The sequence below is a fragment of the Microtus pennsylvanicus genome, chromosome 2 (assembly GCF_037038515.1).
Source record: "Microtus pennsylvanicus isolate mMicPen1 chromosome 2, mMicPen1.hap1, whole genome shotgun sequence".
Lineage (NCBI taxonomy): Eukaryota > Metazoa > Chordata > Mammalia > Rodentia > Cricetidae > Microtus > Microtus pennsylvanicus.
Genome location: NC_134580.1, coordinates 11415138 through 11700477, shown reverse-complemented (window position 1 = coordinate 11700477; position 285340 = coordinate 11415138). Strand labels below are relative to the sequence as shown.

Genomic DNA, 285340 nt, shown 5'->3' with positions numbered 1-285340 from the left:
AGCCCACCAGGTTGATTAGCTGTGGCCTAGACTGGCCTGTGACTCTCTGTAGCCCACCAGGTTGATTTTAAACTTGAAGCAGTCTTCTTGCCACAACTTCCTGAGTGGAATAATTCCATGTTTCCCAGAATCCTTCCCAAAATTCCTCAAATTCTTGTTCTCTCTCTCTTTCTCTCCCTCCCTCTTTCTCTCTCTCTCTTTCTCCCTCTTTTCCTTTACTTCTTCCTTCCCTCCTTCCTTCCTTTCCCTTTCTTTCTTTCTTTCTTTCTTTCTTTCTTTCTTTCTTTCTTTCTTTCTTTCTTTCTTTCCTTTCTTTCTTTCTTTCATGGTGCCAGGCACTGAGCAGGCCTTACATGCTAAACACATGTGCTACCACTGAGCTAGAACCCTAGATCAAACAACCTTTTTTTCAAATTCTGAATTCCAAGAAAAGCCAGTTGAGAAATTGGAAAAAGCCATTGCAATTTCCCTGTGAGATTCAAGTTTAACATTCACTGTGGAAACAGGGCTGGCTCGAAGGAGCCCCCTGGTGCTGGGTCAGACACCAGTGAGAAGGCTTCAGTCTTATCCGGGGGTGCTCAAGGGACTGAGTTCAGTTACCAACACCACAAAAACAACCAAAAATAAAGACTTAGAGAGGGGCTCAGGGGACACTGAAGAGGACGCAGGGCATCAGGGAAGAGGGTGGACAGAAGGTTGGAGCCAGGGAGAGGCAGTGGGTCAGTGTGGAGTGTGGTCTTTTGGACCTAGCATGGCTGCTGTACCCACCGCAGCTAGGGTTATCTGTACCAGATCCAGCCCAAAAGATCAACAAGCATTGCTATGGAAACGATGGTGGAGGGGAAGTGTGTTGGGGTGAACAGGGGAGTAGAGAGGGAAGCTGGGGCAGATATGATCAAACCACCTGGGTCTGGAGGGATAGCTGAGAGTTAAGAACACTTGCTGTTCTTGCAGAGGGCTGACTTGGTCCCCAGCGTTAATATCAGGTGGCTCGCAGTCACCAGTCCAGGGTATTATGTGTCCTCTTCTGATTGCCACATTCTATACATACCATTCACACAGACACACATGCACACACAAGTACATTGTATAATATTGTCAATGAATAAATAATAAAAGAACCCTAGGACAGGAAATACCAGTGTGGGGAGTTAAAGGGTTAACATGTCCTGGAAATGTCACCATGGCCACACTGTCAGTGTGACCGTTGCCTTTTCTGCTCCTGTGAGCTGTTCTGGAAGCTTAGGTAATTACCAGTTACTCGGTCTTCGCAGTGCACTTTATATAAATTTTATCAGTTGGTGTGCCAAGAGCAAGGATAATTTTTTGGAAGCAAAATAAATCTTTAAATTGCCAGTTTGGGCCCAGGTGTGATGGTGCACATCTTTAATTCCAGCACTTGGGAGATAGAGACAGAACCTGGCCTGGTCTACACAGCCCAGTCAGGGCTATATAGTGAGACCCTTATAAAAACAATTAATTTCATTTGAGTGTGTGTGTGTGAGAGAGAGATAGAAAGACAGACAGACAGGGACACACAGAGAGAGATGCTGGGACTGAATCTAGTGTTGGAAGTATCCTAGGCAGGCTGAGGATTTGATTTGGTTGGTACAGAACTTGTTCACGGGCACTAAGTCCTGGGTTCACCCCAGTACTGTGTACACCAGGAACGGTGGTGCACACTTGTATTCCTGGCACTCAGGAGATGGAATCAGGAGGAAAAGAAGCAAGTTTGAGGCTAGCCTGGGCTATGTGAGATTCTGCCTTTCCCCTCCCAAGTATGACAGCGTCTTTCCCAGTCACTGTTAAAATACTCTGACAAGTGCAATTTAGGGGAAAGAAAGATGTTGGCTCATAGTTCAGGGGAGCAGTTCATCATGGTGGGAAGTTAGGGCCTTAGGGACTTGAAGCAGCTGGTCACATTGTATCCACAGTCAGGAAACCCACTGGAGAATATCTGTTTCATGAAGCTCAGGATCCCCTGCGTGTGGTGGGGTCTTTCCTACAATTAATATGATCTCCCCTAGACGTTCTCAGAGACTAATATTTTAATTTAATTTTTATTTATTTATTTATTTTTTGCCTGGCAGTCCTGGAACTCATTCTGTGATCAAAGGCATGCACCACCATTGCCTGACCCTTCAGAGGCAAATCTTTTTTTTTTTTTTTTTTTGGTTTTTCGAGACAGGGTTTCTCTGTGGTTTTGGAGCCTGTCCTGGAGCTAGCTCTTGTAGACCAGGGTGGTCTCGAACTCACAGAGATCCGCCTGCCTCTGCCTCCCGAGTGCTGGGATTAAAGGCGTGCGCCACCACCGCCCGGCTCAGAGGCAAATCTTAATCCCTCTGGGTACCCAGAGGCCCATCTCCCTGGTGAATCTAGAGTCTGTCAAGGAGACACTAAACACAGCTAGGTACCGTCTCCACCACAGGGGAGCCGACTCCTGCCGTTGCTGCTGGGAGGAGGACTGTGGACTTGCGGCTAAGCCTTGGAAACATCTACTTCTAGATCTGTGACACCAGACAGGATTTGACTCTCTCTTGTGCCTCAGTTTCCCTGTCTGTACAGGGATATGATAATAATCACCCAATTCTAAGGGTTGTCGGGATTCAGTGCATAAGGAGATATTTTTAGACTCTGTGTGTGTTGGATGTGCCCATGAGTGTGCGTGCACGTGTCCGTGTGTGCACATGCTGAAGCCAGAGCAGGACCTCCTTCTTGTCCTCTGGCCTTGAGACAAGACCTCTCACTGTTTCAATTTCTACTGCTGTGGTCAGCACCAGGACACAAACAGCTTGGGGAGGAAAGGGTCATTTCAGCTTACAGCTCTCAGGTTACACTCCATTGCTGAGGGAAGTCGGGGCAGGAACCTGGAGGCAGGACCATGTAGAGGCCATGGAGGGGTGCTGCTTACTGACTTGCTCCTTATGGCTTGCTCAGCCTGCTTTCTTATAACACTCAGGACCACCGGCCCAGGGGTGGCTCTACTCACAGTGAACTGGGCTTGCCAAGAGACCGACCACAGGCTTGCCCTCAGGCCGATCTGGTGGGACATTCTCTCAGTTGAGGTTACATCTTCCAAAGTGACTCTAGCTTGTGTCAGGTTGACCACGAAACCAGCCAGCCCACTCACTGATCTGGAAGTTTGCCATTTTGACTAGGCGGAAAGCCAGCAGAGCTCTCAGGGCTGGCCTGTCTCCTCCCTTATTGGGTTATAAGCACATGAAGCCATGCCTGGCCCTTTAAATGGATGCTGGATATTTGAACTCATGCTTGGGAACAAGTACTCTTACCCACTGGGCCATTTCCCCCACCTCTTTCTTTCTGGGTTTTTGTTTGTTTTTCGAGGCAGGCTTTTTCTGTGTAGTCCTGGCTGCCCTAGAACTCACTCGCTCTGTAGAACAGGCTGGTCTCAAACTCAGAGATCCATCTGCCTGTCACTGCTTCCTGAATCCTGGAATTAAAGGAGCACCACCACAACCTGGCCGCCATCCCTTCCTCTTTCCCGTCCTCCCTCCCTCCCTTCCTTCCTTCCCTGCTTTCTTTAAAGCTAGATCCTTAGAATAGTATTAGATACATTTAGTATTAAACAAGAACTTTACAATAAGCAAAGGGACTGTTGATTTGCATTTTTGTTTTTGTTGAGACAGGATTTTCCATGTATTCCAGGCTGGCCTTGAACTCACTGTCCATTTCAGGCAGGCCATGAACTTGCAGTGATCCTCCTGCCTCAGCCTTGAATACTGGAATTTTCAATATGAACCCTCATGCTGGGCTGCTGCTATTGCTGCCCCCATCTCTCCTCCCCTTCCTGAAGCCATCTATCCTTCCTGAAGTACCTGAGTCTCTTTAGTAATTCCTGAAGTCTGAGTGAGAGGACCTGGCTCAAGCAGCTTCATTTGAAGATGCATTCCAGGGCAGAGAGATGGCTCAGTGGTAAGGGCACTGGCTTCTCCCTGCAAAGGACTTGGGTTTGATTCCCAGGACCCACAAGCTAGCTCACAACTCTTTGTAACTCCCATTCCAGGGGATCCAACACCCTCTCTGGTCTCCATGGCACCAAGTACACATGTAGTGTAGATGCAGACAAAACACCCACACACTTAAAATAGTAAAATAAATTAGGAAAAAAACAGATCAGTTCTTAGCGAAGCCAGGATTCTTGATTGACAGCCGTTTTCCCTCGAGATGTTATCAGTTGTCTCCTGAGCTTTAGGCGGCTAGAGAAGCTCCAGGCAGCATCCTTGCTGGAGGTGGCAGACCTTTTCTTTCTAGTTGTCTCTGTAGCTGCTTTTGTCTTTTGTATTGTATGATTTCTCTCTAGTAGGCTGCCTCCTCCTCTTCCTCCTCTTCCTCCTCTTCCTCCTCCTCCTCCTCCTCCTCCTCCTCCTCCTCCTCCTCCTCCTCCTCCTCCTCTTCTTCTTCTTCTTCTTCTTCTTCTTCTTGTTTTTACAAGGCAGGGTTTTTCTATGTAACAGTCCCAGCTATCCTAGAACAACTTGCTTTGTAGACCAGGCTGGTCTCAAACTCACTAAGATCCACCTGCCTCTGGCTCCCAAATGCTGGGATTAAAGGTGTGCGCCACCACCACCCAGCTTAGTGAGTCTCTTCTGTCAAAGTCTCAAAACCTCTCATCCAGGGAGAGGTGTAGCTTGGTGGTAAAGAGCTTACCTAGCAGCCTAGTAGGCACAAGACGCCGGGTGCTATCGCCAGGACACGTGTGTGTGTGTGTGCGCGCACACACACACACACACACACCAAAGGAAAAAACCTCTCAGGCATTCTTTGAGCACTCCCCCCCCCCTTTTTTTTTGTAATGTCATCTCCTCCTAATCACCCTTCTAGAGACAAGGTCTCAGGCAGGAAGGTAATTCAGGCTGGCCTAGTACTTGCTATATAGCTAAGGATGACCTTGAATTTCGGATCCTCCTGCCCCCACCTCCTGAGTACTGGCTTTACAGGTGTGTGCCACACCCAATTTAATCAGTGCTGGGGATCAAACCCAGGGTTCTGTGTCTGCTAGCTGTGGTAGTTACTCTTCTTGTGGTGGCAAAGTACCTAATAAGGCAACTTAAGAAAGGAAGGAAGGAAAGAAGGAAGGGTTATTTTGGCTCACAATTAGTGGGTACAGCCCACCATGGAGGGGAAGGTGTGTCAGAAGGAGCTGGAGGCTGCTGGTCACAATGTGTCAGCAGTCAGGAAGCAGGAGAGATGAATGATGCCTGCTCACTTTCTCCTTTTTATCCAGTCCCCTGACTCAGCCCATAGAACGGTGCCACACACAGCTAGGATAGGTCTGCGAACTCTCAGAGATCCACCTGCCTCTGCGTCCCAGATGTTGGGAATTAAGGGTGTGTGCCACCGCCTCCCAGCTACCCCTGGAATTGATAATAAACCATCACTATGCCTTCCTGTTTTAATCTCGGTGTCTCAGAATGTCTTCTGAAGTTTAAAAAATATATTCATTGCTGTACTTCGCATTATGGATTTTTTCATATTCTCCAGGTCACAATTCTTCCTTCACCTATGTCCAGTATTGGCACCAGGCAGACCGTCCTGAGTTGAAAATCGCATTTTTTAAGTGTTTGTTTCTAGAAGTTCTATTTGGAGCTTTTTGGTTTGTTTTATGGTTTTATTATAAGAATTTTCAAATGTATATAGAATTAGAATGGAATGGTAAATATCTATGTACTTGCTATTCACAGTGGCCAGCAGCTTCTCAGACCCACAGGGATCTCGCTAAAACCCTCCTACTGCCCCTCCCATTGCACTCCCATGGCCCCTCCCAAAGTACTCATATGGCCCCTCCCAAAGTACTCCCACGGCCACCCCCATTTCCCCTCCCACTGCACTCCTACGGCCCCTCCCAAAGTATTCCCATGGCCCCTCCCAAAGTACTCCCACGGCCCCTCCCAAAGTACTCCCATGGCCCCTCCCACAGTGCTCCCATGGACACCCCCATTTCCCTCTCCCACAGCCCCTCCCACTGCCCCTCCCACTGCACTCCTACGGCCCCTCCCACTGTGCTGCCATGGTCTCCTCCCATTTCCCCCCTCACACTGCCCCTCCCCCAACCCCTCCCATTTCCCCTCCCACTGCACTCCTATGGCCCCCTCCCATTTCCCCCCTCTCCTTGCCCCTCCCCCAGCCCTGTAGCTCCTCTCCCAGCTCCTGCCCAAGGTCATTTTGAGATTTTAAAATTGCTAAATTGATGTTGTTAACATTGTTCGAATCTCAAGCAAGTCCTCACATCTGTAATCACATCTGTAATGCCAGCTCTTGGGAGGCTGAGGCCAGAGGATCTTGAGTTTGAGACCAGTCTGGGTTACAGGATGAGTTCCAGACCAGCCTGACCTATAAAGATACAGCAACAACAAAACAAAAAACAAAAACAAACAAACAACATGCCTTTACCTTACTCCCAGCACCTGGAAGGAGGCCGAGGAGGCAATTCAAGGTATACATAGTTCCAGGCCAGCCAGAGAGCCAAAGCTACACAGTGAGACTATGTCTCAAAAAATAAAAAAATAAAAATAAAAACAGTGAAAAAAAAGTTCAAGTCTGTTTATTCTCATTTAATAATGTGTTATTCTTTTATTTAAAAAATTAACATTTCAGCCAAGTGGTCATGGCACATGCCTTTAATCCCAGCACGAGGGAGGCAGAAGCAGGTGGATCTCTGTGAGCTCAAGGCCAGTATGGTCTACAAAGCTAGTTCCAGGACAGCCAGGTCTACACAGAGAAATCCTGTCTTGAAAAACCAAAACTACTGTTGTGGCATCTCACAGTTTTGAGTCTCTAACCTTTATTTGTGGTCTACTGACATCCAAGATGACGGCTGGCTGACAGCTGGTATTCTAAAGCTCACGGTTGGGGGGCGGGCTTGTTTCCCCTGTGGGCATCTCTTGCTGCTAAGCTCTGATCATACCCCACTCCCCTGCCATCTGCATCTGCTGGCCCAGGTGGTCCAGGTATCACCTGTCTGATAGCATTTTCTTCTCTTGGCCTAGAATCCCAGAACATAACACCGAGTACACATTTGGACCTTATGCGCCCCCACAAAGCACACAAATGAGGTTTGGGTTGGTGGGGGGGTGGGTTTTAAGCTCCCCACTGCTCTCTGCCTGTGCCATGATAAACAAGCTTCTTCGTTATCTTTCCGTGCCGGGGGAGCTTTCTTCCGAGCTCACTCTTGGCTGAGAGATCAGCCCTCACAGGAGTCTGGCTCTGCAATGAGCCACACTTTCAGCTCTTGCCCCTCCTGTCTGCCGACGATCTTATTTCCAGTCTCCACACAGATTCTGCAACCGAGGCTGCTGAGTTGCTGCCTCTGCCTCTCCTCTCTTACATCCTTCCCCAAGGCACTGTAGGGGAATCATGTGATCGCCCCTCAGGTTTTCCCTTCTTTGTTTCTGGACCCTTGGGATACTATTTTGTTCTTGCTTGCTAACTCAACCATGCACTGACAGATTATTTATTTATTTATTTAGGTCTATTTTATCTGGCTATTTTTTCTTGTGTCTAGTACTCCTGTGTCACCGTGTGGTAGGGTGTAGAGTTCACGTGAGTGTAGTCGATGAACTTTGTCTACGTCTCTTTTACTATGAGAGTTGGTTTCACTGGGTTTGGGTTGGGTTTTTTTTTTTCCTGCTTGCAATAAAAAATAAAAAAGAATGGGTTGGAGAGATGGTTTAGTGGATAAGACCACTGGCTGCTCTTCCAGAAGACCCAGGGCTCAGTTCCCAGCACCCACATGGCAGCTCACAGTAGCTGTAACTCCAGTCCCAGGGTTTTCAGCACCTCTTCTGGTCTCTTGGGCAACGTACACACATGGTAAGCAGACAGACATGTAGGTAAAATACCTATGCATATAAAATAAAATAAATTGATATGCTGGATGATGGTGGCACACACTTTTAATCCCACCACTCAGGAGGCAGAGGCAGGCAGACCTTTGAGTTCTAGGGCAGCCAGGGCAATACAAAATCCCCGGTTTCGAAAGAAGAGGAGAAGAAGAAGAAAAAGAAGAAGAAGAAGAAGAAGAAGAAGAAGAAGAAGAAGAAGAAGAAGAAGAAGAAGAAGAAGAAGAAGAAGAAGAAGATTGATATGATTATCATCATAACATCTATCTGTCCCTAAGGCTACTGCAGGGGTGAACTCAGCTCTTGGACCCTTTCCCTAACTAAGGATCTTGAACTTGAATGGGTCTCCTGCACTACACAGAGGCAAGCCTGCTCAAGACCCTGGGCTCACCCATCACACTGGTAGTCTGAATGATGTCCCATATGCCTGTGAGGGCCGGGAGTGTTCATTCAGCACAGCCAATGGTGCCAAAGAAGGTTTTGCTGAATTAAACTGAAGGTGTAGACACTTCAGAATCCTGCATTTGTCTGTGATGTGCCCACTCTACAGTGCTGTCTTTGTAAAGAGACAACACCATCTATCACACTGATCTGTATGACTGCCGCCATTAAAAAAGCCAGCCGGCAGAAATGGCTCGAGGGAACCTAGCCCCGCTCTTTTCCTGGCAAGGGAGAATATAAGAGATCAGTAAATGTCCTCCCATTACTACAGACATCTTCAGCCCTGTTCATACTGCCTGCTGTGCTACTGCTGGCGACTTTGGCTCACTCAGCTCCAAACCATCTCGTGGCTCTGCTGCCAAACCGGCCAGAGACATTGCCATCTGGTCAGGCCTGGTCTTTACCAAAGCCGTGTTCCGAGAACTTCCCTATAGAATGCCCTGAAGTTGGCTATGGGTACACAACTTTGTGAACGTACTGAAAACATTGAGTTGTCTACTTTAAGCAGGTTAAGGCTATCCTACCCCTCCATTTCCTTTGAGTGAAGGGGAGTGACCTGGGTCCTCCCTGTGTAAACCCAACTGGCCTCAGACCTGCCATTCAGTCTCCATCTCCCATGGAATAAGGTTGCAAGCTTGTGCTTGCTTAATTTAAACAATGATCGTGTGTGCTTATGCACTGTATGTGTGCAGTCCTAACAGAGGCCAGAAGAGGATGTCAGATGTCCTGGAACTGGAGGTATAGCCGGTTTTGAGCCATGTGGGTGCTGGAGATCAAATGGGCCTCTGGGAGAGAGCACCCTGTGTTTTTACCCACTGAGCCATCTCTGCCGCCCCACCAGTTTTAAATATAAGAGAATTATAGGGATGGAGGGGGTGGGGGGACACAGCCCTGTTCTGCCTTCTCACTCACATGTCTCCCTGTTCCTCCAGTGCCCGATTGTCCTACCTAGAACATCCCTGTCACCTCCTTCTCCCACTTAGCTCCTGTCCTCAGGTCTAACTTTGTCTTCACTGACTAGTTTCTCTGACTCATGAGTCCCATGGTCCCCTGTTCCAGCCATACCGCCTGACCCTTCAGTCTATCAGATTGTCTCCTCTGGGTGTGTCTTCATCATCTCAGCAGGAGGGACTGTCCTGGTACCTGGCCCCTCCACATTTGACTTTACCCATCCCCTACTGAACCTTGGGCCCTCTATAGCCGATGAGAACATATTATTGTCCACGGAGGCTCATGGAGAATTTCAGAAATGCGTACTTCCTTCCTTCCACTCCCTTCCTTCCACTCCCCTTTAGCTTTCTCTTAATCTCTGAATTAACAATGACCAATTAGCAATTTAGCAAGAACCACCATCCTTGTCTTTCTAGAATGTTTCTTCTACCTTTCCCAGGGGGGCTGGGGGGAGGTGACGAAGAGACAAGGGGACTACATGTTCTCACTGAACGAGAGAGGGAAAGGCCAATTAACATTCAGCTAAGAGAGAAAATGATTTCTCCTATCAGCAATAAAAACTGACAGCTCTATCAGAAAATGAGCCGGGGGAGCCACAAAGCCTGGCAAGGCAGGGCGCCTGCAGCCCAGCAGGAGTGATGTAGAAGGCTGAGGGCAGGGACCGCTGCTGGGAGTCAGGGGACCACCAAAGGATGCGCCTGGGGAGACCAGCGGCTGCCACTCCGCTCCGGCTTCTGATCCTGCCCCCGGCAAGAGGACCGGTGCCGTGCAGGTTTTATCCCTGCGACTCGAGCTGCCACTCTCCTGCCGGCCTCTCCCCACGCACTCGTTTCCCCTAACCTTATCATAAAAGGAGGCCACGTGGTATCTATTTATGGCAGCGCGGTGGTCCGGGGAGAGGAGGCTCGCAGTGTGCCAATTCCGAGAGCTGATGAAATTGCTCCGGCCCTTCGGAGCTTGCCATGCGGTGAATGAATAAACGAGGTGGGGGCAGGGCCGCGGCTCCCACGGCACCTCCATCTGACATCCAAGTTCCTTCTTCAGAGCCTCGGGGGTGATTTGTGTTATCAATCAGAGCTGCTGAACAGATCCGGCTTCCTGGAGCCCCAGAGCAAGAGCCTGAGATGAGAGGAGGGGCAGGGGAGAAAAAAGGGGGGGCACCCTCATTTGGCTTGAAAGAGAAGATGGGTCCCTTTACAAAATACAACTAAATTTCTATTTGATATTTAAGTGGAGCGGTTTTTAGAAAGGAACAGGAGGCCAGCGTGAGAGGGAAGCATCAGTGGTCTAGGGGGCCGGGGAGATGGCTCAGTGGGCAAAGGCTCTTGCTGCCTAGCCTGAGGACTACATTTGGTCCCTCAATCACGATGGAAGGAGAAAATTGATTCCTGGAAGTTTTTTGGTCTTCACAGAATCTCCCCGCTTCCTCTCTACCCCCTCTCTATCCCCTCTCCTAACTCTGTCCTCCCTCTCCCCCTCCTCCTCCTCCCCCACCCCATAAATATAAAAAGTAGAGGAGTATGTGGCTTGCTTCCGTCTTTGGCACGGAGGGGCAGTTTGGGATGACTGCACACGCTTCTGCACGCGTGACTATAATGAAGCAAAGAGTCACGGGCGAAAAAAAGCTCAGGCATCCTGTGCCTGTCACAGGACGGGGTAAATGCCGTCCCAGGATTTTTCTGGCAGTGATCTTCCGCAGTGAGGTCAGGCTCAGAGCAGCAGCAGACATGACAGGTCCGGCTTCAGTTGTCTGGTTACCTCTGTGTGTCTGTTAAGACAAATGCTCCTGTAGCCTCGGTTGACCTTGAACTCACGTCACGGCGGCGGCGGATGAGGTGACCTGCGTGGTCCATATGCTTCTGAACTTGAATTTTGATCCAGTCTCACATCTGAAATGATTTGCCCCCTTTTGGTTCTTAGTACAGGAGATATAGAAAGGTGGCAAAGTCGGGGTCTATTCCAGATAAAACCGACAGTAAGCTCAGATCTGCGTGTGGATGCCGTGCCCTCCGACAGTTATTAGGAGACATCTTTTGAGCCAGCAGGATGGCTCAGTGGGCAGAGGCCCTTACCTGACAACGTATGTGCACATACCCACATGCAGACACACGTTCCTGCTTATAATTAAAAATAGTGAAAATAAATCTTTTTTTTTAAGTTCAAAGTTATCTTTGTATATATAGTGAGTTTGAGGCCAGTCTAGACTACTTGTCTAAAACAAAGGACAAGCAGGCAGGCGCACACACATGCACATACAGAGAGAAAGAGAACACATGAGTTTATATTTATTTTCCAGCTTAAATTTAGGATGACAGAGTTTATACATATTCTCTTTGATTTTATGTTTGTGCCAAGACCTCCATGGCTTTGGGTGACCTGGCTGGGATGGCAGGGTAAGAAAGAGAGATACACACACTTACAGAAAAGCAAGGACTGTGTGGGCTGTGCACTCTGATGGGGGCCACCAGCAGCCAGGAACCCGGCTGGTTTATAATGTACAACACCAGGAAGGATGGAGGCCATTAGCTGATCTACAGGTGGTCTCTGCAGGGAGCAGGGGCTCTCAGGTAGCAGTCAGGTGGAAGCTGCAATCGATAATTTCTGCACACGTGTGTACCTGGACCAGAGGAAGGCTTTACCATTCCCATGGAGCTGAAGCACCGGGGTCCCTGACATGGCCATGCACGTGTCAATAATACACACCCACTCAGGACTTTATCTGCTCCCCACATATGTGTTTCTTTTTTCTCTCGTGCTGAAAATGTTGTTTCCTAAAACCTCTAACATCACTTCTTATTCGCTGTATCTATACACGTTTATATGTGGTGAATTACACAGTATGCACCGTATTATATAACATAGTGAGTGTGTTTAATCTACATCCTATATTTCAGAATGGCGCCAGTGTGCTTGCTGATGACAACTGAAGACTCCTCCCCCAACCGTTTTTGAACATTTCTTGGGTTAAATTACTATTTCCTCAAAACAGTTCCTCTCCGAGAAATGGACCCACCAGTTGTATACATTATATATATAATATGTATATGTATATATATACACACATACAGTATATAGTCACACCTGTGTGCTTCATTTTTCTCTTTTTTTAAATATTTATTTATTTATTATCTATACAATATTCTGTCTGTATGCCTGAAGGCCAGAAGAGGGCGCCAGACCTCTTTACAGATGGCTGTGAGCCACCATGTGGTTGCTGGGAATTGAACTCAGGACCTTTGGAAGAGCAGGCAATGCTCTTAACCACTGAGCCATCTCTCCAGCCCCATTTTTCTCTTTTTTAAAAAGAGGATTATACTTTTCATTTCGGTTCCATTTGGGTTTAAAATCTTTCCCTGCAGTGCTGAGGATCAAAACCAGAGTCACATGCTAAGGAGGTCCAGGAGCTACAGCCCGCTTTGGGCTACATTTGTACAAAGCATCCACATGAATCCAAAAGAACGGATAAGCAAGGAGTATTTAGAGAAGGCTAGCTCCATTCGCCCCTCTCTGCCCTGTCCTCGCTTGCTCATCATGCAACTTTAGGTTGTTGTTGTTTAATATAAGTAGACGCGTTTCTATTCATGGACACCCCCCACATCTTAGTTAAACAAGAACACATAGGACAGGTATTCCCCTTCCGGTTACATTGGTGCCACTCCTGAGTATGACTTTACAAAAGTGGCAGAAGGTGAGGGCACAGGGTCATGTACCCAGAGAACAGGTTTATACGCTGCAACTTCCATTAGCTGAGTGCTGGCCATAAGCCGGGTGCTGCATTGAATGTTGGACATACTGTCTATTGCTGTGCAATGGATTTCACTGAGTCTTAACTTTAAACCACATACATAGGACCTCAGCATCCATGTGCCAGGAGCCTGGTACAGCTCAGCAGGTCCTCTGCTGTGGGCCTCTCATCTCCTTGGGTAGGGCTGTTGTCATGTTTCACTTCCATAGTGAACTTTATGTTGCCCGTGGTCTCTGATTTCTTGTGGTTGTCTCTCCATAAGCTAGCTCACAATATAGCATCAAAGTAAGCAACCGAGAGCTGGGGTGTAGCTCAGTTGGTGGAGTATGGGCCTAGCACACCCCAAGCCCTTGGTTCCATCCAGCACTACAAAGACTGAGTGTGGTCATGTACACCTAGAATCCCAGCACCCAGGAGGTGTAGGCAGGAAGAGCTGGTGTTTAAGGTTTTCTTCATTTACATAGCAAGTTTGAGGCCAGCCTGGGCTACATGAGACGGTGTTTCAAAAAGAAAACTAAGCTACTTAGAGGAGAGGGAGGGGCAGAAGAAAGGAGAAGGAGAGAGGGAAAGAAGGAGGAGGGAAAACGAAGAGCTCCCAGCAAGTCTCCCTTTGCACCCGCAGAGGTCAGCTCCTTCCCCTCACGCTGCACTGTGCTCTGGAGTGGAGGGAGGCAGTGAGTCCAGCCTCCACGCAGGACAGGGACACAAGGCACAGGTTTGAGTACAGGAGCCAGGCACACGTCCCAGACTGCACTTACTCCACATAGCAGCCTCAGCTGTGAGGTCCTTCTACCCCCAGCTCCAGGCAGGAAAGCACAGGGAGAGGGTGAGCCTCTCACCCAGGGTCCTAGAGCAGGTGGGGGTCAGCTGAGCTGCAGCTCTGGATCCCATCAAGGGAGCGAATGAACAGCAGGTAGCCTGGCAGGCCCAGCGGGCAGGCAGCCAGCCTCATTATCTCTTTGTTCCCCAGATTATGAGACAGTGAAGTCAGAGTTGGCTGTCTTGGGTACATTCGTCTTTCCTTGAAGTCAGACATTCAGAATGGATCGCAGCCAAGAGAAGACCAGGAGGAGCCAGCTCAGAGAAGGGATGGTCGCTGTAAGGCCACCAAGGAAACAGCTTCAGCTTTAGGGTGCTCACCCCTCCTGGCCATCTGGTGTTTCTGTACTAATGTGAGCATTCTTTTGTGTATTTGTCTGTGTTCCCATTTGTGTGTGTGCGAGGTACACATGCTTGTGGAAGCCAGAGACCAGGGTCCTGAGTCTTCTTCAATGGCACTTTATCTTACTATTGTTTATTTTTTGTTTATGGGTATTTGCCTGCATGTATATACTGTGTGTGTGTGCATGCAGTGCCCATGGAGGCCAGAAGAGGGCATCAGATCCCTTGAAATTAAAATTACAGACAGTTATGAGCTGCTGCATGGGTTCTGAGAACCAAATCTACACTCTCTGGAAGAGTAACAACTCTTCTTAACTTCTGAGCCATCCCTCCAGCTCGTCCACCTTGGGTTTTTGTTTTTTTGTTCTTTTTTTTGAGATAGGACTACTCAGTGAATCTGAAACTTACTAATTCTGCTAGACTGGATGTCTGAGCCCTAAGAATCCTCCCATCTCTGCCTCCCCAGAACTGGGATTACGAATGCATGCTACCATGATTGGATTTCATGTGCTCCATGACAGTTCAGACTTGGGTCCTCATGGATGGCAAGTACTTGGCCATCGCCCCTGTCCTAATGTGAACCTCTTCAGTACCTCATACCTATTCAGATGGCAGCTGTGTGACAGCAGGGAGTTCATGCTCTTGTGTATCCCATGTGGCCTGTGCTCAGCCAGAGTCTGAACACAAAAGGTGTGATGGTTGACCTTTTCCTCTGTGTGTGCGTGTGTGTGTGTGAGAGAGAGAGAGAGAGCACACTCATGAATGCGTGCGTGTGTGTGTGTGTGTGTGTGTGAGAGAGAGAGAGAGAGAGAGAGAGAGAGAGAGAGAGCACACTCATGAATGCGTGCGTGTGTGTGTGTGTGTGTGTGTGTGAGAGAGAGCACACTCACGAATGCGTGCGTGCATGTGTGTGTGTGTGTTTGTGCACGCGCCCATGCGTGTGTGTATGCACACCATGATATGCATGTGGAAGTCAGAGGACAGCTGTGAGGTCACCGTGTGAGTCCCGGGGACTGGACTCAGATCTTTAAGCTGGTGGCAAGTGCCCGCTGAGCCATAACACCAGCCCTGGTAGTTGATCTTGATCGACTCCAGTTGGTTGGCTGGAGACACCGAGGAGGTGTGTAAGGCACAGCCCTGAACGTGTCTGGGACGGTGTTTCCAAAGACAGTTAGACTCTGAAGTAATCCATGGTTCCTTCCATTGGTGAGTTAAAAATCGAATAGACAGTTGGGAGGTGACGGGACCTGGCTGGAAGAAGTGGGCCAGTGGGAGCTTGTCTCTGAAGGGGTCAGCTTGCCGTGGGGCCCTTCATCTCCCTGCCTTCTACCTGTCGTGAGATGAGTAGCCTTGTACCGGATAGGTTCTTGCCACCGTGGCGTTCTGTCATCACGAGCCCAAGGCAATGTCACAGGTGAAGCACCGACTGGAAACTTTGAAACTGTAAACCCAAATAAGTCTTCCCCCATAAGGCGTCTCTCTCAGGCATTTGCCAGAGCGATGAAGTCTGGCTAACACAGAAGGGAAACAGTTGTCGTGTGTGTGTGTGTCTGTGTGTGTCTGTGTGTGTCTGTGTGTGTCTGTGTCCCACCCGTCAGGACTGGTCCTGCCAATTCCAGAAAGCCCACCACTGTTTCTAACAAATACATATATTGCTACCAGTCCTTGCTTCTGAAAATTTGGGCACTGCCCAGGATCTGTCTGAACCCTGCCCACGGCTCTTCCTCAGCACCTTGCGGTGCTTTTAGACACGCTTGTCTTTCACTGTCCACTCCAATGCTGACCCTTCATGGTTTCACTGATGCCCTAGCCCATAGTAGAACTCTGTCTTAATCCATTTCAGGTCTCTGAGACGGAGGACCTGAACACTGAGCCCAAGGTTCCCAAAACACCTGCAGGGTGGGGGCTGAAAGGGAGGGAGGTGCTGCTGGGGTGTGTCACTCACCACTTCCGGGTGGCTGAGGGAGGAGAGACTGAGCTGAATGGACGGATCTGTGAAGGGGGCTGCACTGAGGGATCCAGGCTGAGCTCTTCCTGCAGTGGGCATCTAGAGATCAGCTGTGTGTGTGAAGATGGGAACCCTGGAAGAGAAGCCTTCTGCAAGCCATAGCAATGATCCTCTTCACCAGGGCCGGGGTATGGGGCAGGGAGCATAAGTCTCACTATGTCCCCAGACTAGCCTGGAACTCACAGTAATCCTTCTGTTTCAGCCGCCCTGGGGGGGGGGGGGGGGATGACAGGCAGGCGCAGGCAGTAGTAATTGTCCACATACTCTCAGCCCTGGTCCACTGTGAACACAAACTCCTCAAACGCAAACAACTCCCCCCCCCCCCCAGTTCCCATCTTACGCCTCCAAATACCTGGCTTGGCTCAAGCATGTAGTTTTTCTGTGGCGTGTTCATGGCTGATTTTTCCTCCTGGAAGTATCAGTCTCCACCCACCAGCACAGCTGGAGGATGCCTTCTGGGAGTCATTTCTTCCTTAATCTGAAAAGACGATGCTGCCTGACCACAGGGTCCGTCCTGCAGAGACGCATGCCCTCTGAAACCTTTTAGCTGTTTGTGTTAAAATCTCCATTGTAATTGCGGTCATTTCCCCCCACGTAGGTCCTTTGCAAAGTGCCCAGTGCTGAGAAAGTGCCCAGAACAGCCCCAGGCAGTGTGGCAGATGCTGACACCTGCTGGGGTCAAGGGACTGGGCATCCAGGTAGAGAGGGTTTAGGTTGCGATTTTAAACAGAGCATCAGGGAATGTTCTGGGTTGGGATGCAATCTGAACTAGAAGGCAGGACTGGAGTCCAGACCTGAGGGGGGTTATGTTCTAAACGGCAGTGGATGAATTAGAATTGAAGCGGGGCTTCTCCTCATTCTCAGCATGGAGCTATGGTAGAGGAAGCAAGGGAGCTGGGCGGGGCGGGGGGGGGCGGGCAGAGGCAGGAGGCTGCTGGCTCGGGAAGGACTTGGCTGCCACACAGCTGGACGGGGAGGCTGCCACGTGGCTGGATGGGGAGGATGCCACACAGCTGGATGGGGAGGATGCCCCCCATGACTGGATGGGGAGGATGCCACACAGCTGGATGGGGAGGGTGCCCCACGGCTGGATGGGGAGGATGCCACGCAGCTGGATGGGGAGGATGCCACCCAGCAGGGTGAGGAGGCTGTTTGAAGGGTTTTTTGTCGCTGTTGTTTTGTGTTTTACTGTGTAGCCCAGAACTCCCAGTCCTCCTGCATCAGCCTCCCAAGAGCTGGGATTACAGGTGTGTGCTACCACACCCAGCTTGCTCTGGAGTTCTGAACAGAACTGGGGCTGATGGCTCCTCTTGGCAGAGGTCATTCTGGCTGCCTGGTGGGAGCTGACTGGAGAGCGCGCAGGCTATGGAGCCAGGGCCAGAGACCTATAAATGGTCATTACAGTGAATTGGGAGCAGTAATGGCCATGACAGTCTGGTGGGAAAGAGTGGGATTAAGGGAGAGCAATGGCTTTAATGACAGTAGTTAGAAGGCTTGAGAGAAACAGAAGAGCAATGTGACCCTAGGGCCTTTGGCCAAACAATACGAAGGAGGGCTTTGTCCTCTGCTGACATGGGACATGGCAGCTGACTGGTAACATTTCAGTAAAGCTATGAGAAGCGTGAGCAGGGATGCTGCAGACTCCCAGGCCCAGCTGTGAGCAGGGATGCTGCAGACTCCCAGGCCCAGCTGTGAACAGGGATGCTGCAGACTCCTGGGCCCAGCAGCAGCACCAGGGCTGGGAGAACAAACAACCCTCCCCGAGGCTACAGAGGACACCGGTGGAAACAATGTACAAGATTCAATGTTTGTTCCTCAGAACAGGCATGGTCAGGGCACAGGTTATCAGCCTGCAGGAGCCATTGCTGTCGTCCGCCCCCCCCCCCGCCCCGCTGACCTGGGGGATGCATCAGCACCCCAAAATAGTGCCAAAGCCAAGTCTGAGGAAGCCATGCTCAGAGCAAAGACTTTCTGACTTTACCGGACCCTTCCTCCATTAAAAAGGTTAGCAATTGGGGGGGCTAGAGAGATGGAAAGACAGAGACGCAGGGGGGGGTAGTGTCACTGTATTTTGAAACAAGGGTTCTCTGTGTAACCCTGGCTGTCCTGGAACTCATTCTGTAGCCCAGGCTGGTCTCAAACTCAGAGAACCACCTGCCTCTGCCTCCTAAGTGCAGGGATTAAAGGCGTACATCACCACTGCCCAGGAATAAAATAAATTTTCAGAAAAATAATAGTTGGGGCTGGAGAGATGGCTCCACGAGTAAAGAGCTTGCCAATCAAGCCTGGCCACTTGTGTCTGTGCCACTTGACACACAGCTGCTGTGAACAAGAACCTGTCTCAAATAAGGCAGAAGTGAGGACCAACCCCTGAGGTGGTCCTCTGACCTTCTCATGTACCATAGCTTATGTGTGTCCCCCACAGGAACACACACACATACACACAATAATAATAGTCATAGCCGGACAGTGGTGGCACACGCACTCCGGAGGCAGACACAGGTGGATCTCTGTGAGTTAGAGGCAGTCTGGGCTACAGAGTGAGTACCAGGCAGGCTCCAAGGCTATACAGAGAAACCTCGTCTCAAAAAGCCAATAATAGCTGGGTGGCGGTGGTGCACGCCTTTAATCCCAGCACTCGGGAGGCAGAGGCAGGCGGATCTCTGTGAGTTCGAGGCCAGCCTGCTCTACAAGAGCTAGTTCCAGGACGGGCACCAAAGCTACAGAGAGACCCTGTCTCGAAAAACCAAAAAAAAAAGCCAACAATAATAATAACAATAATAATAATAGTTATATGATAATGGTGGCTTTTAAGGACCCTGGTCATGTGCTAAGAGGTTGAAGTAGCAGGTTGCAGTGCCAGTCTTTAGACAAGGGCAATGCTGGGGACGTTGTCATCCAGGCAGCATAAATGGGGGCTGTGCCCACCATCTATTCTGTCTAGGTGAGCAGTGCATTGCCTCCGCATGTGCATGCTACGACTGCGCTGATGTAAAGAGAGCACCGCCAGAGCTGCTTAGAAGTCATTTATATTTATGTACCTACCTATGTCTTCAGCTGGGAAATAGTTCAGTCTGCAAGTGCTTGCCTGGCAAGCATCAGGACCTAAGTGTGAGCCCAAGCACCCACATTAACAGCTGAGCATGCCGGCTGAGAGATGGCCCAGTGGTCAAGCATCTGTTGCATCCTTGTGAAGGCTTGGGTTAGTCGCCAGAAGGCACACAAAAGCCCACTGTGTAGCAAGAATTCCTGCAATCGCAGCGCTCCTACAGGGGGCATGCTGGGCTGTGTGAGATCAAAAGGCTCATGGGTATTAAGTGAGGCCAGGTGGCTTCCAGGAGCAGTGATGGGGCATGCCAGCTTGTGCCTCTTCTCATGGTCACTCCGTCAGTGGAGGCGGGGGGAGGGTGAGGGGGGATGGAGATACAGCTCCTCTCCATCCTCCATAGCATCTTGAAAGGTTCTTCCATGGCAGCAAACACAGGTTTCTTGACCTTGATGGGGGAAGAATGTCAGAATGAGCCAGTAGGAGACAGAGATGGAGTTCATCAAAAGATGTTTTCTAGCTCACTGCTATTAGTAAGGTATATAAGGACGATTAGTTTTGTGGTTTTTTTTTTTTGTTTTTTTTTTTTTTTTTTGGTTTTTCGAGACAGGGTTTCTCTGTGGCTTTGGAGCCTGTCCTGGAACTAGCTCTGTAGACCAGGCTGGTCTCGAACTCACAGAGATCCGCCTACCTCTCCCTCCCGAGTGCTGGGATTAAAGGCGTGGGCCACCAACGCCCGGCTATAAGGACGATTAGTGAAGACAATGGTTAGAACACCTATTCCCTGTGGAAGGCGGCGGCCTGACAGAGGGAGCCCAGCTACCACCTGTCCCCTCCCTGTGCTCCTGATGTGACCTGAGCACCCTTGGGCTGTGCTCTTCTCTCCAGCCAGGCTTTTCAGCAGGGATGGCTGGCAGAGTCTCTGAAACCTCAAAGGGACTCCAGAGAAGTGGAACACCCCAGAAGCTGTACTCAGAGTCACCCGAGCCAGGAAGCAGATGAGTGAACGGTGGCTCATCCACACAGAGACCATAAAGGAAGCCTGTAAAAAAAGCAGCAGGTGTTGGCTTGCACGGCGGTGTAGAGGGAGGGACATGTGCGGTAAGTGGGAGAGCCAGGCTCGGCCGTGCCTGTCACGGTCACTTCTGAGACAGTCTGGAAAGCTGGAGCAGCCTGTGGTTGCTGGGGGAGAAACAGGGAGACTTGGGGGTAATGGGATGTTCTGGGCTGTGCCTGTGGTCATGATTATATACTGTATGCCTGTGTCCTAAAGAACTGCATACCAAAGAGAGTGAGTTTTACTCTTTTTTTTTTTTTTTGGGTTTTTCGAGACATGGTTTCTCTGTGGCTTTGGAGCCTGTCCTGAAACTAGCTCTGTAGACCAGGCTGGTCTTGAACTCACAGAGATCTACCTGCTTCTGCCTCCCGAGTGCTGGGATTAAAGGCATGCGCCACCATCGCCCGGCAGTTTTACTCTTCTTAAATGTAAACACACACATACGTATGTATTTTTAAGGTGAAAAGAGGATGGACTATATCTCAGTATACTTATTTCCCAGCATGCACAAAGTCCTATTATTTATTTATTTTGGATTTTAAAGACAGGTTTCTCTGTTTAGCCCTGGCTGTACTAGAACTCACTCTGTAGACCAGACTAGCCTCAAACTCACAGAGATCTGCCTGCCTCTGCCTCCTGAGTGCTGGGATTAAAGTCCTGTGCTACTACCTCCAGGCAAGAATTTATTTTTTATTTTAAATGGTGTACATATGTGTGGCTATGTGCATATGCATGCAGTACCCTAGGGGGCCAGAAGAGGGCATCAGAGTTCAGGAGCTGGATTTATAGGCAGGTATGAACTGCCTGATGTGGCTGTTGGGAACTGAACTCCAGTAAGAGCTGTAAGCCCTCCTAACCACTGAGCCATCTCTCCAGCTCATGAATTTCCTCTGGGAATTTCATAAGTGAGTACTATTACGTCATTACCACCCCTCCCTCTTCCCTTTCCCCGAGGCCTTGATTTTCACCCCTAGAACAGGGTTAAATAGAAAGGAAAACATTCATATTAGTGCCAAATAAAAACAGAAGAGAGTTGTAACACAAGTGACTTTTAAGAATATTAAACTCAGTATTATGATTCTGGTTATTTTTTAACCAGAGAGGGGCTGACCTATGGACAGCAAATTTACTAGTGGGCAGCAGGGCATGCATGGGAACAAACCAGCTACTGTAGGGTTAGAAGCCCCACCATGCAGGTGAGTGAGCTAAAGATGTCTACTGTCAAGAGTTTTCATCTAGTAATACATCTCGAGGGACTTCATAGTCCAGGCTGGCCTAGAACTCACCATGTAGCCCAGGCTGGCCCGGAATGAGTTATAGCAGTTCACACCTACAATCCCAGTGTTTGAAATCAATTGCCTTTTGCTGAGTGTGAGGCTCATGCCTGGGATCACATTGTAGGGATATTTCATTTGTATTTTAATAAATAAAGCTGGCCTGAACTTCAGAAAGTAAGACAGCCACACTGATCAGCCTTACAGACCAGGCAGTGGTGACACACACCTTTAATCCCAGCAGCCACACTAGCTTGCCATAGATCCAGGTGGTGGTGGTGCACACCTTTTATCCCAGCGCTAGAGAAGAATGTAAAACAGGAGGAGACAGCTCTTAGACACAGTCTCAGTCTGAGATTCCTGGAGTCAGGATCGCCATTACAGACTGAGGTAAAGGTAAGAGTCAGGGGCTGGCCGGGCGGTGGTGGCGCACGCCTTTAATCCCAGCACTTGGGAGGCAGAGGCAGGCGGATCTATATGAGTTCGAGACCAGCCTGGTCTACAAGAGCTAGTTCCAGGACAGGCTCCAAAAACCACAGAGAAACCCTGTCTCGAAAAACCAAAAATAAAAAAAAAAAAGAGTCAGGGGCTGGCTGTTTTGCTTTTCTGGCCTTCAGGTTGAACCCCAATATCTGTCTCTTGGTTTTTATTAATCATTCGACATCATAGCACTGAAAATGCTGATGCAGGAGGATCATGGTGAGTTCAAGGCCAGCCTCCAACACAGAGAGCTCTTGTCTCAAAAAAAAAAAAAAAGAACAAATTTAGTAAAATAAAACTCTTGCCTCAATTACTGCCTCCCGAGGAAACTTCACATTCCTTCTGATTTTCTTTCTTTCTTCTTTTCTTCCTCTCTTTCTTCCTTTCTTGGTGCTGGGGTGGAAGCAGGGGCCTTGCACTTGTCAAGCAAGTGCCCTGCACTGACTGTATCTCAGCCCTCACCCCGTTGCTTTATCCAGTCTGTTAGTTCCACAAGGCTCCATAAAAGGAATGTCTTAAAGCTTAAGGATTTGGGCTGCGGGGTGCAGCTCGGTTGGCAGGTGTGCTTGTCTAGCATACACAGAACTCTGGGTTCGATCTCCATAACCAGGGATGGTGTCTCCTGTAACCCAGCACTTGGGAGGTGGAGAAGGGGAACCGGAAGTTCAGGGACATCCTCGGCTATACAGTGAGTCCTAGGCCAGCCTGGTATACAGGAAACCCTGTCTCAGTTACAAACCAAAACCCAAAAGCAAACAAATGAGCCACAAAAGCAACAACAAAAACTCAACAAAACCCCAACTACAGATTCCTACAGAGTTCTGGAGGACCGCAGTCTCAAGTCAAGCTCAGTGTGGCAGGGCTCCCTCTAGTTTCCAGGCAAGGGTCCTTTTCCCTCCTCCAGCTTCTGGGCTCATAGGCATATAAGCAGCAAAGGAGTCACGCACATTTTATGTGTATGGGTGCGCATGGGTGTTTTACCTGCTTATATGTCTATGTAGAGTATGTGTGCCTGGTGCCCACAGAGATCAGAAAAAGGGTTTTGGGTCCCCTGGGACTGTAGTCCCAGATAGCTGTGAGCTGAAGATCGATTCTGGGTCCTCTGCAAGAGCAGCCAATGCTCTTGCCTGCAGAGCTGTCTCTCCACCCACCAAGCATCTCTTGACTCTGGTTCCCTTCCCATGGGCTCCTTTGTGTTCCTAAGATATATACTGCTCTTCTTCCAAGGACACAGAGCTCTTCAATCTGGGGCCATCTGGTCTTAAGATAAAAGATTTTTACTGTACTTGGGGTTGGGGGCTGAGGGTTAATACTTGAACGTAACTGATGCAGTTGAACAAGGGCAGGGCAAGCTGGACCAGCCAAGGGTCACCTCTGCTGTCGCCCTCAGACCTCCTGCAGAGCTATCCCCTTCCTGTCTGTCCAGTTCATTCTCCAGCCCTTGCCTGGGGCAGGTGAGCTAGAGCCACCATGACTCAGAGAGAGGGTCACAGCTTGTCATTCCTCATAAGGCCCATTGTTCCCCTCCTTTCTTTCAAGTTTCCTACGGTGTTTCTGCCGGACCTGGCCTGCTCAGCAATCTCCTTCCCCACTCTCCAGCAATGGTGTCTTGCTTTTCCTGCTCTCCCCCAATTTTCAGGTCATTTAGCTGGTCAGATTATCCCCACCCTGCTCCCTGTCCCACTGTCTTCTACATAAAACTAGCCACTTCTTCCCACTTCAGACAGCCCTGCAGAACCTGGATCTGTGCTCCCTTCTGAAGTAGCCAACCTGCTAAACTCCAGCAGTGACTGTCCCTCGCTGACCTGGGCATGGCCGGCTGCCCCTCGCTGACCTGGGCAGGGCTGGCTGCCCCTAACTGACCTGGGCAGGGCCAGCTACCCACTGGCTCAAAGCCTATATCAGCTGGCCTGGGAAAGCTCGCCTAGCTGTCCTTGTGCAGAGAGATGACAGGGAACCTTTAAACAGAAGGGGTTGGTGCTAAGGCCTGACTGGGACCAGCATCCTCCCCAAAGAGCAATCAAGCAGATTCCCCATGAAAGACCCAGCCTTTCAGTGTGCACAGAGGCAGAAAACAATGGGGTTCCCTGAGGGGGGCACAGTTTTGATTCCCCTCCCCCATCTCTGTCTGTCTGTCTCTGTCTCTCTGTCTCTCTCTCACACACACAGAGACACACACACCACACACAAGGTCTCATGTAATCCAGGCTAACCTCAAATTTGCTATGTAGTGGAGGATGACCATGTGGGCTTACAGACATGACCATAGCCCCGCCTCCCTCCTGGAATCACAAGCATGCTACACGATGCCCCACTTTTTCTTATCAGACTTTTTACGTTGCCCTTTTTGAACCCTGGCACCCTCCCTGACCTCTGCCCTACCCCACTGACCTCTTTCCTGACACTCACAGGTTCCAGTGCACCCTGGCTCTTCTTGTCACCTGACCAGCGAAGGCAGCTCAGCTCAGCTCAGCTTCCCTTTCCCCCAGGGGCTTCTTGGGAAGCTCAAGGGAGAAAACGGTTGAAAAACTGCTCAGTAAACCTGGGATTTGCGACCAAATGAGAAAGCTTATTACTAAAGACTCCATACAGAACGCTCAGGCAGGACTCCATCAATCTCCCTTACTGTCAGCGAGGGGGAGGGAGAGGGACAGATAACAGAGACACCACCTTATCCCACAGATCTGGCTTGTCCCCTCTCTTCCTGGCTCACCCCAGGGTACAGGGGCATCCGATCCCTTCCTAGGGCTCCTGACCCTCTGTAGAGCCCGAGTTGACTCTCTTCTGGGTGACTCTGGCAAAGCGGGGCGGACCAGGGTCCAGGACCCCGGGGTGGGGCTGGAGGTGGGAGGTAGAAAGGATAAAGGAACTGTCAGAGAGCCGGGCAGCTGTCCAGAGTCAGGCTTGTGGCTGCCCTGGTGACGGCCAGGGTGCAGGACGTACAATTCTGAGAGACTCAGAACATCTCTCAATCGCCACAATTTTCAGAAAAGGGATGAAAAGCTGATCAAACAGGCTTTTGATGCCAGGATGAAGAGGAGGCGGATTGAGTTGGAGGCAAAGTACGGGCTGGAGTTCTCCGCATCAGGAGGAAGGGCCTGTTATCCATCAGGCCTGAGTGGGGGAACCGCCTTTCGGGTTTTCCTTCTGGAGTCTGTGTGCTGAGGCAGCTGTGGCTAGCATGGCAGAGGGCCTAGGATATGCAGGGACAGGCTAAGCCGGGGTGATACAGATCCCCGAGGCATAGCCTCCTGCCCGGTTTACAGGACAGTTCAAAATCCTGATCCCGAAATACCACCCTGAGATACAGGAGCTCCAGGCCACCCCGTAGAGTCCTAATTGACAGTTGTGCTCAGACAGAACTGGGCCACCCTACTGCAGAGAGGCTTCATACAACCTCCAGCTTCTCAGAGTTTGCAGGCGTATCTGTGGCAGGGGACAGGGACTATACTCAGTTTACCAATGAGGAAAGTGACGTTAAACCTCCTGGATAGCTTGCCTAAGGTCTCCCACAGGAAATGGCAGGGTAGTGCCTTGAACCCAGATTTCTTGAGTAAGGCAGAGCCACTATCACCCGGAAAGGTTGTTTGGGAAGCTGGGCTTCCTGAGTGTAATGCCAGCACTCCAGAGGCCGAGGCAGGGGGATTATGAGTTTGAAGCGAACCTGGGCTACAGAATGAAGTCAAGGCTAATCTGGGCTACACAGTGAGACTTTGTCTCAAAGCCAAAACTCTCAGGAGTTTGGGCACTAGATCTTTTGGGGAAGGAGCGGGGGCCTTCTCTGGAGCAGCTAAGAGGCCATTGCTGGGCTCCATACACTTCTCTGTATTGCATGCCAGTGACAGACAGTAAAAACACATTCTTTCCGACCTCGGAATTGCGTGTGTGGTTGCATCACGTTGACAGGGTCAGACGCTTCTCCAAGCTTGCAAACGTGATTCTTTTCAGCCTCAGATCTTGTTTCCCTCCGTCCTGCCTCCCATCTGGTCAGACGGTGTTGGCCAGCACACGCATAGTTTGGAAAAATGGATTTGGGAATGCATTTAACTTGGGATTTGGGATATTCTGTCTGACTCGAAGTTACCTCTGTATGTAGTACAATTATTGTTTGCTGCCCAAGGGTGCTCGTGGCTTCCAGAGCATTCCCACTGAGGTGTGAAAACAAGGACTCAGTGGACGGGATGGGAAGGATTTCAGCTTCTTGCTGGTCCGGAAAACTCAGGATAGGCGCCTGCAGGGAGCTTTCAAAGCAGCACAGGGTTCAAGCAGGGGCCATCCAAGGAGGGCTCATTCAGAAGACCCACCAAGCCACAAGGCTGGAATCTGTGCTGTTCCTATCTCGGAACTGGATCCAGACCTAAAACTTATTACTCTTCCCATAGGTTTTGTTGTAGTAAAGGCTGGGGACAAAGCTCAGTTAGCGCAGTAGCTCCGTAGAATATTTGTCCAGCGCGCACCAAGCCCTGGTTTTGAGCCCCACCCAACACTGTATAAACCAGGTGTGCCAACTCACACCTGTAATCTCAGCACCTGGAAGGCAGAGGCTGGAGGGTTAGGAGTTGAAGGTCGTCTTTGGTTACACAGTGAGTTTAAAGACGTGAGACCCCATTTTTTACATTTATTTAGTTAGTTAGTGTTGTTTTTGGAAACAGGGTTTCTCTGTGTAATAATAGCCCTGGCTGTACTGAAACTCACTGGCCTCGAACTCCTCCTATATCCACTTGCCTCTGCCTCCTGAGTGCTGGGATTAAAGGTGTGCACCACCCCACCAATGTGGTCTTTTTTATTTCTGCTGCTGAGCTGTCCACTCGGGCTACTTAACCTGTGAGCTTCTAGGAGGTTCCCTGGTCTCTGTTGCCCTTCTCCCCATGGAGCGCTGAGATCATAGATGAACAAATATCACAGGTTTCTCACATCGGTTCTGGGGACCGAACTCGGGGCGTCAGGCTTTTGTCTGCCAAACCATCTCCCCAGCTCGATAACGTTATTATTATTTTTTTAAACCAAAATAACAGGTGTCAATCTCAGTGGGGAGCGGGTGGTTTTAAGATTGAGTGGAAGGAAGGGGAAGGGATCCTCTAAAGCAGCCCCTCCCCTGAGGGCCGCCCTGATTGGTTCGCTACAGGGCAGGCGAGGCCCTGCCACGTGGGTGGCAAGCTCCAGGGCTACCACCGAAGGCTGTCCTGGGTCTCAGAGGAAGGAGGACTTCAAGTAGGGAAAGGAGGCGATGCGAGTCTCCACAGCTACTTGGCTCCAGCCCAAGCTCAGAGGAAAGGCGAGACCAGAAAGCATTCATTCCACGGAGGATTTACAGCCCAGTTTGAGGGAGGAAGCTATGGTCCCAGGAGCTTCACTCTCAATCAGGCCCCAGCTGGGCACCAGGGACTGCAAGCAGGAGCGTCCTCTGTGGAGAAGGAGGCAGGTTAAAGGGGCAAGGCCTATCCTGGACCGGTAGGGGGAGGGGAATCAGAGACCCTGCTGCATCTGCGCCAAGAATGGAGACCTGTGCCTGGGAAGTGGTGGCTCACGCCTCTAATCCCAGCACTCGGGAGGCAAAGGCAGATGGATCTCTGTGAGTTCGAGGCCAGCCTGGTCTACAAGAGCTAGTTCCAGGTCAGCCAGGACTGTCTCACAGAGAAACCTCGTCTCAAAAAACAAAACCTGCTCTGTGGACTGGGAGGAAGGATCTCAGGATTAAAGATCCAAGGAGAATCCCTACCCATCTAGGGCAAGGGCTGCCAGGGAGACAGAGAGACCTCCTTACTGATGGGGGAGGATGGGAGAGCGGGGCGAGGGGTGTAGGGGAGAGGCATCCCCTCCTTCCACTGAGCCTGTCTGTGACCCAGCAACCCAGTGCTCCTATCCTCCCCTTTGCTCCTGTCCCCACAGCTCAACTGTCCCCTGGCTGCCCCTCCGACACCTCTCAGCTTCTTTAGGTATGTCATGAGTGGACATGCCACTAGAAGCCAGACCATCTAGGAGAGGAGAGGGCGGGGGAAGGACCAGGAGCTCGATCTCCCCCCCCCCAGGCACACGTGCATACACACACACACACACACACACACACACACACACACACACACGAATATAAACAAGCACATTAAAGAAGAAAAAAGAAACTGATACTGGTTGCAGACAGAAACGGTAGTCGTTGTCGTCCCCGCCCCTAACCACAGGTAGATACCAGAAAGAAGGCACATCTCAATCGAGGAGGCTCAAGGGAAGGAGCATGCGCAGTCTGGCTTCCTTGACCTCAGACCATCTCCCCCCCCCCCCCCCCTGCACTGCCCCGCTCATCCTAGGACTTTGTTCTGTTTCGTTTTTGGCACAGTCTAGCTAGGTACCCTGTGCTGGCCTTGAACTCACTCTTTATCTGCCTGCCTCTGTCTCCTGAGCTCTGGAATTACAGAGGTGTACCACTTTACCTGGTAGACTAGGAACTTCTGGAAAGGCCTTAGGAATACCTTGACCTTGGCCTGAGGCTTCTGGTTTTGGGCCCTGTTTGAGCTGTTGCCCACCGCATTCATACTGAATTAGGTGTCAGGTCCTGCCCTCCCTGGTGGCCAGCCTGAACCGTGCCCACCTAGGTCAGTGCCCTGAATGAATACATCACCCAGAATTCCTTGTGGATCATTGAAGGGAGCCCTGAAAGAAGTCAGGGTGCAGGCCTAAATTCTCTGCTAGCTTTTAAACCTGAGGTTTTCTGGGCGTGACACAGATGGGCATGGCAGCACCCACTCTCTGTGGTCCTGGTGGTGAGGGTGCCCCAACCACCGTGGAAAGGGATGAGGGAGGCGGAGGGGAGGGGAGGGGAGAGCAGGAGGGATGCAGAACTTTCCTGGGAAGTGAGGCTGAGCCTGAGAGAGCCCAGGAGATCCCCTGGTGCTGCCCGGTCCCATGAATTCCACCCTGCAACTCCAACCTTCAGCTGCCCTGGCAAGTGGGGAAGTACCTGGAGGACCCCCTTTCCTATCCTACCTCCTGTCCCACACAGGCGGCTGTCCCCCCCCAGGCACGTCAACCTCAGAGTCCTTCATCCCAGTCAGCACACACCCTCCAGGTCTGTGGCCCTCACGTCTCCTTGATGAACCCTTAGTATCAGCTGCTCCAACACCCGCCCTGTCTAGGAACCTATACACAAGGTCTTTAGAAGAGATAGAGCCCCGTGTAGCCTAGGCTGACTTTGAACTCTTAAGTCTCCTGTCTCCACCTCTCAAGTACTGGGATCACAGGTGTGCACCACCACGCCTAGCTAACACCTGCCTTTCTGTTATTACCCTTATTCTTGCCAAGTGATTCCACCTCGGTTCCTTCGATTCTTTCTTCACCAAAGTTTTAAGGTGGGATCACAGCACACACACACACACACACACACACACACGCGCGCGCGCAGGGAGGGAGGAGCCTGTATACACAAGTCCCAAAGAAGCACAGAGCTGGGTTGACAAAACATGAGTTTGCCTCAGGGAAGCTAATTGTTCCCTTAATTGGCTGAGGCTGCCCCTGGAGAATGTGTCTGGAAAGTCCCTGGTTGTGCCTCTAGAAGATGGGGTGGGTTTGCTTGGCGGTCAGTGAGCAGCTGAGGAGGCTCCCCCAGAAGAGATTAGAAAGGGCTTCCAGTAGATGCAGCTGTCTGAAAGAAGTGAATTGACCACCTCCCTCCTCACCTCCAAAGGGTAGCAGGGCCTCAGCAGGTCGATTTGCCACCTCCTGGACACATTGTATCCTTGCCTGTCCCTGACCTCTGTCCTACTGCCCCACCCTGCCGCCCTTCATGCCCGGGCCTAACTTGGGCCTCTTGAGTGGCCCAGGCTCCTTAAAAGGGGGTGGGGAGGAGGTGGGGGGTGGAAGCGTCTCATTTGAGGGCATTCCCATGTCAGCCACCAGGTGGCGCCATCGGCACAGACCAGTCCCAGGGCTGTCCATCATGGCCAGAAGGGAAATCCCGTGGCAGAAGCACAGGACTCAGCTTTGACAGCTGCTCCCTGGGACCTCCAGCAATTAGCTTCCTGGGTGGTGCTTGTTTCTTCCAGTGACACAGCCGTGTCAAGAGCCCCGCAAAATTGCATGGTGAACATGAAAGAAATGTTGGAATGCCTTTGTTTTTCATTATTTCTAGACACGGGTCTTATTGTGGGTGCGCATTTATCAGGCAAACCCCAGATGCTGGTCTTAGGCCCTCTGATCCCCTTTGCCACCTCCAAACAGGCAGTTTATCCTATTCTTCTCATTAAATTTGTAAAATGAGGGTTAGGACAGCAGCTCTGGAAAATCCGGAGGACGGCAAGAGCACACAGGGTCAAAGGGCAGTCGCAGGATTCTGAGTTCCTACCTGGCCGCTTCCTCGCTGTGGGGTTTGAGGCAAGCAGTTTGAGTCGCTGGATTTCAGTTTCCTAATCTGTAAATTAGGGGCAACGATAATTCCTCCCACACAAGGTTTCCGTGAGAGTGGAGGCAGCACACACATGAGAAGCCTTTAAAACTAGGTCTGATGTGGAAGGAACAGCCAAAGATATAGGGCAGCCTGAACTGAGAAGGGATTTGGAGATGGGCCAGCCTGGGCTTCTTGCCAGGGCAGGAACCTCCCATCAGCATGCGGGGTGATGGGTCCCAGGTGGGCTTGCCTGCTTCCAGTGGCCGAGTTCATCCCCTCCTAGGTAAGGAGGTGGCCCACTGCAGATCAACACATGGTTGTATCAACATCCATTCTGGAGTCACTGACAGTTCTCTTGCCTCGTGCTGGTGAGGACCCGGTCAGACCTGTCGGGCCGATGGTTGGCTCAGCCAGAGGCCTGCAGCACCTAACTACAGATCAGTTACATGGTACTGGAGAGGGTCCTTCCCAAATGCAAGCCCAGTGTCCCTAGGACAGAAGGTTGCCCTTGCCCCTGTTGGGCACACGAGGTACTGGGAGGACAGGAAGATGTCCCTCTGACATCCTAGACAGAAGTGTCCCTAGGACCGACAGAATGGGTCCCTCATGTTTTAACTACCAGGACGGAACAGAGGGCCACTCTTGGCCAGGGTCTCCTTGCTGATAGATTTCTTGGGAGCTGGAGTCTTGGGGAGAAAGAGGTGACGTGAAGCTGGGCCAGGGGTCTCTTGTCCTGGCACTTCTGCCTCTGGGAGAGGATCCTCTGAGCTCAGGCCAGGCAGCAGCGGTTGGCTCCCAGCTCCCTTTCTGGGGTCTGTTTGTCTTGGGACATTCTGAGGGCAAAATTCTGATTTAGGTTTTATATCTTCACTGCCTGACACACAAGAAGCATCCATGAAGTAAACGGAACATGAAGGCTGGTGACTCCAGCCTTCCTAGGAAGTTTTAGTCTTAGTATACAGGTGCCCATGCGGGACTGCGAGAGACCATGTCCTTTGGGGCCGTCCACGAAGCCTCGCTAGGAACCCACCATGTTTGTTCCTTCCCCGACATCCCTCTGCTCTGTGTGCTGCTAGGCTCTTCAGGTACTCAGTCTAGTGCAGCTGTTCTCAACCTGTGGGTCCCGACCCCTCCCTCTCAGGTCAGAAGACTCACAGGGTCACCTAAGACCAGCATTACATTATAATTCCTAACAGTAGGAAAATTATAGTTATGAAGTAGCAAGAACAGAAATAATTTTGTGGTTGGGGGTCACCACATCATGAAGAACTATATTGAAGGGCCACAGTGTTAGGAAGGTTGAGAACCACCGGACTAGACAACTGGCTAGAAACTACTTTGTCTTGCCCGTGTCTCAGTTTCTGCATCTATAAAATGGGAGCATTAAATTAGAGATATTTGACATCAACAGCTAGGCTGGGCCACACAGGCATCCTGGATTGATCCGGTTCCCTGCAGACAGGGTTCCTCAAAGCTGGGCTCTCTTACCCTTCTGTATCTGTTCAGAAGGCCAGTGGTTTAGGTAGAGGGTGTGCCCAGCGAGATGTAAAGGGTGGGGTAAGTGGGTGGATGCGTAGCAAGACTCAAGCCGTGACCAAGAGGTATTGTCCCCAGTGAGGTCATCTACAAAGTCAAGCTCGAAGGCATAGCTCAGAGCTGTGACGCCTCAATCTTTTCTGTCTTCCTCTTCAGTACCATCCGGGCCTTCGTTCTGCTTGTTTATGGCTCCTGCCCAGGGCACAGGCCAGGAAAAACCAACGAATGGAATCCAGCTAGTCTGCCATTTACAGCACAGGGTGTCAGGACGCCGGAAAGTTGTGGCGACCATTAGGCTTCTGAAAGGGCTATGGTTTAGTTTCCTGCGTGTGGTCATCTGGGTCAGAGGGGCTCTTTTCCCCAGGAGATCAGAAGCCCTACAGTGATCTGGTGACTCAGTCTCCATTCTTACAGTCCTAGCTGAGCTGCACAGCTGTGGTGTAGGTGTGGGCCTCATCAGCCCCACCTGGAGCCTGGGCAGCCCTTGACCTCTGAGCAAACATCCTTCTCAGGGACGAAGTCTGTAGAGCTGAGGGTCTGCAGGAGACACGAGAGCAGATGGCTTGTTATGTGTGCACGAGGGACCCATGAGGCCCCCCACTGCCTGCAGCGTAGGTGCAGGTAGGCTATGAGGGACCGAGGCTTGTCTCAGGGATGCCGAGCAGCGCCGAGGGCATGCAGGCGGGAGCAGCGAGCTGGCACCTGGGCAGGAACGGGGGCAGCACGAGTGTTGGAGAAGCCGGGTGCCGCACAGGTGCCAAGTCATGAGGAAACTCGCGGAGGCACAGACCGAAGCCTTTAAAATGCTCCCTGTGTGCACCGAGGCATTAACGTGACGTCTATCACCATGGCACCGGAGTGCTTAGACAACCTGCTCCCGGCAGGAGCTGGGGAGCGGCGTGAAGCAGATTATCCGTGCTTCGCTGTGACACCCGCGATCATGTATCACCTTGATGGATCAACAGCCAATACCTCCTGGGTCCTGGCCCGCCCCTTCGCGATGCATCTTCTCCTGCTCAGTCTTCCTCAGCGGGTGGGTGGCCTATGGCTTGCCTCTACACTCCTGCCTCAGGGTTCCTGCTCCCAAACACCACGAACACCCCGCAGCTTTCACTGTTACTGTGCAGAGGCCAAAGGGGAGGGATTTAGGCAAGACATTAGCACAAGCCCCGTGGTGACATTGTGGGGCCTCAGCCATGTGCCCAACCTCCACCGTGGTGTCTGAAATGGCAAAGAAAATCCAGGTGTGATTCTGTCTGGCCTTCCAGGTCGTGCCCCCACAGACTTGTCCATATTGTAGACAAGTTGCTTCACCTCTTCAGGCTGCAGTTTTTCATTGTTGGGGTGGGGTCGTGCAGGGTTCTCTCTCAGGTCGATGGTACTAATGAGAAAAGCCAGTACTCAGCAGGTCTGGCACTCAGCCCCCTTCCTGTTGATTTCCTCCATCTGCCCGCTCAACCCCTGCCACTCAGGTGACAGACATAAGGCTCCAGGACCTCAAGAGTTCTCCCTAGTGTCTGCTAAGGGTTGGCAGTAGATCATCACTGTGCTGGGTCCCTGTGCTGGTGCCCCTAGAAAAGTAGGGCCAGTGAGAGCAGAGATCATGGGAAAGCAGTGCCTGTGTCTCATTTTAGGAGCATGGGGTGAACCCAGGTTAGGGAAACCTCCAGGAGGAGGACTTTCTCTGAAGGGCCCCACCAGGCCCTACTTGGCCAGTGCCTTCTCTTACACCTGGAGGTGTTAGGTTCCCACGGAGGCTGGGACAAGTGGCTCAGGCCTTGCAGTTGGCTTCCACCCCTCCACTGTTCCCTTCCCCTGCCCTATGCTCCAGCCACCCGTGCCCCAAAGAAACCCTAGTCTTCAGGATACCTTATCAAGGGGTGCAGGAACATTGCAGAGGAGACTTCTGAGCAGGTGGGATTGTGGCTGGTTTCAGGGTTTTAGAAGTGTAAGGTACCAACCCAAGGAGCACCGCTATTTCCTGGACAGGGGTCCCATACTGCAAGGGCCCTAGGAGGACAGAAACAGACAGATGTTGGCCTGGGGAGGCCTAGGTCCCCACCCCTAGCTCTTTTCCTACTGTGTGGCTTGACAAGTTGGAGTCCCAGACTGTTTCTTTGTTGGAACCCCCACTAAGGCTGCCCCCACTCTTTCAGAGGGAAGTCGGAGTTAAGGGGAACAGCTTGAGGAAGCAGAAAGGCGTCCAGAGGAGGAACTTACTGGGACACAAAAGGGAACTGTGACTGCCGGCAGGGGCCAGAGCCTCCAGTGAAGCTAAAGAGGAAGAAAGACTTTGATGAAGTGTCCCGTTCACAGCGGCGGCTGCTGCCTTGGATGGAGAGCTGGTTTCCACGGTGTGGGGCTGGGGTGGGATGCCTGCATCCTCCCAGCTGCCTCCCAGCTTGGTGGTTCCTCCGTTTGCTGCTGGTGCCCTGGACCCTGCAGCTAGCAGGCAAGTCTGTCTCCTCCTCACGTCCTCTTGTTCACGTACATCAGAGTGTCTTTCATCCAGCGGGAGCCGCTAATTCTCGGGACCTGTCTCTGGGGATTTGCTGGTTGCTTTTGAACATTGTAGACTTCACAGGGGAAGCCTTTGGGGACTCGGGAGATGTTTAGCTAATGCCTTGCCAAGGTGGCGTTTGAAGGGGTGGGGGACAGCGCCGTGTCTTCACCGCGGTGTTAACAGCTTCCCTGACAGCATAGCTTGGGCCCCTGGTCCTTAAACAAGGAGGGTGGGTGTGGGTTTTGAGGTCAGGAGAGGAATCTGCACAGGGAAAAACAGCTCTGACATGGGGGCTTTGGTAGACTTCTCAGGTTGAATCTGCCAGGTGGCAGAGCTGCCCTGGGTGCTATTGTTGGTGGTTGGTTCACTGTAGAGGACAGGGACAGGACGGTAGCCAGCCAGAGCATGGCGTGTGGGGGCACAGTTGCTGTTAAGGTCACTAGAGAGGGGCCACACTTCCCAATTCCATAAACACAGCCAGAGGCCCAGGATTTTGACCCCAGTGAGTCTCCCCAGGACCAACACTGTTGCCTTTTCCTGGTTCCAGGCTCCCTTGGAATCGGGAAGGTCTGGATCCACAGCAGGCTGTGGGGTAGGGGCGAGTTTGTCCAGGCAGTGGAGCTCCGAGGTGTCCTTCTCAGGATAGCTAGCACCACTCTCTGGAAGTGCTGGGGAGGCTAGCAGCTGGCACGTGACTGACCCAAGGTATCTCACTGTGGAAACCGAACGCTCTTCCTTCTCAGTTTGACTTCTATTTATTTCTTTGGTAAGAGTGTGTGCGTGCCATGGTGAGTGTGCAGAGTCGGAGGCTCGCCTCAGGTGTCCCTCCTTGCCTTCCACCTTGTTTGGGACAGCATTTCTCTCTGTTTGTCTGCTCGTCTGTTACTGCTGCATATGCCCGCCTGCTTCCAAGGATTCTGTTTGTGTCCCCTAGGCTTGTGGCAGGAACAGTAGGGTTATAGACACATGCTACTGTGACTTATGTGAATTCTAGGGATTTGAACTCAGGTCCTTACACTTGCGCTGCAAGCGTTTTTCCCACTGAGGGCCCCTCCCCAGTGCTGCTTTGACATTGAGGAGGTGACGAGGAGTTGCTTCTGCCCTGATCGCGTCACATCCCCATTTCCATTTATATCACAAACAGTTCTCCTGATAACCAGGAGTTAGCGTTTATTGAACCTTCACACAGACCCGGCACTGAATGTCCTCCGCCCCCATTCACTGAGCGGGAGACAAACCCACGGAGGTCTGTCCACATGAAGTCAGGCAGTAGAACAGAGGTTAGGCTATAGGCTAGGGTCATTTTCAGACTCAGCTTTGGCCCAGCCAGAACCCTGTCCAGGAGGCTCTGCTGGTCCCGTTACTTTCTTTGCAAAGAACATTCTCCATAGGAACATTTACACTGGGGAGGCAGGATCCAGTTTGTGCAGCCTCTATGGCAGGCTGGGGTACAACCCTGTGGTCTGTCTCCTTCAGTGTGTACCACACTGCTCACCCCAGGCCTATGTAAAACCAGGCAAAAGCTAGACTGTGCCTGTTGCTGACAGTGTGTTTGAACCTCCACTTACGCGAGGTGTTGTGGCCCGTGCCTGTAATCCCAAGATTTGAGAATCGGAGACAGGATAATCGCTATTAGTTCCAGACTAACTTGGGCCACAGAGTGAGATCCTGTCTCAACAACCCTCATTCCCTACCTTAAAATAAGAAAAAAAGCCCCACTTAGTCAATTTAACTTACTGTCCCCCAGGTTCCCATCTTTTCTCTGTGTGGTTCTCCCCTCCAAAGGCCAAGGACTGAGTTGGAGGAGGCTTTGCTGGCCAAGCCACTTCAGCCGCAGGAAAGCTGGTTTGGAAGAGGGTGAGCTACAAACAAAAACAGAAACAGATTTTTTTTCCCCCTGTGTTGCAACAAACCCTCTGCCATAGAGAAGTTCTTCCTGCTCTTGCATGAGAAAATAAAGCCTGCTCCCTCGCTTCTGAAGCTGCTTACAGGAACGCACAGCCCCTCTCTTAGTCCTGCCCCCTGCCCATCACAGCCCCTCTCTTAGTCCCGCCCCCTGCTTCTGCTCTTCCTCCACACCCCTACCACAAGCTTTAAGGGCTCTCCCATACATCCATGCACCACGCAAGCGTTCTCTCTCTCTCTCTCTCTCTCTCTCTCTCTCGTTCATTAAACAGGGCTTCCTAAATACCCTCCAACTTATGGCAATCCTCCTGTCTCAGCTTCCTCCTAAGTGCTAGAATTACAGGCTTGCATCACCTTACCTGATACTCTAAGAGTCCTCCTTCTCTTCCTCCTCCTTTTTCTCCTCTTCCTCCTTCTTCCTCCCTCTTATTTTATTTATTATTATTATTGTTTGGGTGTGTGGTCCAAGTGTTTCTCACAGACCAGAGGGCAGCATTGTGGAGCCAGTTCTCTCTTTCCACTTTTACACGGGTTCTGGGGGATTGAGCTCAGATTGCCAAGATTACCCCATAAGTGCCTTTACCCACAGAACCATCTTGCTAGTCCTTCTTTCTTTTCTTGAGACACGATTTCAGCATGTACCTTGGAACTTGTTGTACAGCCCTGACTGGCCTCAAACTCTCCATCCATCTTCCTGCCTCAGTTTTTCAAATGCTGGGATTCAGATGCATCTTTTGACTGCTGTGTGACCTGGGGTAATCTGCTTGTGTCTGGGCCTCAGTGTCTTTGACAAATGTCAGCCTTTTTTCTCTTTCGACTGTTTTTAAACTTGGAGCTTTGCTGATTTCTCTCTCAAATACCCATGGAGGAGGAAGTGAATTGAAGTGGCTTGCCGAGCCTCCGGGGCCACAGGTCTCTAGACGCCATGGGGAACAGATGTGAACAAGGCCCAGGCCGCTCTCGCAGCTGGGTGGAGATCATGAGACTTGTCCTAGGGAACAGGACCCAGACGGAGTTCATGCGTGCGTCTGACTGTGCTCTCTGGCCTCAGATGTCACCACTCCCTTTGTTCCCCAAACATGAATAGTAGCACTGCCTTCTGCAAGCTAAGGCTTCCTGCCTCCCTTCCTGCCCCTCCAGCCTCTGTCACCACTAGCCCCTGCCTTTCATCTTCGTTTAATCCCAATAAAGAGCTTGGGAGGCAGAGGCCTGCAGAGAGGCGGCGGTGCTGAGGTGGGCTCAGGGAGAGCTGGAAAGGCTGCCTGCTGGAGAGGGCATCGGCTGGGGGCTGGACCCAGAGGGGCAGAGCAGGTGAGGTGGCACACGGGCACAGCATGGAAAGGCCGGGAGGCCAGAAGACAAAGCCGGGGAAAGAAAGAGTGAGAGGTTCTGTTGACTGAAGAGGAAATTCTCCCAGAGCGGTGGGATGTGAGACCATTGCCAGCTGATTATAATGCCGGTCTGGCGGAGGTTCAGGCGCCATCCCAGTAGGTCCTCGATGCCTTCTTCATTGTCACCGTGAAATATAAATCACATACTGAAAAGTACAGTAAAGAATAACAAATACAATCCCCAAAAAAACATGTGGCATGATTGAGGCACGGGGCAAGAGAGAGAACATTCTGGAACATTCTAGGACATTCTTCCAGAGACGCTGTTTCTTCCCTTAGAGGTATTGTTTTCTTCTGAATGACTGTGGACATGGGGGTGCTGGTAAGCCTGGACCTGTTTCTTTATACTTTCATCATTTAGCACAAAGTCACTATGGTAGAGTAGTTTCTCTTGTCTCAGCCCTGGGAATGGAAACTCACACACACTAAAGCATGTGGGAGCCTAGTTTGTCTGCTTTTGAACTTGATCTAATTTAAATGCTGCTGTGTGTATTCTTCTGTGATGTGTCTCTTTGACTCAACACTATGCCTTTTAAGGTATATGCCGCTGATAAGAGGTAGGTGGCATCTGTCTCTGCTATGGAGTCACAGTGTAGGGCTGCGGCCCCTAGACCAGCTCTCCACCTCCCTGATATGGCCTGAGAGTATTATGAGGGATTTTTCATATGTTTCAAAGGTCTGGGGTCGGGGGAGAAAGCCAAAGAAAAAAATATTTTGTGACATGAATATTATGCCAAGTTCAAATTCCCATGTCCATAACTAAGTTTTCCTGGGACACGGCAGTGCTTTCTGTTCATAGACCATCTGTGATGGCGGAGTAGCTGGGACACAACCAATATGGCCCACCAGCCTGCCATGTTGTGGGGACACCTGCTGTAGAGTACCCTGCGAAGTGAGCACATTGCTTGTCTGAAGCCAAGCTGGGCATTTTAGGGCCATCCTGTTTAGGGCTGTGAAAACAGGCATGGTCTCCAGGTGTGTTTGTGTGTCTCTGTGCATCCCTGTGTGTTGGGCTCCAGGGCACATGCTCCCACTGAAGCTACTCTGTCATCCTGTGTGGCTGGGTATGGAACGTCCGCAGGATGGGGCTTTACATCCGTGACTCCCAGCACGGTGCTCAGCACCCAGGGGTGCTCAGAAAACAGTAACAACAGCAGCACATTAAGCTCATCAGCCTCAGACGGCCCAGCTTTCCCCAGGGTTTGGGATAGATGTTCATCCTGGTTAGACCCGGGCTGAATGTGCTCTTACACCATCTGGCCTGCGTCTGCTCTGGCCTAAAGTCTCTTGGGTACTGTGAGTGGGAGTGGACAGGTGTTGGAGAGACTCGCAAGTGAGCTTGGGACTTGCCCTTCCTTGCTCCTGGTGACTCTAGCCCAGGTTTACTGTGGTAGGATTAGGACCATCGGGCGCTGCAGTGGCAACTGAAGCCAGAAGAAGGGGAGGGGAAACTCCAGATGAGCCTGAGGAGGTCAGGGGAGACTTGAAGTTGGCAGATGAAGCTCATAAAAGCCTGGTGAAGGTGGCCTGGCCAGCTTGAATTTGAGTTCTCGGCAGACCTTGGCCCAGTTACCTGACTGCTCACCACCTCCCTTCCCATCCCGCTGAGATATCTGGCAGCTTCTCATGCAAATCTCTTGCTAACAATGGCAGGAAGTCATGTTTGGTACCGCTGACACCCTCACTGAGGATGTGTGAAACCTCAAACATGGGCACAGTGAATTGTGTGGCTCGGTGCTTACTCCCCAGTGTGGGATCAGTGTATACCCTGCCCAGTGGACTCCTCTGCGTCCAGCATCTCCCTGCTACCACCTTCTCCTCTGTATCTGGGTACCTCAGAGTCTGGGGTCTTCCTAGCGTCTTCCCAGATTCCTTGTAGGTGACAGGGAGTCACTCATGGTCTCTGGACACACTCTCAGAGCCTCTGGAAGGCGGTGCCAGGCCCTGTCCTCTCTGAGGGTGTAATCAGCATAGAGCCTGTCCCAGATGAGGACTTCCAGGTCCCAGATGGCTGGGCCCTGACCTGGCATCCTGTCGGGACTCGTGGCTGGGACTTGGGTGGGGAGGGGCTCCTGATTTCACCATGTATTTGATAGGTGACCGTAGTTGGGATTTTTTTCTAGGTGTTGTGGTCTAGCGGGGTGCTTGGAAGTGGTTGGACATCTGCTCCTATCCGGCCTGAGGACGGCATGCACTCTAGAGAAAGGAAGGGCAAACCACACCCCACCTGTTGTTGCTGAGCCAGCAGAAACCATGGAGCCAGGCAGGGGTGGCCTCTGCCATGTAGGCTGTGTCATCACGTCAGGGTGAGCATAGGCCTACATTCAAACGAACCAAGTGCCCTTCTTAGACCTTCTCATGCAGAGAAGCCCGGGGACCAGGAGACAGCCTCACTTCCAGCAGACAGCCCTCCCTTAGCTGCTCAGGAGACAGCTGAGCCTATCTAGGGCAGGTTAGACTGTGCCAAGGATCTTAAGACCCTTGGAGGTGGACAAGGTTAAAAAAAAAAAACGGCAAATGTCAAAGATAGCAGACAGGTGGAGATCCCAGAAAGAAGGGAAGCCACAGACAGAGGGTCAGGAGTCAAGACCAGAAGCAGTGGGAATCACAGACCAGCCGCCATTATCTCTGCAGCTCTCCTGATGCTCAAAGAGGCAGCCTCCAAAGCTGTGGTGAAGGAAGGGAAAGAGGAGCCCCAGGTTGGAGTCTGAGGGAGTGGGAGGAGGCAAGTGAGTGCAGGAGTTGGGGGGGGACTGAGGTCAAGGGATCAGGATGGGAGCTTGTGTGGTTATATTATTATTATTATTATTATTATTATTATTATTATTATTATTATTTTAGTTTTTCAAGACAGGGTTTCTCTGTAGCTTTGGAGCCTGTCCTGGAACTCACTCTGTAGACCAGCCTGGCCTCGAACTCACAGAGATCCCCCTGCCTCTGCCTCCTGAGTGCTGGAATTAAAGGTCTGCGCCATCACTTCCCGACAGTGTAGTTAGTTTTTTTTTTAAGGACAGGGTCTCTTGAAGCTCAGGCTGGCCTTAAACCTGCTATGTAGCCAGACAAGGATGACTTTGAACTTCTGATCCTCCTGCTTTTACTGCCCAGCTTCTGTGATGATGGGTATGCTCTACCACACGGGGTTTATGTCATGCTGGGGATTGAACTTGGGGCTTTGTGCATGGTAGGCAAGCACTCTCCCAACTGAGCTACATCTCCAAGCCTGAGCTTGTGTTTTAAAGGCAGACTGAAGGGAAGAAAGGAGAAGCCAGATGAATCACCAATGCCGGGGAGGTTTTAGGTAGCCCAGGTCCGCTGGTTAGAACTCTGTGGTATTCTCTTGTTCCCTTTCCAAAATGCAATGACATTTCCCTTCTAAAGCAAAAGCTCCCAGAGGCTATACCTGGTTTTTAGCTACCCGCCCCCCCACCTCCTCCAACCTCTTCCGTACCCTGATGCCCTGCTCACCCTTTCTCTCACCAGCTTCTCTTCAGTGCCCCGACACAGCGCCCTGTGGGGAAACTTCTAGAAGCTTTACCCAAGAGCTTTCTTAGGCTTAAAATGCTCCTGCCCGCCCCTCCTCCACCCGGCTGCCTCCTCCTCTTTTCTTCCTTCAAAGTTCAGCCTGGTAAGGAGATGGGAAAGAAAGACATCAAAAACGTTCGCAGCTGCTCTGTCAGGGTGGCGAACTGCAGACAGTCCGCCTTTCTTCTTGATCCTTCCCTGTGGTTTCAAGAATCTCTACGCTGAGCCCGTCTCACTTTTAGGGAGGGAGGAGGTGGGGCGGGACCTGAAGAATTATAATTCAGAAAATAATGGCCCAGTCCACGGGTCTTTTCCCAGAAAGCTCCTGTCCCTTCTCAGGCTGGGTGAGGTCCTGTCCTCTGAGTTTCTACAGCCCCAGAGGCTTCCCTTCTATTGCTTCGTGTCCAGCTGTGTCATTCAGCCCCCTTCTCAGGACCCCCGGGAGTCCTCAGGACATTTCACCCATCCCCCATCCAAAGACAAGAAACAGAGTCCCGTCCCCACTCTTGGCTCTGTCACTGTCTCTACCCATCCTTTTGAGGGTACAGATGGGTCAAAAGGGAGACATCGAGTCCCCAGCTGACCCAGGTCTTGCTCACCATACTGTAAAGGGGCTCGTAAGAAAGGCCACGGCTAGAGAAACCCCCGTCAACATTTGTGCATTTAATCCAGGCCAAACCTTCGGCAAAGACGCTCATTTGGTGTGAGTCGTCATGGCTGTCCTGCACTCTGGGGTCTGAGGTCTAGAAACGTGAGAATGGGGTGCGGACAGGCTGTGGATAGAGCCTGCAGCCAAGCCACATCTGCATGCAACCGTGATTCAGAGGTGTTGAAGGACATGACAGTCAATCTGAGCGTGGCATTTGGAGAACGTTAGCACTAAAAACTCCATAAGACACCCGCTGTTCAAAGGTCGCCTTCCAACGCCTGCACCAGCCACTTGGCGACCGCCTGCCACGTCATGAATGACTGGCCGGCTGCCCTGCGGTGTCCTGAGATTCACGCTCAGGCACATGGCTGGGGCTCAGGGACAAACCAGCAGCCACAGTCTATGTCTTCCTGGGGACCCTTTAGAGGAAGCTTTAAAGAGACGCAGCTCTGAGAGCTGCCGGAATGGATCGGAGGGCAAACCCCAGGCCTCATAGAAAGACCGTGGGAACGGCTTTCTTTTGGAGCTGGGAATCAAAGTGTTTTCCTTGAAAATCGACCTGAGTCAGGGCGGATACCTTTGATCAGCACGCCTGGGCCCTTACTACTCTCAGTGCCTTGGGAGGGATTGAGTTGCAGGCAGAGCGGCGAGCCAGCCAAGGCTCAGGAGGGGCTGGTGGATTCCGGAGAGCTCACAGGCGAGGTCAGGCAGCTGGAGCAGAGGCGGTGTTAGCCGGGGTGAAGTGAAGCCTTAAGCACTAACCTCTCTGCACCTTCAGTGGCATTTGTCAAGGTTATTCCTCTCATCCGCCTCCTGCTTAAAGGGTCACTGCCCGCCCTGGGAGGACTGTTGGTTAGCCTTGTTTACAAGACTGCTCTACAGAGGATTCATGGGCCACTTCCTCTTCTGAGAGCCACGGGGTCTCCTGGTGCTGGGTGGACAATAACAGCCCCCCCCCCAATGCTTCTAGGATCCAGGTCAGTTCTGAGTATTGCTTTCCCCCCAACCTTCCACGGGTCAGCCCCATCTGCCTGTTTGCTAACCCACATTTCGGGAAATGCTTCTCTCATCTTTCAGCTCCCTAGAAAAGAGTATATTTCTTTCATTTGAGTTTTGCTTGCTCAGACATTTTAGATAATAGCAGAATAGTGGATACAAGTGTGTGTGTGTGTGTGTGTGTGTGTGTGTGTGTGTGTGTATGGGGGTGGGGAGCTCAGAGATATCCAGAGTACGGTCTCATCCCTGCTTAATAGCTGTACTGCTCGGGCAAACCTCATCTCGTCTCTGTGCCTTGGTTTACTTCATCCGTGAAAGGGGATCGAGTGCAGTTTCTGTTCTCACCTAAGAGTCTAGGCTGTGTGGGGAAGCCAGACCCAGAAGCACAGCTCAGAAAGGGGACCTGGATACGAAGAGGGTGACTCTAAGAGCAGGACAGTAACCTCAAATCAAAAGCTGCATGTTGGGGCTGGTGGGATGGCTCAGCGGTTAAGAGCATTGCCTGCTCTTCCAAAGGTCCTGAGTTCAATTCCCGACAACCACATGGTGGCTCACAACCATCTGTAATGAGGTCTAGTGCCCTCTTCTGGCCTTCAGGCATACATGCAGAAAGGATATTGTATACTAAATAAATAAATAAATATTTATTTTTTTTTTAAAAAAAAGCTGCATGTTTTAGGGTGACCCTGTCTGAACCCAGTTGAGAATAACTGAAACCCGGTCACACGCCATGGCTCAACCCCAAGTGAAATGTGCCCTCCAGGTTCTGGTCTCTATAAATGGCTTGTCTTGACGCTGTGGATTGATTTCAGACTCCCTCCTGGGCCTCCTGCTTGACCAGGGAGGGCGGGGCTAGGATGAGTCTGAGTCTTCCTGAGAGCTGGAGGGGTTCAGGTAACCCTGTCTCGTAGGAAGACGGCAGGAGGGGATTTAGTTGACCACACAAAGGAACACTGTTGGGGTGAGAGCCCACATTCTCGGATCAGGTTCTCTGATTACAAATTACTCCCCATCCTGGACTCAGCACAGAGGTCCCTGGTGACTCCGCCCAGCCTTGACGTTAGTTGAAGTGGTCACAGCATCAGCAGACCGTGAAAGGGAAGGACTCAGGCACCTGGGGCATAGGCTGTCTCTTCCAAGGGTCTGCAAACAGGCAGGGAGAAGCAGAAGACAGTTTGTGTGCCTTCCCCTCACACAAACTGGACACCTAGCTGGAAGCCTCCAGGCTGGGCCACCAGTTGATACTCCAAAGTGACACCAACCCCATTGCTCAGTCAGGGAAGGACCTGAGGTACTAAAAACCAACTGGGTTCTGCTGTGGGTGTGTCACTTAAACCGGAAGTGTGAGGTCTGTGCCACCACACCCTGTGAGGGTAGCCTTGTTCCTTTTCCCCTGCCGGAGAAGAGCTACTGAAGCCCAGAGAAGCCAAGTCACCTGCTCAGAGTTGCACAGCTCTTGAGTGGGAGAGCCAGGCTCCAAATCTGTGTCTGCAGGGCTCTAGTTCCTCAGTACCCCTCATCCCCATCCGATCTATGGCCAGGCTCTGCTCTTCCTGACAGTGGGGAGCTACAGAGAGCCGTCCATCTTCTCTGAACTGCTCTGGGAAGTGGGGTGGGTGAGCTTAGCCGTGGCTTGTGCTTCCTAGTCAGGACCATATGTGAGGACAGGGAGGGGCATAGAGGACTTCGAGACCAAATGGGACAAAGCCAAGCTGAGTGCAGAGTCTAGCCCTTTCCTGTCTCCAGCTGGCCCTGCTCCTCTGCCTCCTCCTGCATGTGCCCTCCCCAGGCCTTGTATCATCCCATCAGTCTCCTTGCAGGCTCACAGGTTCCTATCCACAGCTGCCCCTCTGTTCTAGGGACATCCCATCCCAACCCTACCTGACTTCCAGTTTCCTCTGCCTTCACACGGCTCAGGGCTCTCATCCAGAGACAGATGTCACCCCCCTCGAGTCTTCCCACTTTCCCTCTTCTTATCTAGGCCACCATCACATAGGCTCCCAGGTTCCCATCCAGAGACACCCTACCTGACCTTCAGTTCTTCCTGCTTCCCCCCTTTCCACCTGGGTCAAAAGGAGGGGCTCTCAGCCACTGCAAGACAGAAAACTCCTGGTCTTCCTCCCTGCCTTCTCACCCACTGCCCTCATGGAACCCTGCCGGCCGCACATCTGCAACCTTTTGGAGGCGGCATTGAGTCCCTTCCCTTGCGGAAAACACGGAAGGTTCTTGGGACTGTCTTCCTGTGCCAGATTTGTCTCTGTTTAGCCTGCATTGAAGACCTACCTGTGGCACCTTGAGCACGACCAGAAGAATCACTCTGACTTGTGCCAGGGTCCTTTGGACCCTCAGCAGCTCTGGTCACTCTGAGAAAGTCACAGTCTTTGATCACTTGGTCACAATGCTTCCTGCTTCTTCACATCGCCAACCCTGTAACAGCCATGCTGACCTTGGCAACCTCTCCCACTCAGACCTTCCACTCCCACTCCTGTCCTTCCACGTGGTCACCCTGGGTGGAAGTACAGAGCCAAGTAGGGTCAGGGTCATTGTGTTCTGGGAACTGCAAGGACAGGAGGTTCCACTCAGGCTGGGAGGGATGGCGCACGCCTTTAATCCCAGCACTCGGGAAGCAGAAGCAGGCAGATCTCTGTGAGTGTGAGGCCAACCTGGTCTACAGAGATAGTTCCAGAACAGCCAGGGCTACACAGTGAAACCTTGCCTTGAAAAACGGAAACAAAACAAAACAAAAGCAAGCAAGTAAACAAACAAACAAAACCACACCCCGTGAACCTTTCCCTCCTCAGTCCCTGGAATCTGGGGTCCTCTCAGTCCTGCTCCTGGGGTACTTATCTCCAAAGACAGCTGCAATGAACAGAACCTCAGAGAACACTCAGACAGCTCCCTGTCCGGGCCACATTACCCTGGGAGTGAGACACTGCCAAAGTTCAGAGATCCATGAGACACGAGCCAAAGGGCGTGTAACCACTTGTCCGTGACTGGACTGTGCAAATGTCCGGGATCTGACAGGCTGTCTTTGGCGGCTGGTGGCTACCGTGCTTGGCTCCTCCATGAACACCACCCCCTCTCCGTCCTGTGCTTATGGCCTTTGACTCTGCCCCCTCAGCAGCGTCAGGTGAAGCCTCGTTCTAAGCACAATGCCACTGTTCATGAATCCTGGAGCTTTGAGCCTCTGAGACTCCGCCTGATTTTCTTTTAACATGTAACTATTTAGTGCGTGCATTCCCTTGCATGATTGTGGCTGTCGGAGGATAACTTGAGGGAGTTTGTTCCTTTTCTTCCATGTAGGTCACAGGGATAAAACTCAGGCCACCAGGCTTGGTGACAGCCATTTTCCCCACTGAACCACCTCTTCTTTTTTTGAGTTTTTATTTATTTATTTATTTGGGTTTTCGAGACAGAGTTTCTCTTTGTAATAGCCCTAGCTGTCCTGGAACTCGCTATGTAGACCAGGCTGGCCTCGAACTCACAGAGATCCGCCTGCCTCTGCCTCCAGAGTGCTGGGATTAAAGGTGTGTATCCCAACACCTGGAGAGGTTTTATTTATTTTTTTTATCATATGTTTATGAGTGTTCGCCTAAATGTGTCTGTGTACCCCTTGTATGCAGTGCCTGCAAAGACCAGAAGGGGAGGTTGGACCCCCTGTGACTAGAGTTACAGATGGCTGTGGGCTGCCATGTGGGTGCTGGGAATTGAACTCGGGTTCTCTGGAAGAGCAGCCAGTGCTCTTAACTGCTGAGCCATCTCTCCAGCTCTATACTGAGCCATCTTTCTAGTCTCTCTCTCTCTCTCTGGAGTGAGGTTACTATAATTGCCTCATGGTATTAGACTGGCATTTAGCCTGTGTCATACCTGGCTAGGTTGATTTCCTATTCATGTTCTTTTCCTTCTATTTCTGGATACCCACTCCAAGTCAAGGAAGTTTTCAACTCCCAGGCACCTCCTGACCTACCTAGAGACACTGCGTACTCCCTCCCTTCTACCCTCCCTCCCTTCCACCCCAAGCATCTCTACTTTATTATCACAGGGGATGCTGATAGGCCAGGTAGTAGCTGCAAGCTGCCTGGTACCCTTAAAGAGTGGTGTGTGCTTGTGCGTGCATGTGTGCGTGCATGCATGTGTGTGTGTGTGTGTGTGTTTGGGGCACAGCAAATGCTAGAGGGAAAGGTTTTATGGACTTAGAATTTCTGTGAGCTCATCTGCAGTCTGGACCTTAAATGGGGGCTGTTTCTCACTGGCAAACTAACGGAGTAGAGCAGAGGACTGGATATCCACAGTAGCTCCATGGTCCAGACTGTGGGGTGCTGACACCCCACAAAGGAGGGACAGTGATGGACTCCATCTTCAGGTCAGACACCCTAGCACTGTACCAACTGAGATTCCTCCTGGCTCTTGGCTGTCTCCAGACTAGTTGTCATTGCTTCTCTGACATGGAAGGAGCTGAGTCCGTTCTCCCCCAGACACTGCGCTTTCATCAAGGCCCGAGGTTCTCACCCCCAGGTCTCTGTGTACTAAGACTGGCCAGAGTCAGGCCCTGAATTTTGTCATCTTAACCCTTTAACCTGGAAACAGCCAATCCCTTAAGGCTGTTGAACAATAGACATCTATTTTTATAGCTATCTCCAGAATTGTAAAGATTGGCTTAATTGCTCTAGCAGATTCTGTCATTTTTTAGAAGGGTGCTTTGGCCCCGGGGAAAGGCAGATGGGGGGGGGGAATGGGGGAAGGTTAAGACAACTGGATGGTTATCTTCCTGCCAGAAAAATTAGGAAAGTAGCTTCGTCATGCTGGCAGCATGTCTACCTCCCTTAGTCTGAGACTGACCTCGTAACACGGGAGAAGCAAAAGGTCCCAGGGAAGGAGGGATGACCCCTTTCTAGGTCTCTTCCGTGGGATTCCAACCTCCGCCCTTCACTTTGGAACCCTGGGGAAGCCAGGCAGGCTGTGCTTACCCTGGCAGCCTGACAGGAGCATATGGAGAGCCCATCAGGAGGATCAGGTACCGGGAGCCTCTGAGGAATCAAGACTAGGATCTCAGGAGTTGGCCGTAGGAAGGGAGCACGGGTAAAGGGGCTCTGGACAGAGGACTCTCCAGGTAAGAAACACAGGCAGAGGGGGACACAGACAGGCCACAGAGAGGGTATCTGTGGGTACAGGAGGCTGCTGGCCGTGCAGCTGCCAAGGGAAGGACTGGCAGAGGCATGGGACAGAAGGGGACAGGGGAGCTGCTGGAGGTGTGGGCAGAGCTCTCAATCACTCCATGCTATGGCTTCATGCACCCTCCAGCCCGTCTGGAACCCTGGGAGATCATTCTGTAACTCCTGTCTCTTGCCTCCTCTATCCAGTCATGTGGTACCTCAGACCGCCTCTACCCTGATGGAGGAGGCTTCTTAATAACAAAGCTAGAACATTGCTCTGCCAGTATTATGTTGTGTATATAGTATAGTCAAGTCGCAGCTGCTCCGCAACAGAGGCCAGAGAATATGAGGGTAATGCCAGCCTAAGGGAAGCCCAGGACAGGGACTCCTTGCCAGGGAAGGGGCCTGGGCACTAACTCAGTAAATACTCCCAAAGTGACCATTGAACCACATTAGCAGTGAACGTGGTACTATCAATGCCCCTGTTCTTTAGGGGGTGGAGAGTCTCTTAGAGGCTCCACAGTAAATTCAAAATATCAGCCTGTTCAAATCTGTAAGCAATCACTGGAGGATCATCTCCATCCCTGCCCTGGAATCTTCCAGAAGGCTCAGCCTCCCCTGAGGGCCCTTTCCCCAGGGGAAAGCTGAAGAGGCCTGAAGAGACCCTCCTGGCTCCATGCCAGCCCACAGGCAGGAGGCCCACAGCTCACTTTCCTCGGCAAAATAAATCTTGAGAGTTTCTAAGCGTCTCAAAACGCACGATCTTCTCCCGATTAACAAGCCGGCCTGCGTGTTCTTGGCTGCTTGCTGCCGACCTCAATTTAAAAACTGTCTGCTGCTCAGCTGCTGGAGAGGAAGGGCCCAGGAGGCATGGAATATTGAAGCTGAGAGACCTGTGTTGCCAAAGTCGGGGGCGGTGGCTGCTGACCCTGTTCCAATTCTAAACAGCCTCTCGGAAGCTTGCAGGAGGAGGCCTAGCCGGGCTGGGCTGCTGCTTGGGCGGGCACGGGGAGGGGGGTATTTAAACTGTTTTCTGATGAGTGTGGGTTAGGGATGATGGCTCCAGTGGAACTGGCCTTGTGATGAGCATTGGGCACAAGTGGCCGCATGTGAGCGTCTCTGCATCTTTGGAGGATGGCTCCCCGAGGAATGGTTATTATACCACCTGGAGACTTGACAATGTTCTCCCAGCCCTGATTCTGGGAATGGCCCATCTCTGCCGGCTGGCCAGCCTTCCCTGCTGGCATGAAGACCTGCTCCCTCTGTCCCCCGCCAAGAAGTGCTCTGTTTTCCTGTATTCTTTCCTTCATTTCTTCCCTAGCTATTAGTCCCTTAGGTCTGTATGGGTAACAAATGGGGGTACCTTTCATCCTGTGGGAAGGAGAGGGGTTAGGAGCTCAGGCTCTGAGGTCCCCTCAGCCCCAGGGGTGTCTCTGCTTCCCACTTCCCACCTGTTGAAGAATCCACCCTAATGGTTGACCTTCCTGACTCTTGTTCTTCCTCAGTCAAAGCTTTTGCCTGGCCTCTGTCCATTGGAGAAATGGAATCTCTCTGAGGATCACCCTGTGCAGTCCACACGCAGGAGGCACGCTTGGGTGAGGAATCTTGCAGTGAGCTGTCACTTTAGCCTGTCATTTCCCCCCACAGGAGGGATATCAGTGACCAACACCGGCCTCCCTATCATGGTCTCTCTGGCCAACACGGCTGTCTCCTTTAGCTGCAGAATCAACTACCAGGACACACCACAATTCAAGGACTTCACCTTTAGCTTCTTTCATGAGGATCTCCATGGCAAGAGAAGTGTGGAGAAGCCAATTGACTGCAAACACAGCCCTGGTGCAGAGAACCAGACCCTGGATTGCGAGGTTAAACTCAGCCTGCCAAATGCATCGGCCACAGGCACTTACTACTGCTTAGTCCAAGGACACACCTCAGTGCAGGGCAGCGGCACCTTCATTCTGGTCAGAGGTAAGGCCTCCTCTTGATCCTGCCAGGGTGAATGAAATGCTGGGACCACCCAGCAGTTTCTCTACCTTGCCTTCTAGCTTTGCAAACAGAGCAGAAGCCCCCCACCTCCTGCCGGGAACCCCTGCCCTGCAGGTGTGCTAGGCACCCACCTTTGTGTTGAAAGAGAAGGGGTCCAGTGTGGGGATCTGCCTCTGGACACCTTGGACAAGTGACTTGAGAGAGGTCACTCAGCCCGCTGGTGCCAGGACCCCATTAGCAGTGCAGGGCAGTGTGGGGTTAGGCATGTGCACAGGAGGACTTGTGAGCATCTTGCTTGAGTGAGCATTTGTTTTACATCATTCTGGCAGTAATTCCTAGTTACCGTTCTCAATGGTGTGAGACCTCCAAAGTTAAAAGCGAGCCGTGGTCAAAGACCCGGTTCTTTCTCTAGCCACTTCCGTGAGTCCCACTGGAAGGGGCTGGGACTTTGGAATCCCACAGCCCTGGGTTTGACTTTTTGTTTTACTGCTTGACTGGATGTGACCTTGTGTCTGACCTTCATGGCAGTACTCTGCCTGATGTTGCACAGGCTAGCCTATGAGGGATGCTGCCTGGGCACTTGCTCAGTAACTATTATGGGCCCAGACGTGGGTTGTCCTTTGTCCTCTGCCAGCCAGATGGAGGCAGGGAAGGAGGGTGGAGGGAGGGCTCCAGATGAGGGGACATTTGCCCCTTGTCTACCCCTGGTGTAACTGTCCTTGTCAGTCCCCGTGTCCCTCACAGCATACACTCATAGTACCATTATTTCAGATACAGGAAAGGAGGTCCCCAAAGATGATATGACTCACCAGGGTCCCCTAGGCAGCCCTCAGTGGTGCCAAGGCCACTGAGTCAGGGCCACTAAAGGGGCAAATGACATAGTCCTATCCTTAGAGTATCACGGCAATCAAGACACACAGGAACAAAGCCAAGGCCCTGAAGGTCAGGGGTCTGTAGAGAGTTAGAAACGGGTAAAAGGGCAATGTTAAGCTTTGGGGCTAGGGGTTGGTAGGCCATGTAGGCCGTGAGCTCTCCTGGGAAACTTACTTTCTGCTCCCCGCACTCCTCCCTCCCGCCCAGACACAGCATACCAGCCACCTTCGTTCAAGTGCCAGGAGGCCCTGCTGTTCAGTTTTACCGGCCTGCTGGGTGCCCTGAGTGTGCTGGGCACAGTTCTACTGCTTTGGAAGAAGGTAAGGACCAAGTGGACATGTAACACATTTATGTAATACATTTATGCTGAGTCTTGTATCCTTCATCCGCACGATGGACCTGGGGAGGCTTCTAGGACCAGAGGAACTGCCCTGTCCCATAGGGTGTCCTAGGCCCTGGGCAGGATACTCCATCAGCCCAGAGGCCCACTTCCACCCAGTTGAAAGAATAGGGGTTCTTTAGACTTTCCCAGGTTACTCATCCCTTAAGAATCCGGCAGAAGATGCAGGCTCCCATCAGGTTCCCAGACAGAGCCCCTCCCCCCTGATAGCCAGCCATGAACAAGGAAGGGAGAGCCTAAAAGATGCTGTGTGCCTAACCCTTCCACAAGGACATTTCTTCCCATCTCTCAGACCCAGAGAGTGAGGCCCAAAGAAGCTGTGACTCGCTTATGGTGAGCACATGACAGAGCAAGACTGGAGCGTATGTGAAGGCGACAGTGTGCTCCAGCTCTTGGCTTGCCCATCTCCAGTTCACGGTGACTCCCTAGGAGAGCTGACTCCCCACTAGGGCACCCCTCATTCTTACCTTCTCGCAGTGGTCTTTTCCTTGTCACCTGCCTCGGCCTGTGGTATAGGACTCTGCACTTAGTAGTGTTCAGTAAGAATCTGCTGGCGGGATTATAATTCTCAGTCCTTTCATAGGAAAAACATGGGTTGACTTTTAAAGTGGATCTCAGCTGAGTACCTACTATGTGCCAGGCATTAGGATATATCAGAGATTAGGAACCCAGAGGAAACACAACAACTAAAATCCTAAGATAGCCTGCTTGGTGGTCAGTGGGGGCTGGGAGGCTTGAGAGCACAGCTCCAGACCGGGTTTGTGCTCTAACCACACACCCCCCCACACACACACCTTACCAGCTCTGTGAGTTTGGGCAGGCTAACCAGTTCCTCCCTGCTTCAACTGAGATCTCAGCAGAAGAGAGTCCAAGCAGAGACAATTCCAGGCATCCTGGCTGTGGACAGGAGGTAGGGGTGAGAAACATTAAAGAAAACCTGGGCTGCTTTGAGGACCAGAGCAGCTACTCTCCTGAGAAGATGATGACCACCGTGACATCCACCATGGGAGCAGGTGTGACGACTCCGCCTGACTGGGATATGTGTGTGTAAAAACAGCTCTGGAAGGTCCTGGGCACCTTTCTCTAGGCGCCTGGGTGACTGATCTGTCCCGGGGTTTATGTTTTCATCCATTGATGAGCTGCCAGGCCCCTCCCTAAGCTTCAGATCGGTACGATGAACATGGTGACTCATATATATGGGGCATAGGGTATCTCCACCTCAAATGACCAAAAGAACACTCTTCAGGACCTCAGGCCTCCTGAGGGCTCAGGATTAAACCCTGGAGCGGTGTGTGGCTTGTCCACTCACTCCCACATTCGTCCCTCAGCCTATCCAGGTCCAGCCCCTTCTCCCTGGCCCTGGCTTGGGCCCCATTACCCTCGTCAGGATCCTTAATCAACTCCCCCCACCCTACTATCCAACCTCTGGCTTCTGCGTTTCTGTTGTCTCCCTGCCTGAGTGAAGCACCCTATAGGACAGGGACTTGATACCCTGGTGCGTGCCAGAGCCTGGCACATAGTAGGTGCTGGTGGAAGGAATTATGGGATATATGCATGCTGATTCCTGAAAGATGAGGAGGAGCAAGCTAGGGCACAAGGAGGGCAAGGTGACATTATGGCTCCCGTTTCAAAGCGGGGGTGGGTGGAGGGACTGAGGTTTAACAGGTTTCTTGGGCAGAGATACAGAGAGCTAGGTCTCAGGCCAGGCCTGCTGACCCTCCCTGAAACCTACTGGGGAGAGGAAACATGGGCAACAGAGAGCTAGGCACTATGGGAGAAGTCACGCTGGCTGGCTGACTAACCTAATAATCACAACCTGAAAGGACAAGTTCTGGCAGCGTGAGTCAGGGTCCTGAGTAGACAGAGCTGGTTCCAAGGGACAGAGCATCCCCAACCTCCACAGCAAAACGTAACCCAACTGAGTGTGCAAGGGTACTCCCCCTCTGTCCCCATAGGATTCCCACTTCAGCCTGGGCCTCCTCCCCATTGCTCCCAAACTTCAATCTGCCTTGCACCTGCGTCTGAGGCCCATTATGGAGGTGGGTGAGAGCGAATCTGACCACGTCCAGCTCCCGTGGCTCCCACTGTTCCCCACCATACCCCCAGTAGAGACACTGGTGTCATTTGTATTCTGTGGCCTCATCATTGCCCATTTCTCCTTCCTTGCTCTTCCCTCCCCACTCTCTTCGCCCTCCTCTCCCCTGCTGGTCCCTCCTCTGCACATCCCTAACAATCCGTAGCCTCCTGTGGACCTGAGCACTTTCCTGAAGCCAACAGTGTAGCTCACCTCCCTGAGCTCTCAGTGGCAAACCCAATAGGCCACAGGATCCCCGGTGCTCAGCCAGGCCCAGCATGGAAGAGGTCTGGCACCACGGCCCACAGGTGTCTCATGCCAATACCTGTGTTTTCCAGCCTGGATCCAAAGTGCTTATCCAGAAGCTTCCAAACAACCACTGCCTGGGAGTTCCTGTCTTTCAGCTTGAGTGGCGTTTAGACAAACAGGCTCAAAAGGGGAGGGGCCAGGACCCCAGCCATCTTCACAAGGAGGTGGTACCAATGTACCCCAAATGTCCCTGGGGTGTAACTGTGGCAGTGTTTCCAGGCATAGACAGTGCAGAGAGGTGCCAGGTCTGTGTTTCCTCATGGGCAGTCATTTGTTAGCTTGGCAGGCCTCACTTTTCCTCCCTGTGAGATGGTAAGTCCGTGTCCACTCTCTCAGGCTGCTGAGAGAATTAAGTGACCAGGACAGGGATCTTTCTGAGTTATAAACCGCGCACAGGTGGCTGCACCTGTCTGTATGAGATCCACAAATTCCCACAAACAGATGCCAACACTCTAGGTAGCATGGGGTTGGCGTCTTAGCAAACGCAGACACAGGTTCCAATCCTGTCCCTGCCGCTTACTGGCTGCGTGTCTGCACAATCCCCTACCCTCTCCAAGATTTTACTTCTTCATGCACAGAGCGGAGTGACCCGAGAGCTCGTCTGCAGGTTTGTTGAGCACAAGCAACAGGGCATGTCTCCCTCCCTGACTCCATGTTCAGTTGTATGATGCTGAGACTGGGGGTGGCACCGGTTTCTGCCTGTGAGTTAAGTAGCTCTTGACTGCTAATCCGGGAGTAAATGGGCTGGGGATTGGCAGGTGGCCAGGGTTTTTAATTAGCTCCTGCCCTGAGATGAGGCCGTTGTTGCTCCACTGTCGGCAGTGTGGTGCCTGTGATGAGGGGGGCGTCCAAACTGCCTCCCTCTGGCTGTCCCCAGGGCCCTGTGCTTTTCCAGCAGGGTGACCCAGTGTTCTCCAATTCCACTTGCCATTTGGTTTTAGCCTTCTGGAGTTTTCCAAAGCTGGCTTGCTCTCGGCACCCTACCTGGAGCCCTCAATGCTGTCTGCTCTCCTCACTGCCCTGCCCGTCATCCTGCCCATCAGGATGGTTAACCTCAGGCTGACTTCTCCTTGAGCGCCCTCAGTCCTGCAGGTTTGGTACATGCCTGCCTGCTGTGCTTCTGCCTGGAGCCCTTGCCTCTGTTCCTGCTGAACACACTCCAGTCCTCGTATTTTCCCCAAATAACCCCTTCCTGAGTCATTGGTCTCTGCGTACTGGAAGCTCTGCTGTGGTAAATTTGCGATGTATGGCCCATCTCTCCCACAAACTTTAAGATCAGGAGGGCAGGAATGTGTCCACCCTTTCACACTTCCCAGCTAACAGAGGTGTTCAGCCGACGTGAGGTGGTTGACTGAGGGTTTCCTGAGTGCCACCAAGCACTTCCCCTCTATCCCCTCCTTGAAACTTTGTAATCATCTTGCTAAGGGGGCTACTGCGGAAGGCATTGAAGCTAGAGAGAAAGCGTTTTCCTTCAGGGCCACAGTCAGTGAGGGGCTGGCTCGCATTCATTTGGGGCCCACCTACACAGTTTTGTCCCTAGAGTCAGACATTCTGCTGTGACATCGCCCCACGTGGGTCTTTGCGTTTCCTGTAGCTTCAGGCACCTCTCCCTGGAGATGGCGAGTGGAAAGGGTTGAGTGATTAATTTTTGTGTGGCCCCATGGCAATCAGCAATTTCCTCCCTCGATGGGGTCTGTAAGGGGAGGGAGATGGGAGAGCTGCTTCTCCTCAGCCTCCACAGCCCTGGCTTTCTTCTCCCTACAGAAACAGATGTCAGTCCTGGGCAAGCATATTACCAGGACCTGCCCCAGTCCCAAATCCACCGGCGGAACCACAAAGCCTCCGGCAGAATCCATCTACACGGTGAGTCCCAGAGCCCTTCTACCTCTCTTGGGCTCGACCTAGGGCTTAGTTAGCTGTGTGAGGGTAGTGTTCCCTAATCTATGAAACAGACACGGCAGTTCTACAAATTAGGGATTTCTACAAAGGCCAAGGGAGAGGCAATGTGTGGGCCCCCTTCTGGAACATGAGGCAGTGAGAGCAAAAGTTGGCAAGGATGAAGAAAGTTCCTTCAGCTGAGCAAATTATCCCCAACCCAGCTTGCAAGCTTTTTCCTAGTTCTGTTGCACAAGCGACCCTGACGCAGCAACAGCCAAAGTCACAAAAAGAGGAAAGGGCCCGGCACCGCCCCACACTCTCGACACATCAAGGGCTTTCGCTTGTCCACCAGTCCCTTCCTCATCTATCCCTCCAGTCACAGCAACGCTCCCTGTGGGACTCCGTGTGTCAAACACCCTGTTGTGTCACGTGCATCCTCCCCCCCCCCACAGTTTTCACAGTTACAAGGGAAAGGCTTGAGGAGACTGTGCCTGCCTGGTCACCCGGACATGGGACTCCCCCAGAGTTGTGTTGCTTACAGTTCTGTGAGTAGTGTCTGCTCAGTGTAGACAAAGTCAAGGATTTACACACACACACACACACACACACACACACACCGTGTCAGCCAGAGCCACCAGGTGCTGCTGCCGACCCCACAGCTGGCCGCTTGGGTAGTCAAGGACATATTTTGAGGGTGTTTACCACTCCTCCTGTCTCCAGGACCTTGTTGATGCACACGTGAGACCTGGCCATAAATCCCCACCCAGAGCATGATCAGAATTAGGCTATGTTTGCTGAGGGTGGGGGAGGCGGCAATGAGGCCAAGGGACGTTCCCGTGGGGGGCAACACTGACAGCTCTCTGAACAGGACAGTTCTCAAAGGGCCCTTAGTTTCTCCTCTCCAGGGACTTTCCACCAGCTGCTGCAGCGTATGCCGCCCCAGATTCCCCCAAATTCCCTCTTCCTTCCCAGCAGCTCTACACTAGGAGAGAGTATAGTGTCAGCTGCTATGTGAAAATCAATCTCTCTTTCTCCCAATCAATCTCTTCCTCCCTCTCCCTCCCCACTCCCTTCCTCGCTCATCTGGGAATGCAACCCAGGGTCTTGAACACGCTAGGCAAGAGGCAAGCACTGTACTCCCGAGCAGGAGCCTCAGCCCTTATACTGCTTTTATTTTCAGCTTTTGTTTTGACACCCATAGCCCAGGCTAACGAGTTCCTAATCCTCTTGCCTCCACCGCCAGGGTGCTGGAATTACGAGCTTGAGTTTCACTGTCCGACTGTACTTTAAGAACATAGAAGCCGGGCGGTGGTGGCGCACGCCTTTAATCCCAGCACTCGGGAGGCAGAGGCAGGCAGATCTCTTTGGGTTCGAGACCAGCCTGGTCTACAAGAGCTAGTTCCGGGACAGGCTCCAAAGCTACAGAGAAACCCTGTCTCGAAAAACCAAAAAAAAAACAAAAAAAAAACCAAACAAACATAGAGTTGCACAGAATTATTTTTAAAGATTTCCTTGATTTTAATGTATGTATGAACCCTTTGCCTACATGCATGTCTGTGCACCACTTATGTGTTTGGGTCCAAGGAAGCCAGAAGCGGGCATCAGATTCTGTAGAAATGAAGTTACAGACAGCCGTGAGCCGCCACGTGGGTGCTGGGAATTGAACTGGGGTCCTCTGGAAGAACAGCCAGTGCTCTTAACCATGGAGCCCTCTCCCCCACTGCTTTGTAATATTCTTTGTCTCTGGCTAAATCTATTTTTCGTATGTACACGTATTCTGACTTTTATAGTGTGAACGCCACTGAAACCGGCTTTATGTCTCACCTGGTGCTCTGCACACCCTAGGCAAGCAGCCACACTTCACTCATGGTGCGTGAGTGTTCTCTAGGTGTCAATGAGAGCAAATTTGCTGACCACGTTGCTAAAATGGTCCGGATCCTTGTTGGTCCCTATTGATTTTCTTTGTCTGTCTTATCAGGTGTTAAGTGACTGCCAGTGCGGTGGTGGGTCTGCATACTTCTCCTTTTAACTCTGTCAGCTTTGCTTGCCTTTATGTGGAAGAGCACTCAGACTTTATCCGAAGCACCGTAGCACTTGAACTTGTGTTTAGAATCCTGACCTATTAGAGTTTCTAAACGGGCCAGCCTGACAGAAGCGAAGCCTTGCGCTTGTTTTGCTGTAGACAGGGTCTCACTGTGTTAACTTGGACTTGTCTGGAACTTGCTGATTCTACCACTTAAACCTTCTGAGTCCTGGTCTTGATGATTAATGCAGGGTTAGTCATCCAGCATTGCCTTTGCAGCTCCCAGCACACTGTGATTTCTTCCGTCTTAAATTCCTCTTCTTGAACTGTGTCCCCTCTAGTTGCCCTCCCTTCTCTACAGATGACAGAACGCCCCAGGGTGCCTTTTCTTATTTTTTTTTATTTGACATTTAAAAAGAAAATCTCTGTGTGCGCGTGTGTGCATACCATCTGTATATGTGAGTGTGGATGTGTCGCAGCAAGTGTGTGGAGGTCCGAGGGCAACCTGGGGTGCTGGTCCTCGCTTTCTACCTTAGTTGGGACAAGGTCTGCTTGTGTTCACTACGTTATACTGCAGCCTGGTTGGCCTGCGAGCCTCCAGGAATTCTTGTCTCTGCCTCTCATCTCACTGTAGGAGTGCTGGGATAACGGGCATACATGGCTTGCACCTGGTTTTGTATGGATTCTGGGGATTTGAACTCAGGCCCCGCACACTTGCGGCGAGGGCTTGGCCCACTATGGCATCTCCTAGCCCTCCCTCGCTCCTTTCTGACTGGCTAGCCCTGCGGCCACTCTTCAGCAGAGCTCTCCTTGGCAGTCACTCTGGTTCCATGTGGCTGTATCCGACAGGCAGTTCTGGGTCCCCAGGTCCCTTGATGACTCAGCAGCTTCTGACAGCTCCCTGAGTGCTCCCTCCTCCTCGATTCTAGAACATTTCATTCTTTCTCGATCCTCCCCTGATTCACCGCCACACCTCTTCAGCCCCCTCTCACTGATTCCTCCTCGGGAGCTGTGGAACCCTCATCTCCAAACATTGGTGTAGACATTGGGGTTCAGCCCTGGGACCTTTGCCCTCTTTTACTATCACTCCCCACCCCTGAGTGATCTCATCGGGAAGGGTTCTGAATACCATCCATGTCTGGATCAGCCCCAGCTTTTGTCTCATACATCCCTGAGCCTTGGACCCAGCTCCACCGAGATGTCTCATTTGCAGTTCTCAGCCAAATTCTAAATCTTCAGGCACTATGTGCCTCCAACATTCTCTCCCTGGGAAATGCTGGCTGTTCTGTCAGTCACTCAGGCCAGACGCCCTTCCTGTTCTTGCAGGTGGAGGTGCTGAAGCAATTCTTTTGATTTTTTGTTTTGTTTTGTTTTTTAATTGAGACAGAGTCTCGCTTGTCTCTCCTGGACCTCACTATGTGGACTAGGTTGGTCTTGAACACGCAGAGATTCATTTGCCTCTGCCTCCCAAGTGCTAGGGTTAAAGGTGTACATGACTATGCCTACAGAAGCAATTCTTGAGGCCAGCAATCCTTTAGAAGTTGCCATCCCACCCTAGATCAAGATTAGAAGTCTGTTCACAGCCTCCAAGTTGTCACTGTCTACCCGTCAAGAGGTCCTTCCTATACCTACTTTCTCCTCAGATGGTCCTTTCCAAAATAATACACATGACAGCCTCCCCCGGGTCCTCTCTCTGTCTCTCCAGGCGTCATGCCCTGATCTTCCTTAGGTTGTCACGGTCTCCCTCAAGCCCCCTCCTCATCCTCATCCTGCACAAGCTCAGGGCTGTGGCCTGATGTCTGCTCTGCCCTTCCAGGGCAGCTTAGATTCGAGACCTGATGCAGGGTAGAGGGGATAACTATAGCAAATGGGTGTCAGTAGCTTTTAAAGACCTCCCCTCACCTCTGCTCTCTGCCTCTGCCTGGCCCAGTGTCCCTGGCCCCCAGTTCCTCTTGTCCTCTTTGAGGTGATTTTTTTTAAAAAAAGATTTATTTATTCTTCTATGCATTGGTGCTTTGCCTGCCTGTATGTCTGTGTGAGGGTACCAGGTCCTCTGGAACTGGGGTTACAGACAGTTGTGAGTTGCCATGTGGGTACTGGGATTTGAACCATGGCCCTCTGGAAGAGCAGTCTTAACTACTGAGCTATCTCTCCAGCCCCACAAAGTGACTTTTCTCACACTCAGATGTGATAATGGAAAATCTGGTATGATTGTACCAGAACCCCGACCCAGAGCTGGGGTGCTCCACGGTACTGCCTCTTTCTACACTGTAATCTCCAGAGGAGATCCAGGCCCAGACAGCTAGCTTCGCACTGCCCTGAACCAACCTGGAGGCTGGCCTTGATTCTTCCACCAGGCTAATGAACATTTTGTAACTGCCCACTGGGCAACAGGAGGCAAAGGGGTCTGTAGGACCTGAGAGTCAGACAAGTAACTGCTGCAGAGCGGAGGCCAGCAGAGCCTAGCCTGGACAATCTGGCAGAGAGTCGAGGGAGGTAACCTCCCCGTTAGCCTTGCTCCTCATTGCTGAGAAAGGCCCAGAAAACTGAACTGGACGAGAGGCTCAGAAGTGTCCTTCTGACAAGGCTCTCCCCTGCATTTCACAGCCAGGAACAGCAGGTCAAACCCTGAATGCAAATGCAGCCAGCAGGTCAGGACTGTCAAAGGCTCCACTGGACACCAGCTGAGTGATGGCCACGCTTGCCTTTTGCAGCACAGACACCAGAAAGAGGGTGCCCTTCCCTGACTCTGATGGTCCCTGGCTTCTCTGGGTTTGCACCTGCTAGGGTGGCCAGAATAGTGGAGACATAAGAGAGAGGGAACCACCTGTGGTCCCTGGGTCTGTGAGTCTGAGAAAGGCCTGAGGGGTCATAGTGTGTCTGGGCAACATGTTCTACCCTGTGCACTGGGCGGAGGTCAGTTCTCTGGTCAGGCACAGAGGTGCACAGGGCTCAGAATGGGCTTGGAAGTTCTCTTCCCTTGGAGATGAGGCAGGCTGGAAAATCCTCTCCCAAGCCCCTCCCTCTGTCTAGCTGAGAGACACTCTGAGCAGTCCTCAGGACGGATCCGCCACCCTGCCTGTGTCTGATGCCCTTGAAGTTAGGGTCTCCCAAGCGCCAAATGGTTTATTACAGGGGTTTTCATGCGTGGCTACCTCTGGGCGCTTTCTTCCCTTCTCCCCTCCCACCTCCCCACCCTCCTCCTGCCTCTGAGCACCACCTGTCTCCCCAGCCTGCCTCACCAACCCCTGCTTGACTGTTGCCAGGGAAACCGCCTCCTTGGCAACAAGCCGGCATCCATGTGACAAGTACACTGGGGAAGGGAGGGTTTCTGCCTCTTGCTTGCCTGGGCTTTTGCAAGCTGTGTTCTAGAGCTCCGAAACACCGCAGCTGGGGTGGTGCCTTCCTGGGCGATCTTCGAACAACTGCATATTAGGCACCTACTGTTTGCCTAACTTTATGTGCAGCCTCGTATTTATTCACATGTTGGGCCTATAAGACAGATAAGATAATTTCCATTTTGTAGATGAGGAAACTGAGGCAGCAAAGAGGCTGCCTGTGGCAGCAGGTATCAGAGCCAAGAATTGAACCTGGTCTTGTCTGACTTCAAAGCCAGGGTCTTCTCACCATCTTGGAATCTGTGGTCTGGCTGCTAAAGACCCTCAGGAGTGACTGACTGACTCCACACACCTAGTAAGGGAGAAGTTCCCTCACCAATTCTCACCTGGTGGCACTGTCACTGTGCCGAGACCAGCTATAGAGTCCGGTGGCCACAGACAAACCAGGCATGGTCCCTGTCCCCAAGAGATTCCCAGTCTGCTGAAGGCTGTGGGTGTGGCATGGATGTGAACCACATCCAAGCAAGCCACAGAGGCTGGATCCCAGCTTCCCAGCCCCAGGGAAGTTCTCTGGAGAAGTCATAGATTGCAGGACTGTGGTCAGCGGAAGAGTGGGAGCATGTGTTTCCAAGGGTGCATATTTAGGGAATGACTCTGGCCCCAGATGACCAGAGTAGTGTGGCTTGAGGGGGCCAAAGGGAAATAATAGGCTAGGGAGAGAGCAGCATGCCCTGGGCTCTGGAGTTAGATTCCTTAATCCTCCAGCAAGGCACAGGACTGATGAAGGAGGAGTGAGCTCCTACTCCGTGCCTGGGTCGTCTGCGAGCCCCGGATGGGTAGTGAGTAAGAGGAGACCTAGAAGGTGGATGAGCAGATGGGATTCTGTCATGGACAGTCCCTGAACCAGAGAGTGAGGGCAGAAGTTAGCAGGGACCCTAGGTGTCATGTAGGGGGCTTCCTACTGCTGCTGGGGCCTCAGGCACCGGAGGACTGTCAGGGATGGTGGGCGACAGTGTATTCTTTTGCCAGCCAGGGGAAGTCTGGACTGAGTCCCATGCTGGGCTTTGCTGGTGGTCCTTGAGGGAAGTGGTGTGGTATAGACCGAGTTGGCCCTGTACAATCAGGACAAGGACTCAGGTGACTCAGAGACTGGCAGTTTTAATGGAGACAGTCCAGGGGTTCTGCCCTTCCCTGAGCTTCCACAGCACATCCGGTTAACAACAGGCAGGAACCTGGGGGCTGTCCTTCTATGTCACCTGTCTCTGACACTGGTGCCCTCTTTCCTACAGGGTCTACAGCCCCGAGAGACAGAGGTCTACACCTGCCTCGAAGGAGAGACTGGCAGCCCTGTCTCCAGCCAAAGTCCTCCCTCCAAGGTATGCCCGGGCCTGGGGACATGGAGCCTGCTTCCTTCTCACCCCTCCCTCCCTCATCTATGCCATGGGAGTTTAATAGACCCCAGAACTGGGCCACTCGCAGTTGACTGTGCTATCCCCACAAGCTGGCCTAGTGGTTGGGAGGACTGGCAGCTTTGAACTCGGTTGATCCCTCAGCAGCCCTGCAGCCTTGGAGGAGTTTGAATCTCCTGGTCTATATTCGGAGGAGCCAGGATAATCCTCACCTCCCAGGCTTTCTTTGAGAACAGCTCACGGTGTTGAGAGGGCGACCCAGGACCCAGCATGAACTCACACAGTGTGGCGGTTATAACCACCGCTGGTGAGCACTGTGCAGTGTCTACACTGGCCAAGCGAGTGAGAGCATAAGGCGTCCAGATGGCCCCAGGCACGTGCCGGTCTGAGCTGGATGAGCACTGGTGCCAGCTCTAGCTGTTATTGTGACCGGGCCTTGGGCTCACTATTTTGTCACACTTTCTCTCTTGAACAAGTATGCTCAGCCGGGTGGCGGTGGCGCACACCTTTATTCCCAGCAGAGTATCTTTGTGAGTTCAAGGCCAACCTGGTCTACAAGAGCTAGTCCCAGGACAGGCTCCAAAGGCTACAGAGAAACCCTGTCTGGAAAAAAGAAAACCTCAGTGTGCTCATCTCTAAAGTGGATGAGTAATATTGACCTGAGCTGCCAGCTTTGCCAGAATTCAAAAGAGTAACGTGAGCCCCAGAGCTTTGAACTCTACAAAGCAGCAGTGTGGTCACCCTGGTATGGGAAGTCTGCAAGGTGGGTGGTCTCAAAACACTGTGGAGAAGCCTCAAGGAGTGCAGGAACTGGTACTTGGCCCCCTTGCTCCAGGCTGGAAGTGTTTGTTGAATCTCTAGTTTTCAAAACCCTGAACTAGGCCCTAACTGGAAGCAGGGTCTCCCACCCCAGACCACTGGAAAGATCTCAGTCAGTGTCTATACAAGGTCAGGCTCTGGGGTGCTAGGCAGGAAAGTGTGGTACACTTGCCTTCTAGAAACCTACACTGCGGGAATAAACTATCGACCCCAAAGACATGCAGAGAAATCAGTAGCCCTGTGTGGAGGACAGGTTCTGTGGTGAGGCCAGACCAGTGTGAGGAACAGGGAGGGCTCCCTGGTCCTCTTGAGATGCACCTGCCGGTGAATTCTCATAGTTGAGGGCTCAGTGTCTATGTGGAAGAGATCACATCCCAGACCAAAGGAAGATCATGGGGAGAAGCCAGAAACTGGCCCTGGGAGCCTGCTAGGGTTAGAGGGAGGGTGGAGGGCAGCTATGAAGAGGCATGGCAGAAGAGGTGGGCTTGGGGACAGAGGTCATGTTTCCTATCAGTGTGACTCAGTAAGCTATCTGTCTGCCCCCAACAAAAATAAATTGGTACAAATTCATAGCCAGGCGAGGTGGCTCAGGCCTATCACTGCAGCATCAGGAGACTGAGCAGAAAGATTGCAGAGAACGCAAGGCCAGCCTGGGCTACACAGTGAGATCAATGCAATAAATGACTAAACATTGGCTCAAATTTGTTCTTTTCCTACCTAATATTTCTTTCTCTCCTTTCTCCTCCCTCCTTCTTTTCCTCTCTTTTCTCTCCTAGGAGAAACGGAATAGGTTTGAGGAAGACAATGAATTTAACCTCGTCTATGAAAATCTCTAGGAGACGTTCCATAAGTCCTGAGCCTTCTCTTGGATTAGGGACCCAGAGCCACTTCCCTTGTCCGAGGACATGATCTGGGCCAGGAACAGGGCCCGTAGACCTTGCCATCACCTGCACGTTCAGGCCTCTCCCTGACCTACTCTCCCATCCTTCCTGCCAGCCAGAAGTTCCCATCTCTGGGCTTTCACCCAGCCTTTTCCTCCATCTAGAGAGCCATTCTTCCCCTGATCCTGTGGGCAAAGGGCGCCTCAGTCCCCCACCCCCACCCCGGGCTCTTTTGTCCACCACCTCTTTCCCCCTTCATCCTTTACTACCATCCCTACAGAGCTGTGTACATGGCTCTCTTGGCACGGGTCTCCATCTGGGCCCTCAGGCAGATCAGGGCTGTGCCCAGCCACTGAGCCGTGGTCCCTGCCAGGCGTGGTGGCTCAGGCCTATCACTGCAGCCTTCAGGAGGCTGAGTAGAAGGATCGCAGTGAACTCAAGGCCAGCCTGGGCTACACAGTGAGATCAATGCAATGAATGACTGCCTGCCACATACTGGGTGGAGCTGGGAAACGGTATAGCTAAGGAGAAATGAAGAGTGGGCAGCGAAGAACTGCACAAAAGCTGGCTGGGTCCAGGGCCGGAATATGGAGGCTTAGGATATGGCAAGTGGCGGTGAACCAGGGCCCGGAGCAGGGAGGTTCCACACATACTGGTGAGAAGGGGAAGTCTGGCTTGCTTAGGGTAGCTCCTTTCCCCCAACAAGAACCCTGAGCTGATTTCCCACCAGCCTGTGTGGGCACTCACCTCACTGTGCCTACTGCCCTTGGCTCTCCAGACCTCTTCCTTGCTCTACCCTAAGCCCCAGCTCCCCCAAATCCCTTCCTTGTGGCCTCTTCTAGCCCCGCCACCCGCAGCTTCATCCTATTTCCCTATGTCTTTATTTGTTTGCTTTTGGCCCATGGAGACCAGCCTAGCTGTCTCCATGCCACCTCCGTGTGACTCTGTGTGGCTTGGGCTCTGCTTTCCGGGGTAGGTGGGCGGGCGGGTCTCTGTGCTGAAGAAGCTCAAACCAGGGTGGACAAAAGTGAGCCTCAGCTTTTCTGCCCCCTCCCCCACCAGAAATTTATTCAAGGAACCCCTCATTTCATCCTCCAGGCAGCTCTGCAGTAGGGAATCCATTTCCTTGGAAGACAGGGACTGAAGGTCTCTGTATCTGGGCTGCAGGGATCGTTTCTCACCCTTCTTCCCTCCTTTGCCTTTCCCAGACTCAGTTTATCTGTGAAACGGACAGGACAATCCTCTTCCCCTGCTTTCTAGGGGAAAAGTCCCTGGAATGTTCTCATTCCAAAGCCTGTGTGCACCCAGGGGACGTGGAGGTGTCAGTGTGCAGGCACCTAGCCTGGACCCAGCAGTACTGAACCATCTCCCCTCAGGCAGCACCTTCTGTTCTGCAAGTGAGACCCTCCTTGAAGGAAGAGAAAGGCTAGAGCAGAAGACACGGGCTGATCTCTGGAAGCCCACTGTGCCCCTGGGTAGTGGCACCAGGCTTTTCTGGGCTCAGTGGCCAGCAACCTACAAGCCTATGGAGTTCTATCGAGGCCCACTCTGTGAACATCCAACAAGCAAAGCTCCTCATGGGCTGGGTTAAGTGAAGGCCTGTACTCCCCGAGGCTGGCTTAATGAGTTTCTGGTCAGTGAAGGAGGGAAACTGTGTGGCACAGAGCTGTCCCCAGGCTCCTGACTCCAGCAGCCTGAGACGAAGGTCAATGCTGGGGTGGGAACCGCAGTCAGCAAACACTTGGTTGCTACTTCCCCCACATCCTGAGCTCTATGACCAGGCTCTGGACTCTCTGAGTGGGACTCAGGCTCCCCCTGCCCTTTCTCAGAGAGTGAGGAAGCCTGGTGTGAATTCACATGGTGCCCTGGCTGAGGACCCAGCACCCAGGCCTCCCAGAAGTCTCCAATGTCCCCACTGCCTCTTCCCTATATAAAGAAGCTGAGGGGACCTGGCAAAACCTACTTTGTTTTTGTCCCTTGCCTGTGAAAAGCCTTCTGTGGCTTCTACTTCGCTTGCAATAAAGTCTCAGCTCCTTACTGTGGCCGAGGAACTGTGGAAGACTGACCCATTGCCCCTCCCGGGAACACAGACATTGCCAGAGTGGTGTGATGGCTGAGGTCTGGTTGTGGCAAAAACGGGCACAAGGTTGGGGGGGCAGGGCTTACGAAGGGCTCTGTCGGTCAAGAATTGAGTCTGGGAAGGGAAGGAGAAGGAAAAGAGGAGGAGGAAGAAAAAGAAGGTGTAGGGTTCAGGGTGGGACCTAGTAAGGGGTTTCCACATTAGGGAGACTTAGGGAAGAATATTTTGTGTCTCCCAGTAGTCAACAAAGAAGGCTGAGCACCCACCCAAGCCTAAGAGCCTGGAGAGGGGAGCTGGTGCAAGGATGAAGGATGCGGATGGCAAGGATGAAGGAGGAGGAGAGGGGCCCCTGAATGTAAACCCCTTGGGGACAGGCCTTGAATGGGAAGGGAGAGGAGAGGCACAAGACCTCCCTTAGGACCCAGCTCCACCTCCTAGCAGCAACTCAGACTCGATTAAGTCACTACCTGCCTGCCTGAGCCTGGGTTTCCAGCGACAATCCAGACCCCTCAGGGTGTAGTGGACAGACAGGGAGGTCCCTGCCGAGTATGTTTCCTTGATTCAAACTGCTAGGGCAATGATTGAGAGCAGACAGACCTCCTCAGAAAACAGAAGCATCCTTCTCAGGAGGCAGATTAGGGCTTCTCCAGCTACAGGGGATTGGAGGTGGGTAGCACAGGGAGTGAGGCAGAGGGGAGGTGGTTCCTGGGTCTAGCAGCACCCCCAGAAGGGGCACAGCTGGGAGGTACTTGAGAGAGGATGGCTGAATGGGGAAGGTAAAGAGGAGCCTGGGCTCTTCAAGGAAGGCTGATGTGACCGTCTCATTGGTGGAGCTAGTCCTTGCCCCTGCCTGGAGGGATTTCCACGCACTCTCTGGCCCAGGCTGCTGACTCTCTGAGGTCTTCTCACCTGGTAGCTTCTTCAGAGCCTTAGGACATCAGGATCACTTCAAGGGACCCCCTACAGCTTCCCACCTTCAGCTTCTCCCAAGAGTTGTAAAAGGCTAGAAGTTGACAGCCCCGCCTGACCCCTCGGTTGGCTTCAGCTCGCCACAACCTTTGCAAAAGAAAAGCATCTCGAGGAACCAAACCCAGGAAGTAGGTACAGGAGCTGTGCCCCCACCCCCAGAAAAAAAAAATTCCAGAGGATTCTGTGCAGCAGTTTCCATGGGAACATGTGCTTGTTATCAGTGATGCTTAGTGGGGCTAGAGTGTCCCTCACAGCCACCATCACAGGACTTTAGTGGGTGGGTGCAGCTGGGGGCATCGTTAGTTCTTTGGCCCCTAGCTCTCACTAACCTGAAATTGAGTTACAGGCAAAACCTGCCTCTTTCCCCCTCCTCCATCTAATTTAAAGGCCATGTTCCAGCCTAAGGATGCCTCTGGGACTTCAGGGATGGATTTTTATGTAGTTCAATAGTTTTCTTGGCACACAGCTCTTCCGGGAGAGGTGGGCCATTGCCTTGGCCCAGCCAAGCTGAGTGGCGTCAATCTGTCCCTCCTAAATGCCTGGGGATGTCATTTGCCCTCTGGAGGGGCTTCAGCCCTGAACGGAGACTCCAGCACTGGAGATGTCGACATGAGACTCTGTGAACCTTGCCGGCTCCTCCTTGAACCGTGGTTATAATTATGGCCCCCGAGCCTTGATTGAGCCCCGGCTAAGTGCTGCTTTCTGCGCTTGGCATTGAATTTTCACTGTGAATACAAGCAGGTGTCGCAGACACAGAGTGTGGTAAAACATTTAAACTCCAGCAAGGTGAAGTTTGCTCTGATGCACCAGCCACCTCCCTGCTGCCATCGGAAGCCCCTCCCTGGAGATTACAGCCACGCTATTGGGAAGGCCTTTCTCTCTGGTTAATCACAGCCGTGTATTTGGATGGATGAAGTGCAGGGCGTTCGTGGGAGAGCTCTGAAGAGCTTGTGCCGCCGTTCTGTAGGTGTTTGCATTGGCTTGGCTCACAAAGCCCCACGTGGGGATCTGCCCAAGACAGCGTGTGGATGCTGCCAGACTCTAATTACAGCAGAGGACTCACAGGACGGATGGCCCTAATTTAATCGGGCCCCTATCAATGGCCTCTTCAGCTGTTTCCGATTTTTCAACCTCTGTGTAAGGTATTTCAGGGAACGTCCTCCACTCCACCACCTGGACTGCACTTGCTGAACCTTCTCTGTGGGAAATGATGGAAAGAGGCCCCTGGGGGCTCCCAGTGGGAAGGGTTCTTCTTTCAACAGGCACTCTCAGGCATGGAGGTTGTACTGGTAATTTTTGTCTCTGGACTTTTTTATCGGCAACACCTCATTCTGAAAACAGACCTGTAAGTGGGGTTGTGGCGTGGGCTGGGGTGGGATGTCTGATCTCTCTGGTTTACCAAAGCAGAAACTAGTGTTGAGAGAAGCTGATAGGACAAGCCCAGAAGAGATAGGGCAACTCTGGGCTGGCTCCAAATGAGAGCAGGTCTCCATGGGTCAGGCCAAGGAGTGATGTCATGGGTAGGGATGGAATAGAAGATCTATCAAGGGACCTGATGCTGGGGAAGCCCCTGCAAAGATGGTTCATATCTAAATTCTTTCCCTCCCTTCCTCCTTCCTGCTCTATGTGTTGTGGGGAGCGGGGCTACTCCTACCTCCCGGTGAACTACATCCTTGGTGACGTAGAGGCAGGTCACTGCAGGTCCTGGCGTTATATTTGTCTGGCAGCCTGTATCTGATAGCTTGGACATTGGGATCCCAGGTGTCCCCTAGAAATCCCAGGCACAGCATGTCTGGAAGCATGAACGGCCTCTCAGGAGCTTCCTAATCCGGGATAATGCGGCTGTAATTGGCACCGCTCTGCCTTTACAGCCCTCTCATTGACTGAAAACTTACTTTGCAAGTGGCTATGTCTGCAGTGGGTTTTCTTTTACCACTCTGTGGGCCTTTGGGGGCCCAGCAGTCTTGCCTTTTGCTCTCTGGCCTGTCTCCTTCCAGTCCTCAGGCTTTATGGACAAGATTCTGACTAACCTCCTTGCCTTAGATGAGAACATAGCCACTCTGCCATGGGCCTTAGATGACCTGAGGACTGCTTTTCTCCTCAGATCCCTGTCTTCTTTCCTCTGTCTCTTTAACCTCTTCTTCTTTAGGCCTTCCCTGATTCTGCACCAAGTCACTATTTCCATAGCTCAAATCTGGCCATGTTAAGCTCATCGTCTGCAAGAACCAAGTCATCTTCATGGTGAAATTCATTGTAACAAAGGAGACAAGTTCATTCAGTGCATTAGGGTGGCCTTTCCCACAAATGATCCTGGGAAAAACGGGCATCGACATGGCCAAAGGTGACTCACAACGTCACAATGGCCTCTGCTATGTGCAAGAATGGGGGCCTCTGCTCACCCATCTGTCTTTCAACATCTGTCAGATCCAAATCTGTTCCAGTCTCTCTGCTGCGAACAGGGTAAGAATAGGTGGTCCTGGGCTGGGAGAGAGCTTGTTTGGAAGAGCCCGTGTCTAGGATGTACAAAGCTCTGGGTTTGATTCCTGGTACCATGACGACACATACCTGGCATCCCAGCACTCAGGAATTGAGCCAATGAGGAGGCTCAGGGAGTAAAGAGGCTTTCGAAGGCCAAGGCTGATGATGTGAATTTCCATCTTGAGACCCACATCATGGAAGGAGAGAAATAACCACTCACAACTGTTCTCTGACCTCCATACACGTGTTGGGGCATTCTCACACATGCCCGTGTTCAGGCACACATACAATAAGTATGATTTCAAAAATTTTAAAGAAACTCAAGGTCTTTTACTATGTATTGATTCAAGGCCTGCCTAGCTTATATAACAACCCTGCCAGGAAAAAAAAAATTGGTCCCAACAGATCAGCTGTCATTGACCTAAAGTCACTTCAAGCCTGACCTGTGGCTGCTGCTCAAATGTGCTCCAGTTGGCACCTTGGTGCGCCCCTCCACCCCTTGCCAAGGCCCCTAATCCCATTCTTGCTTGAAGAAGAGGATGCTCAGATACCCTTTTCCCCTGAAGCTTTCCTAAGCCCCTCCCCCCACCAGGTGGTTTATTTGTTCTTCATCACCTCATATTAAATCAGTTCACACATACTCCTGTCTTCCCCCAGGAGGCCCTAAGCTTCCCAGCACAGAGAAACCTTGTTTGTGTCTCTTTGTCTGGACCCTGACTTATACTCAGGGCTCAAGAGTCATTTGTTTAAAGAAAAAAATGAATTCTTCCCTGCACTTGCCTCTCAGTGCCTATTCTTTCTGAAGAGGGAGAATGATGTTGTTTTTTTTTCTCTCCAGTTTCCGGGAAGTGGAAACTGAATGCTTGAAATGTAACCCATTTTGTATATAAGAGAACTGAGATGGGCATGTTGGGGCATCTGCACCACCAGAAGAGTCCCCACAATAAATATACAGGGGTTCTGGAGGCCGTACCACCTGCCTGGTAGCTCTAGGTCCAGCCACCACGGGGGACAGGCCAGTAGCTGACAAGATGCTTTGGTGATATGAGCTGGCAGACCAAATCAGGGGCCATGAAGCCTGTAAGTGCGGTTCTGCTAATTGCTCCCAGAAGCCCCTGTCACCGCCAGGGGCAGCCTCAGTGGGCTTAGCAATATTCTGATCACACTCTCATTTCACCGGATGGCCTCTCTTCCTGCCTGTAGGTGAGGTCAGGCACCCTTGGCAGAAAGGGTGTAGGATTCCCCAAGTTATCAGTCATACTGAGTCAAACCAGCGGTCAGAGGGTGGGGAGACTGAAGAAACCCCTCTGGAATCCCTTTGTTCATCCTAGAGTGGCTGAGTCCATGTGGGAGGCACAGAGCAGGATCCAGCCATGCCCCACCACCCTCCCGTAGAAGCCCCTCGGTCAGCTGCCTCTCTGGGCAGTAATCCGCGTACCGTGGAAGAGTCAAGAGGACTGCTAGCTTCTCTGAGGAACAGCTGAACCCTATAGATACGGACTTGCTCCAGAGCCAGAGCACCAGATCCAGAAAGAAAAGTGGTAGACGTGGTCCTGGAATGTGGTTGCATTGGTAGAGTGCTCTCCTAGAATGTACAAAGTCCTGGGTTTGATCCCCAGCACTGCATAAACCAGGCGTGATGGAAGATGAGACTGTAATGCCAGCGTGTGGGAGCTAGAGGCAGGAGAATCAGAAGTCGAAGCTACACACCGAGTTCAAAGCTAACCTAGGTACATGAGAGCTTGTTTCAAGATTAAAAAAAAAAGCAAACAAACAAAAACCTAAAAGTTTACTGTGGCTATATAGTGTGATCCCAAGCCTTGCCTTAGCCCTGTGTGTCTGGTGCGGTAGATTACCTAAGTGAGGAAGCTGGGGTTGGGGCAGGGAGGGAAATGTCCTCTGCAGGCTGGTCTAGCCCAAAGGCTAAGTCACTATCTCACACTGCAGAGTTCAGGCTGTCCTGTCTTCCTTCTAGGTTTAAATCCATAGAGACCTTTAGGGTGTTCCCTTCTATACTCCCCTGCTTTAGGGGATGCCTGGTGAGTATGGGATCTCTTTATAGGGTCACGAGAATGTCCTAGACTCATCCAGTGGTAGTAGTTATACAGCCTGTGTTATCAGATGAAGACACAGAGTAGCACGCCTGGAAAGAATGAAGCTTCTGGTAAGTGCATAAGACTTCAGCCCAGTGACTTAAATCCGAACCTGTTTAGACGCAGTCTGTGTCTCCTGTCCGTCACCCCCGGGACACAATTTATACACGCATGCAAGGTGGGTGCACACTCCTCCCCTGACGCGGTTGCTACCCCTCTTCATTCCAGCCTGCTCCGCCTCACCCCCTCTTCTGTCCTTCCTCAGAAGGACCTCTCTCAGCCTCTACTCTGGTAGGAAGTTCCTTCTACCTCATGGTTAATTTTGTCATCAGGCAACAAGCACTGATCCCAGTTTGTGGGTGAGGAAACTGAGAGATAAAACAGCTTACCCAAGGCAGTTTAACCAGTGGTTGTTGCAACTGAAGCCCCAGCATGGCTTCAGAACCCATGTCATGGGTCACTTTGCTGAGTGACCTTCTGTGTCCTCCCAGGATGTCCCCCTCCTAATCTTGGGAGCCTGTGATGTTCCTTACATAGCAGATGGGATTAAGTCTCTTGAGATGCAGTGACAACCCTGGATTTTGAGAGTCACAACTATCGTTATGAGAAAGGTATATGGATTGATTATGGCGCAGGGAGAGGCTCCGTGCTGGGTCTGAGGGTGGAGGGAGAGGCCATAGCCAGGGAGGGTGATTCAGAGGTGAAAGGGGCCTGAAATGGGTTCTCTTAATGCTCAAGAGAGAGTAGTGGAGCTGTGTGCACCACTTGGTTTCTTTGCATTGGTGATGCTTTAGATTTCATCCCCAAACCTTAAAAGAATGTGTGTTGCTATAAGTCACATTTGTGGTAATTGGTCACAACAGCCGCAGAATGCAAATGTGCTTTCCCTTCCGGTTGAAGCTCATCAGCTGTTCTCACCCCACAGCGATGGCTTGCCTGGTTCTGCAACCTAGGGATGTTCCTACTGGCTCTGGCTTTGGAGCCCATCTCTGCCCTGCCTCTGCTCACTCTGACCCTGGGCCTCTTCTCTTCCTCCCTCCCTCACCAGTTGCTACTAGACAGGCACCATCTCTGGAACATCACAGAGAAGGAAACTGAGACATGACAAGGAACAGTTCCACGCCCAAGTTCCCCCAAGCAAAAGGCACTCAAGGAAGGAAGGCACTCCCCCAGAAGCAGCCCCCTGGATGCCAACCCCAGCACCCTTCTGAGTTCCTGAAGAGTTCGACACTCCCTGGAGGGCCTGGGCTTTAGGGAAACCTGAGAGCAAATTCCAAACCAATAAGAGCAAATAAATGAGGGGTGATTACTGACAATAGGAGAGGGGACACAGCGGGGTTCCTCCAAATAGCATCTCTTCCAGTGCGGTTTAAGTGCTTTATAGGTCATTAACTACTTGACAGCGAGAGCCTGACACTTAAAGCAACGAATTTGGTGCCTCTGCCAGGGAAAATCAATCAGAAATGAAGACGGAGCATCAGCAGCCTTAAGATGTACTGGGTGGGCAAACGGGGATTCGATTTGCACATAATTTTAAGGGCCGCTCCATTGTGTAAATTGAGGCACACCGGCGTTTGAGGTCATTTATAAATCCGGAACTAGAGTTTAGAAATACGTAGCCTTCCCCTCGGTGAGTTCCCCGCTCCTCGTCAATGCAATATTTCAAAGATGCGGAAATGCACAGAGACAAGCACAAACATTAAGACTCACCGCCCGGCTGTGTCAAATAAACATTTCGGCTATGGTGGAGGCATCCGCTTCAAAAACATACCCACTTGTTTTCCTTCCTGCCTTGCTGGCTCCACCTTCTCAGGGAGACAGACCTAAGCTGACCACCCATCCCTGCCCAAGACATCATTCCCACCTCTGAAACGGGAGTGCGATTACTGCCTCTTTCATTAACTTGGCGATTAATCACCAGCTGCTTGTGAAATGGCTTTAATTGTCCTTGTCCATCTTCAGTTGGGGTGGGGGTAGGGAGGAGGCGGGGGGGGTGTGGAAGGGTGGGCCAGTGTGTGTGGGGTGTGCTTCTCAAAGCACCACACTGCGCGTGCATACACTGCACACATTGGTTGGAAGGTTTGAGAAGTCCTGGTATTTGGAGAACTGCCTCTCTTCTGGGCTCTGGGTAGGCAGAAGCCACCAGGTGCCAGGATCAAAAATGAGCTGAAGGTAAACTCAAGAGAGAGCAGTGGGCAGCTGGGAAGGGCATCTGCTCCCTGCAGCCTTGGAGCGTCCGCTCTTGCTGTTCACGGATCCAAAGGAGCCTGGTGGGTTGAAAGATAGACATGATCCTTGTCCTTGTTTGGAAATCAGGTCTTCGTAGATAGAACTGATCTAACATGAGGTTACTCTGGGTTAGGGTGGGCCCTAAATCCAACAACTTGGTGTCCTTATAAGAAGGCCATGTGGAGGCACAGACACAAGAACTCATTCATCAGTCACCAAACCAGCCTTTCTGCATGCCCGACTCTGGCTTCACACTGTACAGGAAACAGGCTCCCCCGGAGCAGTTTTCTGGTCCATTAACCCACCACGATCCAACTCCAGGAGCAGCGCCTACACACTCCTTTGTCGAGGAAGCCCTTTCCCAGTCTCTTCTCAGAAACCACTCCTGGATCAGAAAGACCTTTTAGGGTTTCTCCGAGGACATCCCCACCAAAGGTCAGCACCCAGGCTCAAGTCACCTTGTCCAGGGTTTGATCTTTCTTGTGGCTTCCCCTTGGCACACAGGCACCATGCCCAAGCTGTCAGAGATTGACAATGCAGACTGGGTTGAGTAGGTAAGTTTCCACAGAGGAAAAGGGCTCAGCAGTTTCTAGGATGTTAGCATGGAAGCAGGAGCTACATCATTTGGCTGCCAAGCACAGCGCTAGGGACAGAGCATTCCTTGAAATAGCTCATAGTGTAACCCAGTTCCTGCTCCAGTCCAACCCCCGACACATGAGAAAGCCGGTGCTGATACCCCACAAGGCATTGCTGTCTACAAAGCTAGAGACTACATATAACCCTGTGTGTAACCACAGTCAGCCCTGTCACTCCCTCTCGGGCGACTGCATTTCTCTGTACCTCCGTTTCCCCCTAAGACTGTTACCCGCACTAAAGATAGCTCCAAAAACTCATGTGTACATTGTTAATGTAATCCACAAACGTGTTTGGCACACCTACTATGAGGCAGGCACTGGGGATACACTACTGGGCAGTAGAAACCTCGAGTCCTGACCTCAAAGGACCATTTGGTGGGGAAGGACAAAGAAATGCAGTTGTCATTCGGGGCGGGATTAAGCGTTATGATTGGGAGCACGGAGGCAGAGAGGAAAGGGCTGCAGAGTTCAGGAGGGACCCACAGAGCAGCGGCCGCCTCAGGGAAGAAAAAGGCGAAGAATAAAATCTACACACCACCACCACCTCTGAGCCTTCTTCGTCTCAGCCAATTAGGCATCAGCTTCGCGGGCGGGCCGACCAATCATGAGCTGGAACCAGAGCCTTGGTCGCAGGCCACGGTTTCCTGGCGGAGGGAGGTCTGGGCTGGAGAGTCCGCCTCGCCCGCCCAGGCCACGCCTTCTCTCCGCCTAGGGCCACGCCCCCCGCGGCCAGCTGCGTCTGCTTGGAGTTCCCGGCCAGCCAGCGGTCTTTGGGGCCGAGTATTGTCCTAAAAGCCAAAAACCAAAAATTTAAATAAAAAAAAAATCTGGAGAAAGAAGGGGCTTAGGGCAAGCAACCACGTGGCTTCAGGATTATAACAAGATTTCCTTTCGCCCATGACAAGATTGCAAAATGTGTGAACCAGACCGCACAGCCAGGACAGGACTGTAAGCACGCGGGCAAGGTAAGCACTGGGTTGAGGCATCGGGTGAGCCTTGAGGGCATTGCTCAGGTGCTGGGCGGTGTAGACCCGGAGACTGCCACAGCGATGTAGACACAACCGACCCAAGGGCTCCTGAGGAGGTGTGGAGGAGCACAGGTGGTGCGAAGGAGGCGCCGGGGAGATCTGGAACTGGGCCACACTGATCCCCAAGGCTGAGGTCTGCAGTGGCTGGAGAGTGTTTGAATATGCGGACCTGGGACTCAGGGGACCTCCAGCGACCCGGGAGCAGGAGAGGCTGTGGATGCGCGCTGGTGGCTTGTAGCGCCGCAGAGACGCTGGCAGGTGTAGATGCTGCTGGAAAGTTTGCTGGAGTGCACTGAACAGCTCGCGGCTGGGAAGGGGCGGCTCGCACACACGAGCGCAGGCTCTCTCTCCATCACAGCCCAACTAGCCTTGCCCTAGCGAGGACAACTTGTGTGGGAAGGAGCCCTAAACCTCAGGTTCACCAGTCCCTTTTCTCCCCAGGGCTGCAAGACTGGGACAGGAGACGCGTTGATGCCACCGATCTGCCCTTTGGTGCATGTCGGCAGCATCCTAAGTGTCTCCGTCTCTCCTGTGAGGAAATCTGAGGGCAAAGATGATAAGTTGGTGTCCCATCACACTCTGGGAATCGAAAGGCAGGACCAACACCATGTGTTCTGGCTGCTTTTCTCTTTCTACCCAGCTTCAGTGAGGAGAAACGGCCAGGCTTTTTTTTTGGGGGGGGGGGCGATGTAGACGAGACAGGGGGTTGGCGTTTGGTTGGAACTCCTGGCGTTTGCTTGTCTTTGCCTCTGTCGCTCCAAGTGGTCCTGTAGCCTGGATAAAGGGAAGAATGGAGGGGGGAAGCTAGTGGCAGAGAGTTCTGGCAGGGACCGCTAATGTTTATCATATTCTTTTTCAAAGGTGTCAAGCCTGGGGCAAACCAAATGGGGCAGGGGATTAGTGACACTCTCCTTTAAGGGAAGAAAGGCACTTTGATGGGCCGGGGGCGGAAGGGAGCCTGCTGGAGAGGAGATACCGACTTGTCTAGGGTGATTTGCCAGGGAGGCTTAGGCCCATTTTCTGTCACCTTCTTCTGAACCCTTTGTCCCTATGGGACCTTTGCATGTAGTGTTTATTCTTCTTTCAAAAAAGATTTATTGCCAGGTGTGGTGACATACATCTTTAATACCAGCTTACCAGCTTTCAAGAGACAGAGGCAGGCAGATCTCTGTGAATTTGAGGGCAGCCTAGTTAGTTCCAGGTCTGCTAAGTTAGTTCCAGGATAGTTATGGTTACATAGGGAGATTATGGCTCAAAAACCATTATATATTGTTTTAGTTTATGTGTATGTATGTGTGTGTATGCACATGACTTTATGAACTTATGTGCACCGTGTGCAAGCAGGTGATCATAGAGGTCAGAGGGCATTAGATCCCCTATAATGGGAGTTATAGGAAATTGTGAGCTACTTGATGTGGGTGCTGGGATCCTAGGCCACCTTCTCCTCCTCCTCCTCCTCCTCCTCTTCTTCTCCCTTGCTGGGATTGAACTCAGGTCCTTGGGTTTGGCTGCAAACATTTTTACCTGCTGAGCCATTCTGACAGCCCTGTTTATTCTGTTGATTAAAATGAAACATCTACCATGAGCTAGACATGGGCAATGGAGCAGTGAGACTACATAGATCTAGTTCCATTCCTCACACGGATTCCAGACCCGTGCAGAGACACAATGACAAACAAGACACAGTCACAGGCAGGAAGGGAATGATACCCAGGGAAGGTGGGCAGCTTTGGGTGGGTGTCAAAGAGAACCTCTCAGAAGACCTACCAGTAAGAGGTGTCATGCTCCTCATCTATCCTAGGCCCCAGGACCATTGTCACCACCTCCAGGAAGGCTTTTCTGACTTGGCAGTTCATGCTGAGAGACTCCTGTAATCTGGGATGACTCCCCATGTAGACAATGAGGTTAATGTTGGTCGTCACCATTCAGCAGAAGTGGGGTGATGGAATAAGCCAAATCTCTACTGGATGGAAACAAAGTGGCGAGTGAGCAGCTAAACTTTCCCATAGGAAAATGGAGCTGTTTAGCCAGACCGGGCATGCAGGAATCTGTTTCCTTTCTCCTTTCCCCTGGCTGAAGGCCTGGGCCTCACCACCCCACATCATGTTCACAGAAACAAAGTAAAAGAAGCCAGCCCTGTGTCAGCCTTAGTGATGCTGGCGAGGGAAACAGCAGGGAGGCACAGGCACAGGTTGCCCACAGACACAGGGCTGAGGCACCTCACAGGGGAGGTCCAAGAGAGCTCCTGTCCCAGCCCCTGGGCTCAGACTGGCCTCTCTTCTGCTCCTGCTTCTTGCGTGCAGTTTTCTTTAGCACTACTCTGAGAGAAGGTAGTGGCAGGTGACAGGGCCCCCCAGAGGGCTAGGTTACACGGTCACAATGACTAGATCTCACTCCCATCTTGCGGACAGGAACCCGAACAGTTCCTTTTGCCCAGAGTCAGATCCCTGGCTAGGGCTGCCTAAGCGACTCATAGATCACTGAAACTCTTGGCTGGAAAGCAGGACTCCCGCTTAGAAGAACTGGCTGTAATTTGATTTTTCACGGCTCCTATGCCCAGCCGACCTGTACTCCTGGCACCTTCCCCATAGCAGGTTGTCCGATTCTTGCAGATGCCCGATGAGGCTTTTATGGGCTCTCCCTCCAGCCCACCCCCACTTTAGGAGTTTGAGCAGGCACACATGGCTAGAGAGCCCATCAACATACTTTATTCAGGCTCTGCCAGGGACAAAAATCAAAGCAGGCTCCCCCTCCCTCCTGCCCGGCCAGTCAGCCCTCCTGCCTGAATTAGCTTTTTAAAAAAATTAATTTGCAGTGATTTTACTCCCTTCTGTTCTGTGGGGACACCAGCATTTTAAACATGTACTGAAATCACATTCACCGCTCCCAGCTAATCCTCAGCTACCTCCTCTTGCCCTGCAGCAAGCACTGGATTCAGTTCAGGCCAAGTTCTGTTAATGAGGAGCTGTGTAACCTTGGGCAAATGACTTAACCTCTCTCTGCTCCTCTATTGGTTCTTGTAGACACGGAGGTTAATGGTACTCCCCCTCCCCCTCAAAAGCTGTTGTGGGGATTAAATTAGATAGCATTCAAGAAGAGCTGTGTAGTGGCAGACCTGTGGTTTCTCTCCTTCAGTATTGGCTGTCCCCTTAATTAGCCGGGTGACCTTAGGCAGGCCACTAACTTCCATTTTCTCATCTGCAAAACACTCGGGCTGTTATAGATGGGTGCACAGCTCCCACCCCTATCCCCGAGCCCCGACTCGCTGTCCCCTCAGCCAACCCTTTGGCTTGTCATCTGAGGACTCTGGTTTAATTGGAGTTGTGTCCCTCCACAGCTGCCTGTCCTCAGCTTCTCTGTGAAAGTCCCTGGGCCGTGGCCCTGAGGGGCCTGGAGTTCCTGGCTCATTTACACAGTCAATTAACTGTGATGTCACAGGCCTGGGAGGTGGCCTCAGTGGGGCACGTGGCCAGGCCACCAGGAGGCCGTGACCTGCCCTGTCTGGGGCCCGAGGGGTCCCCACTGCCGTGGCGGGGAGGCAGTTTCCTTGGCTAAGCTGATTCCATTCCCATATTTTATGACTCCTGGAAGCCCTAGTTGGAGTGTAAATTAGTTCTACCCTGTGCTTTTGTTGGCAACTGTCGGTGCCTTGAAAGCAAGAGCTTTGTCAGGAGGAACAAAGCTGTTGGTGCGTTTTTCTGATTTGGGGGAGGTGTGCTCCTGGGGGAAGCTCCTCTCTACTCCGTGTCAGCCCGAGTCCTTGTTCGCAGCCTCACTGGTTTTGTTTGGGGTTTGAAGTCCTGTGGCTTAAGAGTCACATATGGTGTGTGTGTGTGTGTGTGTGTGTGTGTGTGTGTGTGTGTGTGTGTTGGCTGAGGGATTTCCCCCCCTCCTCTTGGCTTACACAGTATACTCTCTGGGAGCTAATTCCAAGGACTGAACTTTTCAAATCACAGCTTCAACAGCTTTTAAAAACCTGGACCTGGTTACCCTTATCATCCATGTGTAAAGATTTTGAAGAAAAAAAAAATCCACCCCTGAGAGTGGGTGATGGGAGGATACAGGATGCTCACTCCTGGCAGTGAGAAGTCGCTGCAGACTGGAGGTCAAAGACAAAATGCCGAGGGCCTCCCGGGAGGAGGGTACATGGTCTGTTCCTTGCCAGACATCTGGATATTGAAAAAACATCTGGGTGGCTGGGCTTTTCAGGTTCTGCCTGACATTTAATATCACAAACATTGAGCTTGCCTCCCTTCTCTCCCCCCAGCCAGGCTCCTCCAAACACACCATCCCCCCCATCCCCCACTCCCACTCCCCTTCTTGACGGGTAAAAAAACATCCATTCTTTCCAATTCCCCAGTGTTTTCTCCCTACCGGAAATCTGATGGGCTTATGACATCATGGCTGGCTGCTGAGCGATGGAGAGGATGCCACAAAGAAATCCGACATATCCGATGGATTCAGAAATCACTTTCCCTCCTGCGGCTGGAGGAACAGGCGTGTACAGGCAGGAGAATCTGAGCTTTGTTTGAAAAATTATTCTGGAAAAAGAAAAAAATAAAACAACCCACAACCCCCAAACAAAAAACAACCAAACCCCAAGTCTTGCCCGACATTAAAGGCAATTTTCTTAAAGACAAGCAAAGCGTCTGGCCATCGTCCTCTTTTAATAAAAAATGCTGAGTTTTATGAGACAAGGTGGCTAATAAATTGGGCCCACAGCCTCCTGTGAGTTTTTGTTGACTGTGTATCCTGGTTCACCAATAAAGGGGCAACTAGGAATGCCTTCTCTCTCTTCCTTATTAAAATGAGATCGTTTTTTTTTTCCTAAGGGCGATAAAATTCACAAAGTAAACAACTGGTTTATGTTTTCCTAGAAATCCATTTTTATGGAGTGACCTTGGACCTGCCCCCATCTGCAAACTCTGTAGTTCCCTCTGCTGGGTTTCCTGGCCCTGGATCCCCGAGAAGGTCATTGGTCTGCTTTACTGTTCCAGCTGGACTCAGGGGGAGAACAATGGGTCAGCAGGACAGGACCTATGGCAGGGTACGAAATGAGAGTCAGGAGAACAGAGGTAGAGGGACCTGGGACTGGAGTCTGAGGGTCCATTGTCTTTCCCTTCCAAAGGAAGGAAAAAGCAGAAAAAGGTCCAGGCTGAGGGGTCCAGGAATGTACCTGACCCCCTAAAGCAGGCTCAGATTAAGGAAGTTCAGGAGAGTGTTCGGTGCCCGGCAAGTCCCCAGCTCAGGTTTTTGACATCCTGGATTGGCGTCTCAGATGAGAACAAGCTTTGGGGTCTAGGGTAAATGTTTCTCCCTCCTGGTTTCGTTCTCTGTAAGCAGAGTTGGGGGGGTAGATGCATTGACCCTGCTCTGCCAGCTGGAATAGTCTCAGTACTTGCTGCCTGGCAAGGGGACCAGCCACTCTCATGGGCAGAGACCAGGCTCAGCTGAAGAGGCCAATGTAGATTTTAGAGGCAGGTCTACTGTCTGGGCTTTCGTCCCGGCTCTGCCTCCTGCTAGCTACATGATTCTGTGGATCTATGCCTCATTTGCCACATTTGCCAAATCCAGATAGTAATAGGACCCACCTCAGTCATGGGAGTGCTGGGAAAGTGACGTCAAAGGCCGGGGAGGTGGTTCAGCAGTCCTGACTTGTTCCCTGGAGCCAGCAGGCACTCAGTAGGCCTGGACTAGAAAAGTCCTGACCTCTCATCTCTGTGTCCAGAACCTCCCGTCGTTCCCCATTGCTCACAGAGAATAAACTCCCCATCACTAGCTGGGCTTCCAGGTGCCAGTACCAGCAGGGCTGTGTGTGCCCCACCCCCATCCCTGTGTCTCTCCTGCAAGGTATTCCTGCTGCAGGGTCTTCCTGCTCCCATCTCACCCCCTGGAGCCTGTTCTTCACACAGTCACCAAAGCTTAAGGCAGAGATTCCACTCTTCTGCCCAGAGCCTGTTCTGGTTCTGACTTTCTCAAGGTCGGAGTAAAGTTCTGCCTGCGGCTTGTTGCCGCCCCACACCCCCACCGGGTACTCGCTCACTGATCCTGCCTACAGCCCTTGAGTCTTCTCACCTCAGGACTTTTGCTCTCCCCCTTCTTTCTCCCCAGGACACTTCCCTCTGACGTCAGAGAGACCCTCCCAGCTACCCCTCCCCATCCCTTTCTGCTCCATCACTCTTTATAGCACCCATTAGCACTTGACCTCCCTATGCAATAGTGTACTCGTGACTCCAGGGCGCTAGCATCACCGCAGGGCTAGCTCTGCCTGTTTCCTCACTGCTGTGTCCTGGGTCCCAGACACAGGGCTCCATAAATACGACTTTTTAAAAAAGTTACTGCTGCCTGGGGGTAGGGGTTTTATACCTTTAATCCCATCACTTGAGAGGCAGAGGCACACAGATCTCTGTGAGTTCAAGGCCAACCTGGTCTACAGAGTGAGTTCCGGGATAGTTCCAGAATAGTGAGGGCTATAGAGAGAGACCCTGACTCATATATATATATATATATATATATATATATATATATATATATATATATATATATATATATATTTGGGGGTGTGTGTAGGTCAGAGGACAGCTTTTGGGACTCGGCTCTCTTCTTCTAAGTCTGTGTGGGTTCCACTGATTGAACCCAAGTCATGAGGCTTACACAGTAAGGCCTGCATATACCAAACTGATTGTCTTTCTGACCTCATAAACATGTCTTGAGTGACAGAATAGGGAGATGGATGGACATGGTACAGGGGTGTCAGATGTTAACAGCTGGTGTGCACTAGTTTCTATGCTGGATGCTGGATGCCACCCACACGCACCCCACTCTCAGGCCCTCCTCCAAGGCAGGTATAGTGGAGGCAGTGTCTAGGAAGCACCTAGCCAACTGGAGGACACTTCCTATGAATCAGGTGTTTGCCAGATGGCCTGACAGGTGAAGAGGAGCTACTGAGGACCTGGAGGGCAGGAAGACTGAAGGCTGAGGGTGGCTGGGGAAAGGGGGCTATTACCGGATCCAGGCCGGTGGAGAAAAGGGCAGGTGTGCAGGCTGGGGTTATGGTGTAAGTGAAGGAAGGATCCGAGGAAGGAAAGTGCACGTTCTCTTAGCCGCTTCACTTTCTCTCTCTGAGGCTCAGTTTCCCCATCCGTGACCTCCTGACCATGCACTTTTTTCTGTCCTGCCCTCCAGAGGCTGAGAGAAGCCTGGCATGATAAGGGACTCTGTGGGAGCAGGGTGCTGAGGACCTGGCCTTTTTCCCAGCTGTGACTCTTCCATCCTTCTCTCGGTGAGTAGCGCCATGGCTGAGAGGAAGGCAGCCTGACCGTTGCCAGTGGGACCCATACCTGAGGTGAACTGGGCTCTGCCTTTGAAGGTTCTCTGCTCAGATCTCATGCTGCTGAGCCCCACGGCTCTGATAGACAAGCTTTTCCTGGAGAAGTCAAGGCTCAGAACAGAGAGATGATTGACAGCTATATTTACCACGTAGCTGAGAAATGGCAGCTGAAGGGCTTGACTGAGATGTTTCTGTCCCAATGCCCTGCTGCCCTTAGCAAGGCTGAGACTTAGTAGGGGTATATAGCACAGGTCTCTCAGCCCTCCAAGCACTCCGGAGGTCAAGGCTGGAGGATCAGAAGTTCGAGGACAGTCTTGACTACATAGATGGGCCGAGTGAACTTGTCTGGCCAGGTCTGGGAAAACCAGAATAGTACAGGTTAGATAGCTGCTCCTGGTCCCCTTTGGCAAGGCTGTCCTCATCATAATTGTGTTTTTTTCCTGAGGGGAAAGTGCTTTGGGTCTCTCTGGAAATCCCTCAAACCTTTCCCATTGGGTGAAGATGCTCTTGCAGCGTTCCGTTAACTCCCTTAAAGTCCCACAGCTACTTCAGGCGGTATGGCTGTGCTCTTGTCTTAGAGCAGGAGAAACCGAGGCTGAGAGAGAGCAGGGACCTGAGGGAAGCCCGCTAGCTGATTGGGCAGCAACTGCTGTTCCTACGCTCTGAAGGCCGCCTTGGGACAAAGGAACGGACTCCATACCACCTAAAGCAGGCATTTGAATATAGTAGGGGCATCAGAGGCCCACTTCAGCCCACGCTTCAGCAGAGCTTTGTTTTGGGGCCTGTCCCCAAAGGGGAGTTTGGCAGTTATGACACGTTCCCCCCATTCTCCCCAACCCCCTGTCCCTCCCCTGCCTCCTCACCGTCCCATCCCTGTCCCAGTCCTCACCAGAGTTCAAACAACCTCTGCTGTCGGGGAGGGGAGGGGAGATTGACAGGCTTTTACACTGAGCACTCCAGGCTTCTTTGACTTTCCAAACCTCAGTTCTCATATCTGTAAGGTAGTTAGAGCCATCAGGGAGCGTTGTAGGACACACAGCTTCTCTGCTGCCCCCACAGACACCCCTCCTGTCCCTCTAAGTGTCCCCTGTAACAGACTGAGTGGGAAGGAACCCCCCAGTTTGGCTTCCTGCAGAGGTGAGTGTCCGGACTATAGACATCTGCCTCTGGGGGCTTCCCCGGTACCTGGGCTGGCCCATGGCAGACACAGCGAGTAGCCAGGAACCCCCATATGAGCCCGAGGAAAGCAGGGCTTAGCAGCAATCCTTGACCTCTGACTTCTTGAGAGGCAGGACTCACAGAATAACCTCGAAGCCAGAGCCCTGCCATTCCTAGCTTCCTAGCTGGAAAGTGAGCTGAGGCCAGGGTGCAGTGTGCTCGGGTCTCTCATTCCCACGCACTGTATTGTGTTTCTCTAGGCACTTGCATTTGTTGGGTGCCTACTCCGTGACAGGGACTTTATACCTGCTAAAAATACATTTTTTATTGATTTTTATTGAGCTCTACATTTTTCTCTGCTCCCTTCCCTGCTTCTCCCCTCCCCCTTCAACTCTCCCCCTAAAATACATTTTTTAATGTTTGAATTTTATTATTACTGTGTCTCTTTCTCTCTTTGTGTGTGTGTCTGTGTACACCAGTGCATGCATTTGTGAGTGTGTAGCACAGTGTGCACTTGGAGGAGGTCAGAGGACAAGTTTTAGGAGCCTGCTCACCCCTTCTACCTTTTTATGGCTTCTGGAGATTGAAGTCAAGCCACTAGGCTTGCAGGCAAACACCTCTACTCACCGAGCCATCTTGCCAGATCTTGAATATTTCTTTTTCAAGATGGGGTTTCTCTGTGTAGCCCTGGCTGTCCTGGAACTCACTCAGTAGACCAGGCTGGCCTCAGACTCAGAGAGATCCACCTGCCTCTGCCTCCCGAATGCTGGGATTAAGGGCGTGTGCCACTACCACCCGGCAAACATTTATTTCTGTAGTACTAGGGATGGAACCTAGGGCCTTATCCATGTTAGGCAAGTGCTCTACCATTAAGACAAAAGGAAAACTTTTGTTTGCGATGGAGTCTTATGTAGTCTAGGTCAGCCTCAAATTTGTTATATAGCCAAGGATGACCTTGAACTCTTGACCCTTCTGCCTCTGCCTTCGAAATGCTACATTTCAGGATTACACGTATGTCCCACCACATCCAGTTTACATGGTACTTGGGATGGAACTGAGGGCTTTGTGCATGCTAGGCAAGCACTTGACCTACTGAGCTACATTCCTAGCCAAATAATTCTTGAGGTACTACCTCCATTCACGAGACAGAAAGCCAAGATTTGGGAAGAAAGAGAGACTTGTTTGGTGTAACAGCAGAGCCAGGACTTCAGTCCGTACTTTCAAAGCTAGTGAACATCCTCGGTCTCCGGGGCAGGCAGTGAACAGGTTCTGGAGCCTTGGGGTGTGATGCTGGAATTTCAGTCCTGACTCTGTTCTTTGCCCATTCTGTTTCCACTACTAATCATGTTTTTTTTTTTTGAACAAACAGAAACATGTATATATGGGTGTCATTTTGACTGGAGGTTAGAGGACACCTTGTGGGAGTATGGTTATCGTCTACCTTGTTGAGCTTGCAAAGGCAGGGTCTCTTCTGTCCCAGCCACTAAGGGAATGGTGAGGTTTACAGCACACCACTGTGGCTGCCTTATGATGTGGGCTCCAGTGCAGGTTGGTCAGGCTTACGTGACTAACACATTTACCTGGAGCCATCTCCCTTGGCTCTTACGCTGACTGACTCAGTCTAGATTCCCTGTCTCTCAGGCTCAACTCTCTCCTCTGAGGCAAGGCAGTGCTGTAAGAAAGGCCCGTGACTGGAAAGGCAGCAGGCCTGTTACTGCCAAGCCTGGAGAGAGCCCAGGAATAGCATGCAGGGGGGAGGGGGCAGGGACAGCACAGAAGGGTGGAAGCGGGACCTGAGCTGCCCTTTCCTCTCTTTTGTGTTTTACCCAGGCTTTGCTCACCATTTGGCCTGTCCTCCACCTTCCCAATTTCTGGGCCCTACTACGGGTTTGCTCGTTGGTGTTTTCCGAGGGCCCCTCCCTGACCTCAGATCTCACAGCCCCATGCACAGCTTGGATCCTAGCTGTCAGTCATTCGCCAGCCTGCTGTCCTAACCCGACAGTGGCATCGCTGCTCCTGAGAGTGAAGCTCTAGCTGTGCCCTTTGCCTGCTGGGTGACCCTGGGCGTGTGACTTCACCTCTCTGTTTCTTCCTCTGCCAATGGACAATAGCAGCTCGACTTACAGGACTCTCCGGGGGATTGAATGAGATGGCCCCTTCTCGAGCAGCAGCCACAATGCCTCAGAGAAGCAGCCAGCCAGGACACGCGCCGCCATGCACATCATTACTGTGATATGTGAACCCCGGGGGTGGGTGGTGGGAGGCAGGGGCTCGCTGGTGCCTCTAGAATGGATGTTCAGCCCTTCTAATAAAATCAGTAATAATCTAAATAGGGCATTCAGTGGGTGATCACAGCTAATTCCGACCACTCTGAAACACAGGCATTTATCAGACCCCGTTGCAGAGGCTACAAGTGAGGCTGTGTGAGACATGGTTGCCTGTTGAGCGAGTACTTGCATGCTGGGCATGGGGAATCCTGATCCCGGGGCCCGTTACAATGCTCCTCTCTGATGGTCCAGACACACCCCTTTGCTCCCTCCTGTGGGGTGCGAAGGAGACAGGGTGTGGATATGATCTGTCAGTTATTTCATGAGTCCTAAGCTGGGTAATATGCACACATATGTGCGTGCGATAATACGCACACATGCGCGTGCGCACATGGTACCCATGCGGGCTCTCGGCCTCCACAGCTGTCATGTTCCTCTGGGTCCACAGAGGTGTGTCTGACTATCTGAACACCTTCTCACCATTGTGAACGTGCGGAAGTCCCTGCTCTGCTGGGGTGGGGGGCTGTCACTCTCATTGATTTCTTGGTCAGCACCTAGCAGTGGCATGGGGCTGAGAAAGCCCCACCCATCCAGTGACCTGGCACAGTAAGCTGGCAGAGGGAGAACCAGCATTGTCACTGAGTATTGTCCAAGGTGGTACCTGGGGACAGGGGAAGCCCATGCCCTCTAAGTTTGTGGCAGCCCATGTCTTCTAGTTTGTTCCTCATTCCTTCAGCATCCTGCCATCCCTCCTACCCACTCCTGAAGCTTCCAGGAAAAAGGAATGAAGAGATGGAAGGCAGCAGGGGGAACAATGCAGCAGGGTGGAGGAGCAATGCAGCATAGGGGGAGGAGCAATGTAGAATGGGAGGAGTAATGCAGCATGGGCGGAGGAGCAATGCAGCATGGGGAGGAGCCATGCAGCATGGGGGAGGAGCCATGCAGCATGGGGGAGGAGCCATGTAACATGGGGGAGGAGCCATGCAGCATGGGGGAGGAGCCATACAGCATGGGGAGGAGCCATACAGCATGGGGAGGAGCCATACAGCATGGGGAGGAGCCATGCAGCATGGGGGAGGAGCCATGTAACATGGGGGAGGAGCCATGCAGCATGGGGGAGGAGCCATACAGCATGGGGAGGAGCCATACAGCATGGGGAGGAGCCATGCAGCATGGGGGAGGAGCCATGCAGCATGGGCTCTGGGTACATTCTGAGGAGCCTGTGGCAGGGGTGCACCCAGGCCAGCTTGAGAAGCTGCTGCTGGGGTGGCTCTAGACTGGATGTCACCACTGAACTCAGCTCAGCCCTAGGGACCACCCATGGTTGTACCATTATCAGTGTCTGGGAGGGCAGGTAGCCCTTGGAATGGGACCAGGAGAGACCAGAGATCCAGGTGGTCATGGGACAGGTTGAGTCAACTTGGGGCTTGGTAACCCAGCCCAGTCTAGGACCAAGCCTGGACCCTGGGGGAGGTTCATTTACTCCACCATTTGTTCACTCGCTCATTCATTCATTCATTCATTCATTCATTCATTCATTCATTCTACACAGAGATCCGCCTGCCTCTGACTCCCCAGTGCTGGGATTAAAGGCTTGGGCCACCACATCCGGCCCATTCTAAACTCATTATGGGGTACCTCATCAGTGTCCTGCAGGCCCCGGTTCAGTACTGGACACATATCAGTGAGCAGATGATGTCAAAACCCCTCCTCATGGACATTCTAAGGGAGATAGACTAAAAAAGGAAAAAAAAAACCCACCAAAAACAGGGAGAAAACCCGACATAATAAGAAAGGAACATATGTTGTTATCAAGAGTGTTAAGTGCTAGAGAGAAAAATAAAGCAGAGAAGGGAAATGGGTGGATATTTTGTTTTTCGTTTATAAATAGGTGTCCAAGGAAGGTCTAATTGCGAAGGTGCCATCAGAGCAATTCGGAGGGAGGTGATACCTCTGTGAAAAGAGCCATTCTAGACAGGGAGTAGAGCCAAGAGCCAAAGCCCAGAGGGGGATCTGGCTTGGCACAGTGCAGCCGCGGTGAAGCACTAGCAAGGCAAGAGGAAGGGCAGGAGCCAGGTGGTAGCTGATGAGCTCCAGGAGGCAGTGGGGCCAGATGGTGAGGCCCCTGGATGTATCGTTTGGAAGGATCCCACTGGCTTGATGCAGACCCGATTTGAGGAGGGGCAGGGCAGAAGCAGGAGGCTGAGGCCGCTGCTGAAGAGACTCTAACAGGCTCTATCTGCTGAATGACAGAGCATCGAGGGTGTTGGTGTTGCCAAGAAGTCTGGTTGGACCCTAAGGGAGGCTGGAGACCTAAGGATGGGCTGGGAAAAGGACCAGCAGAATGTAGGGGGTGGTTGTGATGCCAAGCACCCATGATAAGAGGCAGGCTCTAGCGTGATAGCCCATGGTAGATTACAGCTAGGGGTCTCTGTTTCTGTACCTCAGAAGTTCCTGGGCCCCATCCCTGGGGATCCTTGTTCTGCTCTGGAGGCGGGGGACACACTTAGTGTGGGTTGTGGTCTTATATGGCTATTCCCTTCCCTCCTACTTATCTGAGCACCTGCATGTCTTCCCACCCTTCTGTCCCTCCCTCCCTCTCAAAGTGTCCCTCCTTCCTTCCCATCCCCCACTATCCTCCTCTCACCCATCTTGGTCCATCTCAGCACCCAGCTTCTCGTCAACTCCACAGACTAGGTTCTTGTCCTCCTGCACTTGACAGTCATGGATCTGGGCGCAAAGTTACCTTTCTATAAGGTAGACAGAATTATAGACCAATGGACACTCTTAATTTTGTCAACTTTAAGATAATCACAAATTCGTGACCACATGTGGTTTGATAGTTGAGCATTTTCTTATGTCATTTAAAATTATGTCCCTAAGACTGGGGCTATAGCTCAACTGGTAGAGTGCTTGCCTAGCATGAACTAAGGCCTGGGTTCAATCTCCAATGTCATTTGAAACAGGTGCGATGGCCCTATATCTGCAATCTTGTCATTTGGGAAGTGGGGGTAGGAGCGTTAGGAGTTCAAGGTCATTCTTTGCTGCCTAGTCTGTTAGAGGCCAGTCTGGGCTACATGAGACCCTGTCTTGAAAACAATTTAATTAATTAAAAAAATATTTTTGTCAACCTTTAATCCCAGAATTTGGAAGGCAGTGTCAGGCAAATCCCTAAGTTCAAAGTCAGTCTGGTCTATATAGCAAGTTCCAGGCCAGCCAGGACTACCAAGTTAGATATTGTCTCAACGTGGGGGAGGGGAGAAAGAGAGAGAGAGAGAGAGAGAGAGAGAGAGAGAGAGAGAGAGAATCACACACAAACCTACAAACCTGGTTGGTCAGTTGTGTTTTTATGCTGGACTTGTTTTTCAGGCTGAAAGACCACAGGGGTCCTTCTGGGGCCTCCCTTTTCACAGGATGGTAACTTATGGGACAGAGGTTCACTTCTTGGGAGGTCCAGAAAAGATGGGTGAAGGTGCAGACTCCACGCTGCTGCGGCTGGGGGTGGAGAAGGCTGGGACAGACAGTCTTTGTACCCAGGAGGAAAGGGAAAGGGGGTACAGTGAGAGAAGATGTGAAACGGAAGTGTAGTGACCAGGCAGGCTGCAAACCAGCTAGTGCACCCTTAGAGGAAGGGTTTGTGTGCCCAACTATAAGATCTGACCTTTGCCGTGAGGGTCATGGAGGGCCATGCAAAGTATCTAAGCTGCAGAAAGGTCTGCTTTGTGGTTTTTTTGGTTTTTTTTTTGGAGGGGTGAGGTCTAAATGAGAAGCGCCAAGTGTGGGCACTGTGGGGTAGGGAGGAGTCAGTGAGGAAGCTTGGCCTGGTGAGAGATGACAGCCAATCTCCTGTGATGGGGTGCCAAAGGGGATGGGGGGGTAGAAAGTGCCCTGGGGGCCAGGGGAGAGAGCTGCTAAGTGGAGCTAGGAGTGCCCACCAGTAGCTGCCTCAGTTGGCCTTTCACTCAGATGGACTCCTCCTCCAGTCTGCTAGGCTTAGAAAATGTCCCTATCCTGATCTCCTTCCCCGGTTCTTCCCCAGTATGTCTCTCTTCTCTACCTGTGTGGCCTCTACCCAAGGCTGGATTGACGGACTCTTCAGGCCTGGGCCAGGGCCAAGGGCCTCTCCTGACCCGCCTCCCCAGCTTCACACTGTCCTGATTTATGGAGCAGAGGTTCACTTCCTCTCTGTCCCGCAGTTCCCAGCAGCAGCCTCGCCCGCTGATCAAGGTATCCTGAGCCCACAAGATACGCTGTATGGAAAGCAGGAGTCAGCTAGCGGTGAGGACCAGACAGGGCCTCTCTGGGGACCAGGAACAGCAGGCCTGAGACAGGGGTGGATCGGGCCATTGGAGAAAGTGTGTAAAGTCTCCCATATCAAAGTATCTGCTGTCTGGCCGCTGCTATTTCATTGCTCAAAGATGGTGACTTGAAGGGGCAGTGGCGGAGCCTGACCAGGTCACAGAGCTAGATCCTGAGGACCGTGGGAGTAAAACTGAGGTGTGAGGACTGCATTAAAAAAAAAAAAATTACCAAAAGAAAATTTACATAGGTAACACTTTTTCTTTTTTCTAGTTTTTTCTTTGACTAGTAATTTTATATACATTCCATTGTACCGTTACTGTGACGGCATCATGTCCTTTGACAATTACATACACAGACAATTGCATACATACATACAATTAGCTCAGACTGGTCTTGAATTCAAAATCCTTGCCTCAGTCTCTCAAGTACTGGGATTACAGATGTGTGCCAGCACTTCTGGCTCCACGTCTTTAAAGTGTGTGATTGTGGATTTTAGTATATTTGCAGAGTTATACAACCACCAGCACCGTTTACTTCCAGACTATTTCAACCACCCCCCTCCCCCACCCAAGAAACCCTGACACATTGGCAATCATCCCTATTCCTTCCTTCCCTAGCTCCTGGCCTGGCCACCACTGCTTTGCTAATTTACTTTCTGTCTCTGTGGTTTTGACAATCTTGACTATTTCAAAAACAACAACCACCAAACCCAAGAACCAACCAAACAACCAAACAAACAAGAAACCAAAATAGAAGCAGCCAGTCTGTGTCCTTTTGTGGCTGCCTTCTCCCACACTGCTAGCTTGCTTTCAGGGTTCCTCCAGGTGGTGGCACGCAGTGGTACTCTGTGCCTTTTCATAGCTGAGCAATAGTCCAAGGAATGGACTCACCACGGCTCGTCTGGAAGTGCGCACCTAGCTACTTTAGTCTTCTCACGACTGAACAATGCTGCTCTAAATGTTCCTGCACAAATTCTAATGTGGGGACATGTCCTCTCCCAGCCCCTATCTCTCCCCTCTCCTCCTCCCTCCCCTTGCCCCGAGACAGGGTTTCCCTGTGTAACAGTCCTGGCTGTCCTGGAACTAGCTTTGTAGACCAGGCTGGCCTCGAACTCACTGAGATCTGCCTGCTTCTGCCTCCCAACTGCTGGGATTAAAGGTGTGCAGTACCGCCACGCAGCTCCTTCCTTTCTTTGTGTGTGTGTGTGTGTGTGTGTGTGTGTATACGTGTGGAGACCACAGATTAGCATCAAGTGTCTTCCTCAATAGCTCTCCACATTTAAAAAGAAAAAAGTAAAAAGAGTATGCATTTGTATGTGTAGGCACATGCATGCCGGGGTACATATGTGAAGCTTGGAAGAGGATGTTGGTCTTTATCTCTTACAATACCGAGACAGGCTCTCTTGTTGGTGGCCACTGTGTGTAGGTTAGACTAGCTGGCTTGGCGGCTTCTCCACCTCCCATCTCATCACAGGAGGGCAGGGACTTCAGATGGATGCTGTTGCATGCTGTCCTGGGGGTTTGAATTCAAGTCATTACGCTTATGGGGCAAGGGTTTTACCCACGGAGCCATCTCTCCACAGGCTCTCACTGTGGAGCCCTGGCTGACTTTGACCCCTGATCCCCCTGTCCCAGCAGCAATGCACAAAGCTTCTTGTTTTTCCACATGTCCACCAGCACTTACTAATTTTTTTTTCCTGAGATGGTTTCTCTTTGTAGCCCTGACTGTCTTGGAACTTACTCTGTAGACCAGGCTGTCCTCGAACTCACAGAGATCTGCTTGCCTCTGCCTTCCAAGTGCTGGGATTAAAGGTGTGTGCCACCACTGCCCATCAAACAGCACTTATTTCCTATCCTTTTTTAAAAAAATTATTTATTATGCACCTTGATTTTTTTCCCCTGCATATCTGAAAGTGTGAGGGTGTCAGATCCTGTGGAATTGGAGTTACAGTTGTGAGCTGCTATGTAGGTTCTGGGAATTGAACCAGAGTCTTCTGGAAGAGCTGCCAGTGCTCTTAACCACTGAGCCATCTCTTCAGTCCCTCCTATCTTGGTAACAGCCATCCCAGTGGGTAAGAAAATGATACTTTGTGTTTTGACCAATCACTCATGATGTTTATTGACTATTTTGTACATCTTTTTTTTTTTTAAATCAGTGTCATGTAGCTCAGGTTGGCCTCCATGTAGCTAAGGATGACCTTGACATTTTATTTAAAAATTATTACATTTATTTACTTATTTTTGTGTCTGTGTGTGTGTGTGTCTGTGTGTCTGTGTGTGTGTGTGTGTGTGTGTGTGTGTGTGCTACAACTTCCTCCACTGAGACCAGAGGACAACTTGATCTTGCAGGAATTCTCATCTTCTGCCATGAGGGTCCAGGGGCTTGAACCTAGGTTGTCAGGCTTGTTGGCAAGTGCCCTACCCAAAGTGTCACCTCGCTGTGACCTTGAACTTTCGAATCCTTCTGCCACCACCTCCTGAGTGCCAGGATTACAGGTGTGCACTGCACTACTGAAGATCCCACCTAGGGCTTAGTACACGTTAGGCCAACACTTTACCTACTGAGCGACATGGCCAGCACCCATTTGTACGTCTTCTTTGGAGAGATATCGATATAGACTCTTTGCTTGTTACAAAAGTGGGTTGCTAGTCCTTTTACAACAGCTATAGTTTTGGTTAGCTGATATTTCTGGCTGATATTTCTGGATACAAGTCTTTACCAGGGGAAAGAAGCTGGGATGCCAGGCCAAGCAGCCAGGCTGTCTGGATCCATACTTGCGCCTTTAGGTGTGGACTCAAAAGTCTTTTCTGGGAACATGGAGAACTATCCCACAAAACTCTTATCTCTAGCTTTCTGCTCCTTGGCCTCAGATACCTCAGGGCTAAGACTTCCCGGGCCTAGAGTTCCACGATCCCAGGCCTGTGAAAGGTTTTCAGGAGGGCCTGAGAGATGATGCCACCTGCTCCCAGCCTGCTAAGACGTTACAGCCACCCCTCTGTTAGGTCAGCTGCCTCCACAGCCCAGAAGTCAAGCCCAAGGCCTCCCAGGAGGTGAACAACGGGAGGAGAGGCCCAGGAAGGAAGCCTGCCAGGGCAGCCGCAGCCCCCATTGACCAGGCCCTCCCTCTCCCTGCTTAGTTAAACTTTGCTGAACTTTCCACAATTTGTAAACTGAGCTTTTATAACTTTGAGAACCAAGGGAAATGTAACAAAAACAAAACAAAACCCAACCACAGTCACTGGCTGATTCTGCTCACGCAGTTAGGATTTTTTTTTTTTTTAACCTCTGTGGCTACCCAGGGCTAGAAGCCCAGCTGTGAACACAGGAGCTTACTGACTCTGTCATGTAGCTTGTCATCAGTTTGGGCTGACTGTCCCCATGCGCTGTGGCTGTGATTTTGAGTTCTCTGGGTCACCTCACAGCAGGATGACAGAGTAGCTGCCCTCCAGCTCTCTAGAACTATTGTGGAAAAGGGACTCAATTCAAGCAGAGGGGGTTCTGATAAAACTGGGGGTCCGAGGAGCCACCCCTGGGTTCTGGAGAGGGGTCTACATTATAAGAGAGCTCGGGATTTTTCTTCAAGGAAGGCTGGGAGTTAAGACAGCAGGACCATTCCAGACAGAGAACGGCATGGAAGGGGGCTCCCATCACTGGAGATCCTACAGCCAGCCGCAGAATCACGCTGACTGAGGACAGCTATCTGGGGCTGGAAGAAAGGAGAGGGCAAGGGGAGCTAACCGAGGCTGACAAATCCTGGCCCCCAACAGAATTTTTATGGCTCCATTACGTTTCTTAAATGATGCTCCCAAGCGCTAACTAAACATCCAGGCTCCCCTGTAGTGTTTTCTGGTCCCTCTGTCCTCCAGCCTCTGTCCTCAAGATCCTGTGGCTGCTGGCCCCTCTCCCAAGCGAGCTTCTGGGTTGAGACAACACATTCTGCTTTTGTAGGATTGGGCCTCGGGCTTGCTCCTCTCTCCCGCAGCGCCCCAGCTGGGCCTGCCACCCGCCACCTGCCACCCGCCCACGTGGATCCCCCTCTGCCCCTGCTGGCGCCGAGGCGGCTTTGGCAGGCTCTGGGCCCCGAGGCCTCTCTGCTCAGTGATTACGCAGCAGCCGGTGGGCTCCAGAGCCAGAGCTAGAGATTTATTGTGGTTTTTAGGGGGCGTTTAGGAGTCGACGTGATAATGTCTGTGAACGCACTTTGTAAACTGTAGCGGGGGAGTGCCATGTGCACGCTAGGGGCGGGGAGCTCTGCCCCCACATGACGTCCTGGGGCTTAGCTGAGAAGCCCCTCCAGTTCAGAGGGTGGGTGGGCTGGAGAAGTCCTATTGGGCTCTAGGGGGGAATTCAAGGCTGTATCTGAGGGAGCCTTAGGCTTCTGGGAGCCTCTCTGTGTCACCAGACAGCCATGGAATGAGCGGTGAACCAGAAAACTGCCCAAGGAGCCCTGATGCACTGAGGAGTCCCTTCCTGGCTGCTGAGTGGCAGAGGTCCCAGGAGGTCCCCCTCTTCAGTTCTCCATTGGGCTTTAACAGCTCAGTGGGGCTGTCTCCTAGGAAGAGGGGCTGCACACAGGCAGTGGGACATCACTGACCCATCTTGAGGGCTGAATGTCACCACCCAAGGATTGTTTTAAGAGTTACTCGTTTTTATATTTTTTTTTTATTTTAGTGCGTGTGTGTGTGTGTGTGTGTGTGTGTGTGTGTAGGTGTCCCAGAGGCCACAAGAGGGTGACAGGAGTCCCAGAACGGGAGTGATAGGCAGTTGTGAGCTGCACAGTGCCAGGAACAGAATCTAGGTCACCTGCAAGAGCAGCATGTGTTCCTAGCCACTGTCTCTCTAGCCCCTCTGCAGAGTCGTACTCACTGAGCACCTACTGTGTGCTTGGCACTGTTCTGTATGCTGGGGGGGGGGGTTTACAGTAAGCACAGCAGGGATCAAGACATCCTGAAGCCAGGCACAGTGGCCGACCTCTGTGATTCTAGCACTTGGAAGGCAAAGGCAGGAGAATGAGGAGGAGTTCAAAGTCGCTTTGGCTACAGAGTAAGTTTAAGGCCAACCTGGGAGACATGAGACCCTGTCTCAAATGAACTCCCAAACAACAACAAAAAGAAAGGCAGACCTGAACCCTGTGCTACTGGATTTGGGGCAAAGGGGGTGAAGGCAGATAACACAGAATTCAGTAAGGATGTTAATAATTATCACCACAGAGACAGTAACACTGGAGAGTTAGGGACCATAAACCCAGAGGGATCAGGAGAACCCTCTATGGGCTTTCTGCTTTCCTCGTTCCAGGTGGGACCCCTTCCATGTCTCCAGAATAATTCTGAGACTACAGTGGCCCAGCTGGTCTCCCAATCACCAGCCAGTTACCTACTGCCAAGATCTGCAGCCTAGACAGCCTCGGGGACTCCCAGCACATAGAGGCGCTGTCCAGGTGGTTCAAGGCTTGACAAGGCAGATGTGCCTGCAGCTGTTCTGCTATTCAGGCACCCATCTCTCCTCCAGTGCAGACCGGGCTCACCTCCTGGACTTTTCCGTTCATCCAGTCCTGCTCTGAGGCAGAGGAGCTGCCCTGTCTGGACCCTGCAGAAGTTATGACTAAGGTCCCCACTGTAGGAGCTAGAGCTGTGTGCACTGAAAAGGAAGCTCTGAGGGGGTGGGGCGGGAGACCAGGGCAGCACTGGAAGAGTCAGTGGCTGAGCCGCTGTGCTCACGTGTTTCAGCTGCAGAGACTTCGACCTGCTTCGAGGACCCCAACCTGCCAGTGTGGAATTTGAACATAGGGCTGTCTCATTATATTCTAATTTCAAAGCAAAGCCTCACGGTCCCCTGGGGACAGTAGGAAAGTCTCATTGAAGTTGGGACTGAGTAACAGCAGCAATGGAACGCTAGCGGGTGTTACTAGTACCCGGTGCTGTTCAGAACACAGAACCTGAGTTACCCGGATTTAATTTCTACAGCACCTGGTAAGGTGGGGACTGTCACCAATAACCTCATTTACAGACAGGGTTCTTGAGGCCCAGTGAAGATCAGCAACTTACCCAAGGCCACACTGGCTGGTGCAGTGGGGGCTGGGCTGGGAGCCCTCACTGGACCATGCTTCTAATTGTTCCCATTCCCAAGTCTTGAGCTTTACTACCCGGTTGTGCTGAGCTCTCTACACGTATTGTCCCATGACGGGCTCATTACACTCCCTTAGGCCCACCTCTGAGTCTGAGCACTTCACCTTCTGCTTTTCCTCTTCCCTTGGCAGCCAGCTGTCTTGCTTGATGCTCCTAAAGCCTACAGAAGCATATTCTTTGCCTGAATTGCTGTTCCCTGAGCCACGGTCACACCAAGGCTCAACAAGAGGTTTTCTGGGCTGTGCCCGACTGCTGCTAGTTGAGCCAGGCTTGCTTCCTGGTCCCTTCATGAAGGAGGGCACCCACAGAGCTGCTGTGACCAGGGGGTAGTTGAGGAGGTGGGGACAGGGTCTTAGACATTTGCCTGTGTTATGCATGGCTCCACAATTGAGACCTGTCTGGGACCAGCTCCTGGGTACAGTTTCCTACCTGTCCTCAGTCACAGACAGCCCCAGCCTCACGGATGTTGCTTTAGACCCAGCAGGCAGGGAGGTCTCACTTGTTGGCTGGGGAGGGCAGCTTCCTGGCTTAGTGTTCTGCCAGCCTTGTGGTCCTGAGAATACCTTGTCTTGCCTGTTTTGTTTCTGCAAAATGAGATCCTTGTGGTGGTGGGTTTGGGACATATTTTTCAAAAACTTGTCCCTGGTGGCTGGAAAGGGGCAGTTCTAGGTAGGCTCTTTGCTGCTTCTTTGCTCAAAAGTGGCGGAATAAAGGAAGCTAAGAAGATTCCTTCCTCGGAGACTCAACCGAGCTGCAATGGTCTGGATCTCTGTGCTCATGATACTTAGATTTTTCTCCCGAGGCAGCACCTAGTGCTCCCCTGAACCCCCGTGGTTCTGAGGCCTGGAAACCACCTCAGACAGACTGCAGTAGCACAGCTGGGCCTTCCCAGATGGCCCTGGACATTCCCCAGGTGGGTTGTATCTTCTGAGAGAGACTGGATGCCAGTCTGAGGGCAGTGGCAGTAGAGGCACAGAAGTCTTGGCAGTGGGATTAAGGTGGGGGAAAAGATGAAGCGTGGAAATCATTAGCTTTCTTGGTTGGCGAGAGCCGCCCCGAACGAACATTTGGGGTTTTAAAAATGAACATCAGCTGCAGGGACTGGTGCCCTGGGCCCACAGCGGCCCAGGCAGCCTCCTGGAATCCCAATCCCGGCCATTCTTCCGTTGCGGCTCAGCCAACACTTACTGAGTGCCTACTGTGGGTTAGGCCTAGAGCCAGGATGGAGGTAGATCCAGCCAGAGAGCAGCAGCCCTGCGGTGACAGGCAGCCACAGAGACATTGATGCCAGCCTGTGAGGAAGCAGGCAGGCGGGGCAGGCGCCGCCAACTCCTGAGGGGCTGTGGGCACTGGGAGGGGGTGTCATCAGTGTGGAGTCTTTAGAGAAGGCCTTAAGCGGGGCGGGCATCCTACAGAGAGGGTCTGCAAGGGCTTGGGGATTTGCAGGTTAACAGGAGTGCCGGGCTAAGGGACCCGCAGGTGGGCCTGGTGGGAACTGAGGACAGCTGCAGGCCAGTGTTGTCTGCCCAGACCTCTGCCAAGAGTCGCTGCAGGATTGGGAGGCATCTGCCCCAGCCTTCTCTTTTCCAAACTGCGTGGATATGTGGATTTTTATGAGAAAAGCTCCCATTTTTAAATCATGGGAATTAATTCTAATTAAAAAAAAAAAACACAAACAACAACCATCGCGTCAAACCAAGCATGGCTTCAGGCTGGATTTGGTGTTTGGGCCAAGAGTTTCTGCTCTCTGGTTGCGGTGGTGATGGGGGTACCGGGTGGAGCTGCCCGGTGGAAGGTGGGGCACTGCAGGGGGGCGGGTCCCCCCTCCAGCAGCGCCGGCGCACGGGGGGCTGGGCGCGGGTGGGCGGGGGTGGAGCGCCCCCCCCAGCCCTGCGCGCCGCGGCCGCCCGCCGCCTCCATCCGGGCCTCTCCCCACCTCCCGCCCGCCCCCGCCCGCGCCCCTCCCCCGCCGGCGCACGGCGCCCGCCGCCCCTCCTCCGCCCGCCCTCCGCCCGCTCTCCCCGGCTCCCTCCCGGTCTCTCTTAAGTGCCATCGAGGGGCGCCGGGAATTGCAGCCAGTAAATCGCGCCCCACCACTCAGCCGCGGGGCCACCGCAGCGGCGCCGCCCGCGCCCCGCCGGGAGCCCCGCGCCGCCCGCCCGGGCGCCTCTCCAGGGCCCGCGAGGCCCGCCCCCACCCGCGCGGCGCTGCGCAGGGCCTGCCCCCGGGCCGGCCGGGGCGCGCGGGGGCCCGCGCTGGAGGCGAGGACGCGGCGGCCGCGGGGCGCACGGCCCGGAGCGCGCGGCCCGCGCCCCCGCGCGCCCTGCCCGCGCCCGCGGCCCGCGCTCCGGAGCCCGGCCCCGCTGCCCGGGCTCTCCTGCGGGACCGATGTCGGCCCTCCGGCCGCCAGGGTAAGCGGGCAGTGGGGCGCGGCGGGGAGGTGGGAGGGGGGCGCCCGGCGCTCGCCCAGCGCTAGCGTCTGGCACGTGGGGGCGTCCCGAGTTCCCTCTGGAGGCTGGACAGGTGGCGACGACGCGGGGGTGTGATGCTCCGAGGCTGGCACTTAGCTGCGTGCCTACTGTGCGCGCGGTGAACTGGAGTGAGGGGCGTTTGTCCCCATTGTACGGATGAGAAAACAGAGGCCAAAAGGGCAGATGGCTAGCCCTTGGTCCCCAGTTAGGAGCTGGACGAACCAGGATTTGACCCAACGGTTGCTTGACACCAAAGCCACGGCAGCCCCCTCCAGGCACACACAGGCAACAGAATGAGCGTATGAATATTTCATTGTCGCAAAGAGGGGAAAAAAAAATCATCCATTGTCCCGCCACCATAATGCAGCCACTGTAAGCGTCTGGGCTCTTTATTAGGCCTTGTTCTTTCTTTTACATGACAGTGTACTTTGGGGTCAGTGGGACTCAAGTTCCTTCTGACTGCGCCTAACCTGAGGCCCTAGTCTTCATCCTAGGGAAAAGGGGACACTCCCAGGGTTGCAGAGGGGTTAGGTGAAGGAGGAGGAGGTGGGGAAGAGGGCCTGGGGAAAAGAACATCCCCTGGGCAGGTCACATAGCATCTAGTCAGTGCAGGGCCAGGGCTAGCCTCAGGGACTGGGAGCTGGGGCAGCCAGGTCTTGTGCTTTCCAGCAGAACAGCCCTGGGCAGCTTTGGACCTCTGTGCCCACAGTTGCCCTTGCCCGGCCCTCACTGTTCCCCTACAGAATCTTCCCCTCTGGTTTCCTTCCTGCCTGGGAAATGATCTTCTCCAAGAGCAGAGAAGTCCCATGCTGTTCACAGTTGGACCTGGAGCTAATATTTAGGTCTTGGTCTCTCCCAACCAAGCTCGGGTCTGGCATTTCGGGCCTGCTAAAAGCTTCCCAGGCTTGTGATCCTTTCCCCACCCAGTTTCCAAACTAGAGACCTAGGCCTTTACCTGCTAGACGCCCGGTACCTGTTTGTCCATTCTGTCCTCTATGAAGTTCTGCTCTGCCCCAAGACATCTGTCCTTCCTTTTCCCTATGACCCAGACATACCTGCCGCTCCTCCCCTGCTTGACCGTCAGCCTGGGACACCATTACCAAGCTTTGAAAAATGCTGCTCTGAGCAGGCCGACTGAACTCAGCTGTCCACAGATCTAAACTAGGCCAAACTCCCGAGAGTCCCCTGAGGCTGGGCTTCTCAGCTTCTGCCCACTACCAGCGCAATGCCCTGGGAGCCAGTTGTCCTCTGCTTTTCCATCTTCCCTGCCTAAGATAATCTGCTTCCTTGACCCCACCCTTGTTCGGCCTCAGCCCCCCACTGCGTCTGCCCCTCCCCATCCCTCTTCCATTAGGTAGGTGGAGTGAATGCACCCCTCCCAAAGGTACCCCCAGCAGCTGTTGACAACTCCTTCACGTAGGGGGACACTTCCAGGTCTCTCTCCTCCAGCAGCCTCGGGAGAGTGGGCTGATGGGTCTCCAGGGTCCAGTCAGGGCCCGGCTCTAGTGGCTAGCTTCACAGTCTTTGAGGAACGCACTTGAGCAGAAGCCCAGAGGCTCTTACGTTCCTGGAGGATCAGTGAGGTGCAGAAAGCCTGCCTCTTTTGGGGGGTAGGGCTCCTGTTGTGGAGGGTGCCCAACTGAGGAGCCAGGACTGATTTGGCTGGCAATCCCCCTCAGCCCTCCAGGCCAGGCGCCCTGTGTTTTTTCTCTGCCACCTGTATTTGCTGGGGGTGGTAATGGTGGATGCTTTAAACTGAAGACCTGTTCTCGGGACCACCAGCCCCCTCTGCCTATCAAAGCCCACCCCTGATGTCCTCCTCAGGAGCAGGGAGAGTTATGTCAGGCCCTCTGGCTGGGCGCCAGGGCTCCCCATGGAACTATAAATTGACCTGTCGGGAGAGGGAAGAGATTAATGTCGGCCATCTTCATTAGCGCGTCCCCCGGGGTGACGGCGTCTGCCCTGAGCTGGCTGATTGGAGAGGGTGAGAGGTGGGGGCTAGGCTCCCCCCCAACCAAAAGGCAAGGGGCAGAGGCCAGGGCCTGCCAGAGAGCCTTGGCCTCCTCCCACTGCTGGAAGGGCCGTCCCTGTGGCCTCTGCCTCTGGCAGCAGGCACACGCTTTGATGGAGGACCTGTGTGCTAATTGGGGGCAGAGATGCGCGGCCCGCAGCTCCGCAGGGCTCCCAGGCTGACACCGCCAGCTCAGCGGCATCGAAGGGCCTTCATTAGAGGCTTTTCCCCTGACCAGAAAGGAGCCTGCTGCGGGCTGTGGGGGGGCTCCCCTCCTTTCCTTTCCCCTCCACTTTCCACTCCCCTCCCCCTTCCCTTCTTTATTGCGTTGATGATGGGGAAGGAGGCGGCTTTGGCGTGTGGAAGAGATGATGAGGGATTGGAGGAGCTGTCTGAGTCTGAGACCTTGTATGTTCTGGAGACTCTGACCTTGGTCTTCACTGCTCTGCGCTTGAGGGTCCTTGTCTGAGGCCAGAGCATGGTTGTTCCCCTGGGGTGTGGTGGGGGATGGGGATCCAATGAGTGTGTGGAGGCATGCCTTACAAAATGTGGATGGAGCAGATCCTGAGGCCCTGCTGTGTGGGTTTGAATTCTGTGGGGGCCAGGACCCTCAGCCTCAGTTTCTGGTTTGACAGTGACTGAGGGCCAGGGTTGGTTTCTTTCAGTAAGAAGTCTTTGCAGCAGACAGAAGCGGAGTCTGCTCATTGAGCAGGCTGCCCTGGAGCATGACTGCAGCAGCAGGTGGGGTGGTATTGGATTGTCCATCATTCTCGTTCTCTCTGTCACTCACTCACTCGTCCAGAATGAGCTCCTGTCCCAGAACCTTATCCCCACAGTGCTGGTCTTACCTTTTGACACTCCTCCGGAGACACAGACCCAGGAACAAGTAATCAGGCCTCATGAACAGCTGGGCATCCCACAAAGAGCCTTCCTAGGCTGTCTGGAAGGTTCTGGAGGTACCACTGAGGCAGACATGGCCCTGCTTTCTCACACAGACCTTGTTCAGCCCAGACTTTGATTGGGGAGACCAACTAGTCATTGAGTTCCTGGCCTGTCTGGCTCCAGACCTGACTGTCCATCAGGGGGATGGACAGTTCCTGAGCTCACAGTTCCTCGAGTGCACAGATATGGAGAACCCACCCTTTGCTCAGTGTCTTCTGCCCCTAAACTGTGATTACTGGCCTCAGGTCTGTAGGTTTGTAGCTTCTTGGTTCTTAAGGGTGTAGGTGAACCCCAGAAGAGGTTCTTGCAGGATGAATGGTCTCCCACCAGTGAAGGGCACGTGCCTTCTTTTGAGACACATTCTCATGTAGCTCAGGCTGCCTTGACACTGTAGTAGAAGGCAGCTTTGAACCCCTTCCAGACCCTCCTTCCATGCTCAGCTTCTGAGGGCCACTTTCCAAGGCATGTAACCTCTGTGCCCTGGTTCCTGGTCCTGCAGTTGGGGGGATCACATGGTAACTCAGGACAGAGCGGAGCAGAGCAGGCACTGTTTTTTGTGGTCATTGCTGGCTTCGGGCTGCTTCCCCAGTGATTCTCATGTACTTCCTGGCAACCTTTGCAACCCGGAGAAGTGGGGAGTGGCTTGTCTGAACCTCTGTATCTCTCCACCTGCCAGCCGAGGGGGTACTTAGCACCCGTTGCACCCTGTGGAATGTTTGAACAGAAGTCCACGCTTTGAGGATATTAAACACTGGCTCTTGGATTGTACCACTGTAGCCATCCTTGGCCATAGCACTTGACATCTCTGTGCCTCTTTCCGTGTCTAAAGACCTGAGATGTCAGACTGAAAACCACAGTGCAGATCACATTGGCTGTTAAACGTACATCTTGAGGGAAGAGAACCCCAAGAAGAGCCCTTACCCGGGGGACTTTGCTATGTGACTGTGGTTTTGACTCTTTGGGGGCATCTTTGGGACTGTGTTGTCCACCTGTCCCCACAGAGCTTTCTAAGAATACAAATATATGGGAGTGGTGAGAAGGGCTGAGGGGGCTGGGTGATTTCTAGAACCTTCCTGGCTCCCTATGAGGACCTCCAGGGTTCCCAGCTTCTTATCTGGAAAATGGGACCAGATACCCAATTCTTGCCAGCACTTAGCTGTCTAGTTGTGTTTAACCTGAATTGTATCCCTAATGTGTCTAAACGGACTCCAGCCTAATTTCATGGATGTTGGAGTAGACTGTCATTTCAATTGTAATGTATTAAGATTGCCTTTTGAAAGTCACGTGTCGAAAGACGATGGTGCAGAGGTGCCTATTGTTGCCGCCTGTGCGTGCCCAGCCAGTCCCGCCTGGCAGCCTTCTTGCAGGAGCTGGCAACATGGCTGTCTGCCTCCGCCTTTCTGAGCAGGCAGGAATCACTAACGCGTTAGCAGTTTCATTAAGCCTCTCGCCAGCCTCCCCGCCTCCCTCCCAGCCTCCTTGGTAATTATTTCCCCAACCCTTCCACTCGCAGCTCTCCGGGATTGGCCAAGTAGCCCCTGCAGCTGGGCTTCTGGGGCTGTGCTGTACCCGGGAGCCCCCTGGGTACCTCCCTTATGACTCCCCGTGTTGCCATGTCAGCTTTGTGTCCCCCTGAGGCCTCCGTGAGAATGCAGATCTGCTGCCTGGCAGGGGTGCCAGTTAACCCGTTACTACACTGCACGTGTGCAGACCTTCTCTGTGCCGCTGACTTCAGCCCCTCCCCTGGGACTGTCAGAGTGGGCACTGAGGACCCCGCTGTGAGGGATGCAGGGTATATGTGGAGACAGGGTGCGTGCTACATGGATCCAGGTATGGAACATCCTGAGGACCTGCTTCACAGCCCACAGGAGCCGCACCCCTCTGGCCTCAGTGACCCATTGGGAAATGGGTATATTCCCCGTCTTTGTTAGTCTAGTCACAGGCTTTCATGTATTTTCACTCGGGTCTGAGTGTACAGGGACCTGCTGCCTGGTCCGTGGTGCCTTAGATTTTTCTGTGCTTGCTGAAGCCATTGAAAGTGAAGGCAAAGCTGCCTGCCATCCTCTCCCACAACCACCTCGAGGGTGGAGAACCTGGGAGACCTTTAGGCAGAGCTGAGGCAAAAAGTAGAGGGCATTATTTGGGCCTCCGTATCCAGTGGCACCCAGAGCCACACCTGGAATTGTCAGTTACATAAACTGACACATTCCCTTTCTTACTGGAGCTGTCTCATGTTGTTTCTTTCCCTCACCGCCGATGGAGTCCTGACTGATGCAGGAGAAAAATCAGGGTTTTACAAAAATGATGACATTTCTGAACTGGGTTTTAAAGGAAGAACAAGAGCTTGTTCATCAAGGAAGGAGAAGAAGAGCACTTAGGTAGAGAGACCAGCTGGGGCGGCGGATGGGAAGTGTGAAAGTGTAGGGGACACCAGGTACTGGCTGTGGGGCAGTGGCCCTGGGCCCTGGGTTTATGAGCAGAAGTAATGGGAAAGGAGGTGTGGTGTGGGAGCGGATGCCAAGGAGAAGAGGGCTGGGGAGCACTGTGGGAAGGATTGGTGGCAGGAACAGGCAGGTCAGAGGAGGTGTTGGGAAGGGGTTGAGTGGGAGTGTGGTTCTGAGACATAGAGGAGGCCACAGGCAGGCCAGAGCTCAGGGGCCACGGTCTTAAGGCCATGGCATGTCCAGGGGAGGCCCAGAGCCCCTTGAATGGTCAGATCAGACTGCAGTAGGGAGGCTGCTTCGTTCACACACTCAGCATCAGCCGGGTTTTGGAGCACCTTCTGTGTCTCAGACCCTGTGGATGCAGCATGAAGGATTCACACACAGCAGCAAGGAGGAAGGCACATGGGAGACAGTCATGTGATACGTGGTACTCTGGGCATATAGCTACCACTGGCTAGGGTGCTTTGGAGAGGCCTTTCCAAAGGGGAGGCATTTGTCGTAGGGCCTCAAGTACCTAGTATGGGGCTAGAGAGATGGGAAGAATCCTGAGACAGGCATGTACAAAGGTCCTATGGTGGACAGAAAGACCATTGTAGCTGGAGTTTGGTGTTCATGGATGGGTAGGTGTCAGGTCATCTAGACTTGGTCCTAGAAGGTCTTTTAAAGGGTCTGTCATGGCAGAGAGAGGAGGAGGAAGACCACATTGGGGCTAGAGCTAGGATTGTCCACATAGTGCAGGGAGGCAGGGGAATGCCTGTCAGATTTCCTGGGAGTAAGTGACACCAGCTGGAACAGGTCTGAGCTGGGTGGGAGCTCATGGGACATCTAGATCTGGTAGCTAAAGCTGAGATCATCCTAACAGAGGGTCCGGGAGCCAAGGGTGTCTATCTGTGTGGCCTTTCCCACCCAGCGACCTGAGCCTTGAGGCCAGCTTTGCCAGCTGGATACAGCATGGTGTGGGATGGTTGTCTGCTGCTGGTGTGGGATGGTTGTCTGCTGCTGGTGTGGGATGGTTGTCTGCTGCTGGTGTGGGATGGTTGTCTGCTACTCTGGTCACAGACCATTCTTGCACTTGACCGGGTCCTGGCTGGGGTATGTTTGCCACAGCTTCTGGCTGTGGCCCTGACAGTCTCTAGCAGGGCACTCACCCAAGCTTCTCCAGCTTTTTGGCCCATCTGTTTGAGTCTGCTGGAAGAAGCCCCAAGCCGACCAAGGCCACACAAGCCTGCATGGCTGGGAGGCCACCCACGCTTGTGAGTAGATACAGAAACAGAAGGTGGTAACTAGCCCTCTGATACTTAGTTGCCAACCTGGGTAGCAATGTGTTTCCCGGGAGATGGACTGGGAGGTAGTCTCAGTTCTGGGAAGTTTCACTTCAGTGCCAGAACCCCAGAGGCCTCCCTCTCACCCCCTTCACTGCTCTCTTGGCCTCTCTTCCTCCCTCTGACTGCCCTGAGGCCTGCCAAGATCCTACAGCCCACTTCTCACCAGGCCTCTTCCTCTGCTGTGGAATCCTTTCCCTTTCCCATTTGACTCTGCTCAGGGACAGGGTTATGGCTGCCCCACTCTGTCCCACAGTTTCTTGCCTGGCAGCCTTGGATTAGCCAATTCAGTCACTTCATAGGGATACTGAGGCCCCATTTGGTACCATCTGTGTGCTGGCATTTGTGAACAAAGCAGATGCTGCCCTGGTCCTCAGGGAGCTCCTGTGACAGTAAGAAAGGCCAGCGGAAGGCTAGCAAGCACACACAGGTGTGCCTTGGGTGTGCGCCGAGCTACAGAGGAAGGCTGGGGAGTGCTGGAGAAAGCAGGCGTGTTAGCGAGGCCCTGGTGGAGGTTTCTCTCTGAGGCTAGAGGAGAGAGTATGCCAGTCATGGAGTGCTGGGGAAAGCATACAAAGTGGGCCAGTCTACTCTGCAGTCTGCTTCCCATGCTCCTCACCCCTGAGGGAGCCTTCACAGAGAGCACCTCTGAGGCTGAGCTGGTGAGCAGAGTCACTTCCAGCCTCTCCACAGAGCCCATATCCTAGGAGCATAGGCAAGAGCAAAGTGAGTTAGAGCCTATAGGGTACCTCCAGGTACTCTAAACGGACTACAAGAAGTGTGGGATAGGCATGGAGTCCAGATTCATCTTGCAGCCCTGTGGGGTCCCTCTTTTGAGGGGATCAGGAAGGGTCTGTGAGAAGGATAACCACTGAAGCTGCTGCCAACAGGTCTAACTCAACCTCGCATCCCAGAATCTAGAGCCAACAGCCAATCCCCCATGAGGCTGCTGGGAGGGCTGAACAAGATGGCTTTTCAGTGCAACACCTGGCACCTGCAGAGGCCCTACGTGAGTAGCCACAATCGCTGTTGAGGTTCTTGGCACTGTTGTGTAAGTGGCAGATAGAGCCATCTTTGGTATCCCTGCAGCCATGGTCACCACTTGAGGCCCAACTCCACGACTGCTTGCAGCATACAGAGGGTGTGTGTTGGCTGAGTGGCCCCAGGTGGTGGGGAGACCCACACAGAGCATATCAGTGTCCCATCAGGGGCTTGAGCTGTGCCCCGTGGTGACCACAGGGTGGGTGGAGGGGGGAGGGGAGATGCCAGCCATCTAATTACTTCCTGACTTCTCTCTGAAGAGTCCTAGGACACTCTGCCTTGTGAAGCCTCAGTTTCTCCCTCTGTCACATGGAGCTGCTGCTGATTCTGATACCAAGGCCCATCCCATGAGGCTCTGAAGACAGCCCCGTTAGAATACTAGTGTAGTTATCAGGGTGCCTGGCTCAAGGCCTCTTGTAGCCTCTTTTTCTAGGTCAGCTATAGTGCCTGCCCAGGCAAGGTATGCACCTGGCCTGCATTCCTGAATCTTCCCATGGAAAAGCCATGATTTCAGGTTGCTGCTCCTCCTGCAGGGGCTCTTATGCCGGGCCTAGGACACAGTAGGTGAACAGGATGGACATCCTTAAGAGTGACATTTGGAGGCCCGGGTCTGACCTGGTATCTGCTGGTGTGTGGCACTGGACAGTGAGCTTCTGCCCAGCACCTACCTTATTTAGAACTAGGAGTGACATTTGACAGCTGTGTGTTCGTTCCTTTAGTCCTTCTTAGGCCCATGACCTGGGGCAGAAAGGCTGCAAGGGTGCCCATGACCTCTGAGGCAAGTGGAGATCGCTGACCCTTAACCGATGGGGAAACGGGGGGCCCAAGAAGGCCAGAGTATGGGGAAAACTCACTATTTTCTTTGTCCTTTTGTTCTGGTGTGTGTGTGGGGGGGGGGCTGGTGTATCCGTAGCTGGGCTAGAACTACCTGTGAGGATGACCTTGAACTCCTCGTCCTCCTCCCTCCAGCTCCTGATGCTGGGATTATAGGTTGGAGCCGCTGTGCTCAGTCTATACAGTGTAGCAGATTGCTAAGCAAGCGCTCAGCCACAATGCCAGACGCTTGTGTGACCTATGTTCGCTGTTGGGTAGGGTAGCCAGGGCGTGCACAGCCTGGAAATGCGGCAGTTTCTTAAGCCCTGTGCACAGCCAGGTAGTCCTTGGCACTGTCCCTATTCTGCAAATGCAAAACCAGAGACAGAGAGATAGAGGGATGGAGCCAGGATTTTGTTCTTAACTTTTCTGGAGGCCTAACAACACAGAAAGGTGCACACACCTGAAGCACAAGACTGTAAACACTTACGTGCTGATCCAGACCAGTGTTGCCAGTGCCAGGAAGCACCCCCATACCTTCACCAGTCACCACCCACCTGTGCCCACAGCACCGTGGTGTCTTGTCAGTAGAGGCTGACTTTACCCATCTGTGCCACATCTGCATGGGTTCCCAGGATATCCACTTCTGAGACAGCACATTGACTGTCCTAGTTGTCTGAGCTAATACTGGATCAGAAGGCAGTCGAGCTGGAATTTGAACTAGCCACTAGTTCTGCTTCTAACCCTCCAGAGGCTCCTGCAATCCTTACGATGAAGACCCAGATCTTCTTCTTTTTTTTTTTAAATATTTATTTATTTATTATGTATATAATATTCTGTCTGTGTGTATGTCTGCAGGCCAGAAGAGGGCACCAGACCCCATTACAGATGGTTGTGAGCCACCATGTGGTTGCTGGGAATTGAACTCAGGACCTTTGGAAGAGCAGGCAATGCTCTTAACCTCTGAGCCATCTCTCCAGCCCCAAGACCCAGGTCTTCTGATCTAGCTAAATCTTTGGCTTTTACACCCATAGCTGCCCTCCAGCCATATAGATGCAACTCTGTCCTCCAAAGCCCCAAGCTCTTCTGACCCTTGGGCCTTTGCACATGCTGTGTGCCCTCTACCCCCACCCTGTCTGCCTTCAGCCATTCTTTGAAGGTCCCAGCTTGCATGTTCCCTCCCTCAGCTAGCCTGCTGGACCTTCCCAGGCAGTGGCCCTCCTGGTGGCTGTTATCTAGCTAGTTTGTTGCCTGTGTCGTGTGTAATTAATTATCTGTTGCTTGGCTGTTCCCACTAGACAGACTCTAGGAGGCAGGGCGAGTATCTGCTGAGTTCATGGCTGAGTCCCTAGCACCAGGCATCCATTCATGCTCGCAGCCTCGCAGGCATCTGTTCATTCAGCAAGTGCTGAGGGCCCAATGCAGAGCTCCCATTGTCAAGCGAATGGGTGGATGAATGACGAGCCTCAGTCCCAACACCCCACACTTTCTGATATCTGTCATTGCCTCTGGTCCCTGCCCCTCCTTGCTGGGCCTTGGTTTCTCCGGCTGTCAAATGAAGAAACCAGACATGTCGCTCTGGCCTGGTTCTGATTGTGGGTAGGGACAGCTGCCCAAGGGCCACTCAGCTGAGCGGGGGGGACCTGCCCTCACAGCTGTGTCTGCTTGAGCAGTGACCCCACTGCTTGTCAAACTGCTTCCCACACCTTGGTCACCAGAATCCCCAAGTTCCTGTTGGGGTGCAGGGCTAAAGGGACTCGCTGAAGCCATTCAGCTGTTCCTAGTCCTCAGTGACTCCCAGAGGGACAGGCAATGGGGCAGTGATGATGGGCCCACAGACCAGGGTTTCTGTCTGGCTTCACCCCTCCCTTGGAATGGCCTCATCACCAAGCTCTATTTCTGGCTACAACAAAAAAAGTGGTGGTTAGACTAGCTGCCCTGACAGCCCTGAAGCTCACAGGGTTCCAGGGAGCATGAGGCAGGACTCCCTGTCTGTCTGTCTCCAGGGCCCAGCCCTGCCGCCACCTCCGAGTGAGCCAGTGCTGTTCAAAGTGGCTCCGCGGCTTAGCGGCTTGTCAGCCAGGCGGGTGGGTGTCCTGGGGCCGGGTTTGATTAGTTCAGGTTGACAGTCGCGCTCCGCAGCGCTGCCGGGAGGGGAGCCCGTGATTACCCTAATGAAGCTTGAACGCAGTTTGTCATCCAAACAGCTGGTTCGGAGCTGCGCTGCTGCCAGCTGCCCGGCTCGGTAGCGCATTTGGGCGCCCAGTGATACTCCAGCCTACAGCCACCCGTCCACAGGGTGATCCACAGGACCAGGCAGCCCCCAGGTAGGATGTTGGGGCTGCCTCAGGGGGGAATGATGCCCCTCCAGGAGAGGGGAACCTGGCAGAGCCTGGAACTGATGGAACAGAGCTGCTTCTCTGACAGTTGTAGGGTAGCCCTTAGCTCTAGAACTCAGTTTTCCCATCTGCAAAGTGGGTGCTGGGGCTTCTTTACATCTCTAAGCTTCTGATTTTAGACGGAGGGGTCGCCGCCTCTTGGAACACTTCCCTCACTGTGTAAGCTGAATCAGTGGTTTCCGTGGACACATAAAACCCTCAAGGCAGCTTCCTCACCCCTCACGGTCCCTGCTGTTCCTGGTAGTGGAGACCTGTGAGACCTTGAGTTCATCTGGGGTCTTAGGAGGGCTTCCTGGAGGAGTGGCAGCTGAGTCCAGAATAGCCATGGGTGGGGGTGGGGAGGCCACAAAGAATGTTCTAGTTAGGAAGAATGTGTGTGTGCAAAGGTCCTGGGTAGAGGGGAGAGGTGTGTGAAACGCTTCTGTACCCTGATAAGCTGACGTAGCAATACAAATCAGACCAAATCACACGGAATTAGAAAAGTCCAGGTTTTTTTTTTTTTTCGAGACAGGGTTTCCCTGTGGCTTTGGAGCCTGTCCTGGAACTAGCTCTGTAGACCAGGCTGGTCTCGAACTCACAGAGATCCGCCTGCCTCGAAAAGTCCAGGTTTAATGGATACAGTGCTTCCAGATGATTTTCCAGCCTCCCGGAAAGGAGACAGGAAAGAAAGACCAGAAAACCATGAATCTTTTTCCAGGGGGGACGGGACAGTTTAAGTGGGAGTGGTCTTGACGTCTCTGGGGAGGGGTCATCATTTGGTGGGCTTTCTGAGAGGCAGCAGGGCTTGGAAGGAGATGGGGGAGGGGCTTGAGGGAGCTTCCACCTGAACAGTGTGAAGCACCTGGAGACAGAGAAGGCACGGGCTTCATGACCTTTGCTGGGAAAGAACATGCCAGTGCTCTGACCTTTAACCTATCTGTTTGCTCTGGGAAGAGGGGTATCATTTTTACCTGCTGTACTTGGGGAACTTCGGGTCCATAGCATGGGAAGGTGATGCCCCTGGAGGCTGTAGCATGCCTGATAGTTTCAGAGTCCCTGGGTCAAGGGCCTTCCTGCCCTGCAGGGAGTCTGAATGAGGAGTAGTAGGGCTGGGACCTGGGCCCCCTGTGGTGGAGAAGGATAGGACAGAGGCCAGCAGATAACCAGGTCTTCTAGATGGCTTGTGAGTCTTCTGTCATTCCAGGCCACAACCTGTGTTTGAACCTGGTGGCCTGAGTCCACATTCCCTCTACCACATTGCTAAGCTTTCAACCAATGTGGTTTGGCATAGGGACAGGGCAAGCAGGGGGAGGAAGAAGACTCAGGTGTTGGGACTAAGCATTGACTCCTCCTTTGCCCTGGCTCTAGCCCCGAACTGCCTCCCAACTGCAAGGTACCACACTACCATCTCAACTTGTGAGTTCCCATGGTGGCGTCCAGCATTGCTTCCGTGATGTATCTGCTGTGGCCAGCCATTCCCACAAGCCCTTTGCCTTACCACTTTCCCCTAACATCCATGACTCCCTGTTACCGTGGCAGAGCCCATGTTCAGTCTTTCCAGTCTCAGCTCCCTCCTCCTCCTGGCACACACAGCCTGCTTGTCCTTACTTGGCTTCTGAGGAATGATAAATCCTTTTGCCCTGGAGTGGGGAGTTTAGAGGCCCAGGCTTCCTCCTCCCCCATCCTATGACTGTTTTTCCCACAGGTGTCTTAAGGCTGGGTGCCAGACTGTGACAGGCTCACCCTGGTGGGGCAGATGGGAGCATCCCTCAGCAGCCTGGGATGCTGGGATGAAGGATGAAGGAAGGGTTTATGGACTCCATTAGGAAGAGAGGAATCCCCAGCACTACCTAGCTGCCTTCAGTTCTCTCGTATCTTAGTGGTGATTGTTCCCTAGGGAGGAGGTGGCTCTGGCAGGGAGGTGGCTTATCACATCTCTCACTTCCTGGCCTTTCTTAGCTCTGTCTCACAGGGGGGCAGAGGGGGAAATAAAGCTGCCAAGCAGAGGTGCAGAGTCCAGTGATAGAAGGCTGGTGTGGGTGTGGATGTAGTGGGCATCAGCTGGCCAGGCCTGAAGCAGAGTGCTGGTAGGCAGACTCTGCAGAGAGGGAGCAATGGGGGGGGGGGGGTCAGGGCTAGGCCAGCTTCAGCGAGGGAGTACCAGGACACAGTGGTCTGTCTGCCTCTGTCTGAGGCTGACTGACTTCCCTGAAGGAGTGGAAAGCAATGCCTGGAAGGTGTGACAGCTCCTCTTGTTCCTGAGACTCTGAATGAGATACTGTGTGCATCATCCCTTAGGCTCTACTCACAACCCCAGGAGATACCATGCTCCCGGTCCCTCTTCTCATTTTACAGTTGAGAAGCCGAGGCACACAGAGACTCAGCTACTTACCCTACCCAAGGATGCCCAAGGATGGGCTGGTGTGTGATCCTGGGAATTTGAAGTCAGAGACAGGAACTTGTGACCAAGACAAAGGAGAAGTAAGGGGACTAGATCGATAATCAGACTAGGCTCAAGGGTATGGGTGGAGCCATGCCTGAGAATGAGCCTTCACCCATGGGCTACTGGGGTAACTGCTTGCCCCTCAGTGGGCCTGGATCTCAGGTACTTGCATTGTGCTATTAGGTGCCTGAATTGTGAAGGGACCCATTCTTGTCCTATCTTGGGGAAGGCCCCCAAGCTCTTCTTCAGAGTGTCTGAGTGGGCCACTTGTTAGAAATACGTTCTGGAGCTGGATGTGATGGTGCATGCTATTAATCCCAGTACTCAGGAGGCAGAATCAGGCTAATCTCTGTGAGTTCAAGGCCAGCCTAGTCTTCACAGAGTTGTGGATCAGCCAAGGCTACATAGTGAGGCCACCTCAAAAGGAAGAACCTTAATGGCTCATCAGAAACTTACAGATGATCCTGACATTGTGACCAAGTGACACTGTGGCCAAGATAAGTACTTCAAAGAGGAGAGAGAATGGGAGGCTTTCTGAAGGAGGAGTCCGGAGCGGCAGTGACAGATTGGGTTAGTAGTTAACTGATGCCAACGGCCATCAACGGCCAGGCAGAGGAGAGCGGAAAGGCCCTGGGCAGGGAGAACATGTGTTTGAAGAACAGGAAGAGGGTGGTGTGTGATTCGAGCAAGATGGTTTGACGGTAAGGGCTGTAGCATTTGATGAGGAGGGACTTCCTGGGAGTGAGCCAGTCCGATGTCAGATATGGACATCTGGAATTGTTGATCTAGGGTACCTCCGACCCATGCCCACCGCTTCTCCGCCTGCTGTCTTGAGGAGGAATATTACTATCTGTGTGCTTTCCCCACCATATGTAAAGTGAGCTAGCTGTCCTTCCCATCAGTGGGAATATGTCTCACCCTTGCGAGGTGCCAACTCGAGATGTGTGAGTCGCCTGTTTCCTAGGTTCTGCTCGACGTCTTGCCAAGCGATGGGGGGATATCCTGCACGTTTTTCAGGTTGGGCAATGGGAGTTCATGGCCAAGGTCGGAGGTGCCCTCCTCAGGTGGGGTGTTATGAGGGTCACACAGCAAATGTTCTATCTACTCCTGTGCCTTCTACTCAAGTCCCTCCTCCCTCATGGAGGAGTCAGGAAGAGCCACATTCAACAGTGTTCTCAGAGACTGAGCCACACCATAGCCATGTCAGTCTGTAGTCAGAACTGGAGAGACCCAGGCTCAGCTGCCAGAATCCCATCCCAGACTCAGACAGAGGAAGGGCTTTCCTCCCCGGGGAAGCGACAGAGCGACCACTACAGAGCTGCTAACCGCAGAGACAATTGATCATCATTTGTGGGCTCCTCTGGAAGGCGTGCGAGGGCGGTGCTGTCCCAGAAGAGACAGAACGGGTGGACGTGGGAGCTCCTTCCAGCCTAGAGTCTCTGTTCAGATTATGGCACGATAAGGACCCTGAGGCCCAGAAAGCTGAAGGGTCATTTGCTGTAGAGTGGCCTAGCCAGCCCTCAGAATGGCACTCTGCAGTAGAGAAGGGCAGGGAGTTTGCTGCTCTCTGCCAAGTCTGAAGTTCAGACAGGAAGAGCAGACAGAGGTAGAGATGCCATGCCACCCCCTGTCTGCAGGGAGCTGAGTTCACAGTGGCATTGTCACCGGTCAGCTTCACCAGTCTGACTGCACAGTAGGAGAAGCTCGTAGGAAGAGGGTGTTAGGAAGGGCACCACAGGGTGAGGAGTGGTGTCAGGAGAGCCACTCAGCCTCTAGAGCAGAGCCCAGCATCTCATCCTGCCTTGACTGGTCACTTGTACAGCTGTCACTGGAAGCAGGGCCGGCCTGTGAGAGGTCCTTCTGTTTCCACCGAGAGAAGCTGTTGTAAGTCTGGAAGCTGGGTTCTGGGTGGGACATGGCTGCCTTGGTATCCCCAGGCAGAATCAGATGTGTAAAGAAGCAGGCGTTGGCCGGGCGGTGGTGGCGCACGCCTTTAATCCCAGCACTCGGGAAGCAGAGGCAGGCAGATCTCTGTGAGTTCGAGGCCAGCCTGGTCTAGAAGAGCTAGTTCCAGGATAGGAACCAAAAAGCTACGGAGAAACCCTGTCTCGAAAAAATAAAAATAAAATAAAATAAAAAAAAAAGGAAGCAGGCGTCACCTCGATGCCTTGAATGCATACTAACCCTGTATCCCTGTACACCTGGAGGGACGCCATGGCCTTCCCACTCTGCCTCTTACCTTCAGCCTCGTCTCTTGCATTTGGAGATGCCAGGCCTTTGCTCCCATGGGGCCTTCTGCTTGAAGTGCCATCTCCTCCCTGTCCTGCACACACAGCCTCTCTTGGAAACCCAGACAGGCCAGCAAACCCTATTCTCCCACCCTCAGTGGCTCTTTACTCGAAACTACTCAGCTTTGACCCTGATTTTGATATGAGCTTATTGAGGTCCAGGACTTGGCCCTCTTTGGTCCCCTACCCACAGGGGTCACCTGGCAGGATGCCCAGCTCCATGCTGCTCCACAGATACATCAGATAAAGTGAAATCTTAGCTCCTGCCCCTCCCTCGGGCTGAGCAGATGGTCCTGGCTGGTGCCAGCCCTGCCTTGAAGCAATACCTTTGGGGATGCGAAGAAGATTTGTTGGGCAGGACATGTGGGGTCGCTGTGACAGTCAAGTGGGCCTGGCACAGAGGCCCCACTTGCCAGATGGCAGGAGGAGGTTGATGAGAAGCCAACAGGTGGGAGGGAATAGTTTAAGGACACTTTTCATAGAAGCCATTGTCATCCAAGCCAGCCTGGGGGCACTGTTGATCTCCTGGAAAGATACATCCCCCATTCATGGCCCAGTTCTAGAACAGCCAGGGATACATGCAGGTGCTGGGACCACTGAGTATCTGGGGGCCAGTGAGCTGCATGGGTCCTGGGGAAGCATGAAGCGAGGTTACTAGTGAGGTATCTGACTCTTTCTGCTTGCTGTCCATCTTTCTGTCTGTTCCTCCATGCATCCATCCATGCATGCATGCATCACCCATCCTTGCATATATCCATCCATTATCTTTAGCCCTGTGCCAGGTGCAAGGTTACTGCTACTTGACTCCTGTCCTGTGAACCTCAACCTGGGATTCTTCTGTGTCCTGTCTTGTAAGCTGGGAAGCATGTCCATTTCTGGGTGACAGAAAAGGATGTCAGCATGCCACACTATTCCAAGCAAGTGGCAGAGGGGATGGGTCTTCTTGTGCTGTCATTGCTTCTGCTTTCTACTGTGTCCCTTCTCCCAACTCTGTGGGCCTGTGGAGTTAAATTCGTGTTTCCTGATTGCCATTGTGGGTATGTTGGGCTCCCGTACCTTCCCGTAATAAGAGCAGCAGCTCAGGTTCCCATGGTACCTGCCTGGATTTCCAGTGATAGGCTCATGCCTCACAGCCCCTTCAAGCATTGGTTATAGATATCACCCCCTGTTTTCCATATGAGGAATCTGAGATTCTATGCTGGTATTCAGACCTGGGCCTTTGGCTCTGGGCCTTGAACTGAGTAGCATTAACTGGCGCTCATCTTTGCCATGTTCTCGCCCTGTTGCCTGGCTACCTCTCTCCTGCTGCTCCATCATGCTGGGCTTGGCCCTGCCTCCAAGCTTTTGCACCTGCAGTTTCTCTGGAATACCCTTACCCATGGCCATGCATTGCTTAGTTCAGCCGTTACCTGCTCTGAGAGCCACCGCCAGCTAACCAGGAGTAGTTCTCCTACTCTGTCACCCTAACTCCTAACTGTTATTACACTCCTCCAGCTGAACACATGGCTCCTCTCCATGATGCCAGTTACTTTAACCAGATGATCTGAGTGCCTCCAGCTGCAGCATCCTCAGAACCCAGGTCTTGCTAGAGTGACTCCCCTACATGTTGGCACCTCTGTGGCACCCCCCCCCCCTCTATCTTGCTGTTCTAATCAGCCTTCCCCAGGACCCAGACTCTGCCAGATACAGGACCTGTAAAGTCTTCTCACAAGGACTTTAATCCAAAAGACTGAGCCATGTGAGTGACCCAATCTGGGCCTGAAGATGGGGAGCCCTGTCATTTTGAGCCATTCCCAGCGCTCATTTGTGGCTCCAGCTGCTGCAGTGGTTCCCTCAGCCCTGTGAGAATCCTGCTGGCCATGTGCTCCCAGAAGCGGCCCAAGTCTCAGAAACAAAACCTCTGACCGCACTTCTCCCAACCTCTTCTCCCCAGTGTCTCCTCCCCATACCCCCCAGGGAGACCCTAACTCATTACTGCCTGCCTTTAATCTCACCATCTAGTCATCAGGGGAAGGTCTCTCCTGCCACTCTTTCAGCCAGCCTTAGAAGACAGGAAAGGGCTTCAGTGTGTGCTGGGCTCACGATCTGTCCGGCTCAGGCATCCCTCACAGATGCACTCCCTCACACTGGTTCTTCCCTCCGTGTTTTGTGTTTTGCGGTTCTTGGGGTTCTTGGTTGAGGAAGGAAAACAGTAGCAACAGCAGTGGGGGTAGTGGTGACAGTCACTGCAGCTCAGGTCTACCAAGCATGAATGTTGGTTCATCTGAGGTAGGAATTGGCACACATGGGGCGACTGAGGCACCAGCTGAACTGGTGACTTGCTCACACTGTAAGTATGAGCTCACGCCTTTAATCCCAGCACTCAAGAGGCAGAGACAGGCAGATCTCTGTGAGTTCGAGGCCAGCCTGGTCTACAAAGCAAGTTCCAGGACAGCCAAGGCTACATAGAGAAATCTTGTCTCAAAAACATAAAGCACAGCCGGGCGGTGGTGGCGCACGCCTTTAATCCCAGCACTCGGGAGGCAGAGGCAGGCGGATCTCTGTGAGTTCGAGACCAGCCTGGTCTACAAGAGCTAGTTCCAGGACAGGCTCCAAAACCACAGAGAAACCCTGTCTCGAAAAACCAAAAAAAAAAAAAAAAAAAAAAAAAAAAACATAAAGCACAAAAAACAAAACAAAAGACTGTAGGTATGGAGTTTGCTGAGAACCCAACAGGACCTGGGCCTGTGCTCCTCTTCTTCCTCCCTCTCCTCTTCCCCTCCTCCTTGTTTTATTTTATTTTAAATTTATTTTACATTCTGGCCACAGTCTCCCCTCCCTTCTCTCCTCCTATTCCTTTTCCCCTTTTTTCATTATTTTATGTAAGTGTTTTACCTGCATGTATGTCTGTGTACACATGAGTGTCTTATGCTCATGGCATTGAGAAGAGGGTGCTTGGAGTTACAGATAGTTGTAAGCATCATGTGGATGCTGGGTATTGAACCCCGGTCCTCTGCAAGTGCAGCCAGTGCTCTTAACCACTGAGCTGTCTCTCCACCCTAAGCCTGCTTTCTTGTATCATTTGAGGCAGGAAAAGGGGAACAAGAGTCCTGGACAGTGGCCCTGTGACACATGCATTGCAGAATGAACAGGAGCACAGAGGCACATGCAAGTGTTGAGCCCTTAGAGGCTAGCCATGGAGCCCGGAACAGGTGTAGGCACAGCTGGAGGTGCAGCTGACAGGACCATGGGGTGGGGTCCCAGAGCTCCTGCTGGCAGCTCCTTGGTGTCTCTGAAGGATTGTGTCCAGTGAGCCACGTGGCCTGGGTAGCTCATCCCTCACGTCAGTGTTCCTTGGGACTAGAAGGACCATCTGTCTGAGAGGTCAGGGTGCAGCCACTGGAGTCCGCCAGTGGCCAAGAAGGCCTTAAATCCACTCCCGCCTTTGCTCCTGAATTGCTTGCGTGGTTTTTACAGTTGCTTGGGGAACTGTAAGTCTGTGTTGCCTGACTCCTGTGTATTTAAATTCTCAGCCATAATGTTATATTAACTCATTTTTTGTAGTTTCCTGGGAGGCTGTGTGTACATTACCGGGGCAGTGAGGGAGGCAGGCAGCCGAGGTGTGGACAAACACAGCTGTGAATGCTCAAGGCTCCTGGAGCTGACCGGAGCTGTCACCTCTGCAGCCCTGCGTGTTGTGAATGGTTAGTCCCCAGCGTTTAGGATGGATTGATGCTCTGATGAGGCCGCGGGCACATGCCTTGCTCATTTCTGTGCCTGCAGGTATGTTCATGCTGTCCTCCATCCCTGCACACATACTGAGCACCTACTGTGTGTCCCACCTCAAGATGCAGCAGTTGTGCTCACTGGCCATCCTCTGGCTTCCCAGGTGATTGACATGCGGGGAGATGGGCACTAACTTGATGGATAAAGGCATGGTGGCCTTAGATTCTTTTCCTGTTGCTGTGATAAAATGCTCTGGGAAAAAGCAACTTGGAGGAGAAAGGCTGTATTCTGGCTCGCAGATCAAGGCGCAGTCCCTTATGGTGGGGAAATCAAGGTAGCAGGAGTTGAAAGCAGTTCTTAATGTCCTATCTATAGTCGGGAAACAGTGGGGTGAATCCATGTTGCTCCTCATCTGACTTTCTCCATTTTGTTCAGTCAAGGATCCCCTGTCCAGGGAATGGTCCCACCCACAGTCAAGATGGGTCGTCTACATCAGTGGATGCAGTCAAGACCCCATCCCCCAATCTGGTCATGCCCAAAGGCTCGTCTCCAAGATGATTCTAGATTCTGTCAGGTTGACAACTCTCACGGTCATGTCTGTGGTTCCTTCTGGTAGGGTCAGGACTAGAAGAGCCCAGGAACTGGAGTGGGAGGCAGGCTCTGACTTGCTGAGGGCCACAAGGGCAGCACTGGAGAGGCAACTGGCATTGGTGTTGTGGTTGCTCCTGCAGTGTCCTCTTCTCCCTGACTACCTCTGGTCGTCACATGCTTAGAGATGTCCTTGTAGCCCCGTGCTCACATTACTTGTAAAGTGGACCCTCTGGGTACTGTGATCCCCTCTCTGCAGCCAGCCTAAGGGCTCCCTGTGTGAAGGTCTGTGCCTGAGCCCTCCTGTGTCCCCAGCACCCCTCGCAGGGAGTACACAGAGCAAATGTCTAAATGCTGCCTGTAGCTTGAGTTTCAGTAAGGCAAGTGCCACCTTTGACTGACTCTATGACTTCTGGCTTCAGCCAGCCTCTGGGTCCATCGTGAGTATACCACACACCCAGCCTGGAGGTGGCGGGTGGCCCCTACATTTGGCAGCAGGTCCTGGGAACATCTGTGTGTGTAGAGGTGCCCAGACTGTGCCAGCTGAATTAGTAGTGGTTTCATAAGACTCCAAGATTCACAGAAGCAGGTAGGTCCTTCCTTGAGGGTACTATCTTTCTGATATTCCTGATGAAGGGTTGCCTGACAGCATTGGGCTACCATAGGGCAGAGGGCTCTGTATCACCCCTGGCCAAGCCTGAGTCTCTCCCTGGAAGTTCCCAAGTGCTAAGCTCCCATCTTTCCTTAAAGAAGGGAGTTATCTCCCCCCTGCCACCACTCTTTTCAAAAAATGGATTACCCGTTCCACTGTGCTGCTCTCCTGCCCCCTTCCTCCCTTCTACTCTCACAGGCCTCCAAGAGAAGTGGAGGGTGTTATTGTATATTTTAGCCAATTGTTCCCCATATGCCCCAATCTCTTTGGGGTGGGGCTGGGGGGATGGGGGAGTAAGTAAATTATATATTGAACTCCTAACTGGAGCTGAGGCCTTGTGGTTCCCATGGCAACCAGGCTGGAAATAGCTCGGCGTGACATCAGCATGGTACAGGTATAGCCAGATCCAGCCGTTCCCCAAACAAGCTGGCTCCAAGGGAAGCAAGGGATGTGTGTCTAATTAGCATATGCAAATAAGACTAGGAAAATAGGGTGGGGCCTAGGGTGTCCTAGCAGGGTCTGTGGCCACAGCTAGGGCCGCTGGTAGGTAAAAATGCATGGGGGTGCTTGTGGGGTCAGGACCCAGTCTGTCCCTGGCATACCCTGTACTGAGGCTTGTTGGGACTCCAATGAGGTCTTTGCTGCCTGGGCCTGCCTGCTCCATAGGGCTCTGGGAGCATAGCCAACTGGGCTACCCGGGGCTGGGCTGGCACACATAGGGAGAAGCCATGATGATTCCCTGCCTAGGCTCCAGCAGGGTCTGGCTCGTCTTGGCTCCTGGGTGCCTTTGAAGCCATATGCCTAATTGGGTCCTGCTGGCTGGCTGTTGTTTCTCTCATCAGGCCTGTGCGGGTGGATCACCCTGGGCCCCTATAGTTTCCTTTTTCTACCCTTCTCATTCAGCATGTGACAAGGCTAGAGAACTGCTCTCCAGCAGCTCTGCTGCCCCATCCACCCCTGCTACCAACTACCCGAGTAGGTAGGGACAAGCACAGTGATGCCAGCCTGACATTCAAGGCCTCTGTGGGCCCACCGTGGCCTTTCTGAGCCAGTACTCGTCTCTGAAATGGAGGTACTTTTCCTGTTGTGTTCCCCGCAGAATGGTGAAGAGACCCAGGGGGGGCATGGTGGGCCCTGTGCAGTTGGAGTTGGAGGTTTCCTTCATGTGTGTTTAAACCAGAGCTTGCCATCGATGCTCCACTTCCCAGCTGCACACAAACGCTTGCTCCATTGAGACGCCAGCATTCACAGCACATTTCTAGGTGAGGTGAAATATTGCCACCTTCAGTGTGGTGGTTTCCACGCGAGGGCTCTTGGCTGAACTGCCAACACTCAAGCCAGGCGTGCTCTGTGGCTAAATGAGGTAATTTATTCGTTCCAGCAAGTGTTGAGGGTGTGGGAGTGAGTCAGCCAGCCTGGCATGTGGAGCACTTGGTCTGCAGCTGAGGCAGACATGTACTGTAGTTGGTGCTCTCTTTTGGGGCTCCAGGGGCCTGCAGAGATCGCCAAAGCCTTGAGACCTTTGGGGCACACTTTCTACTTGGCCGTGAAGGAGCTTCGAGAAGAAATATTCCAAGGAGAGAAGCTGTGGGCACAGAGTCAGGAAGGGACATTTTGGATTTGAGGATAGGGTGACTTTTGGCTGAAGTTTTGGGGATGAGACCATAAAGTGCTACTGATGCCAGCATCAGGGACTGGAAGCCAAGGAGTCTGGCCGTGATTCACAAGGCAGTGGGAGCCACCGATGGCACTGGAGCAGCGGAGTGATGTGTTCCATGCCAGCTTCAGGAAGAAAAGAAGGACTGGAGAGGCCTGGGTGTGAGGCAGCTCAAAAGGAGGTGGTGGTATTGACAGTGGTGTTAGTGGCATGAAAACAGTTCCACCCCTCTGGAGCCCCTGGTAGTCAGGGTGTTCCTTCCGTGGATAGAAGATGGCCTTGGCTTTTGCAGCTCATGTGGTAGCATGAAGTTGTGGAGTTACAGTATGTGAACGTTTGTTCTCCTAGGAGTGGTGGGTAGGTGTGGGAGGGAAGAGCTGCTGCCACGGATATGAGGTGTTCCCTGCTAAGGTCTCTTTTCTGGCCCTGGAAGGGGTGTGGCCTTCTGCGCATGAAGGGAGAATTGCCCCTGGCCTCCCTGAGATTCCTGATTGGGCATGGGGATATCAATGTTTACATCCCAGTTGCCTTCTAGGGATGAGCTTGGCAATCTGGAAATGGAGATGGGGTCTGGCATGGGGCACTAGGCTCTGTCCATAGTAGATATATTCAGGAGCCATGAGGTTGGTGCAGGGCTACCTGGGATGCTGGGAAGGGCCTTGGGTGGCAACTGATCTTTATGCAACCTCTAGAGCTTCTAGGAACCTTGTAAATGAGACCAGGCTCATGGGACCAATGGACAAGGGCCATGCTGGACCCCTTGTTGTATCCTATGTGTTGGGCCTTGCCTAGTGACCCGTAGAAGTTCCTGGAAAGGATAATGGATCTTGCTTGCCCCCACAGGGTCTTGGAAGCCAATTCTCCCTCCTCCAAGACCCCTACTTCCTTACTGCTCACCACGAGGGTACTGGCTATCTTGATGGCACTGTGTGGTCTGGCCCTCAGGGAATTCACTGCTAGATCTGGAGGTGCATGTGTGAGCCCTGAGAGCCCCTTGGTATTGATGCTGGGATGGGGTCAGCACTGAGGGCTGTAGGAGTTCTAGGGGGATCCTGCTCTCCAGTCAGTGAGGCTTCCTGCATCTTGAGAAACCAGCAGAGCAGGCAGGAGACAGAACAGCAGCAGCACCAAGGGCAATGAACATGGTACACCCCAGGCCCATAGATCCAGGGGACTGAGCAGAGACCCCCAAATTCTTATACATTTCTAGATGTCACACCCTCACAGGACATCTTGTCATCATCCTGACCATACTCCTTTTCCTTCCCATTGGCCTCAGTGCCTGCCCATTCATATGAGCACCGGCTCCTGGTCCCGGCCACTCCTGTGGACCTGTAGAGCTGTCCTCAGGGATGTGGGAGTCTCACTCAGTTTAGGTCCCAGAGTCCGTTCAGAACCTTGACAAGGAATGGAGTCAGTGAGTGTTCGAATGAATAAATGACTGTAAATTATTTTGTCTGCCTCTATACCCATTTTACCCACTAGGTTACCTGTCCTCCTCTGCCATCTCTTTGTACCTGGCTTGGATGTGCTGGTCTCTTAGTGTGCCTGCTCTCTGTGCCTTCCTTGCCTTCAGCCCCACTTGCCCCACTCCCTGCTTTCTCGAGGGCCTTGGGCAGAGCCCCATTGAGTGGATCCCTGGCTAGGCACAGAGCCCTAAGATTCTAGCTGGCGTCACTCCTATTGGGTGACAGTGCCTGCGGACGCCCTGACCCTTTCTGGGCTTTCCCTCGCAGGCTGGATTGTGTCCTGTGGTAGTCTTGCACTCACTTCAGCCTGCCGTCTACCCTGGTTCTCAGGCATCAGCCGGGCAGTTTTGAAGAATTATGTGACAAATTACTGGTTTGGTGTGTTCTGGTCCGGTTCCCTGCCACCTCCCACCTGTGGGAGAGCACGGACAGAAGGTGATACTGCACTGAGAGCGAGGGATACTGGTTCGGGATGGGGAGGTGCTGCTGGCCCAAAGTGAAGTGACTGGGTACTGGTGCCCAGACCATCATGCTGCTCCCTACCTTCTGGTCCACTGAGAAATTCTGTCTTTCAGAGGCCTTTCAGTACTTGTAAATTATGGCCATCCATCCAGCTACCCAGCCAGCCAGCCATTCAGCGCACTTTGGGTGCTTGTGCTGAGCAGAGTGAATGGAGGGAGCATGGAGTAGCTTCTGTCCTTTCCGCTGGCCCTCCTTTCTACCTCCCACCTCCTGGGCGCAGGCCTGTGGGCTCCTTTCCCTGCTAATTGCTCTCTCCTCCCCCCTGGGACCTGGAAAGCAGCTGGGCCAGGTGTGGGCTGCCTGGCTGCCCGCCTGGCCCCCTGCCTGGCTGGCTGCCCACCCTCTGCCACAGGAGGCATCGCTGCCTGGGATTTGCGCTCCTCTGAGGGCCTGCGACGCGGCCGTGGGGAAATCACTTTCTGACAGCGGCCATCAATTTTGCTGAGAGCCCATCGGCGCTCTGGCAGCCTGTCCTTCGGCGGCAGCAGCTGGTCTGTGTCAAGCCCCTTCGTGTCCTGATGACAGAAGCGATTCACATTAGGCGTCTGCCCTGAGCACGAGCACACGTCCAGAGAGACGAATTTAGCCAGTTCCAGATGCATACATCACCTCCAAGTTTATCTTGAGGTCCCTGAGCTGGTGCCCTATAGGGCAGCCCCCATCAGGATCCAGGGCCCTCAAGAACAAGGCTCTCTGCTCCCCTGGAATCCACTGGGCGCAGCAGACAGAGTCCTATTGTAACCCTAGAAAGTGACACACAGGAAGGAGCCAGACATGCCCAGAGCTTGGGAAAGAGCATTCTAGGCAGAGAAAAGACTTTACAGAGGACCTGAGATGAAGGCTCTTGCTGCACTGTTAGAGCTGAGATTGGCTGTTTAGACTGCTGTGAGCCTGGCTTAGGTGCCTTGGAGTCATCTGGGGTACACAGGGGTAGACCAGAGTCCTAACAGAACCCCAGAGGCATCCTGGGGAAGGCAAGATTGATGCTGACAGGTGATTAAAAAAAAAAAAAGCCCTGGAGGAACTGTGTGGGGTGTTGGGTGTGAGCCGCGTCTCCCAGGAGGCAGGAACAATAGTGAGGTTGAACACCAGGGAGCTTGTCCCCTGGGCAGGGCTGCACCTGTCACTCAAACCTGGAGAGGGCACTGCTTTGGGCTGGGTGAGCTCAGGCCACCTGGAGTTCTCAGGTAACTTTACCTTGTTAGCCTGTGAAGTCTGCACACATTGGTATTAAAGTTCTGCTGTGTGCCAGAGATTCGGTATGTCCCAGCAGCTGTTTCTGCCTCCTGTAGGCCTACTAAGTACCAACTGCCGACACATGTTTCCCGACAGAGCCTCCAGGAAGACATTAGCACCTGCTTTCCTAGATAGGGATGTTGTGTGACTTATCTGGCCAGGTGCATCAAGCCCCCATCCACAAGGGCAAATCCAGCCATGGAGCGTCCTCCTTACTGGTAGCTGTATAGTGTGCTGATGATATGGGCCTGACAAGGGAGCCCAGACTGGGAAGGTTAAGAGCCTTCGAGCTGACATGAAGCGGCCTGAGCAGAGAACAGTATGCCTCCCTGGCTCTCATCCTCACTGCCTGGATCCAGCTGTTCTTCTGTGGGTATTTTGTCTTGGGCTGTGCAGACATGCGGTCCCTGGAAAGGGCACAGGGCCTGGAGAAGTTGATCAGAGGCTAGACACCCAGCACTTTAATCTGCTTTGTAGACTCAGGAGTGAGATGCTTGGCACTTCAGAGATCTGAGTCAGGCCTCTTCATGAAGGAATGTTTGTTGCCACCTTTCAGAAGAGGAGCCTAAGGCAGAGATGGCCAGGCCAGGCCAGGCCAACCACTGGTTGGGAGAGAAGATAGTTGTGGTGGAAGAGAATGAGGACTTTGGTCCCAGCGAATGTACTCAGGAGGTGAGGGCTGCCTCAGTTCCTGAATCTGACCTCTCCAGCACTCATCTTCCCATATACATTTTTATAGCCCCTTCTATGGGCTCTTCTGTGGACTGTGTCTTATCTGGCCAACCCCATCAAGCTCCTATCCACAAGGAAAAGTCCAGCCATGGAGCTCCCGCTCTGCCCGCGGCTACATCCAGAAAGATTTCATTCCAGTCCCTGTCTCACATCAGGCAGTCAGAGCCATGGCAATGTGAGTTTCCCAGGGGTCTTTCTGACCAAAGGGAAACCAATTGGGAGGGGTCAGTAATGAAGTCCTGGAGGCTCCCTGCCGAGCCCCACCCAGTGGCTTGTTTAATATCATCCATTCATTCATTTATGACACTTTTGAGGCTTCAGTGATTTCCCTTGCTCAGTGTGCTAGCCAGTTGAGCACACCCTACCAACCCTCCCTGTGTGGTCAGCCTTTCATTACAGTAACAGGTGCCTGAAATACCAACTTACAAAGAGAAGGTTTGTTTGGGCTCACAGCTTTGAGTGTCGTCCATGGTCCATTCCTCCTATTGTTTTCGGGCCTGTAGCAGGAGTGTGGAGCGGAGCAAAAGTGCTTTCCTCATGGCCAGGAATCAGAGGAGACTGGTGTTCCACAGTTCCCTCAGAGGGCATGCCGCAGTGCCCTGAAGACTTCCATCTGCCATGCCCTCAAACTTTCCACCACCTCCCAATAGCGTCCAGTCAAAAAATGCTCATAAAGCCTTTGAGGAACGTTCAAGATCCAAAACAGCACGGCCCGTTTCTGCAAAGTGACTTCAAAGTCCCTCCCTCATCCTCAGTGTTTCCTTTCTTTTCCTAACCATTAGCATTGCTTCTTCCTTCATTTTTTTCCTTTCCTCTTATCCGTGAGGTTGGCTTTGAATCTACAATCTTCCTGCCCCCGTCTCTGGAGTGCTAGAATTGACAGATATGTACTCCTATGCCTACTTGATCCTTCCTTCAATTCCCCTCCCTCTTTCTTTTTTTCTCTTTTTTTTAAAATATTTTATTTATTTATTATGCATACAATATTCTGTCTGTATGTCTGCAGGCCAGAAGAGGGCACCAGACCTCATTACAGATGGTTGTGAACCACCATGTGGTTGCTGGGAATTGAACTCAGGACCTTTGGAAGAGCAGGCAATACTCTTAACCACTGAGCCATCTCTCCAGCCCCCTCTTTCTTTTTTTCTTTCTTCTTTTTCTTTCTCTCATCCTTCCTGATTGAGACAGGCGTTCAGGTAGTCCAGGCTTCTCTTACTGTGTAGCTGATGTTGTGTTACTTAGTTACATAGGTTACTAAATTGACTTTGAACTCCTAATCCTTCAGCCTTCACTCCTGAATGTGCCATCGTGTTCAGCCAGCTGATCCCTTTTTCAGCATTACTATTGTCCTGTCCAGGGTCTTTTTTTCCCCCCTCAAGACAGGGTTTTTGTGTGTAACTGGCTGTCCTGGAACTCACTCTGTAGACCATGCTGGCCTCGAACTCACAGAGATCTGCCTGCCTCTGCCTCCCGAGTGCTGGGATTAAAGGCGTGTGCCACCACTGTCTGGCTATGTCCAGGTTCTCTTAAAATGTGAATCCTATAGAATGTTACTCTATAGGACAGAACCCCCTTTGAGTCCCAGCTTCTGGGTAACCTGTGAGCTGAGGAGGCCAAGGCTTATCTTACGGAAGAGATGGAAAGCAGGCTGTCAGGAGGACAAGCAGCAGGCTCTTGTGTTTTCAGGGCACCACGGATGAAGCCATTGCTGCCCTTGTTACAGTGGCCCTGGGCTCAGTCTTTAAATTCCTGCCTTGCAATGCAGATGACCAGGTCAGGTCTTTTTGACTCCTTTTGTGATTTTGCCTCTACCTTCTTCCTGTCCTGGGTGTGGACATGCGATGCTGGGATGGCCCTGCTGGACGTCCAGAACAGTCCCTCTGAGCTTAACGACTGCACTACGAAAAGCTATCCCATACTTTCCCCCATTTCTTAATAAAGGAAACTTAGGCATAGGGAGCACTTAACTCTGGACAGAAACACACACACAGGCTGTGAATGGTCTTTCTCACCCAGACTTCTTACAGGAGGTGAAGCCCCGAGGAGCCCCTATCTGCTTCCCTGAGTATATGCTGCATCGTATGGGACATACCATAGGACAACAGCTCAGTTGACTGCAGGGCCTGGCAGGTGGCAGACTGTGCACGGGCAGCAGCTCAGCAGCCTGGTCCCCACCTGTGCCCTGCTCCTATTCCCGTACTGGTGTGCTGGTGTGCCCATTTTCTTTCTTTCTTTTTTTTTTGGTTTTTCGAGACAGGGTTTCTCTGTGGTTTTGGAGCCTGTCCTGGAACTAGCTCTTGTAGACCAGGCTGGTCTCGAACTCACAGAGATCCACCTGCCTCTGCCTCCCGAGTGCTGGGATTAAAGGCGTGCGCCACCACCGCCCGGCTGGTGTGCCCATTTTCTGAGGGCAGTGATCGGTAGACACTGTACTGTTCGTCCTCAGTCTGTGGTGCTGTTCCTAATTGGTCTTCCTCCAGGCCGTATTTTCTCCAGTATTGATGAGCCAGTGTCACCAGGATACAGCCAGAAGCTGAGCTAAACTCAAGATGGATTGAGCCTGGGCCTCATCAATCTGTTTGTGCCACTCGGCTGGGGAAGGCATCGAGTGCCTGTGCACATGGCTGTACAACCCTCAGGGTTCCCAGGGTTTTTTTTTTTTTTTTTTTTTTTTTTTTTTTTGCAGGCCACAGATCTACCTAGCTGGTGTTTTTTCCCTGCCTTGGAACATGCAAGGTCATGGGGTACCTAAACCTTCCTGTCTGGGGCGCCTGCCCTGGCTTCCTGTTGTCTGGAGATGAGCGCACAGTGCCAGGCGCAGTGCCACTCCAGGTCCTTCTGTCACAAGGCCATCACTTCTCTAAAACCATACCCTTTTCTTCCTCCAGGAACATTCCTGCCTGGAATGTTCTCTTCATGTCTTGCGTCTGGATGAACCGCAGCTGTTCTGGCGCGCACACACAGAGAAGACAGAGACAGGCACACAGACAGCCAGAATGGATCCCTGCCATTTGTAATCTCAGCACCTCCTCCCTCCTGTTGACCCTCCAGACAGCTGGAATCAATGAATCATTTATGAGATCCCCGTTACTGCTTGCCTGCCCCAGAGATGTTACTGGGATGCAGATTTTGTGTCCCCGGCACCCATTCATCTTCTCATTGAACCAGTACTTCCTGGCTCATAGCCCCTCAGCATGTGTTTGATGCATGAGTAGCATGCGACTGTCACTGCCCTAAGCCTCCTTCAGAGTCTGCATAGATGTATATCTCCTTCCCTGGGGAAGCGTTCGTGGCTTCCCCAAGCAGAATAGGTGGCTCTGCCTTCTGGTTCAGCTGCTATGGGGCACAGGGAGCCAGGACTGGGAGGGTTGGGGATCGGGATCTAGGTAGACTTAGCCAACTTCGGAGCATGCTGATGCGCTAAGTTTTCCATGTGTGCTTCATTCATTCATCCCTCGCTTTACAGGCGAGGAGAGCAAGGCTCAAAGAGACGACAGATCTCGGCATTTAGTTACTAAAAGCCTAACCTTAACTTGAAAGCCAACTCTGCCTCTTTAGTGAAGAGTGGGGAGTTCCACCCCGGGCCTGGCAGGCGGGGAAGTCATGGGAATCATCTCAGGGACTCTAGATGCAGAACCGCATCTTCTTGGATGAGAGGGAGCAGAAGGGCGCTGCTGACGTCAGAGCTGTGTGGACAAAGGGGTCTGTGAGTGAGTGAGAAAGGGTATGACTGGGAGGGAAGGAGGCTGAGGTGCGCAGGGCAGGGGAAGAAGAGGAGTAGTTAGGACAGAGACTGGGGAGGTGGCCAGGCCTGAGTTGGGAGGGAGCCCAGGTGAGGAGTGCCAGCAGAGCCTGGCTGCCGAATGGAACTCCCTGGCATATGCTCTTGTTGTAGTCCTGGTACTACGGGCCCTGGCTTTTGGCAGCTTCCAGACTCTTTAGTCTTTTGTCTCTGTCTGTTCCCTTAGCAGGTCCCCTCGAGGTTGGCAGGGCAGGCTGGGGATGGGAAGCTACAAGTACGTGTCCCCGTGGGTCATTAGCTGCATAGAAGTCCTTACCAGGGCAATCTTGGCAATGTGAGGAGCCTGGTAACTGTCTCTATTCCTTCCTCAGAAGAGAGAGCATGTGTCACTGCCCTCCCCTGATCCCCAGCTCCAGCTCCCTCTGGTCCTCCAGTGGCTTTCCTAGCATGGGTCCGGGCCAGCATCTTGTCAGCCTTCCACCCTCTGCAGGCACCAGTGCCCCTATGCCCTCAGTGAGTGTCACTCCAAGGCCTTTGTGGACACACCACACAGTTCCTATGACTATGGGCAGAACCGGTCTATGTTTGTCCTCCCTGAGGCCCAGAGAGCTGGCTGGCCAGGTTGAGGCAGTACCAAGCTCTGGATCAGGTCTAATTCCTTACCCAGCTTTTTCCATAGGGTGACAGCACCTGTCTGGTCCCTACCTTCTCCCTGCTACCATCAGAGAGATCAAATTCAGCTTTGAGTATGGGGATGCTTAGTGTGTGTGTGTGTATGTGTATATGTGTGTGTGTTCATTCATTCCTTCATTTATTCTTAGATGTTTTGTGCCTACCCAGCACTTCAGAGACCCTTGGGATATACCTATAGAATTTGAAATTTAGGGCCAATGAAAAGGCTCTCTTAAGTAAAGGCATTTCCTACCAAGTCTGATGATCTGAGTGTAGTCCCTAGGACCCACATGGTGGAAGGAAAGAACAGATTCCTCTAGGTTGTCCTGATAACCATGTGCACTGTGGCACGTGTGCCACACATACAAAAGAAATAACCACAATAAACTTTTTTTTTTAAAAAAAAAAAGCTGAAGTCTAGTTGAGGTTTGATTTTGAGTTTACAGGGTCTTCCAGAAAATTACCTCCTTAAGCCTCAGTTTCTTCACTTGGTGCTAGAGGCAGTGACATCAGTGCATACCCCTGAGTGACTGGAAGGGGAGCCCGTGGATGTGAGCGCATAACTAAGTCTGAACACAGAAGGCCTTACTTTGCAAAATGCCGCCGTCTCTATCCCCAGTCCTCACTGCCCTCCAGGAAGCAATACCCTGACAATTTCACCCTTGCTCTGAGCCTTCTCACACTGCCCCCAGTTTCAGGAGCCGGGCCTGAAGGTCAGATAGGTCCTGGCCAGACTCTAGATACCTGGGTGTTCCCCCATGGCCCTCCACCCCACCCCAGCTACCAGACCAGGGCTCTGCACATAATAGACACTTAATACATGTTTATGGAATTGAATTAACGATAAAACGAGATAATGGCCTGGAAGGAGCCTGAGTTGTTAGGAGGGAATGCACAGCGTAAAAACCAGGCATATTTTTTTAAGCAGATTAATCTGGTCTTAACTCATTCTAATAGCTTGCGCCCCTATTGGCCAAGGCCATTATTATAATATACGGCCATGGCCAGGGAGCTGGAAGATAGTGGTGCCTCAAAGTTCACTTCCCGAAGGATGCCACAGCACGCTGCTTCCTAGCTGACCAAGCTGGGGCTCAGAGAGAACCTACCTAGGGTCATGGATAGGCAGGGGAGAGCCAGAAGAACCAGAGAACCAGTCATGGAGGTCTTTGGCTTACCGATGAGTAGTAACTAAGCTAAGAGCTAGCTCAGGAGGCCTGGGCTTCTGCTGGTATTGGTGGCATTTGCTGTGCCTGGTGCCGGCAGCGCTGGAGCTGCTAGAGTCCCATCTCTGTGGCTTTTTCGCTCCTGTGGTCCATCTCCAGAGCAGCAGGAGGTGTGAGGGTGAGAGCAGCTCTTCACACTTCAGTCTGGATTCACATCCTAATGAGGACTGGGATCCGAAGGACCTGGAGGTCAGTGGACTCCCGGAAGGAAGGAGTGGTCCAGCTCCGGTCTGAATAGACGTAACAGACTTCCCGAGAGATGACTTGGCTGCCACCTTTGTCACACATCCTTGTTCAAATCCTGAGTGTGGATGGATCCTGTTGCCATGATAAATACTCTGACAAAGCTGTTTAAGGGGGAGATGTTATTTTGTTTGTGATGTAAGAAATAAAGCTTGCTTGAAGATCAGAGTAAGCCACAGGGGCCGGGCGTGGTGGCACACACCTTTAATCCGGGAACTTGGGAGAAGGAAGGATCTCTGTGAGTTCAAGGCCACTCTGGGCCACACAAGATTGATCCAGTCTAAAAGAGAAACAGAGCCGGGTTGTGTTGGTTCATACCTTTAATCCCAGCACTAGGAAGGTGGAGACAGGAAGAAAGACAGCAGGGCTGAGAGAGGCAAGTTAGACAGGAGACAGGAGCTCAGGATTCAGTCTGAGGAGTCATAGAGACAGGATCTTGCCTAGTCAATCTGAACATTTGGAGAGTCACTTTAGTGACTTTAGTGACTGGCTGCTCTGTTTCTCTGATCTTTCAGCTTTCATCCCCTAATATCTGACTTCGGGTTTTTATTATTAAAACCAATTAGAATTTGTGTTACAGAGAAAGGGTTTGTGCTGGCTCCCAGGTCAAGACACAGTCCATTACAAGGGGGAAGAAGTCAAGCAGCTGGAGCCTGAAGTAGCTGGGCAAATTCTGTCCACCGTCAGGAGACAGGGAGATGAATACACACCTATGCTTAGCTGCCTTTCTCCGTTTTAGGCTCTCCTGACCAGGAAATGGTACCAGCCACAGCTAAAATGGGTTTTCCCCATCAGGTAACTTAGTCAAGATAACCCTCAACAGGCATGCCCAGAAGCTGGTCTCAGGTGATTCTAGATTTTGTCAAGGTGACAGTTACACTACCCATCACAGAACCTTGGCTGGATTGGGGAAGGAGTCTTAGGTGGTGACCAGAGGAAGTTCTACCCTTACTTACCATCTAGGGGTGGAGGGTGGCCGGGATCCACACCTGTGTGCTCCTGGTCAAACGTGTAGGTCATAGCTGTGGCAGAGGCTATGTGACTGTCCTGCAGCTTAACTGTCCACCCTGTGCTGTCACCAAGGCCCCACTGTTGCCATCAGATGATTCCAGCTGGTGCCCAGGCCCGTGTTTCCTCATTTGAAGGACCTTCCTCTTGAACCTCCGCATCCTGGTGAGGAGTCCAGCAACAATGGCCAAGGTGCCTGGTTCAGCCTCAGGCACAGGGGATGCTCTCTCCCCTGGTGCCGTTTCCATGATTCTCCCATCGTGCCTGAGGAGCTCAGGTGGAGGTGCGTCTCCTGTCCCATAATTCATGGGGTACCATAGACAGCCTGTGAACCATCCCTTTTAAAGTGTTATGAGGGGAGAAGGGTGTTTCCCTTACTGGAGGCTTCCCTCTTCAGAATTCCCTGGGAGAGGCTGCCTAAGCCTGGGGGGCTCCTAGTAGTCCCCCTTGCTGCTTCCCACCTGCCTCTTAGCAGGTGGACCGTCCTCAGCTGCTGGCCCAGCCTGGCAGGGTGGCTGCGACTTTAATCAGCCATCGTGCTGCTCTCCTTGGAGGGAGAAATTGCAGGTGGCAACTCGTAATTTCCCAGGCTTCTCTCTCTCCATTAATTTCTCCCTGCAAAATGGAGGCTTTCTGCTGAGACGGGAATTGGCAGCCGAGCGCAGCATCTCTGGCCCAGCCACGCTGTCTGCTCCGAGTGGGGGTGGCATCAGCTAGTGTGCTCACACTGTTTGCTATGCCCCCCTTGCAGAGGCCAGAGGTTTATTCTGTGTTCAAATTGGCTTGCCGAGCCCCACTAGGTCTGGAAAATTGCTTGGCTCACCCTGTGCTCACTGTTCTATCTCTGATGGTGAGAGGACGTAGAGGTCCCCCTGCCAGGGTCGGCTGTTGGTGAACTGTGAAGGGGGCAGCTGACTCTGAGTGCCCAGGATCCCCCTGCCCTCTGTACCTCCATTTCTACTGGTGTGGGCTTCAGGGATGTCTGTGCCTCACTTTCAAGGGGCTCTTCGACCTTCCAGCCTTAGGACCTGTGGAGGAGTGAGTAGAAGAGATGAGTAGACAGATGGTGCCCTGGTGGCAGGCTAGAAGGTAGAGAGAGCAGAGGTCTGGAGGCCAGAGTATTGGAGGATGGATGGAAGGTAGGTGCAAAGAGGTCCCGGTCCTGGGACAGTCATGGAACAGACAATCTGATGTTGATCCCACAGATGTCAGGAGAGCAGCTCACTGGGTGCTAAGACCAGGGTCTTACAGTGTGAGCCAACGGTCCAGAGGAACAGTTTGATCTTCCTGGGGACTGAGAGATCCTTGGTCAGATGAGCAGTTTAGAGACACCTGTGGATGACCGGTGTGGACAGTAAAAATCCTGAAGGATTCTGGGGCCTGAGGTTCCTGGGTGAGACTCTGTGGGAAGGAGCAGAGACCCGGGGAGGAAAGAGGAAGACGAAGGCCCTTTGCAAGAGGAAGTAGTCCCTGCCCAGTATGAATCAAGAAATTAGGGCAACTGATTCATTCACCAGTTGCCTCAAGGAACAAGAGATAGCCCCCTGCCGAGGTGACACACGCTTTGCTTGGGCTTTGTAAACTGCATGAGGGGACCTGGATGTATTCAGCTTAAATCCTGCCATCCCTTGCTGTAGTAATAGGGGCGACGGTGGGGCTGCGTCCCCAACACCCCAAGCCGCCTGCCCGGCTAGCTTTACCCAAAATAATTACACAGATACTGTATTCTTTTAAACACTGCTTTGGCCCATTTCTAATCATCTGTGTAGCGCCCCTAGGTGCGCTTACCGGGAAGATTCTAGTCTAAGTCCATCCTGGGTCGGAGCTTCATAGCGTGCATCTTCCCTGGAGCAGGTAGCATGGCGTCTCTCTCTAGCGTCTGCTCTGGAGAGGAGAGCTGTGGAGTCTGACCTCACTTCCTCTTCCTCCCAGCGTTCTGTTCTGTTTACTCCACCCACCTAAGGGTGGGCCTATCCAATGGGCCTAGCAGTTTCTTTATTGCTTAACCAATGAAATCAACAGATTGATATATGACACTCCCACATCACCTTGCCCATCAGGGAGAATTCTGCTGTGTGTTCTCTAGGAGGTGTCTGAGCCTCTCTGAATCTGGTTCCTAGTTTGGAAAACTAGGGTTGTGCAGATAAATAGTTCTCAGGGCCCAGGCTGCTGGTGGAGGTGTGTACATTATCAGCCACAACCTGGAGCCTCTCAATATGGAGTCAATCACTGCACCGCTATGTTCCTCAGTTTCCCCACCTGTAAATAAGGCGCCGAGAACCTCATGCCATTCTTCTTGGGCCTGGAGGGCTCCCCTCCTGCTAGCTCTTGCTGATCTCTGGTGTCATACTCCCTCCCGTTAGGCACCGCCATGTTGAGCTTTACCTGCCTTTCCCCAAGTCTGCAGTCTGTTTGTGGAGTTTTTAGGAGAGCCTTGATCTTTTCGGAGGAATGGGCAGCTGAGGCCGGGAGGGATCTGGCTGTATATTTTCTCCCTTAATGGGGTATTAAGTAGACAGCCCAGATGGGGATCTCCTGGCAGGCGGGCAGGAGGGGGTGGGGCGCCGCCTGCTTCGGATCAGCCTGAAATATGGCCGGATCACCGCCAAACCTCAAAGGATGCTACCTTTGGGCTGGCTGGGAACCAGCTTTGATGTTCTTGCCATGGAAGAGACCAGGCAGATTTTCCTGTGCCTCGGCCCCAGCTGTAGTCTCTCAGACACCAGAGGGGGGGGGGCTGCCAAGTGCTCCTCCCCAGCCCTTCCCCCTTCCATGCCCTTTCTTTGCCTTTTTCTCACACCTCTTCTCTCTGGAGCCCTTGCCTTTCATTTCCCTTTTTCCTCTTCCTCCTTTTGGCCGGAGCCATTTCTAGGCTCTTCCATGGCGCCCGTTTCAGAACAGGTCTCATCTCTCATCATGGTGTCTCATCCATAAGTGTCCTCTGGGTGGACGTATGGAACGGGCACTGCTGTTTGGATCAGCCCTAGTGCCAGCCAGACCTCTTTTCTCTCCTGGTTTGCTGGATGGGGGAAGGTGAGTAGAGAGGCGGGGTCGGACAGCCTGGAGGAGTCTCAGCGTAGTGCTCAAGCTCAGACGCGAGAATCTCTGTGCTTGTGCACGTGTCTGGCCTGGAGAATTAGGAAGCGGTTGTCTTCACTTCCTGATGAGTTAAATGAGTGAATATTCTTGAGCCCCGAGATTCCTTCCCTGCACTGAGCAATGGTCATGGGCTGGGGCTTGGCCTCATTGACCTTCAGTTTTCCCTTAGTATCACAGTGCACAGAACTTCTAGGACGAGGGTGGGGAGGATGAAGACAGAGTCTACATTTCAGAATTTGGCACAAAGGGCATTCAATAGATAGCCAAGATAATAATCTGCCCTGTCTTAAACTCGGCTCTTTCAGGGCTGGAGGTTGGGTTTCAACCAGCTGACCTCAGTCTGAAAACAGCTGTACCACGTGGGTGGGGCTGGCTCAGGTAGAGTCTGAGCTGTGGGGTGGGAGGGCACCACATGGGTCTGTGGTCTGTGACTTGAATAAGAAGGGTGTCCCACCTCCTTGTCCTCAGCTCTTATGAAACGTCCAGGAACCCTGTCCATGCCGGTCAGAGAAGTAGAGGGCCCAGCTCTGGTCTCTGCCCCTCCCCGGCTGGTGAGCTTTGCTTATGTACCTCCTTCAGAGGCTGGAGAGTGGAGTGGGAGCCCATGAAGGATAGAGGATCATTTGGGGAGCTTCAGAGTAGAATGTTGGAGGCTGGAAGTGCAAGGTTACATCTCTGCCTTCAGGTTCTCCCATCCCCCCACCCCTGGCCAGGACGGAGAGGACCCTGTACCCTCCTTCCTGTTACCTTGGCTTCCTTGCAGAAGCCTGGTCATTCATTCCTCACCACCTCCCACAGGCCCCCAGCTTGAGTCCTATCTGTTGCCCTCCTAGCCCTTGTCTCCTGACCTGAGAATGGGGCTCCTAGCATCTCATGAGCTGTCCCTAGTCACTTCTGGGTTCTTCTGTGGGGTGATGGCCCCTCAGTTCTGTAAGCATGACCCTTCACCCAGTGTCTCCTCAGCTGCCCTTCTCATGTAGACTGGAGGACTATAGAGAACCTGCATGGGGTTTTCCCCGGGCCCACGTGTCCTCTAAAAGGGCACTTTCTCAAAACTTCAAGGATTTCAAGTTGTGGGACTTATCCTGAGTTTGAGGGCCCAGAACTTGGAATTCAGGCCTGCCATCCTAAAATGTGTGTGTAGTAGTAGCCTGTAGTGGTCCATGAGGCCAAGGCTTTGTTCGTAAGACTTGGTGTGTTATGCCGCACGGATTTGGGCATAACAGGTGGAAACACAAGCCAGTCAGCCTTGGGGATGCCTGCCAGTGTGCTGGGTTCTGTTCCAGATAGGAAACCAGTGCACCTGCCTTCAACCCCAACCCAGACCTTTCCCTTAGCATACCCTTGAGAGGTCTGAAAGCTGCCTCCTGTCACAGCTTGCCTGCCCTTGTTGTCTGCCGACTTACCGCACTTAGGGAGTCCCTGCTGTTCCCTGCCTCGTGTGTCACTCTGCAGAGAAGAGTCTTCTCTCCTGGCAAGTAGTTCCTTGGAGGGCTGGTCACCCACCTGTTGCAATAGTGGCTCCCCCAGCCTCCCCACCCTACTCTGCCATGGTGGTGTGGTATCACATTTGCCCCACCATTCTGTCTGGTACAGAGGAAATGGTAGGTAAATATTTGCTGAAGAATGACTTCAGGAAAGAACAGCCCTGTGTCCTGATCCCCCTCCCCCGCCCCCAGGTTTCCCCGGTGGCCCCGGAGTTAAACATCCAAGGTTCAAGCTTCCGCATTGCATTACCTACCTCTCACCCCACTTTTTCTGTTGAGTGCCTAGCGCTCTTAGGGGTCCTCCTGAAGCCTTCTGTGTGTGTGGGGGGGGCTTTCCTACCAGTGCATCAGGACAGCTGTCTCCTCCATGGAGGGCAGAAGTGCCCAAAGCTAGGCATGAGGTAGGGGTAGGGGATTGGAATCTTGAGAACTGTCTGTTGCCACAAGCTTCCATACACTTCCTATTGTCCCACAGTCCCGGTAACCTCAGACCAACCTGCCTGGGGGAGGGGGGCAGAGTGGCCCCAGGCCTAGGAATCTTCCCTTCTAATCTCCTCCATGTGATCTTGAGCGAGCCTCTACAACTCTCTAGTGACCCCACAAATGAAACAGCAGGTTGGAGCCTATCAGAAGCCCCATCCCAGCTGAGACCCCAGGGCCTGGTGAGGACCTGCTGTATTTTGACCCAAATGGTGGATTTGACAAAAAAAAATTATATATATTCACATATCCATTCCTCTTTTAAATTGGAGCCAATATTAGAAGGAGAAAGCTTTTTAAATGAAAGCCAGATTTCCAGCCTTTCTCAAACAGGCCGGGTTGGCCAGTAGCTCCATCCACCAGAGGAGTTGGGTGGTCCTTGCTCTTGGCCCCCTACCCAGCCACTGAGCAGGGGTCCTTCAAGCTCCTGCCGCTCCAGGCGAAAGGTTTCCAAACCTGCCGCCACGTCTCCTACTTAAAGATAACTCTACTCATCCTGTCTACTCCCCCATTCTAGACGATCTGCCTCGTTTTAAAATTCCTTCAGCAGCCCCGGGCCCAGCAGCTTCTCCTAGCAAAGGAACGCAAGGAACGAGGTTGCACGTGACTGCGCTGCGGCGGGGAAGGCTTTGATGTTGCAGCGATTGTAGACTGCCCCTCCCCCACGGGTCCCTCCCTCCCCGCCCCCCTTCCCCTCTCCTCCCTTCCATTCTTCCACAGTTCTCTCCCCCATCTCCCCCCCTCCACTTTTCCCTCCTACCCCTTTCCCTCCTCCCTCTCCCCTCCACTTCCTCCTCCTCTTTCCCACCTCCCTCTCCCCTCCACTTCCTCCTCCTCCTCTCTTTCCCACCTCCCTCTCCTCTGCATTTCCTCCTCCTCTGCTATTCTCTACTCTCCCGCTCCAGGTATCAGCTAATTCCCTGGCTCCTGCCCAGCTAGATCCAGATGGCGGGGAGGGGCCCCCCATCATTGGGGAGAAGTGCAGAGGTTGGCCAGTTGATGCCTGGGAGAATGGACTGGTGACTTGTCTTGGAGTGGGCTCTCAGGAGGAATGGCACCTCTCTACCCTGTACCCTAGTAGCACGGAGTTCCTGAGTGACCTGGATTTGAGGCGTGGGCTCTGCCGTTCAGGGCTGTAACCTTTCTGGCCAAGGCAGGAAGGGACAAGCCCTATGGCTTTGAAAGCTGCCCTGCCGGAGGACGAGTGAGAGGGGCTGTGCTGCTGGTGTGGGGTTGATGAGGGAAAGAAGCCAAGCTTTGGCAGATCCCCTCAGAACCACACCCTGCCTTGCCTTGCTGCTGCCCTCCTTTAGTGAGGGCTGAAGAAGGGCCCCAGATTTTCTGGGGGTTCATGATGTCTGCCTACCACCCAACACTCTTAGTCCTCTCAGGTTCTCTCAAGGCTTTTCCGGCAAATTCTTCCAGTTCTGGGGGTGCGGTATAGAAGCCCTTAGTGTCTGTTCACTGCTGTTGTCATTTACTGTCCCCCGGATGGGATACTGGGGACACCATAGCCTTGTGCTGCGGCCTCCCTGCTCCTTCCCTGTCGGTCCTCATCCACCAGCTACAAGGATGGCCCCCAGATGCACAGGAGGTTGTCTCGCTCTTGGGAGAAGGGCCATCCGCCATCCTGACCCCTGGCTCTAGCAGAGCCCTGCTTCATTTTCGGTGGTTGAATCTGTCCTTCTGGAGGGCAAACTCTGGAAAGGCAAGTGTGGAGAGAAGCGACTAGGGCCAAGCTGGCATCTTACCAGCTGGCAAGAGTGCTGTGCACCTGGCCATTCATAGGGCACAGGAGGGCATTATCTGGCCAGCCCTCCCTAGTACTAGTACTATAGGATGAGGAAGGTGCCAAGATCCCTCAAGCAGGCTAGCCCTCTGCTGCGGGGGTCTGCTCACCATGGACCCCAGTCCATGCCCCTCCCACGTGTGGGGTCACCAGAAGCACCTTTCCTTGGTGACCCTTCCTTGCTCTCTTGAGTGACGCTGGACTTCTCCTGCCTTCCCTGGGGTGCCATCCTCTGGTCAGTACTGCCTGCCCTGCATCCCAGCTCCCCTTTAACCTCCTGAGCTAAGTAACTTTGGGAGCCAAGTAGCGTGGCTCTGGGCCTTCCTGTAGGGCTGGGAATCTGATGAGGAGAAAGCTGGGAGCCCTGGTTTGCATCTCCTCTGTGTAGCTGTGGGTGAATCACTAACTCTCCTTGGGCAGGTAGTGTTTGGGTGGAAGCCTCACCCCAGCCCCTGGCATCCTATACCCAAAGAGTCTGGGATGTTTGGGTTAAAACCTCACCCCAGCCCCTGGCATCCTATATCCGAAGAGTCCGGAATGTTTGGGTAGAAGTTCCATTTCAAGCCCCCTCCCAGAGATGTTCAAGACCACTCCCACAGGGTATTTGACTTGTATCCCAGAGAACAAACACGTGCTTTTCCAGTCCTCCTTCCTGTCTCCTCTCTAGGAGGAGCTTTGGTATTGGTATCTGTTAAGCCTGACCCTGGGCACCTCATCCATGTAGCTGTGGGCGTTATTAGCTCTCCTTGGGCAGGTGGCAGTGGAGCTTGTGGCAGGGCCGTCTCCCAAAAACTTAATTGACTAGGGTGAGAAGCTCCAAATGCTCTGTTTTTTAAAGAAAATATTTTTTATTTTTAATTATGTGTATATGTGAGTGTCTGAGTGTGGATTTTGTGCATGTGCATGCAGTGCCCCAGGAGGCCAGAAGGAGGCGTCGGATTCCTTGAGCTGGAGTCAGATGATTGTAAACTGGGAACTCAGGTCCTCTAGAAGAGCAGTATGTGCTCTTAACCTGTGGGCTACTACTCCAAACCCCGTCTCAGTGCTTTGAATAAATATGAGTACCTGGACTGAGTGTTTATCTCTGCACCCCCATGGCCCGTCTTGAACTACACACTCAAAGATGCATGAGGCTCTGCCCTGACCAGGCAGGCACCAGGGCCTGCTTAAGCCAGCGGAGTGTCAGGGTTGAGACACAGGTACCAGTTTCAAGCCTGTTTGTGACATGCTGTGTGGCTCTAGGTGAGTTATTGCCCCTTTCTGAGCTCAGCTGCTACGTCTGATAGTAATGGCATCCTCCCTCCCAGAGGAGTCTGTGCAGTGGCACCCGGTGCGGAGTAAGTGCTTGCTCAATGTCAGCTGGAGTTGTTGCTGTTTTTATTATTATTTGACTTGAAAATCTCCTGCTCCACGTGCTGCTTCCACAACAGTTGCTGCTTGTGAAAAGCTGAGCTGAATAAATGGGGACCCAGCAAGATTATGTCCCTTCTCCCTGCCCAGGGCTGGCGTTGACAGGGCCCCCTTGCATCTCTGGTGGGAGGAGGAGCTTGGCCCCATCCTGGTGGCCTGGCCAGGGCCCTGTTCAGGGGCAGGGGGTCTCAGCCCTGCTTGGCCTGCCTCCCGGCTGACAGCTCGGCACTGTGAGCTGGCTGCCAGCCAAGATGCTTCCTCTCCCAGCTGGCTGCCATCCAGGGCCTGATGCCAAGGGGCCGGCTGGTGGGCAGCAGCTCCATCGTAGTAGGGCTGTGATCCCAGCCAGAAGACTCTAGTCAGGGCTGGGTGTTGGGGCCTTCCTACCACCCCTTGAGGCCCCTGGAGAGCGGAGCACAGCTGCACCAGCTGTCAGCACTGCCCCCAAGGTGCTGTCTCTGCAGAACTGCAAAGAACAGATCTGAGGAAGACCCAGTAAAGGGAGCACATCTTGGGATGAGCCGTGGAGCAGTGTGGAGCCTCCTGCGGCCTCTGTGTTGACATCCAGAAAATGGAGCCAGTTTAAGCCTTGTGGCCTGTCTCATGGGTATTTCAGCATGTTCTTGTGTTCAGGGCTGTGCTGGGAGCAAAGGATGCAGCATCCTGGTAACTGATGCCTAGATAGGGAAAGATAGGGTACTACCGAAGAAGATGATGGTGGTGGTTGCCTGGCAACCCCAAGCACTTACTAGGTATTGTGCTGAATCTTAACAAATATGAATTTAGTAGCCCTCAGAACCTGTGTCTGAGTTAGGGACTATTCTTACTTCCCAGTGTGTATATAAAGAAACATACCCACTTACAGCCTAGTTCAGGGTCAAGGCAAGCTTGGGACCCCAGCAGACTGACTCAGAGCTTGTACCCTGGGTCTGAGAATGAGCCCAGCCTGTTTTCCAAGCCTGAGGATGAGAGGTGCTGATCATTCTGTTGAGGTGCACAGGAGTACTCCTGGAGAAGGTCGCTATTAATGGGTAGGAGGTGACGTTTGACCTAAAAGTTCAAGGTGGGGAGTGCCAGAAAGGCTTATCTAGGGCCTGTCATTCATCCTGGAGAAGGATAAATGCCAGATCAAAGGTCTTGAAGACTAAAAGGGACCCATGACTGAGTGAGCCCAGAGTGGTTCCGTGGAACTGTTGGGCAGGCTCACAGGGTGCCTGTGCTAAGAGAGGAGTACAGTCGTGTGTTAGGGTAGAGGCAGCTATGAGCGTCTCTTTAGATGTTGTCTTTGCTCTTGCCTGTAGTTGTGGGGGTTTGTATGCCAACTGTGACACTCCCTTCTGCTGAGTGCGGCCCCCATTAGGCCTTTTGGGTAGCCTTGGTCCCACTGATGCTAGACTGTGTCCCAAGCACGTCACCCTGCCCAAAGCCACGGTTAGCACACAGGACACTGTCTTTGGCAGTCACCTTTATGTACAGCTTCTTCCTTCCATGTCACAGGTCTGTATTCTACCTGTGGGCAGCCAGACCCTCTGTCTGACACCTTGTAAAACTGGACAGTCCAGTCTTGCTGGTGACTGCAGGCTTAGTGTTTTCTGTTCACTGGGGAGGTGTCCACTGTGTGGTTGGTCATGAAGCTCAAAGATAAAATCACCAAAGTCTGCCAGGAGCCTAACTGGGCCTCCATCAATGGCTGTTATTGCCAGCAGCAATTCTAAAGCCAATGGCTGCTGGACCCAGCACCCTGGACAGCACCGGCCCAGCCCAACCCTTACCCCAAGTGGGAGGGAGGGCACTTTACCACCAGCCCGGTGGAGCTTTTGCCACGCCCACCCCCACCCCCACCATCCCCCCCCCCCCGCCCCCCAGGCCTCCCTTCCCGTTCCTGGAGTCTTTAGTCTTCGGCACAGTCTGGTAATTAAAAACCTTCAAGGGGGACTTTATTGAGTTAGCATTAGTTATTTTGTCAGGCTGGGAGAGCGAGAGAATTATCTGTCCTCCGGGAGAGGGGGGCTGGGCGGAGGCCCTGGGCTGAGATTGGCAGGTGCCTGCCTCTGTGAACGCAGCGCTGGGGCCCGGAGGTTGCATCGAGCTGCAGGCGCCAAGTGGGGCCCGGAGGGGAGTGGACTGCGGGCCTTTCTCTACCCAGAGGCTTACCCGGCCGCCTGTGCCCACTGCCAGGCCCTTCCTGGCTCTTGGATTTTTTTTTTTTAAAGAAAAGGAAAAAAAAAACCCTTGTAGAGCCAAGATGGCTGCAGGCTCTGGAGGGGATGGGGTAAGGGATCCTTTTTCACAGACTGTGTGCTGTTGACTAGGCTTCTTGCCTCTACAGGCCAGGGCTTCAGGTACCCCTGACCTCTCTGTCCACTTTTTTCCATAGCTGGAAAATGCCTTTTACCACCAGGTAAGGTTCCCCTGGGGGATGTGTGCAGCTTTGAACTTGGACCAGCCCCTCGTCTGTTTGCCTTCAGATTCTCACTTATGAATATACGGCAGCAGTCCCTCCCTCTCCAGGGTTGTCAGGATCACTAAAGGAAATTGAGTGTGTGGTCTCTTGTACAGGACAGGCCCAGTTCTTATTCCTCTGAGATGTCCAGGCCCAGGGACACTCACTTTGTGACTAATCACTCTGACTCCTGGTGTGGTCAGCCCATATTTCAGATGAACAAATTGAGGTTTGGAGCAGTCAAGTGGTTTGTTGAGTCAGCAAGGAGAAGGAGGTCGGGGTCAGATCTGGGTCTTTTCCTGTGACCCAGTGGCCAGAGGCCAGCAGTGTAAATGATGGGATCTGGGAAAACCACTAAGGAAGAATAATAGCTGTCAGCCTGCTGCAGGTCTTGGGCCTGAACAGGAGGCTACCTCCCTCATGGAGACTGGGCCCCCCATCCACGCAGGTTATGTCCTGCCCCTACCTTGCTTCATAACTAAGCCTGAATCCCTGTCCCTCAGCCCCCACATCTACAAGTCCCAGGTCCTGCCTTTCCTTGGGAAGCACCTGGCTAAGGGGATATGAAATCTGGAGCCAGGCAGGACTGAGGAGAGTGGAAGGAATGAGGAAACCATGTGTCTGCGCTGTCCATGATCAGACACAGTAGGGCTCTCATGGCATTGAGCCTGCTGGGGCTGAACTCAGAAGCATGTGCACCAGAGATGCAGAAGCCACAGGCACAGAGGCATTGGCCCGGAAGGAAGAGGCCTGGGAGTCTCATGGGGCCCTCGTCTTCTCCCATGTCTCCCGCTTGGTACTTTGAAGCTTGGATAGCCTCTTGATCTAGGTTCCTGCCCAAACCTTCCTCCTGTGGGAAGCCTCGTGGGACCTGCTGCTCACTTCCTGGGATCTTGTTACCCACGTGGTAGCAGTTGACAGGCTGGGATGTTCCCTCCTAGAAGGGAGGGATGAGCCCTAGCATGTCATCAGTTTCAGAGTGTCTGCTGGGTACCGAATCTCATCCGAGTCCAAAGCAGTGAGACCTCAGGACAAGATGAGAGCAGAAAGGTCCTTTTACTGCATCCTTGGCCCCCGAGCACTAGGGCTTTGGGTGGAGCTGGGCACAGACACACAGGTCTGGACCTGGAAACCATACCGTATTGCCTTCTTCTACCTGCGGCACCTGGATGAGCTCCCACTTGCACATTGGGGATATTTACCTAGACCCTGTGAAGTTGTGGCCTCTAGCATGTGAGACAGGCCCATGCATGCTTATTTGTTTCTGAGCCTCAGTTTCCTTATCTGAGAACTAGAGAAAAACCTTTTGGCTTTCATGCGTTCATGAGACATGTATGGTAGCATGGGAGAGGTACCAGACACCTCAGGCCCACGGGGTCAGGGGGTTAGCTGCTGTCCTTCAGCTAGGCCTTTGCTGGATGTTGGGGGTGGAGCCTCAGAGCCAGGGCTTGTCCTGCAGGTCTGCTGCGCATGTCCTAAACTTCAGTTCTGATCTGTACTAGAAAGGAACAGAGTTGAACCCCCAGACTCTCAAGCAGCCCCCACTGCTGGCTTCTTTTGAACTGGTCCACATTCCTGTGTTCTTACAGGCTGTGCCTCTCGCTTCCAGTACTGGTCCAGAGTTATGATGAGGTTCAGGATGCTCTTCTATCCAGTGGACCCAGGGCTCCACCTTCATCTGGCCTGGCCTAGCCCAGGCTGCGGAAAGCAGGGCTGGCTCAGATGACCTGGATCTATGGATGTCCACCTGCCCACCCCTTCCTGTGTACCATTCTCCTACTGCCCACAGTAGGATTCCCCAAGAAGCCGTCTTCATTGCTCTCTTGGCAGATGCCAGCACTAGCATTGGGCAGACCATCCAAATCATGCTGCTGTGGGAATCTGGTCAGTCTGCCTGAATCCAAGACCTGTGACCCCCATGGAAGTCTCTGCCTGATCCACACTAGTTTTATCACCTGCTGGAAACCCTTCCTAACTCCCAGGCCGTGGAGAGGGGCCCCTGACCCTGCACCTCAGGCTGCACGATGACCTTCAGTTTACTTTTCTCCTCAGCAGACTGACTTCTAGGAACATACATTGCTGGATTCCTGAGCTAGGCACACAGTAGGCAATCAATAAATTCTTGTACTTGTTCGATAGTCCTATGGGAGCTAGATGGACCTTCAAGGTTGTTTCAGGGGGAAGGAAATGGAACCTGCTGAAGTGGACGACCTGGATTCAAGTTCTGGTGACATGAAGGCTGACCTGACTGGGATGCTGTCTGTCTCGTGTCTGTTTCCTTAAATGGACAGCCTGAAGCTGCCTCTCATGGCTGATTTGAGATTGAGCAGCTGAAAATGCGCTTTTCCCTGTCATACTCTGGGTGGGCAGGTCTTCCTAATGTCCCCAGGTCCCTAGCTGAGCCCTGCTTTGGACCACCAGGCTTACCAGGAGCTCTTTAAAGACAGACCAGTCTCTCAGACCACAAAGAGGAGGTCCAGAGGTCAGTATGTCCTTAAAACCAGTCAGCCCTGGACAAGCGAGTGCTCCTTTTCCTTAGGGACCTTCCAGCTGCCACAGACCTTCTGCCCAGGTTCCCTCATTCCTCAGCCCCTTGCATTACCAGTTACACTGTAGCCTTGAACTAAGCAAGGGCCAGCAGCAGAGCCTGGCTTCCACAGACCCAGCCTGCCCCCTCCAGGTCTGGGTTAGCCCCATAGCTGAGACATCGCCAGTCTCCTCTGCCACCCACGCTTTTATGTTCAAGCAGATGAAAATTTTTTTTTTATTTCTTTTTGTGTGTGTGTGCGCTCCTCAACCTCCCCACTCCCAGGATTAGCTGGCCCCTGGCTGCCCATTTGTCAAAGCATTGCTGTGTTGGGAGGACATCAGAGAACCTGTGCTGTGTGACTTCTAGGGGTCCTGAGCTTACCTGCAGGTTGTGAGGCAGGAAGCTAGGGGACGGGACTAAGGGGAGAGAGGCAGTAAGTATTGGGGTGGGGACAAACCTTCCCACAGGCAGGAGCCACCCCTTCTCTGGCATCAAGACCTTGACTAGGATTTGGACCACTGGCTCTTACTTGGCCAGCCTGGTGCCCAGGGATAGTTGGGGCCTGGCCCAGCTTCCCACATGCTCCTGGCCCCCTGGCCAGACCCGCTCCCCTACCAGCAGCCAGCAGTGCAGGGGGCGCATGCGTGCGGCGGGAGTGAGCCGGCTGTGGAGAATTAATATTCCTGGAACATCGCCCCAGCCGCCTGCACACGCCGAGGAGAATATTACGGCGATTAGCGGTGGGAGTTCGGCCTGCACGCAATATCTGGATGGAGAATTCGGTGTGATTAATCTGGCGCTAAGTAGCAGCCTCCGGGGTCCGCGGGGCTCTGGCATGTTTGGAATGGGAAAAAAGCTCTGGAGCGCAGAGATTCTTTGGGGGGCTTTTAGGGGTCTGCCAGGGTAGCAGCTGTGCCCAGGGAAGGCTGCAGGTTCCTGATGGCCCTGGGTGAGCAGAACACCCCTTGTTTGTGGCTCTTGGCAGGCTGCCAGCCCACAGAAGCGTGCCATTCAAATTTGCAGCCCACTGACACCCCAGCCTTCCTCTGACTGTTATGTTCTGGGTCACAAATCCTGAGTTGCAGCTTTCCTGAACACTTTAGGTCATCCTTTCTGGCTTCCATTTCCTCATCTGCAAAATGGGGGTGCATGCTTTCTTTTAAGAACTGTTCTTTTCACATTTTATGGAGGAAACAGGCGGTGAGCATTTTTTTCTAGGAGTGGTGTTATGCTGTCCAGATGTTGGGGGTCATGGTTAATAACACTACAGAGAACCTGACTGTAGCAGCCATCCAGTCTTCTTCAGGCAATGACAGATCTGTTGCAGAAACCTTGGAAGAGAGTAATGATTGTATCATCTTATAGATCACGACCTATGGTCTCATCTGTAAAATGGGTATAAAATAATTGCCTCCCTGAAATGGAGGCCCAAGGAAGGACATTTAATTCCTGTTTTACAAGCTTTATTCTGGGTAGTTTTGCAGTCTCACTGTGGGCACTGGTGGGAGAAGGATTAAAACTGGAGGGGTGAGGGTCAGGAGAAAGTTGGCTGGTTATAGTGAGAGTTGAGGCTGGAAGAGACTTGATGTTTTCCTCTGGCATTCTCTTCAGAGGTGAGGGGAGCAGAGATGAACTGTTTGTCTAAGGTTAAGCAAATCTTTGGTGTTGAGGATCACAATCTCTGGAGCCAGCCAGACCTGTGTTGACCTCCGAGTCTTCCTTTCTCTGAGTCTCAGTTTCTCTATTTGCAAAAAATGGCTAGTCATGCCAGCCTTTTGGGATGGAACAGCATACTGGGTCTGGATCAGAGTAGGCGCTCAGCTCTTAGGAAGAAAGGTCCGGGAGCTTCAGAACCCAGTGTATACAGTTGGCCCACTTCCTTTTCCAGGGAACTGCTTGCCAAAAGCTCTTGTGGTAGAACTTAGATGTTAAGTTGCCTCAAGCCCCTGGACTGAACATTTCCAAATCTTTTTTTTTTTTTGGTTGTTGTTTGTGAGACTGTAGCCCTCCAAACAACTCAGCATTCTGTCCAGAAGTAGATACTGGATCAATTATCTTCATTCTCCTTTTCCCATGCAAGCAATGTAATGGCCTTTGAAAGGAGGTTGGTTTGTGGTTTCCCAGCAGTAGAGTGGTCTGTGGTCTTGAGCAGCTAAATTTGAAGCCAGGCTTTGCAGGAGGACTGATTTTAGTGAGCTCTAAAGCAGCTGGGTACAGTGGCGCTGCATTCGTTGTTGACATCTCACTGTTTGGAACAGCAGGAGTTCAGATAAGCACTGCTTGAATGCATGCATGCATGTGCAATCTGATGGATGGGTGCATGCATGTGTGGTGTGATGGAAGGGTGTATGCATGCCAAATGGGATGGATGGGTGCATGCACACCTGTGATGGTTTGGACAGATGCAGGCATGCATACATGCATGATGGGATGGACAGGATAGATAGATTGGTGCATGCATGCATGATAGACTGGATGGGTGCACATGTGCAATGAAATGGATGAGTATATGGATGCCTGATGGCATAGATTCGTGCATAGAGGATGGGGTGGAAGGGTGCATGCATGCAGGATGGGTGTGTGCATACAGCATGGAATGGATGCACATTCTGATGAGAAGCAGTAGAGTGCATTGGTTAAAAACAGTAGCGGAATTAGCTTCTAGTGGAATTCTGCCTCTGTTCTTTATTAACTGTGTGAGTTGGGGTAATATAGTTCAGTCATCTGGGCCTCAGTTTGCTCATCTGTATAATGGTTGGAAAGATGATTCTAGCATCCTTCTCATCTCAGTTCTTGTTTCTGTGACGTTGGCCTTGATCATCAACAGGATGGAAGCTTGGTACTCTCCAGATCTTCCAGTTCAGCCACCATAATTCCCCAAATCCACATCTCCAAAATAAACGAGGTTGGGTCTGTCCATCCAAGTGTGCCTGGGAGTTGCCACCTTAGAAATGAGCTTCGCATTTTGGGTTGGGTGTCCCCACCAAGTCCATGCGTTTGCTCCCTTCTCCCTGGGCAGGGTGTTCTGACTCAGTTTGCTCCCTTTCTTCAGGAAGCCTTTCCTGGTGCTGTTTCCTTCGTTTCCCTTGTGGCCTCACTTCACTCACGCTGACTCAAGGAGCTCTTAGTTGCACACGTCTGGAGGACGACAGAGCCTCCACGACAGTTGCAGTTCTGCTCAGTGCTAGCCGTGTGTCTGTAGACATTTTGTTTGTATTTCTTGTCAGAAACCATAGTCTCAGGAAAGCAGAGGTCTGCCTCAAGAAAGGGAAGGCAAGGTGTGGTCCAGTTATGTGGGAGTCCCTCTGATGCCACACCCTTTCCAAGGCCTCTCTGCACACACACTTTGTTGGCCCTGATCAGATAAAGTAGTGGAGGCAGCGAACCTTGAACCTTGATCGGCTCCAGGGCAGTTTGAACCTTCTGAACACTTTGCATCCCTTATCTCATGCTATCTTACAACCTTAAAAGGGAAGCTCTCGTCTTCCTCCCATTTTACAGGTAGAGCCTTGTGTGGCTTAGAGAAATTAAGTAACTTGCCTTAGATCTCACAGGAAGGAAGTAGAGAAGCCAAAGTTTAAAGCCAGTCTGATGTTGGTGCCTGCCAAATTGAATTCTTCAATCCTTGATTTCAGCTGCCCTTGCCTAGGTCCCTCTATGTATATTTTTCTTTCTTTATTTTTTGGGACAGGGTCTCACTATGTAGCTGGTCTGGAATTCCATATGTAGACTCAAACTTACAGAGATCCACCTGCTTCTGTCTCTGTAGTGCTGGGATTAAAGATATGGACCACCATGCTTGCCCAGTGTGTATTTATTAAGTGTCCACTGTTTGCAGGTACTTTGACAGTGATCAGAGAATAAAACCAATCTGTCCTTGGCTGAATTTGAAGCCCCATTGGGGTAGAACAGGCGGCTGAATAGGCAGGGAGGGTCAGCCCTCCCTGAGACCCTCCAGTGGACGCTACTGTTAGCGTTCCCATCTTCACATAGGAGGAAATGGATTTAGAGGAGCCAAGTGGCTCATCTGTGGTCACAGTGAGTTGGGGGTGCTAAGATAGGAACCTGAGCAGTCTGCCTCAAAGCCCCTGTCCCACTACTTTTTGCTGCCTCTGGGATGTAGTTCAGGAAACCATGGAGAAGCAGCAGCATCTAGGTTGGTCTTGAGGACAGGCTTCCCTGTGGAAGTGTTACCTAAGTCAGGATCCTTGGGTGACAAAGGGAGGGCTGGCAGTGGGGAGAGAGGGTGTTCCAGGCACAGAAAACAGCAAGTGCAAAGGACCAGGGGCAGAGATCCTAATCAATCCATAACTGTGTTCTAGGTTTCTGTGTTGGCCTTGCAGACACATCCTTTCTGAGCGACCGGTTTACCTGGAAGGTTACCCCATGCCTGCTGTGGATTCTACACCAAGTCAGGCCTAAAGACAGACCATGCGTGCCCTTGGTAGAGGAAGGGCTGGTACAAAAAGAGTGGTGGCAACACTTGTCCCAGGATTGGGAAATGTCAGGAGTGGAAGTACTTTTTAGATGATAAGTAGAGAATAATTGAGGCTTGGGGCCTAGCGCACAGTAGGCTCTCAGCAAGCATCGAAGAAGCTCAGATGCGTGTGTCTGCGGAGACTGATGGAGCAGGCAACCCCAAAGCCATGTGGCCCAGGGTCGGGAACTGTTTTGCAGTTGGTAGATTGGGCCTGCAGGGTTTTATTGGGCCTGCTGCCAGAAGGGAGCAGCAGTAGACATTTGGACAGGGGAGGCCTGAACAGGCTAAGCCTGGTTTGATGTGGCTATGGTTTCCTGTACCTGGACCTAGACTCCTGGGGCTGCTTTCTGGGCCTTGGTTTCCCTTTCTGAATATAAAGATGGGTACTTACATCTCAGGTATTGTCATGGAGTTAAATAGAGGGACTGAGGGACTGTGAAGTCCTCAGGACCAGGCTAGGGGTTTACTTGCTTAGCATTTTTACTTTGACACTGAGGGACAGAGCTACAGTTCCAGGTCAGACTTCCTTCTGCTGTCACCCCTGATGGAGGGCGTGGAACTGCTCTGACCTGCCACTGAAGCCACTGTGTGTGTGTGTGTTGTTCTAGGTATGCCCCCAGTGGCCTTGCCCAGCTGCTCTCCAGCCGCTGTGCCAGCCTTACCTCCTTAGTGACTCCTGGTGCCAAGTATAGCCATCTTCTTGCTCTGCAGCCTCAGGAAGGCTCTTCCCCCTCTGAGCTCACCAGGTATAATGGAGTCCTCTTTGGCCTTTATGATCACTCTCCAAGGTGCAGGTGCCAATTCATAGCACAGTAGGTATGTGAGTGGGCACTCTTACCCTTGCTCTAAGCTTTGATTTCCCCATCTGCGGTGGGCATTGGCCCCTTTTAAGCTATCCACTCTGGGCCCAATTATAAACAGACACATAATCACCCCTATCTAGAGAAATAAAACGTATTCTTTAGAGATGAGCCACATGCCCCTCCCCTTACCTCCCCCCCCCACGTTGGCAAGCGCTCTCCGCAGTTGAGGGCGATGGAGGGATCTGGTACTCCTCTCCCTCCTCTATCCACCCATCCCTCCTCCCTGCTGCTCCTCCATCTCCACCCTGCAGAGGTGTGATCCGGCAGGGGCCGTGATGTCAGAGGCTCAGCTGATGTCACCGCCCCGGCCCTGTGACTTCACTTGCTTGCTTGGGCAGGAGGAGCTGTGAAGAGACTGAGATTGAGAGGAGAAACTGCCCCCTTTCCTTTTTCTTCTCGGTTTCTCGCTTTCCCTTCCTCCCTGCCTCCGCGGGGGGGTTGTTTTCCTGCCGGCCTGTGTGCTGTGGGCTGTCAGGGGGTCTGGGGCAAGTGCCAGGGGAGGATGCAGCTGCAAAGGTAACGGCATGCGCGGGGCCTCTCCCACGGTCGCGAAAGTTTGCTCTGGCGTGTGAGGCGTGCCCGCTGGGCGTTGCGCCGCGCCGGTCCCAGGTTCCCCGGGGGCGTGCAGGGGCCAGCGGGCCAGGGACGGGCCAGGCAGGGGCCTCCTGGGCGGCCTTCACTGCCTTGTCCCCATCAAAGGCCGCAGCTGCTCGAGTGGCGGCTGCAGCTTTGAAACTGCCATAAAGAGCTATGGAGGGAGGGGAGCGCGGGGGATGCTCAGAGCAGTGCCCAGGAGGGCGGCAGCGAGAGGAGGGGTGGCCGGGGCTGCTGGCCGAGTGCAGCCGCAGCAGCAGGGGCGTGAAGGGCAAGGCCTCAGGTCAGGGTCTCAGGGGCCAGATCCTTGTTACTGCCCCAGTCCCCTCTGGTCTAGCTGCCCTCTGTGGCTGGGACCCAGCAGTGAGGAGCAGAAGCTTTAGGAGGAGGCAGGGGCTGGCTCCCCCCCCCCCCTTATTTCCTGACATATTCTTTTACCTCCAGCAGGCCATTTGTCAGTGGTAATGCGGGACAAAGGAGGGGGCAGTGGGTGGTCTGCTGCGAGTTGGGCGATGGGCACAGAGCACAGGCCGAAGAGAAACGCCAACAATTAGGAGGCAGATCCAGAGCTTTGCTCATTCAGTCTGTCGAGGGAGCCGTCATTTTGTGTTAGCGTGTGTGTCTGAGGTGGGAGGAGGCAGAGAGGGGAGAATGACAGGAGAAGGATTATGACATTGTGTTGTCTCTGTTTGTGGTAAATGCAAATTTGGCACCAGTGGTTTCCTGGGAAAAGCAGAGGCAAGTGACCCAGGCCAAGGCCTTGGCCCAGACCCACCAAGGGAGCCTGTGGGCGGCGGTTAGGGATTTTATTTGTTCCTGCCTTTTTTTTTTTTTTTCTGTCTGGCGTGTGCTTCTTCCATTTCTTTTACAGTGAAGAGCTGGAGATAGACAGGCCGGCATGGCGGGAGGAGAGGAGTCCCCTCTTCCTTGGTTTTCTAGTACCTCCTTATTCTGTAGGAGGCTCAGGCACCTTTCCTTCCTCCAAGTCTTTGCCCCAGGGCATCTTCTTTTCTCTTAGGTCCCCTGCCCCCAGGCCAGAGACACACTCTGTTCCTCCTTTAGCCTGGGTGACCTGAGGTCTCTGAAGGCTGCTTCTGCCCACAGCTGCTGTCAGAAAGTGACCAGAGACAGCCCTGGACCGTACTGTGATGGGACTGTGACCTCTCCATGCCCACCCCTGGCTGCAGTACTAGCCTGGCCTGCCAGGGTGTGTTGGCAAAATGTCTTAGGACCTTGACTTTTTCACTACCCCTTGGGGGCAGGGAGTGTGAGTCTTCTTTAGGCCAGGAGGCAGCCACAGCTCAGGGTTCTAGGCTGCCACAGGGTTCAGCAGGTAGGGTGATGTGGACACAGGGGGTCATTCTGCTTGGAGCGTGCTCTTAGGGAATGCATTGGAGTGGGTTTTACAAAGGGCTAGGCTGTGCTCATGTTCCACTGGGTGAGAGTTCTGGGCTGAGACTAAGCCAAGAATCCTTTATATTGGAGGGTCAGGGAAATGGAGCCAGAAGCTCAGCTTGCCACGGTCTTCTTGCTGTGACCCTTCTAGTTCTGCTTCCTCTAGAGTTGATCCTACCCTGGACCTTCTTAGTTCCTTTTTACCTGGAGGAGTCCTCTGGACTCAGTTTCTCCTCCAGGGCTTGGGCTTTGTTCCTTCTTACAGCTCTGACCACACTGGTGGCCTGCCCTGGTCCTCTGGGTGCAGAGCCTGGGTGGTGGCCTCGAGCACAGGGACTTTTAGGGGACCCTTGTATATTCCTGACATCTACCCAGAGCTGGGCGTGGAGACATGTGCCTGGAGCTCGAGGTAGCAGAGTGACTTAGAGATCCCTAATGAAGTAGGACCACCAAGATGCAACAGCTAACCCTAGTTCTGTACTGGACAGTTTGTTAGGCCCAGTTTGTTTGGCAAAGCTACCCAAAGGAGAACTTTCCCAATGGAGCTTCGGATGCCAAGACTGCGGCCTTGGTTATGAGGGAAGAACTGACTGTAATCTGGGCAACAGGAGCTGGATGAAGAACAGCTGCCATCTTGCGCGGCCTAGGGATTGGCCGCTCTGATATCCTGCAGTGTTTTGGTGTTCCGTGGAACTGTGTCATGTCAGATGGAAAAGGAAAGGGGGTGCAGATGGATTCTCTCCTAAGACCATTCCAGGCTGTAGGCTCTAGAGCATTCTAGCCAGGAATGTTCAGAGCACCAGGCTAGCTCGCTTTACCTTGCTTAGGTCCACAGATGGCCTGTTCACTCACAGCTGGCATGGAAACCCCTTCCTCCAGCCACCCCCACGTAGACTGAACCCTGAACCCCGCTGTAACAATAGCTCCCTGGTCCTTTGTTACTTTAACTCAAGCTCTAGCTGTGTGACCTTGAGCAAGCCTTAGAGCTGCAGCTTTAAGAGGCAGTGGCCTGGGAGCAGTGATCTCTTTCTGTTGATCCGATACAGGGATTAAGACGGCAGGTACAGAGTGGGTGCAGCTGTGGCAGCTGTGGCTATTAGAGGTGCAAGAAAATAAAAAACAAATTGACAAAATCTCCCTTTTCACCTTGTTAGTCTCAACAGGGCAACCAAGACAGGCTTCAGAGGGAAGGCGGCTTCTTAGGGTTTTGAAGGATAGGTAGGAGTCTGCCAGGCTAAGGCAGAAGAGAATGTACCTGGCGAAGGGAAGGAAGGGAGCTAGCAGAGCTTCCACGGGGTGAGAGGCACCTGTTTTTTTCACAGTGGGACAGGGTCTAGAGGCAGAGCAAGCTGGACTGTTGGCAGGCTGGGCATAAATATGTCATTGAAACATGCCCTCAGATATGTTTGTATCTTAGACCACTCTCAAGAATCATGCTAGCTTCTGCGAGGTCAGGCTTGTCAGGCTGCCTTGGTTTGCGGGGATTTGTGGATGGTTCCACACTTTACCTTAAAGATGGGTTTAACTTTTTTAGTTTCCATTCCTCTTATTTTTCTCATTGAGAATTAAACCCAGGGTCCTGCGCTGCATTCATGAGCCAGACAGTCCAAATTCTGAGCTGGAGGCAACATTGCTGAGGGAAATGATTTGGAGAATTTGGAGGCAGGTTCCTGGAGCTGCATCTCCAGACTGGACCCTGGGGTGACATAAAGGCTGGGTTGCTACTTTCCAGCCGTAGGTTTTACCAAAGTGGTAGCACAGAAGGTGGCCAAAGGCTCAAGGCCATGCTGCTTGGATTTAGTCTCTGTGTAGCGTTCTGACAGGTCACCTGCCTTGAATCTTGGTGTCCTGGGGTAGTAGTGGTACCCACGTCACAGGGCTGTGATGAAGGTTACAGGATTTAGTTCTCTCTTAGAGAGCCGATCTCTCCAGGGTAGGGGGAGCTTGCTGTTAGCTTGAAGAGAGGACAGACCAGAATAAAGTCCCAGCACCTGGATACTATGCATCAGTTGCATAATTCCTCCTAAGCTTAATTTCCGTAGCTATGAAATGGGCGTGGTTATCATGCTGGATACTAAGAGTTCTTACTGTAAACTGGGTGAGGCACTGTCTGGTCGCCTACTTTGTATGGTTTCTGCCTGCCCTGTGCTCTGCTAGGGAAGGTGGAGGTACAGGTAGCCCAGAGCAGAAAGTGCAGGGGAAAAGCTCTAGAGACTTGGCATTTTCTCGGTGAGGCTGGCCAGTGTCCCTGGTTACTGAGGGCAAGATAGGGAAGTAGACTGCTGGAGTGTGAGGTCTGAAGATCAGTGGGGGCAAGGGCCCACCCACCTCTGCAACTGAGCCCTTGGTTGGACACATGGCAGAGCCACTGATACACTGAGGGGCCCTGAGCTTGGCAGGCCACCATCCTGAAGCTCGGCTTCCCTTCCTGTGGAGGAGAACTAAGGCCTGCTTAGGTTTCCTGCTTCTCCGAAGGGCTCTAGTTTTCCTGTTGCTGATTTTCTTGGATGGTTTCCATGTAGGCTGTGCCTTGGGCAGGATCATCTGCCCACTGGTTTTTCCAGAAAGAATGGTTTTCCCTCTCATTCTGCAGGCAGCCTGCAGATGGGCAACCTCTGCCTGGCTTGCCTACTGCTACTCCCTACTAGGCGAGGGGAGGGGCCACGGGTGGAGCAAGGGAGCAGCATCAGGAGACCCTTGGCATGTGCCACATGCCGAGTACATCTAGGTATGGGGACTGAGGTTTGGGAGCTGGCCGCAGCTGGCACTGCCATGCAGCATCCCAGAGATCATGAATACTGCCTCTCCTGCCAGCACAAGCTTTAGAACCAGCCGCTTGGCTCCTCTGAGTCGGTGCTGGGTAGTTGTAGCATCTTACTTCCCCCGAACAGCCACTGGTGGAGTTGCATGTGAGGAAGCCCTCTGCAGTGAGCAATAATAATCTCCCTGGGATGAAAAAACTGAAGGCCCGAGAGCATAGGGATGTCATCGAAGGTTCTTAGACCCATTTGCCTACCAAAAGGGAGGAGAGGCAGATTATAATGCTGGGAGTCCAGAGACCACTGACAGGAGGATCAGGAGACACGAAACTTGGTATGAGGTTGCTACCATGCAAGCAAGTCTGCTATCGCTTGCTGCAGGGATATGCTGACATCGGGTGTGTGGGAAGTAGGGGTGCTTCACAAGACTGTGGCTTTTCAGGAACACTCGCACCCTCCGCCCAGGGTACACATTCACACACATGGGGTTGTTTTAAGTGCACTACAAGGGTTCAAATCCTGTCTCAGTCATTTGCTAGCTTGCTACCTCAGGCTATGTATTTACTGTCTTTTGTCTGTTTCTACCTGTCAGTGGGAACCAGAATTGGACCTGGCTCACAGCACTGTTGTGAGAATGCTGGGGGTTAGTACAGGCAATACACTCAGCATGGAGGCTCCTACGTGTGGAAGCTGCAGGCACATTTTCCTTTGTTATTTCAAGTCAGCCCAGATGCCTCTGTTAGCTCAGTGTTAACTGAGTACCTGCAGCATGCCAGGCCCAAGCCTCTCTCTGTCTCAGCTAAGCGGCCAGCCTTGGAGCCTGGGAGCTGAGCATGTGGTTCTGATGCAGAGAGGTAGAGCTTCCGAGAATCGGTGTGCTGGCTCCCACTGCTGGTGTGACTGACATCCTGATGAAATATGTCAGTTGGAAACAGTTGTGAAAGAAATGCCTGGAAAGTCTGTCAGCCTTACAGGACCACCACAGGGAGTCTGAACTTAGGTCAGGGCTGTCATAACTTTCCAGGGGTCCTCCTTTCCAGGGCCTCAGTTTCCTCATTTGAAATCAGGGCAGTAAGCGACCTCACATTAGAGGTCGACTTTGTGGGATTGCTTCTGTGGACTGTGTTGTAAGCAGCTGTGACATTTTTGTTTCTGGTCCTTTGTATGATGACCCCGGGTAGATCCTGTGCAGTCCCTATGCAGATACTGGGCATGGCCATCAAAACATGTTCTGCTCTCAAGGGCTTCTGGAGTTCTGGCTTTATTGAAATCTTTGTACTCTGTAACTAACTTGCAGAGAATGAGGAAGACCCCTCAGGCAGCCTTGTTCCCTACAGGGGATATGTGGTCACCTAGGTCACGCAACTGAGGTTTCTGGACAGTTCCTCGTTCTGGGCCCTGGGTTAGTGAATGGGGCTGAAATTAGACGGATCAGAAGTCAATATTGCCCTTGAGCTCAGCTCAAGAGAAAGGATGTGAAAAATTACCCACAGCGGTCAGAGACACTGATGGGAATACTTAAACAGAGCTTCAGCTTCTAAGAGGCTCAGCCACAGGGCAGCTAGAAAGGTGGATTAGAGGTGAGCATTGGCCAATGCCCTCTATTAAGAATCTGTGACTCAACTGGGCGGTGGTGGCGGTGGTTCGCGCCTTTAATCCCAGCACTTGGGAGGCAGAGGCAGGCGGATCTCCATGAATTCAGAGGCCAGCCTGGTCTACAAGAGCTAGTTCCAGGACAGGCTCCAAAACCACAGAGAAACCCTGTCTCGAAAAAACAAACAAACAAACAAACAAACAAACAAACAAAAAGACTCCATGACTCCTTTCCTTGGGATAAAGTTCCAAAACGAGTGACCTGAACCTTCCTGCAACTGCACCTCCACTTTCTCCTTTGACTTGAACTGTACTGCCTCCTCCCCTCTTTCTGCTCTCTTTGCTTCCTCCTGCCTCAGGGCCTTTGTCCTGCAGCACTTCTCCCCGGAACTCATCCAGCCACAACATGAAGCCCCAGGCGACCACAAACATCAAGACAACAAGGACCCTTTATTCCGTGCTTGGCGTGTGGTGAAGACTCAATCAGCGTTGAGTGAATGGTCGAGGTGGAGCTTTGTGAAGGAGGCAGCATTTGACTCAGACCCAAAAAAGCAAGAGGAGAAGGCACCTCTGCCTCTGGGGATAGGCCAGCATAGGACAGGGACACAACTTGTTTGGTTTGGCAGAGACAATGAAACAAGGGAGTGGAGGTTGGCAAACTGAGCTAAGCCACGAGAGGGCTTTGTATCCAGGAGAGTGGGACTTGGGAAGCCACTCAGCAGCCACCGCATACCGTGGAGTCAGGAAAAGCGCTCATGGGACTGCAATAAGTTGGCGGAAGGGATGAAAGCGCCTCACAGAAAAGAGGCTGGAGTCAAGGCTGACTGTGAGTTGGAGAATTCACGGCTCCTACTACTTTCTGTTCCCAAGGCATTACACACGTGCTCTGGCATTTGTCCTTGAGAGCTATCTGGGAGGTAGGGAGAAGCAGGGCAGCTTTTCTGGAAGACAGTTGGCTTGGTGGCAGGGCAGCCATTCCCAAGTCACTGGAATGGGAACCTCAGTGTCCCCATTTCTGAGCTCTGCACCCTTACACCTGGATCCTAGTACAACATGGTATGACTGACCCAGGGTGGGACATGAGCCGCTCTTGTCCAGTGTAAAAGCCCTGGGATCCTCTTACAAGGTAGCCACTGTGGTCACGAGTGAGACTTTGACCTGAAGGACTTGAGGGCAGCTATTGGGTCTAACCACTTTGTAGCTGTGCACGTTTGAGCATCTTTGTAGGGGGCCATGGACTGGGGCGATGCTCTGGCCTTGGGAAAGCTGAGGTTAAATGACACATACAGAGTCGCAAGTCTGAGGAACAGTGTGGCTCGGGAAGCAGTGGCCGTTATCATGGCTGTGGTTTTTTTTTCCCCCCACCGTTTGCATTCTTAGCAGGAAACTTAGGTTTTAGGCTTAAAAATGAAGAGCATGTCAACAAAACAGGATGGAACAAAGTCTTTTCCCAGCATGCCTCAGCATGTGGCATTGCCTTCCTGTGGCGCCCAGACAATGATGTGGCTAAAAGTCTTGAGCTCTCAAGCAGAAATAATCCCAATGGAAAGGAACCTCCCATTGTTACTGCATGATGAAGCGGTGCAGGGGCTTGGCAGCCCTTCTTGTCTGGGTCTGTGTTTTAGCTCAGACCCTGCCTAACTGCTGGGCCTCGGTTTCCTTACTTGCAAAATGAAGAACACCATCCACTTCATAGTTCTGCTGTGAAGGTTAAGAGAGTTAATGCTTAGACTGTGCTTCCGTTAGTACTATAGCCAGATCATTCAGCTTTAACTCCGTAGCGCTCTGAGTGACTTAGTCAAGAGCTCTGAAGCCAGGAGGCTGGGTACCAGTGCCCGGTCTGCTTTTTGCTGGCTGCCTGACTTGGAACTTGTCACTCACTCTCTGTGTGCTTACTTTCTGCTCAGTATCTCGAAGGTGGCGAGCGGATGCCTTACAGGCTTTTAGTGAGGAGTGAGAAGCATCGCCCAGGAAAGGGACCCCATTCCCAGGAGGCAGGAAGAACGCTTGCTCCCTATGGCTCAAATCCTGATTTATAGATAAAGAAGTTAAGACGCTAAGTCCTTAGATGATTTGCTGAAGAACATACACACTCGTGAGACCAGACAGGTCCCCAGTTCTGTGTCTTGGGTTGGTACGGCATGCCAGTGCTGCCCAGGAAGAGGTCAGCCCAAATGTACAGCGAATTCCAAGCTGGGTGGAAAGCTAATGTCTCCTGCCACCTGTCAGGGTCCTCCTTGTTCATCTGTGGGAAAATGGATGCTGCTGGGTGTGAGTTCCCCAGACTGCCCCCGAGCTCTCAGCACACCGGTGGGAGAAGCTGCTGCTGAGTCCTTTGTTCTCTATGGTGTCTTTCCCTGGTCACCTGTAGACTGGCCTACCAGCTGTCTGCCCCTCTTTCCGGTAGTCGCGGAGCCCTAAGAAGCTGGATAATTAGAAGTACAGTCTCTGGGGGTCTGGGACCAAATTCCAGCTCTGCCTCTTTTGAGATGAATGACTTAGAACAAGCTACTGAAATTCCCTGCATCTCAGAGGGTGCATTTGTAAATGACCTAGAGGGTATGACATCACTATCGACCTCATGAGGTTGTTTCAAACATTAATTAGGATGATAAAAGGAAGTCTGCCCAGTACCTGGTATGTCTCGTAATAATTGATAGGAAATTTTTGTGGACATACTGCCTTTTCTTGCATAGGGTGCCAGACACCAAAGGGAGGTAGAAATGTCCAATAACCAGTATAGACATACTCACAACCCAGTGGGACCAGTGGGAACCATAACTTTGATCTTGGAGGGCAGAGTGGAGGGGCAGGCTGGTGAGCAGAGGCCACTATGAGACTGTAAGAGTCATAGTCATGTCAAACCCTTCACAAGATACAAGGCCCTGCAGGCCCCCACTCCAGTCTCACCTCTTTCTATGACTCTGGGCAGAGGTCTCTTGTGCATAGCAGCAGCAGTAGGTCCGTCTATCTATAGTTTGGGCATCCCCATCCCCAGCCTTAGTCTTCCTTCACCTTGCCTGAGAAAGAACTGTTCATGGCTTAGAGCCTCAAAGACCTGCATGTGCTTCCATGAGGGTATGCCCAAAGCATCAAGCTGTGCCTGTTTGTCTGTACACGGTCAGAATCTCCACCCTTTGCCTGGGGAAGTTACCTGCCTTGGGACAGGCACGGCAAGATGTGTGTGTGGGGGGTTCCCCTTTGTTAACAACAGACTGTAAGCTGCCTCCTGGAAGTCTAGAGGTCATGTCCCAGGCTTATAAGCAAGGATTCCAGGCTTCCCTCTTGGTGTTGCTAGCAGGTGGCCTCTCCCAAGAGGAAGGAGAGTAGGGGCCTGTTGAAGGAGAAAGGTAAGGGCTGTTTGGGTGTTCAAGAAAGTCAGCCAGTGCTGGGAAGGACACTAGCCTGCAGCTGAAGGCAGACACCCTGGCTCAGTTCTCACAAGTCACTGATCTGCCACCAAGCAGGGCCAGTCTCCTCAATCAATCCATGCTGACAGATGGTAGCAGAATCAGTGACCTAGAGGCAGAAGGCTCCATTTGTAATCCCAGAGTGGCCCAGGTTCCTAGAGAAGGGCCGAGGGGTTTGTAATAAAAGGAGTGACACAGGGTTTCCAAAAGCCGTCTGTGAGTCAGAGGAGGAGAGAAAGGATTAATTTTGCCTCTGGAACTGATACACAGTGACTCTGCTCAGTAAGTATTTTGAAGGGGACTGGGTTAAGAGAGATGGGGGAAAAAAGGACCAGCTGCTCATTTACTCTGTTTTCCTTAAAAGACAACAAAGTTGAGAAGGAAAACAAAGATGGATACATTTGAGATGAGGGACACAATAGTGTCAGGGCTGTGATCCCAGCACTCCAGAGGCTGAGGCGGGAGGAGAATTACAACTTGAGGCCAGCCTGGGCTACATAGTGAGACCCTGTCTCAAAGTAAAACAAAATTACTACCCCTATGGGGTGTTGAGTTGTAGGACTTTGGGGGCAGTAAATGAATTTATCTGAGCTTCATCTGCTCAGTTGCTGTATTGGCCTCAAATTTACAGTGATTCTCTTATTTCAGCCTCCTAGGAGCTGGGATTACAGGTGTGCACCACTATACCTTGAGGTGTAGCTGGAGTTAATTGTGTCTGGGACTGCAAGGGTTCTTTAGGCAGCAGCTATCTTTTGCCCACTATACCTATAAGTGAGGTGTAACATTAAGGGCTCAGGTCTGGCACTCAGAGAGGTGAAATGATTTGTCCACGGCCACACACGACACAAGAATACTACTACTAACTGTCTGCTGGTCACGATTCGCTGAATGCTTTCCCTTCGCGGGACAGCCTACAAAGGAACATGGTAGGTCACCAGGGACTGAAAGGGCCCCCGGTAGACCTGGCTACAGAACCTGCAAGTTTCCATACAGTGGTCACTTGCACAGTATTCTGTTATGTAGGGAGGAGGTTACCTCAGGAAAGGAGGCAGGAACTGGGCCCAGGGTCTCCATTCTTTTCCTAGTGAGATCTGCTGTATTTTGTTCCTGCTTCCTTACTCACTTGAGACAAAGCAAAACCTAGGAAGAAGGGAGCTTCATGAACTGGCTCAAGAAGCTGGGGATGCCCTCAACACTTAGTCTCCAAAGAACATGTCTATATTCTCCAGTTTTTTTTTTGTTTTTTTTTTTTACAGAACACTTTGGGTCTGTTGAGAATCCCTTCACCTTTCTGCCATCCTGATGCGAGCTGAAGCCAGGCTTTGGTCTCCTAAAAGCTTTAGTGTCTGAGAATTTGAAAATGAAACTGAGAGAACAATGGGAACAGCCAGAGGGCAGGGCCTAGCGGCCTATTCAGCTCAGCTGCAGAAGGGCTTGGCACTTTGCCTGGAGTGCAAGAGGTGTGGGGGAATCAAATCCCCAGGAATCGTCCTGACCTGCATTGGAATCAGCCCCCACTTGGTGAGATGGGACAGAAGCCAGGAGAAATCATTGCCTTCACCATGTCCTCCTTCCAGGGGCCCCAGAACCACTCAGGCCCTGCCTGGGATCACCAGACCCTCTGTGGGTGGCCTGAGGCAAGTGCTAGGTGGAATGAAGGTGAAAGGGCAAAAAGTCAAGCCTCAGGGAGCTGTAGACCCCAGATATATGAAACCAGGTCCCCAGATCACAATTGATTCCCATCAGCCTCCATCTTAAACTCAAAGCACGTTTTGGATCCCAATTTACTCTCAACTTGGGTTGCTTTAGGAGGAGAAGCCACATACTCTCCCAACATCTAGGCCAGATGCAGGCTTAATTTAGAATCAGTAGTTTTAGGAACACCTAATTCAAACTCTGCTCCTTCCTCTTCAGTCGATGGGAAACTGAGGTCCAAAGTGGAGAGGTCTCTGGTCTGCCATCCTTGCTGGTCTCACTTTGCATAGCAGGGACTGGGCGCATGGCACTGCAGTCTACAGGACAGTGGTTCTACATGAGATTTTCTTGAGGAAAAAGCAAGTTAGCCCTTTGCTCTGTACAGACATTAGGGATACAAGGGAAGGCAGGTTAGGTAGGGCCTGAGGCACAGCCCCAGAGTTAACTTCAGTTCTGGTCCTGCCATCCAGGAGTGCAGACTCTCAGTGCCACTGCAAACTACTGGCATGGACGTATCTATTTTAAATTTTTGTTAGACTGGTTTCCTTCCTTTCATAATGGAGGGTACCGAGTTTCAGAGAGTTGAGTTGTTCATTCAGGAAAAGCCATTAGGCACCATGCGCAGAGACAGCAGGCATACACTCCAGGCTGGCGTGGCGGGACCCAGCTGGGCCCGGTGGACGTGAGCAAAGCAGGAGCTATCCTGATGACCGCTCAACTAAGTATATTATATTGTCGTGGGTTTCTGCGCCTGCTGAAGGCGCGACTCCAGCTTTGGAAATCCCAGTGGAAGGTTCTGTGCCACCAACTCCCCAGAAAGTTGTCTTGAGGGTACCCCAGTCTCAAGCGCAGGGCTGGAGGCAGCGCTAGGCGCGTGGTCCTGGACCGCAGAGTGGGGTCTCCTTGCTGCGCCTCTCGACGCTGCCGCACGCGGGTGGGCACGCGCGCCACCCCGCCCCCGACCCCGCCCCCTCCGCGCGCCCCGCCCCGCCGCGCGCCCTCCCGCCCGCCCGCGCGCCGGGGCCCGGAGCCGCCTCATTGGTTGCACGCCGTCACCTGACGCTCTGTTATTTCCTGTGTGTTGGGAGAATGGAGAGAAAAAACCCGGAGCCGAGCCGCCTTCGGCCCCAGCGAGGCGGCCACGGCCTCAGCCGGGGGAGTCCTCCCTGAAGCGCGCCGGAGCGGGGAGTAATCGAGCGAGCGCGCGGGCCGGAGCGAGCCTCTAGGGGCCGCGGCCCCGGCCCGCCCCGCCGTCGGCCTGGGCGTCCGCGCTGGAGGCGGTAGAGGCGCCCCCACCCCCACCCCGCGCCGCGCCGCCGCCCCCTCCCCTCCCAGTGCCGGCGGAGGCAGAGGGACGGGTCGGGGGGCTCCTGCAGGTAACCGCCGCCGGGCCGGAGGAAAGGGACGGCCTGCGGGGCCCGGGGCCGGGCCGCGCCGCGCGCCCTGGCGGCTGGGAGCACAGGTCGTGGCCCGGCCCGCCCTGCGAGTGTTGAGCCTCGGGAGTCTCTGAGGGGGTTAAGGGGACCGGTGTGGGCTGCTGAGAGGGCCAACGGCCCGATCGGGCATCCAGGCTGAAGGGGGCCGGGAGTGCTCGGGCTGCGTGCGCAGATACCTGCTCATTGCGGCCTGGGGTGCAGAGGGGTCCGCGTTCCTGGCAGCCCCGCGGGGACCGGCGTTGCTGGCCTCTTGGCTGCGGGCTGGAGGCGAGGCCGGCGCGGTGGAGGGCCGGGCTTGGAGCGGGTCGGGGAGGGGCCGCGCGAACACCTGAGGCCATGTGGATGCGGCTGTCTGTCGCCTGCTGGCGGCCCAGGGCAGGTACCCGGCGGCGGGGCACGAGCTCGGGGCGCAGGATGCACTTCCTGTGTGGGGCGCTCTCCCCTCCCCCGCCACGGTGAGCAAGGCAGGGCGTGGGGTCCCGCCGAACCCGGGAAGGAGCTCTCTATCGGGGGCTGGGGGTGAGAAGGCGAGCCTCTGAGTCTCTCTTCTCTCTTTTCTTGGGAAAGTGGTGGTTTAAAGGAGAGTTGGCTATCCGGCCTGCGGCTGGAGGTGGAACATCTTGAGTGCGCCGCCACGGGAGTGGAATTTAGTGTTGGGGCGAGTGGTGCTGAGGATTCCTCCCCGGTTTGTGGGTGCGGACACCAGCGTTGCTTGCCTGTCTGTATTCAACTCCTTTAGGAACGAGTCAGAACTGGGGATTTCTCCCCTCGCTCTGCGTTCTCCCGCCAGAGATTAGATGACTCTGGTAAATGCTATAAAATGGATGGAATTTTTTGAGCTATTATCTAACAGGGTGATCTTTGAATGATAATTGGATCCTTATGTTAACAGCCTTAGTGAAGAGTTTTATAAAACGTTTTACGCGGGATGGCATTGGCAGCTGGGGAAACTGTACTAAATTCCAATCTAGGAGGCCAGGAATGCACTTCCAACTTGGCCACCAAATAAACTGTAGCTCTGGGCAAGTTACCTACCCTCTCAGTGCCTCAATTACACTTCTGTTAAAGAGTCCCTTGTAGGCCAGACATTTCTAAGGTCTGTTTGAGTTTGGTTTGGTGGTTCTCCCACTCCTGCTTTGTGCTCTCATTTTGACCGTAGCAGCTTTTCTGAGATGCAAGATGTGTCTTAGTGGATTGGAAAGTAACTTGGTCCGGGTAATTTTCCCTCAAATCTCCAGTGTTTTAATGCGCCTCTGAAGAGAAAGTGCACGCTATTAATAGTGGTCTAGTCTAGCCTGGGTCGAGAGCACATCATTATATTTTTACTTTGTGGAAGAGTTTTCAGAAAAAAGATTTTGGACACTGGCTACTTGGGAAATGTGAATAAGATGATTGGGTCTGTTTTTATTGGAAGCCCTTTCCATGTTGGGAAGGGGTGCTATTTCAGGTTCTTCTGGGTGACATTTGGCTGACTTGAAATTTCCAACTTCGGGCTTCGAGTAGGGATGAAGTAGTTTCACCATGTGAAGTGGTAGGCTAGTAGAATTAACATCTACCTCAGGATGCAGTAATTATTCGCACACCCTGTTTGCTCCTTAATGGTAGCAGGATGCCTCCTGGCAGATGCTTAAGAACCCCAGTTAGTTTCACTGAAATAATTATTTTTTTGGTGTGTGAGGGCTATGGGTCATATGCTTTTGAAAGGTAACTTCTTCTAGACCGACCTCAGATCCTGCTCTTGTTTGTTCTAGACTTTCAGTATTGTAATATTTGAAGGACATATGCATAATATGATGTTCTGTGCCTTTTTAAATTTTTATTTATTTTTATTTTGGCTATTTAGACCTGGCTGGTCTTGAATATTCGGAGAGCTTTCTGCATCCCAATGATATTCACCTGGGATTATAAGTCTGTGTACCACACTCAGTTCACTGTCTTTCTTAGATCATCTTTTTATTTTGTCTGCAGTTTAAAAATGGTCTTAATATCAGTTGGGGGAATGGGCTCATAATATTAATCTTGTATATGGTTTAATAGAGATTTTCTTTTATATTGATGCCAGGCCTATCACAAAAGGAGACACATATGAATGCACAGAAGAATTATTCTGGAATTTTCCAAAATAAACAATTCTATTAGGATTTGAATTATGACCTTGTTGATTTGAAAAAGTTCCATCTGTTCAAATTGGGAGCACCTATCAACACTCAAGTGTGTATTAAGTATACCTGTTTTATAGCTTATAAAGAAAAATTCCTAAAACTTTAGTGAGGTGGTTTGTGCATTTATGTGTATGTGAGAGAAGACCTTACATTTAAGATAATAATGAGATTTGCCTTTTTGATGGTAAAATATTTTTACAGAATATTTTTAACTATGTAAAATGAAGTGGTATGTAGTTGAGATGGTCACATCTATTTTAAATTATATTAGAATTGGTCTTTTATTAAATTTAACTTTCTCTTAGAGATCAGAAAGGATACTAACATCTGCATTAAAAACAAAAACAATCTGTAAACTCTGGCCAAGGAATTTTAAACTGTCTTAAAATGTCTACCCCATAGACCTGAGAGTTGTTTACCATTCCTTTTCCTCCAAGCATATAGAGCTAGTGAGAGGTGGGGTTTGACTATGACTCTCCTCTACTAAACCCCAAAGCTTGTTACCGGGTTCATTATAACATGACTGCTTGAGGTTCAATTGAGTCAGCACAATGTAAAATAGATTTAATTGAACATTACATCCCTGAATGTTGGTTAAGATCCTGTATATATCTTGTAATTTGCAATAACAGGTATTCATAGGCTGCTCTAAAGCATGGAGATGCATTGGTGGGCCAATTCGAGAAGGAGCTATTCTGAAAACAGAATGTAAACAGTAATTAAGAATGTCATTTGGTAATAACTACAAAGAGATTTAAAAATATATAGATGGATGTGGTGGTGACCACCTATAATCCCAGAACTCATGAGGCAGAAGCAGGATTGTGAGTTTAAGGCCAGTTTGAACTACATAGTGAGCAAGCCTATCTGGAAAAGAAAGAAAGCTCAACATGATAGTGAATGTGAAGGTGGTCCTTGTTCTGCTGACATTCTATTGACTGGGCAGCCAGATTAATCTGTAGGGCAAGTAAATAGTACTGTTAGGTAAGGTACTTTGGCCTTGAACCTCGGGAAAAAATACCCAGAGCCACTTCTAGGAAGTGATGTGCCTTTCTCATAGTCTGCTACCACCCCTGATCCTCCTGCTTCCTCCACCTCACAAGCTAGGATCAGGTATGTGCCACTTCACTTAATAAGAAGCACAGTGGATATTTTTCTGACTTCCAAAGTAATGGCTCATACTTTTGATCTTAGATGTGAAACCAGGGCTGTCCTGTAACTGAGATATGGAGCTAAAGGAAGACCGCAGTACTGCTGGGACCTTAACTCTTGAATCCTACCTAGAGCCCAGTTGTGAAGCAAGACATAATCAGGGCGAGTCACCAGTGGGGTCTAAGGAGCCAACATGGTTCATCTTTGTGAACCATGTCTACAACTTTATATTGTTATAATCTTTCTTTCTTAAGATTGGAACTGCATAGTTTTTTAGTTTGTTTGTAGACCAGGTTTCTCTTTGTAGCTCTGGCAGTTCTGGAACTCTTTTCATAGACCATGCTACCAGAACTCACAGAAATTCCCCTGCCTTAGCCTTCTAGGTGCTAGGATTAAAGGCATACAAGCCCATCACATCCTGGTGATTTTTTTTCTTTTAAATTGGAGTCCATTTAAAACCCGGATGTTTGTGTAGATGTATGTATGTTCATGCAGATGCACGTGGACATGTCTGGGTGGAGAATAGCTGTGTGGTGCCTAGCCTTTATGTTGGTGCTGAGGATAAGATCAGGTACTCAGGTGCACATGGACATGTCCTGGTGGAGAACAGCTGTAAACCCAGCCTTTATGTGGGTGCTGGGGACCAGGTCAGGTACTCAGGTGCACATGGACATGTCCAGGTGGAAAAGAGCTGTATGACCAGCCTTTATGTGGGTACTGGGGATCAGATCAGGTACTTACCTTTGCATGACAAACACTCCGCCTGGGTGGCAAAGAGCCGGTAAACAGTGTAAAGTCACTGTTCTTTTAGTTTCCTAAACTCTAAAGTCAAAAGTCAAAGGGTTAAACTAGATTGTTTCTTTTTTAAAAGATTGTATTATTTATTTGTGTGTGTGGTGTGTGGGTACCTGTGGAGGCTAGAAGAGAGTATCCCCTAGAGCAGGTGGAGTTACAGCTGTTTGATGTGGGTGTTGAGAACCCAACTCAGGTTCTAGGGAAGAACAGCAAGCACTCTTAATTGCTGAGCCATCTCTCCAGCTCCCACTGCTTGTTTCTTGGGGTTTCTTCTGGTTCTAAAATTCTGTAATCATAGATGAAAAGGAAATCAAAAAGCAAGCTAGACACCAGTTAGCTGGGAAAGAAGATGAACTTCCTAGCTTTTGACAACAAAGTTTGTCTCATGTACTTTGTCATCCCTTACCAGAGCCTCTTATAGCTGCCCTTGGTTCTCTCACCATCCTTCTACCGCAGTTCCACTCAGTCACTTGGTACCCTCTGTTTGAAACAATACCTAGCAAGATAACAGACGTAGAGAAGACACTAGTGTTTACCCTCTTAATCTGAAGCCTTAAATATAAACATACTGAAGGATGTTTTCGGCAATAGAATATCTACCGTTTTTTGATTTTGAAACAAGGCTCATTCTTGTACTGTCTGTGAACTTGATTCTCCCGAGTGCTAGGCATAATCCACCACACTTAAGTCTTTGCAGTTTTTATTACGACAGAAACAGACATTTTTTTTTTTCTTCTTGAAGCCCTTTACAGGGCACCACAAATGATCTCCCTTAAGTTCTTCTGATAGTCACACTGACTATCCACAGCGAACAAAAGGAAAAAGACATAATCATTCCGTTTCATATTAACTTTTCCATAGGTCTCCTTTTTACCAATGGTATCACTACTTTTCCAGTTTCCTAAGTCACAGTCTTATGAAGTTACTGTCAATACTATTTTTATAAAATAAGCTTTCTTTTTAAAAATCGTTTTTAATTATATGTGTATGAGTGTTTTTCCTATTTTTATGTCTGTGCACTGCTTGTGTGCCTGGTGTTTGCAGGGGCCAGAATAGAGTATAATATTGCCTGGAATGAGTTCCAGATGATTGTGAGCTGCCCTGTGGGTCCTGGGAATCTAACTTAGGTTCCCTGGAAGAGCAGCTAGTGCTCTCAGCTGTGGAGTCGTCTTTGCAGCCCCACATGTAGCTCCTGTTCCCACTACTCATACTCAGTGGAATGCTGGTGACCTTTAACATGGCCTCCTGTTTCTACTGAGACCTGGCTCTATCCTTATCCTACCTTGCCCAGAGCATAAGAATCCCCTCTTTCCTGATTGAAATATTTTCATGGTTTTCAATAGCACCTTGTAGAGAAAACAGACCCCTTCTACCTGACTCCTGCTACCTCTTTGACTGCTTTTATCTTGATGCTTTTGCTGTTTTCTAGCTACATTCACTCTTCAGTTCCTTGAAGATGCTACTTCCTCTATCCAGTACATCAAGCCTTTTCTCATCTTTCATGGTATTTGTGGTATAAATAAATACCAGAAAATAAGCAGTATAGAAAGTGGAGTAAGAAGAAAAAGTGTTCTTGGTGTACATCTGCAAAGTTCTTAAAATAGTAGAAGTGTGTTTGGAGAGCTAAAAGGATGCTAGTTTGGTTGTAGCATAGATAGAGTTTCTCAGACAGTATGTCAAGGAGTCTGATACACTGTTGGTGGGTGTGTAAAACGATGTAACCACTTTGGGAAACTTAAAGAAATTCCTAGAAAGTTGAACATGTATATTTTGTGACCAAGCAGTTTCATTTTTATGTATTTATTCAGAAGAAACAAAAGTTTCCACAACTATGATGTATGCAGGAATGCTTATAGCATTTATTCTCATAATGATCATACCCTGGACATATCCAGATGTTTGTCCATCAAGATGAACAGACTCATATATGCATGTAATGGAAGGCTCCTCCACAACAAAAAGGCTGGTTTTTTTGGTACTATCCATAGGTACTGTAATAAAGATGAGTCTCACAGACAGGCTGCGTGAACAGTTAGAAAATGGATCCTCTTATTTATAAACCCAAACTAACCTGTGATAATCAGGAACAGGATTAGCAAGTAATGCTCGAGCTGGCCTCAAGCTGGTTATGTGGCTGAGGGTAGCATTGAACTTCTGATCTTCTGCCTCCACCTTCCAAATATTGAGATTATAGGTCTTTGTCAGTGTCTGCCTTTGATCCTCCCCCCTTTGGGTGGATAAGGCTTGACTAGGAGGGGGACATAAGTTTCTAGAGTAGTGATTCTCTACCTTCCTAATGCAGTTCCTCATGTGGTGACTTCCCAACATAACTTAATTTGTTGCTACTTCATAACTGTAATTTTGCTACTGTCACAAATCATAATGTAAGTATTGGGTATGCAGGACATCTGTTATGTGATAATGCCCTCCAGCCCCCCTCTCCTCCGTGAAAGGGCTGTTGGACCCCAAAGAGTTGTTGAACCCCAAGGGGTTGTGACCAAAGGTTGAGAATCTCTATTCTGGAGTATGGACATGTCCCGCCTCCTCCCCCCCTTTTTTTTTTGGTTTTTCAGAACAGTGTTTCTCTATGTAACATCCATTTCAATGTTCAATGTTTTTGTTGTTGTGTGTTTTTTTTTTTCCCCCTCAGTAAAGGATTCTCTATGTCCTGGCTGTCCTGGAACTCACTTTGTAAAACAGGCTAACCTTGAACTCACTGAGATCCACCTGCCTCTGCTTCCCAAGTGATGGAATTAAGGACGTGTGCCACCACTGCCAGCTTGTTCTAGGCCTTGATAGACCTCAAACCTGATTAGATCTTGTGTTGTTTATAATTTTATTGTAAGTAAATTATATCTGAAAACAATTTAGGAGTTAACTGGATTCCAGAATTTATTTTGAATCTGTCACTTCCAACTTGAAGCATCATCATCATCTTTCTTACCTGAACAATTTTTTTTAATACTTATTTATTATGTATACAACATTCTGTCTGTGTGTATGCCTGCAGGCCAGAAGAGGGCACCAGATCCCATTACAGATGGTTGTGAGCCACCATGTGGTTGCTGGGAATTGAGCTCAGGACCTTTGGAAGAGCTCTTAACCTCTGAGCCATCTCTCCAGCCCCCTTACCTGAACAATTTTATTTTTCTTTGGTTTTCCTCCTTTTGTTTTTGCCTTCTTCCCAAATTGTTTTTCTCTAGTACCTGTGATTTTTAAAAAGTCAGTCATGTGGTCGGGAAGCAGAGGTAGGTAGATCTCTGTGAGTTGGAGGCCAGCCTGGTCTACACGAGTTCCAGATCCACTAAGACTACATAGTGAGATTCTCTGTCAACAAAATGAAACAAACCTGTAATCTCAGTGGTGAGGAGACAGGAGGATGCCTAGCTAGCCAGCTAGTTTAACTGGATCAGTAAGTTCAGTAAGAGACCCTGTCTCAAAAAATAAGGTGGAGAGCAATTGAGAAAAAATATTCCGTGTTAGACTCTGGCCTCTAGGGTCCCCATGTTTATACATGAATATGAATATACATACATTGAAAGCAAAACAAAATATGAGTTGGGATCTGGAGGAATAGCTCAGTTGATAAAGCACTTGCCTCAGAAATGTGAAGACCTGAGTTTGAATGCCCAGAAGCCACCTTGCTAGCTTATCCTGCTTGATAAAATTCCAGGGCAATTAGAGACCTCTGCCTTGAACAAAATGAGGAAGGTACCTGAAGACCTATACCCAAGCTTATCTTCTGACTCTGAGATGCCCCCTGCACAAATATACATAAAACTGCACACAAAAATAAAACACCAAAGCTGGGTGTCGTTAATCCCAGCATTCTAGAGGTAGAGGCAGGCAGATTTCTGTTAGCTGGAGACCAGGCTGGTCTACATAGTGGGTTCTAGGATAGCCAGGTTCACACAGAAAGACCCTGTCTCAAACCAAACGAAAATAACTCCAGGCTGAGATTGGAAGCACTCTTACCCTTGGTTGCTGGGTCGTCCTAGTTCTGCAGAAATGGCACAGGTGGGGGATGGGAGTGCAGTTCTTTCTTCTCCAGGCCCAGCAGAGCAGCTCTTCTGTCATCTCTTGGATCCCTACATAAAATTTTTGTTTAAAAGACAAAAAGACTTGAGAAATACTTTCAAACAGCCCTTTACTGTACTTCCAGGTTCCAGTCAGAGCCATTTATATAGCTTTAACAATGAAAGTAGTTTTGCCTATGATCCATTGGTCTATTGTGACCTATCCTCAACTTCTGTCTCTGTCCATAGTCAGTGTAGGTCATAGGTTATGTAATAGGACATATGTTTATCTTACGTGAATAGACAAAATGAAAAAGTACATGTATTGAATTCAGGGCTACCCCTACCCAGTTAGTTTAAACCTGACAAAGGGGGCTGGGGTAAAGTATTTGCTTAACATGTGCAAGACCCCACTTCCATCTCCAGGACTGCAAAGATAAGTATAATAACAATAAGTTTTCGTCTTCTGATTGGACAGGACTTTGTGGAAGTGGAATTGAATTCTATCTAGTATATTGCGTAGGAGAAAGTTGAGTTGGAATGAAAGACATAGATACTATCATTAAGTGTTTCTATGAAGTTAGAATAAAAATTTGCTACACTGATTAACATGCTGAAAGTTGACTTTTCCTTAAGATATGGGACACAGGTACATGAAACTTAGGGAACTACATCTGAGAAAAATACTTCACTTCAGCCAAGACTGCTAACCTCTGAGCCATCTCTCCAGCCCCCACCCCTCATTTTATAAGAATATTTATAATATTTGACATTGGCCCACCTGTACCTGCTGAAGAGGCTTGCTTATGGTTCATTGGGAAATATTTTTTCCAGGATCCTAGTGACAATTCAGCTCAAGAAGTGTCTTTGCCATTGTTAAATCGCAGTATTGGTCATATAAAAGTCATATATCTGAGCTCATTTGCAAATGGAGGTTTCTAGAGAAGAGTGAAGTAATGTTTTATCTTTGCCTTAGTTCATTCTAAATTAAGTCACTTAGAAGAGGAAAAGGGGAAGTTTTGTCTTCTTCCATTTATAAGTGAATCAAGACTTAATTCATAGTCAACTAATTTCTTTTGTTGACCTAATTCAGTATATTCACCTATTAAAATAAACATCTTGTAATATTTTCTATCAATAGTAAGATTTGCCGGGCGGTGGTGGCGCACGCCTTTAATCCCAGTACTTGGGAGGTAGAGGCAGGAGGATCTCTGAGTTCGAGGCCAGCCTGGTCTACAAGAGCTCGTTCCAGGACAGGCTCCAAAGCTACAGAGAAACCCTGTCTCGGGGAAAAAAAAAGATTTAACCACTAAATTAAAAACTAATCTCGTAATAGTATACTTTTATCTAGTTAAAGTAGTTATGTGAATATAGTTATTCTTTTTTTTATTTTTTTAAAAATATTTATTTATTTATTATGTATACAATATTCTGTCTGTGTGTATGCCTGCAGGCCAGCAGAGGGCACCAGACCCCATTACAGATGGTTGTGAGCCACCATGTGGTTGCTGGGAATTGAACTCAGGACCTTTGGAAGAGCAGGTAATGCTCTTAACCTCTGAGCCATCTCTCCAGCCCAATATAGTTATTCTTATTGAAAAAAGTTATCTATGGAAATAATATGTTAAAGAAAAAAGTTACAGAGAAACCCTGTCTTGAAAAGACAAAAAAAAAATTAAAAAAAGAAAAAAGTCACGATTGTTAATATATGTATCTTAGCTAAAATAGCTTTTTTTTTTTTTTTGGTTTTTCGAGACAGGGTTTCTCTGTGGTTTTGGAGCCTGTCCTGGAACTAGCACTTGTAGACCAGGCTGGTCTCGAACTCACAGAGATCCGCCTGCCTCTGCCTCCCGAGTGCTGGGATTAAAGGCGTGCGCCACCACCGCCCGGCTTAAAATAGCTTTTAGAAGTGTTTTTGTGGCTAGAGGTGGGGGATCTTCATGTTATTTTATGAAATAGTATAGTGTTCTGTTTATAGAACAGAAGACTCATTAGTTTTGACCCTCCGTATCTATGGTTTCCACATCCACTGATTCAGCCAAACAGAAATGAAAAGTGATTTAAAATTTTACTTTTATCATTATTCTGTGAATAATACAATATAACTATTTTGATAGCTTTTATGTAGTAATGATTATTTTAAATTATCTAGATTTAAATTATATGAGAGGTCATTTTTGTAGGTTATAAAAATGAACCATTTTATGTAGGAAACTTGAGCATCCACATGGTATCTATGGAGATCCTGGAAGTGGTTCTTAATTACTACTGAGGAATATCATATTTATTTCAGACAATTTAGGCTAGATTGTGTATAGTTCTTAGGGCTAGGTGTAATGGTACATGACCTTAATTCTAGCATTTGGGAGGCACGGACAGGTGGATATCTGAGTTCAAGGCCAGCAAAATTTTTTGATAGAGAAGTAGTGTCGGGGCTGGAGATGTCCTTAACTCAGAGGTTAAGGACACTGGCTGCTCTTCCAGAGGTCCTGAGTTCAATTCCCAGCAACCACATGGTGGCTCACAACCATCTACAATGAGATCTGGTGCCCTCTTCTGGCATGCAGTCATACATGAAGGCAGAACACTGTATTGCATACATAATACATAAGATCTTTAAAAAAGAAGTAAGTAGTGTCTGTGCATATTAAACCACAGATGTAATAAATCACAGATGAGCACTTTGAGATCGTGTACCAAGTAATAGGTACAATGTTTATATTCATTGTTTCTTAGAAAATAGCACTATAACAAGGTTAATGCTTTATCAGTAAAATGAGGATAAAAGAAATAGATTTAAGAGAGGTGTAATTTAAGAGTGATTACTTAGTCACTATGTGATAGAACCAGGGCTAGGATCTGTGTGCCTCCGAAATCTGTTTTCCTCTTATGTAAGATGTGTTATAAAAATTTCACACCATGTGGCTGTTTCCTCTTCTCTATGCAGAAGACCTTCTATGCCTGCTTAGGGTTCAGGCAGACTCTTTTTCTTCTTTGTGTTTTCTTAAGTCATCATCTGACATTTTGCCTCTTGTCTGTTTCCTCTCCTAATATGAGTTCCATAGGATAGGAATATCTTCATCCCTGTTCCTTAGAATAGTATCTGGCACACAGAAGGGGCTCACATACTGATTAGACTATGTACCTTAAGGTTATATTCCTCTATGATACAGGCCTATAATTGATTTTTGTAGGAATAATGATTATTTTCTTTCTAGACATCTGTATAAGGTGTAGGTGTTGAAGGTACCCTGCAGAGATGCTGAGGAACCCTCTGCCGGAGGCATCTCATGGCTATTATAGATGTAGTTGGAAGTAAGTGGGTTAAATGGGCATGGAGGAAGACCTGCCTAAGTTGCTTCTCCAGCCTCCTGAAAATAACGTCTTTCCCAGTGTCTTCTTATCTACTGCCAGAAAGTCTTCCAAATTTAGTTTTTGTGTGTGGATCATTTGTAGGCACCTGTCTGTCTTTGTCCCAACTCACAGCTTCCTCATATTACCTGTGCACTCAGAAATATCTCCATTCTCAGTTGTAGGTCCATGTATTTGACATTAACCAGTAAGCATTTCATGAGGCTGCTATTTTTCAAGGCTTTTCTCAAATGTCCTTCCTTAAAAGCTCATCTCTTTAGTTTGTGAATTTTGTTTCCTCTGTTGGAGATAGCACTTGGGACTTCGTGTGTGTTTAGGCAGGCACTCTGTCACATCCATATACCTCCTCTCTTGGACATTTTTTTCTTCTTCCCTTTGACATAAATATGTTTATTATTTATGTGTTATGGTGTGGTGAATGTGCACATGTACGTGCTGGAAGTCAGAGGGAGCATGTTGGAGTTGATTTCCTCCTGTTTGTTAAATATTTATTTATGTATGAGTGTTTTGTTCTATCTATCTATATCTATCTATCTATCTATCTATCTATCTATCTATCTATCTATCTATCTATCTATCTATCTATCTATCTATCTATCTATCTATCATGTATCCAATATTCTGTCTGTGTGTCTGCCTGCAGGCCAGAAGAGGGCACCAGACCTGATTACAGATGGTTGTGAGCCACCATGTGGTTGCTGGGAATTGAATTCAGGACCTTTGGAAGAACAGGCAATGCCCTTAACCTCTGAGCCATCTCTCCAGCCCCAGTATGAATGTTTTTTTGTGTTTCAAAACAGGGTTTCTCTGTGTAACAGCCCTTGCTGTCCTGGAACCTGCTTTGTAGACCAAGCTGGTGTTGAACTCAGAGATCCTCCTACCTCTATTGAGATGAAAAGCATGTGTCACTACTCTTCGTTCTGTGTATGTTTTGCCTTCATATATGTCTGTACACTGTGTGCATGCATGGTACCTATGGAGGACAGAAAAAGGCATCAAATCCCCTGGAACTAGAGTTATAGACAGTTAGGAGCTGCCATGTGGTGCTGAGAATAGAGTTTAAATCCTCTGTAAGAACAACAAGTGCTCTTTTTTTTTCTTTTTTTTTTGGTTTTTTCGAGACAGGGTTTCTCTGTGGCTTTGGAGCCTGTCCTGGAACTAGCTCTGTAGACCAGGCTGGCCTCGAACTCAGAGATCCTCCTGCCTCTACCTCCCAAGTACTGGGATTAAAGGCGTGCGCCACCACCGCCCGGCTTCAACATTCAGCTATCTCTCTGGCCCTTTTAGTTCTTATTCAGAGTCATACTTTCGAGTAGTTTTAGAGCTACAGAAAAAAATGACCAGTAGGCAACAGCTACTTCCCCTAACTCCAACCAACTTTTATTGTACATCTTGTATTAATGTAGTGCTTTTGGTACTGTTGGTGACCAATTATTGATATATTAGTATTGAAAATTCATAGTTCATATTTGAGTTCATTCTTTGGAATTAGCCAATACATAATTTTGTGGTTCTACCATGATGGCTCGAACAGGGATTGACTACTCTGTAGGCCCCTCTGTATGCTCATGTGCTTGTTCTGGCTCTATCCCTGGCTCCCCCAGTTGTTGTGTCCCACCTGCATTCCCTATATCCTTAGCAACCACAGATCTTTTTCACTGTCTTTTTCAGAATGCCATATAATTGGAATTATACTGTCTGTAGCCTTTTCAAACTGGTTTTCTCATACAGTAATTCTTCAAAGGTTCTTTGTTGTTGTCTTCTTTTTTGACAGGGTCTTGCTATGTAGTAGTCTTGGTTGGCCTCAATCTTGGAATGATTCTCCTGCCTCTGCTTCCTGTGTGCTGGGATTTTTATGTGTGTGCCACCACACCCAGCTAGTTCTATTTCTTTCTTAAGATTAATAGGTCATATTTTTTATCATTGTTAATATTTTGTTTATGGTTTTATTATCACCAGTTTATCTGTTTACTACTGAGGGGACATCTTAGTTGCTAACAATTTTTGAAAGATAAAGCATGTTTTCATGTTTATCTTGTTTGGATAATTAGATATATGGCTTGTTGATAATTCATCACTAGATTTAGCTTTGTAAGACACTGCCAAACTATCTTCTGAAGTGTCTATATATTAATTTTCCTTTAAGTTTTGAAAATTAAGTTGTATTTTTATATGGGTGGATAGATAAGAGATAGTCATTTTTGCCTTTTTATGTGTACAGTTAAGTGGCACTAATTACATTCACAGTGTTGTGCAACTATTATCACTGTTTCCAAAACATTTTCATTACCCCAAATAGAAACTTGAGGCATTAAGCAATAGCTCCCCATTTCCTACTCTTTCAGGTCCTTGTAACCTCCAATCTTCTAATCTGTTTCTGAATTTGCATGTTCTAGTTATGTGATATATATAGAATCATGTTTGTCCTTTTGTCTCTGGCTTATTTTACTAGCATTGTTTTCAAGGTTTGTCCTTGTACAATGTAGCAGAACTTCAGTCCTCTTATGATTGAGTAATGCTGCATTGTAAGTATAATGTAGACCCTTTTGTCCATTATCTATTAATGTATGTTTGTGTTCTTTTTACCTTTGGCCAATTTTGAATAATGTGACAATAAGCATTGGCATTTAGTAATTGTTTATGGTTCGAAATGTAGCCTTGTTTAAAGAGTGCTTACTTAGTACATGAAGTCTTTATTTAATCCTGTGTCCCATAAACCAAATGTGATGCTATACACTTGTAATCCCCAGCACTAGGAAGGTAGTGGGGTCAGGAGGATCAGAAGTTCAGGGTCATCCTTGTTTACATAGTTTAATTGAGGCTATCCTATAATACATGAGATGCTATTTAAAAAGAAAGTAGTTGTTTTGCAGAACGCTGGTTATATATTAACTCTGTAACAGTCTTTCAGGAGCTGCTATGTTCAGTTTCAAAGTGGTTATACTATTTTACATTCCCATCACAAAGTATGGTACTTCTAATTTCCTGGATCCTGGCCAGCATTTGTAATTTTTTAGTTTTATGTAACTTTATTATTATTATTTTTATTTTCAAAAACAGGGTTTCTCTCTGTATCCCTGGTTGTCCTGGAACTTGAGTAAAGGCTAGCCTTGAACTCAGAGTTCTGCCTGCCTCTGCCTCCTTTCCAAGTGCTGGAATGGAATTAAAGGTTTGTGATAGTGGTTTTGACTTGAATTTACGTAATGACTAATGATGTTGAACCTTTTTCCATATCCTTGTTGGCCATTTGTGTTTCTTCCTTCCTCAGAGAAATGTCTTCAAGTCCTTTGACTTTTTATTTATTTATTTATTTTTTGCATGAGTGCATGTTTGTGTGGTGCATGTACATTGTCTGTAGTTATATGTGGAGACCAAAAGTCAGCTTTGGGTGTTGTTCCTTAGATGCTTTCCACCTTTCTTTTGAGACACGGTCTCTCATATTGGCATGGCGCTTGCTTGTTGTTAGAGTGGGCTCTATGTGTGCATGCATGCCTATGCAGACACACATAATGGGGGTTAGAGGACAGCTTTTGGGAGTTGGTTCTCAAAGTATTTGTTAGGACAGGGTCTTGTCATTCCTGTCAGTTCACTCTATCTAGGCCAGTGATTTTCAACCTTCCTAATGCAGCAACCCTTTAATACAGTTCCTCATGTTATAGTGACCCCCAACTATAAATTTATTTCCATTGCTACTTTATAACTGTAATTTTGCTACTGTTATAAACCGTAATATAAATATCTGATATATAGGATATCTGATATATAATCCCTGTCAAACGGTCATTGGACTCCAAGAGAGGTTGAGAACCATTGCTGTAGGCTAGCTGGCCTACAAGCTTCTGGCCAATTCTCTATCTTATCTTATTGTAAGAGTGTTGGTATTACAAATGTGTTGGTCACATCTGGCTTTTTAAGTGGGTCCTGGGTGGAGATTGAACTCAGTTATCTGTTTTGCTCAGCAAATGCTTCTACTGTTGAGCCACCTTAGGGGCTCCCATGAATAAGTACTGTTGTTTGGACAACAGTAGAATCCTAGAGGTAGAAGAAAAAATGGTTTTGAAATCTATTTAGGTGTCTATATTTTTATTTACTCTATTTCATTCAGATATCTTTAAGATCTTTCAGATCTCTTTAAAACCTGTGTAGTTCACAGAACTGTGAGATTTGGAAAAGCCAAGTTTTGAGACTCAGTTTCAGCACCAGTAAAAATTTGAAAGTTAACTTTTTAGAGTTATATATTGATTTTACCTCTCGTGTTTTAGTCTGAAGGTCACATTCCAAGCATAGAATTTTAGGGACACTTCTAAATGGCAAACAGTTTATGAAATGAGAGAGAAACTCTGCTTTCCAAACATGTTGTTATGTATGTGTCTCTTGCTCCCTTCTAAGGTAAGTTTTCAAGTGGCTGAAGGATTCCATGTTTCCTGCAGGTCTTTCTCTGCTCACTACTGAAGGCTTTCCTCTTGCTAATTACTGGTAGGACTCAGGTTCTTCATACCAGCTAAAGTAATAGAGGAAAAGATACTTTGAATTATTTATGTCATCTTGAATAGAGATAATTAAGAATTACCTGTTAGATTTGTCTTTTCTGGCCATCCTTTGGAGAATCCAACACCCATATTCTTAGGTGTATCTTTTCTCTATGAGCACCTCTCCTCCCTTAACTATAGTGCTTAAATCTATATTAAAAAATGGTTAAAATATTTTTTAACCCCTCCCACAAAAAGAATTTTTTTTTTAAAAAATCCTTATTAAAAGATTGTTCTTTGAGTTTTTCATGCCCAAGGTCTGGGGTGTGAGTCATACAAATAGTTGGTGTTTGGAATGTTGGCTGAGTGTAGTCTGTTCCTGTCAGTGGTCCTTCAGTGCCTGTCAGTGTTCACCTTTAGTTCCTTAGAAACTGCCTCCCTATGACCTGGAGAGGTAGCTCAGCATTAAAAAGCACTGGATCTTCCAGAAGCTAGGGTTCAATTTCCAGCACACACATAAGTAAGTGCAGTTTCAGGGGATCCTTTGCCTTCTGAAGACCTCATGAGTGCATATGATGTATAGACATGGATGCAAACCAGACCAAACATCTACACACATAATAAAAATTATAAGAATTCTGCTCCCTAGCATTTTGTTCCTGTCATTTTGCTTGATAGTACATAGATGGTGGGATTGTTAGAATTCAACATGCCTGGGCTGGGAGATAACTCAGCAGTTAACTAGCTGTTCTTCCTGAGGGTCCAGGTTCAATTCCCAGCACCCACATAGCAACTCAGAATTCTCTGTAACTCCAGCTCCAGGGGATCTGGCATCCTCACACAGACATACATGCAGGCAAAGCATCAGTGCGCACAAACATAAATACATTTTAAAAAAAGAATTAAATATGTCTTTAAATGCTTTAATCTAGGCTCTCATCTGCTCAGTCCTATACATATATACTCCATGTATTCAAGATCTTGAATCTGTGGCTTGGGAAAAATTGTGGAAAAATTTCTAGTGGTTCTTTTTATATACTGCCTCATTGCATTCTCTCGTGGCCTTTCTTACTGTATCCTTTTTACCACCTTTTCTGGTTTGTATTTTTGGTAGTTTATTTTGACCAATCAGTTAATTGAAAAGTTAAACAATTTTTTTTTCTTTTTTCTTTTTTTTTTGGTTCTTTCGAGACATGGTTTCTCTGGCTTTGGAGCCTGTCCTGGAACTAGCTCTGTAGACCAGGCTAGTCTTGAACTCACAGAGATCCGCCTGCCTCTGCCTGGGATTAAAGGCATGTGCCACCATCGCCCGGCTTTAACCAAATTTTTTAATCTGCTTCTTCTCCCCCTCCTCCTTCTCCCTCTCTCTCTCTCTCTCTTTTTTAAATGGGATGTGTAGCTCTGGCTGTCCTGGAATGTCCTCTGTAGACCAGGCTAGCCTCAAACTCAGAGATCTGCTTACCTCTTTTAGAATCAAAGGTGTGACTGATTTGAGGTTCAAGTGTTTACTAGCTTTATTCCAATGATGAGGCAAAGAAGAGAAATTCTTAAACTTAAGAGGCTATCTATCTCTTAAGTGTGAGGTTCTGATAGCCAGGTAGTGTCCCTGGGTAGGAAGAGTAGTAACTAGGCATGTGGCTTGTGACCCCTACAGTGTAGAGTGAGATGGCGCTTAGCATTCTTGGTTGAATTAACGGGCTAATGAGGACTTTACCCCAACATGTTTTCATGAATGGCCTGTAGAGCTCAGGATAGGGGAGTTTTCATCATTTGACAGTGGCATGGAAATTAACTGCTGCCAAGTAGTTTTCGGTATATATTGTTTGTAGGGTTGACTTTTGTTTGATTTGTGGATAATCTGTTTACTATTTTTTTGTTGCTTATTTCTTACCTTAAAAATTTTTTTTAATTAATTTTTTTATTGGCTCAGAAGTTGACCTTAGAGAGGGCTAAAGTGAGGGTGGGGATACTATGATGATAATTTACATTATTGTAGCTCATTACTGTGAGGTATCACTTTATTCCATTTTACTAATGAAGAGAGTAGTGTGGATAGATTTTTACAAGAGATAAAATTAGGAAGTATTTAAACTTAGGTTTCCTAATTCTAAACATATTGCTTTCTTCAATGTATCATCCAGGAGAATTAATAGCACACAAGTTAAATAGGGAAGTAGTTGTACCTTGCTAAAATAAAAGTTTTCTCATTCTGCTTACTAAAATATAATTCTCTTTCTAGATTTTTTATTTTTTTATTTTATTTTTTGGTTTTTGAGACAAGGTTTCTCTGTGTAGCCTTGACTGTCCTGGAGCTCACTCTCTAGACCAAGCTGGCCTCAAACTCAAAGAGATTTGCTTGCCTCTGCCTTCGCCACACCCATCTTCTAGATTTTTTTAAAGCCTATTTTTCTTGACCTCTTTCTTCATTTCTTCTTGACCTCATTTCTCCTGACTGCAGGTAAGAGAGTAGTGCTCACCACTCCTTGTCCCAGGACATGACTGTGACCTGTCTAGTAGTGTAACGCTTACCGTCTTGACCCCTCAGGATGACCTCACCTTAGAGGGACGAGAAGGGGATGCTAGGTTTTATGCTCACTGCTTCTCAGATCTCTGTGGAAAGGCAACTAACAATTATCAGGAGTTTTCTTTTATCTCATTGTCTATTAGGTTTACAGTCCTCCTGCCCCTTTCCCTTAGTAATAATAAGAGAATCTAAAATGGGGTCTAGAGGTCACAGCATTCATGAAAATCTTTTTTTTTTTTTTTTTTTTTTTTTGGATTTTTCGAGACAGGGTTTCTCTGTAGCTTTTTGGTTCCTGTCCTGGAACTAGCTCTTGTAGACCAGGCTGGCCTCGAACTCACAGAGATCCTCCTGCCTCTGCCTCCCGAGTGCTGGGCTTAAAGGCGTGCACCACCACCGCCCGGCTCCATTCATGAAAATCTTATGCTGCTGTGCTGATATACTTTAAAAAAAATACATTATTATTTTTGTGTATGATATGTGTGCTTGTTTGTAGTGTGGGGATGGGTTGATTTGTGTGTGTGTGTGTGTGTGTGTGTGTGGTGGGAATCAATCTCAGGTCCTATGTCTTAGTGGCAGGCACTTTTAGAGGATGAGGCATCTTACTGGTTCCTTCTGTGTTTCTTTGTGATCTTAAGCTAACCTGCTAGTTATTTTTAAAAATATTTCTTTTAAATTATATATTACATGCCAGTGTAGTGCCTGTGGAGGCTAGAGATCACCTAGAGCTGCAGTTATAGGCAGTTGTGAGGTCACCTCCTCCCCCACATAGGCTCAGGAACCCCAACTTGGTCCTTTGCAAGAACAGTAGGAACTCTTAACTGCTTAGCCATCTCTCTACCCTCCAGCATGTCAATTGTTGGACACTGCAAGGAAACTATTTCTTCTCAATAGGTGTGGACTTAAGCGGTTTTGAGTTTTGTTTATATATAGGGAAACTCAGTGTTTTAGAAATTTCTTTCCATTACTGATGCTCATATAAGAGCTGCAAGGTTGAGGTGGGTGGGGGTAGCTCAGTCAGTAAGGCACTTGTCTTGTAAGCACAAGGAACACAGTTTGATGTCCAGAATTCATGGTGAAGTGACTTGTGTTTGTAACCCCTGCACTGGGGAGATAGACACAGGAGGATCTTTGGGGTTCACTTGCCATCTCTACTGTAGCCTGATTAGTGTGCTTCAGTCAGAAAGAGGTAGATGTTTCTGAGGATGACATCCAAGGCATCCACATGCAAGTCACACGCATACACATAGATATGTTTACCCATATACAGGATCACACATACAGTTTTAATAAAGTAGATTGAGAGCTAACACATTATTTTGGAGTTGTGACTTTGTGGCAACTGTGGAATTTTACTTTTTCCCATTTTTATCTTTTTCACAGAATTTAATCATTCATATACGTTTCTCCCATGCCTGCATCCTCAGCTAGATGGAGAGGACCCTGTAAAATGTAAAAAGCTCTATTATTGGCTTTTATCTAAGTGGATCAGACTTCCAGAACTTTCTTCTGCTTTTTGCTTCATTTGATTGGTTGACCTGTGACTTTGGTACCTTCAATAAAATCAAGTTGGAATGCTTTGGTTGACTACTTTTCTCATTGGTTTGTGCAAGAAAGTCAAGCACACATTAAAATCTGTTTGTCTTATCTTACATTTCTTTTCTGAGGTTGTTAGTTGGCACTGTTGTTTTACAGTGTGTTGTTCGGGTTTAACTTCCCATAAATTCAGATACGTTCAGGTTGGTATTAAAAGCTTTCCAAATTCTAAATATCTAGTACCCTGCCTTTAGCTTGAAGCAGATCTTAAGTGTTTTTACGTTTTGTTATACTATATTCAGAAGCTTGCTTTCAAGGGTCAGCCCCTGGAAAGTAATTTTCAAAAGTTCTTTCAAGGAAAAAAAGCTTTAAAAAGCCATCTTTTGATTTGCATTATTTAAATTTTAATGTAAGTGAAGCAGTTTTTACCTATCAGAAGTAGTGACCTGTTATGTTCAGCACCTTGTAGATAAGGTTAAAAAAATCAACCTGCTTCTCCTTTTACTTCAGTGATGTTCAGAGCAGAGAATGGAGGCAGGGATTATAGAAACCCTTTTTACTCTTAGTTCCTCCCATTGTTTAAAGTAAAACTGTTGTTAGCTGTGGATTGAATTCAGGATTTTTTGCATGCTGACCACTGAGTTATACCCCCATTCTAAAATGTTGTTCTTCATGTGTGAGCTTTGTTTTTGTCAGAAAGATAACATGCACTGTGAGCTTAAGTTACCTCATGTTTGAATGTGTGCCCCGTGCTTAGCCTTAGGAGTACCAGGGTTCCACACTGGATAAAGTTGAAGGGGAAATAGCCATATTAGTTGGGCAATGGTGGCTTACTCCTTTAACCTCAGCACTTGGAAGAGGCAGGTGAGTGTCTATGAGTTCCAGGACAGCCTGATTTACAGAGCAAATTCCAGGGCAGCCAGGACATAGAGAAATCCTGTTTACAAATGACAAACAGTCCCCCCCCCCAAAAAAAAACCCAAAACAACCCATCACCAACAAAAAACTCCACCACACCAAGTGACAGCCTGGTATCACATGTATGAAAATTAAAAAATTAAACTTGTTTCATAAACTAGTTTGTGTGCTTCATCTTTGTTTAATGGTATTTTGTTTCTTTAAATCTTTTTTTATAAAAAATGAAGTATCATTTTCCTTTTCTTCCTTCAACCCTGTTCATGTATCCTTCCTTGTTCCCTCTGGAGTTCATGGCTTCTCTTTGTTACACACATGCACACGCACACACACACAACTATTCAGTCCTATTAGTGTTTCTTTTATATATTATTTCAAGGCTGACTACTTGGTAATGGATAACCATTTAGGGACTCATCCCTGGGGATGACTATTTCTTCTCCCACCATTCCTTTGTTGCTTGTAGATCTTTGTTGATAAGTGGTGGCCTGTGAGATCTCCCCTTTTCCATGTTAGTATGTTTGTTGGTGGTATGTGGAGACAGCAATTGTTGAGGTATTGCAGGTGAAACTTGCATGTCATTTATAGGGGACACAGTCTCAGAGCAGATTTCCTGGTCTTTTGGCTCTTAACAGTTCTTCCATCCCAGCCCCCATCCTTAGGTGCAGGAGTTAATGTTGTAGATGGATTCATTTTGGCTGGACACATCTGTATTTTGATCAATTGTGGTTTTCAGTTATGGTCTCTCTGTTTCAAAGTTTTTTCTTGATAGTGAGAACTACTCTTACCTTTGATGAGGGCTATAAAGATAAATATTTAGAATTTGGTTAAGAATTATGCATATTTAATCAAGTGTTAGAAGTAGGTTATTTTCTAAAAATCACAAATCTCACTTATCCTATGTAGTTAGTTTTCAAGTAATAGGCATAGTTTTCTCCTGTTGAATCGCCTTCACTCCAATTAGAAAGCTGTTACCACCGAGATGTGTGTCAGTATGGCACCCTTAAAGGTATTGTCTGTACTGATCATTGTGGTTCATAGGTTTTGCAGCTGGAAAGAGCTGTTGATTGCTTTCCTTACTTGGTAGCTGTCTTAGTTTGGGTTTCTGTTGCTGTGAAGAGACCCCATGACCGTGGCAACTTTGAATAAGGACGACATTTTAATTGGGGCTGGCTTACAGGTTCAGAGGTTTAGTCCATTATCGTCATGGCAGGAAGCGTGGCAGAAAGCAGACAGACATGGTGCTGGAGAGGTAGTTGAGAATTCTGCATCCTGATCAACAGGCAGCAGGAAGAGAGAGAGCCTGGGCCTGGCTCAAGCACTTGATACCTCAGTGCCCACCCCTGGTGACACACTTTCATGTGCACACTCCAACAAGGCCACACCTCCTCACAGTGCAACTCCCTTTGAACCTGTGGGAGGCCACTTTTATTCAGACCACCACAGAAATACACATAGTATCCTCCTGTACTGTAAAAGCTACTCTTCAGGAAAACACTTTCAGGTCATATTCAGGTCTTCTGGGTCCTGTGTCTGAAATGAATGGTGCCTTCAACAATAAGGACTTACCTTCAACTTCTGGGAGACTACTGAGGGCAACAACAGTAGCCTGCATTATTTTGGGAGTCTCAAACTCCCCTAAACGATGATTTGAAAGGGAGTTTCTGATGCCTGCCTGTTCTTGGTTTTTGTTTGTGTTTTACTTTTTTTCCTCCCCTCCCTCTTTCTCTTCTATATTGACTTCCTTCTCCCTTCCCAGTTAAAGTGTCCCTCATTTTCCTCACTTCTCCCTTCAAATCACTTAAAGATTTGTTTTTATTGTTTCTCATTTTGTATGCGTGTGTTTATAGATGCTTTGGGAGGCCACAGCATCAGATCCCCTTGCAGGTGGTTGTGGCTATAGGGTATTAGGAATTGAGCTTGGGTCCTGTAAGAACAGTGAGTGTATGGTTTTAACCACTGAGCTGTTTCTCCAGTTTTGTATACTTCATCTTACTGTGATCCATCATCTGTTATTTTCTGCCTTCCGTTTTTTTTAAGTGTTTAGTTCAAGACCCTCTAAATTGATTTTACATTTGGCTTTGAATTCTCTATGCTGCTGACTTTTCTTTTACCTGTATCCCCACTTTAGATCCAGTCATGCCAGCAGTCTATCTGACATCTCTCCCTCCACTCAGATGTCTAGTGGGAATCTCAAAGATGGCATGTCAGGCACAACATCCCTCCTATTGTGCTCCAGTCTGTCCCCTCCCCAGTAGTGCCCATTTTTGCAGTTGCACTGTAGGAGATGGTACTAGAGTACTGTCACACACAAGCCTGCTACCAGGGCTCAGATCTGTTACCTACTGTTAGGGCCTTCATCAGTCTTTTCAACTCTGCTTTATTGTCTTCATTTTAATAAAGTGAGGCTGTCAGCTGTGCACACCTGGTATGATGGTACAGACTTGAGTTTTCACCTGTAAAGGATGTAAAGCACTGGTGTTCATTCAGCTAGTGGTGCTGTGCTGTTTACTTCTGATACACTAGCAATTTCTGTTGGCCCTGAATTCAAAATGTGTCCTTTGACACGCCACTTCCATCAATACCGCATTCATCTGTGCAGCCAACATCCCTCATCCAGATTACTAAAATAACTTCTTTACTAAATATGCTTCTGCTCTGCTCCTCCCCTACTTGTTTTCTATAAAACAGTCAAGATATTTGAAAACTGAAACCAGAGTGTGTCACCATCTAGTTCAAAACTCACAGGAGACTTCTAATAGATTCCAGTTTGGGGCCCTTACATCCTCAAGACCTTTCATCAGTCTTTGTTAAACAATACCACAATTGCCTGACATGCAGAATATTATTCTTTAGACCTGTGGTGCCTGAGACCCTGCCATGAGCTTCAGAGAACAGCAGTGCTTCCCATTCATGTGCTTCACAGTTGTGGCCTACAGAATGGTGTGGTGTATCATTTATCAGTGTCAGACCAGAGGGGCATTTCTGTTCTATGCTTGAAGAAACTGAGATTTAAAGTGCATAATACATTGGACATTTTAGTAGCAGTAAGCTGCAAAGCTGAGTTCAGACTGAATTTGTCTGATTCTGAATCTGTGATGCCTGGAACTTGAGGACTGGCAGGAGTGATTAATTCACTTAAAGACAACTCTTAAAAGAGTGTTAGAGCAGGGAACTCTTGTTAGTCAGACAGTGAAAATGGAAGGGAACTAGTATTCAAGACATGGGAGCAGATCTAAAGCCTACAAGTCTGAGGCCTGAGTCTGAAAGATAGACCATGAGAAATGAATGTGGAAGTTTTGTTGGTGGTAGAAGCTAAAAGGTCTTAAGTTACATAAATTTTACTATTTTTTCAAACTGATAATATAGGGAACCGTTAAAAAAATATGTCAACATAGAAAAAAATCCAGGCTTTAATAATACCTTCTCCCTCAAAGGTCGCATGTTATCACCACACTTATGATTTAACAAATGTTTCTATTGTTGTGTCTCCAATTCCATTTTATTCCTTCCAAATACCAGGTCTCTTCACTTGCATTACCACTGAGGTTTATCCTTGTTCATATCTGGGTGGAAAAGCTGCTTTCGTGGATAGATCCCATTGTTAACTCAGCCTGTTACAGTAAATGTATATGCATACACACACACATGCACACATACACAGTTCTATAAAATGAAAATTTCTTCCTGACACTTGCTGGCTCCATCTCCATTAGGTGGAAAGCATATCCCATCTTTGTGGCTGAGTGAAGTGTTACCTACCTTGTATTTTGCCTGTTCTTAGGCAAATCAATGATTTTTTTTTTTCAAAGAAAGCTAAGTTCTATTTGGTAAGACACAATAGTGAGAAACTAAAAGTGGCTTGTGCTTTCATAAATTTCAAGAATCTAAACCAGGAAGATTGTAAGTTAGAGGCTGCCTGAGCTACCTTGCAAAACCTTTTCTCAAAAAACAAGCTGAAAGCTGGGCAGTGGTGGCACATGCCTTTAATCCCAGCACTTGGGAGGCAGAGGCAAGTGGGTCTCTGAGTTCGAGGCCAGCCTGTTCTGCAGAAGTTCCAGGATATTCAGGGCTATAAAAACAAACAAACAAACAAATAAATCTTGAAAAACCAATGAAACAAACAAACCAATTGAATAAAACTGAGAATGTCAGTTTGATCTCAAAGACTAAATGGTTTTGTATTTTCTTTTAATTTTTTTAAAAGATGATGTTTAGCTTTTAAAGTTACCTGCAGTTTGTTTTTATGAATATTGTCAGGTGAGGTCATCCCAAGTGGTATGCTTGTCTCTACCCTTTATTTTAATTATACTTAAATGTTTTGATACATGGATAGGGCAAGTATTTTTCACCTTTTTATAGTTTTCCAATTTTTCTTTACTATTCTCACATATTGTCTTAAGGTTTCTATTGCTGAGGAGACACCATGATCACAGCAACTCATAAAGGAAAACACTTAATTGGGACTGCTTACAGTTCAGAGGTTTAATTCATTATTATGGCAGGAAGCAAGGCAGCATGCAGGCAAACATAGTGCTGGAGAGGAACTTCTTGTTGCTGCTACATGTTGATACGCAGTCAACAGGAAGACTGTCTCACTGAGTATGACTTGAACGTGTATGAGACCTCAAAGGCTCCCCTCAACTGTGACACACTTCAACAAGGCCATACCTGCTCCAACAAAGCCACCCCCTCCTAATAGTGCCACTCCCTTTGCGGGCCATTTTCTTTGAAACCACCACATATATTGTTTAGATTTTTCTTTGGATGAATTTTGGAATTAGTTTTCTCAAACTATAATAGAATTGTGCCACAGAGATAGTAGGAAGTTCCATGGCTGGGGAGGTAGGAGGAGCAGGGTACAAGGATGAGAATGAATTTTTTTGGGAGATGGTTGTCTTGAGCAAAAGAAGTAAACTGTCAGGTATGTATTTGTTAAAGATTATGAGAGCTAGGTTTCTTGCTGTCTGAGAAAGGAATTAATAAGCACGCAAAGATGAAAAGAACTCAGAAATGTTGGGCTGGAATTGGATTAATAAGTGTGAACTTTAACATTTAACTACATGTGTAAAAATAGTTATAAGAATGGTAACTATATATACATAGCACTTTAAAAAAAGAGTTATTATGTATAGTGTTCTGTCTGCATGTAAGCCTGGTGGTCAGAAGAGGGCACCAGATGTCATTACAGATGGCTGTAAGGCATTATATGGTTGCTGGAAATTTAACTCAGGACCTCTGGAAGAACAGCCAGTGCTCTTAACCACAGAGCCATCTCTCCAGCCCATGCATAGCACTTTCTACCTGGAAGTACTGATATCTTAGTTTCAGTCCTATCAGCTAAACCTTTGTTGCTAAATCATCTTGAAGAGGAATTGTCTTTGGAGAAGTGGGTTCTTCTAGGAGTTGAAGCAGGAAAAATACCAGATGAATTTGAAGCATCTTTTGCCAGGAAATAGACCAGAAAATGTCAGGACACTGATGCTAGTTGGGTTTCCAGTTGGACAAATCTGGAACACTTTGAGTGTCAAATGGATGAAGAGATAATGCTTTGCGTGTTGACAAATGTATAAGGAATGATGGCTAGAGTATCATTACCTGGTAGAGCTCATAGAGATGTGGATATTTGACCACGAACAAGGCATTGACAGACCCTTACAGTTTGCCCCAGAAAGTGATTATTTTGAAGAGGAAAATGATATGACTTTGGAGGAACCTGCTCCACATTGTTTTGACCAGGTGGTTAACATCAGCAATGTATGAATGGGTTGCCATTTCTACTTATCTTGTGTGTTCTGTGTTGCTACCAGTCTCTCCATTGAGGAAATGCAGACCAGTCTGAGGTTGAGGGGTACCCCATGGAATGAAAGGACCCAGTAAAAGAATGAGGGGTTACTGCAGATCAATAGACAACAATAGAGACATGACACTTGGATGAAATGTTGGACTAGAAGGGAAAAAATGTGGCTGTTGTCATAACTGAGGTAGGGCCTGTCTGTGGGCTGGGTTGGTACTGCAGTAATAGTGTTGGCTTCTTGACGAAGAGACTTGTGTGCTGGTTCTGCAGAAGAGTGAGTGCTTCCTTTGTCTTTTAGGTTTCTCAAAGTGATCAGGCAGAGATTTGTGGCTTTGGATATATGTAGAAAACTTAGCAGATGAGGTAAAGCACTGAGTTGGGCAATCTTGCCAAAAGGTGTATGTAAGCACTTAGAACATTTCTGTGTGTTTGAAATTATTTAAAAGTGAAACTAATACTTTGTTATTTTATTAAACTAATCTGTTACAGTCTTGACTTCTGAAATTGTGTGTTCTTCCAGTTTATTTCAGTTTTGTTTTGAACCTTTTGGGGCTTCTCAAAAATTTATAGTTTTTCTCATACAGCTTTTGCCTACTTCTGTTTTGAGTTAGTCTTTTTTTTTTTTTTTTTTGGTTTTTCGAGACGGGGTTTCTCTGTGGCTTTGGAGCCTGTCCTGGAACTAGCTCTGTAGACCAGGCTGGTCTCAAACTCACAGAGATCTGCCTGCCTCTGCCTCCCGAGTGCTGGGATTAAAGGCGTGCGCCGCCATTGCCCAGCTTGAGTTAGTCTTTTGACTCAATTCAAAAATTATATTGAAGGAATTATAGAGACACTGCCTTTAAGTGGCAGCACTGATTGCTAATTGTGATCCTTTTGTAAAGACAAAGGTACAAAATAGTACTGTACTGTACTATTAACATTTAAATGCGAAAGAAAATTTCAGTGACATCCCAAAGCCTTAGGCATCAACAGGTAACAAAGACTGAGAAGGAGATCTAGTTAGCCCAGGTGCCACGAGTTCTACTTTCCTGTCCCTTTTCTGGTAGCTGTTGAGCTGTCAAGCTCTCCCATGTAGCTTTTTGAATTGACTCTTGGATGCCCCTTTGTGTAAGTTAGATGGCAATAGGGGTGGGTATGAAGCTAGGATATGAGCTGCGGTCACACCTGAGATGTCAGCAGTCACAGCTGAGATGACGTAAAATCCAGTAGTGTAAATTTTATCCTTTGTATGTGAGGGCATATGAATCCTGCCATTGTAGATGGTCAAAAGCTTTTTATTTATCCACATCATTTTCTTTGTCATCCATCTATAAGAATGTCCAGTTTCCAAATGGACTTGTAACACAGGTATGTACATAGTAGGCATTTCGTGTGGCTAGAATCTTCACAATTAATGATTTATGTACTATTTAAGTAGCTGTGCCATAATTTGCTTAATCATTTTCAAGTGATAAAAGACTTACAGCTTTTTGGCAGTTTTCTTAACAAGTCACACTGGAAATAGTCTTTTTTAAATTACCAATTTATATCTTTAGAAATTCCTAAGAATGTATGCTGCCTTTGTTACGTTTGTACTGCGCTCAGCCTATGGATCCCTTAAGTTGGCATTGATTCAGAGTCTTACTATGTAGACCAGCTGGCCTCTTACAGATGTATGCCTATCTGCTTCTACTTCCCAGGTGCTCATATTAAAGGTGTGTGCCACCATGTCTGTCTGCCTTAAATTTTTTTGGAAAAAAATTGGGGTGGGTTTTTTGAGATAGGGTCCCCTGTGTAATCCTTTCTCCTATGTTGGCCTTTGTTCGCGATGATCCGCTTTTCTCGGCCTCCCAGGTGCTGATTAAAAGCATGCGCCATCACTGCTTGGCAAGAGCCAACTTCTGAACATTGCAGGTTCTTTTTCCTGAGATACCAAAAAGTTTGTGAGTTCCAACTGACTTGGTTTCCTATGATGTTTTCAGAGTCCTTTTTTTGAGATTTCCAGAGAGCTCCCAGTGGTGTCAGCACTAATTGTACTGAGGTTCTCGTCAGTCCTCAAGGACAAGCTAAATTCTTTTTGCAAACTAGATACAGACTAGGAAAAACTCAACAAATCACTGGACAGATATGCGGTCTAATCTACTTAGTTTACATGCTCATAAAGCAGATGAGACAGATAAATCCAGGTTTAAGGTAGAAAACTCAAGTTGGCAAACTTAAAGATTCCTTTCTTAGTGTTTCTTAGTCTGCTTATGAGACACATGACTAATTTATGTAACATCTAAGCCTTGGTTTATGAAAGGGAATACTAACACATTGTAGATATGGTAAGGAGAGAGTCTATTAATATTTAAAGTGCCTGGTAGTGTGTGTAGCATGTGTTAGGCATGCAATAAATTAGCAATAGCCATTGTTAATTTAGACCTGACCCAAGTTGTTGGTCAGAATTTTCAAAAAAGGAAAGCAAATGTGGATTTGAGATGTTTCTTGTTTAACTTATGGTATAGTGATAGAATCATGAGTTTAAGAATCAAAAGAATTTGAGTTAAAGCATATCCTAGAAAGTGACTTAGAACATGTCATAATTCATCAGTTTTCCCCCTTGTGTCTATCTATGTATACACATAAAAACCAGACAGCTGGACATGTTGGAATTTGCTTAATATATAGTAATTATTAGTAATATTAGTAACTCATTCCTTAGATACTGGTTAAATGTAAACATACTTTACTGTTCAGTTTCATTAAGTGAAGTAAACCAAAAATGGCTTGCTTTAAGGCTAACTTGTAGAGAAAATCACATTTCATCAAACTCCTGGGACCCTGGGGCCCATGTGACCTGGAAGGGTAGGAGAGGATACAGTAGGAGGGCATTTGTGCATTGGAGAATGGTGATGGCTCAGGGGCACTTCTGAATGACATTGTTGGACAGAAACAGCAGAAACCACCAAGAAGATACTGTAGGCCATCCAGGACTGTGGGGAATATGACATTGTCAAAATAGTAAGTGGAGGAAAGCGTATTCTTTTGTTCCTATGACTGATGCTGGAACATAGAACTTTGTATAATTTTTTTTTTCCAGATCAGGAAGATGAAAGTGTCCTTGTCAGAACCAAAGATTAGGACAAATAGAAAAGAACAGGTTTGTGATTAAGCAAAGCCTTGCAAACTAAAAAAGATGAGTTGGGACTCATCTGTTGAGGTGGTCAGGGAAAGAACAATGTTCATTATCTTTGTGTTGAAAATAAATTTAGCCACATGTTGGCTCACAGTCGTGTCTCAGTACTCAGGAAACTGAGGCAGGAGGATTGCTGTGAGTTTCAGGCCAGTCTGAACAATGAGTGAGACTTGTTTCAAAAAAACGAAAAAAACAAGTGACTTACTAAGAATAAATATGAGTCGACTTTATAGAAATCATTCCCACTACAAATGGCATAACCTAGCATTTTGACGTGAGAACCCTGGCCGTAATAGTTAATGGAGTCCTGAAGACCCTCTCACATTCTGGGTCACAGCCTAACTTCCAATTGCTACTCTTGAACCTTATATGTTTCTTGCAGTGTCGCTCTGTACTTTGTTTGACATCTCTAAGAGTTTTGTTTTTAGTCCCTGTTGTATACCATATCATATGAAATAGAAGTCTCTCACTCCCCAAGTGATAATAGTGTACTTTGAAATTCTGGGAATAAGAGAACTTTATCAATCAGGGCCCTGGTAGAAAACAGGTGGCACATTCAAACTGGAAATTTGAGGAGCATTTAATTGTATCATTTAGAGTTCATTCAGGAAAAGAGAATCTTTGTATTCTATGAAAAATTTTGGTACAAGAATTAAGGATTATAGCTGAGTATTGTGGCATACACTTTTGATTCCAGCACTTGAGAGGCAGAGGCAGAGACCTCTGTGAGGTCTAGGCCAGCCTGATCTAAAAATGAGTTCTGGGATGGCCAAGGCTGTTACACAGAGAAATCCTGTCTCAAAAAAACAAAAAGGGGAAGAAAACAAAAAACAGGAAGAAAAGAATTAAGGATTGGGCCAACATGGGAAGAACTGGAATTGGAAGTTTGTGAGGGAGCTGGTGGGAGTCTGTATCTGCTGCAGTTGCCTCTCGGTCGTATCAGCCTCTCTTTTTCCAATCTTTCTAATCGCCCTTGTGCTTCTCTTTAACACTGCTGGAAAAGACACCACCACTGCCCCAGCTCCGGATCTGTTGAATGTGGCCAGCAGTGCAGAAGGATGGCCAAACTGGGAAAGCGGCATCTTCTGGCCTGGCATTGTTGATACCTCCTCAGCTCAAGGGCAAGAAGTAGTTTCTGAGCTCAGAGAAAATGGCTAAATGTTTAGGTTGCCAGATATCTGACAGAGCCATCCCTGTTTGTAGAAAGTCTTTACCAGCCTCAGAAATTGCCTAGTCAGGGCCAGGAGAGTACTGGGGCAGAGGCCTGTCCATTGTCTTTGTACTGTCCCTCCTAGTTGGTAAAGGAGTTTGTCACTGGGTGAAGAGTGAGTCACGAGGGCAGATAGTATATCCTCACATGGGATTTAAGTAGAACTATTGTCTTGAGGACTGAAGTTTTTTGTTTGTTCTTTATTTTTTTAAAGTAAGGAACATATTCTGTTATTCTGGCAATAGAAGGTCGTTAGTTAAGCCTCGGAAAGCTAAGAACTTTCTGGGAGATATTTGAAAGGATTTTAGGGAGAAAAGAATGGATTGGGGAGTGTAATGCTCTTAGATGATGACAAAGACAATAAAAATTAATGCTAGTTTCCTATAAAATGGTGAGGTCACCAGCTTTCCACCAGGCTGGAGACAGCAGTCACAGCTGGGATAGTCTGGAATGTATAGACTCAAAGTCCTGGAGCTCATTAGTACACCTCTGTGGCCCATCTGAAATGTGAAGTTTGAGGAAAGGGAAGAAAAGTGTGTTGGTAAATCTCTTCCAGATACGTGTGAAAATTCCCCATTGATGACCAGCTCTTTGGGATATATATATTTCTTTTGTTATGTATCTATATGGTAGGATCATATTGGGATATTTTATATGCTGATTATAAGTTGCAAATACTTCAAGTTTATATTTTTTATTTCTGACATTTTATTTTTCCTGACTGCTTTACTTGAAACTTCTACGCCGGGCGGTGGTGGCGCACGCCTTTAATCCCAGCACTCGGGAGGCAGAGGCAGGCGGATCTCTCTGAGTTCGAGACTAGCCTGGTCTACAGAACTAGTTCCAGGACAGGCTCCAAAACCACAGAGAAACTCTGTCTCGAAAAACCAAAAAAAAAAAAAAAAAAAACTCCTACAAAGGATAAACTTGGAGCACATTCATTACTCGTACTTCATGTGCATCAAGAGTATGTACTAGGGCTGGAGAGATGGCTCAGTGGTTAAGAGCATTGCCTGCTCTTCCAAAGGTACTAAGTTCAATTCCCAGCAACCACATGGTGGCTCACAACCATCTGTAATGGGGTCTGGTGCCCTCTTCTGGCCTTCAGGCATACACACAGACTGACTATTGTATACATAATAAATAAATAAATATAAAAAAATAAAACTCTTTAAAAAAAGAGTATGTACTATGCAGGAGATAATGGCTATCATTTTTTTCCTTTCAAGGCTATAAACTATATTACTATAGGAAAAGAGGGATAATCCACAGTAAAGGAGTGTTTAGTACAGGGCTAGGAACAGAGCCACAGAGGAATTTTTCCATGTCTGTTTTCTCTATAGAGATATGGTTTAAAATAACCAAGCAGCTTCAGGCCAAATTGCTGATATCTAAAGTGATCTCCTGGTAGCTCTGATTTAGGAAAAATAGGAAGCAAATGGCATGATTTACATTCAAACCTTCAGAAACTAGTTTTACTGAAGAGTTAACTAAACAACACAGAAAGTGTCTATAAGGAGATTATCTCTGGAAGCAGCTTTTCATACCTTCAGTTAACTGCTAACTTTAATGTTTTGTTCAGTTTATCTCTCATCAGCCACTAAGAACTAAATTCTAAGAACTGTAAGTATGCTAGAAACAAGGGAAGTTTAGATGTGGATGGAATTGTTCTTGGCAGTTCTAAAGATTGGAGGAAGTAGAAAACCAACTGGAACAGAATTGGAGGGATAGCACTGAAGGGACATGTTATGACCTGATAAAGAGTCCCCTGCATAATGTAGTAGGACAGATGTGGCCAGTGGCACTGCCACACTGGGCTCTCATGAACTTGATGAATTCTGTACCTCAGTTTCCTCATGTGTAAAATGAGAGTTCTAGTCTTGTGAGGATTGAGTTAGTATTATTGTAATTGCTGGAACAGGGCCAAACATTAAACACCTAAATAGATGGTGTTTAAACAGACTCATGAGAGAAATGGTGTCTGTTGAAGAGGCATTTCAAGATGACAAGAAGTAGTTTTCTTCAGATCCTGACATTTCTTTTTTAATACAAACATTTAAAAAGATAGCTTTGAGTCATGTGACCATACATAATAAGGCTTAGTCCCATGTCTAACTATTTTAGTTATAAGGTATTTTAGAAGTGGGTCAGGAGCCAGGCTTGGTAGCACATGGTTCTTTAATCCCTGCACTCGGGAGGCAGAGGCAGAAGGATCCCTGTGTTCTTGAGTTTGAGGCCAGCTTGATTTTTATATTGAGTTGCAGGATAACCAGGGCGATAGAGAGAGGAGACCCTGTCTGAACAGCAACAACAAAAACTAAACCAAACAAAAATGTCCTTATCTTAGGGCTAGAGATATGACTCAATAGTTAGCAATGCTTGTTGCTGCTATTCCAAAGGACCTGAGTTGGGTTCCCAGTACCTACCTATCTCACAACTGCCTGTAACTCGAGCTGGCCTCCAGGGCACCTTCACATACATAGCATATACTTACTCAGGCATACACACACAAAATAAGTCTTTAAAAAAAATGTGTCACTGGGTGGTGGTGGTATACACCTTTAATCCCAGTACTAGGGAGGCAGAATAAGTTGGATCTCTGAGTTTGAGGCCATGCTGGTCTACAGAGTAAGGTCCAAGACAGCCAGGTCTACACAGAGAAACCCTGTGTGTGTAAGGGGGCGGGACAGGGGGAAGGACGGACACACACATACATAAAAAAGAGGAAAACAGTTTAGGGTTGCTGCTCATCTGCTGTGTATTTGTTTACTTTTGAAGTGTTTCCTCATATTTCTCCTGTGTAGCCAGGTTAACTTGGTGTTTTCCATAGAACTGGACCCAAAGGATTTTACAGGTAGTTTTTTAAGTGTCTTCCAGCTCTGTTTTTAGATTGATGATAATTCTTCTCTCACCCCCTTAGCATTGTCTCTGAATATGTGAGTTCTAGCTTAGTTCTGTAAGACCTAATTTTTAAGCCATTTCATCGTCCATGCAAAATGTCTGCTTCTGCTCTTTACTGTTTGAATGACATACGGATATTATAGCAAGAAACAGCAGTCTCTGCCTTTTAGGAGTTTATGTTTTAAGTTGAAGGAGAGGTAAGACAGTAAACATTTCTTTGCTTTAATTTATTAGACTGTACTGAGCTGTATTGAGAGTGAGGGAACAAAGTAAGAGAGGAAGGAGGAACAAAGATAAGGGTACATAGTAGCAGTTTTAAACAAGTTACTCAGGAGGAGATCTTGCTAACAGGTAATGCTTGTCCAGAGACTGAAAGAGGTGAGAAGGACAAGCCATGTGGCTGGCAGGAAGGGGGTGGTGTAAGTATGGAAGTGAGCATGGTAAGCAGAGCAGAGTGTTGGTGGCCTAGCCCAAAGCAAGAAGATGGCAAATGTAATTAGTTGCCTATGGGCAGCTCCGTTTTCACTTCCTTTAAGGGGACTAAGACAGAAGCTCCATAGACCACTGTGGGAGAAGTATATTAGGACTAGCTATGTATATTTCATAAACTTTCATAACTTTTTAAAGGTTCATTTTTTTTAAAGTCCTTTGAGGAAGTTTGACCTCGTCTTACTCTTTTCTGACTCTGAGAAAGGAGACAAGCCCAAGCAAAAGCAAAAGTAAAATCAATTTAGGAGGCTGAAAAGAGGGCTCAGTAGGCAATAAGAGCATATATTGCTCTTGCAGAAGACCCAGGATCCATTCCCAGCATCCACTTCTGTTTACTCAACTACCGTCTATAACACTCCAGCTCTAAGATTTCCAACATCCTCTTCTGGGGACACAAGCCCCTGCTCTCAAGTACATACACTGACACATATACATCCACATAACCAAAAATAAACATGGAAAAATCTATTTAAATAAGAGGGTGATATATTAATAGAGATGCAGAAGTGGCAGCTCAGATAACTCTGGAAACCTGGGTTCTGGGTGTACATAAACATTTTTATATATGTATGTATGTATGTATGTATGTATGTGTGATATGAATGGTTGGTTAATTTGTTGGTTTCATATTTAATTTTTAAATGTTTTGCCTGTGTGTATATCTGTGCATTATGTGTGAGCCTGGTGCCTTGAGGGATTAGAAGAGGGTATTAGATCCCCTGCAATGGGAGTTAGAGATAATTGTGAGCTGCCATGTTGGTGTTGTGAATCAAACCCAGGTCCTCTCTGCAAGAGTAACACATTCTTTCTGTGTATATGTGTACTACATATATGCCTCTACCCAAGAAGATCAGAATAGGGTGTCAGATCTGGAACTGGAGTTCCACATTTTTGTAAGTCAGTCACTAAACCCAGGTACTTTTAGCCTCGGAACCATCTTTCTGGATATTCTTTTCAGCTCTTTTTTTTTTTAATTGTTCTCTACCATAGGAATAATAGTAATAACTGAATATTAGATGGCAAATGGAAAGCCACATGGAAAATAGAAGTATTGAATCTTCTTGGAACCTCCAAAAGAAAAAAAAAGACTACTAACTGCTAGTCTCTGACCTATTCTGGCCTATATCTAGCACTTAATACCTGGAAGTTGAGGTTAGGTGGTCAAAAGGGAGTATTTGGGACACAATTTTATGTCAAGAGGGGGCCAGATTGGATGTTTATATGGGTGACTAAGGAATCCATAGTAGTAAAGAGTTAAGTGTCCCAGAAGATAGTCATCATAGGCCGTTGTAATTATAGTCAACCTGAAGTGGTTTGCATTTGAGTCCCAGGATAGTTCTGTTTCTCAGTCGGTGAGTGGAGCAGGCATGGGTGGCCCCTGAAAGAACTGCCTCATTATTTGAGGTACCTCACTTTAGCAGCCCGTCTAGTGAATGAAAATAAGGAGATGAAAGTGGTTTCTGTTACCCTTCCCCACTATAACTGAAGATTAATGAAGAAATATGTTTTTTGTTGCTCGTAATAACATCCTACTATTTACCCCAGTTGAATATTTATCCCAGTTGAATTTTTGAGGTTTGTTTATCTAATAATGAAGTTTTTAAAAGACTTTATTGAGTGTGTTTGTATATACCTAGTGTTTTCTTTGTTGTGTCACAGATGCCTTCCTTCTTTAGACTATTTCCCTGCTTATTTGCATTATCAGAAATGGATAGAATAAGGAAAAAGGAGTGAAATTTAAAGCAGTCTGCTTTATCTGGTCAGTGGGTTATTTAGACTTGATCTTTGTTTGTACCAATCAGATGTATGGCTCATGCTTTTCTTTCTTTTCCTTTTGTAGGAGGGCTGTTGGCCTGCTGCTGTGCTGCTGAACAGTATGCAGTCCTTTCGGGAGCAAAGCAGTTACCACGGAAACCAACAGAGCTACCCACAGGAGGTACACAGCTCATCCCGTGTAGAAGAGTTCAGCCCTCGTCAAGCCCAGATGTTCCAGAATTTTGGGGGAGCAAATAGTGGTAGTGGTGGCACTGGCAGCAACAGTAGTGGACGGCGAGGAACAGCAGCTGCTGCTGCAGCGATGGCTAGCGAGACCTCTGGCCATCAAGGCTACCAGGGTTTCAGGAAAGAAGCTGGAGATTTTTACTACATGGCAGGCAACAAAGACCCTGTGGCAGCAGGAACCCCACAGCCTCCTCAGCGAAGGCCTTCTGGTCCTGTGCAGAGCTATGGACCTCCCCAGGGGAGCAGCTTTGGCAATCAGTATGGGAGTGAGGGTCATGTGAGCCAATTTCAAGCACAGCACTCTGCCCTTGGTGGTGTGTCTCATTATCAGCAGGATTACACAGGGCCTTTCTCTCCTGGGAGTGCTCAGTATCAACAGCAGGCCTCCAGCCAACAGCAGCAGCAACAGCAACAGCAGCAGCAACAACAGCAGCAACAGCAGCAAGTACAGCAGTTGAGACAACAGCTTTACCAATCCCATCAACCTCTGCCCCAAGCCGCTGGACAGCCAGCTTCTGGCTCATCCCATCTACAACCAATGCAGCGGCCCTCCACTCTGCCATCTTCTGCTGGTTATCAGTTAAGAGTGGGTCAGTTTGGCCAACACTACCAGTCTTCTGCTTCCTCCTCTTCCTCTTCCTCCTTTCCTTCACCACAGCGTTTCAGTCAGTCTGGACAAAGCTATGATGGCAGTTACAGTGTGAATGCTGGATCCCAGTATGAAGGTCATAATGTGGGTTCTAATGCACAGGCTTATGGCACACAATCAAATTATAGCTATCAGCCTCAGACTATGAAAAATTTTGAACAGGCAAAGATTCCACCAGGAACCCAGCAGGGGCAGCAGCAGCAGCAGCAGCAGCAGCAACAACAACAGCCACAACCTCAGCAGCAGCAGCAGCAGCAGCAACAACAGCAACATGCCCCCCAGCATGTGATGCAGTACACCAATGCTGCCACCAAGCTGCCCCTGCAGACCCAGGTGGGGCAGTACAATCAGCCTGAGGTTCCTGTAAGGTCCCCTATGCAGTTTCACCAGAACTTCAGCCCTATTTCTAACCCTTCTCCAGCTGCTTCTGTGGTTCAATCTCCAAGCTGTAGCTCTACCCCATCTCCTCTCATGCAGAGTGGTGAGAATCTTCAGTGTGGGCAAGGCAGTGTGCCCATGAGTTCCAGAAACCGAATTTTACAGCTAATGCCCCAACTCAGTCCAACCCCATCAATGATGCCTAGTCCTAATTCTCATGCTGCAGGATTCAAAGGGTTTGGATTAGAAGGTGTGCCAGAAAAGCGGTTGACAGATCCTGGGTTGAGTAGTTTGAGTGCTCTGAGTACTCAAGTGGCCAATCTTCCTAATACTGTCCAGCACATGTTACTTTCTGATGCCTTGACACCTCAGAAGAAGACTTCCAAGAGGCCCTCATCATCATCTAAGAAAGCAGATAGCTGTACAAACTCAGAAGGCTCTTCACAGCCTGAAGAACAACTAAAGTCCCCTATGGCAGAGTCATTGGATGGAGGTTGCTCCAGTAGTTCGGAAGATCAAGGTGAGAGAGTGAGGCAACTAAGTGGTCAGAGCACGAGCTCTGACACCACCTACAAGTGTGGAGCTTCAGAGAAAGCTGGCTCCTCGCCAACACAAGGTGCTCAGAACGAGGCCCCTAGGCTTAGTACCAGTCCTGCAGCTAGGGAAGAAGCTGCCTCTCCAGGTGCTAAGGACACACCGCTGACTGAGGGAAACACAAAAGTCAATGAGAAGACAATTGGGGTGATTGTCTCCCGGGAAGCCATGACAGGTCGGGTAGAAAAATCTGGTGGACAAGATAAAGGATCCCAAGAGGAGGATCCTGCTGCCAGTCAGAGGCCACCTAGCAATAGTGGTACAAAGGAAGCCAGCCACACATCACTTTCACAGCCAGATCCTCCAGGAGGAGGGAACAAAGGAAACAAAAATGGTGATAATAGCTCCAGCCACAATGGAGAGGGGAATGGCCAGAGTAGCCACTCTGCAGTAGGCCCAACTTTCACAGGCAGGACGGAGCCTAGCAAATCTCCTGGAAGTTTGCGCTACAGTTACAAAGAGAGTTTTGGGTCAGCTGTACCACGAAATGTCAGTGGTTTTCCTCAGTATCCTTCAGGACAAGAAAAGGGGGATTTTGCCAGCCATGGGGAACGAAAGGGTAGAAATGAGAAGTTTCCAAGCCTCCTACAGGAAGTACTTCAGGGTTACCACCACCATTCTGACAGAAGGTATCCTAGAAGTGCTCAGGAACATCAAGGGATGACTAGTGCCCTGGAAGGAACTGCAAGGCCCAACATCTTAGTCAGTCAAACCAATGAGTTAGCCAGCAGGGGCCTTCTGAACAAGAGCATCGGATCCCTGTTAGAAAATCCCCATTGGGGACCATGGGAAAGGAAGTCAAGCAGCACAGCTCCTGAAATGAAACAGATCAATTTGTCTGACTATCCCATTCCCAGAAAGTTTGAGATAGAACCTCCATCATCAGCCCATGAGCCTGGGGGCTCCCTTTCTGAAAGGAGGTCAGTGATCTGTGATATTTCTCCACTAAGACAGATTGTCAGGGATCCAGGGGCTCACGCATTGGGACACATGGGTGCTGATGCTCGAATTGGGAGGAATGAACGTCTCAACCCAAGTTTGAGTCAGTCAGTCATTCTTCCAGGTGGGTTGGTGTCCATGGAAACAAAGCTGAAATCCCAGAGTGGGCAGATAAAAGAGGAAGACTTTGAACAGTCCAAATCTCAAGCTAGTTTCAACAAGAAATCTGGAGACCACTGCCATTCTACCAGCATCAAGCATGAGTCTTATCGTGGCAATGTCAGCCCTGGAGCAGCAGCCCATGATTCCATTTCAGACTATGGCCCCCAAGATAGTAGGTCCACACCAATGAGGCGGGTGCCTGGTAGAGTTGGTAGCCGGGAGACTATGAGGGGTCGGTCTTCTTCTCAGTACCATGACTTTGCAGAAAAACTGAAGATGTCTCCAGGCAGGAGCAGAGGTCCAGGGGGAGACCCTCATCATATGAACCCACACATGAGTTTTTCAGAGAGGGCCAATAGGAGTTCTTTACATGCTCCCTTTTCTCCCAACTCAGAAAGCCTGGCCTCTGCTTACCACACAAACACCAGGGCTCATGCTTATGGGGACCCTAATACTGGTTTGAATTCCCAGCTCCATTATAAGAGACAGATATACCAACAGCAACAAGAGGAGTATAAAGATTGGACCAGCAGTTCTGCTCAGGGAGTGATTGCTGCTGCACAACATAGGCAAGAAGGGCCACGGAAGAGCCCACGGCAGCAGCAGTTTCTTGACAGAGTACGGAGCCCCCTGAAAAACGACAAAGATGGTATGATGTATGGCCCACCAGTAGGGACGTACCATGACCCAAGCACTCAGGAAGCTGGGCGCTGTCTCATGTCTAGTGATGGCTTGCCTACCAAAGGCATGGAATTGAAGCATAGCTCTCAGAAGTTACAAGAATCTTGTTGGGATCTTTCTCGGCAGACTTCTCCAGCCAAAAGCAGTGGTCCTCCAGGAATGTCTAATCAGAAAAGGTATGGGCCACCCCATGAGACAGATGGACATGTACTAACTGAATCTACACAGTCATCCAAACCTAGTAATGTAATGCTGCGGCTTCCAGGTCAAGAAGATCATTCTTCTCAAAATCCCTTAATCATGCGGAGGCGGGTCCGTTCTTTTATCTCTCCCATTCCCAGTAAGAGACAGTCCCAAGATGTAAAAAACAGTAACACTGATGATAAAGGGCGCCTCCTTCACCCATCCAAGGAAGGTGCTGATAAGGCATACAATTCCTACACCCATCTTTCACACAGTCAGGATATCAAGTCTATCCCGAAGAGAGATGCCTCCAAGGATCTTCCAAACCCAGACAATAGAAACTGTCCTGCTGTTACCCTTACGAGCCCTGCTAAGACCAAAATACTGCCCCCACGGAAGGGACGGGGATTGAAATTGGAAGCTATAGTTCAGAAGATCACATCCCCAAATATTAGGAGGAGTGCATCCACAAATAATGCTGAGGCTGGGGGAGACACAGTCACATTGGATGATATACTGTCTCTGAAGACTGGCCCTCCTGAAGGTGGGGCTGTGGTTACTCAAGAGACTGAGATGGAGAAGAGAAAAGGCGAGGTTACTGACCTAGTCAGTGCAACTAACCAGGAATCAAATGTTGAAAAGCCTCTCCCAGGGCCTTCTGAAGACTGGCGTGGCAGTGGGGATGATAAAGTCAAGACCGAGGTACATGCAGACACAGCTCCTACTGGAAAGGAACCTTCTGGTACTATGACATCCACAGCCTCACAGAAGCCTGGTGGTAACCAAGGGAGACCAGATGGTTCCCTGGGCGGGGCAGCACCACTAATCTTTCCTGACTCAAAGAATGTAGCTCCAGTGGGCATTTTGGCTCCTGAGGCAAACCCCAAGGCTGAAGAGAAAGAGAATGAAACCGTCATGATTTCACCCAAACAAGAAAGTTTCCCCCCAAAAGGGTATTTCCCATCAGGAAAGAAAAAGGGGAGACCCATTGGTAGTGTGAATAAGCAAAAGAAGCAGCAGCAGCCACCACCTCCACCCACTCAACCTCCTCAGATACCAGAAGGTTCTGCAGATGGAGAGCCAAAGCCAAAAAAGCAGAGGCAAAGGAGGGAGAGAAGGAAGCCTGGGGCCCAGCCAAGGAAGCGGAAAACCAAACAAGCAGTTCCCATCGTAGAACCTCAAGAACCAGAGATCAAACTAAAGTATGCTACCCAGCCTCTAGATAAAGCTGATGCCAAGAACAAATCTTTTTTCCCTTATATCCATGTAGTAAATAAGTGTGAACTTGGAGCTGTTTGTACAATCATCAATGCTGAAGAAGAAGAACAGACCAAATTGGTGAGGAGCCGGAAGGGTCAGAGATCTCTGACCCCTCCCCCCAGCAGCACGGAAAGCAAGGTGCTCCCAGCTTCATCCTTTATGCTACAGGGGCCTGTGGTAACAGAATCTTCTGTTATGGGACACCTAGTTTGTTGTCTCTGTGGCAAGTGGGCCAGTTACCGGAACATGGGTGATCTTTTTGGACCCTTTTATCCCCAGGATTATGCAGCCACTCTTCCGAAGAATCCACCTCCTAAGAGGTCCACAGAAATGCAGAGCAAGGTCAAGGTTCGGCACAAAAGTGCTTCTAATGGTTCTAAAACAGACACTGAGGAGGAGGAGGAGCAGCAGCAGCAGAAGGAGCAGAGGAGCCTGGCTGCTCATCCTAGGTTCAAACGGCGCCACCGCTCAGAAGACTGTGGTGGAGGCCCTCGGTCCCTGTCCAGGGGACTCCCTTGTAAAAAAGCAGCCACTGAGGGCAGCAGTGAAAAGGCTGTTTTGGACACAAAGCCCTCTGTACCTACCACTTTGGAAGGTGGTCCTGAGCTGGAGTTACAAATTCCTGAACTACCTCTTGACAGCAACGAATTTTGGGTCCATGAGGGTTGTATTCTCTGGGCCAATGGAATCTACCTGGTCTGTGGCAGGCTCTATGGCCTGCAGGAAGCGCTGGAAATCGCCAGAGAGATGGTGAGTAGGAAAAACTCATTACAAGCTTGGGTTCTGGTTATTTCACTTTGGCTTTGTTTCTTATACCTTAGTCTTTATTTTTATGGATCATTAGTTCTTTCCTTGACCCAAATGATAAACAGAAAAGGGAAGTATTTTGGAAAGGAGTAGCTTATATTTTCATCAGTAATGTCTCTGTAGATTGTAAACTTATGTTTTTGCCTATATAGCTTTGAGGACACAAGGGTCCCTGTTTTATCCCTTTCAACCTTGATCCCTGCTTGTTGGGGGGGGGGTTATTCACTTAAAGCAGTACAGCTTTCATAAGTATGTCAGTTAGTTTCTGAATAATATTTTACTGCAATTTCTATAAACCATTTTTCAATGTGTGGTACTCACAAATCACGCTATGATAATATTTCCTTTTTAAAAAAAGTATTTTATTGCTTTAGATTTTGTTCAATTTTATTGATTTGGTGAAGGGTCTACTCTGTAACCCAGTCTGACCTCAAACTCACAATGCTTTTGTTTCAGCCTTCCAAGATCTGGGATTGCAGGTGTGAATTACCACACCCGACGTTTGCTCTAGTTACTAACTCATTTTCATTGCTACTGCTGCTTTTAGTTTTGTTTTTCGAGACGGGGTGTGTCTCTGTCTCTGTCTCTCTCTCTCTGTCTCTCTCTGTCTCTCTCTGTCTCTCTCTCTCTCTCTCTGTCTCTCTCTGTCTCTCTCTGTCTCTCTTTCTCTGTAGTCCTGGCTGTTCTGGAACTAGCTCTGTAGTTCAGGCTGGTCTCAAACTCAACCAAAATGTTTGGTTGCTCATGACTGTTCACTCAGAAAAAGATGCTAAAAATGATTATTTAGAAGTTTCTGTTAGGGCTGGAGAGATGGCTCAGCGGTTAAGAGCACTGGCTGCTCTTCCAAAGGTCCTGAGTTCAATTCCCAGCAACCATATGGTGGCTCACAACCATCTGTAATGAGATTTGGCTCCCTCTTCTGGCATGCGGGCATACATGGAGGCAGAATGTTGTATACATAATAAATAAATCTTTAAAAAAAAACAAGAAGTTTCTGTTACAGTATGGACAAAGCATTCACTGTGTAGACCTTGACATCGTCCCACTTGTTATCAGTATAGTACCTGTTCTCCTAGGAAGAACAGTTCTTCTAATTAAGTTGGTTTGAGTTAGGGAATTTTACTTCTTATCTCAGACTTTTAGCTAGTGCTCCCATTTTCCAGCCCTACCTCACATACAAGGACCTGGGCCTTCCTAGGTTCTGTGTCACAAGGTCATTTGTCTTTCTAGCTGTTCCTCTTTTTTTTTTTTTTTTTTTGATTTTTCTTTTTCTTTTTTTTTCCAGACAGGGTATATCTGTGTTAACAACCCTGGCTGTCCTGGAACTCACCCTGTAGATCAGGCTAGTCTGGAACTCAGAGATCTGCTTGCCTCTGCCTCTCTAGTTTTGGGATTAAAAGTGTTGGCTAGCATGCCTGGCTAATTGTTTTCTTTTATACTTTACTCTTTGCTTCCTTTGAACTCACTGGATCATTTACTTCTTAATCCAATTTCCAGCTTTCAGAATTTGTTTTCTTACTTCACATCCTCATTAGCCTCATGTCTTAGTTAGGGTTTTTACTGCTGTGATAAAACAACATAACCAAAAACAACTTGGGAAGGAAAGGATTTATTTTATCTTAGAATTGATGGTCCATCATCTAGGGAAGTCAGAGCAGGAACCAAGAGGTGGGAACTGATGTAGAGGCTGCTTATTGGCTTGCTCAGCATATTTGCTTATAATTCATGACCACTGGCTCGATGGCATCACCTGCCTTGGGTCTGACCCTACCACATCAATAACTAATTTAAAAACACACTAGAGACTTGTCTGAAGGCAAATCTGGTAGAGGCATTTTATCAATTTAGGTTATCTTCCCAAATGACTCTACCTATGTCAAGTTGACAAATCTAGCAGTATACCTGGGAATTTACACACTTCCCTTTGTGGCAAGAGACCATGTGCGTAAACATATTTCAGCCTACTATTATTTAATCAGATTATTGGTCACCACAAATAATCAGGCTCAATCCCTTACTCTGTGTCTAAATTTGTAGTCATTGTTACAGAAAGTAAAAGACTTTATAAATGATGGAGCTACCTTAAATCACAATTAGCTCCTTCCTCTGAAGTGTGACCAGTGAATAGCATTTAAGTGAAAGCATTAAAATTGCTACTCAAAATGTTAGCCTACTACTTGTCAGATTTGATCCTAAAATAAAATCTGGAATGTTATAATTGGAACAGATAAAATAAATGTGATAATGTCTTTTCTAATCCCCCTCCTTTCACAGTTTAGTGATTGAATGTTTAAAAAAACAAAAACAAAACAACAGTGACAATAACGAAAATCCCCGAGCATTTGAGAGCCCTTGAGATGGTTCAGCAGGTAATGGTGATTGGTGCCAAACCTGAGTTCAATCCCTGGGACTTAGGTGATGGAAATACTTCTTTTTGTTTTTTAGAACTGGAGTTGTGATCACAACTGTTTCAGAAGTGCTTTAATTTTATTCTTTAAAGGATAGAAATTTGAAATGCTTCATTTAAGGAGAATGATGTAAAGGTCATTTGACTCAGTGCTTCTTTGTAGTAGATTTGAGCTGGAGCTCTGTTTTTAGGTTTGATGTGCCTCTGCCATAGTTCCATCAAGGCTGCACATGTCATTCTCTGACACACCAGCAGCTCACCTCTCTTCAGTCTCTGCAGCTTTCAGCTCATTTCCTAACTCTTCTACTCTTCTGTTTATTTTACAGCTCACCTTAAGATGAGAATGCTAGTTTTGTATTTTAAACTTAACTTTTCAGAACACTTGAACATCTGTATTCTTGGTCAACTACTCAGTAAAATGGGAAAAGGAAGAGAAAGTAATGGCATTTTATTATACTTAAAAGTCAGATTAATTGGCTTTCATGTTAATGCTATGTAGCATAGACTGTCCTTAAATTCCTGTTCCTCCTGCTTCAGCTTCCCAACTGCAGGGATTTTAATTAACATTCATTGTCACAACTGACTGACTTTGTTTTGGCAGAAGCAGGTGGATCTTTGTGAGTTTGAGGCTAGCCCCATCTACATAGTGAGTTCCAGTCCTATCGTGATAGCAAGACACTGTCTCAAAAAACAAAGACACATGGCTGGGTGTGGTGGTGCATGCTTTAAATCCCAGTACTCAGGAGTCAGAGGAAGGAGGATCTTTATGAGTTTGAGGCCAGCCTCATCTGCAAAGTGAGTTCGTGGACGGCTAGGGCTGTTACACAGAGGAAGTCTGTCTTGAAAAACAACAAAACAAAACAAAAATCCGATAAAGCCATTAATCTCTGTATATAAGAAAGTTCAAGGAACTCTGTGGTGGTGAATTTAAATTTTCAGCTTGACCTCATCTATAATCTCTTAGGATGCACTGCTCTGAGTGTTTCTGTGAGGAGTTTTCAGTGAGGTTTAAGTCAAGAAGATCTATCAAAGGATGAATAGAGTCTGCCTGGTAATGAAGTTGTGTAACCCAGGGACTTATACATGCTATTCAAGTATCTACCACTGAGCATATCTCTAGTCTATAATGGATTTTTTGTTTTGTTTTTTGAAGCAGATCTTTCTACATAGCCCTGGCTGTCCTGGAACTCACTATAAATAGTAGGCCAGGTGGGCCTCAAACTCACAGAATCCACTTGCCTCTACCTCCTCAATGCTAGGAATAAAGGTGTGCCCCCCCCCCCTTTTTTTTAAGTAAACCTTTTCAAAATACTAGTATTATAATGGAGATTCAAACTGTTGAGTGTGTGCTATATCAGGGCAAATACCTCTCTACCTATGTCTAATCCCTACTTAGTTAATGAAGTGTTGTGAACTCTAGAGGGCGCCAGTGTGCTTTAAGGTAATCCTAATGGCTTTCAATTGATAGACATCTCCATACACCTAGAGAGATTTATAAACATAGGAACTATGTGACCAGGTTTGTGTAATGAAGAAGCTCAAGAAAGGAAGGAAGAAGTGAGTGGCAAGTAGAGGAGTTAGAAAGAATGTGGTTGATGCCATCTGAATATGAAGGAGAAAAGAAAATCAGAGGGGATAGACTCAATGTTTTAGGATTTATACTGGACAGATTTTATACTAGCTAGATAGGGCAGCTAAAGGTAAGTGCAGGGGCCTAGGTATAGCTGCTAAGGTTCTAGCTTTTTGAGCAAGTGGCTGGGGTGGACAACAGGGCACATGGAAGTACACCAGTAATGGAAAAGAGGAGAAAAGTTTATTATTGATATGTTGTGAACAGAAGAAAAACTAGGGCTGGAGAGATGGCTCAGCGGTTAAGAGCATTACCTGCTCTTCCAAAGGTCCTGAGTTCAATTCTCAGCAACCACATGGTGGCTCACAGCCATCTGTAATGGGATCTGGTGCCCTTTTCTGGCCTGCGGACATACAGACAGAATATTGTGTACATAATAAATAAATATTTTAAAAAAAGAAAAACTAGATATGGAAGCATTTTAGTTCAAAAGACCTGATTAAGTCAGCAGCAGGCTTTAGTATAGAGTTTTTAAATAAGGACTGATTATTTTTATTTAGCTTTTGAAATAAATGTAAAAATAGTAAATTTGAAAAATTAAAATTATCTTTAAAGAGAAGGGAGGTGTCATAGACTACTGGGGAGTTCAGAGAAGCAAGAGTTCTTTTTTCTACCACATAGGTCCCAGGGATTGAATTTAGGTCATCAGGCTTAACAGTTAGTTCCTTTATCACCAAGCCATCTCACCACCACCAAAATGTAGTTTTTTATTTATTTATTTATTTATTTTATTTATATATATATATTGTATTTTTCGAGACAGGGTTTCTCCTTAGCTTTTGGTTCCTGTCCTGGAACTAGCTCTTGTAGACCAGGCTGGCCTCGAATTCACAGAAATCCGCCTGCCTTTGCCTCCCGAGTGCTGGGATTAAAGGCGTGCGTCACCACCGCCCGGCAAATGTAAATTTTTAAATCCAAGCCAAGTAAAATAGGAAATCATAAGGTATGGCTAAAGAAAGTCCCCACAGAGAAAAGCCTTGAAAAGAGAGCAAAGAACTTGTTATTTTTATTATCTCATAAGCTACATTATGATGTAATTGGAAGAGGGGATAGGAAGGGCAATTTACTGTTTTCCAGCTGAGCTTTGTGTCACATACTCTGTACTTGGGAGGAGGATCAAGAATTCTAGGTCATGCTTGGGTACATAGCCAGCTTGAAGTTAGTGTTGGCAGCAAGATAACAGTCAGAACAAAACTATGACTGTTGGGTTTCTTTGTAATCCTCACAAGATAGTTCACAGCATAGTATTAGGAAACTAACATCATACTTGACCGTGGTGAGAACTGAGGTGACGCAGTCATTTTACTGGCCTAAAGACCCTTCCCTGTTTTGCACAGTAGCAGCTATTTCCCAGAATTCCTAGAATGCAGCTTAAGGCCTTTGAACGTTCAATTGGAAAGAGACAAAGTTCACTACTTTACTGTTTAGTCAAATGGATTTTGAATTGGGAACTGAAGCTATGGATGCATGTTTTCTCTAACGGCCTGGCATAGTTTCGCTTACACGGAACAGGAGATACAAGAAAATACAAAGAAGAAGACAGGACTGCATCTGATACAGTGATGGCCTAGGGTCACATTACTCCTGATTCATGAAGTAAGCCAGGCTTGGTAGATTTATTTGGGCTGTAGACACTTAGAATCTGATGCTTAATTAGAAAAATGTTGGCACATACTGTCAAGAAATGAATAAAGAGAACTTACAAACTCCCCCATAGTTGGTGCAAATGAACAAAGTTCCAAACCAACTTGAATCTCAAAAGATAGAAATCCCTTGGATAGAAGTGGGATCCACCACTACCAGCATTTCATTGAAAAAAATTTTTTTTGTTTCAGTTGTCAGGCCTCTGTTTTTAGTAAAAGTTACTTTATACAAAAATAAAATGTTAAAACATTTTTGCATTTTTTTATTGATATTTATTGAGCTCTACATTTTTCTCTGTTCCCCTCCCTGCCTCTCCTCCCCCCTTTCAACCCTCCCCCAAGGTCCCATGCTCCCAATTTACTCAGGAGATCTTGTCTTTTTCTACTTTCTACTTCCCATGTAGATTAGATCTATGTAAGTCTCTTAGTTTCTGCATTGTTGTCTAAGTTCTCTAGGATTGTGTTTTGTAGGCTGGCTTTCTTGGCTTTATGTTTAAAAACCACCTATGAGTTAGTACATGTGATAATTGTCTTGCTGTGTCTGGGTTACCTCACTCAAACTAATGTTTTCTAGCTCCATCCATTTTCCTGCAAAATTCAAGCCGTCATTTTTTTCTGCTGCGTAGTACTCCATTGTGTAAATATACCACATTTTCCTTATCCATTCTTCCATCGAGGGGCATTTAGGTTGTTTTCAGGTTCTGGCCATGACAAACAAAGCTGCTATGAACATAGTTGAGCACATGTTCTTGTGGCACGATTGAGCAGATCTATATCCAAAAGTGGTGTTACTGGGTCTTGAGGAAGGTTGTAATTGTAGCCTCATAAAAAGAGTTTGGCAGTGTTCATTCTGTTGCTGTTGTGTGGAATAATTTGAGGAGTATTGGTATTCTTCTTTGAAAGTCTTGTAGAATTCTGAGCTGAAACCATCTGGTTCTGGGCTTTATTTGGCTGGGAGACTTTTGATGACTGTTTCTATTTCTTCAGCAGTTATAGGTCTGTTTAAATTTTTTTTTTTGGATTTTTTTGAGACAGGGTTTCTCCGTAGCTTTTTGGTTCCTGTCCTGGAACTAGCTCTTGTAGACCAGGCTGGCCTCAAACTCACAGAGATCCTCCTGCCTCTGCCTCCCGAGTGCTGGGATTAAAGGCGTGCACCACTACTGCCCGGCGGGTCTGTTTAATTTGCTTATCTGGTCGTGATTTAATTTTGGTAAGTAATATTTATACAGAAAGTTGTTCATTTACTTTAAGTTTTCCAATTTTGTGGAGTACAGGTTTTCAAAATATGACCTGATGATCCTCTGTATTTCCTCCGTGTCTGTTGTTATGTCCCCCTTTTCATTTCTGATTTTGTTAATTTGGATATTCTCTCTCTGCTTTTTGATTAGTTTGGATAAAGGTTTGCCTATTTTGTTGATTTTTTTTTTCTTGAAGAACCAACTCTTTGTTTCATTGATTTTTTGTATTGTTTTCTTTGTTTCTATTTTGTTGATTTCAGCTCTCAATTTATTTCCTCCTATCTAGTTCTCTTAGGTGAGTTTGCTTCTTTTTGTTCTAAAGTTTTCAAATGTTCTGTTAATTCACTAGTGTGAGATGTTTCCAGCTTCTTTATGTAAGCGTTTAGTGCTATGAACTTGCCTTTCAACACTGCTTTCATTGTGTCCCATAAATTTGGGTATGTTGTGTGGTCATTTTCATTGAATTTTAGGAAGTCTTTAATTTCCCCCTTTATTTCTTCCTTGACCCATTGATGATTCAGGTGAGCATTGTTTAATTTTCTTTTTTAAAAAATATTTATTTATTTGTTATGTATACAGTATTCTGTCTGTGTATGCCTGTAGGCCAGAAGAGGGCACCAGATCTCATTACAGATGGTTGTGAGCCACCATGTGGTTGCTGGGAATTGAACTCAGGACCTTTGGAAGAGCAGGCTCTTAACCTCTGAGCCATCTCTCCAGCCCCTGCATTGTTTAATTTTCATATGCTTGTGGGTTTTCTGGAATTAGTATTGCTGTTGACTTCTAGTTTAATTTTTTTAATTTTTTAATTAATTTTTAAATTTTTATTGCCTTATAAATAATACCATTCAAAATTTCCTCTTCTTCCCCTTCTCCCATTTCTCTCCCTCTTGCTCCTCCCCCTCCAGTCCTAAGAGAGGGCAGGGTACCCTGCCCTGTGGGAAGTCCAAGGCCCTTCCCCCCTCCATCCAGGCTTAGGAAGGTGTGCATCCAAATAGACTAGGATCCCAAAAAGCCAGTACATGCAGTAAAGACAAGTCCCAGTGCCATTATCATTGGCCTCTCAGTCTCCCCCAATTGTCAACCACATACAGAGGGTCCAGTTTGATCCCATGCTCCTTCAGTCCCAGTCCAGCTGGCTTTCCTGAGCTCCCATTAGAGCAGGCACAGTGTCTCAGTTGGTGGACCAACCCCTTGCGGTCCTGACTTCCTTGTTCATATTTTCCCTCCTTCTGCTCTTCAACTGGACCAGTGCTGCAGTGTAGGTCTCTGTCTCTTATCTCCATCTGTCGCCAGGCGAAGGTTCTATCCTGAGTGAGGTAACCCAGACCCAAAAATATTAATATGGCATGTACTCATTAGTGGATTCTAGCCATAAACAAAGGACAAGTTTGCGATCCTAGAAAAGCTAAGTAATAAGGTGAACCCAAAGAAAAACATATATAGATCCTCCTGGAAATTGGAAGCAGACAAGATCGCCAGGCAAAAGTTGGTAGCATGGGGGTGGGGTGGGGTGAAGGGAGAGGGGGAGAGAGAAGGGAGAAGGGGAGGGTTGGGGAGAGCTTGGGGGAGTGGGATGGTTGAGATGGAGGAAGGACGGATATGGGAGCAGGGAAGAAGATACCTTAATTAAGGGAGTCATTTTTGGGTTGGCAAGAGGCTTGGAAGGTGTCCACGGGGATGTCCCCAGCTAGGACCCTGGGCAGTGGAGGAGAGGGTGCCTGAACTGGCCTTGTCCCATAGTCAGACTGATGACTATCTTGAATATTACCATTGACTTCTAGTTTTATACTATGATGATCTGATAAGGTACATTGGGTTATTCCAGGTGTGTGTGTGTGTTTTTTTTCTTTTTTTTTGAGGTTTGTTTTGTTACCAAGTATGTGGTCAATTTTTGAGCAGGTTCCATGAGGTGCTGAGAAGAGGTATATTCTTTTCTGTTTGGATGGAATATTCTGTAGATGTCTGTTAAGTCCACTTGAGTCATAACATCTGTTCTCCTATTTCTCCTGTTCATTTTTGTCTGATTGACCTGTCAAGTGGTGAGAGGGGAGTGTTGAAGTCTCCCACTATTAGTGTTTGAGGTTTAATATATGATTTAAGCTTTAGAAGTGTTTGTTTGACATGAGGGTGCCCTTGTATTTGGGGCATAGATGTTCAGTATTGAAATTTCCTCTTGATGGATTTTTCCTTTGACTAATATGAAATGACCTTCTTTGTCTCTTTTGACTGATTTTAGCTTGAAGTCTATTTTGTTAGATATTAGGATAGCTACACCCGTTTGTTTCTTAGGTCCATTTGATTGGTATATTTTTTTCCCAACCCTTTACTCTGAGACGATGTCTGTCTTCGAGGTTGAGATGCGTTTCTTGTATGCAGAAGAGGGATGGATTCTGTTTTCATATCCAATCTGTTAGCCTGTGCCTTTTTATAGGTGAGTTGAGTCCATTACATTAAGGAATATTAATGATCAGTGGTTTCTAGCTCCTGTTAATTTAGTTTTCATCATTGGTGTTAATTTATGCATTTTTTCCTTCGGGATTTGCTCTAATGAGATCATCAATTGTCTGTGTTTTTGTTGGTGTAGCTATCTTCCTTGGGTTGGAGTTCTCCTCTAGCATTTTGTATAGGGCTGGGTTTGTGGCTAGGTATTGGTGAAATCTAGATTTGTCACAGAATATCTTATTTGTCCTTCTATGGTGATCAACAGTTTTGCTGGGCATAGTAGTCTGGGCTGACATCTGTGGTCTCTTAATGTCTGCATAATGCTTGACCATGACCTTTTGGCTTTCATTGTCTCCAATGAGAAGTCAGGTGTAATTCTGATAGGTTTGCCTTTATATGTTGCTTGGCCTTTTTCTTTTGCAGCTCTTAATATTCTTTCTTTACTCTATATGTTTAGTGTTTTGATTATTATGTGGTGAGAGGACCATTTGTTTGGATCCGATCTATTTGGTGTTCTGTAAGCTTCTTGTATCTTAATAGGCATATCTTTCTTTAGGTAGGGAAAGTTTTCGTCTATGATTTCGTTAAATAAATTTTCTGTGCCTTTGAATTGAACAACTGCTTCTATACCTAGTATTCTAAGATTAGGCCTTTTTACGGTGTCCCATATTTCATGGATATTTTTGGGTTAAGCTTTTGTTAGATTTAATGTTTTCTTTATCTGATGAGTCTATTTCCTCTATTGTATCTTCAGTGCTTGAGATTCTCTCTTCCATGTCTTGTATTCTGCTGTTCATGCTTGTGTTTGTGGTCCCTGATCTTTTTCTCATGATTTGTTTTGTGTTTTCTTTATTGTTTCTATTTCAGTTTTCAAGTCCTGGATATATATATCCCGTGTGTGTGTGTACACACACATAATATATATGTTTGGTTTTTTTTTTCTTGGTTTTAAGTGATTTGCTGATATCTTCCAATTTTTTGTCTTTTCCTCCATTTCTTTAAGGGAATTTCCCATTTCATCTTTAAGAATTTCAAACATTCTCTTGAATTTTTTAGGTCATTTTCTTCTGATTCATCCATATTTGGTTGTTCAGGTCTTTCTGTTGTAGGGTCTTTAGGTTTTACTTGTATTGTGTTGCTCTTTGTGGTGTAGCATGTGATCTTACCTTTTCTACTTATCTTTTCCTCTAATAGGTGTGGTGGGGGCTAGTCAGTGTCACAGTTCTAGTTACCCAGTTGGTTACTCCTGTTTGTAGAGATACTCAGTGCTCCTGTGCTTTGCTCTGCTTCCTTGGAGTTTGCTGTCTCAGGCTTACTTTGGCCCTGGTTGTTGGCTTTGATCTGTTTTTGTAAATCCTGGTCTGGATCCCCCTCCTGCAAAAGTCTCTGGCTTGTTATTAGACCTGTTCTGGTGGAGATCACTGATCCTGGATCTGGTCGCTGGCTGGCTCAGTCCTGATCCTCTAGTGTTCTGGGACTGGGTTGGCTCCCAGGACTGGAATTGCTCCTGGCTTCTGTTCCCAGTGGAGCTTGTTTCTTCTTGGGCAGCTGAGTCAGTCCCACTCCTGTGGAATTTGTTGCCCAAGGTGGAGTTCCTTGCCTCTGGGCAACTTTGGTCTAGGTTACTGGTTTTGACCTGTATCTGTAGATCCTGGTCTGGATTCCCTCCTGGGAGTCGGATCTGGAAAGGTTTCTGGTTACAGTCTACTGCTTCAGGGGTCCCGGGCTTGGATGCACCTGGACCCGCAGAGGACCTGCTTACTTCCTCGGAGGTCCCAGACTCACTCTCAAACCCGCAGAGGTTCCAGGTTCTCCCTATTCCCTTTGTCCCAGACCAATGCCCGAACCCACAGAGGTCCTGGCTCAGGCCTCCTCTCTCTGAGGTCCCAGACTTGCGCCTGTCCTCCCCTCCCCTCAGATCTCTGGTTCCTGCCTATTCCCTCAGGGGACCTAGGTTCACTCACACCCAGACTGGCAGAGGTACTGGCTCAGGCCTAGTTCCTGGGAGGTCCTAGACTCACACCCAGACTCACTGGGGTGTTGGCTTAGGTCTACTCCCAGATTCACGTCTGGACCCTCAGCAGTCTCTGGCTCTGGCCTATACAAAAATATTTTAAAGTGCTTTAGCAGGGTAATAATTAGAAGCAAAATGATAATTGCTAGATGATTCCCTTTGTTGAATTTGTAGAGTTGTAGGAATAAAAGTATGTTAATACTCTGAAAAGGACAGCTCCTCTACACAAAGACTATTTAGTAGTTTGAGACTTAGCACCTCCCATCTCAGAAAGCAAGTCTGGATGCTCAAATTCACCTTTATTCTTGAAAGCACATTGAAGGTGAAGCATGGTGTAATCCTAACACTTCGCAGACTAAGGCAAGAGGATCATGGTTTTGAGGTTAGCTTGGCCTACATAATGAGACCTTGTCTTAAAATATTAGACCAACCAAAACCAAGGAAATACATTGACCTCAAAGTCTGCTCACCTAATGCTCTGTCCCTACTTTATAGCAGTAAGTAACATTTTAGTAACACCGGTTACACATACACTTAGTCCTTACTCTTCTGTATGAATTGCTGCAGTAGCCACAGGCTTGTCTGCATTGTAACTGCACAGATGAGGTCTCTTGAGGCCTTGCCCGAGTCAGGTTGTTTCTTAGTGCATATACAGATTAACAGGATGTGGGGACCACAGCACTTAATTGGTGCTAATGTTAAGATAAATTGAAGCCTATAGACAGACAGACAGACAGATAGATAGATAGAGAGTATGTGTGTGCTTTTGTGAATATATGTCACATGTGCCTATATATAATATATTTATATTATATATAATATATATATTATATATAATATGTTTAAGGAAGCCAGAAGAGAGTATTCTGGAGCTAGAGATACAGGCAGGTGTGAGTTGTTTGACATGGATGCTGGAAACTGAACTTAAATCCTTTGGAAAAGCAACAACAAATGCTCTTCCAACTTTCCAACCCTAGAGTCACTTTATAGAGATAGAAAGATGTGTTTTGATAATGATAATGTAAGTGGAGATAGATAGATATGGTCAGTTCTTAGGGAAAAGATAATGCATAAGAGTTGGACAACCAGTGGTAATCTTAATTCCTTGTCCCTGTGCTTGTTTTTTAAGTGTAATATGTCAGGGACCTTCATGTAAGTTCTCCTTTGTGCAAGTTTTTTTTTTTTAATATGTTTAGTGTCTGCCTTTTGGTGAACATTTGAGTCCTAACCTGGTGATGATGGTGGCAGCAGACTGCCATATTAAGAAAATGTTCCCTGTGTAAAGCATGATCTCATGACACTCTGAACATAAGTTGTAGGTCTGCCAGTCCAGCTGATAAAATCTTGCAACCAGAACATACAGGTGCTAGTGTACCATACCTTGTTTCCTACCCCACCACCCATAAGCCTGGAAACTACCTTAGACTCCTCTCATCAGTTACTATATTCTGTTGATTGCTTCCTAAATAACTCAAATCTTTCTATCTCTTACCTCCAGTCATGAGATAGTCGTGGCTGAAGCCTTTATTCTCCCGTCAGAATGACATCTTCACTGGTTTCCTCATATTGTCATTTGATTGCATTGGTCCATTCTCTATGCTGAGCAGATCTTTCTTGGTTTCTTTTTTTGTTTGTTTTGTTTTAAGGGGTGTGTGTGCGTGTGTGGGCGCCTGTGTGTATATGTGATGTTTACAGGTATCCGAGTCTCTAGATATTAGGTGTTCTTTTGTTTATCACTCTCTTCCTGTTTGTCTGAGCCAGGGTCTCAAACTTGGAGCTTATGTTTTGGCTAGGTTAGAAGCCAGCCAGTTCCATCGATCCTTTTGTTTCCATCATCCTTGGCACCACCCAGCTTGTGAATGTGGTGCTAGGATCCAAATTTCGAAAGTCCTCTTGTATGCAAAGAAGTGCTTTTAGCTGCTGAGCCCACCCTCTAGTCCCTGGGGTTATCTTTCTAAAACCTGGGTATGCATGCCTATCCTGCTTTACCAGCACAAAATACTCCATTCATCCACCTAGTATCTAATCAGGATTCATTATGTGCCAGGAATAAATCATCTCAAGAAAGTGAAATGAAGCCATGTGATGAAGACTAGGAAATCGCTATATATGATCAGGAAAAGTCTTTCTGAGAATCTGAGAGGAGAATGAAGAGTCGGCCTTGGGATCAGAGAACACTTTAGAGGGAATGAAAACAGTCCACCAGTATGCAGTGCCATTCCTTAAAACAGGAAGTCTTGGAGGAAGAACAATTGTGAAGTAAACAAGGATTTGTATCTTAATCTCTATTAGTTCGAGGATACCTCTTGTGTATGTTAAAAGTGTGATCATTTCCAGTTGAAGGGTTCTTATGGATGGTTTCCTAATTTCTTTTCAGCCAAGTGGCATTGTAGCTTGTCAACAGCTTATGTCAACACCTGTATAAATGCTGTGAAGCCACGGTCCCTTGGTGGTATGAGTTTGTGTAAGCACCAAGAAGCTCACTTGACTTGAGTCTAAGTCTGCCCTGTCCAGAGTCCTACACACTCAGACCCTCTGCTATTGGATTGACTTGAGTGTTTTTAAGATTTAGTGGCAGATGAAATCAGTATATATTAGTATACATCAAGATCCACAGTCTCAGCTGGGCGATGGTGGCTCACGCTTTTAATCCCAGCACTCGGGAGGCAGAAGCAGGCGGATCTCTGTGAGTTCGAGACCAGCCTGGTCTACAGAGCTAGTTCCAGGACAGGCTCCAAAGCCACAGAGAAACCTTGTCTCGAAAACAAAACAAAAAAAAAACCAAACAAACAAACAAAAAAAGATCCACAGTCTCTTGCTTTCCCAGGCTCTTCTACTGTGCCCTCAAAAGCTTGTGATCCAAGAGTACATTGCATTTTTCATTTTTAATCCGACCAGCTTCTTCTCCTGGCTGTCTCACTGTTGCTTCCTTCCTCTCCCATATGCATCTCAGGCAGTAGCAGTCATTAGCAGTTAGCCTGTGGACCACGCCCCCTTCAGGAGATATTGTGCTAGAGAGGTGGCTTAGTGGTTTAAAGTATTGGCTGTTTTTCCAGAGGACCCACATGACTGCTCACAAGTATCTATAATTCCACTCTCGGGATTTGAAATCCTTTCTCCTGTGCACCCCCCCCCCCGCAAAGAAAAGATGGAGAAAAAGACACTGGATGTCGATCCTTGGCCCAATACATGCATGTACACTATACATACAAATGACAGAAACATTTTAATCATTCTGAGTTTCTAACCTTGCCATGTTACTTGGAAGTTTCCATTTTCTTTATCTGTTGAAGTACCCTTGGCCTTTTACTGTCTTCTTCCTGGGAGAGTCTGAAACAGAATGAAATGTAGTGGATTGGACTTGTAATCATTACATTTGGAGCTGTGCAGTCTCCAAGTGTTGTATCCTTAGTCTTCATTTGTAATACACCTTTCACTTTGGGAAGGGCAGCTGCAATTGACAAAATCATACTTAGAAAAACTAAGATGTCATTTCAGAGAACTTAGTATTGGTGAGTTGGTCACAGACTTTAGCACTGCCGTGCTCTTGAAAGCTTTTGCCTTCCAATACAGGTTACCAGGAATAAAGGGCCTTGTGTGAGAATGCCTGTGAAAGTCAGAGTGACCTGAAATGTGCTCAGTGTACCTCATATTATCACTTCAAAATCAAGTGATGGTCCCTAAGGCCTGGCTATGAGGCTGGGGGCAAGGGTTAATGGAGTGTGGGAACCATGATATATAGGCAGTTTTATTGGCAGTAGCTTAAATATGCTACCATTTCCATATGGTTGAGTGTCTCCCAACATTTCAGTGTTGAAATTTAATTCCAGCCGTGAAGTATGGAGAGGATGGAAACTCATTCCTCATACGTTATTTAGCTCCTATATTTAGGGATGGGACTTCTAGGAGATGATTATAAAGTCTTAGTTACTCAGATGAAAGTTTACAGAGATGACAGTGTTGGGGAGATAGTGGCCTGGGCAAGAAAGGGGAAATTAAATGAAAATGAAGTATACAGAGAGTCAAAAATAAAGGCTCTTAGTGCAGAACATTGGGATGGTCTTTGGAGATTGTGTTTCAGTAGTATCTTCATAGGCTAGAAATCCTATTACTATCTGATTGTGGCAGATAGTGTGTCAAAACATAGTCATTACTATTTGGTTGCCTCATAAGCAGCTTAGTAATTGGCTTTCTGGGCATGTATACTGAGTTCACAGGTGGACTGAGCCCTAGAGAGAAACAGTGCTATAAAGAGTCACTTCCCTGGTTGGTGATTTCAGCTTTCATCTGAATCTTTTAGCTTCACAAAGCACAAAACATAACCATTCTTTTTACCCAGCCACTTCACTGTTTGAACAAAGGGTAAAAGAAAAATAAGAAGCTTAGAGGTCTAGGTTTTTAAGCTCTGTCTATAAGATGTATTTCTACACTTAGAAGATGTTGTTCTCTCTTCATCACAGGCTGCTGCCGGTTGCTGCTCCTGCTGGGTTCAGCCTTTTCTCAGTTTGCAGAGGAAAAGTGCTGATTACTGCCTTAAACCTAGTCCTTCCTCCAGAGCCTTTCCTTTCTAACCTCTTAACATGGAAAAAACTTACTTAGACAAAATATATTTTCAGAGAGGTTGTGTGATTTTCTTCCTGGGCTGTAAAATTAAAATTATTTTAACAAAGTATTTATACCTGTGGGTAAGATAAAATACAAACTAATTAAGAAACAAACCAACTGGGTGTTGCTCACAGAACATCACTAGTGAAGCCTGTATTGAGACAATAATCATGGTTCTCACAGTGCATTAGCATAACAACATGGGTACACTTTGTGTAAGAGAAGCATGATTAAAGCAACTCTTGTGAGTAATGTTTTAATATCTAGAAGGAATGGAGAATGGATTTACCTTAAATTGTTACAAGTGGATGCATTTTGTTTGTGAAATTGCTTTAGATTGGCGGTGGTGGTGTACACCTTTAATCCCGCCATTGGGAGGCAGATGCAGGTGGATTTCTGTGAGATTGAGGCCAGTCTGGTCTGTACAGTGAGTTCCAGGACAGCCAGGACTGTTTCACAGAGAAACCCTGTCTAGAAAAAAAAAAAAGAAAGAAAGAAAAACAAAAACCTCCTGAAAATTATTTTGCTGATCCTGAAGACTATAAGCTGCAGAGAATTGGAGTTAGCGAATGGCAGAGCATTTAAAACCCACAAGTGGCTAGTACCTGTATCTGTTATAATGGCAGTTGACGTTCAGTCCATGTGTGATAATCATGAGCTTTCCCTTTCATGGACAACTTGTTAGGAATAATTACTGGTGCCTGCCATAATCTCACATGTTTGTACATTATCATCGTGTTCACACTAAAGCAGGATGACTAAGCATAGGTAAAGGTATCGTGCGGAACCTGTAAAAATGTTTAACATTTACAAAGGAAGTGTGTTGTGGGACAGCATGCCTGGTTTACCTTAGTCTCTAGCAGTAGACCACTTTGCAAACTACCCACCCTCCCTTCCAACCTGGTCTCCAGCTGCTGGGATGGAAAGTAATAGAAAGTGACTAGGAATACTACAGTTTTTGTTGACCAATGTCTTCATATAACAAAAGATTCCCCCTCACCTTTCTCAGCTGGAGATTTATCTTAAAGACAGACAAACACATACAAACACAGCAGGCTCACAAAGTCAGAGAAGTAAGGCCAAGTATTAGTCCTTCTGGAGAGGTACTGCTACGTGAGCAGTGCAACTCCACATCCCAGTGTTAGCTCAGATTCTTATTTCTGTTCTTCATCTGATCTTTTTTTTTTTTAAAGAATCACCTTTTTTTTTACTAAACTATGATTTGATTTTTTATTATTTTTTGAGACAGAGTGTCACTTTATAGCCTTAGCTATAACTAGGGTGGCCTTGAGTTAATCTGCTTGCCTCTGCTTCTGAAGTGATGGGATTTAAGTTTTATGCCACCACACCTACCACTTCATCTGTTTTTAGGCTCTGTATTGCAGGTGGAGAACAAGCAAGGTACCTCAGGACATATACAGAAGGCACACGTAGGAAAACCAAGTACAGTGACTGAAATGCTTGTTTCATGGAATTCGTATCTTCCTACTTAAAGTTTGCCAACAAAGATGTAGTTAGCTTTTTAAGGTAGGGTTTCTCACTCTGTAATATAGGCAGATTTGGAACTCAGTATGCCTCCTAGCTTGTCCTCAGGCTTGTGATGATCCTCATGCTTCAGCTTCTAACATACTGAGATTGTAGATGTGAGAGCCCCCACAAATGGCTGTAGATTTATTTTAAAATGCAAGTTTTAGGTTATACCTTGAAGTCACTTGGATGAAGCCTATTCTCTTATAATAATGTTCTTTTTTTTTACATTTATTTATTTAGTATACAGTATTCTGTCTGATTGTATGCCTGCAGGCCAGAAGAGGACACCAGACCTTATTACAGATGGTTGTGAGCCACCATGTGGTTGCTGGGAATTGAACTCAGGACCTTTGGAAGAGCAGGCAATGCTCTTAACCACTGAGCCATCTCTCCAGCCCTATAATAATGTTCTTATTATAGAGTCATAATCGTAAGGCAACAGATGATCGGTATTCTTCAACAGGAAGATAGACTGTGTTTCTAGCTTTACTTTCAGTTACTCAGAAAGACTTATTAGAAATTTAATTTATTATTCACTCTCACTGAGATTTTACTTCCAAGTCCAAATTGCCCTGGTTTGTAATGGAATCTTTCTTGAAAAAGAAGTGTCCAAAGCAAGTGGTGTGTGTGAGCTGCTTCTTCAAAATACTGTTGCACTAATGCTGAAGAGATCTCCTTACACCACCAGATACCAGGGCTCACCACTGTAGCAGGCTTTCCTTTTATGCCACCAACCTGCTCCCAAATCGTGACATTAAAGACTTATTAGTTATGAATGCTCAACTTTAGCTTAGGCTCATTTCTTGCTAGCTCTTATAACTTAACCTGTTTCTCTTCATCTGTGTTTTGCTTTTGGGCTTTTTACCTTTCTTTCCTTCTGTATATCTTACTTTCATTGCTTCTCATGTCTGGCTGGCTAGTGGCTCTGGTTTCTGGCCACATGTGTGCCCCTCTCTTTTTTCCTCATTCTGTTCTTTCTTCTTTCCCTTCTCTCATTCTTTCCCATTTATTCTGTCTGCCCACCAGCCCCACCTATTCCTTTACTGCCTAGCTATTGGTTGTTCAGCTTTGTATTAGACCAGTCAGGTTCCTTAGGTAGTCAAGGTAAAACAAGTGCAATAACTTCTTTACATAGTTAAACAAATGCAGTATAAACAAATGTAATACATTCTTTACATAGTTAAAATAATATTTTACTTCTCTTGGGTCCTGTGACCTTTGGTCTGAGGTTAGTCTCTTGTGTGCATTCCTACCTCCAATACCGGGACTCCCTCTATCCCAAACCCAGTAACTGTCCTTGTTGGCCCCTGTTCCTACATTTTGTTTTCTTTGAAAGATGATGGTTAGACTAAAACAGGTGTGCAAGTGTTCTGTCCTCTGCTAATCATTGTGGAAAGCAGATGACCTGGAGGAGGTAGGGCAGGTAGGTTGGTAGATTCCTGGGTGTGTGTAGTACATCTGATCCTTTGGCTCCTGTAGCATTAGGGTCTCCATCAGCTACAGTCTAGCATTAGGTGGGAAGTGCTGTGTGACAAGAGTGAGGCTAACTGAAGACCTGTGGCTGCAGTAGTGGCAGGGCACTGGTACCTGATTACGGAGTCCCCTTCGTGTGCTATAATTGTCATTAATGAATAAAGAAACTGCCTTGGCCTGTTGATACAGCAGAGCTTGGGTAGGCAGGGAAGACGGAACTGAATGCTGGGAGGAAGAGTGGCACAACATGGAGCCGCCAGAGACAGACACTGTGTACCTGGTAAGCCACTGCCACATTGCAGTACACAGATTAATGGAGATGGTTTAAATTAAGATGTAAGAATTAGCCAATAAGAAACTAGAGCTAATGGGCCAAGCAGTGTTTTAATTAATACAATTTCTTTATTAATATTTTGGGGATCTGGGCGGCCGGGAAACAAACAAGTGGCCAAGCGGCCTCCTCTGTCCTCCTCCAGCAGCAGGTCTGTTTATCACTCAATATTCAGGTACTGTCTGCAGAGCCTGACAAGACACACAGAACTCAGGTTGCCCAGATTGAGCTCAGTAAGCCCCTTCTTACGTAGTTTTTAATGTTTTTGGACTCCTATTAATTGTTCTATTTTGTTATGTGTTCAAGTGTATTTTTGTCCCTTTTAAAATATCTTCACATGGGCTGGAGAAATGGCTCAGTGGTTAAGAGCATTGCCTGCTCTTCCAAAGGTCCTGAGTTCAATTCCCGGCAACCACATGGTGGCTCACAACCATCTGTAAAGAGGTCTGGTGCCCTCTTCTGGCCTGCAGACATGCATACAGACAGAAAATTGTATACATAATAAATAAATAAACAAATATTAAAAAAAATAAAATCTTAAAAAAAAATAAAATATTTTCACATGCAAAATGCTTCAAGAAACTTAAAAAAAAATCTTAATATGGATTGGTCAACCATATTAAGAAGACCTCAGAGGAAGTTCCATGAAAGTAAACAGTTGCTAAGAGTGTGAATGAAGCTGGCAGGAGCTGGCTTTTCTCATCCTTAGAAAGATGAAATGCTGAAATGCCTCACTTATAAAAGGCTGTTAAAAAACCAACAGGTCCCCATGGTCTGCTTATTTTAGGCACTGATGTAAATAGAAAAAAAAATAAGTTGGGGCTGGAGAGATGGCTCAGAGGTTAAGAGCACTGCCTAGCTAGTGGTTGTTCAGCTTTGTATTAGACCAGTCAGGTTCCTCTGCTCTTCCAGAGGTCCTGAGTTCAATTCCCAGCAACCACATGGTGGCTCACAACCATCAATAATGAGATCTGGTGCCCTCTTCTGGCCTGAAGGCATACATGCATGAAGAACCTTGTATACATAATTAATAAATAAATCTTAAAAAATTAAAAATAAGTTAATAGATAAATAACTTAGTTTGTCTTAATTTATTAAACTATACAATACATGCTATACAGTGTATACTATACTTGATCTTAACATTAGTGAGTACCAATAAAACATTGTACAAAGATATATTTTATGAATTTTGTAGTTCAAAACAATTACATTCCTTTGTAGCTTGTAAGATTCTCTTACAGTGATTTTACACAACTTTATGAGGAAGATAAAGCAAATTCCCTGTTTTATAAAAATAAGGTTGATATATATGACGACTTTTTTGGCCTTTGTTCACTAGACTGTTGGAGGAGACTGGTGGTTGGTTCCCGGCTGCCCAACCCCAGAATAATCACATAGAAACTATATTATTTAAAACACTGCTTGGCCCATTAGCTCTAGCTTCTTATTGACTAACTCTTACATCTAAATTTAACCCATTTCTATTAATCTGTGTATTGCCACGTGGCTGTGGCTTACCTGCTAAAGTTCCATCTGGCTCCAGTGGGGCTACATGGCTTCTGTCCTACTCCACCCTTCTTCCTCCCAGCATTCAGTCCAGTCCTCTCCGCCTAGCTCTGCTATGCCCCTCCCTGCTCTGCTATAGGCTCAAAGCAGTTCTTTATTCATTAACGGTGATCACAGCATACAGAGGGAAATCCCACATCACTAGACCTTTGCTGATTTGGTCCTGAATAATAGTCACATTAAACCAATCATGTTCATTCTAAAATGCCAGTCAAACCTGGAAACTTGTCTTAAATACAAAAGTAGCCTTTAACCAGTGAGTGTTGCTAATACGGCTGGTAGCTGATTTCTTGTACTCACAACTGTGCATTTAATAAATGCAGTAGGTTCTGAAATTGACACCTGTAAAACAGCTTGTGAGGCATGAGTGTAACTAGTACATTTGTATACCTCTTGCACCAAATAAATGGTCCTAGAAAAAGCTCTGACTTCCTTGGCCCTCTGAGTTGGCTGCACGACAAAACACAGTGTGCTCCCAGATGAGAACTTTGATGGAGAAACCTAAGGAGAGTGTCTTGCTGCAAGGAAGGAAAAATGAGAGCTTAAATGGTCCTGACCAACACTTTTAAGCCCTGTGGAAAGAGAATTGATCAAATGAAGAGTTGCATCAAAGGAAGATGCTCCTATGACCATAATAGGTGGTGTAATGCTTTGGATAGAGATCATGTTGCAGTCATTTAGTAAGAGTGCATGGTGAGATCAACAGATGTTTCTGCCCTAGATATAGGAGGTATAATTAAAAGAGAATAAACTTTTTATTGTTAGCCAAAAATGAATACTTTCCCCACATTTTTCCAAGTTTCAGCTTTTTAACTAATATTGGAAGACTCAACTTCATTAGTTTGCTCCAAGTCTCTAAAGTGGCAGACCTTGCATTCCTTCCATCTGCCTGTATTTCAGTGCTCCTCGCCAGGAGATGATAGACCTCCCAATTTAGGGGATGGCTAAACACGACTGAATAAATACTGTAAGTAAGAACAGAAGAACACAGTGGTGACTGAAAGCTGTAGGATATAGTGGTACAGAGTGCAATCTGCAGGCTTTGCCCAGAATTGATCGGCATCCGTATACTAACAATGCTCTGACCCAATTGCTGCAGCTCTCTAGGCTGCTCAAAGATGTTCATTAAGCAGCATGATTATTCAGGTCACTGTTACATCTCAGAGGGAAGTGCTGTTCTGGGAACGGAGAGTCATGCAGTGTTCTTCCTTTGCAGCCTCCCTTAAAGGAGAATTAGATGCCTCCTAGTTGACTCCACCCCTGTAGTTTGCCACTTCTAGACCCTGCCTCTAGACAGTACAAACACTTGTGAAAGACCAAGCTGAATGTCTGTTTGAATTTGCACAGAAACTAAGACATTTGTAATTCATTTACAAGTTATAGTGTTCAGAAATAGAAGGTTTTTTGTTTTTGTTTGTATGTTTTCTGTCAGAGTTGCTTGAAAATAATTTTTACTTTTTCTATTAAAAGAAAATGAAAATTTGCCTTTCTTCATCAGTTCAGTATGCTGTGTCTTTTGGAAGAAAGCATCTAGTTGGGTGTGGTGGTAACAAATCCTTGTACTTAGAAGAGGCAAGTGGAACTTTTGAGTTTGAGACCAACCTGGCCCACATAGGAAGTTCCAGGGTAGCCAAGGCTACAGTGAAACCCTGTCTCAAAGATAGAAAAGTGGGCTAGGTGATGGTGGTGCACACTTTTATTCCCAGCATTTGGGAAGCTGAGGCAGGCAGATCTCTGTCTAGTCTATGGAGCAAGTTCCAGGATAGCCATAAAAAGAAAAGAAATCGAAGGCTAGCCTGAGCTAAATGATAACTGAAGCCATCACGGGGTCTGTTTTGTCTGGGTTCTGACACTGTACTCACCTCGTCTAAGTCAAGGACATTTGCTATGCAGAGACTTTAAATAATTTCAGTATGGGAGAATTAAGCTATTTTTTCCTTCAGGTAAAACATAAGGAATAAAAATCTAATTGGAAATTATACTGGCTAAAGAAAGGTTTGGGTATAGAATGTACAAATGGAGATTTTATAGAAATAGGTTTTTATATTTTGTCTTTGACAATTGGTGGATAGGAGGTACTTTATTTTCTAATTTTTGTATTTGGAGTTTCTCTTTTGGTTGTTTTGCTTTGTTATGTAGACCAAGCTGTCTTGGAACACAGAGGTCCACCATGCTGCCTCATGAGTGCTGGGATTAAAGGCATCAGGTGGGAGATACTTGTAAAATGTGGGATGGTTGAATGAGTGAAGGGGAGCTAAAAGGAGCATTGGCAGGATGAGCAGTGTTGAACTTGTGGTTAGTTTAAGAAAAAGAAGCTAAAGTTACAAGTTCATTGCTCCCTGGCTATGTGATCTTAGCAATCCGCTTTGCTTTAGCTTCTGCATCTTCAACTAGGAAAAAACAAAACGCTGGAAACAGACCCAGTGTGCCACCTTTGGGGATCTTGTGATAACAAAACTGACTTTATGAAAAGGAAATGAAATTGTAGCTTTTGCCATGAGGGAGTAATGTTTTTACATTAGAGAATGTAACAGAAAAGTGAACAGTAACTTCTGTCACCAGCTATTGGCACACCACATACCTGTTACCTTATAGTTCTGCAGGTTATAAACCCAATGCAGCTCCCACTTTCCGGAATTCAGTTGTCATCTGGTTCTGCTCCTTTTCTGGAAGCTTAGGGAAGATTTTATTTGTTGCCTTTTTTGAGCTACAACTACCTACGTTCTTGTGGCCTTTCCTTCCATCTTCAAAGTCAGCAACAGCAAATGACCCTGCTCCCATTTTCACATCTCCCTGAAGCCTACCACTCTGCCCCACTCTGAGAGAGGACCTTTGTTTTTAATCAATATGTATGTGGAAAATAATCCATCCCCAGGTAATTAGCACATTCTCTCCATTTCGAGGCTTAGCACCTATGCAAAGTATTAAATGTTTCTGATTCTAGGGATTCAGATGAACATTATTGGGGGCCTCAATTCTATACCTATAATCTTTAGATTGCTGTGTAGGATACAGGAGTCTAGTAAACACTAAATGGCTTTCAGGAAACATGGATTCTAGCCAGTCATTGTATCTCTGGATCTGTGTTACAAGTAAAGAGTTGATTAATGGTTTTGAATCTGCATTATATACTACAATTGCTCAGAGGGCTTTTTGGAATATGAATTAAGAATTTGTCCTTTTTAAGTTCCTCCTGGTGCTGCTGGTTTTCAGACTACCCTTTTGAGGACCCCTGAACTTAACTGTTAGTAAGGTGTCCTAATAATTTCTGTAGGATGTCTCTTCTTTTTGGTACAATGTAGTACTTTTACTGTGCTTTTAAAATTTTATCTATATGAGTGTTTTGGCTACATGTTTTTATGTGCACCATGTTAGTGCCTGGTGCCTCAGAAAGTCAGAAAAAGGTATCCCCTGGAACTCTGTATCTGGTGTTAGAGATGGTTTTAAGCCACCATGTGAGTGTTGGGAACCAAGCTTGGAACCTCTGGAAGAGTAACAAGTTCTCTTGACCACTGGTCCATCTCTCCAGCTCCATGTCATGCTTTTAGTTGAAAGAAGAAAATATTATTTTACTGATGCAATTTTCTGGTGAGGAATTCTCTGTTTTCATGAAAAAGACAAGACATTAATGTAGTCTGGGCTGTTGGTGTAGAAGAGTGTCACAATAGCCCGAGATGGAGTATAACAAAGGTTTATTTACCTGGGAATAGACTACAGAAAGAGTAGTGATCTACGTTCCTCTGTGTGTGCTGGGAACTGAAACCAAATTTAGCAGCCAAGAGACCTGCACAGGCTTTTTGTCTGTATTTGTAGTACATGAGACCACGCCCAAAGTGGGCTGGTATCTTAAAGGCTGTTTTCTGAAGGAGTCACCAGAGTACCTCCCCCTTTTGTCTAAATAAGAGAGTTCTAGGCCTAATACAAAACTGCATACAATAAGAACAAATATCAAGTATTGTTCAGGGAAAAGGAGGCAAAAACATACATATAAATTAGAATTATAACCAGCATGAACAGCATCAAACAAGAAACATGTTAAATGTTTCAGTAGTTATCCTATCCTAAGAAGTCTTAAGTCTTATATTAAAAATGGCTTGGCTAAGTCATAAGAGGAAAGTAACTATGACTATCTAGTCTTTAACCACATCAAAGACCTCAGAAGGGAAATAATATTACTTGAGTAAACAGGAAGTGCAATCAAGCAACTTCTAAAAGGTACAAGAAATGACAGACAATTGGGGCAATCACCCAAAGTCTTATTTGCAACATTGGGGTAACCAACTTTGGCTAAGGCCTAGAGTAAGTGATAGACCATTTTCAGAGGCAGGAAACTTTTAAAAACTGTCTTACCCTGTCTGGGCAAGGTTTGGCAGTCATTTTTCTTGTATCCTGCTTGTCCAGTCTGGACACAGTACGTTTTGTCAGTGGTCAAGGCAGGGACAGTTCTTTGCCCAATGGCCAGTTTTGCCAAGAAGAAAACATGCTCCAAGTGGAGTGTCTTCAGTGCCTAACATTCTCTTGGTTTTAGATTGGTGCTGCCAGGAGCAATCCTGTCTCGTGTCAACAGAATCCTAAGTTATTTAAATGCCATATTCTACAGTTCTCTATACACCTAGAAAACCTAACAAACATGACTACAAAGCTTGACTATTACAAATGACTATTAATCTGTAATTTTTAGTTATACATTATATTTTAAATGAGCTGCACAAACACAATAACTTAAACAAGAGCAGAAATATGCACAGTATAACAAAAATCAACCTTAAATGTGTATCAATAACAAAGATCCATACCAAAAAAAAGATCCATACCAATGCAAAGTATTCATCTCTATCATATCTCCTTTATTTATTTATCTATTTATTATTTTAAGAAATTGTGACCATTTATCACTTATAATCAACCCCGTTTAAATGTAAACTTACATTTATGAACAATCATTTTGGGAATTTGGGCGTAGTTTTCTCAACTGCTTCCTGCTTTTTGTTGGGTGAAGTATTTCTTGGGTTTTTGGAGAACTTTCTGGGGATTATGTTCAATCAAACCACCTGGAAGGAATCCACGGGTTCTCATCTTCTGTGGAAGCAAAAGCAGAACCTCTTTTCCAAAAATACATATCCTTAGACTCAAAATTTTAAAGTCAAGACATCGTGTGTGTGTGTGTGTGTATGTATGTATTGGTTTAGCTTAGCAGCCCCTAGAAGCCAATATTTCTCTGCAATCAAAAAATTCAAAGAAAATACAATATGCGTAATTCAGACTCTCTATGTATATTCCATCTTTGTGTGACTTATTTTTATTTACTCCTTTAATCTATGACTGCTGTACTCTTTTATATTACTGTTATGGTCTCTTTAAAGACTTTATTTTTTGAAACTATTTCTTTTTATGATTGTCTATACTCTTTTTCTTCTCTCTCCCAAGCCTATGTACATTTATTTATCAAACACTGTGACCTATTCAGAGGTCCTTTCATCTTAATCTGTCTTTATTGTATGTTTGTAATCATTTTCTGACCAGGAGTGCTCTTTTTTTTCTTTAAAAAAAACATTAAGTGGGTGTGGCTAGGACCAACTCCACGGCCCTGTTTGTTCCACCCAGTCCAACATGTTGGAGGCGTGTTCACCACCAGCTCTGCGAGCCATACTCACTGCCCCAGCTCCAGGAACACAGTGGGTCTGTGTCACCATTAAGCAACTTGCTCTCTGCTCACAAACCCCATTTAAATCCTCTATAACAGTACCTCCCAAAAGAGCCAGAGCCATTCTGTGATGCTAACACAAACCAGGAAGCCTCCTTTTAAAGAAGCTTGCAGCCAGCAAATAGAGCCTATCTGAAAAAAAAAAATGAAGCTATCAAGAAGCTGTGCTTTGCTCCCTGTTTTGTAGCTCTAGAAGCCCTCCTTTTTAAGCTTTCTTAGGCTTTTTTATGTCTTATGTAGACCCATGCCAGATGGTGGGCACCATTTTGTTGGCATACAAAAGTTCCACGATAGCCTGAAATGGAGTATAAAAAAGATTTATTTATTTGGTTATAAACTCACAGAGTAGCGATCTGCAGTCCTCTGTGTGCCCTGGGAACTGGAACCAAATTCAGCAGCCAAGAAACCAGTGCACGCTTTTTGCCTGCATTTATAGTACATGAGACATGCCCAAAGCGGGTTGGTATCTTAAAGGTTATTGGTTTAAGGAGTTCCCACAGCACTGGGCTGTTTGTGATCAGATTGCTTTGAGAGGTTTGGTGAGGGGCAGAACAGCTGATGTTGAAGTAGAAAGGGAACAGGCATCCATGTCCCAGCCCCTTGTCTACTGTCTTCATCTGAAAGTGAGCAGTAATAAGGCCACTCCATGGGTTCAAGTTTTGGTCAGTAGGACTTGTATCTCTGGCCTGCAGTTATCTTGGCTGACAGAACAGCAGCTCTGATCCAACCACTATTCCAATTCTGCATTAGTGCGTTCAACACTTAACGTTTCTGTGAGGTGAGCACTGTTAGTATTTTTCGTGAAGATGGACTGAACAGAGGTCAGGAAATTGGCTGGTAAGAGATCATTAGGCAGTGAAAGAGTCACTTACAACGTAGTTGTTTAGATTGTAGAGTCTGTACACTTAACCCTTCCTTGTCCAACTCCACTCAGATTTCTCTATATCAATTAAGATATGTTGACTATAAGTTGTAAAATAAATTGAAAAGAAAGAGTGTGTCTGTGCTGTTCCATCACAAGTCTGGAGATTGATGGTCCTTGGTCTTTGGGTTGGTTGAGTTAGTGCTCAGCAGTGTGATAGAGTCTAAGTCTCTCATTCTTCCACTCTGTTGTTCCCACAAGTGGGATTTGTCAGGATTGTCTTCTTGTGATTAGGCAGTTGTCACAGATCCTGTTGTCCTGTACTCAAGAGAGGCTGAACAAGGTGGTCTGGTTTTCTGTTTGGTTGGTTTTGTTTTGAGGTAAAGTACCAGAAGGGCAGGTCTCACTGTGTAGCCTTATCTGTTCTGGAACTCACTACATAGACCAGGCTGGCCTGAAATTCATAGAAATCTGCTTGATTCTGCCTCCAGAATGCTGTTGTTTTCCAACTTGTCCACATTTAAGGGCAAAACTGTTGTAGAAGCACATTTACTTGCAGACTTTGAAAAGTACTTGATTTATTCATTCATCAGTGGCTGTCATGAACTTAGATTCGTCCTCCAAGATGGAGAGGGCCTGAAACTCAAACTCTCTGGATACATGAGTGTTTGGGTACCTTGAGTAAAAAGGTGGATAGCAGGAACAGCTGGCAGTTTTCCACTGACAGGTTGGCCATACTCTTCTTCCTTTGGTTTGGCGATGAGACCTTTTATCCTGAAGGAGTCATATACAGTAGATAACCTGGAGATTCTACAAGTGCTCTTAACTGACCTTGGTTTACTCTAGGCTAAATGATCTTTGCTTTCTTCTCATAGGCGCAAGGATACATGGTAAACATTTAGTGATTATTTGCACCTAAAAGGAGCTTGGTCCTCTTGGTCTTCTGAGAGGGAGGCTTAAGTTTCTGCATCATTTGTCTCTGGGAGACATTCTTAGCTCTGACCTAATGCTAGGTCCTGTCCTCTGCTGCTTTACCTTTTTAACCTGTACAGTGGATGTGTGCAGGTTCTACCAGGTGAACGCATTGTTAATGTTCATAACTATCCCTTCTGAGACATGGTGTACATTTAGACTTCACAGCTGCCAGTGCTCTGGAAGCTTAGCTAGCTCAGATGTGAAGGTTTAAGGAGACACACACACTTTATTTTTCATAGAATCAGGAGCAAGTGTCTGTGTTTTCTGTTAGCTTTTCTGGATGGGTCATAGCCACACCCAAGAAGGATAACTAATCTGCATATTTTCCTCAGTAGGGCCACATGTGGTTGCATTTTGATAATGTTGGTGGGATTGGCAGGATGAGTACTTACAGCAGCCACATGGAAGTGGCAATAGAGATATACCCTGCTTTTGACCATATAAGGAGGAGCATTGCAATTAGAGAATAGTGTGTCCCTTAGCCAGAAATTCATGGCAGGTTTCCTAGTACATTTAAAATAGGATTCATTTATAAAAATATCATTTGTGTATAGGAACCCATATTTTCTGGAAAGAAAAATATACTTGTATTGGGCATTTGGGATAAAGTAGATCAAAATTAAAAATAAAATCTTAAAAATATAAGAACAAGAAACCAAATTCTACTTTAAGTTGTAAAAGTGTGTGTTTGTGTGTGTGTATACTTTAACTCCCCACCTACACAAGATTTCTATGGCAGAAATAGAAGCAAGATCTACAGGCAGTGCATAATAACAGGAATTTACCAGTAGATCATGGGAGTAGGTAAAACAGGCGGGTCTGGTATACCCACTGTAGGGTAGTACCAGAGTAGCTACACACACTGGTGTGTCTACCATGTATATAGTGTCAGTGTGTGTCTACCATGTATATAGTGTCACTTACTTGCCTTGGTGTGTTTTGTTTGATTTGAAGTTATTCATGAGACCTGGCCTTAAAACAATCTGCTGGATTTCTTCTCATGGTGTGGTTAATGAGTGGTGGTTGAGAGATGGACCAACCTATCCTACCACCACAGAAACCTCTAACCACAGAGGCCATGCTGAGGTCCAACAGATGAGATAAAGATAAGCCTGCAAGAGGGGGGCAGGTCTGGAGTTACTGACATGCTCATTTCTTCCTTTCAGAAATGCTCCCACTGCCAGGAGGCTGGCGCTACCTTGGGCTGCTACAACAAAGGCTGCTCCTTCCGATACCATTACCCATGTGCCATTGACGCAGGTAAGTTGGGATCACACACACTTGATTTCTAAGGCTCATCTATGTTGCAGCATGTGTTAGCACCTCGTTCATTTTCACTGCCTAACGATGTATTGCTGTGTTGGACTTACCTTTTATCAGTTGATGAACATGGGGTTTGTTTCCAACTTTTCACTCTGTGTCATGCTGCCACAGAAAAGTCACACACAAGTCTTTGTATGATCATAGGATTTCAGTTCTCGTTGCATGTTACCTCCATGTTTAACCTTTGGATAACTGCCATAGTATTACATTCCCATTAGCAATGTATTAGGGTTCCAATTTCCCAAAATCTTTACCAACCATACTTAGGTGTCTTTTTGGAGCCTGTCCTGGAACGAGCTCTGTAGACCAGGCTGGTCTCGAACTCACGGAGATCCGCCTGCCTCTGCCTCCCGAGTGCTGGGATTAAAGGCGTGCGCCACCATCGCCTGGCCTTAGGTGTCTTTATTATTACTATAGACATCCCGATGGGTGTGAAATGCTATATTGATGTTGACTGATTTTGTACATCTCTAATAATATTAAGCATCTATGTATTTATTGGCCATTTGTACAGCTTTTATGGAGAAGTGTCTATTCCAGTTCTTTGCCCATTGTTAAATTATTTTATTCTTTTTATTATAAAATATTAAGAATTCTAAGCCCCCTTACCAAATACATGAATTGCAAATATTTTCTTTCATTTCTTTTCACCTTTCTGAAGGTGTATTTTTATTTTTGAAACAAGGTATCATGTAGCCCAAGTGGCTTCAAACTTGCTCATATAGTCAAGGATGATCTTGAACTCCTGATGTCTACTTCCCTAGTGCTGAGATTGCAGGTGTACACCACCATGCCTAATTTACATAATACTGAACATGGCACCCAGGACATCATGTATGCTAGATTAGCACTCTACCAACTGAGATAGACCCCAGGAAAAGTTGGCTCTTGATAAAGTCTAATTCATCTTATTTTTTCTTTTGGTAACATCCTACAGTAATAAACACCTAATCCAAAGTGGAGTTTTGGGGGTCTTTTTTTTAAGAGTTTTAAAACTTTAGTTCTTTTATTTAGTCTTTGACTGTTTTTCGGAAAAACAACAATTCAGATCTGTTTTTTTGTGAGCAGTATCCAGTTGCCCTACTTCAGTTTATAGAAATGACCATTCTTCTGTCATTGAATTCTGGCATTTTGTTGAAAATCACTTGACCACTGTGCATGAACTTATTTCTTGACTCTATCCAATATTCCACTATCATGATACTATAGCTTTGTAGTAGATTTGAAATTGGGAATGGCAGAATGCTTGCTTTAGCATGTTTGGTCACCAAGTATTCTTGCTTCTCCTCCAAAAAAATATGAACAAGAAAATTGGAAAATTTATACCTTATTTTCCTTCCAAGATTGTTTTCACTATTTTAGGTACTTCTTTGTTCTATTTGAAATTGATGATAAACTTACACGTTTCTGCGAAAAAGAAGACTATTAAAATTTTGATAGGGATTTCACTGAATCTGTAGATGAATTGGAAAATACTATTATAAAAAAGTAGATGGAAGGAAACAGTATTGAGACAAATACTACACTTTTCTCTCATTCAGATCTTAGATTTTAATTTTTATAGTGCGTGTTTGTGTGAATGTAGGTCACAAAATTAAAAGGGGGACTGAATGGAGAAGTGGTTTTAGCAGGGAGGGAAAAGAAATAGAATACATGTGACATGAAAACGGAGTACTGGTTACTGAGGGGAGAAATAAGACAGATGGGGTACAGGAACAGAGGAGAGTTAACAAAAATAACGGTGGGGGCTGGAGAGATGGCTCAGAGGTTTAGAACACTGGATGTTCTTTCAGAAGATCCAGGTTCACTTCCCAGCATCCACATGGCAGCTCAAAACTCCCTGTAGCTCCAGTTCCAGGGGCATCTGATATCCTCACACAGACAAGTATGCAGGAAAAACACCAATGCACATAAAATAAAAATGATAAAATATTTTTTTAAAAAAGGAAGTGCTATAATGGAACCTGTTTGTTTTAGGGGGAGTTATTGGTGTAATAGGGTGGCAGAGCCTTTATCACGCTCCACTTCATTCCCTTGAGACAAAGTCTTACTGAACTTGGAGCTTATTTTGTTGTTTGTTTTGAGCCGGGCTGTTTCCCATTCCCCCGGTAGTGGGATTACATGCTTGGTGTCCTAGTTAAGTTGCTTTGTTGCTGTGATAACACTGACCAAAACCAACCTTTGGAAGGAAAGAGTCTGTTTCATTTTGCAACTCTGAGGTCATGGGCCATTGTTAAGAAATGTCAGGACAATAACCTGGAGGCAGGAACTGAAAAGCTCAAACCACAGAGGAATGCTGTGTACTGGTTTGCTTTTAATGTCTTGATCAGCTTCCTTTTCCTTTTTTTTTCTTTTCAACTTAATACTTTATATATATCCATGCTTGCATGTCTGTGAACCGAGTGCCTGCCTGCTGTCTTTGGAGGTCAGAAAGAGGGTATTGGATCCCTGGAACTCAATTTACAGATGGTTGTAAGCCACCATGTAGGTGCTGGGAATTGCAGCCAGTGCTCTTAACCACTGAGCCATCTCACCTCCTTAACTTGGTAGGAAGGAAGTAAAGAACCTTGAACCATTGTTTAATGGGATTTGGGTTTGGGGCTGTTGTTTTCCTTTCTCCTTCATTATATCTCTACTTGTACTCTTTTCTTTCTCCTCCCTATTTGTTTTGTTGAGATATGATCTCAGCCCGTGTTAGCTTCAAATTCACCCTGTGGTGAGGAATAGCCTTGAACTGCTCCTCCTGTCTGCTCCTAAGGGCTAAGGTTGTAGGCGTGTACCTCTACACTTGACCTCATTCTTCCTGCTAGCACGTTTTTTATGTTGTCTGAGCTATTCACCCTAGCTTGTGGTTAGACTGTTAAATCTTTTTAAAGTCAAGCAGTTCCTTTTCCTTATATTCATTGGGTTGCTTGTAGTTACATGAGAACATCTGGTTTTCTTTACTTGAAGCTTCTCTTAAATGGGAATTCTGAAGTGTTAAGTTTGGGGAATGGTTTTGAATTGGGGATTTATGCAGTAATTGACCTTTCTGCTGTGGGGGAGAGGTGGTAGCTTCACCCATATGTGGCCATTGAGTACTTGAAAGGTGGATAGTGGAACTAAGGAAACGGTGTGTGTGTGTGGGGGGGGGGGGGTATTAATTTATGAAAAAATCAGAAGTCAAAATACTGAGTTAAGAACTTGAAAGATCAGAGAACAGGGAGCAGCTGCTAGTTGCTTCCTACCTCCTTCTTTCCTCTGTCCAAAAGGGCTGAGATTGAGATCCTTTCTCAAAAAGGATTCTTCTGAGATCTCAGAAAAGATCTCAGCCCTGCCTTACCACTTCCTGTTTCCTCTCTCTACAGTCCTTCAAACCTCTGTGGTCAGCTAGTGGCTAGTTCTGCCCTCTGACTCCAAGCAAGCTTTTTTTTTTTTGCCAGAATACAATCAAAATATCACACATTTCCCCCTTTTTGTCTAAATAAAAAGTGAAGGTTTTAGCTAACATTCTAAAACTATATATAGTAAGTACAGTAACTATTTACAAATATATAGGCAATAATTTTACATGTCTAGTACATTTGCATTTGACAAATCCAGAGAAAATGCTCCATTTTTATCCTTTCTTGGTGAGTTCAAAGTGTTGTACCTAATTCACTTTCTATCCTAACTTGCATTACCAACCCAAAACTATCTTCTTTTAAATGTCTTTCAACCATATACCCTTTACACCTTTTTTGTGAGTTTCTTTCCTGAATTTGTTAACATGGGAAACTATTAATTGTTTAGTCTTTAACGTGACATCAGAAACCTGAAAGTGATACAATATTACCCCAGTAAAGAAGAAATGCCTGCCCAGCATCAACTCCCAAATTTAAGAAATGATAGAAGCCGGGTGGTGGTGGCACACGCCTTTAATCCCAGCACTGGGGAGGCAGAGGCAGGCGAATCTCTGGGAGTTCGAGACCAGCCTGGTCTACAAGAGCTAGTTCCGGGATGGGCACCAAAGCTACAGAGAAATCCTGTCTCGAACCCCCCCCCCCCCCAAAAAAAAAGAGAAAAAAGAAATGATAGAAATAGTTGGCTGCCTGGACATTCACCAAGGTTTCCCTGTAATGTTGGGGCATGTATCTTCGGCCTGCAAGCCTAGACTATTTGACACTTTTTTGTGACACAAGATTTTTGAAGTACTGTCCCGCTTTTTCTTGGCAAAGTTTGGCACTTTCTTTTGTGTTGTGCTTGTCCAATTTAGACAGCATACCATTAGCAGTTAAGGCAGGGGCAGTTTCTTGTCCAGTGGCTACGAAAAAATAAACTCCATACTGAGTTTCTTCAATGTCATCATCTCTAAATTAGATTGGTGCTGCCAGGAGCAGACATGTCTCATTGTCATTTTTTTTTTTAAAAAGATTTGTATTTTAATAAAACATCTTAAATGTTGTATTCTGTAGGTCTATGAAGTGTTTGAAGACCACCTGTCTACTGTATATCTGTTTGACCTTGAAAACATGACTGTTATAGGTGACTAACTACTAACCTGCATTTCCTTATTATCCTTAATAATTTGTGATAATTCCAGGACTAGACACTTGCATTACATTTTAAAATGAGCTGCATAGGTACAATACCTTGAACAAGAGTAAAAATGTATGTACAGTATTTTCTAACAAAAATAATCTTAAATTTACATCAATATTCAAAAATATAAATAAGAGTAGAAACATACAGTATGACAAAAATAACCAATAATATTGGTATCAGTATACAAAATTCAAACCAAGGTAAAATATTTAAAACTAGTGGTCCTTTTTGGTTTAAAGGTAGATTTAATAATCTACCCTCTTATCCTATCATTTCTATATCCCCCTCTTTTCTTTTCAGAACAACATTCCTGAATCTAATTTCCTTTTTTCAGCTTTTTTTCCTGACCATTACCAATAACAAACTGTAACCAATTCCCCTAAATGGTGACAAATATTCATAACCCACCAAATGATCAAAACTCACTCACCCCACCTCCTGGGAATGTAGGCATCATGTTTTATAATTATTTCTTCTTGTTTTGGGGCAATGGCATCTTTAGGGGACTCTGAAAAAAAATTGGTTAGTTATCAAATCCTGGAAGAGCTATCTCTGTATCATTTGTTGTCCAGTCTCTGTGTAATGGGAATGCAGGGCTTGTCTTAAGTCCTGGCTAGAGTAGTCTGTGAGACTGGACCTTCTTACCTAGCTCTCTTGAAATTGTCCTGAGCAGTTTATCATCCACAGCCTGTCTTTGTGTGTTGTTTTTCAGCTTAGTGGTGTTATTCTATTTCTGGTGGAATCGTCCTTGTGGGGCCCCACCCGACATTTGGAGACTTCAAAGGTTGCTGTTAGGCACGGTCCTAGTTCACTACAGAAAACTTAAACATTTTACATGTCATGCAGCAGATCTCGAAGAGGTTTAAGGACCATAATTTGTTATGTACATCCAGAGTATAAAAACTTAATTCCTAGTTACCTGATAGAAACTCAAACCCGAAGTCATGTATAGGAAGCTAGTAGATGAGGCCTTTTTCTAGAATTAGTTAGTACTCTATATGACCATTAATGTGACAAAAAGTTTAATGTATATATTAATTTTACAAATTTTGAAATAATATTTATGCTTAAGAGATGTTTTAAAGAGTCAAAATAAACCAAAGAATTATGAGATTAGTGGCAATAGAATAGTCCCTTAATTTTGATTTTTCTTCTGTCCTGTATCTGGTGGTTCTTTTGACTAGAGACAGAGATTTTGGATTTTCCTTTTAAGAACCATGGTTGGGTTTCGTGAAGGAGAGAATCATGCTCCAACCCCAAAGCCAGCTCTACTTTTTAATTAAACTGGTACTAAAGAAGACCACTTGTATTATGTCTGTAGAGAACAGCAGAAACAAACATTTGGGAAGATTTGTGAAATTTTGTTCTGTTGGAGATGTGATATACCAATAGACCAATTTACTCTTTTTCTTGGGATATTTTCTCTGGATGATCCATCCTTTTTCTTCAGATGTCTCATTTGTCCCGTTGTCATGAGTTCCTTAGTTGGATGCCTTCATTCTCTTGAAAAGACAAAAATAAAACCCTGTCCCAACCCTAATTTGGGAGAACTTCCTTTTTGGCAAGTTATATCTGATCAAATGAAAAGCATTTGTCAGTCTGTAAGTTAGTTTAGATTGGATGGTCATGCTGTTTCTTGAGCTGTCACCTTTTCTAATCAAGAGATCTCTCTTGTTTGAATCTAATCTTTATAATATTTAATTTATGGTTTCTCCTGAAATTTTTGTTTTATCTTCTAAGGCTGTTCTATTATCCAGAGCAGTATGGTTTTTTGTTTTGTTTTGTTATGTTTTGGGGTTTTTTGTTTTTGTTTTGTTTTTTACAGTGGAGGCATTAAGTCCTTTAATTGCTCTGGGGAGGAGTTTCCCCCATGGTGACAAATTTGATATGGGAGTATGCAAAAGCCCCCCCCCCAAAGGCATTTCCCAATGGCAAAGGGTTACCTTGTCATTCCCTTGTTGATCTACATTCATTGGTCAGATATTGTCCTTTGCTGCACCTTCTGCACACCCCAGGAGGCAGGAGTCTTCTCTTGGTATTATTACTAGAAATTACATTGTTTCTAGGAACACCCTGCCTACCCTTTTTAGGTGATTCTGTTTACTGCAGTTGAAACGTCTGACATTTTGGGTTTTTTTCAAGTCATTGGAAATCACCTCTCTTATCCAAGCATGATCATGATTATGAGATTCAGTATTGACTATCTCGAATCTATTGTTCTATGGGTGCTGACCTTGCCTTTAAAGGCCCAATTATCCTTTTGCATCGTGAATTAGCATTTTCAAAATCCAAAGATTCACTTATAGTTTGTGTTGCTTCTAAGGCTTGTAGCTTATCAGTCAGAATTGCATTATTTTCTTTAGTAATCTTTTTCTAAGGTCTGTATCTTGGCACTCATATCAACCAACTTTTTTAGGGATAAAACAATTACCAAACCAATAATGTTTATAACTGATATTATATAAATCTCAGCTAAGTTAATTATTGTCTCATTTGAATGTTCCATTTTAAACCTACCCATTGTGGAAGGGTTTATATACAGAGACCTAAACTTCCTCTATCATAATAGTTTTTCCCATCTTTTAATGTAGGAAAAAAATCTCTGTCTCTATGTCGCTCTTAAAATTAATTTTGCCCCTTTAAGAATTCCAAGGTGTCTTACCAAACAGCTGATAATGACAAGTATAAGGCTGACTGTCACATGTCTAGTTAGAGAACACAGGTGTTATACAGCCTGGCTGAGGACAGCTGCCACTGATAATATGTCAGCATCCTGAGGAAAGGGTTCAGGGAAAGCCCACAACCCATGGGAAAGGAGCCAAAAGAGTCAGCCATCCGAAAGGTAGACAGGGAGGAACGTGTGACCAGCAAGAAACATCTATGATCAGCTAGTGGCAAGCTCTGCCCAATGATTCCAAGCAAGTTTTATTTGTCAGGCACAATCAAAATATCACAAAACAAGACAGTTTTCATGACAGAGTTTCTCTGTGTAGCCCTTACTATCCTGGAACTCACTCTGTAGACCAGACTGCCTGGAACTCAGGGATTTGCCTGCCTCTATTCCCTGAGTGCTGGGATTAAAAGTGTGTACAAAACCCCATGGTGGAAATTACAATTTTAAAGTTAAAATCAAATAGCTGTGTATGGCTCACAGCAGAATAGATCTTAATAAAGCTCAGGCAGTGTGGCTGGAGGTTTTAGGAGATGGCAGTAGGAACACCTTTCTTCTAATAGAAGCTTGCCAACCCACCTCATCAAAAGCAAGACCTCCACTGAGAGTAAATAAATGATTCCTGTCTCTTTCTCTTCCAGTCTTGCATGTGTGCCTACCCAAGCTCCTCATTCCACCCCTACCCCTATTAATCCCATAATGTGTCTGTTTAACATACCTAGCCAAGTTTCCAGCAAGAGAGAGGTTCTGGTTCAGAGGTATGGTATGACTGCCTCAGCTGTACTCGGCTCTTTATGAGTGCAGAACTGGTATCAAAGATGCAGCTTTACGAGCTGTAGATACATCAGTCTTGATGATCCAAGTTGCAAGGACCTCGAGTCCTGCACAGCTCTGCAGGCATGGATTTCTGTGCTTATTCCATTGTCTGTGTAATCTGTCTTATATTTAGGGAAGGTGTGTTCATTGACCCTGATTGTGTCCCCCCCCCCCCCCCACAATCAGGATAAGTCTCTGGGTTTAAGTGGCCCTAATTTATTGGTGGAGTAACAGTATAACGTTTTCATCTGTGCCTTGCTGCCAGCATCCAAATCTTTGAAGAACTCTTGATAGCTCTGGAAGAACTTTCATGTTTGAGTACCTGCATGAAAGTAGAGTCTTTGTTTTAGATGGTCCTGTGAGTCTTCAACTCCCCCACCCAGTGTAGTCCCACATTTCTGACACCGGCATTAGCTTTTCTGTGTTGGTTGTTAATGTTACAGGAGAGTTTGTCTTCAGATAGAGGATATAGTAATAAGAACATGAGTTCTGATTCTGGGAAAATGTTTAATACAAACAACACAACAATTGAGACAAGGAATAAGACTGTAGTAGCTCATTAATAATTCTGCTATATGTGAAGAATCTTGCCTGGGGACATTTTTCTTTAACTTTCATGAAGAAATGTAACTGGACATTTTTCTCTGTGCTGAAGACCGATGTTTGAATAATGGGGTCAGAGCCTAGGGTAGGTTCATGACAAAACACAAAGGTAGGGCCTCTTCTGGGGGGGCTTTATCTGCTCTGAGGATTCATTCCTCCACGCGCTTTAGGAGTGGCCACAGGCTGTAGTGTCCATCTCCACTAGTGTGAGGATGATGTGCTGAGGTGGCTAGCCAAGCTGGTGCCTGCCTGTGTCTAGCACCAAGGAATCCAAAGGACAGTGGATAGTGTATATATGTATATGGATGGTGTATGTGTTTATATGGATAGTATATATGTGCATATGGATAGTGTATATGTGCATATGGATAGTGTACCTGAGCTTTATGGATCTTGTTAGGAAATACTGAGCAAAGTAACCCCGGCCTTTAAGCTTAGAGGGTAATGAAAGTATTCTCTCCTAGAGGTGATATGGAGGTTGTGTTTGTTTCTGGAAGCCATCTTGTTGACTGGTCCACTTTGTGAGTCTTTTCTAGCTCATGTGGTGATCTGATGAATTGTTGCTTTGGTTTCTACCCTATAGGAATTCTGACTAGGCCCTGTGGGCTACAAGGTAGTGTCAGGGTTTTAGAAAAAAACAAATCAGGTGATTGTTGCTGGCTGACCATGTGGGACCAGACACCTGTCACTACACTTGTTTGTACTCTTCGTCAGTAGCACTGGGGCAGTTGGATAACATAATCTCCCCTCTACCCTTCTAGCTTCTGAGCTTTCTGCCTATGTTCTGACTTTTGCAAAGAGTGGAATTAGAATTCCTCATGATTCATAGATTTGTATGAGAAGAGAACGGAGCAGTGGTTCTGCAAGGGCAGAGGTAGGCACATTCTGTAAGACTTCTTCGGGAGAATTCCATCTCCACAAGTAATGTATATTTATATTATTTTAGTTATGACTTTTTTTTTTCTTTTAACTCAGAAACATTTTCTAACTTTAGGAATCATTTTATTAATGGCCTGTCACAGCTGGTCACACTATTCTGTTACTCTGAGGGTGATGAACCCACTTGTGCCTTTCTGATGGTGCCTTTTGCAACTGACATAGTCCCTCTCCTGGATGCTTTTGTAAACCCTGTGGCATTATGGTGGCCAAGCTTCACAGGTGCTATGTTTGACTAGGCCTAGAGATTGGTGGCACAGTCTGCTGGAGACTCCAGGTGAGAAGAGAATGCTTCCCTGAGCTTCAGTTGTCTGCCTCCTCCTGTTCTAAACTCACTGGAGCAGCAAGAGTCTTGGTTATGCTATGAACTTGTGGGTTTTTAATTAACATATTTTGTTTACTGCTATGCTTGTTGCATGCTGGAGGGAGGAGCCTAGAGGTTAGTTGAGTTTTGGGGGCTTGATCTGAGAAAGCTGATAGCTCACTCTGTAGTTAAGATGATCTGAGACTCCATACATAGGCAGGTAATACTGAAGTGAGCCAAATTTTCTCTTAAGTGTCTTAACTGTTCAGGATACTGAGAACCTGAGAAGTTTTCATTTGTGTTTTCCTCTGTGGCTATATAGGCTGCTAATCTGGGTCTCATTTTAAACTGGTTAAATAGTAAACTTACAGCTTTTTGCTGTGGTGCCTGAGAGCTCTCTGAGAGTGTGTGATCGATATTTATTAACATTCTGCCACCACATCTTGTACCAGTGACCTGGCTGTCAGTTTCTCAGAGCCGTGATATAGAGAGTGAACTCATTAATTAGATTTATCTGCCCTGTTCCATACTGTACTCTTGTGCCTTAAAGCTGGACTTCCCTGAAGGCACATGTATTCTTGGCTGCCATCAGGCACGCTGCCACTGTGTTAAAAGTTGCAATATATCATTTTTTTTTCTACTCCAGGAATTAAAATCATCCTTTTGGGATTTTTGTTTTCCCTCTAAAATGTGCCATGCCTATTGTGTGATCATGTCAGAAGTGTCTTCATGTGTCTCTAGGGGCTGTGGGATGCAGGTGACAGCCTGGCTTCCAGGCTTGGTCGCCATTCTGTCTTGAAAATTGACTCTTTTCGAGACCAGCCTGGTCTACAGAGCTAGTTCCAGGACAGGCTCCAAAGCCACAGAAAAACCCTGTCTCGAAAAACCGAAAAAAAGAAAATTGACTCTCTTGAATAGATGCCAAAGGGGTGGGGGGGTCACTGTATTTCAGGTAGTTTTGGTTTTTTTTTGTTTTTTAAGAAAAGGTTTTGCCTTGATCCTATAGATCCTGTGAGGTTAGCTGAACACTTATTTTAGAGATTATCTTTGGTTAATTAAGCATTGCCATTTTGGAAATACAGAGAGAAGTCTCTAGTGGAAATCACCCTTTCTTCCTACAAATGAGTCATTGATATGTTTTGGGAGATTTCATTTCAGTCATTTTTTTTTTTTTTTTTTTGGTTTTTTCAAGACAGGGTTTTTCTGTAGCTTTGGAGCCTGTCCTGGAACTAGCTCTTGTAGACCAGGCTGGCCTCGAACTCACAGAGATCCACCTGCCTCTGCCTCCTGAGTGCTGGGAGTAAAGGTGTGTACCGCCACCACCCAGCAAAAAAAGTTAATGAAATTTAAGGTTTAGTTACATATTTGTATATCCTGGTTGGGGAGTGATTTTTGTGTAGCTACGTCATGATTGTTTACCCTTATCATCAATCACTTTAAAATACTAATTTTTTGTGATTTGATAACATGTTATTATCATAGATGATTTTGGATGTCACTGATGTTTTCATATTAGAAAGATAGCAAGACAGAGTCTGAACTCCAGCTGCCATGTGAACACCCCATGGCAGTTCCCTGGAAAACCCACTAAACATAACACAACTAGGAAAAAGTGTATGTATCCCATGGCATCTGACTTTTATGCAACTACTTTTATTTTTTTCACATAAATAAAGAGTATTGCATATGTACTTTCAGAAATAAGAAAGGAAATAAGTCAGTATTGAGGCGTCTTAGGTGCCTTTCTATCAGTTCAGCCAGTATAGCCCTGCTGTGGTTGAGCTCTCACAGGCTTATCTGACTGTCTCCTTGGTTTTTTTAGATTGTTTGCTGCATGAGGAGAACTTCTCGGTGAGATGCCCCAAGCACAAGGTGAGTCATAGACCTCTGCACTCTTAAGTGAGACTGGCTGTGTAGCTGGAGAATAAGGGTAGTTCCCCTTGAAAGACTTAAAGTCCCAAGCATTGAAAGGCTTGGCCCATGCCTGTCCGACCAACATATACCTCTAGCTGAAGCTCTCTCCTAGTCTTTGAAAGTTAGGGGGCGCACAAAGCTAAAAGATAAAAGAATCCCTGGGGCATGGGACCAACACCCTTTATGGTAAGATGGGAAGAGGTATGGTGTTTTGAGGGGGGTGTCTGTCTGTTCAATATAAGAAATTAGAAGATCAGACTCAGTGAAACTATTGCTGCTTCCTACTTGAGTTTAGTCGAACTTTACCCAGTTCATGTATCAATTCTTATTGAGTTGATGCAGGGCCTGGTATAGAAACATATCTTTGGCTAGGAAATAAGAGTCAACTCCAGAGCTTGGGGAAGCTCTCATTCTCTCCCAAGTAGCACAGCAGAAGTAACCCAACAATGTATAGGGATGGCTCACCACTGACACATTTCCCAGTGTGTTTAAGTGGTGCTTTAGGGAAGGTGGAAAGATGAGTGTATCTCATTTTTTGAGATGCCACAGAAGGCCAGATGGGGTGAAGGAGGAGGGTCAGGGTAGAGAGCTCTGCTGCCCATGCTTCCTGCACACAGAAGGCCAGATGGGGTGAAGGAGGGGGGTCAGAGTAGAGAGCTCTGCTGCCCATGCTTCCTGCACACAGAAGGCCAGATGGGGTGAAGGAGGAGGGTCAGGGTAGAGAGCTCTGCTGCCCATGCTTCCTGCACACAGAAGGCCAGATGGGGTGAAGGAGGGGGGTCAGAGTAGAGAGCTCTGCTGCCCATGCTTCCTGCACTTCAGCTGTCTAGCTGAGGTTACACTGACATCTGGTGGTCATTGACCATTCAGTCCTCAAAAAGGACCAGGAAAAAAACAAAAACAAAAAACGAAGGAGTCATCTGTAGAAAATTGCCCTCAGAATGTTCCTGGCAGACTCTTATGTTTCCTTCTAAGAATGCTTTCAGAGGGGAGCTCAGGGTCAGACAACATTCTCTCTATTTTTACCTGTGATCACATTTTGCCTCAGAAAGCCCCATCTGGGTGTCTCCTGTTTGTCATTCAGTACTGACTCTGCTTTTTATTTCCTTTTCCATGTGCCATTCCTTTCCTAACCGCTACCCTCCCTGGTTCCTACTCTGTATTTTCTGTTCTGTCCTTTTGTCTTGTCTCCCCTTGGCTTTGGCCGGTGTCAGCCTCCCCTTCCGTGCCCTCTCCTCCCCTTGCAGAACAAGACCGCGAAAGGCAGCCTCAGCACAGAGCAGTCGGAGCGGGGGTGAGGGGGGCAATGTGCACGTGGGAATGGACAGCAAGCACAGGTGAGTTGGGGCCTGCTGAGCTCCCACCACCTCCTCACCAAGCTCCATGTGTGTCCAAGCCTTCAGCCTCTTATGGCCACAGACTGTCATGTGGATTTTTAACAATGTCAAGGGATTAAACTGATTGTAGTGAGTGGCTGCAGATGGGCCCTGGAAGCTTGGTTTACCCTTCCTGCCCTGCTCTGTCACCGAGAGATGAAAAAAGTAGGGTGTAAAAAGAACAGAATCACTGTGATGTGGGCTTTGCACAGTGGGCTGAGAGACTAGCTGTATTGAAGTATCGTTCTCTAAATGGGGGGATCTTCTTTTCCCACAGACACAGCAGGCATATTCTCTGTGGAGTGTGCCCTCTTCCTGGATACAACTGGGAGGTTTTTCCATTTCTGGAAAAATCAATGTTAATTTGAAGAACAGTTGAATTAATCTAAGAGTATGTGGTTTTCCTCCTCCAAGAAAATGTTTAGTTGGTAGTTCAGGTGCTAACTTGAGAGTAGGCTGTTTGCATTCTACTGTGGGATAGGTCTGGATGCAGATGTGGGTCCCCCACGACTCACTGGTGGGGATGGTGAGTGCATTGCTATTATGCTTTTTCTCTATGCCTTCCTCTTGCAGGGAGTAGGGTTAGCAATGCCTGGAGCAGAGCACAGTGTGAAAGACAAACCGGAACCACTTTATTTGTTCTTGGGGCACAAGACCCAAACATAAGAAGGCTGTGGACTTACAAGACATTGTCAGCTCTGCACTTACAGAAGCTGTTGGGCTTTACAGGCTGGGCGTAATCCTTCTGGTACAGTGCTGTAGCCCTCAGGACAAAGTGGTGGGGAGATACGCATATGGGTTTTGGAGAACTGTATTGGCCTTCAGTGGAACTTACGCACTTGATTGCCACTGTGCCTAAGTAGGCTCTGCAGTCTCTGTAAGAGTCTCTATATTGACCCCAATGGTCGGAGTCAAACTCTAAGGGGACCATGAGCTAGATCCCTGAAGTAAATGTGTGTTAGAAGGCTTGGGTGAGGGGCTGGAGAGATGGCTCAGTGGTTAAGAGCACTGGCTGCTCTTCCAGAGGTCCTGGGTTCGATTCCCAGTAGCCACATGGTGGCTCACAGCCGTCTATGGCATGTGGGCATACATGGAGGCAGAATGTTGTATACATAATAAATAAACCTTTGGGAAAAAAAAGAAGGCTTGGGTGAAGTAAAAATGAGTTCATTTGGAACTTGATTTTAACCTGAATTCTAGCCTGAGTTTTAGAAAATTTGGGCCTTGGGAAACCATCTCTTGGGGACCTTGGTTATCATCCCTACTCATTCTTACATGTTTCCAGCTCTAGACTGGAAGCAGAATGGACTTTGAGCAGAAAGACTGAGCCGTTTTAACTCCATCCTTCGTGGGCTGGTATCTGGCTATAATAGACCTGACCTTCATGTGGGGATGGGCTTCAAGTCTTTTGGGGTTTGCAGCAGTCACCTATTGAGTACAAAAACAGACCCTGTGTTCAGTCATAATATCTGGAATATTCTTTGCAAACACATCATACAATAAAAAAAAACTTTTCTAGGCTTATCGGTTCAGTTGTTACATTGAGGTCAGTCATTGCTCTTCAAAGGCCAATCAGTTATTGAAGCCTCAGTGGTGAGGGACAAAAACAAACCACTGTCCTCAAGGAATACTCGTGCTCAGGATAGAGTCACCGTTAAGTCACACAAAGCAGAGATGGGACAGTGAGTATGCATGTGTTCTGACCTACTGGTAGCCCATTTCTTCACACAGAACGTTGTGAAAGGGGCTTTGTGACTGAGGTTAAAGCTACTTAGTATCTCTATGCTTCTGTTTCCTATGTAAAAGAAATAACAGTGATGAACTCAGGAGGATTTGACAAGGCCTTGGCAAATACAGAGCACACTGGCCACTGCATGCTACCTAGTTGTGTGTTTCTGAGAGCTAAAACTGCTCTTTCTAGAGAAAATACCCAGTGCTAGGGACTAGAAGATGTTGCTTCAACATGTGGGGTTTGTGCACCTGTCCTCGCCAGGCTAAGAATGTAAGAGAGGTAAAGACTTTGGATACTTGCCCAGTAGGCCATGTCCCATCCATTTTTGAGGATGATACCATGGTAGGCCTGTGGTGTTGAGATTGTAACTTCACCAGGCAGTGACGATGCCCACCTTTTATCCCAGCACTTGGGAGGGAGAAACAGGCGGATCTCTTTGAATTTGGGGCCAGCCTGATCTACAGAGTTAGTTCCAGGACTGGCTCCAAAGCTACAGAGAAAACCTATCTTGAAAAACAGAGCTAGTTATAGGACAGCTAAGGGTCCTATACAAAAAGAAACCCTTTCTGGAATCAAAGAAAGATTGTTACTCTTTGGGTTCATTGCAGGTTTAGACAGTCTTTTGACAGAAGGACTCCTGAATGTGGCTTCTCTGCTGGGCCCTGAGATGTAGTAGACAGGGAACAGAAACCATCATTTGAAGTGATTGTCTGTCCTGGGTGCTAGGAATGCCACCTACCCATATGCCCTGCACAAAATAGCCATGGAAAGAAAGGGGTGGCATCCTGCCCTGCTCTGTCACCAAGAGATGAAAAAAGTAGCATGCAGCTCATCCACAGATGAATGAGTGCCACCTCAATCCTAGCTTCTTCTAGGGAAGTGCTGCTGGGGTTATATCTCCAAAAGTAAACCCTTAGTCTATCACATTTCCCCGATTCCATAAATCAGTACTGAGTCAGAATTTGATTCCTCTTTAGGTAGGGATCACATGTACTTCAGAGAAGAGTCTGCCTCTGAATCCTGGCATAGCTGAGCTGAGTGATGCCTGCTGCAGTTGGGAGTCAGGCTTAGAGTTTGGTGGAGAAGGATACAAAGGAAGCCCTCTCAGGTTCAGGCCACAGTGGGGAGTTCAAAGGGAATTCTCTGTTCTCCTTGCTGAACATCAGATGCTTATTGTTTTGTGGTTGTAGAGTAGAACCCAAATCCCACATAAGGGTTCTGCTACTGAGTTAGTGTTATCACATTTCCATTCTGAGTGATAATCATTTTGGTTTTTGAAGATCCCCTTCCCTTATTTTTTCAACTGCTGTTGTTATGGACAGTAGCCACATGCCCAGTAAAATTTAAAGAGAATATTTACCGTCTTCAGGTTGGAATGACAGGAAACTCACAGGAAACCTAATTACCTTTTCTCAGCCATGTCTCATACAATGAAACACAGTCCCTGGAACCTAGTTAGCAAAGGATTGGGTAACTATACACCCAAATCCTGCATTGAACTAACCAAATGCTTTGGGCTGCAAGTGTCACCTCCCTGAACTTGAGCTTCCTCATCTTGAAGATGGATTCAAGCTACCTTAGTGCCATGGTAAAACACCTGTATTCCCAGAGCTGGAGTCTCAGGCTGCACTATATTATACTGCAAAGTGCCTTCCACCTTACTGGACTTTTTGTAAAGGGCAGGTATGTGCATGTGTGCTTATGAAGGGTACATTCTTAGGTCCTTTACACAATCCAGCCTTCTTAGCTGTTGCTTATTGGTAAGCTTTGTGGAGGCAGGACTTGGGTTCTACTCTGAAGTTTATCTATTGGTGGCGAGAACAGGAGAGACTTCAGAAAGAGATGAAGAGGAATCTTCTTTTTTCTTGATCCCTTCCATGCAAGGCCCATTAGCTTAAATCACTGCTCTTTTCCCATGTTTGGTCCAAAGCCTCATGATAGTGCTAGCATTGATCTTGGATGTGTTCAAAACCAGCCGCCATCTACAGAAAGGTATGAGTGTAAGATAACCTATTGAAACTCATCTCCTCCCATTGCTACCACAGCTGTGCTGAGACCATATAGACCTTCACAGCACCCCCTGTCTCCTGCTTGTTTTCCAGGTGAGACTGTGGCGATGAGAAGGTGGTGGACACACATGATGGAATGGAATCCTTCTGCTGTGCAACCACACCCCACCTTGCCCTGCCCTGCACCCCCATTGCGCCTGCCCATGCCAGCACTTCCTTCCTATGTTCTCACATCACACTCAAACTGGTGACACCACAGGAAAGAAAGACACAAGATGTTGGAATGGCTGTTTCCATGGACACAATCTCCATAGTGACAATATGGGGGAGGGGGGAGGGGGCTAATGGGGAAGGGGGGGTTAAAAGGGAGGGATAAAAATATATATATATAAATCTATTTTTAGTCTGGAAAGACTTTGTTTAAATGAAAGGTGCGCTATCCCTTTTGATTCTATTTTAAAATTATCTAGTTAACTCAAAATTTGTTCCAGTGACAATGAAATTTAAATGTGAAATTGAATTGAACAAACTCATCTCATAAAGGATGAGGTGTGGCTTTGATCTTTAGCCTGTCTCACAACAATTCAGTGAACACTAGACCAGGACTGAAGGAGCAGACAAATGATACCACCTTTCCTCTGGTCAGCCTGTCTCACAGGGGAGGTTTGTGGGGAGGGCAGAATGGGGATGGTCATTTTCAAAAGTGGGGGAATGATGTTTAAACTCAAAAATAAATTTTTTTCCTTTCCAGAAACACTATTTATTTTTATTTTTTTTTTCTTTTTGGGGGTGGTGGTGGTGGAATTGGTAGATGCCCCAAGGTCATGTCTGTGTCCTGGATCACTGTGGCTCCACCAAGTAGGGAAAGTGGCCCCACAGCAACAGATATACTAAGGAATGGCTTCCCTCTGGCGCCCTCTTTCCTTGACACATTCCATGTAGCTAGGAACCATGGGGACCCACAGGATCCATGGAACCCATGGAGGCCCAGGCCTCTGCTGCTGAAATAGGCCAGGTCTGGGAGAGAACAGCGTGTGAACCATTTGGGTGGGTAAAGCTGGCCAGAACCACCCACCCTAACACTTTATTGCTTTCATTTTTATAATGGAAAAGGGGGCTTGTTAGATGTGTGGCCCCATGCTACGTGAATCTTTATGTTGTATTGTTTTGTTTTGTAAATTGTATAATTTTTAAATATATGAGTTTTAAAAAAAGAAAAAAAGTACAAAAAAAATCTTGTTAAGGCCTTAAGAAGGGATATGTGCATCTTTCAGGGGTCACTCTGCCGTGGGGATAAAATAGCTGTTTTACAAACAGTTTTATTTAAAAAAACAAAAATCGAAAAAAAATCAAAAAAAATCAAAAACGTAATAAACTTCATTTTAACCTTGTGTCCTTTTTCATTTACTTTAAGTGAATGTGTCTCTTCCTTCTTCAGGATCAGCCTCCCAAAGGGGACCTTGGCTGAAACCAGACCCAGGGTTCTTTTCTGCCCCACGGGACAATTCTGACGTTTTGAAGTCGACATGAGGATATATCCCTAATGAGCATTAGTTTTAAGGATTGTATATGTATAATTCAATGTTAGTGGACTTTTTTTAAGAGAACAGAAGAAATATTGGAAATAGTGTTTTGAGTTGGAAGTAAGTAATTATAAATGAGTTCTAGTGTGTTCATCAATTCAGGGCCGCAGAAATGGCAGGTTAATTTGCTTTAATGACTATACCGAGCAGTGTGGTCCATTTCTCACCTCACCTGCCTGGATGGTGGTATGGATGTGAGTGGTGTGCTGTGTTAGCCATGGGACCCTGCTCAGGCAGCTGCACAAGACCTGAATAGAAATGATAAACACAGCTAAAATGCAATTGATAGATTTCAGGTGTCAAGGACTAAGTCATAAAACTTGAAAAATATGTATCTTGAGGAAAATACTCTCCTGACAGCAGATGTTTGTCACTTTGCCTTTTGTTCCTTTGTTTGCCTTTTCATTTGCTGATGATACCAGAGCATGGCTTCAGTCATGATTGTCTGTGTCTTTCCTTAAACTGGATTCAGAAAAAGTCTGAGGTGGGCAGTGGCCCTGTTAGGCTCCTCTTGATGACAGTTTTCTGATGTCTGCAGTACCCTAGCTGAGTGTGCCTTTCAGCTCCTGCAGTTTTTAAGGTCAGTGCATGTGTGTTGTTAATAGATTTTTGGTTCACTGTCGTATTGGAGGGAAGATGAGCTCCCATGCACCTGCATCCTCCAGTCATGTGCAGCCTATCCCATTATTGATGTCATCAGTGGAGGAGCATGTTTGTTGTAAGTGATGCACCCACATCAGGGTTTGCTCTTGGTGCTGTACGCTTGGTGGATTTGTACAAATTTATGATGCCCGTGTATCCCCATAACAGTCTTTTACAGGACAGTTTGCCACCCAAAACAGCTGTGCCAACTGCTCCTCCGTTTCCTCACCAAACCCGACAACCACTGATCTTTTTATCATCTTCATAGTTTTCCCTTTTCTAGACTGTCATATAATTAGAGACATATGTGTGTATGTGTGTATGTATGTATGTATGTAGCCATTTCAGATTGGCTGCTTCCAATTTAGTACTTCACATTTATGGTTTCTTCACATGTTTATGGGTACACAGCTTATTTCTTTGCTGCTGCCAAAAAATACTCCATTGTCTAGATATGCCCAGTTTTTCTAGCTTCTTGTTTGCCCAAGGATATCTTGATTGCTTCCAATTTGGGCAATTATGAGTCGACCTGCCATAAATACTGTGCGGGTTCCTGTGTAGGTATAAGCTTTCAGATTAATGTGTCATGTGATGAGAATATGTTTTGTTGTAAGTTATGCTAAACTTCTTTTCAAATGAATATATGATTTATATTCTCATGACCCATGAATGGGAGTTCCTGTTGATTTACATCCTCACCAGCGTCTGGAGGTGTCTTTTTTTATGTTGACTATGCTTGTAGGTATGTAGTAGATTCTTTCCAATACTCATTAAAAACTTTAAATTTTTATTTCATTCTATGTCTATGGAACTTTTGCCTGCATGTACAACTGTGTGTCACTTGTGTGCCTAGTACATGTGGAGGTCGGAAGAGGGCAGAAGAGCCTCTGGAAGTGTTGTGAGCCGATAATGTGGGTGCTGAGAACTGAACCTCAGTCCTGTAAGGTCAGTGCTCTTAGCCATTGAGCCATCATCTCTCCAGCCCCTCTTGTAAGTGCATATTTAAATTGTAGACTTGCGATTGTTTTAGAATTATGTACATCCTAGCCATGGTTTCTATGTATTCAGTGGCATTGAATTTATATATGTTGTTTGGGAGCTAATATCCATAATTTTTACAACTTGCAAAACAGAAACTGCCCATTAAAAAATTTCCTGAGAGTTTGGGCCTACTTTCCAACATTCCACTGTGTTTGATCTCTGGCTCCCCCAAGTGATAGTTGTTGGGACTGCCACTCACGAGACTGCCATCTTGTATTCGGCACTCTTGGGAGGAGCTGTGTGAACTGGAAGTTCCTCCTCTTAATGGACCTGTGCTGGTTGGCTGCAACAGCTCCATAATTGGTTTATAAAATTCTCATGAAAGGGTTTGGGTCTTACAGGCCTCACTGTGAAGCCTATTGGGCTCAGGTGTAGACTCAATTCACCTTATCAGTGCAATACTTTTGAAAGTCCAGTCTCATGACAATGTCCAAAGGGCCCAGCAGTACATTGTGCCTTTCACCCCATGATAGAGGTCCCAGATTATGGGCAGTTTGAATTTTTCTAAAATAATAAATCCACATTGGCCACCAATAGATTGTCATGTGCAAGCAGTGCAGAACTGCAGCTCAGAGCAAGCAGTATTGCAGTATAGTGTGACACCACATTTACTTGACATTTTTTTTTAAAAAATATTTATTTATTATGTAACAATATTCTGTCTGTATGCCTGCAGGCCAGCAGAGGGCACCAGACCCCATTACAGATGGTTGTGAGCCACCATGTGGTTGCTGGGAATTGAACTCAGGACCTTTGGAAGAGCAGGCAATGCTCTTAACCTCTGAGCCATCTCTCCAGCCCTTGACATTTTTTTCTGCTCTTGTAGCATGAAAACTCCCACCTCTGTGGATCCTGGGGAGGACTAATGACAGCAATACCTGACACATAATCCTTGGGCGGCACAAGCCTCCTTTAATTTTAGTTTAAAGTATGTTGAGAATATAACTACCACTACTACCACTAGCACAAAATGGGGGAGTTGGTAATAGAAGGCGGCAGAGGAAATGGTGCCACAAACATTCTCCAAGAGAATTACAGGACCCGAGGAGTCTCCACTTTGCAAGAGCAGAAGTATAGGAGGACAAAGACTAAGACGTAGGGGCAAACTGTGCTCTTGTGCAAACTGATTTGTGATCCAGTCAGAGGCTTGAGTCATTGATCGCATCAAAGGATTTGTTTGGGTATTGATGGTGGTGGAGAGATGTCAGGGTCTAGAACGGGATTTCAGTCAGGAAACAGTGGAAAGAGGTGCTGGGACTGGTTAAGTTTCTTCTTCATGTTATGTAGGTCTTGTACCTCAAGAAACTGAGGACAGGTGTACTGGTTCTGGCAAGGTCACTGCTGGTAATCACATCTAATACCAGCCCTTTTCTGAGCTTAGATAATACAATTTCCAGCGACATGGCAACATATCTCAGGCTGGGGAAGCAACTCAGTGATTGAGCATTGCTTTGAATGTCTGAGACCCTGGGTTCAGTAACAACACATAGCAAACCTCATGTGGCGGATCTGATCCTTATATCTGCTGGGGTTCTTGGTAAGTGCTCCCATATTCTGCTTTACCTGCAGCACTGCTTCAGAGAGGTGACTATCCTACAGCTAGCCTGGATGCCATTGGTTGTGATCAACAGATTGGAAACCATGCAGGAGGTGCTGGTAAAATGTGGAAAGAACTTCCTAGACCACCCACTGGTTCCCATCCAAAGACAAAGGGCTGGGGGGGGGGGGGGAGAGCGCAGCGGCTAGCAAAGATGGCACAGAAGGGTCAGTGACCAGAACAGGCTAATGGGGATGGTGATGTGGTCAAGCGATGCAGTAAAAGCTGCTGGATTCTAAAAAAGAGAAATGGTATGTGGAAGGGATGGAGGAGGGGCTCAGGGTGGAGAGCAATGTTGGAATAGGATGCACCACCGGGGATACTTGCTTATGTGCACATTACATGTGGTACCCTGTTTGTCTTAGGGGTTCTATTGTTATGAAAAGATGCCATGACCATTGCAACTCTTAAAAGGAATATGTTTAATTTGGACTGGCTTATAGTTCAGGTATATTCAGTCCATTATTGTGGAAAGTGTGGCAGCATGCTCACAGACATGGTATTGGAGAGATAGCCAAGAGCTCTACATCTGGATCCACAGGCAGCAGCAGGAAGAGAGTGAGACACACTGGGCCTATCTTGAACATCTGAAACTTCAAAGCAGCACTTCAGTGGCACACACTTCCTCCAAGACCACGCCTAATGCCACACCTCATGGGTCTATGGGGTGGGATTTTCTTTCAAACTATCGCATATCCCATGAACTTGAAGTGACAGGAGCAGCTGTTGACACAGGTATTCTGTGTTAACCTGCACAGCTTCAGCCTACACAAGAAATCATTGGAGCAGTTAATGACTGAGAATGCTCACTGCAGTACTGGTTGACAGGCTAATGGGTGATGGACTAAAGGACATAAGGGAGGGAGAGGCACCAGAGTGTGGGGTAAGGTCAACTTAACCCACGTCCTCACTTCCAGGACTCCCTAACACAACCCTAGGTCAATCTGCAATGTGGGTTGTTGTTTAGAGTGTACCCACGTTTTGTTTGGGTGCTGGATCTGCTAGAAGGAAACATGGAGGTTTGTCTTCATTCAGAAGGTACCACCGTGCTCACAGGAGTCTTTGTAGAGCCAGCTTCATGTACTAGAGCCTCCCCAGAAGAGTTTTTATGCAGAAAGGATGCTGTGGAGCTGCACTGGCAATAGGAAGGAGAAGGACAGTCCAAGTCTAAGACTCCAAAGAAGTTGAGGGTTTGTACTCCCATGTGATGGCCACACCAGCCTTTGAGATTTGCAAGCTAGAATAAATTCTCTTGATAAACCAAGACTGTGAGGGACTTTAAAGGCTAGAACTGGAGATGAGACCAGTGATGAGTTGAGGAAGACGGCTAGGTTAATTCTGGGCTAAACTGGGGACACAGGAGCACCCACATCCTTTCTGAGTGTCACGGGTGCTGAATACATTCCTGATGCTTCTGCACATCCCAGGACTGGCTGGCAAAGTCTGCCCTAGGCAGAAGGCACCTCTGCTGGGTGAGGTAATGGCAAGGTATAAGATGGCCTGATATCCTAAATAGCATCCTCAAGACCTTATTGATGCCTTGCTGGCTGAGATGGAAAAAGTGAGAGACTGTGGACATCAGTGTCTGGTGGATTGTATGTCTTTTTTTTTTTAATATTTATGTATTATGTATACAATATTCTGTCTGTGTGTATGCCTACTGGCCAGAAGAGGGCACCAGACCTCATTACAGATGGTTGTGAGCCACCATGTGGTTGCTGGGAATTGAACTCAGGACCTTTGGAAGAACAGGCAATGCTCTTAACCTTTGAGCCATCTCTCCAGCCCTGTATGTCTGTTTTTAAAGCCAGTAACCTGGTACCTGGGCTGCTTGAAAACAATAAAACAATTATGGGACTTCTTTATGTTCCTGAGCCCACTGTCTGCCTGGCCCAGGACAGGAGGAACCCCAAGAGCAACTTCGATGATAACCTATTTGTGGTTGCTGGAATGTAGCCATCTGACCCTGTTGTTTTGGGTTCTGTGCATGATCCTGCCCTTAGATAATGTAGTGTAAGGCTGAGGTTTGAGGCAAAACTATGGTTATAGTCCCAGACTTGTGACACATGTGGTTCCTAGCACTGACTTGACCCAGATTTCCGCAAAAGTAATGGGTATCTTTCTCACATGGATCAGCCCTCAACACAGAGATAAAAACATTGGGTTGGAGTCTTTATACTTTTTCACTGAGGGAATATGCTGTCTCCAGGCTATGTCCAAAAGGAGGCTGGTGGCATCATTGGGCAGGTGTGGCCTCCACAGAAAGCACCCAAGCCTGTGTGCCCTTTACCACTGCCACGATCCATGAGGTGAAGCACTTTGGGGATAAAATACCAGTGAATTTGTCCCATGTGGCATCTTAGGAAATTCAAGTATAGGGCTTCATCATACCCTACTTAATCATGGACTCTCCTCCCTAGCATAGCCACCCCAAATAAAGGCTACTTCATTCTGGATTTCCAGCATACCAATAGGAGTGCGTTACGGTGATGCAGCCATTGCCGATAGAGTTCCCAGGAAGTGAGAGAACAAATGAAAGCAAGTGCTAAGTGATTTTAGAAAGCACTACACACAGACATGGGGTTGGGCAAGGGGAACTATGGGGCTGGGGGGGGGAGGCAAGAAGCCTCTAGGGGCAGAGTTTGTGCATATGAACTTAGTAGCTAGGATCTTGGTGTTCCCATTGACCCCAGGTTCATACTCTGTGCCTCCTGCTGGGAAACATCACCAACCTGGCCATGGTGATGAAGGATGAGAGCACCTGGGAGATGCCCCACCCCCCCTTTCCATCCTGAACACTTCCTGGAATCCCAGGACCGCTTTATGAAACAAGAAGTCTTCATGCTATACTTAGCAGGTCGCTGTGGGTTGTTTGTATCCTTGTGCCTTTTCTAGGGTGTCTTGAGGGACAGAGCCAGATCCTGGGCTGGCTTCATATGTCTTGGGGAGCTCCTGGCTAACATAAAACCTTTTAGTCTTTTGGCGCCCAGTGGACAGTACTAGTACACTGACTGTGGCATTTTCAGTTCCAGTTAGCCCAAGCCCCTACCAGCTCTGTACAGTTGACTGATAAATAATAAGTCTTAAGGTGGTCATTTGATTTCTTGATCTAACCTCAATTCTTGTGTACTGGGTTCTCAATCAACAATGTACAACCAACCTTTACCATGTCATTCCTCCACAATAGCTTGTATGTTATGAAAAAGTCCTGTGTCAAGAGCAGTGGCATAAGTATGCACATTCAATATGTGAGGCCAGCAGCAGAATACTTAACAAGTTCTAGGCTAGTAGGAGCTGTATAAAGAATTCAAAAGTAGCCTGTATCTCTAATAATGATAATACCAATAAATAAAAATGAAGGAAGGGAGAGGAGAAAGGGACACCTGTGCTGATGTTCAGCAAGTGCCAGCTAAACCTGTATCACACATAGATACCCATCAGTGGCTGCTGGTTTGGTGAGCACTAGCTACAACCAGAAGTCAAGACTCTGGGCAAAGAAAATGAGTTTGTGTAAATCAGTACAGTTCCTTTTGGATGACAGATACTGGTGATGGTAGTCCCTAAGACCCTGTGATATTGCAAATTGCTAAAAGTATTCACAGTCAGAAACGTTGCCATTCTCAAGGCTAAAGAGAAAATTTGTAGCAGTAAAGGCGACAGACAAGAATCCAGGGGAATGATTCCTTGATGTTCTCTCTGAAGATACCTGTCCAGACAGGAGAATGCTTCCAGCAACCAGTGTGACCTAGCAAGTGTCAATGGGAAGTTCAAAAGTCTTAGAGAACTGAAAATTTGGGATTTGGTAGGGATGGGAGTAGGGAGGACAGTTCTGGAGGCATGGAGTACTCCACAGGGCCGACCTTGGTCTCCTTACCCTCCGAGATCAAACTTAAGCATTCCAAGACTCTGACCTAAACAGAATGCCCGCAGCTCAGACTCCTTTTTTTTTAATCCTTACTTCTTAGACACCAGTAAATGTTAGATAACTCCCCATAGTCTGACATATAAACAGAGTGCGCTTTTGTTTCCCAGCTGCCCAGACTTGAGTAATAACACAAACTATTTAAATTACAACACTGTTCGGCCTATGGCTCACGCATATTCCTAGCTAGCTCTTACGTCTTAAATTAACCCACTTCTATTAGTCTAGGTATTGCTACATGACTGTGGCATTAATTACCTCATTTTCTACATGTCTTGTTTCTTCAGCAGCTGGCTGGCATCTGCTTGACTCCTCCCTTCCTCCCTTGTCCTCCCCCCCCCCGTCCGAGTTTCAGCCTGGCTTTACTCTGCTAAGCCATTGGCCAAAACAGCTTTATTCATCAACCAATAAAAATAAAACATGTATAGAAGGACATCCCGCATCATCTCCCCTTTTCTATCTAATTAAAAAGGAAGGTTTTAACTTTAACATAGTGAAGTTACATATAGAAAATAGGTATGAAGCAAAAATTATAGTTGAAATATTTAGTTTATTTACATTTGGCAAATTAAGGGAAATACTCTTATCATCTATCTGTGTGTATAGTTATGTATCTAATTTATCTTTGATCATAACTAAGAAAATTATGATTGTAACTATCTAGTCTTCAACTCCATCAAAGACCCCAGAATGATATATTATTAACTAAGTAAACAGGAAGTGCATTGTAAGCAACTTCCAAAGTTCTAAAAATGATTCTGGACAGTCACCCAAAGTTCTTTTGTAATATTGGGGCATTCATCTTCAGTCTATAGGCCCATAATATCCTGCAGACTTTTCAGTGAAGCAGGAAATTTGAAGATCTGTTCTGCCATGTACTAGCAAAATTTGTCAGTTGCTGTCTTCTGTCCTACAGAATGTCTGGCAGTTTCTTCTTTGAAGTAGGAACTATGAAGGACCATTCTGTCTTTTGGGAAGTTTGTCAGTCACTTTTCTGTGGGCCCTGCATGTCCAGTTCTTACAGCATACCTAGATTAGCAGTCCAGGCAAGAACAGTTTCTTGCTCAAATGGCTAGCCTTGTCACATTGAAGGCAAGTTCCATAACAAGTTTCTTCAATATCTATCAACATCTCTGAAGTAATTGATGCTGCCCAAAGCAGATATATCTCACTGTTGAGAAAAGTCTAAGTTCTTAAAACATTTTAAATTCCATATTCTGGAGGTCTTTGAAAGGTTTAAAAAATACCTATATATATGAAATATATCTCTGCACATCTAGAAAACCTAATATGAGTAAAATTTGACTGTTATATGACTATTAATGTGTATTTTTAATTATACATTACATTTTAAATGAGGTGCATAAACAATACCAAATCTATATATACACAATATATAATATATATAGTGTAACAAAATTGACGTCAATTTGTATCAATAGACCAAAATTCATGCTAATATAAAGTATTTATCTCTGTATCATATCCCCCCAATTTTAAAGAAATTTACTGTGACCATTACCATTTATAATCAACCCCTTTAAAGCGAAAACAAATATTTATAAACAATCATTTTGGAAATTTGGGCATAGTTTTCTCCAAATGCTTCCTGCTGTTTGTTGGGCGAAATATTTTTAGTGTTAATGGAGACTTTTGGGGGGGGGGTCTTGTTCCATCAAACCACATTAGTCTGGAAGGAGTCCACAGGATCTCGTCTTCTGTGGAAACAAAAGCAAAATCTCTTTTCCAAAGTAACATATCCTTAGGCTCAAATTATGAAGTCAAGATACCTTTTATATATATGTTGGTTTAGCTTAGGCTTGTACAACGAAATGTCTCTTTGTAGTTAGCTAATTCACAGTCAAAATATTCAAAGAAAACACAATAATATCATAATCCAGACTCTGTATTTTCCATCTTTTCATGGCCATTTTTATGTTACTTTTACTGTCCATATCCATAATCCTTTTTTGATTATTGCTTTAAACTGTAAGCAGGCATGGCTAGGATCAGAGCCACCACTTTGGCTGTTGGTTCCACCCTGCTCGGCTTTCCAACACGGCAGAGATCTGTTGACTGCCAGCTCTGGGAGTCTTGTTTACCACTCCAACTCTAGGAAATAGTTGTCCCATGCTGACACCAAGTAATTTACAGCATGCTGCCCACAAACCCCATTCAAGTGTTCTGTAGCAGGACCTCCCAAAAGAAACTGTCTCTTAAAGGAACCATGCAGTTTTTGCTGCTAATATCAAGCAAGGAAACCTTCTCTTAAAGGAGCCACACCTTTGCTCACCGCCAGCAAACAGAGCCTATCTGAAAATATGTGGCTACCAAGAGGCTCCAATTGACTCCCCCTTTTTTTGGGTCTAGAAGCCCCCCCCTTTTTTTAAAAAAACTTTCTTAGGCTTTATGTGGATGTATGTTGCTGAATGTTGGGTGCCATTATGTAAACAGACTGTTCATTTCCCAGCCACACAGATTCGAATAAGCATATAGAAACTATTAATTACAACATTGTTTGGCCAGTGGCTTAGGCATATTCCCAGCTAGTTCTTACATCTTAAATCAACCCATTTATATTAGTCTATGTATTGCCATGTAGCTCAGGGATTACTTCATTTTCCACATGTCTTGTTTCCTCGGTAGCTGGCTCGTATCTGCTTGACTTTGCCCTCTCTCTCCCTCCCTCCCTCCCTCCCTCCCTCTCTCTCTCTGTTCAGATTTTACACCTGGCTTTACTCCTCTAAGCCAGGATTAACTCCCCAAACTGAGTTAACTCTTCTGTGAATAATAACGTATTTTAGCTTCCAACTCCTTCCCTATTTTCTGGTGGTGGAGCCAAGTCCTTATATGTAGCAGATCCTACCAGTGAACAAAACCCCCAGACTCCCTGTGTTAGTATTTGGGAACTCTGACCAAAATACTTGAAAGAACAACTCAAGTAGGGAAGATTTATACATTATCACCCTGTAGTGCATTTGCTTGGGCAGAACATCAAAACATCCAGAACAGATGCACAAGGAGGATGTTCACAACATGCTGGACAGGAAGAAGGAGCTAGGACAAAGTCCACAACCTGATTTTTCACCATTGTCCAGTAAAACCATTATATTTTGAGCATACCAAGGGATTAATCCCATTTCTAGATCAAAAACCCTTATCATCTATTATTTATTGAAAGGCCCTCAGACATGTCCTTTAATGAACTCCAAGGGCATTTCTAGGCCCAGTGTTGTCAAGTCCACTGATAATAGGCAACCACCTCCACTCTCCATCCACAGATTTTTTTTTTTAATCTTCAGAACTGAAGTTCTAGGCCAGAGAGGTAGCTCCGTCAGGAAAGGCACTTGTTGCCCAAAATTGGAGACCTGAGTTTGATCCCCAGAAACCATGTAAAGGCAGCAGGCAAGAATTAACTCCTTATAATTGTTCTCTGAAGTCCTCATGTGCTCACACATTAAACACACAATTTAAAAGGAAAAATTAAAAACTCTGTCCATAGATGATAGCTCTTCATACCTCACCACATTAAGCTGCTAATAACGGTAGACTTTATTTGAATTTACATAGTATCCACTTTTTTTTGTTTGTTGGCTTATTTCACCTCCAGTTCATTCACGCTGTGTGTAGCTAATGTTTGGTAACATTTGTGGTCTCAATATTCCATATAAATTTTAGGAATTTTGGAATGTGATAGGGATTGTATTGAATGCTTAAATCCTATTGAATAACAGAATTTCCATCTAACCTGTGAACAATAAAACAAGCCTTGCTTCCCATATTAATGTTCTCTAAATTTTTACTTCTTGGCAGGTATGATGGCACACGCCTTTAATCCCAGTACTTGGAAGGCAGACAGATCTCTGTGAATTCTAGGCCAGCCGGGTTTACAGAGCAAGTTCCAGGACAGCCAGAGCTACACAGAGAAGCCTTGTCTCAATCCTGCCATCCCCCAAAAAAACAAACCAAAAAAAGAACAAACAAAAAATAAATTTTACTTCGGCAGTGCATTCTATTTACCTATTATTCACTCACTTCTGATGATTTTTATAGGTCACTGTGCAAATAATTTATTCGTCGTGTTCTATATGTGTGCACATGTTTGTGTGTGACTTCTTCAGAGGGGAACAAGTGCACATGTATGCATGTCCTCATTGCTGTGTGGAAGCCAGAAGTCAAAGTTGAATGTATTCTCCAATTGTTTCCACCTTGTTTATTGAGACGGTGTTTCACTGAACTTGGAACCCACTCACTGAGCTAGACTGGCTGGCCAGCACCTGAGCACCCAACTTTTCTGCCTCCCTAGCACTGGGATTGCACTAGTGGTTGGTGGGCCCAGATGCTCGGGAATGAATGCATGTCCTCATGTTTACACAGCAAGCAGCATACTGTGAGAGCCACTGACTTACCCTTAAATATTTGTTCTTTTTGGTGCTATTTTATATATAATACCACTTGTTCTTCAATTCTCAGATGGTTCATTGTTAGATTAAAAAACAAGTGGTTTTCTTGTGTTACCTGATATCTTTGCTGAATTTGTTTGTTCTTATATGGTATCATGAAACCTCCCCGTCACCTACACGTACAATTTTATAATCTATGATCAAGGATTGTGGTCCTTCTTCCTACCTGGGATGCATTGTCTCAAGTGAGCTGTGGTCCTGTGTCTCACAGACATGATCACACTTCTACAACACTCAGAACCAAGAGCCTCCAGTATGTCCACCATTGAAGGCGTAAGTCACAAACAATGCCAATTTGGGATTATGATTAATAGGGTGATATTTATTTAAAGGGGAAAAACTTACAGATCACTTTCAGCCCTCTGCGTAACCAGGAAGGAAGTCAAGTCACCGGCGGAGCAGGAAGTGAAGAGAGAGAGGAGAGGGAAGTGGCCGCTTTTTTAAAGGGAGAGAGACCACGCCCCAAGGGGCTGGTATCTCAGCGGCGATAGGCTGGAGGAGTGGGAGGACCTCCCGCAACACCTCCCCCTTCTGTTTAAATAAGAGAGTTCTAAACCTACTATGAAATTATATACAATAAGTACAAATACGCTATTCTAACTAGCTTAGGTCTTGTATAATAAATAACTTGGCCAAGTCATGAGAGAAAGTAACTACATTTATATAGTCTTCAACCCCATCAAAGATCTGAGAAGGGAAATAATGTTACCTGGGTAATTAGGAAGTTCAGTAAAACAACTTCCAAAACATGCAACAAATCACAGAGACAACTAGCTACCTAGGCAATCACCCAAAGTCACATTAGCAGCGTTGAAGCAACCAACTTTGGCTAAGGCCTAACATAACTGACACACCATTTTCAAAGGCAAGCAACTTTCAAAACTATCTTACCCTGTCTTGGCAGGATAAGACAGCCCTGTTTTATCCATTGATGCACGCTCTGTATCTTTGTCAGTGGTTGAGGTATGGGCATTTCTTTGCCCCAAGGCCAGTTCTGCCAAAAAGAAATGCTCCAGGTGGAGTGTCTTTGGTGCTCAACATTCTCTCGGGAATAGAGTGGTGTTGCCAGGAGCAATTGTGTCTCACTACCACAAAACTCTGAGTTAGATTAAAGGCCATTTTCTACAGCTCTTTGAAGAAGTTGAAGATTATCTATCTATACTGAGTATAATCTCTATATATCTAAAGAACCTGATTAGTCTAATTATAAATGACAAACTTAGATGACTATTAGTCTATATAATTCTCAATATCTATCTAACTTAAAGACTAAGACAATAAACGACTGTGAAACAAATGAGGACAATGACCTCCAAATATAAACAATGTACAAATATACATTGCAGTGGGTAAACATATACCAATACATGAACATTATATAAGTATCTTAATCAGAGGTAGAAATGTACACTGCAATATGGTAAATATATACAATATATATATGTCAATACATAAAAAATGTTTTAAACAGAGGTAGAAACATGAATGCATACAATAGTCAATACAATTTAACTTTGTATCAATATACAAGAATCTATATCAATATATTTGTCTAACAACAGTAACTCACAATTACAAATCTATTATCCCATCATCCCTCTTTTTTTTTTTTTTCAAAATGATCCCTGAGCTTATAAAATTCCTCCCCCAACCCTCAATCGTATACTAATTATAATCAACCCCTAAATGATGTCCCTAAACCCAAGGGCAAACTTTACTGGGAGAGGGGACGTCGTCCTCTAAAATTACTTCCAGCTGTCATAGGGGCGACGTTCTTTCTGGGGGATCCTGTGAAAGTAAAATGATGGTTAAATTTCAAGATCAATGTCTTTTAAAATTGCAAATAGTCTCTGAGTATTTTGTGGAGGTCTGGCCAGAATGTTGTACAAGATGTGCACCATTTCAGCTAACCAAGTTGGAACTGTCTTGTGCAGCTGGTACCCAAAGCAGGTCTTGTTGTAGCGCTATCAGTATCTGACGTCATATCAACCAGGTGGAGTTGTTGTTATGGGGCCCCATCTTCTTCCTGGAAACTTCAAATGTCACTTCAGGAAAAACTCATTGTTCATTATGAAAAACTTAAGCATTAATCATATAGACATATATATATATATATTCAATGAAAGACATGATAGATATATTCAATGAAAAGTATGATAGATATGAAGAAAAGCAAAGATGTTTTCTAAACTCATATTTCTTTCTGTCCCACATCATGGCTCTTGACATGAGACAGAAACTCCAGAAACTCTGGGTTTTTCTCTTACTAACAGGCTTGGAATTGGAGAGGGACTGAGCCAGAGTCCAACTTCAAAACCAGCTTTATAAATTTAGAAATATGGTTTAATATTACTTACACAACCCATTCAGTTTTCTTGATATTTCCTATCGGGCAGGTATTTTTCCATCTGTCAGTATCCAAACATCCAGGGTCCCTTGAATTTCTCAAAGATGAGTGTTTTCCTGTGGAGATAAGAACAGAACCCTGCCCCCATTCTATATGTTTTTCTTACCACCTGTATGAATATCATCATTGTGGATAAGTTGTCATTTCTCCTTTCCAAGAGGTTTCTCCTCTTCAAATCGAAACTTTATTAATTTTGATGGTATCCACAATTTTTCTTCTCCTGTGGAAACAAGAGCAAAACCCCTTCCCCAACGTAGCACATCTCCTGGCTTCCACTGAGAGGTCAGCACATCTTTGAAATAAATCGGTTGATTTAGTTCAGCAGACTTTTCCATTATCCAATGTCTTTCTGCTGCTGTCGTTCCTTTCTCATTAGCGTTAAGAAAATTCAAGGTTAATAAAGCATTATGTAATCTATTTCTGGGGGTATTTTCGGTCCCTTTCTGTTTGTTCAGCATATCCTTTATAGTACGATTTGATCTTTCTATAACTGCCTGACCTGTAGGATTATTTGGTATACCTGTAATGTGTTTTATATTATAATAATCAAAAAAGCGTTTCATTTTCTTAGATACATATGCTGGACCATTGTCTGTCTTTATTTGTGCAGGTATACCCATGATGGCCATAACTTCCAATAAATGTGTGATTACTGAATCAGCCTTTTCTGAGCTCAGGGCAGTAGCCCATTGAAAACCTGAATACGTGTCTATGGTGTGGTGTACATATTTTAATTTACCAAATTCCATAAAGTGGAACACATCCATCTGCCAGATTTCATTTCTCTTAGTGCCCTTTGGGTTACTCCCTGCAGGCAACGGTGTTTGATTATAGAAAGAACAAGTAGGACATCTCTTTATAATGTCCTTAGCTTGTTGCCAAGTAATGGAAAATTCTTTCTTTAGGCCTTTACTATTGACATGATGCTTCTTATGAAATTCTGAGGCCTGCAACACACTTCCAATCAATAATTGATCAATCTCAGCATTGCCTTGGGCTAGAGGACCAGGCAGACCTGTATGGGAACGGATGTGTGTTATGTACATCGGACAAAGCCTGTTCCTGATTATGTCTTGTACCTGGATAAACAATGAAGTCAACTCTGTGCCATCTGGTATAAATTCAGCGGTTTCAATATGCAAGATAACTCTTTCTGCATATTGTGAATCTGTAACTATATTAAGAGGTTCTTTAAAATCCCTTAGCACCATAAGAATGGCATATAATTCTGCCTTCTGGACAGAATTATAAGGGCTTTGTTCCACCTTACTCAATTCATCTGACTTGTAACCTGCTTTCCCTGATTTATTTGCATCAGTATAGAATGTACGGGCTCCAGTTATTGGAGCATCACGTACAATTCTAGGAAGAATCCAAGAAGTTCTTTTTATGAGGTTAAGTCTACCACTTTTGGGATAGTTGCTATTAATTTCTCCCAAAAAATTAGCACAAGCTCTTTGCCACGGTTCATTGTCTTCCCATAACTTTTTTATTTCTTCAGTAGTAAAAGGCACTATAATTTCTGCTGGGTCTATACCTGCTAGTTGACGAAGTCTCAGCTTACCTTTTATAATTAATTCAGAGACTTTTTCCACATAAGTTTTTAATTTTTTACTTGGTTTATTAGGTATAAATATCCACTCTAAAATAATATCTTCCCTCTGCATTAGAATCCCTGTAGGAGAAATTCTGGAAGGCAATATGACTAGGATGCAGCTAAGATTTGGGTTCACCCTATCCACATGTGCCTCCTGTAATTTTTCCTCAATCATTGTCAGTTCCTTTTCTGCTTCAGCTGTCAGTTCTCTTGGACTATTCAAATCTTTATCACCATCTAAGGTTTTGTTTAAATGAACTATTAGATCAGGTGTTATCCCAACAGCTGGTCGTAGACTGGAAATGTCTCCTAACAATCTTTGGAAGTCATTAAGAGTCTTTAAGCGGTCTCTCCTAATTTGTGCCTTTTGCGTTTTAATTTTCTCTAACCCTATTCTGTAACCTAGGTAATTAATAGAGTTTCCTCTTTGAATCTTTTCAGGGGCAATTTGTAATCCCCACCTAGGCAAGACTTTCTTTACTTCTTCAAACATCCTTTCTAAAGTATCTTTATTTGAATCAGATAACAAGATGTCATCCATGTAATGATAAATAATGGACTTGGGGAATTGTTTACGAATTATTTCCAATGGCTTACTTACAAAATATTGGCACAGTGTAGGACTATTGAGCATACCCTGTGGGAGGACAGTCCATTGATATCTCCTATTGGGCTGAGAATTATTATAAGTAGGCACTGTAAAGGCAAATTTTTCTCTATCCTTTTCTTGTAACGGTATAGTGAAAAAACAATCTTTCAAATCAATAACTATAAGAGGCCATCCTTTTGGTAACAGAGAAGGCAAAGGAATTCCAGATTGTAGTGAGCCCATAGGTTGAATTACTTTGTTGACAGCTCTTAGATCTGTCACCATTCTCCATTTACCAGATTTCTTTTTTACAACAAACACAGGAGAATTCCAAGGGCTGGTTGATTCTTCAATGTGGTGAGCATCTAGTTGCTCCTGCACCAGCTGTTCCAATGCCTGTAGTTTATCTTCAGCTAGAGGCCACTGTTTGATCCATATTGGCTTCTCAGTTAGCCATTTTAAAGGTAGGGCTGTTGGTACCTCTAAAGGTTTGGTATTTGCTGTATGTTCTTGTACAGCCTGAATGGCTAGTGACCTTTTTCCATAATACCTCATCATATACTTCCCAGAATTATGAGTTCCTGGAACTACAGGAATGTTAATCTGGGTATTCCATTGCTGTAGCAGGTCACGGCCCCATAAATTTATGGCAATATTGGCTATATATGGCCTTAGTCTTCCTATTTGCCCTTCGGGCCCTATGCATTCAACCCATCTTGTGCTTTGTTTTACACGAGATAGGGTTCCAATTCCCAGGAACTGAACATCTACCTCTTGAAGAGGCCAATTCGGATGCCAAGATTCTGGGGTAATGATACTTACATCCGCACCTGTGTCTAATAAGCCTTCAATAAAAGTGCCATTTATACAGACTTTTAGCTTTGGTCTTTGATCATTAATAGAAGTCTGCCAAAATATACGTTTACTCTGTCCAACTGGGTTTTTTGACTCATCCTCCACATGGATTTCATCATTTAGACCAGTATTACTTTTTACAGCAGAAATTGGAGCTTTTAATTTTCTTGGTGAGGCACGTTCTCCACTGTGACTGGGAATGACTGGGCCACTGTTGGCTTGGGGGCCTGCGAGAGGCCCCTCAAGGAGTTTCCCGACGGTATCGGGTTGCCTTGTTTATCTGTTGTTGACCTGCATTCATTGGACCAATGTCGGCCTTTACCGCATCTCCTACATATACCTGAAGGCCTAGGTCTCCTATCTTTGTCATTCCCAGAGGAGATAATATTCCTAGAAATTCTGTGCCTGCAATCCCTTTTCAGATGTCCTAATTTACCACAATTAAAACACCTGGCAGTTTGATGTCTCCTCATTGCTGTGGAAATCGCTTCTCCTACCCAAGATTCATCGTTATAGCTAAACGTCTCAACATTCATCGTATGCTGAATCCATTCATCCATAGGTGCTGATCTAGACTTTAAAGGCCCAATTATCTTTTTGCATTCTATGTTTGCATTCTCAAAAGCTAGAGATTCAAGAAGTATTCGTCTAGCTTCTGGGTCTGTTACCCCTATGTCCAGAGCCTTAATTAATCTTTGCAAAAAGTCAATAAAGGGTTCTCTCTGTCCCTGCCTAATTCTGGTATATGATTCAACCCTTTTTGCTGGATCTTGTATCCTATTCCAAGCATTTAAAGCTGCTTGGTGACATAGACACAGTACTTCATCATCATAAAGAGCTTGGACCTGTGGATCAGCATATTCTCCTGCACCAAGAATTTGATCTTGGGAAACCTCAATACCTTTTGCTCTTCCTTGCTGTTCCATATGTTTGGATTCTTCTCTGAAATAAATTCCAAACATCAAGGAAGGTCCATTATCTAAAACTGCAGACACTAACTGATGGAAATCATGGGGGGTAGCTCTAGCATTAGAAGCCCAAGTCCTTATCATTTCCTTTACGTATGCAGAGTGCAAGCCAAAATTAACAATAGCTTGCTTAATTTCTTTTAGATCATTCATTGCTATTGGCGTCCATCTAGCTTCTCTGACTCCCTTTGAGCCTTTAGAAGTTGACGCTTTGTCAGAATTAAGTATAGGGTATGCTGCTAAAACCTTTGGTAAGCCAGTTCTAATAGCTGGTATTGGCATTGTATTCTGTCCTTGTGCCTTATTACTCTGTTCACCAGCTCCAATCATTTCTTCAATCATTTCAAGTCTTTTTATTATTGTCTCTTTTGAATCCTTAATCTCCTGACCTGCATGAGTTTCTAGTAAAGATTGTATGGTTCTTAGGAGTGCCATGATCTTCCTAAATGATAGAATATGCAAAAAAATACTGAAACCTAGTAACCAGTAAATTAAGTTATCCCCATAGTCATATAAACCTTGCATGATATAACCCATTGTATTGGTAACCAGAACAGTAAAATTCGCGTTGGAAACGAGAACTGCCATATTACCTATTATCCAGCAGGTGGCGCTGTTGCCAAGTCTCGACGAAAACACGGTCCTGTTTCAGAGTCCGCCTAGTATTTGTTAAAAACTGGAAAATGTAAGTTGCTCAACAAAGTAAATGTAATTAAATCAATTCCAGAGATGGAACCAGAAACCAGAATCCAGGGGTAGGGAAGAGCAACCTGGAAGCCGCTTATGCCTCCACGTGACAGAGTCACCCTGAGGGGTTGCAGCTTTCAGCAACCACGTGCTCTGGTTCGCGCCACTTAAGAGCTGTGCTTGCAAGGGAGATCTGAAAACGACTCAGAAAAGAGCAAATCACGCGGGCAGAGACTTCGCGGGCCTGTGGAGTTTAAATCCACAGGCAGCGGCTGAGGAAGCAACTGCTCCCGCCAAGCTGAACAAGCGCCCGCCAAGCCGAACTTGCGGCCGCCAAGCCGAACTTCCGGCCGCCAAGCCGAACTCGCGGCTGCGAGCTGGGAGAGGTTCTAAAACCAAACGTTGGGCGCCAAATGAAGGCGTAAGTCACAAACAATGCCAATTTGGGATTATGATTAATAGGGTGATATTTATTTAAAGGGGAAAAACTTACAGATCACTTTCAGCCCTCTGCGTAACCAGGAAGGAAGTCAAGTCACCGGCGGAGCAGGAAGTGAAGAGAGAGAGGAGAGGGAAGTGGCCGCTTTTTTAAAGGGAGAGAGACCACGCCCCAAGGGGCTGGTATCTCAGCGGCGATAGGCTGGAGGAGTGGGAGGACCTCCCGCAACACACCATATTCTGGTGGAGTTCAATTTTCGTGAGAATGATGACCCTGCGCACCCACATAAGAAACAATGCCACTGGGTAACTCAATTCAGTGGCTGATGGGCTTTGCCCTACACCCTATGCCCTTAGACTCTGTTCTTTGTGATGAGAAGACATGAGGTCATGCCAGCTCCAGAATAGTTTCAGCCCACTGACAACTACCTCTACAACTTGGGAAGTTGAAATTGAGATTTGTTCAGTGTGATGACATAATTCAACAGTTTCCTTTGTTTTCATTTTGGGAATAAACAAAAACATCCAGGAATTATATATGAGGCTGATACTCAGTATTTTACATATGTCATCTCAAACATAAATTCTGTGGCTTGTGTTTCCTTAGGTAACATCCTGTCATACCATGAGGGGTGATGTAACCATTCAGGTATGGGAGTTTCATGAACACCAAACAAACCCAGGCCATCCTTTGCCCAAATGAGCTTTCCCAAGTCAACAGTCTGAGTCACAATGACCCCAATGAGTCATCACTCTTCCTAAACTGACTAGCTTTGCATTTCCCACCATGCCTAGGGAAAGAAAAGCACAGAGCTAGGAATGGCTTTAGTTGTCAGTGTTGGTCTTCACTCCAGTGAACCCAGGCAGTTGAAGCCAGCAAAGGGAAGGGCACACAGGTCAGTCCAGGAGAGACATGCCTAGGTTCCATTTGTTTTTTTCCAGAGGAGTCCAAAGGACAGCGATTAACTATCTGTTGACATGTGAACAGAGAATTGTGAATCTGGGAACACTGCTGGCCAATGACAGCCAGGGACTCAGTTCCACCTTCCTGTTGTAGACATGGCACATCTGTGCAGCTGACATGGATTCCAAGACCCCAGTCCCTATGGAAGTCACACTGATCTTACAGGACACAAGTGTTCACGTGGCTGAGGGGCCATGGACTGAGGATGAAGGGAAGCAAACAGTGCTAGCAGGCAGATGTTACCAGAGCATCCAGGTCATCTCCCATGAGCTGGTGACACACAGGAACCTGTACAACATACAGTGTGTGACATCCCTCACCTGCTCCGTGCACTTACCTCTCAGGGCCTCACTCAGCCTGAAGTAGGAAGATCAGACCCAGTCGGCACCATGGCTTCTCTTTCACGTCATCATACGTGACACACAGAGGAGAGGTGGAGACCTGAGGAGAGGCAGGTGTGACAACTAGCATCCAGGCCTAGCCACGAGGTCTCAGAAGTTACCATGTGAGGGTCCTGGAGCAAGCCAGGAGGAAGCCACCAGCCTGAGCCTATGAGTGACCAGAGCACAGTTGTCTCTGTCCCTCTACTCCTGACTGTGACCCAGGCTGGTGTCCCTACTCACATTCAGGGCACAATTCAGTTACATGGAGCTGGACAAAGATCATTGTCTGTGGTCTAACCTAGAACGCCATCCTGTGTAACTGGGTTTTGCATGGCCAGGAGTCATGGAGAGGAACAGGAAGCAGACTTGGGTCTTCAGGACGTCAACAAGCATGGAGTCCTCCACAGGTCCTGGTGACACAGATGTGGGCAGAGAAGGGGGCAGCAGGGTCAGTCGGGAGGAGATGACCCAGGGTCTAGTCCTTGCTGAGGGCTGCATGGTGTGAATCTGGCTCTAACTCAGCTGCTGCCTCCCTTCTGCCACACTGGAGGGGCAGCAGAGAGCACCTGCCTGGATTCCACTGGGACTTCTGAGCCTTTGACCTTCACAGCTCTGGATCCCTAGCAAGGACAGGAACTGCAGCTTTGTTGACCCCAGGAGTTATGACTTGGTACATACAGTGTGCCCAGCCTAAAAATGCCATTTGTTGGAAGGCTTGGAAGTCATCTTGCATTTCCCCCATGGCTGCCCATACTAACCACAGACCTCTGGCATGAGTAGAAACAAAGGGTAAATAAAGGAAAGAGATCACCATGTGACTAGCAGCTCACCTCACCTAAGGGTCACCAGTGACTATCTCACAGCTGTTGGCATTTCTCAGCACTCTTGGATCTGAAGGAAGAAGGGCCCAGGGTCTGAGTCAGGCCTTCCTGGTCAATTCTGCAACCTCACACCTGTCCACAAGACTCAAGAGGCTGTAACCACCATCTTCTTTCTGCCCCTAATTCACTATAAAACCAATCACGGGAATTTTTTATTTTTTAATTTTATCGAGCTATATATTTTCTGCTCACCTCCCTTCTTGTTCCCTCCCCTTCTGCCCTCTCCCATGGTTCCTTTGCTCTCAATTTACTCAGGAGATCTTGTCTTTTTCAACTTCCCATGTAGATCAGATCTATGTATGTCTCTCTTACGGTCCTCATTGTTATCTAGCTTCTCTGGGACTGAATTGCAGGCTGGTTTTTTCTTTGCTTTATGTCTAAAAGCCACTTATGAGTGAATACATATGATAATTGTCTTTTTGGGTCTGGGTTACCTCACTCAATATGATGTTTTCTAGATCTATCTTTTGCATACAAATTTCAAGATGTCATTTTTTTCTGCTGTTTAGTACTCCCATTTTTTAAATGTACCACATTTTCCTTATCCATTCTTTGGTCGAGGGACATTTAGGTTGTTTTCAGGTTCTGGCTATGACAAACAATGCTGTTATGAACATAGTTGAGCACATATCTTTGTGATACTATTGAGTATCCTTTGGATATATACCCAAAACTGGTATTGCTGGATCTAGACGTAGGTTGTTTTCTAATTTTCTGAGAAATTGCCATACTGATATCGAAAGGAGCTATACCAGCTTGCACTCCTACCAGCAGTGGAGGAGTGTTCCCTTTCCCCCACATCCTCTCCAGCATAAGTTGTCATCAGTGTTTTTGATTTTGATCATTCTTACAGGTGTAAGATGGAATCTCAGAGTTGTTTTGATTCACATTTCTTTGATGGCTAAGGATGTTGAGCATTTCCTTAAGTGTCTTTCAGCCATTTTAGATTCCTCTGTTGAGAGTTCTCTGTTTTGGTCTGTATTCCTTTTTTTTTTCTGTTTAACTTGTTCTTTTGATGACCAATTTCTTGAGTTCTTTGTATATTTTGGAGATCAGACCTCTGTCTGATGTGGGGTTAGTGAAGATCTTTTCCCATTCTGTAGGCTGCCATTTTGTCTTGTTAACTATGTCCTTTGCTTTTCAGAAGCTTCTCAGTTTCAGAAGGTCCCATTTATTAATTGTTTCTCTCAGTGTCTGTGGTAATTGGGTTATATTTAGGAAGTGGTCTCCTGTGCCAGTGTGTTCAAGTGTACTTCCCAGTTTTTCTTCAATTAGGTTCAGTGTGTTTGGTTTTATGTTGAAGTCTTTTATCCATTTGGATTTAACTTTTGTGCATGGCGATAGATATGGATCTATTTTCATTCTTCTACATGTTGATATCCAGCTATGAAAACACCATTTGTTGAATATGCTTTCTTTTTTCCATTTGATATTTTTTGCTTCTTTGTCAGAAATCAGGGTTTGTAGGTGTGTCGGTTGATATCCGGGTCTTCAATTCAGTTCCATTTGTCCTTCTTTCTGTTTTCACACCAATACGAGGCTGTTTTCAGTACTGAGGCTCTGTAGTAGAGTTTGAAGCCAGGGTTTGTGATGCAGAAGCCATGTGTCCTAAAGTGCTGTATTTTTTATTTATTTATTAACTATTTATTAAAGATTTCTGCCTCCTCCCCGCCACTGCCTCCCATTTCCCTCCCCCTCCCCCAGTCAAGCCCCCCTCCCTCATCAGCCCAAAGAGCAGTCAGGGTTCCAAGGACCACCCACCTCCAGTATTTGTGTGTCCTGTCAACAAAGCGCTCCTTGTGCCTCCATGGTAGTATTTGCTATGTCTGTTGCAATGTTCACAAATCCCTCAAAACTACCCGTGTAGCACAATGGACACACCCAATCCATCCCCAGTATGATAACGGTGGACACAGGGATCCACCCAGCAGGCAGTAAAGGATGAATAAAATTAGACAGTGGCCTTCTTGTGACAAGCACCTGGACATCCTGCTGGTCTCTTCAGGAATCTCTGAAGAGTTGTAGACAGTTTCCTAGCTTTTTCAGATCAGAGCTAAGAAGTTTCCAGGTTATGACATTGGCCTTCCTCGTGCATTGAGTGAGCTCGCACCTGTACTCATGGCTCCCCGGACTGGAGCTGCCTTCCCCACGCTGCCTCTCACTCTCCCTCATTGGCTAGCCACACATGCCACTTCAGGGACAGTGCCTGCAGAGTCAGTCACACCTCCTGTCCTATGAGTCGAGTATTCAATGGAGCTTCAAACATGTCCTCGTTCATTCTGAGACAATGGCCTCAGGCCCCCAGAGCTCTTCCAGTGGGGCACATCACTGACTGACTTTGCTTTACCTTCTGATGCTGCACCTTGAGGTAGGGTCCAATGCTCTTCTGCCCACTGTACTCACAGTGCCAAAGGCTACATAACCACTGTGGTCAGTTCCTGAGGAGAAGCTGAAGCTACTCCCATAAGAAGTACCCATCGAGAGAAGAGAGGGCATGAACCTCTGAGCCTGACTTGCCCTGGACTTGCCCAACCTCTTGCTACACAACCTGACTGAACAGTAAACACAGCTATTTGGCTCAAGGCAGAGAACAAAGTGCAGCCTTCTCCCCTTCATAAGGGACCAGGTGCCCAGTCTGTCTTCAGAGTGTCTTTCCTGATCCTAGGTGTCTGGATCAGGGATTCCCATACCCAGCCTGGGAAGCAGGGGCAGCCATGGCACTGCTGACTGGAGATGGCCTGTGGTCTGTGGTCCTATTCACGGCCATCTTCTTGCTCCTGGTGGACCTGATGCACCGACGCAAGTTCTGGACTGCCCGCTACCCTCCGGGTCCTGTGCCCCTACCTGGGCTGGGCAACCTTCTGCAGGTGAACTTCGAGAACCTGCCATACAGTGTGTACAAGGTGAGAGATGGCAGTGGAGGGCAGTAGAGGTCATGGTGCCCCCAGCAGTACGTGGTGGTGCTGAAGCCTCAGGATAGATAGAAAGATGACCACCAAGAGGAAGAAGGCTTAGTGGTTGCCTTGTGGCAGTTGCTTCTGGTTCTAAGGATACTGTGGACTTTCTAAGAGCAGAGACATATATGAAAAAGGCCATGGAAGCAGGCCTGGAGTGTGGTTGGACAGGATAGAAGTCAGGGAGGTCGCAGTTTTCTTGTGATCCCGTCAGTGTCTGTGTTCTCAGTCACAGAGAGGAAGAGTCAGGTTTCATTGTAGCGTGTCAGTGAGGATGAGCTGCGTCTGCTGTAATCTCATGTCAGTGAGGACGGGCTGCGTCTGCTATAATCTCATGTCAGTGAGGACGGGCTGCGTCTGCTATAATCTCATGTCAGTGAGGATGAGCTGCGTCTGCTGTAATCTCTTGCTGCTGTGAGGTCTCAGGCCTTCCTGCTCATCACAGGAACCTGATTCCCTCATGTATGGTGGGGGTATGAAGGAGCACGGATCATTTTCTCACAAGATGACAACTTAATGATCATTCTACTGTGAGAACTTTGCTGGATTTAGAAGATAGGATCATGCAGGCATCAGGTGTCATACCTCAGGCTAGAGATGTGGTCAGTGGTAGAGCATTTGCCCAGCAAAGGGCAGGACAAAGGCTCAGTAACAGATACCATAAAATGTGCTTATGTGCAACTACACACGTGACACATTACACATGCACACAGACAGACACACATACATGTGTTGTGCTTGGACTGTCCAGTCTGCTAGGGACCTCCATTTTCTAAGCATTCTGAATTTCTGCTTCAGCTTCGTCAACGCTATGGTGACGTGTTCAGCCTGCAGATGGGCTGGAAGCCCGTGGTCGTGATCAATGGACTGAAGGCGGTGCGGGAAGTACTGGTGACCTGTGGAGAGGACACTGCTGACCGCCCTCCAGTGCCCATCTATGATCACATGGGCTATGGGCCCAACGCAAAAGGCAATGAGATATAGTGGGGACAGGGCAAAGAGAATAGGGCTTGAGGAGCAGTGACCAGAAGATGGACAGGACATAATGGAGGGAATGTGTTTAGGCAATTCAATGGAAAGTCACTGCAAGGAGGGTGGAGCCTCCAAAGCTGCACGTGCTGATTGTGATAGCAAAGTGCTGGGGTGCTGATGGCTCAGACTGACCACAGGGAAAGGTTGGGAGCAGGGCAGACAGCACAGCCACGTATCCTTGGTTACACACAGATGTCCCTGCAGGTGTGGCATTAGCACCATATGGACCCGAATGGAGAGAACAGCGGCGATTCTCTGTGTCCACCATGCGAGACTTTGGCCTGGGCAAGAAATCCCTGGAGCAGTGGGTGACAGAGGAGGCTGGACACCTCTGTGACGCCTTCACCAAGGAGGCAGGTGGGTGACGGGTGAGATGTAGAGATGAGGGCAGGCACTTATGAACAACGTCATGACTTGCTTGCATCTCTGCTCCTAGGCCAAACATTTAATCCCACCACCCTCCTGAACAAAGGTACATGCAATGTGATTTCATCACTCATTTATGCCCATCGCTTCGAGTATGAAGACCCTTTCTTCAATGGGCTGCTCAAAACGTTACAGGAAAGTTTGGGAGAGGACACTGGCTTCATTGCTGAGGTATGAGACTCAGGCAGTCAGTATGCATGGTCATTTATGTGCTGTAAAATCAGAAGGAATATTCATTCCAGGGGAAAAGGTTGAGGGCATCATGTGACATTCAAATTCATAAAGAAACCTCTTGCCCTTGGAAATCTCAGATAACAGGAGGGGAAGAGTGGACCAAGAAAGGGGGTGAGGCTCTGCCCCCATCTCCATGGAAACCACGTAAGATTGTTAGATGTACAGAGTAGAATCGACATTTTGTTCACCCTGGGCTCAAGACAACCAACAGGGAGTACAGGGGACGCAGTAGGTGATATTTGGGGACAAAGAGACCCTGAGTCCTCTGTAGACGAGTCTGGGAACTAAAAAGAAAAGGGCTGGGAACTGAGTCTGGTCCAGGTGAACACTGGGCAGAGTAGCATCCAGGGACAAGAAAGATGGCCTGTGGGTGAAGGAACTTCCCAAGGAAGCCTGGAGATCTGAGCTGGATCCCTGGGACTCACATGGGAGATAGATCCTACTCTACAAGTTGTTCTCTGACCTCCAAACAGGAGTCATTGTGCACATGTACGTGTGAGAGTGAACATGCAGGCACACACACACATACACACACACACATACACACACACACACATACACACACACACATACACATACACACACACACATACACATACACACACACACATACACACACACATACACACACACACACATACACATACACACACACACATACACACACACATACACACACACACATACACACACACACACACACACACACACACACACACACACACACTAATGATTCTTAATTAGGAATAAAAACACCTAGACCTGTACCTTTGACAGCTGCTGAACACATTCCCGGTGCTTCTGCGCATCCCTGGGCTGCCTGGTAAAGCCTTCCCTAAAATGACAGCATTGACGAACTCACTGGATAAGTTGTTGATTGAGCACAAGGGAACCTGGGACCCTGCCCAGCCACCCCGAGACCTGACAGATGCCTTCCTGGCTGAGATGGAGAAGGTGAGGACAGCAATAAAGATGGGGACAGGGCCTTTGGGCTGAAGCGTTCTGTGACTGGTGATGCCAGGGAAGTGGAGTTTGTTTGTCATCCGTGACCCCAACACCTGTGGTCTTGAACACAATGGTGGATCATGTTGGGGTTTACTCCCTGTGTCCCTGAGCCTACCTTCTCTGTCTGCCCAGGCCAAGGGGAATCCTGAGAGCAGCTTCAACGATGGGAACCTGCGCGCAGTAGTAAGTGACCTGTTCATTGCAGGGATGGTGACCACCTCAACCACACTGTCCTGGGCCCTGCTGCTCATGATCCTACACCCAGATGTTCAGGGTAAGCCTGGCTGAGCCTGGAAGGGAGGGTGAGTGAAGAAAGATAGAAGTATTTGAGAAGCATCTGGGGGCTCCACCGTCACCTTGACCCAGACTCCCACAATTCTGATGGCAGTCTTAAATCACCTACTCACCCAGTGGTAGAAGGTCAAGTTAGAGCCACTAAGGGACTGCCTTACTGAGGGGAGGCTGTTCCTCCAGGCCGTGTCCAACAGGAGATCGATGAAGTCATAGGGCAGGCGCGACGTCCAGAGATGGCAGACCAGGCCCGCATGCCCTACACCAATGCTGTCATTCATGAGGTGCAGCGTTTTAGTGACCTCGTTCCAGTGAATATACCACATATGACATCCCGTGACATTGAAGTACAGGGCTTCCTCATCCCCAAGGTAGGCATGGTTACTGTCATCCCAGGGTCACCACTGGGCAAACAAAGGCTATAAAGACCAAGAGCTCCACATCCTGGATTTGCAGATGGTGAAGGGACCAGCCTGGGTGTGAGTACACTGCAGCCATTGCCCAGGATCCCCAGGGAAGAGGATGGCTAGTGGAATAAGCCACAGGATTGCAGGGATGCTACACACAGGGGCAGCTTCTGATTTGGGTACTTAGGGTGGCTTTGTCATTTGGCCTTGAATGGTACCAGAAAATGATACGAAGCGGATCTGAGTTTGAGGTGAATGAAAGAACCCTGTGTATGTGACCATGGTAACCAGGATACTGGCTTCCCCATCGCAATCCATGTTCACACCATGTGTCTCCTGCCAGGGGACGACCCTCCTGACCAACCTGTCCTCAGTGCTGAAGGATGAGACTGTCTGGGAGAAGCCCCTCCACTTCCGTCCTGAACACTTCCTGGATGCCCAGGGCCGCTTTGTGAAACATGAGGCCTTCATGCCATTCTCAGCAGGTCATGTAGGGTACCTGTCTCTATGTCTTTTTAGGGAGCCTTGGAGGGTGGAGCATCTATCAGGCCCCAGACTGACTGAGCCCCTTTCCCACCTACAGGCCGCCGAGCTTGCCTGGGGGAGCCCCTGGCCCGCATGGAGCTCTTCCTCTTCTTCACCAGCCTCCTGCAGCGCTTTAGCTTCTCGGTGCCCAGTGGACAGCCCCGACCTAGCGACCATGGCATCTTTGCATTGCCAGTGATCCCAACCCCCTACGAGCTCTGTGCATTTGTACGCTAGCAAGAACGGCAGCTCCATCCTTCTCCCCAGCTTGTGCTGATTGATGTCCAATAAACCTGGTCTGTGGTTCCACTCAGATTACAGGTCCTACCTCCATACTTTTCTTCACTGTGTCCTAAGACAACAGTCTACAGTCTTTCCCCTCTGTCCCATGCCTCCTCTAGGAACAACTTCCATGTTGTGAGCAGAGTTTGCTGAGCCAAAAGCAGTGGCACAGGCCTGCAGTATAGCAGGATAGAGGCTGAGACCAGAAGATGGCAAGTTCAAGACCAGCCTGTGCTGTATGACCTGGACTACTTACTGAGATCCTTTCTCCCCAAAAGAATAAGTTGGCAGGTGGAGTAGATCAGGAGGTGATGAAGAGACAGAGGAGGGAACAAAAGGGACAATGAGAGGGGGAAGCATCGGGACAAAGGAGGAAGAGAGGTCATTCTGCTGGTGTCCAGTGATTGACTGTAGATCACAGGCAAAGGCCGTCGATGGCTGAGGGGTTGGTGGCAAACTGCAGACAGAAGTCAGTGCTCTGGTTCCTGTGAGGAAGTGTGAAGGACGTGTTGTGGGATTCAGCACAACTCTTGTTTGGGGACAGATGTTGGTGTAGATCCCCAGGATCCTGAAGTGCCACACATGGTTAGGGGTCTCTCTCTGCTAGAGAAGCCGCTGTCCTCCCAGCTCAGCTTGCTGCAGTGAAGGGATGCAGGAGAACATCTGCTTAGGAAAGGTGTCAGAATCCAGGAGGATGGGCTGATCCTGCTGTGCTGTCTGGGGCCATCTCTCTGGACCGGGGAGAGTGCTCCTGGCAAGCCTGTGGGCATGACGTAATGGGTGTTTCTCACTAGGAAAGCTCAAGAATCTTGAAATTTGGGGTTTTGTGGGCCCGGGGAGTACAGGTGTGCAGCAGCCCTCAGGGCTCATCTCAGTCTCTGTATAATCTGAGGCCACAGTCGCATCCCAAGTCCTGACCCTCTATGGCATGCCTGAGACAGCTGTGCAGACACTGGTTTTGCTTTTCTCTTGTGAAATAGAAAATGTCCTCCCACTGACTCTCTGTCATGGAATGTTAGGGATCCTCTACCACCCCTCAGTACTCAGACAATGACTTTTGTAATGTTCAGGACCAAACGCTCACCAAGCTGGAGTAACTTTACTTCACAGTCCCACCCTTGCTGCCTACAGGAATAGCCACATCGATTGCCAACACCCCTTTCCCCCTCCCTACCCCCTTATCCTTATCGTGCATTTTGGGTATTTGCTTGCATGTGTGCGGCGCCTGAGGAGGACAGGGTGCACATGGGATCTCCAGGGATTGAGTCACAGTTAGTTGTCAACCTCCTGCGGGTCCTGGGAATCAAGCCTGGGTTCTCAGGAAGTCAGTATGCTTCAGTGTAGGGACATCTGGACAACCCTCCTCCTTCTCCTTTTAGAGGTTATGGAAGGTCTTACTCCAGTCTGAGGCAACCTCTTAAGCTCTGCACGTGTGGCGTTTCAGATAAGTGACTTTTCTATGTCCCTGGGAGCAAGGGTTCACTGACAATTGTGCCCCATGCTCACAGTCCTCAGCCTAACATAATCAGCATGCACAGCTGCTGTGGACTCTGCCCACACCTCCTGATGCCCTTCAGATAGTAAGCACCTGGGGAGGGAAGAAGAGGTGGGAAACAGGCAAACCTTCCTAGAGTGCTCTGACTCCTCCTGACACCCAGATGGAAGAGAGACACAGCAGGTCAACTCAAGGCACTAGGAAAGGACAGTCTTGCCATCTTCCTTAGGGACCAGATGCCAGGTTGCAGTAAGAGGTCTCCTTCCTGACCTTATGTGGTTGCCATGGTTAAGATGTTTGCAGAATGACCTAGGAGCAGTGATGTAGCCCTGAGGTAGCTGACTGGAGATGAGCTGTGGCCTGTGGGCATATTCATGACCATCTTCTTTTAATGGTGGACCTGATTCAATGGTGCAAGTTCTGGAATGTCAGCTACCCACCAGACCCTGTGCCACAACTGGCCTGGACTTAAAGAACATGTGATATAGCTTACACACACACACACACACACACACACACACACACACACACACACACACACAGAGAGAGAGAGAGAGAGAGAGAGAGAGAGAGCAATTAAGGGCAACAGAGATCACAGCACTTCTGGCTGCACATAATGATGTTGAAGCCACAGGAGAGACAGGGATCTGGGTCCCCAAGATGTAGACATTGCAGCTTCCTAGTGACAGGCTCTGTGGGGTCTGACGTTACTTTGGACTTTTTAAGTTAGTGCAAGGTGTGATGGAAAGACCCGGAAGTGTGACAGCACATGGCTGCTGGCAGGTGAAGTGTTAAGAAGGAGTCAGATATAATTGGAATTTTCTTCGGGCAGCCACTCTGCTCCCAAATAAAGACATGGGGATTTACCATTAGTTATGAATGATTGGCCTTAGCGTAGGCTTGCCCCACTAGCTCTTTTTACCTTAATTTAACCTGTTTTTATTTATCTATATCTATCTTGTCTCTGCTTCCATTGGAGTCCCGTGATGGACATAATAGTACCTGAGTAACAGGAAGTGCAAGGCAAGGGACTTCCTAACCTATAGAAATGGC

At 48.0% G+C, this 285340-nt stretch overlaps 3 protein-coding genes and 2 long non-coding RNA genes across 12 annotated transcripts; 4 read left to right on the top strand and 1 right to left on the bottom strand.

Annotated features, from left to right (window-relative positions):
- The first annotated feature begins 34178 nt into the window (after positions 1–34178).
- On the top strand, positions 34179–66083 carry Nfam1 (NFAT activating protein with ITAM motif 1). Of its 3 annotated transcripts, none has more exons than XM_075960134.1 (6): positions 34179–34384; positions 49699–50019; positions 51118–51230; positions 55458–55556; positions 62222–62308; positions 63937–66083. In XM_075960134.1, exons 1-6 carry the CDS (start codon positions 34267–34269, stop codon positions 63994–63996), a joined length of 798 nt encoding a protein of 265 aa, XP_075816249.1. In that variant the 5' UTR covers positions 34179–34266; the 3' UTR covers positions 63997–66083. The 3 variants fall into 3 exon arrangements, with proteins under 3 accessions (XP_075816249.1, XP_075816252.1, XP_075816253.1); XM_075960137.1 differs by lacking the exon at positions 34179–34384 and adding an exon at positions 36272–36292; XM_075960138.1 differs by lacking the exon at positions 34179–34384 and adding an exon at positions 37992–38012.
- Positions 66084–75269: 9186 nt separating this feature from the next.
- Positions 75270–80320, top strand: LOC142843187 (uncharacterized). Its single transcript, XR_012909591.1, has 3 exons — positions 75270–75490; positions 77355–77534; positions 79914–80320. It is a non-coding gene; the product is annotated as an uncharacterized LOC142843187 (long non-coding RNA).
- An 18690-nt stretch (positions 80321–99010) lies between these two features.
- Positions 99011–255639, top strand: Tcf20 (transcription factor 20). 4 transcript variants are annotated; one of them, XM_075960140.1, is made up of 6 exons: positions 99011–99146; positions 200133–205889; positions 235539–235632; positions 247411–247460; positions 248717–248839; positions 252713–255639. In XM_075960140.1, exons 2-5 carry the CDS (start codon positions 200169–200171, stop codon positions 248798–248800), a joined length of 5949 nt encoding a protein of 1982 aa, XP_075816255.1. In that variant the 5' UTR covers positions 99011–99146; positions 200133–200168; the 3' UTR covers positions 248801–248839; positions 252713–255639. The 4 variants fall into 4 exon arrangements, with proteins under 4 accessions (XP_075816255.1, XP_075816256.1, XP_075816254.1 ...); XM_075960141.1 differs by lacking the exon at positions 99011–99146 and adding an exon at positions 163426–163740 and having other exon boundaries at positions 248750–248839; XM_075960139.1 differs by lacking the exon at positions 99011–99146 and adding an exon at positions 163426–163740.
- On the bottom strand, positions 130659–134189 carry LOC142844704 (uncharacterized). Of its 3 annotated transcripts, none has more exons than XR_012909765.1 (5): positions 134126–134189; positions 133287–133738; positions 132286–132499; positions 131532–131609; positions 130659–131433 (listed from the first exon to the last, which is right to left on the bottom strand). It is a non-coding gene; the product is annotated as an uncharacterized LOC142844704 (long non-coding RNA). The 3 variants fall into 3 exon arrangements; XR_012909766.1 differs by having other exon boundaries at positions 130659–131609; positions 133287–133365; positions 133587–133738; XR_012909764.1 differs by having other exon boundaries at positions 130659–131609.
- A 22615-nt stretch (positions 255640–278254) lies between the features above and the next one.
- Positions 278255–282825, top strand: LOC142843179 (cytochrome P450 2D27-like). Its single transcript, XM_075960132.1, has 9 exons — positions 278255–278539; positions 279389–279560; positions 279827–279979; positions 280059–280219; positions 281060–281236; positions 281420–281561; positions 281762–281949; positions 282329–282470; positions 282569–282825. The coding sequence occupies exons 1-9, from the start codon at positions 278351–278353 to the stop codon at positions 282745–282747; spliced, it is 1503 nt and encodes a 500-aa protein (XP_075816247.1). The 5' UTR covers positions 278255–278350; the 3' UTR covers positions 282748–282825.
- Positions 282826–285340: the final 2515 nt, after the last annotated feature.

Coding starts and splice junctions, on each gene's coding strand:
- Nfam1 (XM_075960134.1), top strand. CDS start 34,267: ATGGAGAGCTGGTTTCCACGGTGTGGGGCTGGGGTGGGATGCCTGCAT. Junction 34,385..49,698: donor CTGGACCCTGCAGCTAGCAG/GCAAGTCTGTCT, acceptor TTCCCCCCACAG/GAGGGATATCAGTGACCAAC. Junction 51,231..55,457: donor TTCTACTGCTTTGGAAGAAG/GTAAGGACCAAG, acceptor TTCTCCCTACAG/AAACAGATGTCAGTCCTGGG.
- Tcf20 (XM_075960140.1), top strand. CDS start 200,169: ATGCAGTCCTTTCGGGAGCAAAGCAGTTACCACGGAAACCAACAGAGC. Junction 205,890..235,538: donor TGGAAATCGCCAGAGAGATG/GTGAGTAGGAAA, acceptor TCTTCCTTTCAG/AAATGCTCCCACTGCCAGGA. Junction 235,633..247,410: donor CCCATGTGCCATTGACGCAG/GTAAGTTGGGAT, acceptor TGGTTTTTTTAG/ATTGTTTGCTGCATGAGGAG.
- LOC142843179 (XM_075960132.1), top strand. CDS start 278,351: ATGGCACTGCTGACTGGAGATGGCCTGTGGTCTGTGGTCCTATTCACG. Junction 278,540..279,388: donor TGCCATACAGTGTGTACAAG/GTGAGAGATGGC, acceptor TTTCTGCTTCAG/CTTCGTCAACGCTATGGTGA. Junction 281,562..281,761: donor CCTACACCCAGATGTTCAGG/GTAAGCCTGGCT, acceptor CTGTTCCTCCAG/GCCGTGTCCAACAGGAGATC.